At 37.1% G+C, this 288,358-nt stretch overlaps 2 protein-coding genes, 1 long non-coding RNA gene and 2 pseudogenes across 9 annotated transcripts; 3 read left to right on the top strand and 2 right to left on the bottom strand.

The window, feature by feature from the left end:
• Nucleotides 1–34,669: 34,669 nt before the first annotated feature.
• LOC122222637 lies at nucleotides 34,670–36,573 on the top strand (annotated as a pseudogene).
• Nucleotides 36,574–64,975: 28,402 nt separating this feature from the next.
• On the top strand, nucleotides 64,976–66,102 carry LOC122222489 (annotated as a pseudogene).
• A 38,902-nt stretch (nucleotides 66,103–105,004) lies between these two features.
• LOC122222490 lies at nucleotides 105,005–149,394 on the bottom strand. Its single transcript, XR_006203784.1, has 3 exons — nucleotides 149,318–149,394; nucleotides 106,918–107,032; nucleotides 105,005–105,173 (listed from the first exon to the last, which is right to left on the bottom strand). It is a non-coding gene; the product is annotated as an uncharacterized LOC122222490 (long non-coding RNA).
• Nucleotides 149,395–149,541: 147 nt separating this feature from the next.
• Nucleotides 149,542–194,177, top strand: FBXO33 (F-box protein 33). Of its 3 annotated transcripts, XR_006203783.1 has the most exons (6): nucleotides 149,542–150,413; nucleotides 176,746–176,856; nucleotides 177,380–178,065; nucleotides 179,252–179,403; nucleotides 193,693–193,788; nucleotides 193,894–194,177. XR_006203783.1 is itself a non-coding variant. In XM_042943046.1 (5 exons), exons 1-5 carry the CDS (start codon nucleotides 149,806–149,808, stop codon nucleotides 193,708–193,710), a joined length of 1,575 nt encoding a protein of 524 aa, XP_042798980.1. In that variant the 5' UTR covers nucleotides 149,542–149,805; the 3' UTR covers nucleotides 193,711–193,877. The 3 variants fall into 3 exon arrangements, 2 of the variants coding, with proteins under 2 accessions (XP_042798980.1, XP_042798979.1); XM_042943046.1 differs by lacking the exon at nucleotides 193,894–194,177 and having other exon boundaries at nucleotides 193,693–193,877; XM_042943045.1 differs by lacking the exons at nucleotides 193,693–193,788; nucleotides 193,894–194,177 and having other exon boundaries at nucleotides 179,252–180,688.
• Nucleotides 194,178–200,288: 6,111 nt separating this feature from the next.
• On the bottom strand, nucleotides 200,289–284,606 carry LOC122222486 (melanoma inhibitory activity protein 2-like). Of its 5 annotated transcripts, none has more exons than XM_042943039.1 (24): nucleotides 284,486–284,606; nucleotides 274,686–274,817; nucleotides 266,794–266,815; nucleotides 266,612–266,700; nucleotides 260,225–260,296; nucleotides 255,992–256,102; nucleotides 255,279–255,350; nucleotides 248,708–248,812; nucleotides 243,969–244,091; nucleotides 242,335–242,443; nucleotides 241,059–241,105; nucleotides 240,205–240,295; nucleotides 237,695–237,833; nucleotides 233,303–233,404; nucleotides 232,308–232,368; nucleotides 231,456–231,491; nucleotides 227,662–227,729; nucleotides 225,755–225,837; nucleotides 223,990–224,118; nucleotides 220,219–220,377; nucleotides 208,052–208,174; nucleotides 203,034–203,092; nucleotides 201,933–202,167; nucleotides 200,289–200,856 (listed from the first exon to the last, which is right to left on the bottom strand). In XM_042943039.1, exons 1-24 carry the CDS (start codon nucleotides 284,510–284,512, stop codon nucleotides 200,690–200,692), a joined length of 2,361 nt encoding a protein of 786 aa, XP_042798973.1. In that variant the 5' UTR covers nucleotides 284,513–284,606; the 3' UTR covers nucleotides 200,289–200,689. The 5 variants fall into 5 exon arrangements, with proteins under 5 accessions (XP_042798973.1, XP_042798974.1, XP_042798972.1 ...); XM_042943040.1 differs by lacking the exon at nucleotides 284,486–284,606 and adding an exon at nucleotides 283,404–283,426; XM_042943038.1 differs by lacking the exon at nucleotides 284,486–284,606 and adding an exon at nucleotides 282,340–282,488.
• Between the last annotated feature and the right edge of the window lie 3,752 nt (nucleotides 284,607–288,358).

Here is a 288,358-nt window from a genome sequence, read left to right as displayed (position 1 = left end):
TAGAAATGTATAACCTCCCAAACCTGAATCAGGAAAAAAACAGAAAATGCAAATAGACCAATACCAGCAATGAAATTGAATCAGTAATCAAAAAACTCCCAACAAACAAAAATCCAGGGCCAGACAGCTTCACAGGTGAATTCCACCAAAAATTTAAAGAAGAGTTAATAAGAGTTACTTATTTTCCTCAAACTATTCCAAAAAATAGAAAAACAAGAAAAATTTCCTAAAACATTCTCTGAAACCAGAATTACCCTGATAGCAAAACCAGATAGACTCCACTAAAAAAGAGAACTATAGGCCGATGTCTGTGGTCAACATAGATACAAAAATCTTCAACAAAATATTAGCAAATGGAAACAACACATTTAAAAAAATCATACACCATGGTCAAATGTATTTATCCATGGGATGCAAGGATGGTTCAATAGTCACAAGTCACAAGATTCCTCAGAAAGTTCAATAGTCACAAGTCACAAGGTTCCTCAGAAAGTTAAAAACGGAACTACCCTATAATTCAGTAATCATACAGTTGGATATTTACTCAAAGAACACAAAAACACTAGGAATATATGCACCCCTATGTTTCTTGGAACATTATTTACAATAGCCAAATTATGAAAGAACCCAAATGTCCATCAGTTGATGAATGAATAAAGAAGATATATATGTATATACAACAATATACTATTCAGCCATAAAAAAGAATTAAATCCTGCCATTTGCAACACAATGGATGGATCTAGAGGGTATAATGCTAAACAAAATAAGTCAGAGAAAGACAAATATCATATGATTTCACTCATATGTGGACCTTAACCAAACAAATGAGCAAAGGAAAAAAGAGAGAGACTGAGAGAGACAAATTGAGAAACAGACTCTTAACTATAGACAACAAACTGATGGCTACCAGAGATAAGGTGGGGGGAGGGGGGTCAGGGGATGGGTGAAATAGGTGATAGAGATTAAAAAGTACACTTATCATGATGAGCACCGAGTGATGTATAGAATTGTTGAATCACTATATTATACACCTGAAACTAACATAACACTGTATGTTAACTATACTGGAATTTGTTTTAAATTAAAAATTAAAAAGAGGGAGAGAAGAGTTATCAATAATGTAGCTGTGGGAAAACCCCAGACTGTAAGATTGATTGTCAAGCGGGCCTCTTCCTCTGCAACCATTGATGACAGCTACTGAGATAGAAGAAGCATAAGTGGTAGTGACCCAGTAGTCTGGATTCCTCCCTGGAACACCTTTAGGGAAAAGCATTAGACTTCTTAGTTTTAACCTCTCACAGAACCCATTGGATGTTAAGAAGAGTAATATCTACATCAGGTGGACTTGGTTCCCAGGAAACAAAGGAATAGCTTGTAACATTAGTTACAAGGGTCTTCTAATTCCATATTAGATAAGAAGGACTTTTGCTCTTGAACTGATTTGGTATTCTTTGTGGAGGGAGGGCATCTCCATAGGAGCCAAGGTGGTTAGGACATGGAAGAAGAATGCATCTTCTTTATCAGATAATTCTTCCTCTGGGGACCCATTTTGTGAACTTGCACTCAATATGTTGACTCAAATTATAACAGCAAACTTGTGGTCTACATAATAAATTTTTGTTTTTAAGTTGAAAAAAAAGATTCCTAATAGAAATGTACAGTCACCTTGGTGCCACAAAACACATGTTTGATTTTTATAGTGCCTTTACTTTGGCATGGTGACATTAAATGAGATAGCATAGGTGAAAGTACAGTGATACCTACATACACAGTATACAAACAGTAAGTACAAATTTCACCTTTTGCTCTCCATCTACATTTCTTATACTTTAATACTCTGCCCTCATTTTTATTTACAGGTGAAACTATGAAAACTGATGAAATTTTCACAGCCTCATTTAAAACCACAAATATGGTCTATTGCCTCAAATTAATGGGCACTGAAATTCATGATACAATTAAAATGTGCTTATACTGCATAGAAAATAAAACCATGGCAGTAGGAAGAAAAAATGTTTCCTCCTCTTCTCCGGAAAACAGAAATATATAAAATATACATTTAGTGCACATCTAGCCACTCTAATGATTTCAGTAAACAAAGGAAAAGATAAAAACTGTATGACAAGCATATACAAAATGAATGAATGGTTCATTATTCTAAATAAGAGAATGAAATAGAAAATAGGCAGACTTTACCACTTATATCCAATTCCAAAAGTTAAGGATAGTATGTTTATTCCCCAGTGACATCTACCATTAGCACTTAATAAAGATAGAAATATTGCCCTTCATTCAGTACTGAAAGCAGAGCCTAAAATTGGAGTTATTCAGAGAGTAGCATTGCATTCCAAAGTTGTCAAGTGTAAATTAAAACAAGTTTCAAGTCTAGACCATAAATATGAGAGAAGCCATTGATCTACACTGCTGCTTTCTTCAACTCCATAATAAGAATTTTATCAAAGCTCATATCCAACAAATAATGAGGCCAGCAAACCAGGACTTGTAAGGTGAGACTAGACTACATATTGGAACTCTAGTTTCACGTCATTCAGGATGAAGGATGTTTCAGGAAAGCTTGTCCCTAGAATAGAAAAATGCCTAAGAAAACAGACTGTGGCACTAGAGACAGGAGAACATGTACATGGGTTAATGTCAAAAGATTGTACAATCTAGAAATTATGTCTTATTGAGTTCATAACCTCCAACTCATAAAGAGACACTCAGCATTCAGGGTCCAACATTTACTGAGTACCTACTCTGTTCCAGGATCTTTATTAGAAAAGTCTGCTTCTCTTAGCTCATTTAAATTGCTTGTCAAACCAAAAATTCTTTATTATCTCTATGTTACAGAGACGGCAATTGAGAACCAGAGAATTACAGGGACCCAAAGTCACATGGTGAGGAAATATTATAGCTAAAATTTAACTCTGCTTTTATACCTCCATGAGCTATATTATACCCACGGTACGACAAGTGCCATCATTTCAAAATGTCAGAAAATTCAAAGAGCCTTCCCCAGGGGATGGAAGAGAGGAGGGGGGGTGGAGGGAGAAGAGCGGTGCCTGTATAGTGACTGGGAGGGAAACAGGGGCAGAGGTGTCACCTGGGATATTGATTATATTCTCTGCCTAGACCTGTGTGCTGGTTACATGAGTGTGTTTGCTTTGTACAAGTTCATCAAGCTATATACGCGTTGTGCATACACTTTTCTGTATGCACGTTATACTTAAAGAAAAAGTTGGTAAATGGGGAAGGAGGATGATTGACCTTACCAAGAGTCCCAGAGTTGCTCCTTAGCCCAGGTCAACTCCCTGATTATGCCTTTCTTCTTTCTCACAGGTACAGGAGATAAGTTGGCTTCCTTTCCTCCTAAAGTTATAAAAAACAAAACAAAAACAAAAAAACCTTTAGCGACTACATTAGCCAAATACAAACCATTATAAGAGTAAACTTTTTTCTTGAAAGTAAGTTTCAGCATATTCATATGGAGGTGGCACAGAATGAATAAAACATGAAAGTCAGGGGATCTTATCTGTAGTCTTACTACCAACTGACTGGAGCCTCTGGGCCTCAGTTTATTTGTCCATAAAAGAAGGGTTTCAACTAGAAAACCGCTAGAGTCTATTTTCCCACATATCTGCTTCAGGATATGTTTACAAGAATATTCATAGTAACACTGCTCATACAAGAAAAAAAGAAGGGTAGAAAAGTCTGCTGACAGGAGAATGGACAAATAAACTATGGTATAATTCATACAATGCAATATTCCATGGGAATAAAGTATATGAATTATGGTAATACATACACACTGGATGACTCTTAAAAGCATATTAAATAAGGACAGCAGATTAGTGAAAAATTATATATACTGTAACACCATTGATATAAAGTTAAAAAGAAGCAAATGAAAAAATATATTGTTTAGGGATTCATACATATCTGGTAGAACTGTAAAGAATACCAACTGAATGATAAATACAAAATTTAGGACACGGGTGATTTCTGGAGGAGGCAGGGTGATAAGGGAGGATATGGAATAGAACAGAATTTTCAATAGTATTACTGATTTTTACTTCCTAACTTTGTGAATTCATGAGTGTTTGCATGGTTGTTATACTTTATAACTCACATGCCATACATAATCTTTTTTTTCTTTTTTTTATTTAAGAGAGAGAAAGAACATGAGCAGGGAGAGGGGCAGAAAGAGAGAGAGAGAGAGAGAGAGAGAGAGAGAGAATCTTAAGCAGGCTCCACACTCAGCTGGAGGGCTGAGCTTGGAGCTTGAATGCAGGGCTCAATCCCATGACCCTGGGATCATGACCTGAGCCAAAATCAAAAGTCATGATCAACCAACTGAGCCACATAGGCACCCTCAGACATAATCTTTTATGTATCAAATAATTCATGCATTTATAGAGTATGCATATTTTTCTCAGAAAATGTTGGAAATAAAGTCTAAGTACTAAATCTTAAAGTCACCAAAAAATTATTATTCTGATCTTTAACTACCCTAATACTAGGGTTTGTTCCCTATGGAGAGGAAGCAGGATCATGATTTTGTAGAGGAAGTTGCCCCCAAGAAGAGCAGGTGGGGTATTTTAGTCCTTTTGCTTGTTATCCTCACAGATCTCTACCATGTAATAGGAAGTTATAATGGAAGAATGCCAGGGTTACCACTAACCTGTGTGATAACTGCAGGATGGCACACTCTCCATCCTCCACCCCAAGAACAGAGCTGGGTGTGTGCATTTGGGCCCCTTTCATGGAAGAAAAAGCACATCTTCCTCCTGACACAGCCCAAACTGAGGCACCTGGCTTGGTGAGCAAAGGGCAGGTCAGAATTCATTCCTCAGTCTACACTTAGCCACAAACCTTGGTGCGATACACAGCTGAAGCCAAAAGTGAATCATGTAAACATAACAGAAAACTCTTTATTCAGACAAAGAAATGAAACAACTCTTCTCTGGAAGAAATCATTTATTGACTTATGCCATTAATATTTATTGAGTATCTGTCTTACACCAAGTGCTATTTAAGATGTTGGACATTTAGAAGTTAACACTACTAACTCCTATTCTCAGGGAGCTTACATCCCAGCAAAAGAGACCAACTATAAATCTATAAACAAGAAAAAATTGGATAATTTCTTTTTATTTTTTTATACTGTTTATTTATTTTTGAAAGATCATGAGCAGGGGATGGACAGAGAGAGAGGCAGACACCGAATCTGAAGCAGGCTCCAGGCTCTGAGTGATCAGTACAGAGCCTGACTCAGGGCTCAAACTCACAGACCACAGGATCATGACCTCAGCCAAAGTCAGAAGCTCAACTGACTGAGCCACCCAGGTGCCCCTAAATTAGATAATTTCTGTTAGTATGTAGAAAATACTTATTTTATGCTCAACCTTCACATTTGACTTCAAATGAAACCACAAATTTTTCCTTATGTTTCTTCTGCCATTTGGTTTAAAAAACACTGAGTCTCATATTTTACTATAATTAAAGTAGCCTAGTTTCTATGAACAAAAGAATCCAAAGAGGCCAGATGGATGGTGTGACGGTCTTCCTGGTTTGTCAGTCTGACTAAGCTATGGTCTCCAGTTATTCAACCAAACATTAACCTAGGTGTTTCTGTAAAAGTATTTTATAGATGTGATTAAAGTCCATGAGCAGTTGGCTTTAACTAAGGGAGATTATTGTAGATATTCTGAGTGGGCCTGACTGAATCAGTTTAAAGGCCTTCAAAGTTGAGCTGAGGCTTCTCTTAAGAAGAATAAATTTTACTTACGGACAGCAGCTTCAGCCTCTGCCCTTCCTGACAGCCTGCCCTATTAATTGCAAGCTTGGCTATGCCCGCTCACACACTGCACAAACCAATTCCTTGTGATAAATGTCTGTGATGTATAACTCCTACTATTCTCCTTCTCGATACAGATTGATTTATGATGCATTATTTTGGACTCCCATCATAAAAGATCCTGGATCTAAACACATCCTTGGTTATATGTTCCCTCAATAAATAAAACATGGTTTGGGAGGTGGGGAGATGGAAGGTGATTTACATTTATTCAGAGCCTACTCAGAACCCAGTATTTCCACATGCAATGTCTCTACTCATTTTGACCAAATCCCATGCAAGGTTATTATTAGTATCCCTGCTGTACTTATAAAGGGACTGAAACCAACAGAAATCATGTCATTTGCATAAGGTCACCCAATTCACAGGCAATCAAAGCAGGATTCCAAACTGGATCCATATAAAGCCAGAGGCAAAACTTCCCATGTTGCTTTCCCTAGGAAGATAAACATCTTATAATCTTGTCAGCTTATACCATAAAGTTTCAAACTGAAACACTATTATGGCACTGGGAAGTAAAGGGTAAATCAGCAAATAATCCAATTTAGTTAAAGGATTGGGAAAAATCTGGAGGATAATCAAATTTTTCCTCAGGCATCGACAGAAACATATAAAACTCAATTTTTAGAACAGACTATTGAATTTCTCAGAGGGATGTTGAAAAAGATGCCTAAGTGACCCAGAGGGTTCATTTAAGTATCTCCATTATAGGATTTGGGCTTCAATTTAAAGGGAAAAAAAGTGATTCACATTAAACCAAACAAATCAGGATCTGAAATGTAGCCGTATGCCAATCTGCCACTTAATGGCTTCTCCAGAAATACTTCACAGTTACCTTTCTATCCTCAGAGTCTCTTCCTTTAAGAAATTCACCTTGATTACTCTGTGCCTTTAAAGTGCTGAAATTGAACAGTCAAAATCCCAGTTCTATTTAAGAGTGCATCCCTTGGAGCCCAGGGCAACCTGTTACTTAAATATAACGTATGAATTTCACTGTATTTCAATGATTTGGGTGATATTTCCTTGACATTCACAATATGTCTGTAAATTAGAAGTGCTATAGTTTTAACACGAAATGAATAAGATGATCAAAAAAATCCTCCAGTTACTGCCTACCCCTGGAGGAGGGGGAAGATAATCGGATTGCTATTCTCTGCATACATCAAGCTATACACAGAAACATGGTGAAAACACTAATAAATTGCCTTTTCTCATTATATTTTGCTTTACTTTTATGTTTTGTAATTCATGTAATTACTCATTGTCTTCTATTGAAGTATATAATAGAAAACCTTGATTAATCCATTGAAACCCTCAATTTACCATAATTTAGTAACCAGAAATTGTTTTCTAAATGTTGAGGCTATAGAGAAGCAAATGACAACATAACAACCTATATCAGGACGTTTTTGTGGATTTTTTTCTTTTTCTTCTTTTATTTATTTATTTGAAGCACACGATCTCTTACAATAGAACATACAAACCAAATCTAAGAACATTCATACATAAAAGGTCAGGCCTCACCAAATGTTTACAAGATAGCTCTTTCCAAATTCTGGGGACTGAGGATTATGCTCTCCAAAGGAAGTCTCCATCCTCTCTTGCTATGAACCCAAATACTATATGTGAAAACCCCAACCCTCATGTGATAGTGTTAGGAGATTTGGTCTTTGGGAGGTAATAAGGTTTAGAAGAGGTCATAAGGGTAGAGCGCCAAGAAGGGATTAGTGTCCTAATAAAAAGAAGAAGCTAGAGCCCTCTAATGGTCTCCACCATGTGAGGGCACAGAAAGAAACAGGGAGGAGAGGAGCCAAGATGGCGGAATAGCATGGAAGCTTTTTGTGTGTCTCGCATTCATGAAATACAGCCAGACCAACACTAAACCATCCTACACACCTAGAAAACTGATTGGAGGATTAACACAATAATCTGCACAACCTGAACCACAGAATTCAGCAGGTATGCAGCGCGGAGTGCTGAACTTGGGAAGCGAGAAGGCACAAAAGGTAGGGAACCGCTTTTGCGGGCGGAGAGAGGACGGAGACTGGGGAGCACGGGACAATATGGGAAAAGCACACTCTCCCCCAAAAGCAGCCGGAGAGAAAGTGGAAAATTGGAAACAGCCACAGGGACTAAACTAAAAAGGGAGAAAGGAGAAAGGAGAGGGTTTAAATTCCATTAAGACTGTAAACAAGGGGAGCGCAAAGGCTGCAACTCCGCAGCTCCATAACTTGTGGTGCTCTGGTGGGAAGGGTGAATCCCCAGGAACAAAGTGGGGTCCATGAGGTTCTCAGGCCACACAGGGAAAAGCAGTTCCACTGCTGGAAGGACATTTGGTAGAGACTGTTGAAGCCACCTGTCCCAGCAGACCCCGGAAGGTGGATACATTAGCTGGTGCTGGAACAAAGTCGTTAAGGGTGAAGCCTGGTGCCAGATATGTGTTGTGATTTTCCATAATCCCTTAAATGCTGCTGCTACACTGTCTCACAAACTTTTTCTGGGACAGGCTGGCACCTGGTCACAGTCTTGGTGCACCGGCAACAACAGGGTCCAGCAGGCGTACCTGGGTGCAGCCAATATTCGGCAATTGCTCATTCAGCCATTGCTCAGTGAGACCCTCCTGCAGAGGGGCGGAACAGGTCAAAGCCGCAGTCCTTTGGAAATAAGGGGCCAGGGAAAACAGCCACATCTGAGACAAAACTTGGGAGAGAGTTACTGCCTGGGGCCTGGTCACAGAGAGTGAAAAAGAAGGGAGTGGATGAGAGTTGAAGACAGAGGATGGGTGCACAATTGCTGATCCAGGAGAGCAGAATGGGTAGCTGGCTGCTGACATTTTCACCGCTCCTGCGCGTGCGCATATGCACCTACAAGCTCTGCAACAATCAACCCCAGTAGGCTAGCAGCACCATCTAGTGGAGAGCAGAGCTGATACACTGAGCCCTGCCCAACTGGGCCAACTTCACTCTTCAAGAACACAAGTCTCACTGCCAGCTTAATTTATGGACTATAAAGAACTACACAGACTGACTTCTACCGGAAAATGAAGAAATTTTAATCCTACTTCAATCTGTTAGTAGGTTCATCTATTCAATTTTCTTTTTTTTTTCTTTTTTCATTTTCTCTTTTACAAATCTTTTCTTTTTCTTGAATACAAAAAGAGAAAAAAATCATTTTTATTTTCATTAAAAATCTTTAATTTTTATTACTATATTTTTTACTTTTGTGTAAATTTCTTCAAATGCTACTTTACTTCCATCATTTTATTTTGGTCTACTTCAGTGTATTCACCTTTTCAAATTTTCAAACAATTTCCTTTTTTCTTTTTTTCTTTTTATTTTTCTTTCTTTTTCTTTCTTTTTCTTTTTCATTTATTTATTTTCTTCAATGCAGAAAGAGAAAAACTTCATTTTCCTTCCAATTTCTATTAAAAATATTCTTATTTAATTTTCATTACTATATTTTTTGGTTTTATGTAAATTTTTCAAATTCTATTTTACTTCCGTAATTTCATTTTAGTCTACTACAGTGTATTCCATTTTTCAAATTTTCAAATGATTTCTTTTTTCTTTTCTTTTTTTCTTCTTTATCTTTTTTCTCTTTTTCGTTTCTTTTCTTTTTTCATAAATACAGAAAATGAAAAAATTCATATTTATTTTTAATTTTTATTAAATTTTTTTCTTTAATTTTTTTCCACTATATTCTTTACTTTTGTGCATATTTTTTCAAATTCTATTTTGCCCCTATCATCTCATTTTAGTCTACTTCAGTGAATTCATTTTTTCAAATTCTCAAACGATTTCCTTTTTTTCATCCCCCCCTTTTTTTTTCCTCTAATCTGTCAAACCACTTTCAACACCCAGACCAAAACACACCTAGCATCTAGCATCGTCTATTCGGTTTGTGTGTGTGTGTTTTTAATTTTTAATTTTAATATTTTTTTATTTTAATTTTTTTTAATTTCAATTTCTACCTCATTAATTCCTTTTCTCCCTTGAAAATGACAAAATGAAGGAATTCACCCCAAAAGAAAGAGCAGGAAGAAACAACAGCCAGGGACTTAACCAACACAGACACAAGCAAGATGTCTGAACCAGAATTTAGAATTACAATAATAGAATACCAGCTGGAGTTGAAAATAGATTAGAATCCCTTTCTGCAGAGATAAAAGAAGTAAAAAATAGCCAGAATGAAATTAAAAATACTATAACTGAGCCGCAATCATGAATGGATGCAGCGGCGGCAAGGATGGATGAGACAGAACAGAGAATCAGTGATGTAGAGGACAAACTTATAAAGAATAACACACCAGAAAAAAAAGAGGGAGATTAAGGCAAAAGATCCTGATTTAAGAATTAGAGAAATCAGTGACTCATGAAAAAGGAACAACATCAGAATCATAGGGTTCCCAGAAGAGGAAGAGAGAGAAATAGGGGTAGAAGGGTTATGTGAGCAAATCATAGCAAAAAACTTTCCTAACATGGGGAAAGACACAATCAAAATCCAGGAAGCACAGAGGACCCCCATTAGATTCAACAAAAAACAACCATCAACAAGACATATCATAGTCAAATTCACAAAACACTCAGGCAAGGAGACAATCATGAAAGCAGCAAGGGAAAAAAAAGTCCCTAACCTACAAGGGAAGACAGATCAGGTTTGCAGCAGACCTATCCACAGTAACTTGGCAGGCCAGAAAGGAGTGGCAGGATATATTCAGTGCGCTGCATCAAAAAATATGCAGCCAAGAATTCTTTATCCAGCAAGGCTGTCATTCAAAATAGAAGGAGAGAGATTACTGGAGAAGATGGCAGCATAGGAGGACGCTGGGCTCACCTTGTCCTGCTGATCACTTAGATTCCACCGAATCTGCCTAAATAACCCAGAAAACTGCCAGAAGACTAGCAGAATGGATTCTCTGGAACAAAGTGTAGGCAAGAGGCCCACAGAAGAGGGTAGGAAGGACAGACAGGTGGTGCATGCTACACGGACTGGCGGGGGGGAGCCAGGGTGGTGGAGGAGCAGCCCGCCCGCAAGGCGAAATCCCTGAGTCTGGCTTGCAAAGGCAGAGGGGCCACACTGTGTGAGTTCTGACACCCAGCAGGACTTAACATCTGGAATGTTATAAGTCAACAGCTCTGCTCGGAGAGCAGGAGGGTGAGAGGACAGCAGGAGGGAGAGGTGTTGAGCCCTGGAAGACAGAGCTCAGCTGGGAACAAAGGCACTGGCCAGTGCCATTTCCCTCTCCCATCCCCCAGACATAATCCCAAAGGGAACCAGTTCACCAAACTTGCTTGCACCGCGCAAACACCCAACACTGTGCTTCTGTGGATCCATCCCTCCGACAGGCCTGCCTCATTCCTGGTGCTTCAGGGCCGCTCCCGCAGGGGACCACCAATAGCAAAGTGAGCTGAGCCAGCCCCTCCTATCCCTGTGCACATTGCAGATCCACCCCAGCTAATACACCAGATCCCATCAAAGCAGAACCACAACTCTGGCAGTGTGCAAGTAGCCCAGACAGGGACCACACCACTCCACAGTGAGTCCTGCCCCTGGGAGAGGGGAAGATAAGGTACACACCAGTCTGACTGTGGCCCCAGTGGTGGGCTGAGGACAGACATCAGGTCTGACTGCGGCCCACCCACCAACACAAGTTACTCCAAACAGCACAGGGGAAGTGCCCTGCAGTTCCACACCACACCAGGGACTATCCAAAATGACGAAACAGAAGAATTCTCCTCAAAAGAAACTCCAGGAAGTAGAGGCAGCTAACGAATTAATCAAAAGCGACTTAAGCAATAAAACTGAACATGAATTTAGAATAACAGTCATAAAATTAATCGCTGGGCTTGAAAAAGTATAGAGGACAGCAGAAAATCTATTGCTACAGAGATCAAGGGACTAAGAAATAGTCATGAGGAGCTAAAACATGCTATAAATAAGATGCAAACTAAAATGGTGGTGACCACAGCTTGGATTGAAGAGGCAGAGGACAGAATAGATGAATTAGAAGATAAAATTATGGGAAAAGAGCAAGCTGAGAAAGAGATAAAAAAAATCCAGGAGTATGAGAGGAGAATTAGAGAACTAAGTGATGCAATCAAATGCAACAATATCTGTATAATAGGAAGTCCAGAAGGGGAAGAGAGAAAGGGGCTGAGGGTGTACTTGAACAAATCATAGCTGAGAACTTCCCTGATCTGGGGAAGGAAAAAGTCATTGAAATCCAAGAGGCACAGAGAACTCCCTTCAGATGTAACTTGAATCGATCTTCTGCACAACATGTCATAGTGAAACTGGAAAAATACAAGGATAAAGAGAGAATTCTGAAAGCCCCTAGGGATAAACAGGCTCTAACATATAAAAGTTGACCGATAAGACTAGTGACAGATCTATCTACTGAAACTTGGCAGGCCAGAAAGGAATGGCAGGAAATCTTCAATGTGATGAACAGAAAAAAATATAGAGCCGAGAATCCTTTATCCAGCAAGTCTGTCATTCAGAATAGAAGTACAGATAAAGGTCTTCCCAAACAAACAAAAACTGAAGGAATTCATCACCATTAAACCAGCCCTACAAGAGATCCTAAGGGGGATTCTGTGAGTGAAATGTTGCAAGGACCACAAAGTACCAGAGATGTCACTACAAGCATGGAACATACAGACATCACAATGACTCTAAACCCATATTTTTCAATAGTAACACTGAATGCAAATGGACTAAATGCTCCAACCAAAAGACATAGGGTATCAGAATGGATAAAAAGCAAGACCCATCTATTTGCTGTCTACAAGAGACTCATTTTAGACCTGAGGACACCTTCAGACTGACAGTGAGGGGATGGAGAACTATTTATCATGCTACTGGAAGTCAAAAGAAAGCTGGAGTAGCCATACTTACATCAGACAAACTAGACTTTAAATTAAAGGCTGTAATAAGAGACGAAGAAGGGTATTATATAATAATTACAGGGTCTGTCCATCAGGAAGAGCTAAAAATTATAGATGTCTATGTGCTGAATAGGGGAGCCCCCAAATATATACAACAATTACTCACAAACATAAGCAACCTTATTCATAAGAATGTGGTAATCGCAGGGGACTTCAATACTCTACTTACAGTAATGGATAGATCATCAGACACAGGATCAATAAAGATACAAGGGCCCTGAAAGATACATTAGAACAGATGGACTTGACAGATATATTTAGAACTCTGCATCCCAAAGCAACAGAATATACTTTTTTCTCCAGTGCACATGGAACAGTCTCCAAGATAGATCACATACTGGGTCACAAAACAGCCCTTCATAAGTATACAAGAATTGAAATCATACCATGCATACTTTCAGACCACAATGCTATGAAGCTTGAAATCAACCACAGGAAAAAGTCTGGAAAACCTCCAAAAGCATGGAGCTTAAAGAACACCCTACTAAAGAATGAATGGGTCAACCAGGCAATTAGAGAAGAAATTTAAAAATATATGGAAACAAATGAAAATGAAAATATAACAATCCAAATGCTTTGGATGCAGCGAAGGCAGTCCTGAGAGGAAAATACATTGCAATCCAGGCCTATCTCAAGAAACAAGAAAAATCCCAAATACAAAATCTAACAGCACACCTAAAGGAAATAGAAGCAGAACAGCAAAGACACCCCAAACCCAGCAGAAGAAGAGAAATACTAAAGATCAGAGCAGAAATAAACAATATAGAATCTAAAAAAACTGTAGAGCAGATCAATGAAACCAAGAGTTGGTTTCTTGACAAAATAAACAAAGTTGATAAACCTCTAGCCAGGCTTCTCAAAAAGAAAAGGGAGATGACCCAAATAGATAAAATCATGAATGAAAATGGAATTATTACAACCAATCCCTCAGAAATACAAGCAATTATCAGGGAATACTATGAAAAATTATATACCAACATACTGGCCAACCTGGAAGAAATGGACAAATTCCTAAGCACCCACACACTTCCAAAACTCAAACAGGAAGAAATAGAAAACTTGAACAAACCCATAACCAGCAAAAACTTTGAATCAGTTATCAAAAATCTCCCAACAAATAAGAGTCCAGGACCAGATGGCTTCCCTGGGAAATTCGACCAAACAATTAAAGCAGAGATAATACCTATCCTTCTCAAGCTGTTCCAAAAAATAGAAATGGAAGGAAACTTCCAGACTCATTCTATGAGGCCAGCATTACTTTGATTCCCAAACCAAACAGAGACCCAGGAAAAAAAGAGAACTATAGGCCAATATTCCTGATGAACATAGATGCAAAAATTCTCAACAAGATACAGCAAATTGAATTCAACAGCATATAAAAAGAATTATTCACCATGATCAAGTGGGATTCATTCCTGGGATGCAGGGCTGGTTCAACATTCACAAATCAATCAATGTGATATATCACATTAATAAAAGAGAAGATAAGAACCATATGATCCTGTCAATCGATGCAGAAAAAGCATTTGACAAAATTCAGCATCCTTTCTTAATAAAAACCCTCGAGAAAGTCGGGATAGAAGGAACATACTTAAACATCATAAACGCCATTTATGAAAAGCCCACAGCTAATATCATCCTCAATGGGGAAAAACTGAGAGCTTTCCCCCTGAGATCAGGAACACGACAGGGATGTCCACTCTCACCACTGTTGTTTAACATAGTGTTGGAAGTGTTAGCATCAGCAATCAGACAACAAAAGGAAATCAAAGGCATCAAAATTGGCAAAGATGAAGTCAATTTTCACTTTTTGCAGATGACATGGTATTATACATGGAAACCTGATAAACTCCACCCAAAAGTCTCATAGAACTGATACATGTATTCAGCAAAGTCACAGGATACAAAATCAATGTACAGAAATCAGTTGCATTCTTATACACTAATAATGAAGCAACAGAAAGACAAATAAAGAAACTGATCCCATTCACAATTATATCAAGAACCATAAAATACCTAGGAATAAACCTAACCAAAGATATAAAAGATCTGTATGCTGAAAACTATAAAAAGCTTATGAAGGGAATTGAAGAAGATATAAAGAAATGGAAAAATATTTTGTGTTCATGGATTGGAAGAATAAGTATTGTTAAAATGTCAATACTACCCAAAGCAATCTACACATTCAATGCAATCCCAATCAAAGTTGCACCAGCATTCTTCTCAAAACTAAAACAAGCAATCCTACAATTTGTATGGAACCACAAAAGACCCTGAATAGCCAAAGTAATTTTGAAAAAGAAGACCAAAGCAGGAGGCATCACAATCCCAGACTTTCGCCTCTACTACAAAGCTGTAATCATCAAGACAGCATGGTATTGGCACAAAAACAGACACATAGACCAATGGAATAGAATAGAAACCCCAGAATTAGACCCACAAAAGTATGGTCAACTAATCTTTGACAAAGCAGGAAAGAATATCCAATGGAAAAAAGACAGTCTCTTTAACAAATGGTGCTGGGAGAACTGGACAGCAACATGCAGAAGGTTGAAACTAGACCACTTTCTTACACTATTCACAAAAATAAATTCAAAATGGATAAAGGACCTGAATGTGAGACAGGAAACCATCAAAACCCTAGAGAAGAAAGCAGGGAAAAACCTCTCTGACCTCAGCCGCAGCAATTTCTTACTTGACACATCCCCAAAGGCAAGGGAATTAGAAGCAAAAATGAACTATTGGGATCTCATGAAGATAAAAGCTTCTGCACTGCAAAGGAAACAATCAACAAAACTAAAAGGCAACCAACGGAATGGGAAAAGGTATTTGCAAATGATATATCAGACAAAGGACTAGTATCCAAAATCTGTAAAGAGCTCACCAAACTCCACACCTGAAAAACAAATAAGGATGAATAGTGAAGAAATGGGCAGAAGACATGAACAGACACTTCTCTAAAGAAGACATCCAGATGGCCAACAGGCACATGAAAAGATGCTCAACGTCGCTCCTCATCAGGGAAATACATATCACAACCACACTCAGATACGACCTCACACCGGTCAGAGTGGCTAAAACGAACAAATCAGGAGACTATAGATGCTGGCGAGGATGTGGAGAAACGGGCATCCTCTTGCACTGTTGGTGGGAATGCAAACTGGTGCAGCCGCTCTGGAAAACTGTATGGAGGTTCCTCAAAAAATTAAAAATAGATCTACCCTATGACCCAGCAATAGCACTGCTAGGAATTTACCCAAGGGATACAGGAGTGCTGATACATAGGGGCACTTGTACCCCAATGTTTAGAGCAGCACTTTCCACAATAGCCAAATTATGGAAAGAGCCTAAATGTCCATCAACTGATGAATGGATAAAGAAATCGTGGTTTGTATACACAATGGAATACTACGTGGCAATGAGAAAGAATGAAATATGGCCTTTTGTAGCAACGTGGATGGAATTAGAGAGTGTTATGCTAAATGAAATAAGTCATACAGAGAAAGACAGATACCGTATGTTTTCACTCTTATGTGGATCCTGAGAAACTTAACAGAAACCCATGGGGGAGGGAAAAAAAGGTTAGAGAGGGAGGGAGCCAAAGCATAAGAGACTGTTAAAAACTGAGAACAAACTGAGGGTTGCTGGGGGGTGGGAGGAGGCGAGGGGGGGGTGATGGGTATTGAGGAGGGAACCTGTTGGCATGAGCACTGGGTGTTGTATGCAAACCAATTTGACAATAAATTTCATATTTTAAAAAAAATAGAAGGAAAGATAAAAAGTTTCCCAGACAAACAAAAATTAAAGGAGTTTGTGACCACCATACCAGCCCTCCAAGAAATTTATGGCGGACTCTCTGAGGGGAGAAAAAAAGGGGGAAAAAAAGACCAAAAGCAACAAAGACTAGAAAGGACCAGAGAACACGACCAGAAACTCCAACTCTACAAGCATCATAATGGCAAGAAATTTATATCTTTCAGTACTTACTCTATACATCAATGGACTCAATGCTCCAATCAAAAGACATAGAGTAACAGAATGGATAAGAAAACAAGATCCATTTATATGATGTTTATAAGAGACCCACTGTAGACCTAAAGACACCTTCTGATTGAAAATAAGGGGATGCAATACTATCTATCATGCTAATGGTGAACAAAAGAAAGCCAGAGTAGCCATACTTATATCAGACAATCTAGACTTTAAAATAAAGACTGTATCAAGAGATGCAGAAGGGCGTTATATCATAATCAAAGGGTCTATAGACCAAGAAGACCTAACAATTGTAAACATTTATGTGCCAAATGTGAGATCACCAAAATGTACACATCAATTAATCACAAACATAAAGAAACTCATCGACAGTAATACCTTAATAGTAGGAGACTTCAACACCCCACTCACAGCAATGGACAGATCATCTAATCAAAAAATCAACAAGGAAACAATGGCTTTGAATGACACACTGGACCAGATGGACTTAACAGATATATTCAGAAGATTTCATCCTAAAGCAGCAGAATATACATTCTTCTTGAGTGCACATGGAACGTTCTCAAGAATAGACCATGTACTGGGACACAAATCAGCCCTAAGTAAGTACAAAAAGGTCAAGATCATATCATGCATATTTTCAGACCACAACACTATGAAACTCAAAATCAACCACAAGAAAAACTTTGGAAAGGTAACAAATACTTGGAGACTGAAGAACATCCTACTAAAGAATGAATGGGCTAACCAAGCAGTTAAAGAGGAAATTAAAAAGTATACGGAAGTCAATGAAAATGATAACACCACAACCCAAAACCTCTGGGACACAGCAAAGGCAGTCATAAGAGTAAAGTATATAGCAATCCAGGCCTTCCTAAAAAGGAAGAAAGATCTCAGATACACAACCTAACCTTACGCCTCAAGGAACTGGAAAAAGAACAGCAAATAAAACCCAAAACCAGCAGAAGACAGGAAATAATAAAGATTAGAGCAGAAATTAATGCTATTGAAACCAAAAAAAACAGTAGAACACATCAATGAAACCAGAAGCTGGTTCTCTGAAAGAATTAACAAAATTGATAAACCACTAGCCAGTTTGATCAAGAAGAAAAAGGAAAGGACCTACATAAAATCCAGAATGAAACAGGAGAGATCACAACCAACACAACAGAAATAAAAACAATAATAAGAGAATATTATGATCAATTATATGCCAATGAAATGGGTAATCTGGAAGAAATGGACAAGTTCCTAGAAACATATACACTACCAAAACTGAAACAGGAAGAAATATAAAATTTGAACAGACCCATAAGCAGTAAGGAAATCGAATTAGTAATCAAAAATCTGCCAACAAACGAAAGTCCAGGGCCAGATGGCATTCCAGGGAAATCCTACAAAACATTTAAAGAAGAGTTAACACCTATTCACTTGAATCCATTCCAAAAAATAGAAATGGAAAGAAAACTTCCAAACTCTTTCTATGAAGCCAGCATTAACTTGATTCCAAAACCAGACAGAGACCCCACTAAAAAGGAGAACTGTAGGCCAATTTCCCTGATGAACATGGATGCAAAAATCCTCAACAAGATATTAGCCAACCAGATCCAACAATACATTAAAAAAATTATTCACCACGACTAAGCAGGATTTATACCTGGGATGCAGGGCTGGTTCAATATCCGCAAAACAATTAACATGATTCATCACATCAATAAAAGAAAGGACAAGAACCATATGATCCTCTCAATAGATGCAGAGAAAGCATTTGACAAAATACAGCATCCTTTCTTAATAAAAACCTTCAAGAAAGTAGGAATAGAAGGAGCATACCTCAAGATCATAAAAGCCTTATATGAACGACCCAACACTAATATTATCCTCATTGGGGAAAAACTGAGAGCTTTCCCCCTAAGGTCAAGAACAAGACAGGGATGTCCACTCTCACCACTGTTATTCAACATGGTATTGGAAGTCTTAGGCTCTGCAATCACACAACACAAAGAAATAAAAGGCATCCAAATCGGCTCAGAAGAGGTCAAACTTTCACTCTTCGCAGATGACATGATACTCTATATGGAAAACCCAAAAGATTCCACCAAAAAACTGCTAGAATTGATTCATGAATTCAGCAAAGTGGCAGGATATAAAATCAATGCACAGAAATCAGTTGCATTCCTATACACCAACAATGAAACAACAGAAAGAGAAATCAAGGAATTGATCCCATTTACAGTTTCATAAAAGACCATAAAATACCTAGGAATAAATCTAACCAAAGAGGTGAAAAATCTATACACTGAAAACTATAGAAAGCTTATGAAAGAAATTGAAGAAAACACAAAAAAAATGCAAAAAAGATTCCATGCTCATGGATAGGAAGAACAAATATTGTTAAAATACCCAAAGCAATCTATGTATTCAATGCAATCCCTATCAAAGTATTATTCACAGAGCTAGAAAAATAATCCTAAAATTTGTATGGAACAAATAGCCAAAAGCGATCTTGAAAAAGAAAACCAAAGCAGGAGGCATCACAATCCCAGACTTCAAGCTATACTACAAAGTTGTAATCATCAAGACAGTGTGGTACTGGCACAAGAACAGACACTCAGATCAATGGAACAGAATAGAGAACCCAGAAATGGACCCACAAACGTATGGCCAACTAATCTTTGACAAAGCAGTAAAGAATATTCAATGGAATAAAGACAGTCTCTTCAGCAAGTGGTGCTGGGAAAACTGGACAGCGACATGCACAAGAATGAACCTGGACCACTTTCTTGCACCATACACAAAAATAAACTCAAAATGGATGAAAGACCTCAATGTAAGACAGGAAGCTATCAAAATCCTCGAGGAGAAAGTAGGCAAAAACTTCTTTGATCTTGCCCGTAGCAACTTCTTACTCAACACATCTCCGGAGGCAAGGGAAACAAAATCAGAAATGAACTACTGGGACTTCATCAAAATAAAAAGCTTCTGCACAGTGAAGGAAACAATCAACAAAACTAAAAGGCAACCAATGGAATTAGAGAAGATATTTGCAAACGACGTATCAGATAAAGGGTTATTATCCAAAATCTGTAAAGAATTTACCAAACTCAACACCCAAAAAACAAATAATCCAGTGAAGAAACGGGCAAAAGACATGAATAGACACTTCGCCAAGGGAGACATCCAGATGGCTAACCGACACATGAAAAAATGCTCAACATCACTCATCATCAGGGAAATACAAATCAAAACCACACTGAGATACCACCTCACACCTGTCAGGATGGCTAACATTAACAACTCAGGCAACAACAGATGTTGGCGAGGATGCAGAGAAAGAGGATCTCTTTTGCATTGTTGGTGGGAATGCAAGCTGGTGCAGCCCCTCTGGAAAACAGTATGGAGGTTCCTCAAAAAATTAAACATAGAACTACTCTATGACCCAAGAACTGCACTACTAGGCATTTATCCACGGGATATAGGTGTGCTGTTTCGAAGGGACACACGCACCCCCATGTTTATAGCAGCACTGTCAACAATAGCCAAAGTATGGAAAGAGCCCAAATGTCCATCAATGGATGAATGGATAAAGAAAATGTGGTATGTATGTATGTGTATACACACACACACACACACACACACACACACACACACACACACACATACATACAATGGAGTATTACTCGGCAATCAAAAAGAATGAAATCTTGCCATTTGCAACTACGTGGATGGAACTGGAGGGTTTTATGCTAAGTGAAATTAGTCAGTGAAAGACAAATATCATATGACTTCACTCATATGAGGACTTTAAGAGACAAAACAGATGAACATAAGGGAAGGGAAACAAAAAATAATACAAAAACAGGGAGGGGGACAAAACAGAAGAGACTCATAAATATGGAGAACAAACTGAGGGTTGCTAGAGGGGTTGTGGGAGGGGGGATGGGCTAAATGGATAAGGGGGCATTAAGGAATCTACTCCTGAAATCATTGTTTCACTATATGCTAATTTGGATGTAAATTTTAAAAAATAAAAAATTAAATTAAAAATAGAAAAATTTTTAAGGAAAAAAAAAAAGAAAGATGGAAACCAAGAAGAGAATCTTACCAGACCATGCTAACACCCTGATCTTGACTTCCAGCCTCCATGTTGAGAAATAAATTTATATTTTTGGTTTTGTTTTGTTTTTAAATTGAGAGAGAGAGAGCACACAAGTAGGGGAGTAGGGCAAAGGAAGAGAGAGGGAGAATCTTAAGCAGGTTCCACACTCAGCACGGAGCCCAACACAGGGCTCAATCTCATGATCCTGGGATCATGACCTGAGCCAAAATCGAGAGTCAGATGCTCAACCAACTGAGCCACCTAGGCACCTCAAAATTTCTGTTTTTAAAGCCAACCAGTCTGTTAAGTTTCTCAAATTCCACATATGAATGGAGAGCATATGATATGTGTCTTTCTCTGACTGACTTATTTCTCTTAGCATAATACCCTCCAGTTCCATCCATGTTGTTGAACCTGGTAAGATTTCATTCTTTCTCATCGTCAAGTAGTAACCCATTATATATATAAAATACATCTTCTGTATCCATTCATCTGTTGATGGACATTTGGGATCTTATGCGGAATTTGAGAAACTTAGCAGAAGACCATGGGGGAAAGGAAGGGGAAAAAAATAGTTTCAAACAGAGAGGGAGGCAAACCATAAGAGACTCTTAAACAGAGAACAAACTGAGGGTTGATGGTGGGGAAGGCATGGGGAGAGGGTAAAATGGGTGATGGGCATTGGGGAGGGCACTTGTTGGGATGAGCACTGGGTGTTGTATGTAAACAATGAATCACAGGACTCTACTCCTGAAGCCAAGAGCACACTGTATACACTATATGTTAGCTATCCTGACAATAAATTGCATTTAAAAAAAAAAAGCCAACCAGTCTGTGGTATTCTTTTACAGCCGACCAAATTGACTAAGACATCTCAAATGCACAGGGGTTACAGGTGCACTCTGGAGCCTACCCATGAATAAGAACAGTCAAGGGTAGTAACAATCACAACTAACACATGCATGGCCTTGATCTAAGAACTAAAGGGATACGAAGAGCAACCCTATGAGGCAGGTATTAATGCTATCTTCATTTTACAGGGGATGAAATTAAGATAAAATACATTTAGGTCATACAGCTAGCAAGTAGCAGAGCCCAGATTCACCCAGGCAGTTAGCTTTTCAGCAGTGCAAATTTATTTTTTCTCATTAAATTATAAATTACCTACAAATTTGATATCATTTTGGCAACTTCAGTATTCAACCCATATCAAATACCTGAGGATTAAAAATAGATTGAGAGGGGCACCTGGATGGTTCAGTCAGTAAAGTGTCTGACTCCTGATTTTGGCTCAGGTCATGATTTCATGGTTTGTGAGTTCAAGCCCTTAATCAGGCTTTGCACTGACAGTACAGAGCCTGCCTGGGATTCTTTCTCTCTCCCTCTCTCTGCCCCTCTCTTGCTCAGGCTCTATCTCTCTTTCTCTTTCTCTTTCTCTTTCTCTTTCTCTTTCTCTTTCTCTTTCTCTCTCTCTCTCCCTCTCTCTCAAAATAAATAAAACTTTTTAAAAATGTCTACTGAAGGAAGAAATTATATCAATAGTAAATTATCTTTAAAAAAAGATTGAGAATAAAAAAACATATAAACTTGACAGGATGCTGAAGGAAAGATGTCTGAGAACATATGAAACAGACTAAACACAAGATCTATAATAGGAAATAGACTGCAACCACCAACTACAGTCACTCTCCTATGCACAGACCTCAAGAAAAATATCAAGAAAACAACCACCTCCCCACCTTCAATAGGAGTAGAATACACAACTAAACTCAACTTTTATAACAATAGGAAAACCACTTAATTAATATAATATGGCAACACATTTCTAAAACTCTGTTGGCAGCAAAAATTCAAATAAAGGAGGTATGCTATTTAGCCATCTAATAGCTAAAGAATTTAGTTACCGAGGGCACCTGGATAGCTCAGTCAGTTAAGTGTCCGACTCTGGCTCAGGTCATTATTTTGTGGTTCATGATTTCGAGCCCATCATTGGGCTCTGTGCTGGCAGCTCCGAGCCTGGAGTCTGCTTCCAATCTGTGTCTCCCTCTCTCCCTGCCCCTTCCTGATCATGCTCTGTCCCTCTCTCTCATAAATAAACCCAGAACACTTGATTCCATAAGCACTAGAGTGAATCAAGGTTTTAACCAAATTTACTTAGCTCTTGGATGTTAGGTATGACAGTTGCAGTGTTTGCCTTGAGAGCTGACAGATAGGGGCATCTATAGATTCCATATGCCTTTGTGAGTCAATGCCACAATGTTATCTTGTCATTTTTACTTTGGGATTTTTATCTACTACTTCAGGTTAAGAAGGAAAGGCCTCAAATGTGTGTTTTTAAAATACATCCAGGACAACACTTCTATTTTGGAACTCTTCACTGGTTAAATAAAAAAACCTCCAATAGCTGCTAGATAGGAGAGGAATACCAATCATTTCAGAAGCTGAGAAATATCTGATGAGCTACTACTTCAGTTCCTGAAAAATAAGCCCATTCAAAGCTAGCTAAGGCTGTGATACCCCAAATGAAATGCTAAATCTAGGCTGCATTTCTTGTCGTCGGCAAGAATGTATAAAGTGCCTCAGAGGATGCAATTTTCCTTGAATGTTATTACGAACTGCCTTCATTTTTGAAGGAAAGATCTCCTCTTGCTTATACAGTATCTATAGTCTCATTTTGGTGCAATGCCTTCTCAAGTTCTCTAGAATGAATATAAAGTTGTACCTCTACAAGCTCTTTTACACAATGTACATGCCAGAGAAATCAGATATAATGTTGAAATTCATCAGTAAAATCTATGAAATAAGGGCTGTGCAACCATATCAGCATATGTTATAAGATATATTCCTTTTTTTTTTCATGTCTCTCTGAACTTATTTGACAGAATTTCAGAAGGGAAAACGTGTTTGCCAGAGGGCAGGTTATTTTTGCTTCTTGGAGTCACCAAAGATGCTAAAAGATTTTCAACTTTCTTTGCCATTATTTAAACTTCATCATCTTAGACATCTAGTCATACTCTGCATGCCACAGCAGTAGGGATTCTTTCCTAAATTGTCCCTTGTCTCAAGTGTTTCTCAGGGCACTTCTAGGCAGGTATAGACATTTCAAAGTCACAGCTAGTTTTTTGCTTTTTATTTTTTGGTTTTTTTTAATGTTTATTTATTTTTGAGAGAGCAAGATAAAAAGACAAAGCATGAGCGGGGAAGGGGCTGAGACAGAGGGAGACACAGAATCCGAAGCAGGCTCCAGGCCCTGAGCTGTCAGCAAACAGCCTGATGCAGGGCTAGAACACACAAACTGAGATCATGACCTGAGCTGAAGTTGGACACTTAACTGACTGAGCCACCCAGGCACTCTATCAAAGTCACAGCTAGTTTTAAAACACCCTTACATCAACACCCAAATAAAAGCAAAAAAGCTGTTTTTTTAACCTAGTCCATCAGCCACCACACTAGGTTCTTGAACTCTCCTCAATATCAATTTTCTTCTATTATTTTTAGAAGTATAATCCCAAGACCTTCAATACCCTCAAGCTATATAAATATATCTTTTTTCTTGACTTCAGGAGGTTAAAATCATAAGCCTTTGAAGGTATTACTTCCTCCCCTCCTATTCAATCCTCGACCCACTATTACCTTATTCTTTTACCATTTCAATAAAGCTATTCTTGTTCTTCACTTGGTCTGTGATGGCCTAACCTAGTGTCATTTTCAGGTTTTGTCACTCAACAGCATTGGATACTGTTAGCCAATACCTCCTTCTTTGAATTATCCACTCCTTTTTTCCTCGTGCCACTTTCTCCTAAATTTTCTTTTATTTCTCCCATAATTCCTTCTCAGCTCTGTCCACTAACTCCTCTCCTTAATTGGTAGTAGTCCCTAGGTGGACATTTGTTCCTCTCCTCTGATTTGACACACTTGTCCTGAGAAATCTTATTCACATTCAAGTCTCCGAAAACTTCTATACATTGAGAACTCTATTATATCCAAACTAGATCTCTCTCTTGAACCTCATGCTTACTTTACCAACTGCTTCATGATCATCTCCACCCAGATGTTCCAAAGAGTCTCAAATTCTAAATGTCCAAAACTTAATCCACCCTTCCCCTTCCCAAAAGTGGCTCTTCTCTTTTGATTAATAAAATAATGATCCACAAAGTCAGAAAGTTGAGATGAACCCCATGTTGTTCCTTTACCTTAGTCCAAACTCTCCATAATTTCTCATCAAAAGATGTTAACTTTCTAACTGGTCATCCAGAATCTGGCATCACCCACTGCCTCCACCCTCCACTCTCCATATTTTTGAAGTCAAACCCTTCAAAGGCCTCCATTGTCTGCAGGTGGAAGTCCAAACTCCAGAATAGAGCATACGAGTCTTTTTGGCATTTGTGTTCTTGTCTACCTTTAAAAGTTATACCTGCATAAGCATAATACCCTTTAGGTCCATTCATGTTGTCACAAATGGCAAGATTTCATCCTTTTTATGGCTACATAATATTCCTCAGTGTAGTGTGTGTGTGTGTGTGTGTGTGTGTGTGTGTGTACACCACATCTTCTTTATCTTCTTTATCCATTCATCTATAGATTGACACTTGGGTTATTTCCATAATTTCACTATTGTAAATAATTCTGCAATAAACACGGGAGTACATATATATTTTCAAATTAGTGTTTTTCTATTCTTTGGGTAAATATCCAGTAGTGGAATTATTGGATCATATGGTACTTCTGTTTTTAATTTTTTGAGGAACCCGCATACTGTTTTCCACAGTGGCTCTATCAATTTACATTCATACCAACAGTGCATGAGGGTTTTTTCATTCTTTTTTCAAATAAGTCAAACAGAGAAAGACAAATAACATATGATTTCACTTGTGTGTGGTATCTAAAAAGCAAAACAAATGAATAAACAAACAAAAAGCAGAATGAGACCTATAAGTATAGAGAATATAGTGATGGTTGCCAAAGGGAACAGGGTCAGGGAATAGGAAAAATGGGTAAAAGAGAGTGATATATACTCCAGTTATAGAATGAATAAGTCACAAGAATAAAAAGCACAGTATAGAAAATATAGTCAGTGGTATTTTAATCATGTTGTATGGCATCAGATGGTAGCCCACGCTTGTGGTGAGCATAACATGATGTATAGAGTTGTTGAAACACTATGTTGTATACTAATGTAACATTATGTGTCAATTATACTCAAATAAAGTTAAAATTAGAATAAATTAAGTTATTAAATTAAATTAAATTAAATTAAATTAAATTAAATTAAATTAAATTAAAAGTTATATCTGCAACACATCTGGGTCTCCTGGTTGCTTCAGAACTTTATGCATTTTCTTATATGCTACCTCTCTAGCCTGTAAGAGAAGACTGGAACACTAATTCATTCTTCAAGAATCCACCCTCTTTGAGAAGCCTTTTCTAGTCTCTCCAGGAAAAGTTAAGTGCCTCCTCTCTTGTGCCTTCTCAGCATCTTGTTTATTCCTCTACTGTAGCATTAATCAATGTTGTAACTGTTCTTATAGTGGAGGGCAGGAATAATGGCTTCTTCTGTTCATCTCTATATTCCCAATGCTCAGAACTATGCCTCTCACATAGTAAGAGTTTAATAAATACTTTGAGAATAGAATGATGCAAGGGTCATATAATTCTCTACCTTTCAAAAAATATGCCTATGTATTTATGCATGGTTTTAGATCAGAAATCCCCATTTTAATCCTAAATGGAAATAAAACCTAGTGCTCCTGACTTTACTGATTTTCCTCCCCCTCACTTATGGTTGTTTCAGGCATATTTTGGAGGAATGAGAAATTCTAGAAAGTCCAGTGTCCTCTTCATTCAGCTAATCACATATCATATGCTCAAGGACACTATCGAAGTTGAATCTTATAGATACCAGGGAAAAACCAAAGTTGAGAGCATTTTCCTTCCCTGCTTGTTGAACAGATAATATCACAATGTTAGTATATTAGATTCTGCTATTGCCGGAGATATCTGCTTCTGTCAGAATTTCCCTGACAGAAGGCCAACCTCATGGAAATTTCCCTGACTGTGGCATTTGCTCTTCAATGCTATGTAGCCTACACAGGGTTGACCTCCAGGAAAATCACTGACTCCTCAAATATTTCAAGTAAGTTTCTTATACCCTCTCTATATAATCAATCAACAAGCTCTTTGGGTCTCCCAAAGACATAATACCCTAAAATATCTAGTCTATCATCTAGCACATAGCCTGACTTGGAGCTCAAACTAGTGAAATGTGAGATCATGACCTGCGCCAAAATCAAGAGTCAGATGCTTAACTGACTGAACTACCCAGGCACCCTAAATATTGTAACATTTACATGAGTTAAGTTGATAGACATGTCTCCAAAACGTCATAAACTTAGAATTTTATTGATGACCCAAATGTTTAGCTTTTATTTATGATTATTAACAAAATGTGATATTTGTTAGCATAAATACACTTTAGGTATGGTTTTATATAAATGTTTCATATTTAATGTGTTTTTGCTTGGTTTCTATATACACTCTATATTCTATGAGAACTTGTCATACATTTGGAGCATAGTACTTAAGAAATAATTTATATTTGACCATGAGGTTGCACCTATTCAGTGAAAATGCAAAAATAAAATAAGACCAAAAGCCAGAATATTAAAAACCCAGAAAAGGATCTGTAGTGCCAAAACCAGAATTCATTCTAATTGAACAGAGAGAAACTTAATGCCCATTACAGACAGGAAGCAGGGAGCTGGCTAATGAATGTGGTTGTGCTTACAACAGACTTCACACTCTCTAATGAACAATTATCTCTTATAGTTCATGCTAGACAAGAACTCCCTTTGCCTTCCAGTGTAACTCCTCCACAGAAGAGTACATTTGTTTTTCTGCCCTTAACCTTTTAAGCCAAATGGATATTAAAGTATTTTAATGCTCGCTCTAAAATCAAGTATGTTATGTTGCAACAAAACATCTGGGCCTTAGTTGCTGTCCTCAAAGACTGTTCCAATTCTTTTCTCATTTCTTTATGTCTATTACTTGCTAATGAATGAGTGAATGAATTTCCTTCTTTAAAATGGCATTCTGAGATTATACATAGTGACCCAGTTGAACAGGTATGATAACAACTACAAACGTCAAAACTTTATTGAGAAAAAAGGGGAGAGATGGTATAGGAAGTATGGTTTTAGCTATTTTAAAAATGAGAAAATAATATTTAAAGGAAATATGTGAAATTTAAAGTTATTAAATATGAAGAGAAATTAAATATTTTGCATGTTTTTTTCTGTATATTTGAAATAACCCATGATGAGATTGACCAAAAAATTATCTACCTTCAGCTAGACAAGACAAATAGCAATAGTAATAAGATTTAGAATTCCTCACTCTCTAAATAGCCACTGTTCTTGCTTTGCCAATCTCTCTCCCTAATTAAACTTTTTATTTCCTAGTCCTGCTCCCAGACTACCCAGTATTACTGCACAATGCCATGCAACTAGTGGTTGCCTTACAAATTCACTCCAACCAATCTAAGATACTGTTACTTAACAATTTGTTTATCCCTCTACTTTAATCTACTATTACCGTATTACCCACTTGGACTATCACAAGACCTTTCTATTTTGCTCAGACCTCAACACACACTTATTCTAATTGAACAGAATCTCCACGGTGTTTTTCACAGTGGTTGCATCAGTTTCCATTCCCACCAACAGTGCACAAGGGTTCCTTTTTCTCCACATCTTCACCAACACCTATTGTTTCTTATGTTGTTGATTTAAGCTATTCTGACAGGTGAGAGGCTATATCTCGTTGGAGTTTTGATTTGCATTTCCTGATGGTAAATGACGATGAGCATTTTTTCATGTGTCTATTGGCCATCTGGATATCTGCTTTGGAGAAATGTCTGTTCATGTCTTCTGATCATTTTTTAAATTGGATTATTTGTTTTGGGGTGTATTGAGTATTTCACATTCTTTATATAATTTGGATACTAATCCTTTATCAGATATGGCATTTGAAAATATCTTCACCCATTCCATACAATGTCTTTTAGTTTTGTTGATTGTTTCTTTCCCTGTGCAGAAGCTCTTTATTTTGATGTAGTCCCAAAAGCTCCAACAGGGTTTTTGTTTTGTTTTGTTTTGTTTTGTTTGCTTTTATTTCCCTTGCCTCAAGAGACATAGCTAGAAAAAAGTTGCTATGGCTGATGTCAGAGAGGTTACTGACTCTGTTCTCTTCTAGAATTTTTATGGTTTCAGGTCTCACATGTAGGTCTTCAATCCATTTTGAATTTATTTTTGTGTATGATATAAGAAAGTGGTCCAGTTTCACTCTTTCCTATGTTGATGTCCATTTTTTCCAACACCATTTTTGAAGATACTGTTCTTTTCCCACTAGATATTCTTTCCTACTTTGTCAAAGATTAGTTGACCATATATTTGCAGGTCCATTACTGGGTTTTCTATTATGCTCCATTTATCTATGTGTCTGTTTTTGTTCCAGTACCATACTGTCTTGATGACTACACCTTTGTAATATAACTTAAAATCTGGAATTGTGATGCCTCCAGCTTTGCTTTGCTTTCTCAAGATTGCTTTGGCTATCAGGGTCTTTTGTGGTTCCATATAAAGTTTAGGATAGTTTGTTCTAGCTCTGTGAAAAATGCTGGTGGAATTTTGATAGAGTTTGCATCAAATGTCTAGATTGCTTTGGGTAGTATAGACATTTTAACAATATTTGTTCTTCCAGTACATGAGCCTGGAATGTTTTTCCATTTCTTTGCATCATCTTCAATTTCTTTCATAAGTGTTCTATAGTTTTCAGAGTACAGATCTTTTACCTCTTTGGTTAGGTTTATCCCTAGGTATCTTATGGCTTCTGGTGCAATTGTAAATGGGATTGATTCCTTGATTTCGCTGTCTGTTGCTTCATTATTGGTGTATATAAATGCAACAGATTTCTGTACATTGATTTTATATCCTGCAATTTTTCTAAATTAAAGGATAAGAACTAGCAATATTTTGGTTTAGTCTTTCAGGTTTTCTACATAGAATATCATGTCCTCTGAAAATAGTGAAAGTTTGACTTTTTCCTTACAGACTTATTTGCCTTTTATTTATTTCTGTTGTCTGATTGCTGAAGCTATGACTTCCAGTACTATGTTAAATAACAATTTTGAGAGTGGACATCCCTATCTTGTTCCTTACCATAGAGGAAAAGCTCTGTCTTTCTCCACTGAGGATGATACTAGCTGTGGGTCTTTCATATACAGCCTTTATAATGTTGAGGTATATTCCCTCTATCCCTACTTTCTTCAGAGTTTTTATCACGAATACTTCCTGTATTGAAACCACCAAAACCCTAGAGGAGAAAACAGGCAACAACCTCTTTGACTTCAGCCACAGCAACTTCTTACTTGACACGTCTCCAAAGGCAAGAGAAATAAAAGCAAAAATGAACCATTGGGACCTCATCAAAATAAAAAGCAAAGGAAATAATCAACAAAACCAAAAGGCAACCGACAGAATGGGAGAAGATATTTGCAAATAACATATCAGATAAAGGGTTAGTATCCAAAATCTATAAAGAATTTACCAAACTCCACTTCTGAAAAACAAATAATCCAGTGAAGAAATGGGCAGAAGCCATAAATAAACACTTTTCCAAAGAAGACATCCAGATGGCCAGACACATGATAATATGCTCAACATCACTCATCATCAGGCAAATACAAATCAAAACCACACTGAGGTACCACCTCACACAGGTCAGAGTGTCTAAAATGAACAACTCAGGAAACAACAGATGTTGGCAAGGATGTGGAAAAATGGGAACACTCTTCCACCGTTGGTGGGAATGCAAACTGGTCCAGCCACTCTGGAAAATAGTGTGGAGGTTCCTCAAAAAATTAAAAATAGAATTACCCTATGACCCAGCAATAGCACTACTAGGATTTTATCCAAAGGATACAGGAGTGCTGATTCACAGGGGCACATGTACCCCAATGTTTACAGCAGTGCTTTCAAAAATAGCCAAATTATGGAAAGAGACCAAATGTCCACCAACTGATGAATGGATACAGAAGATGTGGTTTATATATACAATGGAATACTACTTGGCAATGAGAAAGAATGAAATCCTACCATTTGCAACAACGTGGATAGAACTGGAGGGTATTATGGTAAGTGAAATAAGTCAGACAGAGAAAGACAGATATCATATGTTTTCAGTCATATGTGGAACTTGAGAAACTTAATAGAAGACCATGAGGGAAGGGAAGGGGAAAAAATAGTTTCAAACAGAGAGGGAGGCAAACCATAAGAGACTCTTAAATACAGAGAAAAAACTGAGGGTTGATGGGGTGGGTAGAGTGGGGGAGAGGAGGAAATGGGTGATGGGCATTGAGGAGGGCACTTGTTGGGATGAGCACTGGGTATCGTATGTAAGCAATAAATCACAGGAATCTACCCCCGAAGCCAAGAGCACACTGTAATACACTGTATATTAGCTCACTTGACAATAAATCATATTTTAAAAAAAAAGGAATATGTCTTGTATTTTCTGAAATGCTTTTTCTGCACCTATTGAGAAGATCATATGGTTCTTATCCTTTCTTTTATTAATGTGGTATGTCACATTGATTGATTTGCAAATCAATATTGCAAATATTTCAATATTGAACCCTCCTGCAGTGATGATTCAAACCCCACTTGACAGTGGTGAATAATTCTTTCAATGTACTATTTAATTCAATTTGCTAGTATCTTGTTGAGAATTTTTACATCCATGTTAATCAGGGATATTGGCCTGTAATTCTTTTTAGTGCAGTCGTTAGTGTTAGAATCAAGGTAATGCTGGCCTCATGGAATGAATGAGTCTGGAAGTTTACTTTCCTTCCATTTCTATTTTTTTGCAACAATTTGAGAAAAATAGGTATTAACTCTTTTTTAAATGTATAATAGAATTCCCCTGTGAAGCCATCTGGCCCTGAACTTTCGTTTGTTGAAAGATTTTTGATTACTGATTCCATTTCTTTGCTGATTATGGGTCTGTTCAAATTTTCTATTTCTTCCTGTTTCAGTTTTGGTAGTTTGTATGCTTCTAAGCATTTATACATTTCTTCCAGATTGCCTCATTTGTTGGTATATGGTTTTTCAAAATATTCTCATATAATTATTTATATTTTTGTGGTATTGGTTGTGATCTCTCCTCTTTTATTCATGATTTTATTTATTGGGGTCCTTGTTTCTTTTTGAAAAGCCTAGCTAATCAATTTTATTAATTCTCTCAAAGAACCAGCTCTTAGTCTCTACTGTTTTTTTTTAATTCATACTTTTTTTAAGTTTATTTATTTACTTAGAGAGAGGCAGAGACAGCACAAGTGAGGGAAGGGTAGAGAGAAAATCCCAAGCAGTCTCTGCCCTGTCAGCACAGAGCCCAATGCAGGCTTGAACCCACAAAGCCATGAGATGATGACCTGAGCTGAAACCAAGAGTTAGGCACTTAACTAACTGAGCCACCCAGGTGTCCCTTTTCTTGTTTGTTTCCATATCATTTATTTCTGCTCTACTCTTATTATTTCCCCTCTTCTGCTGGCTTTAGGTTTTATTTGCTCTTCTTTTTCTAGCTCATTTAGGTGTAAGGTTAGGTTGTGTTTTTGAGAATTTTCTTGCTTCTTGAGGTAGGCCTGTGTTGCAATACACTTCCCTCTTAGGACCACCTTTGCTGCACCCAAGAGGTTTTAGACTGTCATGTTTTCATTTTCATTTGCTTCCATATATTTTTTTTATTTCTTCTTTAACTTCCTGCTTAACCCATTCATTCTTTAGTAGGATGTTCTTTAACCTCCATGTATTTAGGGTCTTTCAATTTTTTTCTTGTGGGTGACTTCAAATTTCACAGTGCTGTGGTCTGAAAATAAGCATGGTATGACCTCAATCTTTTCACACTTGAGGCCTGATTTGTGAACCAGTATGTGATCTATTCTGGAAAAAGTCCTATGTGCACTCGAAAAGAATGTGTATTCTGCTGCTTTAGGATGAGATGTTCTGAATATATCTATTAAGTCCATCTGGTCCAGTGTGTCATTCAAAGCCATTGTTTCCTTGTTGATTTTTGGCTTAGATGACCTGTCCATTGTTGTAAGTGGAATATTAACGTCCCCTACTATTAGTATTCTGTTATCAATGAGTTTCTTTATGTTTGTTAGTAACAATATGTAGGTGTCTTTTGGTCTAAAATGAGGGTCTTATAGCAGCATATGAATGGGTCTTGCTTTTTTATCCATTCTGTCACTCTATGTCTTTTGATTGTAACATTAATCCATTTACATTCAAAGTAATTAGTGACAGATATGTATTTATTACCAAATTATTACTTAGTTTGTGGCTAAGTAATCTTTCTGAAGATTTTCTCTGAGCCTTTGTCTTTCTCTCATGTTTTGCTGATTTTATTTACTGATATATTGTATTTCTTTTTATTCCTTGCATGTTTATTAGTGGTCTTTGATATATGGTTACCATTAGGTTTGTACATAACCTCTTCTGCATACAGTAGTATATATTAAGTTAATAGTCATTTAAGTTTGAACTCTCTACTCCCCACATTTTAGGTATATGTTATTATATTTTATATTCTTTTTTGTGATTTCCTTAACTGTTTTTTTACAAAAATATTCATCTTCACTGCTTTTGCGTTTCCTACCTTTATATTGTCACTTTTGATCTCTCCTTTCCACTCAAAGAGTCCCCTTTAATATTTCTGGCAGGGCTGGTTTACTAGTCACGAAGTTCTTTAGTTTTTGTCTGGTAAATGCTTTATCTCTCCTTCTCTTCTGAATGATAGCCTTGCTGGATAAAGTATTCTTGGCTGCAGATTTTTCCCATTCAGCACTTTGAATATATCATGTCATTCCATTCTCGCTTGCAAAGTTTCTGTTGAAAATTTCCTGCCACCTTTATGGATTTTCCCTTGTACGTTACTGACTTCTTTCATCTTACAGCTTTAATATTTTTTCTTTATCTATTAATTACAATATGTCTTGGTGTAGGTCTGCTTTTGTTGATTTTGATGGGAGTTCTCTGTGCCTCCTGGATCTGGATATCTGTGTCCTTCCTCAGATTAGGGAAGTTTTCAGCTATTATTTCTTCAAATAAATTTTCTGCCCCCCTTTCTCTCTCTTCTTCTGGGATTCTTATAATACAAATGTTACTATGTTTGATGGAGTCATTGAGTTCCCTAAGTCTATTCTCGTTTTGTGTAATTCTTTTTTCTCTCTTTTGGCCAGCTTGATTAGTAAACATTATTCTTTCTTCTATGTTACTAATTCATTCCTATGCTTCTTGCATCCTGCTATTCGTTCTGTCAAGTGTGTTTCTCATTTCATTCATTGAGTCCTTTATCTCTGCTATGTTACTCCTTATCTCTGTGTAAGTCTCACTTATGTCTTCTACTCTTTTCTCAAGTCAAGTGAGTATCCTTATGATAATTGCTTTAAGTTCTCTCTCAGGCATGTTACTTATATCTGTTTCTCTTAGATCTCTGGCTGTGGTGTTATCCTGTCCTTTCATTTGTGATAAATTTCTCTGTCTCCTCATTTTGTCTGCCTCTTTGTCTGTTTCTCTGTGTTAAGAAAGTTAGCTATAACACTGTCTTTGGGCTGAGCCATTGTGGACATTTTGAGGGAAGCTGACCTACATGCCCCCACACCATCTCCTGGAAGCCTGAGCCAGCTGTATAGCTTTCTCCCTTTGTCTCATAACCATGTCCACCAATATAAATGCTAATTCGCCAGCTGCCTGCCTTAACAGGTTCAAGAACAAGGGGAAAGACAGTACAGAAATGAGGTGGCACTGAATAGAAGTTAATGAGGAGCTGAGGAAAGCTAAGGATGACCAGATGCTGAAAAGGAAAAATGTAAGCTCATTTCCTGATGGTGCTACTTCTCTACTGCAAGAGAACTACAACAACCAAGGCACTGTAAGTTGGTCTGTTGATGACATTGTCCAAGGCATAAATAGCAATTCATTTGGAAAGCTAGCTCCAGGCTACTAAAGCTGGTAGGAAACTGCTTTCCAGGGAAACACAGCCTCCCATAGACAACATAATCTGGGCTGGTTTTGATTCCAAAATGTGTATACTTCTTGGGTGGAACTGATTGTAGTCCTATTCAGTTTTAATTTGCTTGGGCCCTCACTAACATTGTTTCCAGAACATCAGAACAGACCAAAATTGTGGTAGATGGAGGTGATACCCCAGCATTCATTTCTCTGTTGGCATCTTCCCATGTCCACATCAGTGAACAAGCTGTAGGGGTGCTAGGAAGCAATGCAGATGATGGTTCAGTTCCTCAAGACTTGTTTATCAAATATGGTACAGTTGACCTGCTGTTGGCTCTCCTTGCAGTTTCTGATATGTAATCTTTAGAATGTGGTTATTTACATAACCTTCCTTGGACACTTTCAAACCTTTGTCACAAGAATCCTGAATGTCTGTTAGATGCTACTGAGCAGATTCTTCCTACCTTAGTTCATCTCCTGAATCATGATGATCCAGAAGTATTATTACATACTTTCTGGGCCATCTCCTATCTTACTGATGGTCCAAATGAATGGACTAAAATGGTCATGAAAATAGGAGTTGTGCTCCAACTTTTAAAGCTTCTAGGAGCTAGTGAATTGCTCATTGTGACTCCCGTGCTAAAAGCCACAGTAAATATTGTCATTGGGGCAGATGAACAGACTCAGGTTGTAACAGATGTAGGAGTACATGTTGTCCTTCCAAACCTGCTAATGAACCTCAAAACTAATATTCAGAAGTAAGCTATGTGGACACTGTCAAACATCATAGCTGGTCACCAAGACCAGATACAGCAAGTTGTGAATCATGGATTAGTACCATCCCTCACTGATTTTCTCTCTGAGACAGACTTTAAGACACAAAAGGATGCTGTATGGGTTGTGACCAACTATACAAGTGGAAGAACAGTTGAACAGACTGTATACATCATTCATGGTGGCATAATAGAACAATTGATGAATCTCTTAACTGCAAAAGATACAAAAATTACTCTGGTTATTATGGATGCATTTCAAACATCTTTTGGCCTGCTGAGAAGCTAAGTAAAACTGAGAAACTGAGTATAATGATTAAAGAATGTGGAGATTTGGACAAAATTGAAACTCTACAAAACCATTAAAATGAGTCTGTATTCAAAGCTTCATTAAACTTGATTGAGAGGTATTTCTTTGTAGAGGAAGAGGAAGATCAAAACGCTGTTCCAGAAACTAACTCTGAAGGCTCTACAATCCAAGTTCAGGATGACACTCATGGTTCGTGTGATCAAGCCCCAAGTTGGGCTCTGAGAAGAGGGCACCGAGTCTGCTTGGGATTCTTTCCCACTTTCTCGCTGCCCCTCCCCCACTCACACTCTTTCTCAAAATAAAGTTTTTTTTAAAAATTTTAAGTTGTTTGTTGTGTACTATGTTTGGTATATCTTACTGTTTCTCTACTAAGAACTCTTTTAAATGTGTTTTATTATTGTAGCACTTTTTACAATGAAACTGTACTTGAACAGTTCCAAATTGTACATACTCTATGAAGCTTCTCCTCCAAATGGATTTCTTACTTCTTTGTGGAATCCATATCTTGCAGTGTCCTGTAACTAAAGATTAAATTCCACCCTTTTCTAAGAAAGAAAGAAAGAAAGAAAGAAAGATAGGTAGAGAGAGAGAAAGAAAAAGGCAACTATGTCTTCTGCTCTTGAAAGCAGTGACTTTATGAAGAAGAGGTCCTGAAGTGCCTTGCAGGGCGATGTTCCCTGTTCACCAGAACCTGGCACTTCAGGAGAGTATCCTATGTGTGTTGCTTATGCCCTGATACTGTTTCTGAGTCACTTTTCCTTTCAGCGCAATTGTCTGCACTGACTCCCTGCCTTTTGTGAGTTCTCCCTGCTCTTTGTGGTGTTAGTGGGACCCAGCAGGCCAGCTCTGAGCAGGCATGCCTGCCAGAGAATTTAAGAACAGGGTGGTGGTGTTAGAAAATTTTTCATTGAGCCACTAGTTCCTATTCTGGATTCCCTGAAGTGCTAGGGCAGCTGGGGCCTACATGTCAGGTGGCCAGGGGCATGAGGCTAGGCGTGGTGCTTGTTGGTAGCTGAGCATAGCTGGGCCCAGGGCATAACAGTGGCAGGGGGCAACCTGGCTGGGTGCTGTGTGGTGGTTAGGTGTGGCACAGCGTGCATGATGGCAACAGCTATGCACCCAGCAGCTGGGTGGGCCACAAGCAAAATTTGGGCAAAATTTGCCCCAGCCCTGTACCTGAGCTAAAAGTATCTGTGCCACCCTGCCACCCAGAGGTTTTAAAGCCAAATATTATAAGAAATAGTTTTTCTCATGTGAACTCCATGGTGCAAGGGCCCAATTCTCTGCCCTCTCCATGTGCAGTTTCCCCTCCTCCTACAGGCATCCTCCCTCTGCCTTTCTGACTTTCCTAAACTTTCAGATGCAGCTTCTTCTCTATATTTAGTTGTGGAGTTTGTTCTGTCAGCCTTCCAATCATTCTCTGGCTTATTGACTTGGATGTGGATGATATCTAGTTGTAAACATGGGATGGCCAAGTTCAGGGTCCTCCTATTCCATTATCTTCCCAAGCTCTATTATAGTATGATATTTTGATATCTTGTTCATAGAATTAATAAGATTAAGGCTATGGAATAGTTCAGTACCTCCTATGACCTTACAATTTGTCAAGCATCTGGGCATGGCACACAGACCCTATGGTGACTGCACCCTCCAAACACTGTCCACTGCCTAGTGTTTACACTTTTGTGTAATCCCCTCCTCTTCAGTGTAGAAGAGACCTACGACTTGCTTTAACAAATAGAACACAGCGAAAGTGTGTTCTTCCCCATTTTATATTACATCATATAATATAAGTGTGTCACTCCCATTTTATATTACATCATATAATATTGCCTCTTAGCAGACTGAAGTGAGAGATTCTCCTTGCTGTCTTGATAAAGCAAGCAGGCATACCAAGGAAGCCATGTGTCAAGGAACTATGGAAGGCCTCCAGACAACAGCCAGTAAGAAGCCTGGGCCCTCAGTAATACATCCTTAAGGAAATGAATACCACCAACTTGAATGAGTATGGAAGCAAATTCTTTCCCATTTGAATCTCCATGTAAGAATGCAGCCTCATTCTGAAGTCTGAGCTATTAACCATCACCACAATGAAGAGAATACAGATCAGGACAGAGAGTGCTGCATGGCAAAAGTGAGCAAGGGCCACAAGGACAGAGATGGATGGGATAATGCAGAGACAGACACAGGGCAACATCAACCAGCCCTTTCAGAGGCAAGAAGAAAGCAGGTACCAACATTTTGCAGAACAAAATGAATTAAACATTTTGCACAGTTTCAATGGGAAAAAATTCATTCTAAAAAATATCTCTAAGCAAAAAAGTTATATCATCAGGCAGAAGAGAGTAGGCAAAAATACCATGTAACACACAGAAGAGGATCAGAGTAGGGTCAGCTAAACTTGGCCAACAGAAGAAAATTCAAACCAGACCAGAATAAAAACTGTTTCTTTTACAAAGAGTTTTCACCGAAAAACTGGAAATTTCTATCAAAAGCCATTGTCCCACTTTGTACTTTGTGGCATTGAACTACATGAACTGTTATCCTTACAGACTGGGGAATCAGGCATTGTCCACAAATTCTTTTGTTGCTTATGAAAGTTCTGAATTAGAGATCTCATCATATTGTTATAGATAGGCAATTGGATTGATAAAAGCTTCAAGATCTTTTCAGTCAACATTCTGGTGATGAGAGTGGGTGAAACCTTTTACTCAAGTCTATTTTAACAAGGTGTATTTCTGCTCAAGTGGGTACACTTTATAAGACATTATATGATCCAAGAAGGTGAGCCAGAGTCAGCTATTAGTAATTCACTGGTAAACATAGTAAGTCTGGTATCAGAGGATCCAGGGTTCTAGCCTAGAGCAAAACTGAAGATCAATAACCAGAGAAAATGGGTGACTATGGGGAGTAAGTAGGTGAGAAGCAGACTCAAGTATGAACTAGGAATGGAGTCAATCTGCTTGCCTTTGCCCCAGAGCTACCTGATCAGAGAACATCCAGCCAAGTTAGACATCCACACACAGCACCCTTGTCTCCTGTCCTTCCCTCAACAAATCAGAATTTCCAGGGATACCTTCCTTAGCTACCTCACCAATGCTGCTGCATATTTGTCCCTAAAAATGTAGTACATGATATCCTTGGCATGCCTACCCCGAAAACAAAGTAAGAGCTTCAAGCCTTCTCAGTGCATCCAGTTTACAACCACATTTTTCTTTGACAAAAGACAAACATTGCTGAGGCATTTAAGTACTTTCAATGACATTGGATCCATCATCAAAAGGATGCTTTCCAGACTGTCAAGCACTTATTGATTTCGGAGCCTATGCAGTATATGATAAAAGACTCCTCTTTCCACAGACAGTTTGCCTCATTGTGTTGGAACAGTTCTCAGCTGTTTAATGCTAGATGAGTAGTTGCATGTAACTGGTCAGGATTTCTGATTTGCCCTCTGGATGTGAAATGTTTGGTCAGGAGAAAATACATCTCAGAAATGTGGTTCATAAGTTGTATAATGCCTCTAGGGTATCCTAACTACAATCATGCCAGCTAAACTATATCATATTCCAACAGAATCTATATGAGCCTCATGTTTGTCCTCTCCCTACTACTGTCCAGCATCAATTCCTGCTCATTTTGGCCCCCAATTTGGTTTTGCTCCCAGGACTTGATCTGTTCTCATCCTACTATTTCATTTTTCATTCCTAACTCAGCTGTTCCCCTTATAATTGTGCATGATTCAATTCCTGCCCTGCCCATACTGCTTTACTAAAACTGCTCAGGTCAAAGGTCACTGATTACACCTTTATGCCAAATATAATAAAAATTTTTCTGTAGTTCTTAGTTTACTTGTTTGCAGACTGACACTAATGACACTTCCTCCTTCTTTAAACTCTATTTCCATTACATTGTTCCTCTCTTTTTTCCCCTTTTACTTCTTCTGCTTATCTTTCTCGTCTATGTATTCCTCTGATTATCAATTAAATGTCTTCCCAAGAGCTCCAACCTCAGTTCTCACCCCATGACCCTTGGGGTTTGGCACCCATATCTATGACATCGGCTTACAGGATAACTCTAGTCCATATCTCTTACTTCAAAACATTCAGCTGAGTTGCCTAATAGACATTTCTTCCTGGATAACCAAAGAGAATCTCAACTTCCATATGCCAAAGTCTGAAATATCTAACTCTTTCCAAAAATCAGATCTCACTTCTATATCTTCACTGAATGATCCCATGAAGGACTCAAATATCCAAACCAAATACTTGAGAGTTTATCCCTTTCTTTCACTTACTTCATCAATCAGGCTCTAAGACCCAAGTGGTCTATCTTCTTAATTATTCCTAAATCTATCCTTTCCCTTAATTTCTCAGCTACCTTAATTTAAGCTTTCATCTTCTTCCCCAGATTTTAGCAGTGGCCTCTCGTAGACATCCTTGCCTCCAATCTTACCTTCTTCAAATCCATTTTCCATTCCTGTACCAAAATAATCTTCCTAAAGTACAAATTTTAACAAGTTAATCCCTTGAATGAAATCCAAGCTTTCAGGAGGTGGTTGAAATTCCTTTGAACCCAAGACTCATAACTATTGACTTCTGCCTATTTTTCTCACTCCATCTCCTATAATTCCCCAAACACCCTCCTCTTTCAAGCTGTACAGACTATTTGTAAATCTTTGAATGTGTCTTTAAGCCTCTACCAAGAATGGGCTCTCCCATCCCACAGCACTTTTTTTCCAGCTATTTCCTACTTATCTTCAAAACACTGCTCGAATGTCACCATTTCTGGAAAATCATTTCTAATTTACCCTTCCACTTCCAGATCTGATTTAGTTCCCTTTTCTGTGCTCCTGTATCAGAGCACTTAAGATTCTACCCTACTAGACTATGAGGTCCCTAAAAACAGGAACGTATTCATCAATCCACTCCTAGCATTCAACATAACGTCTGGAATGGAACAGGCATTTAATAAATATATTTTCAAAAAGAAAGGGGGATAAAAGGGGAGAAAGGGTTGATGGAGGGGATAAGTAAGTTTGAAAACCTATCTTAGAAACTGAATTTCAGTTTGATTAATGGAAGACTAATATAGCTAGAGAGTTAATGGCCAAACAACTGTGCCCCATCTGACTTAAGAAAATTCTGGAGCTGCTAGACATCAATTAATAAAATGAAATCTAACCTCTATAAGACCAATCTGCTCCCTTCAAGCACTATTTGATAAAAATGGCCTCAGGATAGCACAAATCCTGTTCTAGTCACATCACCTTATAAAAGATTTGTTAATGATAAGAAAATAAGCAACCAAAGGGGTCTAAGGAGGAGTCTTGGACTTCGTAGAAGCACTATATTGGAACTTCCAGGGGTATTTTATCCAAATTAATTCTAAAGTTTAACCTTTCTCATTCTGTACTAATACCACAGATGGACACTCTAAATTTATCGGGGTAACTATTATCAGGTATCTTTGCAGGAATATTTGTATGAATATATATGTTTCTGTTTCTGCATGTCTGTTTATTACTATAGAATGTCTATTAATTATAGAGTCACTGAGGATCTATGATTCATAGATATTGAAAATTAAATAACGTTCCCTTTTGTAGTTTGTCCTATGCCTTCCTCACCAAGGCTTTGCACATATAGAAATAATACCAGACTTTTCAATTGCCCTGAATTCTTTGCCAGTAACTCAACACAACAAAAAAAGCACTTGTCTTTCTCCTCTTGTAGACTTCGCCAACTGATTCCTCTGGTTCTATTATGTTCTTAACCTTCTTATAATTCCCCCAGCCTCCTAATTCTAAAATTATCTTTAAAGTCTCCCTTTGCAGCACGTACATTCAACCAATTGCCCAGTTCTATCATATGTAATTCTAAAATTCATCTTAAATTTGTCTCATTCTTATTTCCATTGATGTCATCATCATTCAAATTTTTTTTTCTAATATATGCAATTTTTTCTCATCCATACTATTCTTATCTGTACTATTCACTAATAGTATATTCTATGCCAGTTTCTAATCTATACTACTGCAGTGGTAGTATACTAACTTTTCCACTTTCCTTCAAAGCTACATATTACTGTTAAAATAATCTTCTCAAATTTGTGCTTACAAAGTGCAGTTCTAGGGCACCCAGGTGGCTCAGTTGGTTAAGCATCCGATTTCGGCTCAGGTCATGATCTCATAAAACTATTAAAAAGGAATTTAAATAACATATAACAGAAAGCTCCCCAAGCCCTCTCCCCAGTACTCTCTCCTATCTCACTTTTTCAATATGTTTAACATGACTTATACTCCAGTCAGATTAAACTGAGTATTGTTCATTTGACATTTATGTCTCCATAACTATTCTCAAATTATTTCCTCTGCCTGGAGTCCCTTCCCTTGAAACGTGTCAAGATATTCTCATCTTTCTAAGTTCCAGGTCAAATTTCCCCTCTTTCATGAACATTTCCCTGATCCTTGCAAATTAAAAATCATCTCTCCTTTACATATGGCCAACAGACACATGAAAAGATGCTCAACATCACTCATCATCAGGAAAATGCAAATCAAAACTACAGTGAGGGGGTGCCTGGGCGGCTCAGTCATTTAAGCATCTGACTCTTGATTTTGGCTCAGGTCATGATCTCACAGTTGGTCAGTTCGAGCCCTGCATAGGGCTCTGCATTGACAATGCAGAACCTACTTGGGATTCTCTCTCCCTCCCTCTCTCTCTGCCTTCCCTCTGCTCTCGCTCTGACAGTTCTCTGTGTTGACAGCTCAGAGGCTGAATGGAACCTGAGTCTTCCTCTCTCTCTCCCCCCTGGATTCTGTGTCTCCCTCTCTCTCTGCCCCTCCCTCACTCACACTCTGTCTCTCTCTCTGAAAAATAAACGTTAAAAATTTTTTTTAAAAATACAATGACGTATCACCTCACACCTGTCAGAATGATTGATATCAAAACCACAAGAAGCAATAAATGTTCCCAAGAATGTGGAGAAAAAGGAACCCTCATGCACTACTGGCTACAATGCAAACTGTGCAGCCACTGAGGAAAACTGTGATTAACACAGAATTACCTTATGATCCAGTAATTTCACCACTGGGTATTTTCCCAAAGAAAACAAAAACACTAATTCAAAAAGATATATGCACCCCTATGTTTACTGCAGCATTATTTACAAATTATGGTATCAGCCCCAGTGTCCATTGATATATGACTGGATAAACTGGTGGTTGGGGCACCTGGGTGGCTCAGTCAGTTAGGCTTTTGACTCTTGATTTTGGCTCGAGTTCACGAGTTTGAGCCCCTCACTGGGCTCTCTACTTTCAGTGCAGAGCCCTCTTTGGATCCTCTGTCACCCTCTTTCTCTGCCCCTCTCCCACTTGCATTCTCTCTCTCAAAAAATAAATTTTTTAAAAAAGATGTGGCACATAAATAGCAAAATACACACACAAAAACACATACACAATGGAATATTACCCAACCATAAAAAAGAATGAAATCTTGTCATTTGCAACACCATGATGGATCTAGAGGGTATAATGCTAAGTGAAATAAGTCAGTCAGAGAAAGACAAATACCATATGATTTCACTCATATGTGGAATTTAAGAAACAAAATAAATGAACAAAGAGAAAAAAACAAAAAACAGACTCTTAACTATAGAGAACAAACAGATGGGTTATCAGTGGGGAGGTTGGGGGGAATGGGTCAAATAGGTGAAGGGGATTAGGAGTATACTCATCATAATGAGCACTGAATAATGTATAGAATTGTTAAATCACTATATTGTATACCTGAAATTAATATAACACTGTATGTTAACTAAACTGGGATTTTAAAAAATCACCTCTCTTCTAAACTTTTACAACTCTACTTGAATATTTTCTTCAGGCATTAGAACATTCTACCCTATATTATAAATATCATGACCATCTCTCATCACTGTCACTTGGCTATGAACTCCCAAAGGGTGGGACTTTGGTTTATTTATTTGTATCCCCTCTGAATATTTTTTCCTACTCTTTAATAAGAAGAAATCACTATTTATATACTGTTGTTTTCCCTGTTTGAAAAGAAGAAAGTGTTGATTGAAGAGAAAATTATAATATTGTATATGAGATTTAACATTTTAACTACCAACCACTAGCATTATTTTGGGAAAGAATAGTTTTGAACCCTAGATCTACATCAAGTAGGAAACAATGTCAGATTGTTAAACAATTTTATTCAGTAAGTTTTTTAAAACATCTACTATGTGGAAGAGGCATTATGTCAGTTGCATAGAAAACACAGCCTTATTCATTAATAAGAATATAGACTAATGAGATAAAACAAAACTTGACATAACTATAATACCAGTGTAAGTGCAATATGAGGAAAGCACTGCTATGGAGACTTAAATATGTACAAAACTCAGGAGGGAATCTCTACAGCAGAGTCAGAAGCATACAGACTTGGAAGTCATTCAGGCTGGTTTGGATCCTGGCTGATTTCTTGTAAGTGGGGCAGCTGTGGGCAAAACATCAAACTGCTCTAAGTCTCAGATTTCTCATCTGTAAAATGGGAATAATACCTACATTTGGCTAACATTCCTAAAACAGAGTAAGTGCTCAAAAATGACATCTTCCCTCCTCCATTTCCTACTTACTGGACTAAAAAGCTCACAATCTTCTAACCCCACAGTTCTGGATTTACTTTAGTTCAAAGTATCAAATTTGAAATGATATGAATCCTCTCACCACATTTCAAAGTGGCATCTCTAGGAGAAGGTAAAATGAAATCAGTAGTAATTAAAGCCAGAGTTCTGGGGCTATAACATAGCCAGGGCTGAATTACTGAAAAGATTGCAAATCTCTTTTCACAGATGATGATTTCAGTTTGGGGTACTAAAATCAAATGCCATTAATCTAGCATATCAGAGTGAGTTCTATTCAGTTTCTCATGATGATTAATAATTGAGGCCATATCTCACAGTTACAAATATGCTTCAACCCTGAAATGTTCCCAATAAATTTACCATCTTTCTCAAATGGATGTTTTACTGTCAGAACATAGTTTCTTATTCCTGTAATATTGGCATTGAGCAATACAGGCTTAAACACGTCCAGTAAAAGCACCAAAATAGCGTTTTATAAGGCTTAAGCATACCATCAAGAGGAAAGTCCATTTTTAATAAGAAGTTTAAGTCATCCTGTTTCCAGTTCCCAGCTCCTCTGGGAAGTGATACAAAGTTCTCCAAGTGGAGGAAAACCAGGAGTTCCCCAGAGTGTTAATATTACAAACCCAAGTTGAAATCAAACTCAATTACAAACTTAACTACATTTTCAAGTCTGTTTTTTTTTTTTTTTTTTATCAATCCCCTGGCCTTAAGATCTACAGCAGCCCTAAACCAGGCTGGATTCTGAGTGAGGGTCAGAGAGCCATTGGGAATCCACTGTTCCTCTTGGCGGGGAGGGAGTAGACAGGAAACCTGGATTCTAGATCTTAATTTGCTCTCAACTGCCTGATAACCCACTGTCAAAGGTACCAATTCAATTTGATTTAACATTCATTTATCAAACTCTTGTATATGCCAAGACTGTTAAATATTAAGTATAAAAAAAACAAGATCAGGTATGACTTTCAATTGTTTTAAAACTGAATGCTTGCAAAACAAAAGTAGACAAGTTATGTTACAGACCTTTCTTTTTAAAGTAAGAAGAAATTAAATAAGACTTCATAGCAAGGTGAAGAGTAGCTTGAGAGGTCATCAAGGAAAAAACTCTGAGAACAATGGCATGTGCTCTCTGCCCATGGTGTCCAGACTGATGAGCTAGGTCACCCACTTGAGCTCATCACCATCCTTTATTATCTGGGCAGTGCTCTCTTGTGCCCTGCTCCGAACATAATATAACAACGTGGCCCCTGCCCTCAAGGCTAACAATTTAGGCTTGAGAGACAGCTTGTTCTGACACATTCCTAAATAAGCTTCAAATGTATAAGAGAGAAGCAAGATCAAATCTAAGGAAACAGCGTCAGAGACACAATACATCCAGGATGACTAACTGACCTAACTTATGACCTATAGAAACCATTTTTCTTCCAAAGATAACTGATGTACTTGTAGCCACCACTGTGCCAAAACAAGATGCTTGATAAATCAATTTATTCCAAACTGACATATGATCCAAATATTATTTTAAATTAATGAAAAATATTTCTAGTCCTTAGAGAATTTACATATTTTTATATGAGACCTGCAACATCATCTTAAAAATACTTTCATACTACAGTGGGAACTTTTTAATTTTATAATTTCATAATACTCAATGAGGTGATCGGAATTACCCCAAAGTGTTGCAGAAAAACAGGAGACGGCCGTATCTTAAGGACTTTACTTAAAGGCAGATAATAGTAGAGATTACACTCAGGACTTATTACATATGTAAATTGAATTACGTGAATAAGAAATTTAAACCAGAGAGAGAATTCTAGGTCTGACTTCTAGTTTCCTTGTCTTCAGTGTAGAACTTTATACTGTTTGACAGTGTCAATTCATTTTCCAACCTGAAGCTAGATTGTAAGAAAAGCATGAATCCAAAATATGGAATCATACTGGGATTACTGTATCACTACAAGTTGCCCAAAGGTGCTTCCTGATCCACAAGCCCCATTCACAATTATGCACGGGGCGGGGGACGGAATCCACTGGCTCTGAAAGCCTCCCATAGACATCATCTTTACCATCCCACTCTCTTCCAGCAGTTTTAAATTATTTTTAATGTTTTTATTTATTTTGGGGAGAGAGAGAGGAAAAAAAAATGCAAGGAGGGGAGGGGCAGAGAGAGAGAGGGAGATACAGAAGCTGAAGAAAGCTCCAGGCTCTGAGCTGTCAGCACAGAGCCCAATGCGGGCTTAAACTCATGAACCGTGAGGTCATGACCTGAACCCAAGTCGGTCAGTCACTTGAATGAGCCACCCAGGTGCCCCTCTTCCAGCAATTTTAAATAACAAAGTCAAACCTAGAAGATTGGCAGTGTAAGTGCTAAGAGTATAGACTCTGCACTCAGAAGACTTGGGGGGTGGCCCCAACTCTGCCACTTCCTAGCTGTGAGGCCTGGGACAAGTGGGACTAGCTAAGGGACTCTCTGTACTTTAGTGTTATCATCCTCAATATTAGGAATAATGATAGAACACACCTAGATTGTCATAAACATATACATTGTTATATGTAAATCACTTACGTCAGTGTTTAGGACATTGTAACTGCTCAATAAATGTGCTGGAGATATGAATATTGTGGGAGTAGAGAGCGATTTGGGGGAATATTAACATACATCAGTGGTCCCCTGTCTCACAGACACATATTACTTGATAATTACTCCAGTTCAAGACTGCTACAAAAATATTGAGTATGGATTCTCGTTCAAGAAGTTATTCATACTTGTAAAAATGTATTATAGACAACAAAGTACACATATACGGATACATGATAACTCCATTTCTGAATTCTATCTATGAGGATAACAGAGTATATTAGTTAAAACTATGAAGCAGTTGGGAGGCAGAGAAAGCAACCAAAAATAAATCATCTATAATTCTATGAAGTATTGGGGCCTGAGAACAGAGAAGGTGGGATGCCACAGGACTTATGAGGAACCTACCCACTCTCATTGTAAGGTCTGACAGCCAAGATCCATATTCCCAACTTATGATTACTGATTTCCACGCCATCAATCCACCTTTTTAAACAAATAAAAACTGTAAGCAAGTCACGCCAAGAGGTACCAAGTATACAGTCCTCCTTCGACCTTGGTTTTCATGAGGGGAACCCCCATAATCCACTCACGTCATGCCCCAATCAGGGTGACTCTAAAATCCCATCATATCTTCCATTATTTGAATATCTAGGTCTAAAGACGAAAAGTGAATATAACAGTAAAACTGGTAGTTCAACTCCACTAGCCTGTTGGCGAAAGAGGAGGGACAGCCAGGGAGTTACCACTAAGGGAGAGCTAATAAGGCTTTGAAATTCAAATCTAATAAAATTTTTTATTTTTTTATTTTTTATTTTTTACTTTTTATGTTACATATAATTTATTGTCAAATTGGTTTCCATACAACACCCAGTGCTCATCCCAACAGGTGCGCTCCTCAATGCCCATCACCCACTTTCGCCTCTCCCCCACCCCCCATCAACTCTCAGTTTGTTCTCAGTATTTAAGAGTCTCTTATGGTTTGCCTCCCTCCCTCTCTGTGACTTTTTTTTCCCCTTCCCCTCCCCCATGGTCTTCTGTTAAGTTTCTCAGGATCCACATGAGTGAAAACATATGGTATCCGTCTTTCTCTGCCTGACTTATTTCACGTAGCATAATACCCTCCAGTTCCATCCACGTTGTCTAATACAATTTTTTAAAACAACTGTTAAAGATGTCGGGTAAAGAATTACTGTGCCAATTAGTAAATACATTATTTCAGCATTGCTTCTGAGTGTGGAGACCACAAATCCTACCCTTTTATATTTAGAGAACCAATATAAAGCCTGTACTCAACAGGCCATTGAGAAACATTTGCTATTAGTGATCCTGATGATATATATGTATGAATAATATATGTACACCTTACACGTATATTGGTGCTGAGTATTTCAAATGCATCCACTCTAATCTTCACAACAACCTTGAGAAATGTAAGCCCCATTATTCTCTCTTTATAAGGAAACTATATTTATGACACGCTAAATTTCTTGACCAAAGTGACACAGATTAAAAGTAGCAAGGCCAAGTTTCAAACCAATCTGAAAATGCAATGTGTTCAAAACATACTATCCTGGAACAGGCCACAGAAATAATGTATCTCTAATCACCTAAGTTCCTACCAGTGAATAAAGTGCCCTATTTCTAAATTCTTCTTCAGAATGCTTTCTGAGCTAAATAATACATGAACCAGGCACCAAAAACCATATTCTACTTTATCCATGATGAAAATTATTTATTTCAGAAGTTCTGAATATAGGCCTTATAATTAACCTGACCACGGCACCAGTATGAAGTGCTGACACATTATGACTAAGAACAGTGTTCCTACTCTTCCAGGCTTTTGTGTTAACACTATCTTTAATCATATCTTCAATAAATAATCAAGATAAATTCCAAAATATAAACTGTTCTTTATCATTTATTCTAACAGTCCTTATCTAATCATATACACATTCACAGGCTTCTGAAATTTTTAGATTGTCATTAAATTCCTGAATTGTTGATCAGTTATAGCAGATTCTATATGTGAATCGCAGTTTCATTACTGTTCTAGGATTATAAGTCTTAATTTCCCAATACATGCTCAATATATACTTTCATTTTAGTTCCAGAAAATAGTAATGTGATGCATTTTAATGAAAACATGGAACATATATACAAACTATAAATGCTACCAAAATTACCTCCTAATAAGATTTTTGAAATAAAAAGCACTATTCTCTAAGTATTTTTCTTCAGTGCTTCCTATTGAATCATGAAATTTTATCAACGGAAAGCATATTAGGAATAGTTTATCCAAGTTCCTTATTTTATAAATTTAAAATAATGCACAACATGCCTAAGAATATGATGGTAAAGCTTCAGCTTTCTGAATAACAGATGACAATAAGATTAGATTTTGCGAAAAAAAAAAACACTTTCAGAGATTTTAATTGTACTGTCACTACTTCTTGCTGCATTTCTGCTTGTGTACATGAAGACAACAAATGATATGAATGGTCATTTGAAATAAAACCAGGACAGGTTTATATTCAAGATGGATAATACCTCATTTTTAACCAGAGATAATTATAGAAGTTATTATTCTATCAACTTATAATATTGAATTAATGAATCTAGGCATATAAAATGTAAGTATCTTCTTTATAAGCTATACATGCAAGATTTACAGTCATAACCTTAACAAATATAAAATTCAAAACAGAAGTTTAGCATATGTGAACTTGTTTTACCTATTAGAGCTCTCGAATAAAATGAAAAATGTCATTAACTAGGAACAAAACCAAAAAAAAAAAAAAATGAGGCTAAGGTAAAGTAATGGAAAAACAACAGTGACATCTGCTGTCTGTTTTTATAGTTTCCTTTACACTTCAAATCTTCAATTTTCTTCTATATTTACCAGTCATATCTACAACATAAGAAATGCTTTGATGACTAAGCACATTCTGTCTACTCCAGTGATTTGTTTCCAGGGAATCTGAAGCAAACTATTTTGAATACATGATCTGTGTCACAGACCTTTTAATACACATACGTTTAAATAATCTGATCAGAGATTTCACCCAAATTTAGAATGTATAATAATGGTATCCACTAACTATTGACAGGTTAATAGTCATATTGCTGCTGTCTCTTATGTTCCACCAGTAATATTGTAAAAAAAAGAAAAATAAAACGGTTTTACCTTTAATTTCTATGATATTATATGAAGCACAATGCAGTTACCATGACATAATGGCATTTAGATTCCTCCATGGGAGAAGAACAGAAATGCACAATTTAGACCTGGAAATCCTTAGGTTGCTTCCACCACTACCAGTGGCAGTCTTACGAACAGGATGGGTAGGTAGCAGTGCACACATCCTTCCGGGATATGCAACTTCCCTCCTGGATATGCAACTTCCCAGGGTCCCACCTCATGACTGCTGAAATACCACAATTACAGAGCCACTTGCTTGATTAATGAATTTGTCATGAAGTTCTTACCTGTTCTACCATATTCATTTTCACTCTAGAAGATTAAGACATTGGGCCATTAATGACCAGTAGCTCCCTGGAGAGAGGGAGTTAATCAGAGAGATTTTGTTTGACAGCCAACTTGTGAGCATTTTAGTTGCAGAAGAAAGAAGAATGGTTTTGTCTTTGGGATGCTGGCCCAAGAAGGCAGGCAGGATGTGGAGAAAACTGAGTTATCAGGGTATAAGGAGTTTAAATATTTGGTCAAGCTCAGAAGGAAGGAAAACACAAAAGATAACATTACAGACAGACTTTTCCAATTTTACTCAGTTCTCACAGTGCCCATAAAACAATCTTTACATGGGTATTGAGTAAGCAGTGACAGATCTGTAAAATAATAAGAAGGAAAGAACCAAGAAGATTCTTAAATTCTTAAACCAGTGATTCAAGATCAGAAAATCACAGGCAAAAATAAGTGTCCCAAGTATATCTGTCTTATTTGGATAGAGAAGAGCTTATTTTTCTTACTTGCTATAAGAAGGAAAAGGTACTCCTCAGTCTAAGACATGACAAATTACATCCTTCCACTGATAGCACTCACCACAAAACAGAATCTGTGGAAGCTGATCTCAAAGTTTCGCATAAGTGAAAACAAAGGTTATTGGTTTGATAAAAGAAAATCCATTTTTAAGATGACAGTATAAAAAATTCTCTAATGGCAAGAAGCAATTTTCATTCTAGGGAAAAGTGAAATTCAAGAGCTCATATGGGAAAAAGAGATCGTTTGCTCTGTTTATTCTTGCCTGAACAGACACATTCTAAATTGATCATCAGTGAAGAACAAGATAAACATTCAGGAGCAAATGTGCACTTTTAATCTGACATTTGAAGAAAATTTATAAAGAAAGTTTATATAAAATAAATCTTCTCAGACACTCAATAAAAGCAGTACAGTTCAGGAATCTAAGGTCATGATGAATGTCCTAAGCCAATGAAGTAAATTTTTTTCAATGAAATCATTATTTGATCTAAAAATAGCATCATCAAACAGATGATCAAAATTGTCACTGGAGAGTACAACGGATATACAAACATGAGTGAGTCATGGATTCCATACCAAAGAGTCTTCAATACACAAATAGGACATAAATATGTGCGAGAAAAAAAAATCCTTGCCTCAGATTTTCTAGTCCTGACTCACTGGTTTAAGAGTTAAGAAATCTTCTTGGTTCTTTGCTTTTCATTGTTTCATTTTTTGACACTATTTACTCATTATCCACATAAAAATTGTTTTCTGGGCCATTTGGGTACCGGGTAGGCACCAAAGTCAGTTTTCTATAGGGAAATTAGGAAGGCTATATTCAGTAATAAAATGGGATATATCTTTGAAAATGAGAAGGCATTCAAAATGGGGACAATAGGAAGACTGGCATTTTATGAAGAAAAAGAGGTGAGAGGAAGAGCTATACAACAATTTGACATGTTAGGGGTATCTATTTCAGTAGGGCTGAGAATGGGACATGAGGAAGAAAGGGACGAGAGGTGGGGCTGAGGGAGAGGCAGGAGCAAGATCCTGGAATGGTCAATACGACATGGTTCAATTAAGCTCAACATCAAACTTTATACTTATTTTATTTTGTTTTGCTTTTCAGATATGAGACTGGAGAAACCTTCTCAACCATGTCTACACAAGTAAAGGGCTGTAGATTTCCCCACAGATTTGGGAAAAAGAGGAAAATAAAAGTAATTAAAATAATGAATCTTGATGAATCATTCCAAAAAAATTTAATAAATTAAAACATGAAAATCAGGATATATCCTCATAAATGATAAGGGTTTTACCATTTTAAATGCTTTATTTGCATACTTAGTGCCTCAGAAGTGTACATCAGGAAGCTAGAGCCTTAAGAACAATTAGTAGAATAGGCCATTCAGAAATAGCAGTTGTCTTCATTAAACATTCTTTCTGGAAATACAGCTGGAAACTTCCCTCATTCAGAACTTATTCATTGGTGAAATAGCCTTAGTCCTTTCCCAAGAACAGGGGTGCCAAGACTTGATGGGTCTGGACAAACATCTGGTTAGGGCTATAAAAACCCTGGACTGCAGAAAGCTTTTTGGTTCCAGGAGGAAATCTTACTGGGTTTTTTCTCACAACTGCATCTGTGACAGGCAAGTGCCTCCTAAATTTAAGGGATCTGGGGGATCTTTGAGAGGAAAGTCCATGCCTGGAGTCTTGACAAAGAGGAACAAAGAAGGTAAGATATTGTTCCAAGTCAGTGATGCCTATGATTGAACGATCTCTTAGGCACCATGTGCCTTGCAAGCTGTATAATACCATGTGGACTATCAAAGCTTGGAAGAATAAAGGAAGAGCATGGTAAATGCTAAAAAGATAGCAGTGAGGAAACCTGGGCCCATACCTAGGTCTTCTGGTAACTGTTAGTATCTTTCACTTTTCACTTAAGTAAATAGGTATACATATATTATACATAAAATAATTAAAAAGAGAGAACAAAAGGAAAATATATTAGGAAAAAACTTGGGGTGCCTGGGTGGCTCAGTCAGTTAAGTGTCTGACTCTTGATTTCAGCTCAGGACATGATCTCATGGTTCATGAGTTTGAGCACCGCATCAGGCTCTGCGCTGGCAGCATGGAGCCTGCCTGGGATTCTCTCTCCCCCTCTCTCTCTGCCTCTCCCCTGCTCACACTGTGTCTGTCTCTCTCAAAATAAGTAAATAAACTAAAAAAAAAAACACAAAAAAACAAAAAAACAAAAAACCTTAACTGTACATCAAGTCTATATTGCACTCTTTCCTAGACATACAAATATCTCCATTAAGACATAAAAACTTCTCCTATACAATAACACACAAGACTTTATCCAGGAAGCCTCTCAACTTCCTTCATTTGCTATTCCTATTTCATTCTTCCATAAACAAAGTCATTTCTAACAAGCTCCCAAGTGATGCCAATGCGGCTGGTCCATGGACCATACTTGGGGTATCAAGGCTTTCAAGCATAATGAGCATAATTCACCTGCCTAAGGAAAATTTTCCTAATTCCTATACAGAAGAGATCCATCCAGGAGACTCATTAGCTTCGAGCCCATAACTCCCCTACGGAGCACTCATGTTGTTTCTCTGGCATTCTTTGTTAAATATGCATCTTCCATCTTAACTTCCTCATCAAATTCTATGCAATTCTGAGCAGTGCAGGTAAATCTAAATTCATAATAAGAGGCAGTGTTTACTTAATGGCATAAATGAGGAATCCACATCAGACAGCTATAGGTCCAAATCCCACTCCTGCCTACCTAGCTGAGTGACCTTAGGAAAGTATTTTAACTATTCTAACTTCAACTTCCTCATCTGTAGAATATGGATGGCAACAGCAAATATTTCAAAAGTTTATTCTATAGACTACAAAAATAATCCATGTAGCATTACCTGGTGAGCACTCAACAAATGTTATGTATTAGTATTATCACAATGACACAGCATCTACAGTGCTTCTGATATATACTCCAATCTCTATGGATTGAGACATGAAATTCACAAATGGATTTAATCTAACAGAACACATTGCTTTCAAAATCACCAACCATACACATCCAAGTATACTAATAACTTTTTTTAAAAATTTTAATGATTATTTATTTTTGAGAGACAGAACATGAGTAGGGAGGGGCAGAAAGAGAGGGAGACACAGAGTCCGAAGTAAGCTCCAGACTCCAAGCTGTTGGTACAGAACTCAACATGGGGCTTGAACCCATGAACTGTGAGACCATGACTAAGCGAAAGTCAGATGCTCAACTGACTGAGCCATCCAGGTACCCTAGTCAGTTTTCCTATAAATAGTGAATAAACATTTTTTAAGAATTATAATAATAACTTAAAAAAAGTGAGTGAAGATCAACACCTCCAATCTCTACATGTATATTTTAACATAGGGGTTATTTATCATTCTTTAGGGCCACCTGTCACCTTAAACTTTCTACTACTCAGGGTTTTAACTTGCAAATCATAGCACTGAATCAAGCTAGTTTTAGCAGAAAAGGATGTAAGAAGAATTATTAGCCAGCTCATAGAATCCCTGAGACAGACAAAGAATAAGACCTGGGGGCTCACAGGCAGAGTTAGTGAGCCAAGGACAACACAGTGAGAGAAAAGGCATAGCTCCACTGTGGGTCTGTTCTAAGAAATTTCATTAACAACCCCAATCACAAGTTAGCACCCTTGGTTCTGAATGCCAGAAGTCCCCCAGAGCCATTCTAAAACAAAACACCTTCACAACCATGCTTGCAGAAGGTCCAATTTCCACTCACACAGCCATATGAGTTGGATTTATATCCAAGTCTTGTATATGTACTCTACAATGGCAACAGAGACTAGGAACCCATCACTTTCTAGAAAGACTATCTAGAAGAGGATTAGAATGGGTGTTGAAAGAGCCAATTTATTATAGTATTTAGCAAAATTACTCCCTATATTTTAGGGGTCTTGCAACTTATGAGTACTGGTAGGTGGTAGAGCCTGCCACAAACTATAGGGGGGAAAAAATGCTAGATAGTCACCTTCTTAGTGTCCTTCACAATTGAAACATGAGCCCATGACCTAAGTTCTACCAGTCAGATGCATCCACTGTAAATTCTGAATTGTGAACCAGCAATGCAAAGACGAGGAGAATGTGAGCAATTCAGTCTGGCAATGACAAGAGATGGAGCATGATAATATCCCTAGGGTAGCAATGGCAGCAGTTCTAGTGACCCTAATTCTAGGTCCATTATTATTGCTATCAGCTTTGCACACTACAGTACCCAGTCTCAGCAGCAGTAATAATGGTGTCCTTATGGGGCATGATCTGGAGTATTGTTCCTAGCTCTGCAGCCCTGAAGATTCTGTACAGCTGAATGTCCTAATAATTAATTTGTTTTATGCTTACAATGTATAGAGTTGATTTAAGGGAACACTAAGTGACATAAATTGCTTCCAGTTGCAGTTGTAAGCAATGGTCCCTCAGAAAAAAATGGGAATGGAATATCTGGCCTAGTTAGTAAAAAATGGGGGTGCCTGGATGGCTCAGTCACTTAAGCATCCAACTTTTTATATTGGCTCAGGTCATGATCTCACGGTTCCTTAGATCATGCCCCATATTGGGCTCTGCACTGACAGCATGGAGACTGCTTGGGAATTCTCTGTCTCCCTCTCTGTCCCTCCTCCAGTCACACATATGTTCTCTCTTGCTCCTTCAAAATAAATAAGCATTTTTAAAAAGGAAATAATAACAATGAAAATCCAGTCAGTATGAAGAAATGGGAATGGAAGCCCATGGCACAAATTATCAAATCATCCCCTCAAATAAGTCTTCATTGAAGACAGGGTTAATGAGGACCATATAGCCCAGCCACAGGAGTATATGACAGGCATGAGGCATTCAAGAACTGTGGGGCATGGACATTGTTTCTAACAGTGCTACAGTGCTTAAAGGGGAAGAATGACAAGCTGAAATCGCAAATTCATGGCTAGAGGCATGAAGTGAAATCCCAAGTTTCTCTGACGGCTAAAAGAATGTCTTATCGCTTTCAGCCGCAGGGCTGAGAAAACTGAAAATCAAACTCGAACTTTGATCCTGTAGCTTTCTAAAATTATAATGTCAGCCCACTGAGATCACTTATGTGTAAGTAAAAGCATTGATCAGGATAGAACAAAACTGAGATTTGGAATGGAGGAAAATGGATGAATTTGGATGTCATAAGTACCCCAAACCCACCAAATCCCATAACAGGCCCTTGCTGACCAAAGCAGCATCGTTCTCTTTGTCAGGTGAGACACAGAAGGAATAAATTATCTATGGTAATAGAGGTGGCTGTCACAAAAATCAAGTTCTTTAGGTAGCAGGGATAGCAGAGCTGATGGCAGCTTCCAGACTCCATTGCTAGGGATGTCAACAGTGCAGGCTGTAGTTCTTAGCAGCAATGACAGCAATGTCTCCACTGAGCTGGTTCCACGGCATGATTTGGAATGTTGTTCCTATCTGAATAGTCCCAAGGCTGGTTCTCTAGCTCAGTGTCCGTTGAATAAATAATTTTCTTCACAAATCAACCAAATTCGGTTTCTTGCTTATAGCTAAGAACTATTATGCTTAGAAATTTCACTAATGGCTTTTTATTTTACCCTTGATCCCCTCCCCCCAAAAATATGACTAGGCTATAAAACATTTCAACTCTGTTTGAGTGCTTTAGAACAATAAGTCCATAACTGGTCTAAATTTTCCTTACAATAAGAACTCATGCTTAGAGTGACAGGCTCCCTGCCTGGAAAATTTAATAAGAGATTCATGGCTGTTTGCTACTTACAGAGAAAATTTATTCTCTTACACCTTTATCCATCCTTGTCTCTTTTATATGCAATATTATTATTCACAGTTTTCCAGTGAATTATCAAAGAAAAGGCAAACACAAATGGCTCCCTCTGTAGCAGCAGTCAACTAATTTATCAAATCATAACCTACAAATTCCAACATGAGCAATTGCCTGGTCAATCTAACACCATGACAAACTAAATGTCTGATAAACAGTCACAATCCCTTAGAAATTTTATGGCAAAGACTTTCAAACCCCCCAGTAAAGGGCATTATTGGTGTGATGGTGAAAACCACAGAACAAATATAGCTCATACACTATTGATAAGGCTAATATATACATATTAAATACACTATAATGATATATCTATAATTGAATAAAAATTGAATGTGTATAATTGAATAAAAAGACAAGTTGTTTTGCTGCATTAGACCCATAATAAGTTACTATTATGATGGCTACCCAATTGGGCTGTTTATGTACCTTTCCAAATTTATTCTGCCTCACCATCTCCTAGGCCTTGGATATGTCGTTCAAGGAGAATCTAGCCACATCACCAGCCCTGTCTCCTCATCTCCTAACACTACAGTCTGTCTCCAGGCAAGCTTCCATATGGCCTTCATACGAGATACCACAGCAGTAGCTACAATGGCTCCTTTCACTGCTTCTAGGTTTAGATGAAGCTAAGCTGGCTCTTTTCATCATTCAAGTATCCAAGCATTCTCTCTCTCCTATGTCTCTCCCCACCTCCTTTCATTTTATTTTCATTGTAACACATACCAGTACTTGATATTCTTATTCATGAGCTCCATGACACCAGGAATTTTATCTGTCTTGCTCAACACTGTATCTCAGCACCTAGAACAGTGCTCACAACACAATAGGAGCTCTACAAATGTTTGGTGAATAAATGAAGATGGAAATTTTCCCACTGAGTTTAGTCACAAAGAGGTGATGAGTGACCTCAGCAATCTTAACAGAATTCTGATGCAGAAGTCTAATTGCAGAGGATGGGAGGTGAGAAAATGGACAGAGTGTAGTTGTGTCCAGAAGCATAATTGTGGACAGAGAACTGCTGGAAGAGTGAGGTGGATATAGAGAGGTTCTTTAGAGATGAGCAGATGAGGATATTTAAGTATCGATGAAAGGGGAAGAATTCAAGATTCAGACACTTCTCTACTGTTGTTCTTATCCATTCATTCACTCATTCTCCTGGGTTTAAGAAACCAAGTGAAACTAATAAAATGACCAGCATGCACTCTTCAGGAAAAGTGCACGCTGTGGGAAATAGTTTCAATAACCAACATATTTATGTGACAGCACCATTTTTTGAATGCAGTGAAGTGAATAAACAAGCTGAACTTTTTGTCATTAGCCTTCAATAGGATAGCAGTTTTCCAGGCAAATTCAATCCTTGCTGACTCTCAAAGAGCAATTTTATGTTGAAAGGGCTCTATGTTCAAGAGAGAGACTTTTAATATTAAGCCTAAGAACTGAGGAGACTACAATAGCTAACATGACGAATAAAAAATAAAAATAATAAATGTTTCCTCTATAAAATACTTACTTTAGGTAGCGAGGGTAAAAGCAGCTACATGTAAAAGGTTTTCAATGCTGATTATTTTCAAATTATTCTTCAACTCCACACAATATGACATTTTTAAATTTTTTTTAATGTTTATTTTTGAGAGAGAGAGCAAGTGAACATGAGTGGGGGAGGGACAGAGAGAGAGAGAGAGAGAGAGAGAGAGACAGAATCCAAAGCAGGCTTCAGGCTCTGAGCTGTCAGCATAAAGCCCAACACAGGGCTCAAACTCACAAACCATGAGATCATGACCTAAGCTGAAGTCGGACGCTTAACCAACTGAGCCACCCAGGTGCCCCAATACGGTAATTTTCAAAGTGGCCAATTTTTGCTCTTTTATTCTTCCAAAGAAAACTCTACTGATTCAGATAAAATTTTTTAATTAAGACAAAATTTTCATGGTGCAATACAGTCATCTTAGGCAACCCCTTTAAGTGGTCATCTCAGAGAAGACAGTAGAAATAGGTGATATATCAGTAAAAGCACTCAGTTCCATACTTTGAATTTATTAATCTGTTAATAAAAGTAATACAAATAAGAAATCAAACCAAGAATATGACCAAGTGCTATTCCTGCCTAAAATACACCTAGGTCTTTTAAATATTTTATTTTAAAAAATTAAAAGGCCCACTGGGGGTTATGGGAGGAGGAATGGGCTAAATGAGTAAGGGGCATTAAGGAATCTACTCCTGAAATCATTGTTGCACTATATATTAACTTGGATGTAAATTTAAAAAATAAATTAAATATAAAAACTTTAAAAGTCCATATGAGGTCTAGAGAATAAGAACAAGTACCCTCAGTATATTAGAAATAACAGTGAAGCCCTAAAAGACAGAAAGCAGGTGGAGTTGGAAGTATGAAGAAAAGCATGGTCCCAACACACACACACACACACAAACACACACACGCACACGCACACACACACAACCAGAAGCTGAAACAAGATGAAAAGATGCCAAGTGTACTCCAAACTCTGTAATGGCAAGCACTGATGGCAGATGACAGCCTGGGAAACTACTCGAGTTACTGTTAGAAGAACCACATTTAGTGTAGCTGCATAGGTCAGCAACTCTGGGGCAGGTTGCTCTATCACAGTCACAAATCTTTCCTTTCTCTGCATTCACACCCCTGCAATGTGATATTCAAATTCCTTCCATAAAGAAGTGAACTCTATTTCACTCCTTGAATCTGGGCTGGCCATCTGACTTGCTTTGGCCAATGGAACATTAGCAAATATGATGGAGACCAGGCTTGAAAGTCTTTTTCTCTTATTGTACTTAGAACTGAGAAAACCATATTTCTTCAGCATGGCTTGCTAAAGAAATAAAAAGTGGCTTCATGGAGGAGAACCAAGGAGTTCAACCAACTGCCAGACATGTATGTGAGACCATCTGAGACCAGCCAGCCTCCAACCAACCCACCAACTGACAGCAGAACACCAGAATCACAGAACTATCTGCTGGCCACAGATGCACAAACGAGAACAGCAGAGAAAAAAACAGAGCCAGCCCAGTTGAGCTACCTAGCCCACCCACAAAATTGTCAACTAAGTAACTGTGCAATTATATCAAGTTGCTACATTTTAGAAAGGTTTCTGGTGTTGCTACAACCATAGATAACTGACACAAACTCCCCTTCCACTATTTCACCATGCAACACACAGCAAAATCATCTGTCTCTGGCAAGAATAGTTAATATGAATGCAAATCTTGCCAAGCAAAGTCAAGGTAACTGGTGGCTGGTAACATCAATGAGAAACAGAATATTACAGTCAGAATAATGGCCACTGGCTCACCCTTCCCCACAATAAATGAAGCAAGCTGTGATAAACAGAAGCAGCATTTACTGGGTGTCCACAAGGACTCTTAAATACAAAAAGATGAGCACACAACCAAGAATCCTCAAAATATTAACAACACAATAAAAGAGAAGCACTGAAGAACAGAAGAAATATGAGCACATGAACTCAGTAAGAATAAATATTAGAGGGAACATAAAGTAAATTTAAAAGAAATTTAATTAATAATTTTAATGAAATAAGAAAAGACACACTATCCATGAAACAAGATCAGGCTATGAAACAGAACCAATTACAGATCTTGCAAATGAAAAATAATGATTGTCAAAATAAAAACTCAATAGATGAGCTGAAGACAGTAGCTATACTTGTGGTGAGCATAGCATAATGTATAGAGTTGTTAAATCACTGTGTTGTATACCTGAAACGAATGTTACACTGTGTGTCAACTATACTTCAACAAAAACAAAAGAAACAAACAAACAAAAAATAGACGGGCTGGGAAAAAATGAATCAACACAACTAAAAATTAATGATTCCAAAATATCACAAAAGGAACAAAAAGATGAAATGTATAAAAATTTTTAATTAGATAATACTAGTATATCAATGTTAAAACACTTATTTTAATTCATTGTAATATGATTATAAAAGAGAATATCCTTGCTCTTAGGAAACTCACTCTAAAGTGTTTAGGGGTAATACAGAACCAACTCTAACTTAGTCTCAAATGTTCCCCACCAAAAATCATACACATATAAAGAGAGAGAGAACGGTAAAGTAAATGTGGTGAGAGGTTAACAGTTTCTAAATCTGGTTGGAGGATATGCAGCAGTTCCTTGTACTGTTCTTACAATGTTCCTATAAGTTTGAAATTATTTACAAATAAATGATATAAAAATTGTAAACTACATGGAGGAAAACTCCAGAAGATCCAGCCTTCATGTACCAAAGTTCCATAAGAAATGACCAGAAAGAGGGGCGCCTGGGTGGCGCAGTCGGTTAAGCGTCCGACTTCAGCCAGGTCACGATCTCGCGGTCCGTGAGTTCGAGCCCCGCGTCAGGCTCTGGGCTGATGGCTTGGAGCCTGGATGGAGCCTGTTTCCGATTCTGTGTCTCCCTCTCTCTCTGCCCCTCCCCCATTCATGCTCTGTCTCTCTCTGTCCCAAAAATAAAAAAAAATTAAAAAAAAAAAAAAAAAAAAAGAAATGACCAGAAAGAAAGGAACCAAGAAAAAAAAATCAAGAAAATAATGGAAGACACACTCTTATAGCTGAAAAAAAAATCCTGACCTTAAAACTGAAGGACCAAAGAGGATGAATGAAAAAGGTCTCACACCTGGATACATTTTTATATAAGTTTAAACCACATTTATGTATAATTTAAGGATAAAGTCAAAAAGGTAAAAAGAAAGATGGGGCAGGGGGATTATTCACTGAAAAAAAGAATCGGGCTGGTATCACATGTCATATCAACTCTAGATTCAACAGGATACTAGATAAATATCTTCAAAGTTCTAAGTGAAAATTATTTTGAAACTGAAATTTTCTTCAGGCAAAATATTATTCAAATATGAAGGCAAAGTTAAATTTATTTTCAGATTATCAAGGATAAAGAAATGTTATCTCCTATAAGCCCTCCATAAACATATGTGGTATAGCAAAACAACACATTGTACACTTTAAATATACATATTTTACTGTAACAATGTTATAAGTGGATTGTTGATAAATGGACCAGGGTTATGTATGAAGGGAACATTAGAGGAACCAGTGTGATGGGAATACAAGACATCTTTGTGTTTTCTTTGGAAATCTTCTGTAAACTTAAAACTATTTGAAATAAAAAGTTTAAACTATTAAATAAATAAATATACATAACTTTTATTTATCAATTATACCTCAGTAAAGCTGGGGTTGGGGGACAATATGTGAATGTCAGAAAAACAAAAAGAATCTAAGAAATGGCAAAAAAAAAATAGATCAGCAATGAAATCAATAAAATATTAACTAAATAAATTTTAATGTTAAATAATAAATGGCCTGAAACTATTATCTCAGATGATCTCAGCATGGGAGGGAGATACCAGGAGAAGGAGGTAGATAAAACAAAGAGTATTCCCTGCTTTCTTCAGAAAGGATATATTTGCTGGTTTATTTTATATGCTGATAAAAAAAATGTATGTTTAAGTGTATGCTTTAAAAAGTAAAAATTAAGGGCGCCTGGGTGGCTTGGTCGGTTAAGCATCTGACTTCGGCTCAGGTCATGATCTCACGGCCCGTGAGATCGAGCCCCGCGTTGGGCTCTGTGCTGACAGCTCAGAGCCTGGAGCCTGTTTCAGATTCTGTGTCTCCCTCTCTCTCTGCTCCTCCCCTGTTCATGCTCTGTCTCTCTCTGTCTCAAAAATAAATAAACGTTAAAAAAAAAAAAAAAGTAAAAAAAAAAAAAAAAAAAGTAAAAATTAACCTCTAGAGTCCAGAGGAATAGAATAGAATTTCCTAACCATAAGAGGAGAAAAACAGAACACAAATATCTTGATCAAAACAAGAGCTGAAAATTGGGAAGATTAAAAAAAATAAATAATTTGGACTATATAAAACATACATTACAAGGTAACATGGCAAGAATGATCCCAAACATATCAACAATGACAATACATGGCAAACTAGGTAAATTACTCTATTAAAAGTGGAAAGTCAGGGCACCTGGGTGGCTCAGTTGGTTAACTGTCCACCTCTGGCTCAGGTCATGATCTTGTGGTTTGTGGTTTCAAGTCCTGTACAGGGCTCTGTGCTGATAGCTCAGAGTCTGGAGCTTGCTTTGGATTCATTGTCTCCCTCTCTCTCTCTGCCCCTCCCCTGCTCACACTCTGTCTCTCTCTCAAAAATAAATAAACATCAAAAGTAGAAAGTCATATTGCATTATTAAATCCAGCTATAAGCTGTCTGTCCCAGACACACGCCAAACCAAATGACTCCGAATAAAAATACATAGATGTTAAATGCTTTTAAAAATTAAAGTGTAATTCTAAAAAGAGATTATGGATTCATAAATATCCTAGAACCAGAAAGGATAACTACCCAAAGGGAAAAGAAAGGTGGCCAGATGCTCTGAACACAAACGTCACCTCCCTCCCAGCTTAAGCTGGCTCCACCATTGGCAAGGGGAAGCCAGGAAATTTTTATGGATAAGAATGGATTTTATTTAAAAAAAAAAAAAAAGAAAAACAAGTGCAATCTTGCAGCTGTGTAATTGTGAAAATAGATCTGAATAAAAGATTCCAAAGGCAAAAAAAAAAAAAGTGTACCCAAAAACTAATATATCAATTATACCTCAATTAAAAAATTAATTAAAACATTTAAAAACAAAAGTAAAAAGTAATAGTAATCAGACATATTATAATTAAAGGTCAAAATATCAAGTGAGCAGTGTATTTAGGATGCTTCATATGATGTAGCACATAGTCAAGATACATCATGAAATTAGGTAGAGTCTTAAAATATATAAAATCTGATAGAAATGCAAAAATAAATCTATAATCACAGTAGGAAATTATAACATTCCTCTCTCAATTCATGACAAATAAAGTACACAAAAATAAGTAAGGATATAGAAATTTTGAATAAAAGAACTTTGTTTTGAACAAATTGATATGCAGAAAAGGACTACAGCATGATCTGCTTACCAAGTCATGCTGACCAGAATCTTAACAATGACCTTAGAATTCATATAATTCTTCTCCCAGTGTATTTCTGGCATTGAGGGCTGTTCCAAATCAATCAGTCATATCACTGTTGGACAAATATTATAAAGCTCCACAGTGTGAGGTCTTGATGATGGCACCTCCTGCAAGTTAACAAGCACATTAGGAAAGAGGAAAGGCTTGGGTTTGAAGGAATGCAGTAAAACAGCAGCAGATGGTAAAGCCATCGTTTGACACAGAAAATTGGGAAACCAATCCATTTAAAGTAGGAAGTATAGCACATACCCTGTATTTATTACTGAGCTTAAAATGTATAACTATAAAATGGTATGACCTTTTAGAGTCGTGGGCTCATTGAAAGCTCTGACATTTGTAACACAGCATCTGTTACAAGCCATTCATTCTTCTTTTCCTTACTACTGCACGCACAAATAACTGTATTATCTTGCTCAGCAAATCTGATTTGGCCCAAAGGAGAGTGAGTTAAAGTGATAGCAATCCATTCTGCAAAATAATTTCTAAAGGAAAAAATCTGATTTGACCAGTGAAATCCTTGTAAGAAAGAAAAAAACTAAAAATAGAACTAGACACGTCAAAATTGCTAGTCTTTCTTCCTTGGCCTTCCACAATTGTCCTCTACAAAATTATGAGAGCGTCTGAGTCCTACCCAAACATCTCTTAAGAAAAAAGCAGAGCCTCTTCCACCCGGTCACACTGAGCTAGTACCTGCGCCTGGAACCGGGCCACAACGTTAGGTGCGTCCGCCGCCAGCCGCCGCCTCTGGACCATGGACCCCCACAAAGCGAGCCAGCTTCGGGCCTTCGTGAAAATGTGTAAGCGGGATCCGAGCGTTCTGCACACCGAGGAAATGCGCTTCCTACGGGAGTGGGTGGAGAGCATGGGGGGGGGGGGCGGTAAAATACCACCTGCTACTCATAAAACTAAATCAGAAGACGATATCAAGGAAGAAAAAACAGATAGTAAGAAGAGGGAGGAAAACATAAAGATAGACGAACAATCAAGTGAGGGAAGTGATCTAGAAATTGACAATGAAGGTGTGATTGAACCAGATACTGATGCCCCTCAAGAAATGGGAGATGGAAATGTAGAGATAACCGAGGAAATGATGGATCAGGCAAATGATTAAAAAAAAAAAAAAAGTGGCTGCCATTGATGCCCTAAATGATGGTGAACTACAAAAAGCCATTGACTTGTTCATGGATGCCATCAAGCTGAATCCTCGCTTGGCCATTCTGTATGCCAAGAGAGCCAGTGTCTTCATCAAATTACAGAAGCTAAATGCTGCCATCCGAGGCTGTGACAGAGCTATTGAAATAAATCCTGAATCAGTTCAGCCTTACAAGTGGCGAGGGAAAGCACACTGACTTCTGGGCCATAGGGAAGAAGCAGCACATGATCTTGACTTTGCTTGTAAACTGGATTATGATGAAGATGCTAGTGCAATGTTGAAAGAAGTTCAACCGAGGGCCCAGAAAATTGCTGAACATCGGAGAAAGTATAAGCGAAAACATGAAGAGCGAGAGATCAAGAAAGAATAGAAAGGGTTGAGAAGGCTCGGGAAGAACATGAGAGAGCCCAGAGGGAGGAAGGAGCCAGAGACAATCAGGAGCTCAGTATGGCTCTTTTCCAGGTGGCTTTCCTGGGGGAATGCCTGGTAATTTTCCCGGAGGCATGCCTGGAATGGCGGGGGGAATGCCTGGAATGGCAGGAATGCCTGGGTTCAATGAAATTCTTAGTGACCCAGAGGTTCTCACAGCCATGCAGGATCCAGAAGTTATGGTGGCCTTCCAGGATGTGGCCCAGAACCCAGCAAATATGTCAAAATATCAGAGTAACCCAAAGGTTATGAATCTCATCAGTAAATTGTCAGCCAAATTTGGAGGTCAGGCATAATGCCCTTCTGACAAATAAAGCCCTTGCTGAAGGAAAAGCAACTTCGATCACCTATTGGAAGTCACAATAATACAAACCATTGTACCTCTGACCTCATGGAGAAAGCTGGGGTGCTGTGAAGATAATCCCTACCCCTCTGCCCCACATGCAACTGAGACATTTTACAGTGGTTTGCTCTTAGGGTTTTCATTCAGATGATGTTTTCCTATTAGAAATTATAAACTTTAAACACTTTTTAAACCTTAAAAATATTTAAAAACATATTACAAGGGTGTGTTAATCCCTTAAAGAAAGGAGAGAGAAAGGCAGAGATGATGGTGACTCTAAAAGATTTCACACAAAACGATCAATTTATTCTACCAAATATTGTCCCCAAGATCATAAAAGAAACTTGTGTATCTGCATGCCAACAGTATGACTATGAAAACATTTGAGTGAGATAAGAGTAGAAAATTTTTGGATTGAAAGGAAGACTCTCAAGCATTGACAAGTGAGAACATACACCTACATTACCCCAGGATGCGTTTATGCTGATGGATATAGCACATCTTTGATAATCATTTATAAAGATTTGTTTTTAAATTATGCAACATAAGAGGTTACTGTATTAGTTTCCTGAGACTCCTATAATGAAATACCACAAATTGAGTGGCTTAAACAACAGAAATTTGTGGTCTCAAAGTCTGGTGGCTGGAAGTTCAGTTCAAGATATCAATAGGGTTGTTGCCACCTGAAGCCTGTAAGGAAGAATGTGTTTCATGCCTGTCTCATAGCTTCTGGTGATTTCCTGGCAATCTTTGGTGTCCGTTGGCTTGTACCACATCACTCCAATGTCTGCCTTAATGTTCACATGATGTCACTGTGTGCATGTCTATCTGTATGTCTAAATTTTCCCTTTTCATAAGGATACCAGTCATATTGGATTAAAACCTACCATAACAACATCGTTCTAACTTAATTACCTCTGTAAATACACTATCTCCACATAAGGTCACAGTCAGAGGTACTTGGGGCTAGGACTCCAATGTAGCTTTTTTGGGAATGACACAATTCAACCCATAAAAGTACCTTAAGGCAAGTAATAAATACACCTTTATTAGCATAATCATACAATGACTCTGACAGTGAGAAACAGTAGCAATCAATAACTACTCATTAGTTTACTAATTCCAAAAGACCATTTTCTATAATCTGAACTTTTCCCTGCTTTCAGTGTATCCATAAATGAGGCACTAACATAAACATCCTATTTCTCCCTAGCCTCAAATACAGGTATCCTGCTTCTAATAAGTCTGGAAGAAAGATCCTACTCTTCCTTGGCCTTCTATTTACATATACACATGCATGCATACATACACACACATGCACAAGAATACTTGGTAGCCTATTGTCTGAACACAAATAATCTCTTTTTAAGAAAAAAATTTTAAGTATACAAAAAATATGATGTTTGTGCTGCGTAGGGAAATAGTTGACTGGTCTTCCCCTAAAATAAACTGATACAGCAAAAGTGCAGGTCAGGATAAACTAAACATGAAAATAAATAAATTTCAAAACATGTCATTTCATAGTACAATAGAATAAGAGATCATTATTTATAGATAATAAATCCTATATCCTAAGCAATTATTTTGCTTTATAATGTTACTTCTAAAAATATGGTGAACTGTAAAGCTACTGGCTCTTCTTCTTTCACAGAGACACTGAGTTAACAATACATGTACCAAAGAACTCTAGAGACCAGGAGAAAAGATAAAGCACCCAGGCCATTGTAAAACCAAGAAGAGATTCCAGTGAAAGGAGCAGGAAAACCTGTACCATCTGGCACACCATTCCCTCACCCTATGTAGCATAGAGCATTTAGGAGGAAACTCCATGCCAGAGCTCCTTCCTCAGCATAGAAATAAGAAGTAGACTATACATCCAAAATTCTGTCTTGTATAAAGGCTTCTGTTTTGGTGTCTGTCTTAGCTAACTATGAGTGCTGAAAGGAGAAGGCCAGAGTTCAGAAGCTGCTGAAAATATTCAAGCTACAGTTCCACGGGAATATGCCAGGGAGAGGAAGAGATCAGAAAAAGTTTCAAACATCCTAAAACATCTAACCAGGATGATTGGCAAAGGCCTTCCCCTGCACAAAGCCAGAGTATAAAGACTGAGAGAGGTGGCTGTTTTTTCAAATGCCCAAATCTAGTAAGAAATTACAAGGCCTACAAAGAAACAGAAAATCATAGCCCAATCAAAGGTACAAAATAATATGCCAGAAACCAATCCTAAAGAAATGCAGATCAAGAGTTGCCTGACAGAATTTTAAATATCAAAAAAGATGTTCAATCAACTAAAAAAGAACACATACAACTAAAAAAAAATCAAGAAAATAATGCATGAACAAAATAAGAATATAAACAAAGAAACAAACTATTAAAAAAAGAACCAAACACAAATTCTAGAGCTGAAAAATACAATAAGTGAACTGAAAATTTCATTAGAGGACTTCAACAGCATACTTGATCAGGTGAAAGAATCAGAGACAACAAAGAAACCATTTCAAATCAATTCCAAGAAACAAAAAGAATAAAGAATGAAAACAAAAGTGAAGAGAGCCTTAAAAAAAGGAGGAGGTGGGGGAAGAGAGCCTTACAAACTTATAGAACACTAACAGGCAGATAAATATACATATTATGGAAATCTCTGAAAGAGAAAAAAGAAAGAAAGAGAAATAGTGTATGTGAAAAAATAATGACCCAAATTTTCCCAATTCTGAGGAAAGAAGTGGACATACAAATTTTTAAATCCCAAAAAACTGTAACTAGAATAAATACAAAAAGAAGCACACAAAGACATATTATAATCAAATTGTCTAAAATAAAAGACAAAGAAAGAATCTTGTAAGATGCAAGAAAAAATCAATTCATCATATGCAGGAGAGTTTCCATAAGATTACCATCAGATTCCTCAGTAGAATATAAGCAGGATAGAAGGCAGGAGAATGATATTCAAAGTGCTGGAAGAAAAAAAGCTGTCAATCAAAATATTATATCCTGCAAAACTGTCCTTTAAAAAGGAAGGTGGATTAACTAAATTTATTGTGGTAATCATTTCCCAATATATACAAATATTGGATCATGATGCTGTACACCTGAAACTAATATAATATTATATGTCAAACACATGTCAGTTTTTTTTAAATTTTTTTTTTTTTCAATGTTTTTTATATTTATTTTTGGGACAGAGAGAGACAGAGCATGAACGGGGGAGGGGCAGAGAGAGAGGGAGACACAGAATCGGAAACAGGCTCCAGGCTCCGAGCCATCAGCCCAGAGCCCGACGCGGGGCTCGAACTCACGGACCGCGAGATCGTGACCTGGCTGAAGTCGGAGGCTTAACCGACTGCGCCACCCAGGCGCCCCAAACACATGTCAGTTTTAAAGAAAGAAGATATTAAGATATTCCTAGATAAACAAAAGCTTAGGGAATTCATTACAAACAAACCTGCTTGATGAAGAAATGCTAAAGGGAGCTATTCAAGTTGAAACATAAGGACAGTAGACAGCAACACACAGCCATATGAAAATACAAGATTTTCCAGTAAAGGTAAATATGTGTACTAATACAGAAGCCTGACATATTGTCATTTTTAAGCATAGAATTTAAAGGATGAGAAAATTTTTTTTAATTTTTTTAATGTTTATTTATTTTTGAGAGAGACAGAGACAGAATGCAAGTGGGTTAGGGGCAGAGAAAGAGAGGCACAGAATCCAAAGTAGGCTCCAGGCTCCAAGCTGTCAGCACAAAGCCCAACATGGGGCTTGAACCCACGAGCTGTGAGATCATGACCTGAGGTGAAGTTGGACGCTCAACTGACTGAGCCACCCAGGCACCCCGGATGAAAACATTTTTTTAAACCATAAACTATGTCAATGAGTATATAATATATAAAGATGTAATTTGTGACAATAACATGAAAGGGGGGGTGGACCATTAAAGGTTGTTGGTAAGCAACTGAAGTTAGCAGTTTAAAATAGAAGTCATAACTTTAAGATGTTTTATATCATTGGAATAGTGACCACAAAAAAAAATCTATAAAATATACACAAAAGGAAATGAGAAAGGAATCAAATCACACCACTACCAAAGTCAATAAGACACAGGAAGACAGGAAGGAAGAGAAAAAATAGGTACAAGATATACAGAAAACAATTAACAAAATTAGCAATGGTAAATTTTTCCTTATCAGTAAAATTTTCCTTATCCTGTAAGTGGATTAAATTCCCATCAAATGACATAAATTGGCTGAATCGATTTAAAAAAAAAAAAATTTTTTTTAACGTTTATTTATTTTTTGAGACAGAGAGAGACAGAGCATGAATGGGGGAGGGTCAGAGAGAGGGAGACACAGAATCTGAAACAGGCTCCGGGCTCTGAGCTGTCAGCACAGGGGCCCGATGCGGGGCTCGAACTCACAGACCGCGAGATCGTGACCTGAGCTGAAGTCAGCGCTCAACTGACTGAGCCACCCAGGCGCCCCTGAATGGATTTTTTTAAAGGATCCAATTAGATACTGATTACAGGAGACTCATTTTAGATATAAGGACAACATAAGCTGAAAGTGAAAGGATTAAAAAAATATCCCATGCAAATGGCAATCAAAAGAAAGCAGGAGTGACTATACTAACATCAGCCAAAATAGACATTAAATCAAAAGCTATTACAAAAGATCAAGAACGACACTACACTAAAGTTGACCAAGAAGATAGAACATTCTAAATATTTATGCACCAAACTTCAGAGCTCCTAAATGTGTAAAGTAAAGCTAGATTGAAAGAAGAATACATAGCAATACGATAATGGGAGACTTAATTACCCCACTTTCAATAATGTATAGAACAGTCAGACAGAAAATCAATAAGGAAACATTGGACTTAAACTACATGTTGGACGAGATGGATCTAGGACACATACAGGACATTCCATCCAACAGCAGCAGAATACACATTCTTCTCAAGTGAACACAAATCCTTCCCCAGGACAGACCACAGTAGGCCACAGAACAAGTCTTAACAAATTCAAGAATACTGAAATCATACAAGTATCCTTCTAATCATAATTAAACTAGAAACCAGTATCTCAAGAAAAACTGGAGAATCCACAAATATGGAAATTCTTAAACATTCTTAAACAACAAAGGGTCAAATAAGAAATTACAAGAAAATTAAAAATTCCTTTACACAAATGAAAAAGCAAAACATGAGATGCAGTGAAAGCAGTGTTAAGAGTAAAGTTTATAAATGTAAATGCATGCATTGAAAAATAGCTCAAATCAACAACCTAGTTTAACACCTCAAGAAACTAGAAAAAGAAGGGGCAGTAGATGGCTTAGTCAGCTGAGCATCCAACTCTTGATTTCAGCTCAGGTCATAATCTCACGGTTTATGAAGTTTGTGAGTTCAAGCCCCACTTCAGGCTCTGCACTAATAGAACAAATAAATAACAAAATAAATAAACAAATAAATAATCTTTAAAAAAGAAACTAGAAAAAGAAGAACATACTAAACACAAAATTAGCAGAAGGAAGAATAAAATAAAGTTTAGAGCATAGATAAAAAAATAATAGAAAAACAAAGAAAAAAATCAACAAAAGAGATGGTTTTTAAAAATAATCAACAAAATTGACAGACCATTAGGTAGATTAACTAAGAAAAAGAGAGAAGACTCAAATGATTAAAATCATAAAGGAAAGAGGAACATTACCACAGATGCCACAGAACTAAAAAGGATTGTAAGAGAATACTATGAACAATTGTACTCTAAGAAATTTAACAAACCTAGAACAAATTAATAAATCCCTAGAAACACAATCCACAAAACTGAATCATGAAGAAACAGAAAATGTGAACAGACAAATAATGAGTAAGAAGACTGAATTGGTAATTAAAAACTCCCAACAAAGAAAAGTCAAAGACCAGATGAGTTTACTGGAAGATTCTACCTAACATTTAAGAATTAACACCACTTTTATTCAACACAGTACTGAAAGTCCTAACCAGAGCAATTAGGCAAGAAAAAGAAATAAAAGGCATCCAAATCAGAAAGGAAGAAGTAAAACTGTCACTTGCATTTGCAGAGGACACGATATTATATATAGAAAACCCTAAAGATTACACCAAAAAACTGTTCAAACTAATAAATGAATTCGGTAAAGTTTTTTTAAGTTTTATTTATTTTTTAGAGAGAGACAGAGAGAGTGAGTGGGGGAGGGGCAGAGAGAGAGGGAGAAAAAGAGAATCCAAAGCAGGCTCTGTGCTGTCAGCATGGAGCCTGATGTGGGGCTCGAACTCACACACCATGAGATCATGATCTGAACCAAAACTAAGAGTCGGACTCTTAACCGACTGCGCCACCCAGGTGCCCCAATTTGGTAGTTTTGAATACTACATTAATATACAAAAAATCTGTTGCATTTCTATACACTAGTAACAAATTATCAGAAGGAAAAAATGAGGGAAAAAATCCCATTTATGATTGTATCAAGAAGAATAAAATATCTAGAAATAAATTTAACCAAGGAGATAAAAGACTTCTACACTGAAAACTATATAACATTAAGGAAAAAAATCGAAGACACAAACAAATGAAAAGGTATTCTGTGCTCATGAATTGGAAAATTGATATTATTAAAATGTCCATACTACCGAAAGCAATCTACAGATTAAATGCAATCCTTATCAAAATTCCAATGGCATTTTTCACAGATCTAGAACAATCTTAAAATCTGTAAAAAACCATAAAAGATCCCAAACAGCCAAAGCAACATTGAGAAAGAACAATGCTGAAGGCATTATAGTCACTGATTTCAAATCACATTTCAAAGCCATAGTAATCAAAATATTATGGTATTGGCACAAAAATAGACACATAGATCAACAGAACAGAACAGAGAGTCCAGAAATAAACCCATGTATATATGGTCAATTAATTTATGATAAAAGCCAAGAATACACAATGGAAAAAGAAGTCTCTTTAATAAATGGTATTGGGAAAATTGGACAGCCAAATGCAAAAGAACGAAACTGGACCACTTTCTCAAACCATACACAAAAAGTAACTCAAAATGTATTAAAGACTTCAATGTAAAACCTGAAATCATAAAAGTCATAGAAGAAAATATATGCAGTTGGTAAGCTCCTTGACACTGGTCTTGGCAATGATTTTTTTTATTTGACACCCAAAGCAAAAGCAAAAATAAGCAAGTGAGACTACATCAAACTAAAAAGCTTCTGCACAGCAAAGGAACCCATCAATTAAATCAAAAGTCAAGATACCAAGTGGGAGGAAATATTTGCAAGTCACATATTTGATAAGGAGTTAATATCCAGAGGGTCACCTGGGTGGCTCAGTTGGTTAACCATCTGACTTTGGCTCAGGTCATGATCTCAAGGTTCAAGAATTAGAGCCCTGCATCGGGCTCTGTGCTGACAGCTTGGAGCCTGGATCCTGCTTCAGAGTCTGTGTCTCCATCTCTCTATACCCCTCCCCTGTGTGCTCTCTCGCTCACTCGCTCTGTCTCTCTCTCTCTCCCTCAAAAATAAATAAACATTTAAAAAATTTTTAAGGGAGTTACTATCCAGAATATATCAAAAACTCATACAACTCAATAGCAAAAAAACAAACAAACCCAAATGAAAATTGGGCAGAGGATCTGAATAGACATTTTTCCATTATAGATATACAGATGGCCAACAGGTACATGAAAAGATGCTTAACATCACTAATCATCAAGGAAATGCAAATCAAAACTAAAATGAATATCACCTCACACCTATTAGAATGGCTAGTATCCAAAAGACAAGAGATAACAAGTATTGGTGAAGATGTAGAAAAAAAGGGAATCCTTGTGCACTGCTGGTGGGAATTTGTTGGGAAAGTGGTACAGTCACTATGGAAAACAGTATGAAGTTTCTTCAAAAATTTAAAACAGAAGTATCATATGATCCTGCAATTCCACTTATGGGTATTTGTCTGAAGAGAATGAAAACATTAATTCAAAGGTTGTCTGCACCCTCATTGTTCACTGTAGCATTATTTACAATAGCCAAAACATGGAAGCAGCCTAAGTATCCACAGAGGGTTGAATGAATAAAGAAAACATGATCTAGGGGTACCCAGGTGGCTCAGTTGGTTAAGCATCTGACTTCAGCTAAGGTCATGATCTTGCGGTTCAGGGGTTCAAGCCCCATGTGGGGCTCTCTCCTGACAGCTCAGAGCCTACTGGGCTGGAGCCTGCTTTGGATTCTGCATCTCCCTCTCTCTATTCCCCTTCCCTGCTCGCTCTCTCTCTCTCGCTCTCGCTCTCTTTCTCTCTCAAAAATAAAATTTTTGATGGGTATTGGGGAGGGCACCTTTTGGGATGAGCACTGGGTGTTGTATGGAAACCAATTTGAGAATAAATTTCATATATTGAAAAAAAAAAAGAGAGAGAGACAATTACCCTTCCAACAAAGTTAACAACATTCACATAACTAAAATATACCAAAAAATGTTTTTTAAAAATGCCAAAAAAAAAAAAAAAAGAAAAAAAGAAAAAAAAAGAAAATATGATCTATATACACAGAGTGGAATATTATTAAGTCATAAAAAAGAAGGAAAACTTGCCATTTGTAACAACATGAATTAGAAGTTGAGGCATTATGTTAACTGAAATAAGTCAGAGAGAAAGACAAATACCATATGATGTCACTTATATTCAGAATCTAAAACCAAAAAAGTGAGCTCACAGATACAGAGAACAGACTGGTGGTTGCTAGAGGTAGAGGGAGGGAAAGGAATGTGTGAAGGAAGTCAAATGGTACAAACTTCCAGTTATAAAATAAATAAATACCGCAAATGTACAGCATGGTGACAATAGTTAAAAATACTTTATTGTGTATTTGAGAGTTGCTAAGAAGCTAAATCTTAAAGGTTTTCATCACAATAAAAATCTTTGTAACTGTGTTGTGAGGATGTTAATTAGAATGATTGTGGTGATCATTTTGCAATATATACATACATTGAATCATTATGTGATATGCCTGAAACTAATAGAATTACATCTGGAAATTATAGCTCAATTACAGAAAATTCTATAGTTATTCTTACCTAATTCATGACAGTCCTGAGCTAGCTTCTGGGATGAAGCCTCTACATTAAGAAACTTAAAGGCAAATAAGAAAAGAGAGGGGTAAACAAGTAATTATAAAATGGTAGAGTCAGTTCTAAATTAAAAAAAAACATATGGAAAAGTAACACAATAGAGGGAGTAGTATAGTATTTGTGAAGGCAATACAATAAAAGATGACTCATTCTGCTGAGAGTGTCAGAGAAGGCATCACAGAGTTCTGCCTCAATAAGAGTATGCCAGGGGAACAATGGGGAACATTACAGCAGAAGGAACAGGAAAAACACCCAGAGATTTTGAAGAGTAGGAAACATTCAGGAAACTACAATTCAGTGTTCCTGGGACACGTGTGGATAGGAGTGGTTGGTAAGAAAGAACACTGTGCAGGAGATATATCACAGAGGACCTTATTACCCTAAATTCGGGTTTTAATCCACAGTTGAAACAGAATTGCAAAAGGGTTTTAAGCAAGAGAGTTTTGCATTTTAGGACAATAACTCTGGTGGCAATAGGAAAGGTGAATTGAGATGGAAGAAGTTGAGAGTGAAAACGGTTGTGGTTGTCTCCAAAATAGATGATGCAAGTGTGAAATTGGGCCGTGGGAAAGGAAAGAATGGGATGGTTTACAGAGATATTTATGAGGCAAGAGTTGATGGCTGTGGAAAAAGAGACAGAAAGGAAAATTAAGGATCAGGGTGCCTAGGTGGTTCAGTTGGTTGAGCATCCAACTCTTGACAACAGTTCAGGTAGTGATATCTCAGTTCGTGAGTTTGAACCCAGCCTCAGGCTCAGCACTGAGCGTGAGCCTCATTGAGATTTTCTCTCTCCCTCTCTCTCTCTCTCTCTCTCTCTCTGCCCCAACCCCTGCTCACTCTCTCCCTCTCAAAATAAATAAACATTTTTTAAAAAGATGAACTTCAATTTTCTCTAAAAAAAAGAAGAAAATGGCTCAAAAGGGAAAAAGGCACAAATGTGAAAGAAACCTGCTAAAGAAGGAATAGATTCTCTTGTCCCATCCCCAAAAGAACTTTTTCTTTTCCCTAAAATCATTGAAACAAATTTCTACACTTTATATAAAGACACTTAATTATAAAGATGAAAAACCTAGAACATTAAAATCTAATCAGATATAGCTTTACTAAGTTTTTACTGATTTTTAAATACGCACAGTTAGATAAAACTAAGTCTTCCACATCTAGGCTTATATGTGCCCAGAAGAAGCATACAGGTTTCATTTTTCTTGAGCAATTAGGAAAGTTTTCCATTTTTAAATGGGAATAAAAATCTAATTTGAGAATATTTTCTTTCCTCAAGTTGCAGTCAAGTACATAATTGTTTTTTTAACTGATGATAGAAAAGTCAATCACATTATCTTCATGGTAACCATTTCTCAGGCTTACGACACAACCACATCCCAACTGGATGTTCACAGTCTCTGAAAGGATGCTGCCCTCTTCAGCATCTACCTTCCTTCCAAAGAAACTTATGCCACTTTTATGTAATTGAGGCAAGAGGATTTTCCTATTGAAGTATCAAGATAATTACCAAATCTCAGCTTTAATTGTCCCAGTGAAGAACTGGTCTGAAAAAAACAAGCTCTTAAAAATTCAGAAAGTGATTTCATGTACATTTTGTAACTTCAAGAGGGGGACTTTGCAATCCAAGTATCAGTTTCTGCAACCCCTAAAACAGCTGTGGAAGAACGGTAGGAGGAACAATACAACGAAAACAATAGAGGCATGGTTTCTTGTCAGAGAGCAATCGGGAATAAATGGAATATGTGCAATACTTCATTTAATTGGGTATAGAAAAGAACATAGACAAGACTTATTATGTAGGCACAAGTAAAGAGAAATAATATTTTAATATTAATTAAAATATTAAAAGTTGATTGGACAAGGTGGAGAAACTTTGCAGGCAAGCAGAAACACTGCTAGCTTAGTGAATGAGGACATTGCTTTTCTTAGTCTAGCTTAATGTTTGATGATATCTATGCTCTCCCCCACATCTTTTCAGTTTAGCCTTTTGCAGCCCTGAAAAGGGCCTAGATTCCCTACAGGCTTGCAATTTCTAGACACCATGTGATCCTCAGAATTTTTTTTTCCACTGCCCAGCATCCATAGGTATCCTTGCCAACAATTCCTCCATTTCCTTTGGAAAATACTTTTTCACAGGGTGCAGTCTTGGTGGAACTGTAATCAAGGAGCCCTGCCCTCAACCATTGGTGAAATTCAAAGTCCGTAAAGAGTCTCTCGGAGAGATGAGATACTTCCTCTACCGACCCTCCAATGGCCTCAGAGTGGGGTCTTCCAGATTCCCTATCCTAGTTCTTCAATTTCCCACACATTTACTTTAGTTATAGCACCACATTTCTGAGCCTGGTTCTCCACACTTTCCAGCAGTCCCAGGGACTCTCTGAGATCCTTCCCAACCAAAAAATCTCTTTTGCTTAAGGTGACTATAAATGGTTTCTTCTACTTGCAACTCAAATACAGTGACAGGTTCATAACACTGAAAATACTGTTTATCATTTTTAAACTTTTCTAATCAATCTAAACTAAACCCAGAACACAATTTTGGTTATAGAAGAGACTCTTAATGGTAATAACCTGAAACACATAGAAGGTAGTGTTGCAAGACATTATTACCACACTTCCAAAGATCTCCATAAAATACATCTTCCTCAACAGCAAAGGATTCAAGCAGATTGAAGAGTATCAGGAAACCCAATGATGCTGGGGGTTCCCAATTAGATGAAACTGTTGTTTACCTTCCCAGCATTAAATTATATCTCACTAAATCTCTCGATATCAGATAAACTTAAATTATCCTTTAGCCTCCTAGGCAGAGTTCCTACACTAAACTTAATTTCCCTTAGCCTTTCCCTAGCAGCTTTTACTTGTCTTCCCTGGGCATGTCAAGGGATGGTTTCAATAGGCAGGGCAGAGCATCCCTGAGAAACCCAGAAGAGTTTTATCAATTGGCAACAGCATATACCCTGTTTCAATTAACTCACACTCCTTATATATTAGCAATAATTCACTCTGAGCAGGTGCACTGTGTTTTTATTACACAGTATTTCCATCACTGTGCAGCTGCATGTCCTTAGATGTGCCAGACTGAAATCAGCTTTCTCCTACCAGCAGGCTTCACCATGTCTCACTCTAGGTGAAAGGTAGAAATCAAGAGTAAAAAAAGAGTACAAATGGGATGCCTGGGTGGCTCAAACAGTTAAGCATCCGACTTCAGCCCAGGTCATGATCTCGCAGTTTGTGAATTTGAGCCCCACGTTGGGCTCTGTGCTGACAGCTCAGAGCCTGGAGTCTCTTTGAATTCTGTCTCCCTCTCTCTTCTCCTCCCCTGTTCTCACTCTATCTCTCTGTCTCTCTCTCAAAAATAAATAAACATTAAAAAAAATTTTTTTAAGTACAAATGTTAATATCCTTCTTTCACATTAAAAGGAATCAAATGTCTAACTAAAATTTAAAAGAATAAGAAATAGCAGTGAAAAAATTAAACAAAATAAACCATTTGAAGAACTAAAGTTATTATAACACTTAAAGAATGAGAAGGGAAATGAAGAAGAGATAAAGTAAATAAATTATGTCTTTTCATTTGGAGTTAAAGCTATATTAGTTTTCTACTTCTGCATGACAACGCCTTACAAATTTATCAGTTTAAAACCACACAAAATTATTATCTCACTGTTTTCTGTGGATCAGGAGTCTGGGCACAGGTCAGCTGGCTCCTCTGCCCTGGATCTCACTAAGCTGAACTCAAGGTGTCAGCCAGGGCTACAATCACATCTGAGGCATAGAGCCCTTTTCCAAACTCACTAATTGTTGGCATAATTCATAATCTTGCAGTGTGACTGAAGTTTTTGATTTCTTGCTGCTGTCAGCCAGGGACTGTTCTCCACTCCTAGGTCCTAGCCAGATGGCTCTCTCTTCTCTCAAAATATGACAGCTTTCTTCTTCAAGTCTGGTAGGGGAATTTTTTTATTTTTTTGGAAAGGCCTGGTCCCTTTTTTAAGGGTTCGTCTGAATAGGTCAGGTCCACCCAGGATAATCTTTGCATTAACTAAAAGTCAACAGATTAATAATCTAATCATTAGAGTGACAGCCCATAATATTCACAGGACTCACAAACTCTCAAGAAAAAGGGACTATCCAGGGCATGCCTGCCATGGAGAAAGAATCTTTGGAGCCAATTTAGAATTCTGCCTACCACAACAGTCACGATCTAAAGTGGGTAAATCAAAATACAGAGGAACAAGCATACTAATCAAACTTATATTTAGACGTTTTACAGCTAAAAAAAAAAACAGAGTTAAAGATAGGTTGCTTTTGAGAAATGGATCTGGGCAGGAAGGAAAATTGTTGCTTTTTATCAAATGCTTTTATGTGCTATTTGATTTTTTAAATCCTGTACATACATTATCCCAATTAAAGCAAAGGAAAAGGAAAAGCAAGTTCATTAACAAATTATATGGTTTATTTTTACTTTGTGTGTCATCTAAAGCTGTGAACATCCCTAACTTCTTGATATAACTCTCTCCTGTTTTTCCTCCTATCTTTCATACTAGTTGTTTCTTTTCATTTTATTTATTTTGCATTACACAAAAAATAATGCTATTGTTGAAAATTAGAAACCACAGATAGGAGCAGTGGAAAAATCTCACATCACAGGCTCATTTTCCTATACTCCTCTTAGATGTTCAAGTTAGTCTGCATTGACTTATTGTCTTAATCCTCCATTTACTCTCCCTGGATGACTTCATCCATTTCTGTGGCTTCAACTATCTTCTCTGTGCTGGTGATTCTCAAATATATACTTAAAGCCTTGACTTCCCTCTTGAGTTCCACACACATATTTTTAATTTTCCTAAATGTCTCTAACTACATAATGCACAAACATCTCAAATCCAGTTAAGTCCAAAATTTAATTTATTATTTGCTACTGCCAAGCCTTCTCTTTCTCATAGTTTCTCTACCAGTTGATAGTATAACCATTCACTCATTCTTTCAAACTATAAATTTTGAAGTCATCTGTCACAACTGCCTATTCCTCACCATTCATGGTCACCAAGTCCTCTTGACTATACATCAGACTAGTTCCACATCTGACACTATCTTACTATCACTGACACCACCACTTGGTCAATACTCATTTCTCTTATTTCCATCTACCAATCTCCTACCTTGCAATCTATCTTCCATGCCCCCAGAGGACATCTTCCTAAAACTAAAGTTTATCATACCACTCACTGGTTGGAAACTTTCTTTCTCCCTAATTTCCTCCAAATTAAAGCCCAACCCCAAGGCACCTGGGTGGCTCAGTCAGTTAAGCATCCAACTCTTGATTTTGGCTCAGGTTATAATCTCATGGTTCATGAGATCAAGCCCCACATTGGACTCCACACTGACAGCACAGAGCCTGCTTGGGATTCTCTCTCTGCCCCTTCCCTGCTCTTTCTTTCTCAAAATAAATAAATAAACATTAAAAAAATAAAAATAAAGCCCAATCCAATTCTCATCCTTATCTCTATTATTAGCTCCTCATCCCTCCCCTGATGCTCCTTCTCACCTTGCTCCCATGCAAACACAATCTATCTTCTAGCCATATTGAATTTCTCACCATTTTATAAATATATCATGTTCCTTTATAATTACTCAATTCTACACATGTAATCCCCTCTGCCTAAAATGTTCCAGCCTCCTATCCATCCACTCTTGTTCCTCCCCTGTCCTTCTCCCTCTCACCTTCTTGCACACTGCTTCCTATAGCAAACTTGTCACCATTTTATGAACACACCTGCCCTTTAATAATCTTGTGTCTCTTCACATGCTTTTCTCTTTACATGGGATGCATTTATCCAACTCCTCATTTTTCAAGACTGAACTTGAATTCTTCCTCCTCTACCAGAGATTTCCTCACCTCCTCACAAAAAAACTCATTCCCTTAATTCACAACGTACAATTTGTAATATGATTACTGTATTTCTCATTATTATTTCACTTATTATCTTCCTCATGCAACCAAGATCATCTTCAGGACAGGTAAACTCTATTACTTGTATCTATATCATTATCTATATCATTAGTACCATATACAATTCCTGGCACATACATAATTTTATATAACAAAATTAATTTGCACATATATGGTCAGTTAATTTATGAAAAAGGAGACACTATGGTGCAGATCCATCTGGAAAAGTGAATCTTTTCCTTACCACACACCATATACAAAAACTGATTCCAGATGAAATATAAAGCTAAATGTGACTTAAACATAAAGCTTCCAGGGGTGCCTGAATGGCTCAGTCACTTAAGCATTAGATTCCTGATTTCAGCTCAGGTAATAATCTCACACTTTGTGAGATTGAGCCCAACGCTGGGCTTTGTGCCAACAGTGCAGAACCTGCTCGGGATTCTCTCTCTCCCTTTCTCACCCTGCCCCTCTCTTGCTCATGCTCTCTCTCTCTTAAAATAAATAAATAAACATTTAAATAAATAAATATATATATATATATATATATATATATATATATATATATATATAGCTTCTGGAAGATAAATTTAGAATATATCTCTATGACTCTGGAGCAAGCAGAGATTTATTAAACAGGATACAGTATGTGTTAATCATACAAGAAAAGATTGCTAAATTGAACTACATAAAAATTAGGACCTTCTGGTCATCAGAAAACACGGCTAAGAAAATGAAAAAGCACATCACAGAGTAGAAAAGATATTGGCAAAATATCCATCTAACAGAGAACTTGCACGAACTATAAACCAATTTCTTATAAAAAGAAGGAAAAAAAGACACAAATAGGAATAAATATGAGCAAATGACTCATAGAAGAATATAATAACCTATATAAATATGAAAAGTTTTCAATTTCATTAGTCATCAGAGAAATACAAATCAAATTCACAAATGAGATATCAACATCTACTCACAGATTGGCTAAATTTAAAGACTGCCAATATTTAATGTTGGTGAGATTGTGAAACAACAGGAATGCTCATGCTAAGACACTGATAAATTCAGAAAAAAATGTTGAACAAAAGAAGTCAGACACAAAAGAGTACATACTACATGATTCTATTTACATAAATTTCAAGAAAGAGGCAAAACGCATCTGTGGCAACAGAAATCAGAGATGGGTATAATGGTTGGGCAGGGACAGAAGGCAGACTTCTGGGGATGCTAGTAATATATTCCTACCTGGATGCTGTTTACATGGGTTGGTTCATTTTGTGAAAACTCATCAAGCTGTACATTTATGACTTCTGAAGTTTTCAGTATATATGTTATACTTCAATAAAAAGTTTACTTAAGGGGCACCTGGGAGGCTCAGTCGGTTGAGTGTCCAACTCTTGATTTTGATTCAGGTCAGGTCATGATCCCAAGTTTGTGGGATCAAGCCCCACATTTGAGCTCTGCACTGAATGTGGAGCCTGCTTGAGATTCTCCCTTTCTCCCTGCCCCTCTCCCCTACTTGCTCTCAAAGAAAAACAAAAACAAAAACAAAACACACAAACCTTAACTAGCACTGGTCTTACATTCTGCAGTATTAGTCATTTGCTGTTTGGATTGTGATTTCTACAACCAATAAAAAGCTAAATAGCAAGTGACCATGTTTCTATTTCCTGGACTCAACTTCTGAGCTGAGATCATTACCCCAGCATGTCCAATCATTTGAAAACATTATAAGAGGCTATTATACTTGAATGTCCCTTTAACCTGTTAATTTTTCAAAGGACAAAAGTGTGAACAGGTGATTTCAATGTGTTTACAGCTAATTTTCTAATAAAATTCAAAAACAGCTTCAAAGGGTTAATAAGGCATTTTGTCCATTAGTGAGAGGTTTCACCAGGATGATTTCAAGTGAAAATTTTGACTGTTATTGTCAAAAATCAAGTTATTCTTTATCTTCCTTTAGAAAGCCATGTTAGGTTACTGTGGTAGGCTAAAAATGGCCCCCAAAGATATCAGATCCTAATCCCTGCAACCTGTGAATGTTACCTTATAAGCAAAAAAAGGTCATTGCAGATGTGATGAAGGAGCTTGAGATGGAGAGATCATCCTGGATTATTCAGGTGGCCCCTAAATGCCATTACACATTTCCTTAGAAGAGGGAGATTTGACTATACACAGAAGAGAAGGTAATATAAAGACAGAGCAGAGAGAGATTTGAAGATGCTGGCCTTGAAGACTGAAGTGATGTGGCTGCAAGCCAAAGAATCCTGACAGCCACCAGGAGATGGAAGAGGTTAAGGATGTATTCTCTCCTAGAGGACACTTCCAGAGGGAGGGTCACCCTGCCAACATCTTAATTTCAGCCCAGTGATAAAGATTTTGGACTTCATGCCTCTAGAATTGTTAAGAGAATAAATTTCTGATGTTTCAAGCCACAAAGCTAATGGTAATTTGTTATAGCAGCCCCAAGAAAATAATACAGGTATTAAACATCAACCCCATCTCTACTTAGCAACACTGATAAACATGAAAATTGTGTAATAGCTCTAGAAATAATACCTTTTTTCAAACTTGTCTAGTAAGGGCATTTTCACAATTTCCCAGTTGATTATTATAGATGGTGGCATCCTATATAACACAGAAATATTCACAGCAAGTGTCAAGATATGAAAAATACTAGAATATAATGTTTTGTGGTACATCATGGGAATCAAAAAATATGAATGTTGCAATGTGTCTACTCTCAAATTATCTTTTGTCTGCTAAGGGCTAGGCCTTATTACTACTTAAAACTTCAAATGATGTTAAATACAGAATGTAAGTCTTCTAGCTAAAAAACTCAGAGTATAAAGGGCACTTATTAATTCATTAAGGATTATTTAAAATGCAAGTACATCAGGACATACTGAGATTTCAGAAGGTTCTCAAACAAAACTTAAGTGCCTCACAGTAATTCATTAATCCACTTATCTTCATATGAATGCTTCAGCTAATTATAGCATATTGTATTCTTGATGAATATTTCAATGTATACCTCAATTCCCTCAAAATATTAATGTTTTATTCAATGCATACTTATGAGATACTAATATATACAAAGCAATGTGCCAGTTGCTGATGTTGGGAGATAGAGGAGTGGGCCATAGCTAACAAAAACTTTTCTGTGTTGATTTCTGCTGTATAAAAAGTATAAGCAATAAGACAGACCTACAGGAAGATAAATATGGATAACTACATTTACTACAAGATTGTTTTTCTAAGTGCTATAAGAGAGTTTTAGGTTAAAAGGTTAGAGTCCAGAAAAAAAATAAATTTCTATACAGCTAGGGTGGAAGAGGGAGAAGGAATGAAAATCGTTCACAGAAAAGGTAGCCCTTGAATAATCTATCATGCCAAGATGAACAGTCCCAGTGGTGAGAACAGCATACACAAGTACAGATGTGACAAAGTGCCATGTGTTCCAAGTTACTGTACAGAGATCACTTTGGTTAGGACATAATTTTGCAGGAAAAAAAAGATAAATTGGAAACAAATAGTAAAATCATTAAATGCCAGGCTAAGGTTGCTGGACTTTGTCTACTAGCCATGAAAACCCACAAGAAGTTCTAAAGCAAAGGAGTGATAAGATCAAGAAGAAAAGATGGGGAAAGCGATTCAGGTTCTAGCTCTGCCACTTAGACTAATCTGAGGCAAAGTTACTTGTCTTCCTGGAGCTGTTTTTTTCTATAAATGAAGATAACTTAAATAATGACCTCGTAGGATGGATGCGAAGGTCAGAAATAAATAAGGAATGTAACAATACTGTATAAACTTTAAAACAGGGTAAAAGGCATAAGATACAAAGTTTGAGGGACAGCTGGGTGGCTCAGTTGGTTAAGTGTCCGACTCTAGGTTTTGGCTCAGGTGATGATCTCACAGTTCTTGAGTTCAAGCCCTACATCAGGCACTCCACTGTCGCTTGGGATTCTCTCTCTCTGTCTCTGTCTCTCTGTCTCTGTCTCTCTGTCTCTCTCTCTCTCTCTCTCACTGCCCTTCCCATGCTCGCTCTCTCTCTCAAAAATAAATAAATAAATAAATAAATAAATAAATAAATAAACAAACAAACAAACAAACTTTAAAAGTAAATAAAATAGGGGCGCCTGGGTGGCTCAGTCGGTTGGGCGTCCGACTTCAGCTAAGGTCACAATCTCGCGGTTCGCGAGTTCGAGCCCTGCATCGGGCTCTGGGCTGATGGCTCAGAGCCTGGAGCCTGCTTCCAATTCTGTGTCTCCCTCTCTCTCTGCCCCTCCCCCGTTCATGCTGTGTTTCTCTCTGTCTCAAAAATAAATAAATTTTTTAAAAAATTTTAAAAAAAGTAAATAAAATAGTTATTAAAAAATAAAAATAAATAAAATAAAATAAAACACAAAGTTTGTGCTTGCACTGATAATCCACGCAGGAGTTAATGGGCCTGAAGTATCAGTTGGGAATTCACAACTGATTCACAACTTTTTTGCTTTGAAGATCTGAAGCTGAAGAAATGGAAAACCAGTATAATGGGGTACATGTGGAATTTGTACAAACTTCAATCAACTTTTTTTGTATAGGCACAATACAAATGTTTCTTTAATGGTTCACATTTAAAAAAATCCAGAGTGAAAAATCCTTCCTTTTGTCCTTTGCTTCAACCACCAGTTCCCCTACCTGGAATCAACTTGGAGTCTCTGGTATGAGTCACCAGTACCTTTTGTCTGGATTACTGCAAAAGCATCCTAATGGATACCCTGCTTCCTCCTTTGCCCATATAATCTCCACACAGCAGCCAGAGTGGTGCTTTTAAATATTTATTTTTTTAAATGTTTATTTATTTTTGAGAGAAAGTGCAAGCAGGGGAGGGGCAGAGAGAATGGGAGACAGAATCTGAGGCAGTCTCTGTACTGACAGCAGAGAGCCCGACACAAGGCTTGAACTCACGAGCCATGAGATCATGACCTGTGTGGAAGTTGGTTGCTTAACCACCTGAGCCACTGGGTGCCCCCAGAGTGGTGCTTTTAAGCATGATCACATCATGCCACTTTTCTCTGAAATACCTTAGTAATTTCCTCTCTTATTCAGAGTAAAAGACAAAATCTTTGCTAATGTTGATAGAGCCCTACAGGATTTGCTCCCTCCCCCATTACCTGTTTGATACTGTTTCCTCCTTCCTCCTAGCATTCCAACATTCTGACTTCCCTGTTTTCCCCTGTTCCTTAGCACTTGTTTCTTCTACCTGAAAAGTGCTTACCACCATATCCTTAGGCCTGCTCAGGCTTCTGAGCAGATAGCTCCTTATCAGAAAGGCCTTTCTTGATCATCTTGACCACCCAACATTCCCTAACCCCGTTCCCTGATTATTTTTCTCCATTCAACTTCCATGACTGTTTACAAATATACCCAGGCTTTTTTATTCAAATGTGGTAAGGCCAACAGATGAGAAGATTGCTACTGAAAAAATAGTTTGTTACAGCTTGCAAGGAGAAGAGGCATTCAGTGCTATGAAGGGCCATATAAGGAGGGATGGCAGTAGGGGGCTGCTGTCAGGGTGCAGAAGGAGTGAGGAGGAAGCATAGGCCAGAGCCATTATTGTGGTTTTTGTGGGGAGGAATGGGAAAGACAGAGCAAGCAGCTGAGCAAGTTTAGGATTGGATAGTTTGATTTTGGCAGGCTGAGATATGCAGATGGTCCTTAGATTCCCATATATTAAGGCATAAGCTTTCATCGACAAGTGAAAAGAATACCCTATCATGGCAGTTAACTGAGGTTTTATTTAATATAGTCAGATTAATCTTTAGAGTACTAACTGGCTTTTCTTATGACCTCCAACATACAAAAATGGTTTTATACTTGGAAATATTTCTGTGACATAGTTTCACTATAGTCTTTTAATAATAATTTGAAAATTTATATAATTGAATACTTTAAATTTACAATAATCTTCTTCCCCCAAAGTACTCTTTTCCCTTATCTATACTGCCTACCTAAAAAGAGGATTCATATAATTCATTATTTCAAATTTTTCAAGCATATAATCTAGTTCAATATTCTTAGACCAAAAAACTTTTATAACTGATCCATGAATTCAGCAAAGTCACAGGATATAAAATCAATGCACAGAAATCAGTTGCATTTCTATACACCAATAATGAAGCAACAGAAAGAGAAGTCAAGGAATCAATCCCATTTACAACTGCACCAAAAACCATAAAATACCTAAGAAAAAACCTAACCAAAGAGGTGAAAAATCTATACACTGAAAACTATAGAAAGCTTATGAAAGAAATTGAAGAAGACACAAAAAAATGGGAAAATGTTCCATGCTCATGGATTGGAAGAAAAAATATTGTTAAAATGTCAATACTACCCAAAGCAATCTACATATTCAATGCAATACCTATTAAAAAAACATCAGCATTCTTTACAGAGCTAGAGCAAACAATTCTAAAATTTGTATGGAACCAGAAAAGACCCTGAATGGCCAAAGCAATCCTGAAAAAGAAAACCAAAGCTGGAGGCATCACAATCCCATACTTCAAGCTGTATTACAAAGTTGTACTCATCGAGACACTCACATCAGTGGAACAGAATAGAGAACCCAGAAATGGACCCACAAAAGTATGGCCAACTAATCTTTGACAAAGCAGGAAAGAATATCCAATGGAATAAAGGCAGTCTCTTCAACAAGTGGTGATGGGAAAACTGGACAGCAACATGCAGAAAAATGAACCTGGACCATTTTCTTATACCATACACAAAAATAAACTCAAAATGGATGAAAGACCTAAACGTAAGATAGGAAGCCACCAAAACCCTAAAGAAGAAAGCAGGCAAAAACCTCTGTGATCTCTGCCACAGCAACTTCTTACTCAACACGTCTCCAGAGGCAAGGAAAACAAAAGCAAAATGAACTATTGGGACCTCATCAAATAAAAAGCTTCCGCACCAGGAAGGAAACAATCAGCAAAACTAAAAGGCAACTGACAGAATGGAAGAATATATTTGCAAATGACATACCAGATAAAGGGTTAGTATCCAAAATCTATAAAGAACTTATCAAACTCAACACCCAAAAAACAAATAATCCAGTGAAGAAATGACAAAAGATATGAATAGACACTTCTCCAAAGAAGACATCCAGATGGCAGACACATGAAAAACTGCACATCACTCATCATCAGGGAAATACAAATCAAAACCACAATGAGATACCACTTCACACCTGTCAGAATGGTTAACATTAACAACTCAGGCAACAACAGATGTTGGCGAGGATGTGGAGAAAGAGGATCTCTTTTGCATTTGGCGGGAATGCAAGCTGGTGCAGCCACTCTGGAAAACAGTATGGAGGTTCCTCAAAAAATTAAAAATAGAACTACCCTACGACCCAGCAATTGCACTACTAGGTATCTATCCAAGGGATACAGGTGTGCTGTTTCGAAGGGGCACACACACCCCAATGTTTATAGCAACACTATCAACAATAGCCAAATTATGGAAAGAGCCTAAATGCCCATCAACAGATGAGTGGATAAAGAACACATGGTATATACATACAATGGAACATTACTCAGTAATCAAAAAAAAAAAAAAAATGAAATCTTGCCATTTGCAACCATATAGATGGAACTAGAGGGCATTATGCTAAGCGAAATTAGTCAGTCAGAGAAAGACAAATATCATATGACTTCACTCATATGTGGAATTTAAGATACAAAACAGATGAACATAAGGGAAGGGAAGCAAAAATAATATAAAAACAGGGAAGGGGACAAAACATAAAAGACTCTTAAATACGGAGAACAGAGGGTTACTGGAAGGGTTGTGAGAGAGGGGATGGGCTAAATGGGCAAGGGGCATTAAGGAATCTGCTCCTGAATCATTGTTGCACTATATGCTAACCAACTTGGATGTAAAGTAAAAAACAATAAGTAAATTAAAAAATATATATATTCTTACTATGCTATTTATATTCTATATATTTATATTCTATAATCAAAATATATATGAATTTCCATCATTATATACAATTATTTCAAATTGTCACTTGAGATAAACAGCACCATTATTATTCAAATCCTAAGTCTTGATGTAAATATTGGAAATACTGAAAATGTGAAGAACTTTTAAACCTTGAGATTATATTCATAAAAGAGATTTTACATGTTGCTATCTTCATTACCTTAAACTTAAGTGACTTTTACCAGCATGTTTGAAGAATCTTACTCATTTTGCAAAGATTCCCTAAGTGAGGTAAATATAACTATTAATTTGGAAAGATAAGCAATCGGGGCACCTGGGTGGCTCGGTCGGTTAAGCGTCCGACTTCGGCTCAGGTCATGATCTCACGGTCCGTGGGTTCGAGCCCCGCGTCGGGCTCTGTGCTGACAGCTCAGAGCCTGGAGCCTGTTTCAGATTCTGTGTCTCCCTCTCTCTGTGACCCTCCCCCGTTCATGCTCTGTCTCTCTCTGTCTCAAAAATAAAAAAACGTTAAAAAAAAAAAAGAAAGATAAGCAATCTACAAATTATTACAATCCAAATAAACCAAGATAAATGTCTAAACTTCAGAAAAGATTTGTGATAAGTTTAAGACTTGAAAGCTTATTTATTATTAATTGTTTAGGAATGATTCACAGCTATTTATCATAAGGTAAAATTCAATCTGCAATGAAGAAGCCACAATTATTTAAAACCTCAAGTTAGCAAATCAATTATCTCATAATGATAGCAAGGGATACCAATTTTAGTATCTACTATTTTAAGTCTACTATTTTAATAGAGATACTTGAAAAATAAAACTCTTGAACAGTAGGTATTAACATGCTAAGGCAGCACAAGTTTGTGGCAACTATATAATAGGACCCAGTAAATAATGTCTAAATATCCACAAGTTTATATAGAATATAATTCTATGAACACTAATTTCTTCAAGTAATTGTTTTATATTACTCTAAATCAGCAATATTTGAATTTTTTGGTCCAAGAATCCATGTGCCCTCTTAAAGACTATGAAAGCCCACCAAAGAGCTTTTGTTTATGTCAATCAATTATTACCATGTTAGAAATTAAAACTGAGAAAATATTGGAATATGTATCAATTTACTTATTGAAAAACCATAATAAACTCATCATATGTTAACATCAGAGCAGCTATGCCATCACATCATGTAGCCTCTGGAAAGGGGGAAAGAATAGTCTAAGTATTATGGAAACAGTTTTGACCTTGCAGACTCCCTGAAGAAAAGAACTACTTTGAAACTGCTGCTCTGAATCTTTTGCTTATTGGCAGGAAAAGTTGAATTTGTCTATTAGATCAACAAGAAAATGCAGTTTTCAGAAGAATGAACAGTAACCAAGCCAGTTCTTAAGAGTTTTCACAAAGACCCCAGGTTCAATGACTAAAGCAAGGGCTGCAGCTTCCATCTTGACACATGGTTCAAGTCCACAGACTGAACCAGCAACAACATAGAATTAATACGCTCACAAACAGATGTAATGTTTGTGAAATGAAAATGGCCATCAGCAATTAGTTAACTGTGACAATGCTCTTAGTTATATTTAGCGATTTCTTTATGACTGTCGAATTCAATAGTTAATTACACATCAGTACTGTAATTAACTTATAATAGTGATAAACTATGCTTCTGTTCATCTTGTGTTGTTTAAAATCTCTATGTGCTAAAATTCCTAAGGATAGTTAAATAAGCTCTTGAACTAGATTTGGTAAAATAGCTACACACACACACACACACACACACACACACACATATATGGCAAATGCATATTTATTTGGCATACATAAATATGCATATATATTCACAAACTTCCTAGTCTCCTTAATTTGCCATATTAATTTCCTCCTTTTAACCCAAATCAAAATATGAACATTGTTCTATTACTCAATGAATTCTAACACAAACTAATAGACTTTTTAAATAATTTTTGATGTCTATATAGTGGACATTTGTCCACCATCAGTCTCTTGCCTGATTAACAGTACCCTAAATAATCCTGATTGATGCAATCTGAATAGGCTTCAAACTGGTTGAAAGCCAAGAGAAAAAAAGTGGAATTAGTAACACCAAAAAGTAAATCCATTCTAAAACTAGAATGTAAGCATCTCAAGAGCAGAGATCTTTGTCTATTTTTTAACTGATGAATCTCAGACACTAGTACGGAGCCTAACACATAATAGGCATGCAATAAATGGTTGTAGAATAAATGAATGAATGAATAAAGGTAACTAATTATCTTAGCAACATATACAACCAAAATTTACCAATGTGAGTCATTTTTCCACATTTTCTGATTGAGACAATACAACAGTGTTCAGGTTTAACTGTTTGGAAAGTTAGGTGTCATATGGGTCAAATATAGAAAACGATTTCCTTTAAGTAAGAACCATCTCCCTAAATGTAGACTGATATTAGTCTGAAATACAGAAAGTTACTAAAGTTATTCATCTCTCCTCTGGGAGACTATAGATTGTTTATAATACAGCTGCCAAATAAAGTAGGTTTCTCCTATTTTTCAACAGCTCTAATAATCATGAGTTGGCCTAAAAGATATTTTTTAGGTTAATGATATGCTGTCATTATAGGAATGAGCTGCCTTAAATCAAAGCAAAATAGCATTTACTATTTACAAAAGAGTTTGTTAAAGGCAATATTTAAAGAATAAATTCCCTCAAGCCTTAACAACCTAAGATTTTATTCTCAACCTAGCTTTAATCAGTATATTTTGACTTTCTTATTTCCAGTAATTTTAAAACATCCTTTTCATTCAATGTTCTTCTTCTTTTTCTTCCACTGGAGTATTTTTGTTGTAAGAAACTAGAGTCAATCCTGATTAGTCCAAACCAAAAGATAACCTTAATAATTGGATACTAGGATAGCTCACCGAATTCCAGAATAACTTGAAAACATACACCCAGAAAGGGCAAGAGCAAGGGCAACCGAAGATACCAAACACGGAAGTTCACAGACTGCGTTTAAGAATGTTGCCATTGGGGTGCCTGAGTGGTTCAGTCTGTTGGGCATTGGACTTTGGCTCAGGTCATGATCTCACAGTTCCTGAGTTCCAGCCCCGCGTCTAGCTCTGTGCTGACAGCTCAGAGCCTGGAGGCTGCTTAGGATTCTGTGTCTCCTTTCTCTGCCCCTTGCCCACCTCATACTCTGTGTCTCTCTCACACTAAAAAAAAAAAAAAAAAAAAAAAAAAAGAATGTTGCTATTGATCTGATCCAGTTCCTAAAACCTCTACTCTTTATGTCTCAATTCTAAGTTTTAAATTCTTGAGAGAAAGAATCTGATTGAGCAAGGTTAAATCAGGTTAACCATCCTGGATAATTCAGTTACAGACAGAAAGTCAGTATATAAATGTAGTTACTGGGTACCCATTGCATGTGTTGAAGATCATTTCACCTCTTCTGAGTTGGCCATTAAACAGTAATCACATGAGGTGTCTACTACAAGTATCATCATAGACCTACCTACCTTTGCTCATTTATTTGTTGTAAATTGATGGAACTTTCTAATTTTTGTTGACTTTTTTCATCATTAAGGATCATTCATGATTTTTTTCTGGCATTCAAAAAATTTTATAAATGAGTAAAAGAAAATAGCTTAAAAGATCATATCCATCTGAGACAACCAATATATGTCATGTTTTAGAATTAAACTAAAAGTGAGATTGAACAAAGTTCAAAGAAAATTAATTATCTTTGTTGAAATAAATGTGATTTAAAGTGACATGTTCCAACAAAAAAAAATGGTAATAAAAATTTTTAAACACTATTTGTCATTTCCAAATAAAGGAGAGCCAATATAATTATGGTTTAATAAAATAACACATCCCAGAGGGGTGCCTGGGTGGCTCAGTTAACCATCAGACTTCGACTCAGGTCATGAAATCATGGCTCATGGGTTTGAACCCCACATCAGGCTCTGCACAGAGAGTATAGAGCCTGCTTTGGATTCATTCATTCTCTCTCTCTCTCTCTCTCTCTTTCTCTCAAAATAAATAAATAAACTTAAATAAAAACACTTCCCAGAAATCGGAAGGATGAATTTGACAATTTGAAATAGTTTGGCTTAAATATGTTTTAGGACCATTTTCATTCCCCATACTTAAATCTACATTCATCAAAACAATTTTATGATCAATGAAGTATTCCTACCTACCCAGAAAAGAGGTACTCTATAGAACAAAAAATAATAATAATAAGGGCACCTGGGTGGCTCAGTTGGTTAAGCATCTGACTCTAGATCTCAGCTCAGGTCATGATCTCACAGTTCATGAGTTTGAGCCCCACACTGGACTCTGTGCTGGCACCATATAGCCTGCTTGGGATTCCCTCTCTCTCCCTTTCTCTCTGCCCCACCCCTGACCATTCTCTCTCTCTTTCTCTCTCAAAAAACAAATAAAGAAAATTAAAATAATAATAATAATAATAATAATAAAATTTAGAAAGAAAAAATAAAATCATCACTGGCTCTCTCACCATTACCACATTCATATAAATTTAAATATTGGTATTAATCAGAACAATACTCCCTGTCCAATAAATTAGGTTATTGCAGGACACACCCAGACTAGATCAATCCTTGAAACCATATAATTTAGCTTTTCTGAGTTAAAGATTGTTATTTTGGAAGCTTAGGGACCAAAGAAAAATTTTTATGGATATAGAATACAGAAGATAAGGTGCTCTAGATCACAAAGACGTGTGGTGAGAGAAAACAGGAAAAGAACGTGTGAGCATGAATAATGGAAATAAACTGGGTTGTGCTCTGAAAGGAGTTAAGCAAGTAGAATGGAAAGACTGGGATAGATTTTTTAATTCATTATTTTACTCGTTCCTACATTCTTTCAATCAATTGATAGATAGAGGTGGACTAATGAGTGACGTCCTTGGCTACCAAGAACTGATTTTGATTTCATAGCTAAAACCAGAACCCCCAACACAGGTTCAATCCCAAGAAGGAGTAACAATTCAAAACCTCCTCCCCACAAGTATTTTACATGTAATAACTTATTTTTTTTTTAATTTTTTTTTCAACGTTTTTTATTTATTTTTGGGACAGAGAGAGACAGAGCATGAACGAGGGAGGGGCAGAGAGAGAGGGAGACACAGAATCGGAAACAGGCTCCAGGTTCCTAGCCGTCAGCCCAGAGCCTGACGCGGGGCTCGAACTCACGGACCGCGAGATCGTGACCTGGCTGAAGTCCGACGCTTAACCGACTGCGCCACCCAGGCGCCCCTGTAATAACTTATTTATCTTTAACTTTATGGGTTTGTAAATAATAAAGGGAGAAAGTACATTAATGAGACCAAACTGAAGATTTTTATCTTAAGAGTTCCATACGGATGAAAGATACCAAAGGAGCAATGCTGATCTTAGAGATTTTCCAATTAACCACCTCAAATCGAATTTTTATGATGGGCATTTATATCCTATCTTTCAAAAGTAAATTTAGAACTTAATCTGTTTTATTTGGAGCTCAGAAATGTCAATTATATCACCTAAATTTGTGAGTCTGGGCCAGAGTGAAACATTTTAATTTCAAACCTAATCTTTTACACTAAGTAGGTAGTTCCCACATGGCTGTCCACAGTGAGGCTCTGATGAAATATTCATTAGTCTGCAGTAAAATGGAAAAAAATAAGAGCAATGCAGCAAGTTTTTCATAAAATTAAACTTACTTAATTTTTATTTCTGTCTATAATATTTGTTACAATTAATTTTTTGGAAAAATGTTATCGTACACTAAATAACATTATATAATAAATGCAGGTTACATACAACTAAGATATAACCTTATCTGGGGTTATACCTGGGTGGCTCAGTTGGTTAAACATCTGACTCATGATCTCAGCTCAGGTCTTGATCTTAGAGTCATGAGTTCAAGCCCCATGCTGTTCTCTGCACTGGGCATGAAGACTGTTTAAAGAAAACAAAAAATAAAAACAAACAAACAGAAGACATAACCCTAAATTATCCACAACTTAAAAAATCATTAAGACAATTTTATCAGTCTGAGTACAGTCAAGAGGTAGAAACCACACCAGCTATTTAAACAGAGTGATTTTAAAATAAAGAACTGGCAACTGGAAGAGTAAAAAAAGGACACAGATATCACAGAAATAGCAACTGCAGGAAGCAGCTAGCACCACCTTTATAGGGTTAGGTGAACAAGGAAAGTGGTTGTTAAAATTTAGAAATCTAGTAGAAGAGGGCCGTTGCGGAGACTCCCAACCTCTGGGGAGGGGAGTTGCTTGCCTGGTGCTTACATTGGGGGCTGGAGAGGTGGCTAGTGTTGGAAAGCCTGCAAACCATCTCAGTTAATGCTGTAGAAGGGAAATGCAGCTGCGTGGTGAAAGGGTCACTGGACCAATGCTCACAGGATTAGAAAGAAAAGAAGAAAACTAGAAGCCAACAGGATGGCGCAAGTCCCTTCTCTCTCCTTCCATCTCCCATTCTCCCTCTAATGCCACCTACTGGCAGAGCCTAACAGGGAGCCAGGTGACAGCAGAAATGGAGTTTACAGAGTCCAAGCCCCAGCATCACAAAGCAGAATACAGAAGGGCTTAAGAATTTAGGGACTTAATAACTAGCACAGCAACGTTGATCTTTGTTTATTAAAATTTTACTTATCTATAAAACACAATTTAGTGACTTCATTTGCAGAAACTATGAGAATGTCAGTTCTCATCCTACTTTTAATGTGATTTTTAAGGATAAAGACATTTGGAACCCTTTATCCTCTTCAAAACATTCCTAAATACATGGTCTCATTGGTTTGGTTTTGTTTCATTTTTTAGCCTTTTTTTTTTAAGTTTATTTATTTTTGAGAGAGAGCACACACATGAACAGGCAAGGGGCAGAGAGAGAGAGAGAGAGAGAGAGAGAGAGAGAGAGAGAGAATCCCAAGCAGGCTCCACACTGTCAGCACAGAGCCTGATGTGGGGCTCAATCCCATGACCCTGAGATCATGACCTGAGCTGAAATCAAGAGTCACTTAACCGACTGAGCCACCCAGGCACATCTGCAGTCTCATTTGATTCTCACAAAGCAGATAACCTAAAATATTCCAAGATTTCTGTTATGTCAATAATTCTGCTTCTCAAAAAACAGAGTAACCAATAAAGAAACTGCTTTTCTGAACCTCATTTAACAAAAAAGAGACTGACTAGAGAAGTGAAGTGACCAAGACCCTGGGAGAAAGCAAATATGCAATCTCTCACCTTTTTATCCATGTGGTCAGAGACAAGACTGCTTGGGCACTCTTAAGAGTCAGGTTACTTACTCTCCAAGCTCCATGCAAGCACTTCATAACTCCTTTTTCTTTTTCTTTTAACATCCTTCAACAACACCCTCTCATTTGAAGCCCCCACCATTATATATAGCTACTGTTCTCATTCCATTCAAAGCACTCCCCAATGTTCATGAAGATCTCTAGCATCTGGCTCAGGATGCTCCTTCACATCTGAAGTCCTGTCACATTCCACCTGATTTAGTCACTCACATGGAGGATCCACTAAATAGTAACTGCACAGTTGTCTGACCTGGACTGCTACAACAAACTCAGCCTCTACTTGAAATCTCTCAGGAAATACTCAAAACATTGCCATCATTCAGAATCACTGCATTTCTGGAATTCTGAACTGTGAAACTAAACAACACCTAATTTCTCTAATCATCTCGAGGCTTACCTCTCAGTGAGCCTACCTCTCTAATCACTTTCCCAAACTATTGGCCTCTTTCCTTTAATTATGTCTTTCCAACTTAACCAGGAGTTATCCTTAACGTTGATTGAGTGCTTACTCTACCAGGCACTATTCTAAATGCTGTATGAGTATTACCTCATGTAATTCTCACAACACCATCACAAAAGAGATACTGCTACAATCTCATAGCCAGTTATTTCTACCATTTTATAGCCATGCCTTCAATGTGTATATATGTATAAGTGTGTCTCTATGTGTGTGTACATATGTATATGTGTGTCTCTATGTGTGTATATATGTATATGTGTCTCTATGTGTGTCTATATATGTATATATGTATATAGACACACACATAAACATATACACACACATAGAGACACACATATGCATATATATATACATATATAGACACACACAGAGAGAGACAGAGAGAGACAGAGTGTATGTGTGTGTGTGTGTGTGTGTGTGTGTGTGTGTGTGTGTGCACGCGTGTGCGCACACGCAGAGAAGAGGGGCAAAGGGAGAAAGAGAATCTTAACCAAGCTCCACATTCAGCACAGAGCCCAATGCAGGGCTCAATCCACGATCCTGGGATCAGGACCTGAACCAAAATCAAGAGTTAGACACTCAACTAACTGAGCCACCCAGGTGCCCCAACACAATTTTAAATAAGGATTTTCCCACCTGTCATTTTAGTAAAGATTAAAAAGAGTAATGATCTTGTGATGGAAAGAATAGAGGTAAAATATTACACTATACACCATTGGTTGACAGGCATTATATATTAAAAGAAAGAATAAAAAATAACTTGGGCTAGCTTAAGCAAAAATTGTGGCATTTATTAAAATGGGGGTGTCATATAAAGATAAATGGCTGCAATGGATCCAGGAATCACAAGAGGTTAGAACAAGGAATTGGGGAGCTATCAGAAACACAGGTGATATTAAGTATTTCCATAGTCTCTCCATCAGATCTAGATATATATATATATATATATATATATATATATATATATATATATATATACCTGTATCTGCACTCAAATTCTGTGCAAACCATGAGTAAAAAAGATTAAAAATAGGATGTGCAGTACAATATCACTTTTGCTCAATATTAAACAAAAGTCTTTTTAAGGTATGTATTTATACTAGAAAAAATCCAGAAAAAAAATTAATATTTGGGGTCTCTGATGGTAGAGCAGGTTTTAGGCAATTTTTAGATTTTTCTTTTGGCTTCTCTGTATTTTTTAGTTTTTCACCTGTACTGATATTTACTCTATTTTACCATTCAAAAAAAAAAAAAAAAACCATTCCCAGTGAAGATCCTTCCTTCTCCCATTTTCTTATGGAGCTCATGGGGCAAAGAGGACATGTTTGCATTCCCCTTATTCCCCCCTGCCTAGAAGCAGGTATTGGTCTAATACCAATTCTTGGCAACTGAATTTCATTGAAATTCTATACCAATCACTTCAGATCATCCTATGTCCACTATTATGTACTATCTGGCAAGATAGTGTTTTTTTTTTCTACTATCTTACCATGGTTATTCAATCTTCTACTCCATCTTCACGTACTACACCTTCCATGGTAAACACTCCCAACATGGTTCCTCAGCCAATGCAATTCTGATATCCTTCTCCACCTCTTGAATCACCTGCCTGCACCACTGTATCTTTGACCTTACCATTTCTTTATTTTGCCTTGCTGAATACAAGATCCCCCCTTTCACCTGTTATACTCTTCACTCTTAATTGTTCTTATTCTATACTCTAATTATAACCATGCCCTTCTATCCCTTAATATTCTTTTAGTCAATCACCCTTTTGACACAAGTACTTCATTTATTAAGTGCTCACTGTGTATCAGGCAATACTATGTGTTGAGGACAGAGATATGTATAAGACTGAACTGAAAAAAAAATCAATCTAGTAATCAAAACAAAAACAAATTGCTCAGCACATGCAAAAAAGAGAAAAATATATACAGTAATAAAATGGTCAGGAAGATAAAAATAACTATCCTGGAAGGGAGAGAGTAGTCATAAGCCTCATGAGAAAGTGGAGCTATCTCTGATAGTTTGTTGTTAGGGTACAGAAAAGCAACTAATTTTTGTATTTTGATTTTGTATCATGCAACTTTACCGAATTCATTTATTACTTCTAACAGTTTCAGTGTGAGGTCTTTATATGTCATCTGCAAAAAAAAAAAAAAAAAAAAGATTATTTCATTTGTTCCTTTTCAATTGGGATTATTTTATTTCTTTTTCTTGTCTAATTGTTCGGGCTACAAATTCCAGTACTATTTTGAATAAAAGCAGCAAGAGTGGTTACCCTTGTCTTGCCCCCAATCTTAGAGGAAAGGTTCAGTTTTTTACTATTAAGTATAAGGTTAACTGTAAGCTTGCCATATAAGACCTTTGTTACATTGAGGTACCTCCCCATACCCAGTTTGTCGAGTTTTTATAATGAAAGGATATTGAATTTTATCAAACAATATTTCTGCCTCTATTGAAATGATCAGAATAGGGGCACCTGGGGGCTCAGTCACTTAAGTGTCTGACTTCATCTGAGGCCATGGTCTCACGGTTCATGAGTCTGTGCTCTCATCATGCTCTGTACTGACAGCTTGGAGTCTGGAGCCTGCTTTGGATTCTGTGTCTCCCTCTCTCCCTGCTCCTCCACAGCTCGCATTCACGCTCTCAAAAATAAATATTTTTTAAAAATTAAAAAAAAATGTTTTATCCTTTATTTTTAAAGTGTTGTATATCAATTAATTTGTGGATGGGGAACCATCATTGCTTCCATAGAATAAGTCCCATTGATCACAGTATATAATCCTTTGAATGCATTGTTGAATTTGGTTTGCTAACTTTTGAGGATTTTTTCATCTACATTTATCAGAGATAATAGACTGTAATATTCTTTTATTGTAGTGTCCTCATCTGGCTTTGATATAAGGATAATGCTGACCTATTAAAATGAGTTTGGAACTGTTCCTTCCTCTTCTATTTTTGGAAGAGCTTGAGAAGGATGGGTATTAGTTCTTTAAATGTTTGGTAGAATTCACCAATGAAACCATCCAGTCCTGAACTTTTGTTTGTTGAGAGGTTTTGATTACTGCCTCAATTTCCTTTCTAGTAGTTGGTCTATTCAGATTTTGTTTTATCATGATTCAGTATTGGTAGGCTATATGTTTCTAGAAATTTGTCTATTTCTTTTATCTGTTTCTTTCAATTTGTTGGGGTGTAACTACTTGTAGTGTTCTCTTATGATCCTTTGTATTTCTGTAATATCAGTTGTAATGTCTCTTTTATTTCTGATTTTGAGGGTTTTTTTCCTGATGAGTCTAGCTAAAGGTTTGTCTATTTTATCTTTTCAAAAACCGGCTCTTAGTTACACTGATCTTTTTTATTGTGTTTTCAGTCTCTATTTCATATATTTCCACTCTAATATTTGCTATTTCCATCCTTCTACTATCTTTGGACTTAGTTTGTTCTTTTTCTAGTTCCTTGGTGTAAAGTAAGTTGTTTATTTGAAATCTTTCTTCTTCCTTAATGTAGGCATTTATCACTATAAGTTTCTCTCTTAGAACTACTTTTGTGGCATCCCATAAGTTCTGGTATGTTGTGTTTCCTTTTTTATCCCTTGCATTAATTTTTTTAATATAATTTATTGCCAAATCAGCTTCCATACAACACCCAGTGCTCATATTTGTCTCGATATTTCCTTTGATTTCTTTTACCCATCTTTTCTTCAGAATCATGCTGTAATATCCAAATATTTGTGAATTTTCCAATCTCATTATAATTGATTTTTACTTTCATAATACTGTGGCCAAAAAAGATGCTTGATATGATTTCAATCTTCTTGAATTTACTAAGACTTGTTTTGTAGCCTAACATGACCTATCACAGAGAATGTCCCACGTGTACTTGAGAAGAATGTGTATTCTGTTGCTTTGGATAAAATGTTCTGTATATGTCATTTAAATCCAAGTTTCATTATTGATTCTCTGTCTGGACAATCTATCTATTGTTGAAACTGGGATACTGAAGTTCCCCTCTATTTTATTGCTATTTCTCCCTTCAGAACTGTTAGTGTTTGCTTTACATATTTAGGTACTCAGTGCATAGTATTTACAGATGTTATATCCTCTTAATGAACTGACTCCTTTATTATTATAATCAACTTTTCTCTGCCAGTTTGACAGCATGGTCTCATGTAGGAGATGAAGCTTGTCAATCAGCTCCTAATCGGCTCTCAAACCTTTATGACTGTCCAAGTCACCATCTTTGTTGTGACTCCCAGTAGGTAAGGGTATGCAAGACCCCCAACTCTTATCACAAAGGGGAGGATTACAGTCAGCACTTGTGATGCGGTTTAGAGTGGAGTTCTGGAGTCAATGGCCAAAAAACAATTCTTGAAACATTTTCGGTGCAAAAAAGGTGTTTTTATTTTAGCATGGAAACAGGACCCATTGGTAGAAAGAACTGCATTATAAGTGTGAGGAGTGACTGAATATGTAAGATTTCGTATCCTATGGAGGGGGTGATATTAGGGCTCCAGAAAATTGAGTCTGTAAGTTTCGGGAGGTCTAATTATTGAGATTGTTTTTTTTTTTCTTGTAAATCATTAAGACAATTGCAAACTGATGGAGACTCGGGTCCTGCATGACTGTGATCTCTGTAACAATTTGTTTTTCCCTTTCATTTGTTCTTGGGCAGCCAGGAGTGTCTAAGGAATGTCACACATATCCCACCTTGAAGGGGGTAGGGGGCTTGGCGGTGTTAGCTTGTACTCTGCCATCAGCTTTCCTCTTGCTCCCTCATCACTTGGATGCAGGCTAATTACAACCTGTACCCTCATGCAGCAACTATAAAAGTATGTAGTTCAGTCCCTTTCAGGGAGAACCTGGGTAATGGGTATTTTTGCCTACTCCCTTTGTGTCAAGCCTAGGTATATAGTCAGAGAGGGGTATTTCTGCACCCATTTAAAAATTACTTAAGGGAAGAAAAAAAATAGTTACAAAAGTCAAACCATAAAAGACTCTTAAATACAGAGAAAAAACTGAGGGTTGAATAGGAAAGTTGGGGGTGGGGAGATGGGTGACAGGCATTGAGGAGGATACTTGCTGGGATGAGCACTGGGTGTTGTTCTATGTAAGTGATGAATCATGGGAATCTACTCCTGAAGCCAAGAGCATACTGTATATTCTGTATGGTAGCTAATTTGACAATAAAATATATTTTAGATAAATAAATAGGGGCACCTGGGTGGCTTAGTCAATTGGGCATCCAACTTCGGCTCAGGTGATGATCTCATGGTCTGTGAGTTCGAGCCCCGTCGTCAGACTCTGTGCTGACAGCTCAGAGCCCAGAGCCTGCTTCAGATTCTATGCCTCCCTCTCTCTGCCCCTCCCCTGCTCACACCTCTCTCTCTCAAAAGTAAATAAACATTTAAAAAATTAAAAAACAAACAATAAATAATTTCCTGTTTGCTATAGCCCTATGGGACTCATGCATGCAAGCCCTGTTGGCTATTAGAGCTAGGTGGTTTGGGGGCCCATCCTTCAAACTATAGCCACAAAAGCTGGGGGCCCATACATGTGTACAAGCTCCTTCCAGGGAAATCTTGGCAATTAAGTTTTACTGTTGTATTTAGCTGAATGGAAAAGGCCATGAAAATTTCCAAGCTTCCCCCGTCTTTAGAGGATATCACAGCCAACCACTAGATACATGCTAAATTAAAAGTCAGACCCTCAGACAATAGCATGTAAAGTATGCAGTCAGACCCCTTTTAGGGAAAGACTACAACATGGGCATTTTGTCTGATCCCTCAGTGCTGAGCCTTGGGGGTATAGCTGTGGCAAGTGTTTACTTGCTCCCACCTATTAGGAACTTCTTACTTTGCTACAATCCTGTGAGACTCTGCATTGGCTATCAGACCTAGATGACCTGGGGGCCTCTCCCTCAGGCAAAAGCTGCAAAAGGAGGTGTCAGCTGTGTGTAGAAGCTGCTTTCAGGGAAATACTGGTGATTTGGTTTTATTGTTGAAGCAAGCCAGAGAGATAAGGCAGGGGAAGAGCCCATTGTCTCTTTTGGACTCAGGGAAGGATTGCAGAGAGCCCCTAATGCATGTTAAAATTAAAAGCTGGAGCCTCAGACAGCAACTTGTAAAGTATGCAGTTGGATCCCTTTCAGTGAAAGACTGGAAGATGGTCGCTTTTTTGCCTCCTCCCTCTACTCCGATCCTGGGGAGACAGTTGTGTCAAGTGCTTACACACCTGTTGCAAACTGCTTCTTTGTATGCAACAGTCTGGTGGGTCTTGTAGATGGAAGCCCTGTTGGTTTTCCAATCTAGATGTCTTTATTCTGCTGATTTCTGCACGTTAGATATAAAAGCCACCTCTCCCAGTTTGGCAGAGTAGTCTCATGTAGATGAATTTCATCAATCAGTTCCACCCAAGCTCCTGGTCATCACTCAAAACTTTTATGATCGTTCAGGCCACCGCCTTTGTTCTTAATGGCCCCCAGTAGGCAAGGGTGTGCGAGATCCATCTGTGTCACAGAAAGAAGGATTGCAGTACCTCAGTTGGAAGTCATAAGCTGGTGTGCTAGATGTGCAGTCCAAATTCTTTGTTCCCCAGAGAGAAGCTGAGTTAGGAGTTTCCTTTTAATTTTATGACACTGTACAAGGAAAGGGTTTATAGCATGTCTCGGCGTTTCCTACCCATTTGGTATTATCTCTTCTGCCCAATGTGTGGAGTTGCTCAGCTAGTTTTTGGATTTCTTTCAGAGGGTACTTCTCTCAGTATAGCTGTACATCTGGTGCATCCACAGAAGAAGGGATGTTCAGGAGCCTCCTATATTGCCATCGTGGTCAGATCTCCAAATGCTAGATATTTCTACTAGACGTTGAGAAAATGGCTCACTCGGTACATGCCCTAACCTCTTCTACAATGCCAGGGCTAAAAAGCTTAAAAATGATTTCCCAATCTCTTTCACCCAGGTTTCCAGATTTTATTGGACTCTGGCATCCATTTGTGTTGGTGACTTGGAACAGCAGTGGCATAGTCTGGGATAGCAGCTGGAAGAGCAACTTCCTAAATTGGCAGGCTATTTTTTGTTCATAGCAGAAGCTCTGGAACTGATAGTTGTGGTGATGGCGTCTTTCTGATATTACAGCATCCTAACTGTGGCAAAGAAACAATCCCTTGACAGCCAGTATCAGTCTGGGAACCATTCCTGGAAACTCAACCTACAATCTGTAAGCTGTTTAATACTCTGTTATGAACCTCTTTCTGCTTAAACTAGTTAGAGTGAATTTTTATTCCCCTCAACTAAACAATGACCAAAATACTACTATTTCTTCTGGAGAAAATTTCCATCTTGGAAGAAGATAATTTGTAACCAAGATGGCAATTCAGAGACAGATTTCACTCCACATATTTGACTTTAAGTCAGTAAAGTGGGAAACACACTCATAAACAAAGAATGGCAAGCAATGGTTTGTAATGGGCTTCAGTGGGCATTTGGGGTATTGAAATTTGGTGTAGCATTTAAAAGTATATCTGAATTCCTTGACTATAACTTAGTTTAATAAAATAACATGCTACTGTTTTCTGCTATATATTCCTTCCTCTAAGGAATGCATCAGGCATTTTCCATATAAACACATTCAAGGAGCAGTAACTACTCATCTACATGTACTGCAGGCCCTGGAAAGGTCAAGCACTAGGTCTGAACTCTAATAGGAAGCAGAAGAGTACTCAGAATCCAGGTCTCTTTATGGCTGGGCCGTCAACACTGTTCTGCTGAATTTAGCTACCCTTCTTTCCTCACCTCTGTGTCCTTGAAAGGCTCTTAGTATCACATCCTCTACCTTTAACCCTATTTCAAGTAGTGACTGATGAACAGCTGAGGAAGATGTGTGACACTTTCTGTGGCTTTGACTTCTATGATCCCATGATTATTTTCTAGGTGAACAAACAATAGCTATAAAATAGATCCAGTAAGTTTTTGTAGCAGATAGTCTACAGACAACAGATATTTATTGAATGCCAAAGGTATAAAGCATTCCAAGTAGTTGAGATACATTAAAAAATAAATAAACCAAGTTCTTGCTCTTAATTCACAGGCACTGACCATTTCACTTCTGACTGTTCCTGCTTACTTCTATCACAGAGATCACACTGAAACAAAAAAAGGCACAGATGCAGACCTTAATCTGAGATGTGTTTCTACACCTACAAAATAAAACTCAGTGAAAATCCCTTTGACTACAATAAGTAATTCCCTCCCAACAGTTTATGCAGACCTAAAAAAAGTCTAGAATTTAACCATTTTATACTCCCTCTGTGTGGAAAAACAACCAAATAATTCCTCTATGGAAATTTTCTGTATCTTGATAGGGCTTTGGGTAACCCTGGCTTTTGTATCAGTCAAAACTGATCTAATTGTACACTTGAGATTTGGATATCGCTGTGACATAAATTTTACCCAACATACATAAACTGAAAATAAATATTAAACTCCAGTTAATTATATGCATGCTGAAATATCTAGGAGTAAAGTATACTTATGTCTGCAACTTACTTTGCAATATATCAAAAATAAGATGGATGGATAGAAGGCAAATATAATACTATGTTAAGAATCAGACTCTAGGTAATAGGTTCTTTCAACAATTCTTTCAAATTTTCTTTATATTCAAAATTTTCATGAAAGTTTGGTTGGTGGGGAGGGAATGGTCCCCTACAGACCAATCAATTTGCACAGTGGTACCAATTCTGGGATCACAATGAGTTACACAGATAACTCTATGGAAAAAATAAAACATCAGCAGCAAATAATACAAATATGATAGATGATGAAGGAGTGAGATTTATTTTCTATGCATATGGAGGACAGGGAGGAAAGAACATTAAAAAGCTTTTTTTATTTTTTTTTAACGTTTATTTATTATTGAGAGACAGAGAGACACAGAGCGTGAGCAGGGGAGGGGTAGAGAGAGGGGGAGACATAGAATCTGAAGTAGGCTCCAGGCTCTGAGCTGCCAGCACAGAGCCCAACGCAGGGCTTGAACTCACAAACTGTAAGATCATGACCTGAGCCGAAGTCGGTTGCTTAACTGAGCCACCCAGGCGCCCCAAAAAGCTCATTTAATATCACCCTGCTACAGAAAAACCTGCAACCACTAGCTGAAAACCATGAGGGAAGTTTTTTAAAAAATATCTGCAAGGTGTGTTTTTTTTTTTAAGTATTTTTATTACACTTGAAAACGGAGGGTTTGGTTTCTGTTTCAGGGTAATAAACTGCCACTACTGCCTTCAAAGGAAGGGGATCACACTGAGTGAAGAGCCCTCTACTGTAGAGCACCTTGATAGGTTTGGAGGTAGGGGTAAGACAGGAAGAGAGAAGGAGGCAGAGGGAGAGGGAAGGGAAAGAGGGCAGGGAAATATGAAGGAAAGCTTAACAGAAAGAGGGAAAAGAATCTGAAGTCCAGGGCCAAGAAGGGAGAAAGAGGAACCAACTAGATAAAAGCTGAAACAAAAGAATTCAATAAAACCCCATGGTGGTGGGTGGCCAAAGGACATTTTGAGACCTGAGAGGCTGCCTGATTCATTTGAGGTTTGCATTGCTGTTATAGAAACTCAGCTTGCTATCCTTTCTCCAAATCTTCACTAAAGGCTCTTAAAGTCATGAATGTTTAATGTGAACGGGCTTTTAGGCAGAGAGCTCAGTTTTGTTTCTGGGTCAATGGAGTGCAGAAATCCTGAGGAGGGCTTTAGACTCCCACAGGCCTTGGAATGAGAGGTGTCCAAGTCAATTTTATGGAAATCTCTAGGGCTCAGGATGAATGGGAAGTGGAGAGGGCAGACATTGGCTTATTTAAGTTAAAACTTGCCTGCAGAGGAAAAAAAATTTCAAACTCACTTTTTTTCTCATCCATTTTTAACCCAGAAAACCCTCATTGTCAGGTTTGGAAACTGAAGAGTCATCTTCAACTTTTGGTGAGCAGTCTCTTTTCATGGGGTAACACTGCCACCTACTGGTAATTGTAAAAAATACCTTTTACAATAGTTTTAAACTTGCAAACCTTAGAGAATTGGGTAACTTTAGAGTCTTTCATTTACTGGCAAATTCTTCCTTTGTGCTCAAACACAAACTTGTAGGAGATTCCTAGTCCTCAAAGACTTTATATTATCTAATGGCAAACTTAACAAAAGCGCCTTCTTACCTTTCAGGATTCGGCCATCATTTCATCAGTATAATCTTTCTTGACGGTAGATTCCCATCCTTCTGAGACAGAAATTGACTACTCCCTCCCTTGGGCCCTACTCCACCCTGTACACATTTCTTTCTTAGCACATACTACTGTACTTACTTTATTACAATTGTCTGTCTCCCATAACCAGACCATAAACTCCTTAAAATTTAAATACTGTATCTCTTCCACATTTATATCCCCAGTATCTGGAACAGAATCTGCACATTACAGCTAATATATGATAAATGAAAAAATTAGTGACAATTAAAAAGCACAAGAAAGGCAAGCACCACTCTATAAAATTTTTATTAATTCAAAACAATTTTAAATACACATTTTAACTCTAAAAGTGCACATTATGTACTTCTTTGTGTAACTTTTACCTTGTCCAAAAAAACACATTTTTACAAAATCCATATATATGAAATCAGTAAAGAACAAATAGGAAGTTATGTTACCACATAATTTTCCCATCAGCATATAAATGCATTAACTCTTGATTATCATAGGATAATCTAAAATAGGATATTAGTGGACTCTGTCATCAGCTCTTAAGAAAATCAAGTAAAAAGAAACACTCAGAGTAAATACATTTTATTTGATAATGAGTCAGCATTGCTAGGGTACAAAGGAATCTGAAGCTTGTATTACTTGAATTATCCATATTAGTTACATAACCCAGGATCAGAGAGTTGAGTTTGGGATCTATTGAGATCCTCGTATAAATTCTAGGGAACCCGAGAGCACCCAGATATCTCCTTGGAAATTAATTTCCCTATGGGGAAAGATAATTGGCTCTCAACTAAGTCTATCTGAGTATGAACAAAAACTAAAGAACTCCCGCCTTCAAAATTCTCTGGGAAGGCATTTCCAGGGAATATGGCCACTCACCTTCAGTCAAGATAGGGTCGAAGAATGTGCAAAAGAAGGGTCAGCCTTATGACCTGGCCCTGTTTCACAATGTTTCACAGGGCTCTGCGCACATGCACTGTTAGCAGATAACCTGGACACCTTACCTAAGCAAAATCTGATGTAAATTACTTTATGTTCTTCCCATTTGCATCAGATGTTCCATTTACCATTCATTCTTCTTTCTTTCTTGTCTTCCTTTCTAAGGTTGATCTCATCCTTTCCCAGTTAAGTTCTGAGACCTTAATTCATAAACCACCTTTCTTTAGTCTTTCTCCTTTTCCTGCACCAGTTCCTCCCTATATATTAAAAAACTCTTCATGAGTCCTGTTTCTGAAGATCCCAGTGACGTATCTTCATCTCTTCTTACTTTCACTGTTAACCTTCACAAAAGATTTTACTTACTGCTACAATTCTCTTCTCCCTTTTATGGCACAATTCCTTGAAATCTGAGTTCTCCCAGATTCATGTGTTTGCAGTTTCCCCAAAATGACCAATAACTCCCCAGTTGTCAAACTCAGTTACTCCTACTCTATTTCTGAAGCCTTTGACAAAAGTGATTATTGCTCTTTACCAACACACGGTTCTCCCACTCTTCTGCACTCCATCCTCTTCATACTTCTCCTGATCAGTTATCAGTTTCCTTCCCTGGAACCTCATCTGCCATCTACCTCTAAAATAGAAGGTAGAAGATGTACTAAACAGATTAGTCCTCATCTCGGTCTCATGTGACATACACTTCCTTAGGGATTTCATCCATTATTTATGTCCTCATTGACTTGGCAAAGACCTATTAATGGTCAACCATGTGACCAGTACTTCGTTCCTTGGAGCTTGTGATTTAGCAATGAACAAGAACTGACAAGATCCCCATTATCATTTATTGATATTCTAGTGTGCATGTGTGTTGGAAGGGAAGGGTGGATAGTGACAGATACTAAATAAATTAAAAGGGCAAATGGACAAGAAAGTATCAAAATAAATTTCTGAGCTTTGTCAGAAAAAGCCTCTGAGTTCAGCTTTCCCAAGGTTGGCATAGGTCAGCCCCAAAGCATCTAGCTACGGAACTTGCCAGTTGAGGTTTCTGAGTCTGGGTGACGATCATGTCTCAGAGTAAGCTACCTAAGCTGAGTTGTCTCTAACTTCTGGCCAGCTCTCTAACACCAACAGCCATGTCAGCCAAGAAACATCATTAGGCTCTGACCAAACTGCAGGAGAAGAGTCCAAATGCTGACAGGGAGAGCAGCAGGAACAACAAAGGACATCACCACGGCAACCAGAGGAGCCTTGAGACAGTACATGAATCTAAAAATTCTGACTTCTTCAAGCAATGAGATCATAGAAGCCACCTCTCCACCACAAACCCAGATGCTATCTTAAAGTGAAAAGCTAACAGAGACCCTGAGCAGTTATATTAAAACATTAAGCACTGTTGAAAGGAATTTTTTTAATTCTTACATGAGCCTAAGTTTTAAACCTGATTAAAACAATTTCCTTGTAATTTTTGCTGCTGTTATTTGTTTGCTCCCTCATACACTCATTCCCCCAGGGAACAGGTTGAGGACCACAAATGGTATATCAGAGCTGTTGATAGCAAATAAACTCTTCACTGTAGTTATGAGTTATGAAATGGGTAGACTTATGACATGGCTACATTTATGTCTCTAATTCTGACTTCTTGCTTGAGTTCCAGATCAGGACTGCTTTTTTTTCTTTTTGTTTTTTAGGACTTTTTAAAAAATATTTGTTTGTTTGTTTATTTATTTTTGAGAGAGAGAGAGGGAAGGGCAGAGACAGGGAGACAGAGAATCCCAAACAGGCCTGTGCTGTCACCACAGAGCCTGAACTCATGAACGGTGAGATCATGACCTGAGCCAAAATTAAGAGTTGTACACTCAAACAACTGAGTCACCCAGGCACCCCCAGACCAGGATTTCTAAGTCTGGTGGCCAGAAACAAAATGTATCTCTCCCACCTACAGACCAACTTTTTCCTGAATCCTTTGAATCATTAAAATGAATTTCTGATCCTCCTAATCAATCACATTGAAAACTTTGGAGTCTCCAAACTGTCAGAAACCTAACCTGAAACACTGCTCAGATATGTTTATTTATATTCTCACTGCCATTCTACTAACTCAGGACCTCTTTAACTCCCATCTAAAACATTATAAAGTCTCGGGGCACTTGGGTGGCTCAGTCGGGTAAATGCTGACTTGGGCTAAGATCATGATCTCACGGTTCTTGAGTTCAAGCCCGCAATAGGCTCTGTGCTGACAGCTCAGAGCCTGGAGCCTGCTTCAGATTCTGTGTGTGTGAGTGTGTGTGTGTGTGTGTGTGTGTGTGTGTGTGTGTGTGGGTGCGTGCGCGTGTCTGTCTCAAAAATATAATAAACATTTTAAAAGTTTTTTAAATAAAATATTACAAAGTCTCTTAACTGGTTTTCCTGGGGACAGGGCATGAGGATGGGCTTGTGGGAGTAGACACAAAGGGTACAGATGTTTGTATCACATATTAATACCCACAGAGAACACCTACCACAAAAGAGGCACGAAACAACCAAGTATACAGAATACTAACCAACTGATATCTTGTAGCTTCTGCCACTGTCCCCTTAGTGCTGGCGTAATGGACAAAGTAGCCATGGTGGCAGGGATGAACATTACACAAGGACCCAACAATATGGGCTCCTTCTCACCCAGGCAGATCCAATTACTACTGCAGATTATCTAACCTGCCAATAACAGAGACCAAAGCTGTGCCCCCCCAGTATGGCACATTCCCTCAAAGAGATCAACCAGGCACTTAGTGTCAATTGATTACATTGGACCCTTTGCACTCTGGAAGGCACAGTGATTCACCCTGATAAGAATCAACACATATTGGTAGTATGTGCCTTTCCTGACCAGTAGGATTTGCCCTTCCTGACCATAAGGCCTTAGCACCACTTCCTGAGAGCTAACAACATTTCAGGTCCATTCTAACTACATCCAATATAATATTACTTCAGACCAAGGGATCCTCTTTATAGTAAAGGATATAAGCAAAGATCATGGGATCTACTGGTCCTATCACATACTGCAACATTCAGAAGCTGCCAGGCTAAGAGCAAAGCCATTCTAAAGGCATGGCTGAAGCACCCCTTTGGAGGTGATATCATGAGGATAGTATCCACCCTCCTCCAAGATGCAGTTACACTCTAAATCAATAACCATTATGTGGGGCCACACCTGTTATAAAATACATGCAGCCAGGAAACAAAGTGGGGGAGGCAGAAATGGCCTCACTTCCTATCATTCCCAGTGACCCATTTAGCAATTTAGATTTCCCTTCCCAGCAATGCTAGGTTCTAAGAACCTAGAGGTCCTGTTCTTATCAAGGGACACAGTCCATTAAACTTTAAGTTACAACCTCCACCTGGTCACTTCAAACACCTTGGGCCAAGAGACCATAGGGCAAGGAAAGGAGTCACCAATCTGGCAGGAGTGACAGATTTTGGTCATCAGGAAGAGGTAGGACTTCTATTACAAAAGTGCAAGGAAATATATTTTTATCACCAAGATGACAAACATGTTTGTCATATGAAAAGTATATATGAAAGGTATCTCTTCACACTCTTTTGCCCAGTTTTCACAACAAATGGACAGATACAACAGCCACAGTCTGGAGACTATAGTGAGCATGATGACTAGGCCTCAGAACCTCTCAGGTATAAGGGACTCAATGACCTCAGGTTATCTGCCTAGACCAGCAGAGGTATTGGCCAAAAGTAAGGGGAGATTTAGAATTGGTAGCAGAAGGATATAATGAATTATTAGTTGTGGTCCCAAGACTAGCTGTACCAAGAAAGCCTGGAGTTAAAGAGTTAAGTCCTACTTACCTACCACTACTATTTCCAGAAAGAGACCAACCATAATCCTAGAGAAGCTATTCCCAGATGAGGCAAACTTATCATATGAAGCAAACAGATGATAGTAGAAATTATCAGCATGCACTGTCCTGGATTTTCATAAGGAGCAGGGCACTCTCCCCCAATGTATACAGTGAGAATACTGTATGCAGCAGCTCACAAATGGCATCTCCCCAGAAACTGTCCTCAATTGAAGGGAGCTTTCTCACGTCAAATAGAAGCTCACATCAAATAAATGGACCATGAGAGGTATAAGGGCCAACCCCGTTGCCTCAATTCAGGACAACTCTAAAGAGCCATCTCAGGTCCAGAGCTCCCCATTTAGAAGATGAACTGCATCACAGTTCAACAACTCTCTCTTGCAATCCTGCTTTATTTACTCCCTTATGGGTGTTTTTCTCAAAAGTACCCCCAAATAGATCTTCTGCATGCACTCTCTGCCCTTTTGACATGTTCCCGTTCATCTTTGAGCAATTCCTTGCTTTCTGGCATGTTAAAACAAAGCAGGTTCACATTACATGTTCCCTGCCCTGGAATTAGCCATTTCTAAAGTAGTATTCCTGAATTAGAAGAGAAATACTATAAAAGAAATTGTTGAACCTAGGTAAAAGCCTTTCAAATTTTTATTTTGAAAATCTTCAAGTTGACAGCTGGAGAAATCAGAATACTTCTTTAGAACTTACAGTAAGCATTTTCCAAGTCTGTCATTACCCAATGAGATTGAACCATGTGTGTATACTGTCAACTTTACCGTTTACCACTATTTGCTCTCTTTTTTATCTTCTCATATCCTACAGTTCCTATTCACTTTTGCTAGTATATTTCCTTAAGACTTCTCTACTCTCTGAATCCTCACACATCTGCAACTATCTTTCTCCCTGAGAAGTAACTGACAGTTTAGCCTACTATAGGATTCATGGGATATAATTCCCTCACTAGTCCATTCACATTATCCTACCAGCATCTAGTCTCCAAAGTTGCACACAGGAAACTCAATCTCAGTCTGATTTTTTTTTTTCCTTTGCAAGTAACTTCTTTTTTCTGCATAGAATCCAGTAAGATTTTATCATTATCCTTAGAGTTTGAAAATTTTATAGGGATAAACATAATACCAGTTTTTCTTATCAACCTTAATTAAAATTTGGGTTGGTGTGAGGGATTAGGGTATCCTTCAAGATGCAAACTTAGATCTTTCTTCTGACATGAGGTCTTACTATTTTCTCTTTCTCCCTTTCCCCACTTGCACTTTCTCTCTCCAAATAAGTAAATAAATAAATTTTAAAACTTTTTAAGACTTTTTATGAAAAACATTAGGGCCCACACATTTCAAATTGCTCACTCCCGAAGCAATTGCTTTCAACTCTTTCTGCTCTTTAGTCTTTATCCCCAGTCTCTAAATAAATTCTTATAATCTTACATTCTTAGTGACTTTTAATTATAAGCTAATACCTACTAATAACATTTATTACAAAAGATGAGAATGTAGTTCTCTTTCACATACAACCACATGTACGCACATGCGAAGATGATAGTAGAAATTATCAGCATGCACTGTCCTGGATTTTCATAAGGACCAGGGCACTCTCCCCCAATGTATACAGTGAGAAATATATTTTTATCTCACACTCACACACACACACACACACACACACACACACACACACACAGGCTCCTTGGTTTTCTGAAATCTTATCATAATGATAGATCAAAATCCATTATTTTTCCCTACCCAATCTTTCTCCTCCATGCTGCCCCCACCCACTAACCAGATCTTCTCAAGGGCTGTAATATCAATACTACAGGATGGATGCAATAGGACACATATTCATTGTTTAGATAAATATCCATTGTTTATATTGACTATGTAAATACTACTGATATAGTATTTATCAATAGTTTACTACATAAAATTTATTACAATTATTTTCCCTAGTTAAAAATTATTTTTTCGTTTTTTGCTTTCCTGTATATTTTATACATATATATATATATATGTGTGTGTGTGTGTGTATATATATATATATATATATATATATATATATATATATATTCATCCCATATTCTCCAGAACTTGTGTAAATATTTTCTCAATACACTCAAACCTATTAGGTATTTCATTAATTTCATCTTCTTGAAGAAGTCTTTTTGAGCCTTCTGACCTATTTCAACCTAAACTGATTTATTTCCAGGCCTGATGCACAGCTGTCATTTAGAATCTCTCTCCACCAATATTAGGTAAATTTTTATGCCTCTCTTTTGTGTTAAGATTCTATTTGCTCAATTTTGTTTTCTTCTCCCTTGGTTTACGTCATTATTTTGATAATGCACAAGTTCCAGTAATTTCCATAGAAATACTATGTGAAAAATGAGTCTTTAAGTGAATGCCTCTGTCCCAATGTATCTTTTTGCATGTATTTGTTTTTAGTTTTTAGGTATTTCTTCCTCTTGATTTTTCCAACCCAGTAATTCAGGGAGATCCCCAGGGTAAGTCTCCTTAAATTCATCTACTGAAGTTTTATTTCAAAGATTTTCGTGTGTGTGTGTGTGTGTGTATGTGTGTGTGTGTGTGTGTGTATTGGTTAATTTTATGTGTAAACTTGACTGGCTATAGGGTACCCACAGGAAACATTATTTCTGAGTGCAGCCGTTTCCAGAGATTAGCATTTGAACTGGCAGACTCAGTGGACTGTCTTTCTCAATGTGGGTGGGTATTATCTAATCTATGGAGAGTCTACATAGAATAAAAGGTGGAGGAAGGAGGAATTTCCCCCTTTTTTCCTGCTTCATCATTTGAGCTGAGACATCTCATCTTGCCTTCTCCTCACCTTAGATTGGGATTTACACCACTATCTCCTCTGGTTCTCAGGCTTTCAAATTTAGAATGGATTACTCCACTGGCTTTCTTGAGTCTCCAGCTTCAGGCAGCAGATTGTGGGAATTCTCAACCTCCACAGGTTCTGTTTCTCTGGAGAATCTGGACTGCTACAGATTTTGGAACTGAGAGTGGGGTGCTACTACAACAAATGCCTAATAATGTGCAAGTGGCTTTGGTACTGGATAATGGATAGAGGCTGAAAAAGTTTAGAGATGCATACTCGAAATAGGAGCATTAAAGGGTAATTCTGGTGAGGGCGCAGAAAGAAAAGAGAAGAGCTGAAGAGAAAACCTCAGTCTTCTTAGAAAATAAATAATTCTGAGGCACCTGGGTGGCTCAGTGGTTGAGGGTCTGATTTCAGCTCAGTTCATGATGTCATGGTTCACAAGTTCAAGCCCCGCATCAGGCTCTGTGCTGACAGCACGGAGCTTGCTTAGGATTCTCTCCCTCTCTCTCTGTCCCTTCCCCCACTCACACTCTCTCAAAAATTAATAAAGATTTAAAAATATACATTTAAATAATTCTGAGCAGAATGCTAGTAGAAATATGAACCATAAAGCCCACTATGATTAGGTTTCAGACAGAAATGAGGAACATGTTATTGGAAACTAAAGAAAAGATGATCCTTACTATAAAGTAGCAAAGAACTTGGCTGAATTGTGTTAATGTTTTAGTGTTTTGTGGAAGGCAGAACTTGAAAGCAATGAAACTGGGTATTTCCCTGAGGATATCTTAAGCAAAGTGTTGATGGAGTGGCCTGGTTCTTCCTCACCACTTATGGTTAAATTCGAGGAGAGAGAAATAATAATAAGACAGAATTGTCAAGCAAAAAAAAAAAAAAAAGGAAGTAGAACTTAAAGGTTTGGAAAATGAGAAACTGTTTTTGGAAGAGGACACTAAAGGTATAGCAAAGTGACCATTTGATAAGGAGATTAATACAAGTAGGAACCACAGACCTAAAACATCCATCTCAACAGAAGCCAGGTGCTGTTCTTCCAGATAAGGAAAGAATAACACCACCACCACCCACTGCCAAGGTAAATCAAAGATCATCAGAGCTGCCACTTCCATGACAAGCACAGAGTGAAAGAGCCCAGGAGACAGAATGGTTTCAAAAGGTGAGGCTGCGTCTTTCTTAGAAGAGTCTAAACTAAGACAATATGGAGTCTTACTTCTCCCAGTGAGAGAATTTACATTTTAATATGTTCACAGTTTTATAGAAATTTCCACAGAGCAAACTATAACAAACATTTAAAAGTAAATATGTTACAGTCCAGTCATCGATAATTCAATAATACTAAAAATAATTGTTAAATGATTTGAAACATCTTAATGACTTAAAAATTCTTGAACAAAGAGAAAAATCACAAAACTCCCTAGAAATTAATGAAAAGGTAAATACATAAAAATTTATGGAACACAGCAAAAGCCATATTTTATGCATATTTTATGCAAAAGCATAAAAAGTTATGTCCCTAAACTCTTTCATTATGAAGACAAATGACTATAATAGCAGGAATGCTATATTTATCTTAAGGATTAAAAAAAAAAAAAAAGGCACAGGGGCACCTGGGTGGCTCAGTCAGTTGGGTGTCCAACTTTGGCTCAGGTCATGATTTCATAATTCGTGGGTTCAAGCCCCGCATCGGGCTCTGTGCTGACAGCTCAGAGCCTGCAGCCTGCCTCAGACTCTCTCTCCGGCTCTCTCTGCCCCTCCCCCTCTTGTGCTCTGTCTCCAAAATAAATAAACATTAAAATTTTTTTTTTAAAAAAGCACAAAATTAGCTGAAAGAAAATATAAAGAATGAATAAAAGTAACAGGTATACCTGGTGATACAGAAAAAAAGGAAAATTGATAATTTCAAAATATGTTTTTTTTAACTGCTTAAGAATATAAAGCAAAACAAATGTTAGCAAGATTAGAAGAAATGTATGATTTCCAAGAAAACACAAACCAAATTAAACCAAATAGAAACCCCAAACTAATTACCAAAAAAGAGACTGGAAAGGTGACTATTATTTTAAATAACACACCCAAAATACCTTTAAATGTGAATTCTAACAGTTAAGGAATAATTACAATGTTATTTAAATTTTTCCATATTGAAAAGGAAACCCTCATGTAATGCTGGTGGGAATGCAAACAGGTGCATGGAGAACACTACGGAGATTCCTCAAAAAGCTAAAAATATAACTACCTTATAATCCAGCAATTGCACTATTAGGTATTTACCCAAAGGATATAAAAATACAGATGCAAAGGGGAACATGGACCCCAATGTTTATAGCAACATTATCAACAATAGCCAAATAGCCAAACTATGGAAAGAGTCCAAATGCCCATCGACTGATGAGTGGATAAAGAAGACGTGGTATATGTATATACACACATACACATACAATGGAATATTAGTCGTCAAAAAGAATGAAACCTTGCCATTTGCAACAACGTGGACAGAGCTAGAATGTATCATGCTAAGCGAAATAAGTCAATCAGAAAAAGACAAATATCATATAATATCACTTATATTTGGAAGTTCAGAAACAAAACAGATGTACATACAGGAAGGGGGGGAGAGAAGAAAGAAATGAAACACAAGAGACTCTTAACGACAGAGAACAAACTGAAGGTCGATGGAGGGAGGTGGGTGGGAGATGGGCTAGATGGGTGATGGGTATTAAGGAGGGCATTTATTGTGATGAACATGGGGTGTTGTATGTAAATGATGAATCACTGAATTCTACCACTGAAATCTATTAACTAAAATTAAAACATTTTTTGAAAAAAAATAAATTATTCCATACCAAATAAAAGATGAAATGTTTCCCAATTCATTTCATAAAGCCAGTAAAACTTTATTACCAAAACTTAATTTAAAAAAAAAACCCAAAACTATTACCTTTCTAATTATTTAAGTTTCTATGACTATATAAAAAATAATAACCCTAATACTTACTGACCAAGAAACTACTTACTTTGCTCATGAATCTGCAATTTAAACAGGACACAAAGGATATAGCTTGTCTCTACACCACTTAGCATCAACTGGGGTGGCTCAAAGGCTAGGGAATGAATTTAAATAAAGCCTCATTTACTAACACGTTTGGTGGCTGATGTTGTCAGATGAAACCTTGGCTGGTGCCAGAGTATCTCCACATAGCCTCTCTATGTGGCCTAGGCTTCCTTACTCTATGGTGGCTAGGTTCCAAAGGTAAGATCCTGACAGTCAGACAGAAACACTATCACCTTTTATGACCTAGGCTTCCTTGAAAGTCATAAGGTATTACCTCTTCCACATTCTATTAATCAGTTCAAAGTCCAGCCCAGGTTCAAAAGCAAGGGAAATAAACTCAGTGGCATGGTTCTAGAAAAGCATGTGGGACCACAAATATTGTCGAAACCAATCTTCAAAAATACCGTACGCCACAGTCCACCTTCTGGCCACAGCAGTTCACATCCTTCCAACATGCAAAAAATATACTCATTCCTTTCCTCAATATCCACATTATCAGGCTCAGGCTGGAAGTCCAGCCTGAACAGTTCCTTAATAGCCCCTGAGTACAGTTCCTCTTGATGTGAAGAGCTATACACAAAAAAAGAGAAGTTATCTGTCTCCACAAACATGAATACACAATGGTGGAGCAGGCCTAAGTCCATTAAAAGTTTGAAACTCAGTTGGGCATATGCTGCTAGTTCCTCAACTAGGGGTCAGTTGTACTGATGGGAATGGTTTACTGTGGCTCATCTCTCCCCACTCTGGGCTGTAGGTTTCATGGTAAATAGCCATGTTCTTGGCATGCTTCTTGTCTGTAGAAGTTTGAGATCCAAAGGCCTCTTTTCATTTTGTACTATCTCTGTGCCTTCCAGTATAAATTAATATAAGACTTTTAAAGACTTGTGGATCAAGAGAATGAGAAAGCAAGCCACAGACTCAGAGAAGATATTTGCAAAAGACATATCTAATAAAGGACTGTTACCTAAAATATATGAAGAATTCTTAAAACTCAACAGTCAGAAAATGAATGACCAGATTAAAAAATGAGCAAGAGATATCAATAAACATCTAACAAAGAAGATACACAGATGGCAAATAACCATATAAAAAGACACTGAACATCATGTTATTAAGAAAGTACATATTAAAATAAAATACTACTACACACCTACTAGAATGGCTAAAATCCAGAAAACTGACAATACTGAATGCTGGTGAGGATATGGAATAACAGGAAATCTGATTCATTGTGGGTGAAAATGGAAAATGGTACAGACCCTTTAAAAGACAATTTGACAGTTTCTTACAAAATTAAACATATTCTTTTATAATACAATACAGCTATCACACTCCTTGGTATTAACCCAAAAGAGTTAAAAACTTAGGTCCACACAAAAACCTGCACACGATTTACAGCAGCTTTATTCGTAACTGCCAAACCTTAGAAACAACTAAGATGTCCTTCAGTAGGTGAATGGATAAACCAAGCAGACAACAGAATATTATTCAATATTAAAAAGAAATGAGCTACCAAACCATGTAAAGACAGGGAAGAAATTTAAATGCATATTAATAAGTGAAAGAAGCAAATCTAACAAGGCTACGTACTGTATGACTCCAACTATATGACACTCTGGAAGAGGCAGAACTATGTAAAGAGTTGATTAGTTTGTCAGTTGGGAAAGCAAGCTGGTGCAGCCAGTCTGGAAAACAGTATGGAGGTTCCTCAAAAACTAAAAATAGAACTACCCTACGACCCAGCAATTGCACTACTAGGTATTTATCCAAGGGATACAGGTGTGCACCCCAATGTTTATAGCAGCACTATCGACAATAGCCAAAGTATGGAAACAGCCCAAATGTCCATCGATGGATGAATGGATAAAGAAGATGTGGTGTATACACACACACACACACACACACACACACACACACACACACACACAAATGGAGTATTACTCGGCAATCAAAAAGAATGAAATCTTGCCATTTGCAACTACGTAGATGGAACTGGAGGGTATTATGCTAAGTGAAATTAGTCAGAGAAAGACAAATATCATATGACTTCACTCATATGAGGACTTTAAGAGACAAAACAGATGAACATAAAGGAAGGGAAATAAAAATAATATAAAAACAGGGAGAGGGACAAAACATAAGAGGCTCATAAATATGGAGAACAGAGGGTTACTGGAGGGGTTGTGGGAGGGGGGACGGGCTAAATGGGTAAGGGGCACTAAGGAATCTACTCCTGAAATCATTGCTTCACTATATGCTAATTTGGATGTAAATTAAAAAAAAAAGATTAGTTTGTCAGGGGTTGGTGGGGAGGGCTGGATGAACAGGCAGAGCATAGAGGATTTTTAGGGCAGGAAGAATATTCTGTATGATACTCTAATGATGGATATGTGTCATTATACATTTGTCCAAACCCATAGAAAATACACCAAGAATGAACCCTAATGTAAACTATGGACTAAGAGGAATAATGATGTGTCAATGCAGGCTCACTGATTTTTAACAAATGTACCACGCCAGTGCACAAGAGGGGCAGAGAGTATTTGGGAACTCTGCTTTCTGCTCGATTTTGTCCTGAACCTAAAACTTCTCTAAAAGCCTTTTTTTTTTTTTTTTTTTTTTTTAACTGTGTGGGCTTCCTGTGAAGCATTGTATAATCCATTCTGTTACACAAAAGCCACACCCATAAATTTCAAAATAAATCCTTGAGCTTCCTATAAGGTCCTGAGGGACAGTGCTCTTAAAATTCTTAGAGAACCTTTTGTTTAATAAAGATCTGAGGTATTGCAGGTCCTCAGATCCTTAAAGAGACTATTGTCTTTGTGAGGCATGACATTAAAATCTCCAGAGGACTCAAAGAGTTTTATAATCATTCCCTTGGCTTCATTGTTAAACTTAATTTTCTGACAATACCCTAGAATCTCTTTCCATTAGACTTTTTTTTCCAAGTTTTTTTTTAAGCTTTTTTTCCATTAGGCTTTTCTTAAGAATTATCTGCCATCTGGAGAAACTAGAAAAGAGAGTTTTATTTTTGAACTCAGTAAATTCTAGTTCCTTTATATTTAACAATTCTTTCCTTAGCTTATCTCTCTTAGCCCGATCAGACTACTTTACAAGCCAGAGTGGCTTATGGACAACAAAAACTTATTTCTCATAGTTCTAGAAGCTAGAAGCCTAAGATCAGGGTGCCAGCATGGTTGGGTTCTGCTGAAGACTCCCTTCTACGTTGCAAACTGACAACTTGTCACTGTTTTCTTTCATGGTGGAAGAGGCCAGTCAGCTCTGTGGGGTCTCTTTTATAAAAACATATTATAAAATCCCATTTATGAGGGTTCCACACTCATGACCTAAGCACCACCCAAAGGTCCCAACTGTTAATATCATCGCACTGGGCACCAGGATTTAATCTAAGAATTTTGGAGGACACCCATATTCATACCATAGCACTCTCTCCTATCATATTTGACTACTAGCAGCAAGAAACGGCCGGAAAATATCCCTGGAAATACCTTTATCATGCAATTCATTATCATCATGCAAAACATTTCCTATTTTCCACATTACTATAAGTGACATTATTGCTAAGTTTTCTGCTATCACATATCAATAATCTTTTCATTATATATCACCTAATGATAGATAGATAGATAGATAGATTTTTTTTTTTTTTTTTTTTTTTTTTTTTTACTTTCCTTTAAATCTTCACTGACTTCCAGAGCACCTGGGTGGCTCAGTCAGTTGGGCATCCGACTCGATTTCGGCTCAGGTGATGATCTCATGGTTTGTGAGTTCAAGCCCTATGTCAGGAATCTGCGCTGATGGTATGGAGCTTGCTTGGGATTCTCTGCCTTTCTCTCTCTCTCTCTGTCCCTCCCCTACTTGCTCTCTCTCTCTCTCTCTCTCAAAATAAACAAATATTTTTAAAAATAAATAAATAAATAAATAAACCTTCACTGACTTCCTCCTTAAGGGCTATCCCAGGCTTCCACCAACAGTCTCTTCAAAGTCCTCCCATCATCTGCCCACTGTCTAGTCTTGTCTAGTTTAGCTTCAGCTACTGCTACATTTTTCGGTTTCTGTTATATGGCTCTCCATTTCCAAATACCAAAATCTATTTCAGTTTCTATGGCTGCATAACAAATTATCCCAAAATTTAGTGGCTTAAAAGACTATTTTGTTCAAGAATCTGCAATTTGGGCAGGGCTTTCTTCTGCCCCACTCAAAGGAGACATAAACAACAACAAAGAATTATATATACTATAACAGATTTAGAGTATATACGAGGGGCACAAATGAGGTAGCAGCTAATTAGCTCTGGAAAATCATAGAAAAAGTAACACCTGAGCCCAAGTTGGGTGCTGACATGAAGAGGAGCAGGAATATCAAACAGGGAATCATATTTGAAAAACTGCAAGCATATTGGTATGAATATGTTCACTGAGGAAGGAGAACAGAAAGGTAAGAACTAGTAAGAGTTGAGGCTAGAAAGGAAGGCTGAGAACAGACACTGTTTCTATAGGAGTTACTAATAAGAGGCCTGGGATCAAATCAGCTGTTAACACTACCAGAAGCTACAGGGGAGCAGCTGCTACAGGGGAGCAGCTGCTACTGGGAACTATTGGAGACTGAAGAACTGCAACCACTAAAGAAAGGCCTCTAAGATGAGAGTCAGTTATAAGAAAGAATGCTAAGAAGTGCTGTCATGGAGAGAGGTTGTCAAAAGGTACTTCAGTGATACCTGACAGAAAAGCTACCAGGAAGAAAAGCAAGAAATGTCCTCAACTAGAACAGCCAGAATGTCAGACTGGGGTTCCTTGAGCATTCTGTACCTCTAACTCAAACACTCAACCTTTTTCTTGGAGAGAGAGAAGGCCATTCCCACTATCTACTTACTAGGCAGAGGTAATAGTGACTATGAGAATTTCAATACAATTTCTCTCTGGAAAATCAAAAGAAACTCAGTGAGGCCTGCCGTTACTTATGCAGGCTGAATTATTCTCTCAGGTTCATGATGGAAAGCATAAACCTGGAAAAGAAGGTGGTATTTCTCTCTCTCTCCTTCCATCCCTCCCTCCTTCTCTGTGTATGTGTGTATATGTGCACGTGGACATGCCTTTCTCTCTTTAACCTATTAGATTTCTATATAACCACACATTAATAGCTTACATCAAAGCCACCAGAAGCCAATAGCATTAACCCTATACTAAATCCCGATTGTCTAGTACACGTTTTCTCCTTAAAAGTGAAGATTTTATTTGGCAGTGGCACTTTTTAGAAGTTGAACAACATTTAAGAAAAGATTATTACTCTATAAAATAAACACTATCTTAGTGAAACTTCCTTTCCTGAGAGAAAATCTAACTGTGCTTTGTGCCTAAAGGAGTCATGATAGCAACAGAAGATGCTGTCAGTTCCAATAACTCAAGTGGACAAGAATTATAGCAGAAACTTCAAATAGAATCACTGGTGCAACAACTGTAACCATTCAGATAAGGATTTCAAATAGATATGTATGAAGAATGGAAGCAGAAAAAATGGTCTCCCGTTAAACTGACAAACCATGTGCACTACTCCCAGTAGTTTAAACTTCACTTATACTTAAAAACATGTTTATATAAAACTTAAATAGAAACTAATCAGATGAAAAAGGGGTTTTGGGGGGGGTTGTTTGTTTAAGACTTGGATTCAGGGAGCTCTACCAGAAATTGGTAGATCGCTATTTTACAATTTCAACTTGGATATGACTCGGTTAGTTATCTGTGTTTTTCTGATTTCTGCCCCTGTAACCAACAGCCAATATATTGCTATAGCTTCTGTTAAGAAAGAAAAAAAAATCAAAAAGAGAAAGAAGCTCATTGACCAGAGACTGGCCATGGCCCCTATGTGGGCAGTGCCTTTGTGGCAGCATCTTATAGGCTTCTGACCTGGCTGCAGCTAGAGTGAGAGAACACTGGATCCAACAATCTCCAATTAGCTGTAAATGAGTTGGCAGAATTATATGGAACTGCACAGAACCACCATATCCAAGGAACTGCCTAGAACTGCTTTGTTGGCAGGGGCGGTGACCATAACAAGTTCTACACAGGCAGAGCTATATCCCACTTTGGAATCTCGACATTAATATATTCTGTTCTCAGCTCTCAGACCTCAGCCCCATATCAGAGGGAACAGGAAAAGTCCCACTTGCCAACTTGCTACATTAGTTTATTCTGAAATTTACATTATTGTTTAATTATTGTTAATAATTATTGTTAATTATTTAAATTATTGTTTATTTATTTAGTAGTTATATTTAAAAGCCTTTTTAAAATGAAAATCTTTGGATAAAATCTTGACTATAGGGCAGAAAAAAATCCTTACATTCTTTCATGTATGCAGCACTTTCTTTACCCCAAAATCATCCCTAGAGAAATCCTAATAAACCTAAAAGGACTCACATTCCACTCCAAAATAAATAAATAAATAAATAAATAAACATAAAGTTCCCCACTCTATCCTAAAGAAAATAAAACAAGATGTTTTTCCTCAGTTTAACTAAAAACCTTTGAAGGTCTTCTAGCTACAACATTACCATTTGGACTAGCTAGGTAGAATCTTGTGTAATCTATTCTCAGTAGTGAACAAATATATTTTGGAGGATAGACAAGCAGGAAAATAAAAGTAATTGTGTTTGGGGATGTCTCGATGGCTCAGTCAGTTGAGTGTCCAACTTCGACTCGGGTCATGATATCACAGTTAATGCGTTTGAGCTCTGGGTAGGGCTCTGTGCTGACAGCTCAGAGCCTGGAGCCTGCTTTGGATTCTGTGTCTCCCTCTCTCTCTGCCCCTCCCCCACTCATGCTCTATCTCAAAAATAAATACACAATAAAAGAATTTTTTAAAAAGTAATTGTGTTTGGACAGTGATCTGGATAGGAGGAGGTTGGAAAAAAAAAGGAGAACATTGCAAACTACAGCATGAGACACATACTACAAAGTACACTCTATCATACAGCTTAAAGATTCTCAAAAACAAATCTATTTTCTGCAAAATCTCCCTAAGACACCTCACAAAACTGCACATTCATTTTGGAGGCAAGTGGTCTAACAATACAGAAACAAGAAAAGGGAAAACTGCACAAGTAGAACAAAACATAGGGGAAAAGCTCCTTGCTATTGCTGGTCTTGGAAAGGACTTTATAGACATCAAAAGCACAAGCAACAAAAGTAAAAATAAATAAGGTGGACAATATCAAACTAAAAACTTCACAGCAAAAAAAAAAAAATTAACAAAATAAAAAGGTAACGTAAAGAATGCAAGAAAATGTCTGCAAACCACATTTTGGTAATGGGTTAATATCCAAAATATATAAGGAACTCACACAACTCAATAGAGAAAAAAAAAAGCCAATTAAAAGAGTGGGCAGAGGACCTGAACAGAAATTTTTCCAAGGAAGACATAACAAATGGCCAAGAAGTATATGAAAAGATGCTCAATATCACTAATCATCAGGGAAATGCAAATCAAAACCACAATAAGATATTACCACACCTGTTAGAATGGCTAGTAACCAAATGACAACCATTGTGGCAAGGATGTGCACACTGTTCGTGATAATGTAAATTGGTATGGCCACCCTGGAAAACTGTATGGAGGTTCCTCAAAAAATTAAAAATAGAAATATCATATAATCCAGCAACTCCACTTCTGGGTATTTATCTGAAGAAAACAAAAACACTAATTTGAAAAGATATATACACCCCTATGTTTACTGTGGTATTGTTTACAATAGTCAAGATAATGGAAGCAACCTAAGTGTCCATCAAAAGATGAATCAATACGGGTGCCTGGGTGGCTCAGTCAGTTAAACATCTGACTTCAGTCCAAGTCATAATCTCACAATTCCTGAGTTTGAGCCCTGCATCAGGTTCTCCACTATCAGTGCAGAGCCTGCTTTGGATCCTGTCTCCCTCTTTCTTTGCCTCTCCCCTGCTCTGTCTCTTTCTTCCTTTCTCTCTCTCTCTCTCTCTCTCTCTCTCTCTCTCAAAAATAAATAAACATCGGGGTGCCTGGGTGACTCAGTCGGTTAAGCGTCCAACTTTGGCTCAGGTCATGATCTCTCAATTTGTGAGTTCGAGACCCACATCGGGCTCTGTGCTGACAGCTCAGAGCCTGGAGCCTGCTTCAGATTCTGTGTCTCTCTGTCTCTCAATAATAAATAAAGGTTAAAAAAAAATTTTTAATAAAAAATAAATAAGCATTGAGCAATCCCAATCAAATAACACCAGCATTCTTCACAGAGCTAGAACAAACAATCCTAAAATTTGAATGGAACCAGAAGAAACCCCAAATAGCCAAAGCAATCCTGAAAAAGAAAACCAAAGCTAGAGACATTACAATCCCAGACTTCAAGCTGTATTACAAAGCTATAATCATCAAGACAGTATGGTATTGGCACAAAACCAAGCACTCAGATCAATGGAACAGAACAGAGAACCCAGAAATGGACCCACAAATGTATGGGCAACTAATCTTTGACAAAGCAGGAAAGTATATCCAGTGGAATAAAGACAGTCTCTTCAGCAAGTGGTGCTGGGAAAACTGGACAGCGACATGCAGAAGAATGAACCTGGACCACTTTCTTATACCGTACACAAAAATAAACTCAAAGTGGATGAAAGATCTAAACGTAAGACAGGAAGCATCAAAATCCTTAAGGAGAAAGCACGCAAAAACTCTCTTTGACCTTGGCCGCAGCAACTTCTATTCAACACGTCTCCAGAGGCAAAGGAAACAAAGGCAAAAATGAACTATTGGGGCCTCATCAAAATAAAACACTTCTGCACAGTGAAGGAAACAATCAGTAAAACTAAAAGGCAACCGATGGAATGGGAGAAGATATTTGCAAACGACATATCAAATAAAGGGTTAGTATACAAAATCTATAAAGAACTTATCAAACTCAACACCCCCCCCCCAAAAAAAAACCAAGTAATCCAGTGAAGACATGGGCAGAAGACATGAACAGGCACTTCTCTAAAGAAGACATCCATATGGTAACAGACACATGAAAAAATGCTCAACATCACTCATCATCAGGAAATACAAATCAAAACCACAATGAGATACCACTTCACACCTGTCAGAATGGCTAACATCAACAACTCAGGCAACAACAGATGTTGGCAAGAATGCAGAGAAAGAGGATTTCTTTTGCATTGTTGGTGGAAATGCAAACTGGTGCAGCCACTCTGGAAAACAGTATGGAGGTTCTTCAAAGAATTAAAAATAGAACTACCCTACGACCCAGCAATTGCACTACTAGGTATTTATCCAAGGGATCCAGGTGTGCTGTTTCAAAGGGGCACATGCACCCCAATGTTGATAGCAGCACAAATGACAACAAAGTATGGAAAGAACCCAAATGTCCACTGGTGGATGAATGGATAAAGAAGATGCGGGGGGTGTGTGTGTGTGTGTGTGTGTGTGTGTGTGTGTGTGTATTACTCGGCAATCAGAAAGAATGAAATCTTGCCATATGCAACTACGTGGATGAACTAGAGAGTATTATGCTAAACGAATTAGAGAAAGACAAGTACCATAGGACTTCACTCATATGAGGACTTTAAGATACAAAACAGATTAATATAAGGGAAGGGAAGCAAAAATAATATAAAAACTGGGAGGGAGACAAAGCATAAGACACTTTTAAATATGGAGAACAAACAGAAAGTTGCTGGAGGGGTTGTGGGAGGGGGAATGGACTAAATGGGTAAGGGGCATTAAGGAATCTACTCCTGAGATCATTGTTACATCATATGCTTAGATGTAAATTAAAAAAATAATTAAAAATAAATAACAAACATTGAAACAAATTTTTAAAAAGATGGATAAAATGTATATACACACATACATACACACACACATACATACAAATATTACTCAACATAAGAAAAGAATGAAATCTTTTTTTTAATGTTTATTTTTGAGAGAGAGAGACAGAGAGAGACAGAGTGTGAGCAGGGGAAGGGCAGAATGAGAGGGAGACACAGAATCTGAAGCAGATTCCAGACTCCGAGTTGTCAGCTCAGAGCCCGACGCAGGGATCGAACCCACGAACTGTGAGATCATGACCTGAGACGAAGTTGGACACATAACCGACGGAGCCACCCAGGCACCCCTGGGAAAGAATGAAATCTTGCCATTTGTGACAACATGGATGGACTTAGAGGGTCCTACACTAAGTGAACTAAGTCAGACACAGAAAGGCAAATAACATACAATTTCATTCATATGTGTAATCTTAAAAAACAGGGGAAAAAAGGAACAAACAGAAACAGATTCATAAATACAGAGAACTGGTGGCTGCCAGAGTGGAGGGGTGTGAGGGGTGGGCAAATAGGTGAAGGGCATTAAGAGGTACAAACTTCCAGTTATAAAATAAGTAAGTCACAGAGATGAAAAGTACAGCATAGGGGGGCGCCTGGGTGGCGCAGTCGGTTAAGCGTCCGACTTCAGCCAGGTCACGATCTCGCGGTCCGTGAGTTCGAGCCCCGCGTCGGGCTCTGGGCTGATGGCTCAGAGCCTGGAGCCTGTTTCCGATTCTGTGTCTCCCTCTCTCTGCCCCTCCCCCGTTCATGCTCTGTCTGTCTCTCTCTGTCCCAAAAATAAATAAAAAACGTTGAAAAAAAAAATTAAAAAAAAAAAAAAAGTACAGCATAGGGAATATAGTCAATAATATTAAAATAATGTATGGTGACATATGGGGACTACACTTATCATGAGCACTGAGTAATGTATATAAATGTCAAATCACAGTGTATGTGAAACTAATATTGTATGTCAACTACACCTCAATAAAAATTTTTTAAAGAAAATAAAAGTGCATCACAATTTAAAAAAAAACAAGAGACAAGGTAAGGATGTAGAGCAAAGGAAATCTTTGTGCACTATTGGTGGGAATGTAAACTGGTATACCCACCATGGAAAACAGTGTGTAGGTTCCTCAAAAACTAAAAATAGAACTACCATATGATCTAGCATTCCCACTTCTGGGTATACACCCAAAGGAAATAAAATCAGGAACTTGAAGAAATATCTGCATCCCCATGTTCACTGCAGCATTATTCCTAATAGCCAAGATATGGAAACAACCTAAGTATCCATGGACAAATGAATAAAGAAAATATGGTATGTATATGTGTATACACATACATACACACACGCGCGCACAATAGAATATTAGCCATTAGAAGGAAATCCTGCCATTTGCAACAACATGGATGGACCTTGAGGGCATTATGCGAAATGATGTAAGTCAGACAAAGACAAATACTATATAATCCCACTTATATATGGAATATGAAAAAAGCCAAGTTAAAAAAAAAAAAAGAAAAAAGCCAAGTTAATAGAAACAGAATAGAATGGTGGTTCGAGGGGTTTGGGGGGGGGGGGGGGATGGTAAGATGTTGGTCAAAAGTACAAACCTCAGTTATAAGATGAATAAGTTCTAAGGATCTGATGTATAGTAAGGTGACTATAGTTAAAAATACTGTTTATATATTTGAAAATCACTAGATCTTAAATGTTCTCACTACACATACACAAAAACAGTAATTATGTGAGGTGATAAAGGTGTTAACTACCCCTATTGTGGTGGTCATTTCACAAAATGTATCTGTAACAAATCATCACATTGTATACCTTAACCCTACACAATGTTATATGTTACCTGTATCTCAATAAAGTGGGTAAAAAAAAATGACTAACATAGAAAAAAATGATTAACACATAACACACAAATAATGAGCAATTAGGGGCACCTGGGTGGTTCAGTTGGTTAAGTGTCTGACTCTTGATTTCAGCTCAAGTCATGATCTCATGGTTCATGAGTTCAAGCCCTGCACTGGGCTCTGCACTGACAGCATAGAGCCTGTTTGATATTCTCTCTTCTCTTTCTGCTCCTCCCCTCCTTGTGTTCTGCCCCCCTCTCTCCTTCTCCTTCTCTCTCTCTCAAAATAGATAAATAAACTTAAAAAATAAAAAATGATTTTAAAAGAGCAATGAAAAATGTCTACTAATTTTACAAATTTATCCACTTGTGTTAATGTTTGCCTTCACTGACTAAACATTAATTTGGGGGAATATCATCTTGACTATAGGTACTTAAATATATAAATTCAAAACCATGCCATATTACAAAGTATCTGGCTATCCTTCACATTCATACATTTCTCAGGTCTCAATAATAGCATTTCTTTGTAGGCTACAGTAAGAACTATGATCTTCACCTTAAGGGTCACAGAAAGTTATTGATACTTCTTAATTTTTTTTAATGTTTATTCATTTTTGAAAGATAGAGACAGAGCACAAGTAGGAGTGGGGCGGAGAGACAGGGGGACACAGAATCTGAAGCAGGCTCCAGGCTGTCAGCACAGAGCCCGGCACGGGGCTCGAACTCACAAACCGCGAGATCATGCCCTGAGCCAAAGTCGGACACTTAGCCAATTGAGCCACTTTTTAAGCACAAGAGGATACAACCAGATGTGCATTATAAAAGGAAGACCTCAATTGCAGTGTGGAGAATGAATTTCTGATGTGTGTGTGTGTGTGGGGGGGGGGGGGGGGGGCTAGAAAGGGTAGATGAATGATCCTATTGTAAAAATTGGATAAAATAATATTGCAATGGTACATATTGAGTAGAATCTTGGATAATAATCTATGCCTAGATTATGGACTAGTGTGGTAGTAGCAGAAAAAATTAAGAGAATGAATTGCAGAGTATTTAGAATGTAAAACTGACAAGACTTGACTTTGCATAGCATTCAGGAAATGAGAGGGTGAGGGAGCTCTCAAAGACAGACGGCTGACCCTTAACACGGTGTGAACTGCACAAGTCCACTTACATATGGATTTTGTACAGTAATGTAAATGTATGTTTCTTTTTTAATGTTTCTTTATTTTTGAAAGAGAGCTCGTACATGCAAGCAGGCGAAGAAGGACAAAGGGAGGGAGAGAATCCCAAGCAGGCTCCATGCTGGGGGCAGGGAGGGCCAATGTGGCGCTCAATCTCACAACCATAAAATCATGACCTGAACCCAAATCAAGAGTCAGATGCTTAACCAATTGAGCCACCCAGGCACCCCACTCTCCCTTATTATTTTCTTAATAACATTCTCTTTTCTCTACCTCACTATATTATAATAATACAGTATATAATACATATGACATACAAAATATGTGTTAATCAAACATTTATGTTACTGGTAAGGTTTTCAGTGAAGAGTAGGCTATTAGTAAAGTTTGGGGAGAGTCAAGTTATATGCAGATTTCCAAGTATGCAGGAGTCAGCACCCCTAACCCTCACATTCTTCAAGGGTCAAGTGTACACAGTTTATATAGATACATACACACACACACACACACACACACACACAACCATAAAACTTTGTTTTCAAAGGTAAAAAATATTTAAATATACAGTGTAATATATTAATTCCCTACAGTGGATGGCTGAACATAATTCTCTACCTCTCTTTGAATTAATACCCTTTGCAATATGACTTCATAGCTCTTCCCAACAAAAGATATAGTCTATTCCTTTATTTCTTGAATCTGAGCTGGCTTCTTCACTTGTTTTGCCAAGAGTCCAACAGAATCACATTATAAATTCTAAGCCAATTCCAAGTCTCTACTTCAGAAGTCCTTGCAATTCTGCTACTTGCTTAGATCCCCGAAACTCTCATGTAAATAATTCTAGGTTAGCCTGCTGCAGGATGAGAAAGACACAATTGCCTCCAATGCCTCATCCAGGAGCTCACCACCCTCATAAACACAGCTATCGAGTTAAACTACAGCTGAACACAAATGTGAGGGAGCCGAGCTCAGACCATAACCACCCAGCTGATCCCAGCCTAACCTGCTGACCCACAAGATGGTGAGCTAAATAAATGATTGCTGTTTTAAGCCACTAAGCTTTGTTAAACCTTAGGAAATTTCCTATGCAACAAAGGACAACCAATAAATCTACCTAAGCTTTTGAGAGATTTATAATAGCTAGATAGCTAGATTTAGTGATTAAGTGAGTGATGACAACCAGAATGAAACCAAATGGCAATGAAGGAACATCACTAGCAGCCAAGCCTCTGCCTATACATCCTAAACTAAAGATTTCCAGTAGATTAACCCACCCACATAGAACTCTCAGTCAGGCTCCCACTCAGGAAAGAAATCTATCAGAAGTATATCTACTTATTCAATAGTAAAGAAAACTCATGTCAGCTTCCAATAAACATCAATGTAGCCTTTATTCTTAAATAAAAATAAGCTTGAAGAATTGCCAAACATATGAGGAAAACTGAGAGCAGGAAAGGAAATAAACTGTTTTCAGAGATTATTCCCAAAGATTATTAGTCCCAAAGAATATTCAGGGAGAAACAATGTAAAAAAAAATAAATTCTAACCAGTACCTTTACAGAATTTTAAGATAATGTATCTATAAAACATGAACAGGATGCCATAGAAACAAACAGCACTAAAGGAACAGAGTTCTTTGAAAACAAATGACTCCTGAAAACATTTTTAAACAGAAGAACTGAAAAATAAAGGACATTTCCTGAACATATAGAAAAATACAAGGAAACAAAAGATACAAGAAATAGAGAACAAACCTAAGAGATTCAACATGAGAGTAACTTCCAGTGAGAGAAAATCAAGAAAATACAGAGCAAATAAATAATAAAAGAAAATCTCAGAAAACTACAAGCCTTCACATTGGAAAGGCTATACGAAATAGCAATCAGATTAATAAAAATAAAATCAATATTTAAACATATTCTTTGGATTTCTGAGATGAATTATATAAGGAAAATATCTTAAAAGCTTCCAGAAAGGCAAGAAATAAGCAGGCATCAGGCTTCTCAGTAACAGCACAAAATTCTAGAAGGCAATGTGCCACGTCTTCAAAATTCTGAAGGAAAAATGTTTTGAACTTAAAGTTCTATACCCACAGGTACATCAAGTATAAGAATCAAACAAAAACATTTTCAGGCACTTAAGAACCCTAAAATTTGTTACTAAGCAATGTTCTGAAGACACTGAAAATGTTATTCAGTAAAACAAAGTGAGAAACAAAACATTGGATCTAAGACACAGAAGATCTAACCCAGGAACACAGAATGACAACTATGTAGCCAATCCCGAGAGTAACAGACCCCAAGTGGAACAGAAAGACAAAAGTCTCTAAAAGAACTGTCACCAAGAAGAAAATGGATTTTATTTTTTTATTCTTCTTAAGTTTATTTACTTAGAGCGTGTGTGCATGAGCAGGGGTGGGGGGAGGGTGGGGTTGGGGGGTTGAAGCAGAGAGGGAATCCCAAGCAGGCTCCACGCTATCAGCATAGGGCCGAACGCAGGGCTCAGTCTCAAGAACCGTGAGATCATGATCTGAACCAAGAGTTGGACACGTAACCGACTGAGCCAACCATGTACCCCAGAAAGTGGATTTTATAACCCAGTATGTCAGAGAAGCCAGATAATTTTCAGAATGAAGATAGCTTATTCTTTTGTCAATCAGAAGAAAAAACAGTAAGTCTTAACTCTAGAGGAAAAAATAATACATAAGAAAGCCAAGGTTCAATTATAAAGAAAATTAAAATATTACATAATTTTGAGGAATTTATGCAGAAGAAAAATAATCCATTTGACGGTGATCCCAGAAGCATTCTCCTTAGGGTGACGACTTTGGACATAAACAAAGAAATGTAATCACAACATACTATTTGGTTCTGTTTTATATAATCATAATAAGTTGAATAGTTAAATGCTGTTCATTAAATGCTGTTCATTGGTTTTAACTTTTAGAATAAACTGAAAACATAAAAGTTAACTATGATTACAGAAAAATTAGAACATTAACAGCAATTATTCACATAGTACTTATTTGGTACCAGGCCCTGTTTTAAATGCTTCACATATATTAAATCACTTAAGCATCATAATAATCTTGTGAAATAAGTACCATTATTATCCCCATTTTACAGTTGAGGAAAGTGAGGCACAGAAAGATTAATTAACTTGCCAGTTCATACAGCTAGGATGTCAGAGCTTGGGTAAAAACCAGGCAGCCTAGCTCTAATGTACATTCTAATCTACATTCTTAACAACATCATACTTCTTTCTTTTAATAGAGTATAGACATTATCAACTGATAACTTTAGAGAAAATAGATATTTGGCAGAAGTTAAAAGGCAGAAAGGAGGTAAAAGAGATAAAGTAAAGGATATGAGTGATAATATCCTCACTTTATAGAATGAGAACTAAGAGATACCACTAAAAGTTAATGGGACAGGAAATGGAGTTTAGGTATATTGGAATTGCAAAGATAGAGGAAATAACATCAATAATATATAACTGTATAAAATCTGAAGTAGCACAAGAGTAGCATAAATGAACTAAATCCTCATCTTTTATAGCAAGTCATCAACAGCTATTGCCTTAGTTGATGAATCAAGAAATAATGATATAAGTACATTATTTTAAGTTATAGAGGCAACCATTAGGGGACAAAAATAATTAGAATTTTTTGCAGCATTTTAGATAGGCTAGTACAGTACAGCAGTTAAAAGTAAAGTATAAGCTCTGGATCAAAACTTCCTGGAATCAAAACCCCACCTCTCCACTTAGTGTTAATAGCATTACTGAAGGTTACTCAATCTTCTCCGAGATTTCATTATCTGAAAATGGCTAATTCATTTGGATATTATGAAGATTAAAAGAGTTAACAGATGTAGAGCATTAGAACTGTGACTAACCCATGTAAGTCAGCCTGAAATAAAGGTTAGGTATCAGCTATGAATTAAAGGAAAGAACATAAACACATGAAGGCACACACACACACACACACACACACACACACACACACACACTTACATGCAGTTCCTGACTTAGCCAGTATCAAAAATCTCATCAGCAATAAGACTGCTACTACGAGAAGGAATAGATGTAGACTATCTCAGCACTGCTTCTGCTGGCCTGTAGAGTCATGCACTCTAGGGCAAGGTAGGGTCTAGCAATATTTGACAAGCTCAACTGTGATGGTTCCACTTCTCTTTTATGTTGAGGGCTTACACCACCATTTGGGGAAGAACAAGCCTTAACAAGCTATACTCTTTAATGGGAAGAAATTATAAACAATCTGGGTTCCAGGATCCTGGTTCTTGAGCCAAACCTAGTGCCAAGAAGGCTACAACTTCACCTAAGAGGTGAAAACAGAATCAATATCCAGGTGTCCCTGAACAGCCTTACTTTCTCTATGTTTCTAATGGTTAGAAAGACTGCTTCCCCACAGATTGCCTCTGAGGAGTAGAACTGGGGTTCTGATTTCTGTAGAAGACGTTAAAAATCATGGTCCCTGCCATATATCTCATTAGCTCACTAGGAAAAAAGGACGCATATAAAAATATGACGAACTTTACAATACAGACAAGATAAAGTGAGTGGAATAAAGATCAGAACTTTGCAAAATGAAATTGAGTAGAGAGAAGTCAAAGCATTTCAAATAAAAGGAATACAAAGAGCAAAAACAGTAAAGCAGCAACGCGAAAGGAAAGCTTAAGCAATGTAAGTACTTCAGTTTGACTGGAAACAAATAGATTTATATGAAACTATCCTGTAGAAGGCCACAGAGATGCTGCAGCCTTCGGGGGTATGTACCAAGCAGAGCCTTTGGGGGTATGTACCAAGCAGAGATATGAAGGAGTAAGATATTTTAAAAAGCTTAATCTCTTTCTTTCTACACTTACTCTCCAGATGACTCAATTGGTCTCATAATTTTAAATATCATCTCTATGCTGATGACTCTCAGACCTCCTTCCTGAACTTCAGTCTAGTATACCCACATGAACCTGGACAGTCTTGCTCAGCATGGATGTCAAGCAGACATCACAAACTTAGCACATGTGAAGCTTAACTCCTTAAAATCCCCTGCCAAACCTGCCCCTCTCAGAGCTACCTACATCTCAATTAATGGCAATTCCATCCTTTAGCTGCTCAGGCCAAAGACCTTCAAATAATCCTTGACTCTTCTTTTTCTTTCATACCTTACATCCAAATCCATCAGAAAATTCTGTTAGCTCTACTTCAAATATTCTCAAACCAGAATACCTCTCACTACTCCCACTGCTATCACTGAGGTCTGAACCACCATGATCTCTGACTGGGATGGTGGTAAAGCTCCTAACTTTGATTTCCCTACTTCCCCTCTCTCCTTAATATGGGTAACAATGATTTTGCTAACACATAAGTCAGATCATTTCACTTGTATGTTCAAAGGCTAGCCATTCATTCAGAGTACTATCACACTAATTGTGACCTACAAATCGTATCTTTCCAATCAATACCTCTCCCCTAATATACACCCTTAATTACTACTACTAATCTTCCAGCTCACTATGATCCTCACCGCCCCCACCCCCTCATATTCAAACATGCCAGGCACACATGCATCTGAGGTCCTCTGCACCTGCTGTTCCCTTTGCCTGGAATACTCTTTCCCACAGATATTCCTTTCCCACTCAATTCTTTGTTCAAATGCTACCTTTACAAAAGGGTCTTCCTGCCCACTTTATCCAAAATGTCAACTTTCACGTTGACACCCCCTTCATATGCCATCATTTTTTTTCATCTGCAGTCATCATTTAACACACTATTTATTTTGCTAATTTGTCATTCTTCTATCCTTACTAGACCAGGAGTCATACATTTGTTTGTTTTGTTGATTATTACATCCTTAAGCTCTTAAAGAGTCCTTGGCACATAATAAGCACTCAATAAATATTTGTTAAGGGGCACCTGGGTGGTTCAGTCAGTTAAGTGTCTGACTTTGGCTCAAGTCATGATCTCACAGTTCATGGGTTTAAGCACTCCACCAGGGTTTGAGCCCTGCATCAGGCTCCATGCTGACAGTGTGGAGCCTGCTTGGGATTCTCTCTCTTCCTCTCTCTCTGTCCCTCCCTGACTCTGTCTCTCTCAAAGTAAATAAATAAACTTGAAAAAATAAATACATATTTGTTAAATAAATGAAAGAACATGGCAATGCTGTATAAAATACATTAGAAGGAGAAGAAGTTATAGTTAGAATACCATATTCTCAAAAACATTTGTTGACTACCAACTATGATGCAAGGCTTCTGGCACATACAAAGATGAAAAAGACAATGATGAGAAGGAGACACAATTAACTATAATCCAAAATAGCTGTTCAGAACTTTCATGTGAAAAGTTACAGAGAAAATGGTATAAAAACTGGACAGAAAATTCTATTGCTAGGGGACTAGTGTACTAATAGGCAGCAGGTGATCAGGTGCTATATTGGAGAGAGTGCCTTAAGAATGGAAAGGGTCAGATAAGATAAAGATCACTATAATGGACAGAAATAGTTGACAGGATTTGGTGACTAGCTGAAAAGGGAAAGACTTGACCACTAAGAGTTAAGCGAAAGAAAAGAAAGAAAGAAAGAAAGAAAGAAAGAAAGAAAGAAAGAAAAAAGAAAGAAAGAGAAAGAAAGAAAGAAAGAAAGAAAGAAAGAAAGAAAGAAAGACGGAGAGGAGAGGAGAGGAGAGGAGAGGAGAGGAGAGGAGAGGATGAGGTTTTAAGCAGATGTAAAATAAGTCCAACATTAGACACATTTTGTTTGAGGTAACAGCAGACCACATAAGAGAAAATTTTAGGACATAGCTCTAGATTCAGAACTATAACTCAGGGTTAAGAAATACAGACTTAAAAGTTATTTTCCGACAGAGAGATGACTGAACTGAAAAAGGTAAGATTTCTAAGCAAAAGACTAAAGGCAAAAGCCAAGGGAAATAGGCAAACTTATAGACAGGAGGGGAAAGAGGTACAAATGAACATGACAGAGAAAAAGTTAGAGAGGAAGAAATAAAACCAGGACACCTATATATATATATGTGTGTGTGTGTGTATGAACCATAGCTATAGCAATTTATCCAGGTTAAAAAAAAATAAGTTACCATCCATTTTCATATTTAATAATTTTGCAAACATGTTCATTTAGGTACTCAAAATTTCAGATGAAACCAAAGCAATATTTCAGTTCAATCTTGTCTTAGAATTGTCAGACTGGTGTTAACGAGACATTTTCCTGGTAACTTCTGAAACAAAAAAAAAAAAACAAAAACAAAACAGGTAGTGTACTTTTGCACACTTAGTGGGGTATGCATAAGATAAAGGATATGATACAAGACTGCTACCTAGGAAACTACTTAACATGGTGACAAATTGCTCAGCCTTCTTTATAATGTAATTCAACCCTGCTCAGCATCTGCCCCAGTTCCATATATATAAGGAGTATTCAATATACATTCATTTATAATGATAGCAAACAGGACAAGTAAGAAAACATAGAAATAGGTAAATTTAAAATAATTAGTTCAGGGTAGAGAAGGGAAATGGGAAGTTACTGTTTAATGGGTATAGAGTTTCAGTTTGGAAAAATGAAAAAGTTCTGGAGATGAATGGTGGTGACAGCTGTACAATGTGAATATACTTAATGCCACTGAACTGTACACTTAAAATGGTAAATTTTATGTTATGTATATTTTTCTACAATTAACAAAAGTAACTACTTCAGCTCATATTCTGTGCTATAAGCTAAATGTTAATTCTTTAGGTATAATTGTTACACCAATATTTTTTAATCCCATGTCTCTGAATTCTGAATTCATATGACTATACTTCAGTAATGAGGAGAAAAAGCTTTGTTCCAAGGTGAAACTGACAAAGAAAAATAGAGATCAAGATGAAAACAGGTGGGATTTTTTTTTTAACACTTTTTTTTTTTTTTTTTTTTTTTTTTTTTTTTAATTTTTAAGTAACACCTATGCCCAATGTGGGGCTTGAACTCCAATCCCAAGATAAAGAGTCACATGCTCCACCAGATGAGCCAGCCAGGCACCCCCAAAACAGGTATTTATAATTTAAAATAATTTTTATTAATTATTCTTCCTTAATTTTACTTACTTAGCTTAATATTAAACCTAGAATAAATCTAGCAACAACATATTAATAAGCCAACCATCTAATTTTTCTTGAAGATTTTTTTTTTTTTTTTTTTGAGAGAGAGAGCACATGAGCAAGGGAGAGGAGCAGAGGGAGAATACCAAGCAAGCTCCATATTCAGCGTGGAGCCTGATGTGGGGTTCGATCCCATGACCCTGGAATCAAGACCTGAGCTGAAATCAAAAGTCAGATGCTCAAAAAAAAAAAAAAAAAGTTAGATGCTCAACCGACTAGGTCACCCAGTGCTCCCAACCATCTAATTTTTTAAAGGCTGAATTAAAAAGAAACGTTTCAAAGAGGCAAAATTTTAAATGTACTCACTATTAGTCTCATGGAAAATTAGCAACAGATATATGGGAATCAACAATCTTTAGCATACAACAGCTAAAGCAGTAACCAAATACATAGAAAATGCTCATGTTATCTGGTATCTGGTCAGCTTTCTGTGCACTTGATTTTCACCTCTGCCAGGTCTCTTCTCTCTGACACCTCCTCTGTCATACAAAACGTATTAGCATATTTCCTACATTTGTAGTCCAAAACCTTGTTATCCCTGCTGGAAATGATGCAGTGCTTCACAACAACCCAAATCCTATTCATCCTTTAAGAAGAATAAATGAAGAAGAACAGAGATTGATTGAAGACCTGAATAAAGAAAAACTGTACAAATACTCCACCTCCACCTTCCTCTTCCACTTCCATTCACAAAGCATACAAGGAGCGCAATATTTACTCCCAGCTAAAAACAGCAGGAATACTGGGGCACCTGGGTGGCTCAGTTGGTTAAGTGTCTGACTTCAGCTCACGTCATGATCTCGTGGTTTGTGAGTTCGAGCCCCGCGACGGGCTCTGTGCTAACAGCTCAGAGCATGGAGCCTGCTTCGGATTCTGTCTCCTCCTCTCTCTGACCCTCCCATGCTCATGCTCTGTCTCTGTCGCTCAATAATAAATAAACATTAAAAAAATAAAAATAAAAAGCAGCAGGAATATAACTGTCCTTTGCAGCAAACATGGCCAACTGTTGACCAAAATGTATACACCTTCTTCTATAGTGTAAGGTTGTCCCTAAGAAGTAACTGTTTAGCCAAAAACAGCATTTCTCGGACCTTCTTACATCTAAGCAGTACCCCGTGACTAAATTTAGCCAATGGGAAGTAAGTAGAAGTAACATCATTTCTTTGCCAAAGCAATTACGAAGTGTCTTCTCCATTCTCCTTTCCCTCCACTAGAAGAGGTCAATCACAAGGCATTTTAAGGATGGCAGAACCACAAGACAGAGGAATTTTGAGCAGGCAGAAGGAAAGCTGTTTCTTCCTGAGAGGAAGATCTGCACTGAACCATTAAGTGAAAAAATAAATTGCTATTTTGTTAAAACATGGAAATTTTCATGTTTATCTGCTTCAGCAACGAATATCCTTATTAACTAGAGCCCTTCTCCTAAAAAGAAAAAAGAAGGGGAGGAAGGAAAAAACATCACCATAAAAATTAACTTTACAATTCGGTTTTAGTGACTCAGAGACAAGCATTCCTCTTTGTGGCATCGGGAAGACCAGCAGCCTGATGGCTTTCTGTCCACTCGCTATAAGGGAAACCTGCAAACTGGCATGTTCCATCATACATACATATTAATATGGCAAACTAGGCAGGCGGAATGGGAGCAACATGAATAATTACAGCCAAGAGGCCAGATGTGGTAGACTGAATTTTCTTGTTGTACCCTATCCTGTCCACTTATTAGCAACCAACTCATGCTTTCAACATTCTGCCTTGAAATTTCCTTGCCCAATACTCACTTTTTTTAGTAACATTTGCTGTCTTCTGTGTTACTACAGACAACAGTTTTATCAAATATTTTTCTACCACATTATAGTTTACCAGTTTTTCCGGCCTCCTATAATAGTTTTCTTGGTGACCACCACCCAGTCTCAAAGCCAATGACACATTTAAAATTTTTGTTACAGCAGCACCCTACTTCTAGGTACTCATTTTTATATTAATCAGATTTTGTACGCAAAATAAGCAAGCACAAAATCTCAGTAGCATACATAAAATAAACATGATTTCTCACTTAGAAATAAGTTCTTCAGGTGAATTGAGGCAGCTCTGGTTTCACGCTGCAGGTGAAGTTGACATCTTCATGTTTCTCCATCTGGGTTCAATGGTGCCCAACAGATGACTGGGACATGTTTTATTATACAAAGGTTAGAAACTCCCTAAGTGGCAAACAGAAACATTTAATGCCTTGTAAGGTCTACACTCAAAACTGGTGCACTGTCACTTCCTGCATTCTCTTGGCCAAAACAAGTTGCAAGACCAAGCCTCCCATTAATTGGAAGAGGAATTATAGTCTTCCCATGGTGGTGGATGAAGGAGAAGTGAGGAACTGCTGAACAGCTATCTAATCTACCATAATACACCCTCCTGTACAGGAAAAAAACTGTGATTGTTGTGTAGCAAAAGCACATTAATATAAGAATGAAGAGAACACCTAAAACTCATAATTAACTATCAAATATTAGTAGAAAGATTGAGAGAGATGTGGGAGTAAAAGTCTTCATCTTTTATAAAAGGGAGTAGACAGATGATGTTTAATCAATCAAGGAGTGTAGGCAAAGCATGTAATTTAAAGTTACCTAAAGAACCAAACACCCAAATAGTTAAAAATGTTTGTCTCTGGGGATAGGTCTAACAATGGCAGGCAAAGAATGAGAATTGCTGCTTTTCATCAAAAGTACTTTTTTGTTATTGTTACCATGTTCACATATTACTCCAATTAAGAAAAAAAAAAGTAGTTAATCCTCTACTAGAAAGTTCCTGCTTAAAGGGTAGATTTTAGAAATGTTAAAATCTTCCTGTATATAAAGTGAATACTATGGAAGAAAGTGTATCCTTCATGTGAATGAAAAATTTGTTATATTTTGTTTGTGGCATAGAAGTATGAGTTCCCCCCACCCCATTACACCCCTGTTAATATCCAATGTAAGTGAAGAAGTAGTTCACATTCCTAGCGAATCCAGTTAAAAGCTGACAATTTTTTATATTTAGAAATTCATTTGATAATATTGTGGCTTTTAAAAATTCTTAATTTGAAAAAAGTTACTTATAAAATTTAACACTTATGTGATATAACATAAGGAATTGGCACAAATACAATCCACTGAAGAAGGTATACATAACAACAAAAGGAAAGTAGAAAACAAACACTAATATATTGTATCATTCAGAGAATAATTAACTCAAACTAGGAACAGAAAACATAGGTCATTCAGGTCAAGAATTCCAACCATGGCAGGGGTGCCTGGGTGGCTCAGTTGGTTCAGAGTCCGACTCTTGATTTTGGCTCAGGTCATAATGTCACGGTTCATGGAATCGAGCCCTGCATGGGGCTCCACACTGACAGCACCAAGCCTGCTTGGGATTCTCTCTCTCTCTCCCTCTCTCTCTCTCTCTCTCTTTCTCTCTCTCTCTTTCTGCCCTTCCCCTGCTCATGCTAATAAATAAATACTAAAAAAAAAAAAAAAAAGAATTCCAAACCATGGCAGACGTCACAATTAAACATGGCATTCTTCCCAGCAGAAAAAGAGAACAATCTCAAAATCCAAAATCCTCAACATAGTACTCCTTCGCCTCTAAAACTGATTACACTTCGCATATCAAGTGAAACCCCTTTGCCCTGGAGCAAAGTAACATTCCAATTAATGTTGTTGTATGAAAATATTCGCTTCATTTCTCCTTTTCAGCACCTAATAGGCTTAAGAGATTTTCCCAAAGGATTAAATATTAAATTCTACAATGAGAATATTAAGTAATTGTCCATGAAGGATATATGTCTTCATGACAGTCTTACAGCTATTCAACTAGTATAACCTGAAAAAGTCTAGTGAGTATGCCAGGAGTAAAGAAAGCCAAAGAAACTATTTGAAGACTAGTCAATAACTATCTAAAAGATCAGTTGTCAGCATAGGCTATTTTTGTTCAATACAGAGTTCAAGGAATCTCTGGATAAAGTCACTGAGCCATGGGACCCATGTACTAGAGAGAATTCAGAGTGGTTGCTGGCCTACACCTTGTTCTGAAGAAAGCTTCCTCTCTTCATCCTAATCCCCACATCCATATGTAAAAGCACCAGCACATTACTCCATCCTCCTAAATTCAGCTATGTGGACTATGGCAGTGGAAACCTCACTAAAATGGAGTCAGAAGGTTCAGCAGAGAAGCTCTCATGTCCTACCACTCATCAACTCCAAATCCAACAGAAAGAGATGCACCTTGCAGGTGGATACTACTCCACTGCTCCAGTAGGAAGATTAATCCATCCCAGCTTCTCAGTTGGCAGTAACCCAGTCACAGCTCAGCCAATGAAAAGTCACTATACTTTGAACTCCCAGTTTACTCCAAAGGACTTTTTGTTTATAACAGCCTTCCCAATGTCACCCTTTTCTTCTACAGAAGAGTGTTCCTCTCCTTTTTCAGGTGGACTTGCCTATAGTTTTGTCATAATTTGCATGTCCTAGATTGCAATTCTCTGCTATTCCTGAATAAACCCATTGTTTGCTATTCCTGAATAAACTGGCAGTCTTATTTTTAAGGTTAACAGCAGGAACACTTTGCCTTAATCAATAGGAATGCCGCCAACTGTTCAGTATCCTATCTCCCAAAGATAACCCAGTCAGATTCTCTCAAGAATTTCAAATGAAGACAAAGAACAAATTTGCAAATGAAGGTATTGAGCTGGAATACCTTGTAGATTAGTAAAGACTAGCAGTTTGGGGCCCTAAGCAAAATGAAAAGGCAAAGGAAGCCTACCGAGAAAAATGAAAGAGAGACTACTGAACTCAGAGATAAAGACAGTAAACTCAGTTCCTGTTTTTAGTTCCCCATTCTAATCTCTGGGAGGCTCAGGTATGCTCTGATGTCTGTTTATGGATGTCCTGTAAACTCCCTATAGTGTCTACAGGAAGGAAGGAAGGAAGGAAGGAAGGAAGGAAGGAAGGAAGGAAGGAAGGAAGGGAGGGAGGGATGGATTAGGAAGGAAGGGATTAGGAAGGAAGGGATTAGGAAGGAAGGGAGGAAAGAAGGAAGAGAGTTAGGGAGGGAGGGAGGAAACAGAAAAGTCCCCTCATTACTTAAGCTAGTTAAGCAACCAAAGGACCCAATTTAAATGATTACTTAGAGACAATGCCCCTTGAGTAATAGTCCTATGAGGGATACTAGCTATAATGTGAGCTGTCAAACTCCAACTAAGGTAATTAAAATCAGCCACTTACTGGTTGTAACTAGAAGTCCAGGAACCCTATTGGTTGAATAAACTGCATCAAAAACAGCAATACTTGATTTTCAATATATTTTTAGCAACACAAGATACTCTAATTAAACACCCATCCACTGGAATAAAGGCAAGAAATCGATAATGCTATAAACACTTTAAACCTTTTTTTCTTTCCTATTTCTTTAAACTCTGAAAGGAATGAATGAAAAAAAAATAGCTCTGGGAGTGGACTTAAAGCACAGGTTTTAGCTAGCATGCCTGCTATTAGAACACAACGTGGCCACAGCCCACATGTATGAGAGCTCTTAGGTAAAGAAATGGTAACCTGGTATCCTACAGGTAATCCGGTTGTTTAGCCCACAGAATATTTGTAATTTGAATGAGCTGGCAATCAGGACATTTCACCCTTAAAAAAAAATAGTATGTTAGTGTCTTCTGAAAATCTAAAAACCTTCCACCTTCCCAATGGGGGAAGCATCCTCTGGTAAGTTACAGTCCTCCCCACTTACTACCACATTGCTCATGACCCAATTCTTCTCTCACTGCTTCTGTCTCTTTTAGAATATGTGCTATTAATTTCTGCTTTATTGATATAGATCTTCCAATTCACAAACTTGCACAACAAATTTCTGAAAATTTGGGAAAAAATTAGGGAAAAAAAAAATGTGATCCTTTGTCTTACAGTCAGTTCATCAGGGCAGACCTTCCCTGCCCTAAGACAAATTCTCTTCAATCCATCTTTTTCCTGTAATATGACCTCACCAGGAACTATTCCAATCCATCAGACAGGGTGGAGAGAAAGGAATCGGGTTCCCAATTCTATTTTCCCAGGAGGTTCCTGTGCCTCTAAGTAAATTTATGGATGCATGTTAAGAGATAATTGGAAGGAAATTATGTTATCTCCATTTGCCAACAGTGTCTGAAACCCAGACCTTGTTTAGAAAAAAAACATTTTTTCAAAAGATGCTTGTCTTTAGGCAATTTGCATGTTTATTGGTACCCTTAGTCACCTTTTCATGATGTAGCTAAAATAAAATCTGTCATGGTATTTTTTTCTGTTATAATATTGCAAGTGATTCAAAATAAAAGTTATATTTTTATAACTACTGTTTGACAACTTGCCAAATAATAATGGAGAAAGAGCTACAGTACAAATATATTTAATATCCTAATAACCTAATTGGAAAAAGCACTACGCTTGGCATGTTAGAAAAGAATACAATAAGAATACTGAATGTTTAATTTCTCTCCAAAAAAAACACATTAATACAAATTAAGATAACTTCATGAAACTTGAATCAATCATAATAAACATAAGAAAAATGGTACAAATACTTGACCATCAACAGACCAGACCAACCAACCCACCAGAGCACATTATCTATTTTGATATTATAGTCTTATCCACTATCCGTTGCCTGGGTTTCAGATCCAAATAAGTATGGGTAGTTGCTATAGTGACAATGTGCCACTTTTGGAATGAGAAGCTTAGTACTACTGAGTACTTATGAGCTTTATAATGTCATTACTTCTTTCCACACTTTGAATCCTAGCTCAGACAAGATAACTTCATGCAATGCAATTTCATTCTGCCGATATAAAGTCAGTTTTGTTATTCTATCAAAAATAGTTTATACTTTATCAAGTATAGTATACATAAATGTCAAGAGAATCTATTAACATGCTAAGAATATACATACTCAATAAAGATTGAATTGATAATATTAAAGATGTCAGATTAATAAAATAAATTATATGCCATCATTGGAATATAGTTTTATTATTATAACTAGGCAAGACCATATCTTATTAATTTGTGTCTTAGCTTATTTTCATTAATAATAGTATAACTACCATTCTTCATTTAATATGAAAGTAAAAAAAATTTTTTTTAAAAACACTAAGAAACTCAATTTTATTTTATAACAGATTGATTTATTTTTATTTCCTTTAGGAACTATTCCCACTGATTAAAACTAAGAATTAATGGTATCTAAGGAAAATGTAGTTTGTTGCTAGCAAAATGCTAAGAATAAGGAAAAATAATCTCAAATCAATCAGAGAATATCTCCAGATCATCAAAAATCAGAGCCTGGAAACCCTCATACATTGCTTCTAGTATGGAAAAATGATAACAGCCACTTCGGAAAACACTTTGGCAGTTTCTCAAAAAGTCAGACATAGAACTATACCATACAACCTATCACTTTCATAGGTATCTACCCAAGAGAAATGAAAATATGTATCCACAAAAGTCTTGCATATGAATATTCACAGAAACATTCATAATCACCAAAATCTGGGAAACGAAATGTCCATCAATTGGTGAAAGGGTAGATTAAAAAAAAAAATTTCATAAAGTGGAATACTATTCAGCAATACAAAGGAATAGATTAATGACACGTTACATCATGAATGAACCTCAAAAACATTACACTAAGTGAAAGAAGCAAGACACAAGAGATCAGGTATTATATAATTCTATTAACATGAAATGGTCAGAAAAGGCAAATTTATAGACACAAAAAGGACATTAGTAGCTATCTGAGGATAAGACTGGAAATTAGCTGTAAGTGGGCATGAGGAATCTTATTAAAGAGATGAAAATGTTCTAAAACTAATTTACAGTGATGGCTGCACCATTTGGTAAAATTACTAAAAATCACTGACTTGTATACTTTAAATGCGTGAATTTTGTAACGTAAAACTCATCTAAATAAGTTTTGTCTTCTTATTTAAGTCAGAAAATATCAGAGCTGCAGGGAACCTTGCCAAAACTCTCTATTTGTACAGACAGAGAAAATGAGGCCCAAAGAGGTTAAGCAAACTGTTTAAAGGTCACCTAGCTAGATCATGGCAAAAGCAAAAAAAGATCAAAACCTAGCCTCATGCTCCAACTCAGTCCAGTGTTACATCTACTAAAAAATGGTCAAGGAATTTTTTTAATTATAATAATAATTACACAGAATTCTTTGAGACATGTTCTAGAAGCATCAAAATTTGAGAATCAAAAATTGATTAAAATATACCAAAAATCAACAAGTGTATGACATTCAGAAAAGTTAAAGCTACAAAAACTCATTTGTCACTCTTTGAGGCCCTAAAACTTACTTTCAAAATTGGTAATAAAAGAACTAAACATTTTTTTTAACTTTCCAACAGAGGGTGTATTTCGGGGTAAGTAAATGTTGCCAGTTTATAAAAGTAAGCTTCTACTTTACAGAAGAATGCAAATTAATAAATTCAGATGGAATGAAAGAATTAGAAACTATCATTTTGCAACCCCTAATAAAATTATTGGGCAAGAATTATCAATTATTGTTAAGTCCATTAAGTGATAGGGGAGTTAGACATTTTTAGGAAGCAAAATAACACCTCATAGATTACTTTGTTTTAAGGAGAAAAACAAAACAAAATACATAAATTTAGCAGGGAGATCATGATGTCACCAACATAATCAAGCCTTTAGCATTAATGTCTAGGTTTATTAGAAATTCAAGCACTAAAGAGGTAAGCTTAACACCAAGAAAAAGTAGTCAATTATAGAAGGGGAGATATTTTACAGGATAGTAAGTCTCCTCTCTTTAGCTAATCAGAAAGAAAAAAAATGTGTTGGGGGGATGACTATTCTAGATTAGAAGAGACTTGAAATACATAAAAAAAAAAAAAAGTGTGGTCTTTAACTGGATTATGGTTTGGATAAAACAGCTGTAAAGGTCAATTGGGAGATAAATGGATAAATCTGAAAACTCAGAATATTAGATATTAGAATATTACATAACATTAAGATGTTATAATTAAAACTGATATTTCTGCTATAGAGTTAATATGTTTTTATGGAGATGCATACTGAAGGGTATTTCTGCTATAGAGTTAATATGTTTTTATGGAGATGCATACTGAAGGACTTAGAAGTGGAATATCTATCTAGAGGTCTATGTTCACTTCAAAATATTTCAATGTTTACGAAATAAAAAATTAAAATCCAAGTCTCAACTTCCTAACTCACTGCTGTTTCCATAAGTGTTCATTAATGTATTCATAAGGTATAATAATTACATAGAAAGATCACTTCCATACAGAGGTTGAGAAGTGACCTACGATGAATGATAGCTTTTTTTCTCAGCTGAAAAGAACTCAGAGGTCACAACACAATATCGTTAGCAACATGGTACGTGCAAGGCACCAAAAACCATCGAAGCTGCATGAACGGAGAGCTGTGCCCTCAAAAAGTTAAAAATAATCTAGTAGAACAGCTTCTTGGTGTTTACCACAGAAGAGCACGGCTGTTCCAAGATCGTAGCTAAGGCTCTGAAGCGGCAGGCTCACTAAAGCAATCCTCAATTATTACATAAAATCACTTATTCCTTTCTGACTTCACCGCCCCTTACAACCAGTTAACTACTTCCCAAGTTGTGATCAAGTAAAATGGGACACTTATTCAAAAACTCTTCTCTCAAATTAGGGGCGCCAAACTAAAGAAAACCTTCATCATAACCACAAGCTTCTTTTCAAGTGGGGCCTTTAAATCTCACAACGGGGAACTCAGAGACTCCCTCAAACCCTGAAGAGGCTAATAAATCATCTAACCAGACCTCACTGCCTTTTCTTCCCCCTCTCCCTCAAAATCCAAAGGGTGGCGCTGTCCTCACTCCTTCCCCACAGACCAGGTGTGCGCGGAGGTCATCTGCACGATCCGACCAGTAGGGAAGGTCCACCTTCGGCCTTGGTCTGGGCTCTCGGCCGCGCCGCGCCGCCCCGCCCCGAGTTACTCCTCTCCCGACACAGCCCGTCCAAGTTAGCCCGAGAGTCCACCCGCCTCCCTCTGCTTAGTGGCTCTCTCTCAGAAATCTCAGAAACTCTTTTAACAATACTCTGGGCAGGTGGATCGGCTGAGAAACACCTCGCACGCTGGCACTCTGTCTGAGTCCTTAGCCCAAGAACTAAGAAACTTAGAATGAGAAGCATCACGACCCCTCGTACTGACCCTAGTTCCTCCACTTCCACAGCCTGAACGCCCAAATTAACTAACTTACACTCTTGACGGGGCTCAGTCGCCGCCAGGAGCTGGGACGAGCCGCCTTAGCGCAGGAACCAACCGCGCTTCCCGCCCCGCCCCGCCGGCCTTAGTGCGTCAAGAGTCACGTGCCGCGTCTCCCTTCCCTACCGGCAACTGGGCGCTCCCCTCTTCCGGAAGTCGCGCTCAGCCTCTCCGGGCTCCTCCCACCACCGGTGACGTCAAACTCAGCTTCTACCACTGCACTGCCTCCGCGTTCAGGCGCGGGGAGGGTTGCCGTTTCCTTAGGAAAAGTCCTGCCGCTTCCGAGGCGCTAAACATTACAGGCGAGCGTTTTGAAGTTACTGAGTATATAGACTTTGGACACGCGTAAGTAGAGTTTAAGGAGCCAGAAGCTGGCTATCTAGAAGCCACACCCGCAGAGGCCTTCCCCCCTCTCCGCAATTTCTGTTGCATTTGGTTCCGCCGAGACCCACGACGGTTCCGCCCCCTTCTTCCTTGTCATTGATGTTGTTGTTCTTGTCAGTGCCGCAGCCCCGACCGCCGGGAGCTCGAACCCGAGCCGGGGCCGCCCGGGTGGCGCGGTGGCGGCGGCAGCGGCTGCGGCTGCAGCAGCTGCGACGGCTGCGGGGGCTGCTCCGGGGACTGCGGGGACGGCCGGGGGCTGGCAGCCGGCGGCGGGGCCGGATGGCTCTGTGCGGGCAGGCGGCAGGCGCCGCGTCGCTGCCCAGCGAGCTGATCGTGCACATCTTCTCCTTCCTGCCCGCGCCTGACCGGCTGCGGGCCTCGGCTTCCTGCTCGCACTGGCGCGAGTGCCTCTTCTACCCTGCTCTGTGGCCCCAGCTCCGCATCTGCCTCCGCGTCTCCCCCGCGGAGCAGCCTCGGCTCGAATTCCTCATGCGCAAGTGCGGCTGGTTCGTGCGAGAGCTGCGTGTTGAGTTCGCCGCCGAGAATTACCTGAGCGGTGGCGGCGGCCCAGGCGACGGAGGCGGCGCGGATCCCGGGACTGGCGGGGAAGAAGTCGAGGCCCTGCAACTCTCAACCCGTTGGCTGGAAGTGCTTCGCACCTACTTAGAGCTGGTGCTGTGCGTGCTGGTCAGCATCCGGAACAACAGGTAGGCTCATCATGGACCTCCATCCATCCTCCTTTTTCCCCTCCCCCTCTCCCGGGGCCCCGTGTCGCTTCCTCCCTCTCGCCCCGAAAAAGATTCAGTGAGGATACGCCTGGCAGCTTTGGCGTTGCTTTCTTTCTTCAGTGACTCGGGTGTCAGTTCCAACCCGGCGATTTCTTTGAGGCGGGAGGTCATAACGGGACTCATCATAACACTTTATAAACATTGATGGACTTGGTGTTTGTCAGACATCACTTCTGGCGCCTTCCAGGCACTGTCTCATTCATCCTCTCGGTGGCCCTGGGATGAAGCTGACAGGCGCCGTCATTCTTCATTTTACAGATGAGAGAACTGAAGCTTGGAGGGTGAGGCCTGTGAATGAGTCTTGAGAAAAACAAAACATAACCCAGTGTTTCTGACCCTGAACCTGTCCATTCAAGATAGTTCGTAGTGGGGGAAGAAGTAGGTATACAGCTGGTGTCTCATAGTTACAAGACTGCGTAAAAGAAATCTTTGACAGCCATTTTCTTACCAGGAATAGTTTTCATTAACTGGGCCAGGCACAAAGAGTAGGAGTGTTTGTTAGAGGGGTGGGGGAAGAGCCTGATCATCAGGGTTGGAAGTCCCTCCCCTTGCACTTCCAGACTCAATTTATCCCCAGTGATTCACCTAAAAGTAGCACAGTACAGCTTAGTGTTTGTGTGTGCTAGGGGAACTGGCCAGTGTGCAAAGAGTAAGCACATAACTGGCCTGGTTTTGCATCAGGACTTGACTGTCATTCTGGGACTAACTTCCTGTTTTCTGACTTATTATCTTTATCAGCATTTTCCTTTATTTGCCTGTTGTCCTTTCCAAAATCCTATTAGTTTTTTGTATCTGGATATTCTAACCAACCTTACAATTAAACTATGAGTTGGAAAAAAGTTCAAAAGTTCCAAAAGGAGCAACTTTCATAGTAATGATCGTTTAGCAGTTTACAAGTACATTATCTTATTTGATCCTTTCAGTGACCCTGTGAGTTAGGCAAGGCAGCTATTAATCGTATTTTATAGAAAGGAAACTGACGCTTAACAGGGTCAAGTGATAAACGCATTGTCATACAGCATTTTCTACAAGAGCAGTGTCCTTCCTTTTGCAATAAATGAATTGTGTTGAACATCATGAATTATGTTGAACAGGGTTGAGAGAAGATGCTGATTTAATGCTAGGTAGATAGATATAGATATACTGTGTCTGAATCAAGAGTGGGAGGTAAGCAGAAAGCTGCAAGTTGTACCTGGAGCGTGGCTCCATCTTTCCAGTGGCCTGTGTATTTCCCCAGCTTTTCACATCAAGCCATAACATTTTCGTATGTTGATTGGATGTAGCAAGAGAGGCTGTTTGAAGCTGTGAATTAGAGACTCTCAGTTGAATGTATGGCTAGAGGACCAAACGACCCAGAGTTTAAAAGATTCAGAGTCAGTGAGCGCTTAAAATACTGATGAGACCAAGAGTGGAAGTGAATTCAGTGAGCACTAATTAGATTTTTCTGTTCTGAGATCAGATGGCACTTCTGAGCAACCATCCAAAAAAAAAAAAAAATTGTGTGCCTTTGGTCCAAGTATGATCAAGCCTTACATAGTACCTAGTTCCTTTTAAGTGTTTTAATAACTGGTTGGTTGGATGCATGGATAACGTTATATAGGCAAAATAGTGATATATCACCTCTTCCTTTTGTTAATTCTTCTCTCCCTACTTCCCTTACCACTGCTGGATTTTTGGGTTTTTTTTTTTTTTCAGCCTTATTGAGATATAATTGACAAATACAAGTGTACCTACCACCTTTATTAGTATCCTAATCTACCTGTCTATATTGCCACCTCCTGCCTGCCCCTTTGGTTCATCTATCACTTCTGTACAAATATAGCACACTGTCATCCCTGATTTTAAGGTATTCTTGTCATTTACTATACGGATGGTGCTGTGTGTTGTGCTGCTTGGTAGCACATTCATTGTATGTGTCTGGAATCAAAGTATAGTGTTATTACATATATTATCTGTACTAATGATATTTCAAAGGGTTTTTTAAAATAAACTATCTTTATGTGCTTGGAAATAAGTTAATTTAACCTTTATTTTTGAAAATGTCTGGAGATATTTTAGTAATATTAAAAGTACTAATATGAATGTTAAAAGCATAAATGGAACTAGTTTTCTTTAAATTGTAACAAATTTGAAAATGTTTTAGATCAAGTTGCTTGTTTGGTAACTCTGGTAAAGCCTATACTTATTTCCTTCTGTAAGCACTTAACCTATAGACTCAGGGTCAGTAAAGAAGAAAACCATTTCATTTAGAGTTTTTTGGTCTTTCCAAAAACATTAAATTTAACAACTAATGAAAAAAAGGAACATTTAATATTGTTATTTACACTTCCAACTTAAATTTACAGTGGTTTTGCTTTACAATATCTGCCATTTTGTAAGTACCAAAGGGGGTTTGAAACCTACCAGTTCACAAGTATTATGCTTCCAATCTTTGTGGTAAATTCCTTTATATAATTTACACAACTCAGTTATTTTGTTGTGTTCCAGTTATTTTCATGCACCCCAGGAAAAGAACTAAAACTATAACCTTGGATTGTGGGAACTTTTCAAGGGTACTCTTCCAAGAGGATAATTGGCATTGGTTTTTGCTTGATTCCTGGCTTTTATATGCACATGTACTCTCAGAGTGACCATAGCCTCTTTATAGGTATCTTAGGTGTTAGGAACAACTGACGAAGATCAAGGATGTCCAGAAATGTCTCTCAAAGGGTAAAACACAGTCCTCCAGGTTTCAGAGCTCCCTTCCCTTCAGGAGGCTACAATATCTGCCTTTATTATAAGAAACGGAAAGTAAGAACAGAAATACAGCAGGTATTTCTCATTCATCTGTATTATGAGTTAAATAGGCAGAATTTCTTCTGCAGTTCTGTAAGAAATTGTTCTTAAAAGTTCAAAACAACTCAGATACCACTTTTCGGATTTAATCTAGTTATTGAGTAGTGCTCGTTTGACTACTTGGGAAAAATGAGAGTTCATGGACAATAAAATTAATGATAATAGCTAATAGACTAAGATACTAAAAATACTTATTTTTAAACAGCAGGCATAGGTACATTGCCATGATCTAGTTTATGCTTTTCTAGACTGTATAAGTATTTTACAATTTACTTTGTATGAAATTCTAAATTGGGGGAAGTACTTTTTTTAAAGATGAGTACTACAGTAGGCCAGAGAGATTTTATACGAGGGTAATTTTCCTCTTAAAAATCTGGGCTACAGCTCCCAACTACATGTATGTAGATTGACCATTTCATGGTTATGTCTGCTTATATAACCTCTCACTAGTAAAAGATCTATTAATAATAGATCTGGTTGTATTGATTTGGCATGTGCAGTGAAGAAGAGTCTTAACACTTTGTATTGTTTTCTCAACATCAGTCTACCAAAATCCAAAAACAGGCCATTTAAAAATACATCTTAGGGGCGCCTGGGTGGCTCGGTTGGTTAAGCGTCCGACTTTGGCTCAGGTCATGATCTCATGGTCCATGAGTTCGAGCCCTGCGTCGGGCTCTGTGCTGACTGCTCAGAGCCTGGAGCCTGTTTCAGATTCTGTGTCTCCCTCTCTCTGACCCTCCCCTGTTCACGCTCTGTCTCTCTCTGTCTCAAAAATAAACGTTAAAAAAATTTTAAAAAAAAATACATCTTAAATTAGGTTAAAAATTCTTTGGACATTTCATACTGTTATCTAAGACAGTAGGAAATACCTTATCTGTTATCTAAGTATTCATCTGTTATCTAAGTATTTCATACTGTTATCTAAGACAGTAGGAAATACATATATTGGGACTCTGACCAGTGTACCGTGTCCAAGAGACGGTTGCCCATAGAGAAGAGAGGTGAGATGATGCATACCCAACAGACTCCTTACCTTAAAACTGACAAATTAAAGTGGTTCCATAGGGATAGCCTCAAGGTCATTGAGAAATGAGGAGACTATCCTGTTAAAGAAACTAACCTCCTCAGAGGGCTGCTGAGAATTAGGGTTCTCTGTAGTCCATAGATACATTCTTACAATGACTGAGAACTGATAGATGGAGGATAGGAAATAAAACTCAGCAAAGGATTGTCAAAGTAAAATATTATTTTTTCTGTGTTAAATGAAGCTGTAGAGCAGCTTTTGAATGAAGTGATTAAATTATTTTCATTTTAATATGTTAGTTCTGAGGCAGCCTTGGAAGAGTTCACCCCACTTGATCAATATACATAGGGCCTAAATGATAGCTATTAAAAAAAAAAATCTGTTTTTTCCTCCAAATATTGAGAGCATACTAGGTGCCAAACAGTGAAGACAAACTCACATTCTCATGGACTCAACATTCTAGAAGAGAAAGAAATAATAAATGAAAGAAAGATTATTTCAGGTGTGAAATAAAATAAAATCTAAATGTAAAAGAAGACTATGTAATAGTGACTAGATGGCAAGGGAAAACCTGTCTGAAAAGCAACACTTGAGATGCAATATGAGTGACAAAAGTCACCCATCTGAAGATTTGAGCAAATACCAAATTAAACAGGAAAAAAAAAAAATTAAACACCAAAGCCTTAGGCCAGACAAATTTTTGATGTGATGGAACAGTAGGAAATTATGGCAGGACCATGAGAATGAAAGTGGGAAGGTTGTCAAGATGCTGTCTGAGTTGTAGAGGGAGAAAGAGATGGAGTTGGTTATGTGGGCTTGTGGAATGAAGTTTGAGCTACATTCTAAGAATAGAAGAAGTCACCAAGAAATATTTAAGGGCAAGAGTAATGTGATCTAATTTGGCTTTTAAGACAATCACTCTGGTTGCTGTGTAATGAATGAACTATACGAGAGAACAAGAGATGATGCGAGGAGACTTGGGAAACTTTTGCAGTAAACTAGGCAGACATGATGGTAGCTTAGAGTATGGTTGGAGACCATGGAGATGAAGAAAAGTGGATAGATGTAGAATGTATTTTGGAAGTACAGTCAAGAGGACATTATTCCCTGTAAGAATCACTGATTTCTTGTCCTTAGTATTGTTAAAATGAACTTTTAATAAATAGCATGTTCAATAGCAATTTTAAATGTCAGTCTTAAGCTTTTGTTGTCTGTAATCTCTGGGATGTAAGGATGTTGGTGATTCTTAGAAGGTAATTGAGTAAGTGAATTGTAAAGCGAGTGCTAGAAGATTACTTTTAGTTAATGGATCCTAATAAAGCTAATAAAGAATACTATTATAGGCCAATGACTTACTTCAGGTCCCTAAAATTGTGCTGTATAGTTTGAAAGCCACTAGTCACATATAGCTTTTTTATAGCTTTTTAATTTTTAATTTCTTAAAATTAAAGATTAGTTAGGCACACTAGCCACATTTCAAGTGCTCAGGGGCGCCTGGGTGGCTCAGTTGGTTAAGCATCCGACTTTGGCTCAGGTCGTAGTCTCACGGTCCGTGAGTTCGAGCCCCACGTCGGGCTCTGTGCTGACAGCTCAGAGCCTGGAGCCTGCTTCCAATTCTGTGTCTCCCTCTTTCTCTCTGACCCTCCCCCGTTCATGCTCTGTCTCTCTCTGTCTCAAAGATAAATAAACATTAAAAAAAAAAATTAAAAAAAAAAAAAAGTGCTCAGTAGCCCAGTGTAGCTACTGGCTACCATTATTGGACAACATGGAAGAGTATTGCCATGATGATAGAGAGTTGTATTGGACCACTGTTTGCTAAAGTGTTTGTTTTTGTTTGTTTCTTTTGGCTATGATCATTCATTAGCATTTGTGAGAGAAGGAAATATGTTACCGAAAGTGTTATGTGGATACAAACATACTTGGTATTAAACAAGGACTAAGAAAAGAATTGACCTGAAAGAATTTCGTGCAGTGATGTAGATTATTTTAACTTTTATCCGGTTAGAAAAGTAAAATGTTACATTTTATGAGCCCCTTTACAGCACTGGGAAAGGTTTTAACCTTTTTAGGAACATTTCTTTGAAGTACCAAGTTTTTATGTATTCCCTTTTGCCATAGTTCATTAGACTTGGCTGTATTAACTTTAATTTAGGGTGGCTATGTTTTGCATTTTTCCACTGATACTATTTATTTACATCAAAGAAATAATTTGGAGCTTCTGAAATGGAAGGAAATATAGTAGTTATAACACCAATGAAGTTCCCCAATTCTGAACCACAAAAGAGAAAACAATAAGGTCATTATGACCAAGATATCAGAAATTTTGGGCTCCCAGTTATATTAAACAGTCCAACAGAAATCCCAGAAAAAGATAAAAGGTTTTCTGGCCTCTGTAGTTAGACCTTGAGGAATATTTCTTAGGCTCATAGGTGGCTAATATTATTTTCAAAGTATTCCCTGAACTAACAATGAATCCACAGGCATACCTTGTTTTATTGTGCTTTGCTTCTTATTGCACTTCACAGATGTGTTGTTTTTGTTTTTGTGTTTACAGATTGACATTTTTTGGCAACCCCACATTGAACAAGTCTGTTGGCACCATTTTTCCAACAGCACTTGCTCACCTTGTGTCTCTGTGTCACATTTTGGTAATTCTTAACAATATTTCAAACTTTTTCATGATAATTAGATTTGTTATGGTGATCTGTGGTTGGTGATCTTTGATGTTACAATTGTAATTATTTTAGGGTGCCACAAACCATTTCCATATAAGACAACAAACTTAATCAGTAAATGTTGTGTGTTTTGACTGCTCCAATTACCAGCCATTCCCTAGCCTTTTTCCTTCTCCTCGGGCCTCCCTGAATCCCTGAGATACCACAGTATTGAAATTAGGCCAATTAATAACTCTGAAATGGCCCTGAGTGACAGGAAGAATCACATGCCTCTTCCTTTATTTTTTTTTTAAGTTTATTTATTTAGAGAAAGAGAGAATGAAGAGGGAGGATCAGAGAGGCAGGGGGACAGAGGATCCCAAAGTGGGCTCTGTGCTGACAGCAGAGAGCCCCACGCAGGGCTCGAACTCATGAACCATGAGATCATGACCTGAACTAAAGTCAGACACTCAATGACTGAGCCACCCAAGTGCCCTTCTCTCGCTTTAAATCAGAAACTAAAAATGATTAAGCTTAGTGAGGAAGGCATGTCAAAGGCCAAGACAGACCAAAGGCTAGACGTCTTGTGCCAAATAGTTAGCCAAGTTGTGAATACCAAAGAAAAGTTAGTGAAGGAAATTAAGAGTGCTATCCCAGGGAACACACAAATGATAAGTGGAACAGCCTTATTGCTGATAAGGAGAAAGTTTTAGTGGTCTGGATAGAAGATAAAAACAGCCACATTCCCTTAAGCCAAAGCCTAATCCAGAACAAGGTTCTAACTCTCTTCAGTTCTGTGAAGGCTGAGAGAGGTGAAGAAGGTACAAAAGAAAACTTTGAAACTAGCAGAAGTTGGTTCATGACATTTAAGGAAAAAAGCCTTCCCCATAACATCAAGGTGCAAGGTATAGTAGCAATTGCTGATGTAGAAGCTGTAGCAAGTTATCCAGAAGATCTAGCTAAGATAATTAATGAAGATGGCTACCCTAAGCAACAGATTTTCAACATAGACAAAACAGCCTTCTGTTGGGAGAAGATGCCATCTAAGACTTTGAGAGCTATGGAGGGAGAAGTCATTGCCTCGCTTCAAAGCTTCAAAAGACAGCTTGGCTCTTTTATCAGGGGCTAATGAAACTGATGACGTCTAAGTTGAAAACGGTGCTCACTGACTATTCTAAAAATCCTAGAGCCTTTGAAAATTATAGTAAATCTATTCTACCTGTGCTCTGTAAATGGAACAACAAAGCCTGAATGAACAGCATATCTGTTTACAACATGGTTTACTGAATATTTTGAGCCCACTGGTTAGACCTACTACTCAGAGAAAAAAAAAAAATCCTTTCAAAATATTACAACTCATTGGGGCGCTTGGGTGGTTCAGTCAGTTAAGCAGCCAACTTCAGCTCAGGTCATGATCTCACAGTTCCTGAGTTCAAGTCCCACATCTGGCTCTGTCTGTACTGACAGTTTGGGATTCTCTCTCTCCTCCACTTGTGCTCTCTCTCTCATAATAAATAAATAAACTTAAAAGAAATAGTTCATTGACAATGCACCTGTTCACCCAAGAACTCTGATGGAATCGTACAATGAAATTAATGTTGTTTTCATGACTGGTAGTTCAACATCCATTCTGTAGCCCAAGGAGTAATTTTGACTTTCAAGCCATACTATTTTTAAAAATATATATTATAAGGCTATAACTGCCATAAATCATGATTCCTCTGATAATCTGGACAGGGTAAGTTGAAAACCTGGAAAAGAATCACCACTCTAGGTGTCATTAAGAACATTCATAATTCATGAGAAGAGGTCAGACTACCATCATTAAAGGAGTTTGGAAGAACTTGATTCCAATCCTCATGGGTGACCTTAAGGGGTTCAAGATTTTGGTGGAGGAAGTAACTGCAGATGTGGTGGAAATAGCAAGAGAACTAGAATTAGAAGTGGAACATAAAGATGTGACTGAATTAGTGCAAACTCATGATAAAACGTTAATGAATGAAGAGTTGCTTCTTATGGATGGGCAAAGAGAGTGGTTTCTTGAAATAGAATCTACTGCTGATGAAAATGCTGTCACGATTATTGAAATGACAACAGAGGATTTGGAATATTACATAAACTTCGTTGATAAAGCAGGATGGTTTGAGAGGATTGACTCCATTGTGGGTAAAATGCTATCAAACAGCATTGCATACTACAGAGAAATAATTTGTGCAATGAAGAGTCAATTGATGTAGCAAACTTTATTGTCTTAAGAAATTGCCACATCTACCCTATCCTTTAGCAACCACCACCCTGATCAGTCAGCAGCCATCAGCATGGAGGTAAGACTCTCCACCAGTAAAAACATTTGGTGAAAGCTCAGATGATGGTTAGCATTTTTTAACAATAAAGGTTTTTTTCTAATTTTTTTAAATGTTTATTTCTGAGAGAGAGACAGAGCATGAGCACAGAGGGGCAGAGAGAGACACACACAGAATGGGAAGCAGGCTCCAGGCTCCGAACTGTCAGCACAGAGCCAGCCACAGGGCTCCAACTCACAAAACATGAGAGTGTGACCTGAGCCACCCAGGTGCCTCAGCATAAACTATTTTATAATTAAGGCATGTACACTTACACATAATACTCTTGTGCACTTGATAGACTACAGTATAGCATAAAAATAACTTGTATATGCACTGACTGGGAAACCAAAAAATTCATTTGACTTAGCTTTTTATTATGGTATTTGCTTTATTGTGATGATCTGGAACCAGACCCATAATATCTTAAAGATATGCCTGTATATGTGTAGGTTTTTATAAAAGGCTGTCAAAAATTCTCATGGTTGTTTAATTCATAGGGAAATTCTTATGCTAAAAAGAAAACTAGCCCTTTTCATGAAATTTTAATATGCATATATATGTTTTGTAAAACATACAATTTAAATACGTATATTAAAATTGTATGTCCATTTAACTATGGTTGAAAAGGTAATGCAGATAAATGCAGGGGCACCTGGGTGGCTCATTTGGTTAAGTGTCTGACTCTTGACTTCTGCTCAGGTAATGATCTTACAGTCATAGGATCAAGCCGCATGTCAGGGCTCTGCACTATCCAGAGTCTGCTGGGGATTCTCTCTCTCCCTGTCTCTTTGCCACTCCTTCCAGCTCTCGCTCTTCAAAATAAATAAATAAACTTTTTAAAAGTGCATATAACTGGTTTGAGAAAAGAAGTTTCACTTTTCTGGCAAATATGATATTTTAGAGGGATTCCTAATGCATCTTGTACCTAATGTACACCTGTACCCTAAATTTGTAATATGTTAGGTATAGCTAAATAGACCCTAATTTTTGTCATGAACTAAGGTAAATATATTATTCAACAAGTATTTATTGAATGCCAGGCCCTGTTGTAGCAACCGGGGATACAACAGTAGTCAAAGAGTCCTGCCATCATAGAGCATATTCTAGTGGGGAAAAAAAAAAAAAAGACAAAAAAACAAGTAAGTAAAATATATAGTATCATAGTTCATAATACATGCAGTGAGGCAAAATGAAGCAGTAAAGGGAAATGGGAATGGTGGAAGTAGAAAGGAGTGTTGCTGTGTAAAATAAGGGAATTTAAGAAACATCTCAACCACTGAAATAGTATTTGAAAGAAGTAAGGGAGGGAGCAGCCTTCTGTGTCTCTCTGGAAAGTCATTCTTGGAGTAAGTAGCAGTTAAATGGAGGAACTCAACTGTGGGACTTTGACCAAGGGAGTGCTTAAGTACGATAGCAGAAAATGCCTTGGAATATAGAACACCGCCCGCCACATATGGGGAATGGTGATGTGGAAATCAGTAGCCCTTTATTAGGCTCTTATAAAGACTTTGACTTTTACTCTAAGAGGAGGAGCCATGAAAAAGTTTTGAACTGAGGAGTGACATATATAATATTTCAAAAGGAACATTCTAACAGCACAAACTGATGGTGTCTAGAGGGAAGGGGGATAGAGGAATGGGTAAAATGGATGAAGGAGAGTAGGAAATACAGGTTTCCAGTTATGGAATGAATAAGTGATGGGAATAAAAGGCATAGCATTGGGAATATAGTCAGTGATGCTGTAATAGCATTGTATGGTGACATGGTAACTATACTTTTGGTGAGCATAACATAACATATAGAGAAGTTGAATCTGTTTTGTACACCTGAAACTAATGTAATATTGTGGGTCAACCATACTCAAAAGATTAAAAAAAAAAAAAAAAAAAAAAAAAAAAGGAACATTCTAGATGCTGTGTTGGAAATCGTTTGTAGCAGGACAAGGATAGAAGCAACAGGCTGAGTCAGGAGGCCTTTGCAATGATCCAGGCAAGTGATGATGGTGCTGTGGACCAGTGTGGGAGCAGTGAAAGTGATGAGTAGTCTGATTGTATATTTTTATCTGGAGGCCTTCTAGAAGGAGAATGTAAGTATAAGAAATTAGACATAATTGTCCAGCTAATATTATAATGTCCTTTTAATTGCTACTCCCTAAATATGTCTAAACATATTTTTCCTTTGGCCATTTTTATTCATTTTGTTTTCCTTTTGCATTAATGGTTTGTACTTTCTTTAAAAAAGAAAATACCCAGTGTGTGAACAGTTTACTTTCTGAAAATATGGCCTATCTTTGGTATTCAACTCCTTGTACCTCGAAGTACTTTCAAACAGTGCCCTGTTCATATAGTTCTTATGTAAATTTGAGTCAGTCTGTTGAATTGCCCCAGAAACTTCCTGGTCTCCCTTACTGCAGTCACTTGGAATTTTCCTTTCCCTCTTTTCTCCTCCCTCATTTCCTGCTTCATGTAAACCCATTACTTCTTTGAATTTGCTTACATCTGGCCCTCATATGAGCTATGGGCTCAAGATGGTAGGACTAAGCAGAAAGGAAAAAGCAGGTAGTGCTCTACACAAGGATTCTTCCTTCCCTTTGCCCCAAATCACTGGTCTCATCACCTGTAACCATAGGCCCAGATAAATCTGTTTTCCTACCCAGACATTCCTCATGTGTACTCTTCTTCTTTTACATCTCTTAATCTGGGAAAAGGGAAGAAACAAAGCAGAATTGAACTACCTTTTATTCAGATGTTGCTAGTAACTTCAAAAAAGAATCTCATTCTTAGAAACCTCAAAAGGACTATTTTGGTTAAAGGCAAAGGAGAAAGGTAATCACCTGAAGCAAGAGACTTTGCTCCTCCATAGCTTACACCCACCTTCTCAAGCCTAACACCCTCCTGATACCAAACTCCTATTAGAGTCACTACTACAGTCATGGGGCTCGGTAAGACCCAGTTGTATTGCCAGCACTGCAAAGAGCTGAATACATGTGTTCCCCTCAAATGCTAAACTAGTTTTCCCAGAGAAACAGCAATATTAAGCAACCATAAGGATATGTACCATTATTATTCCTATTTACAGATGGTGAAACTGAGGCACAGAGTAAAGTGAACTTGCCAGTTACACAGAGAAATGACTGCCTGATTTTCTAACTCTTTTAATGAAATTTTCAAACACACGCAAAAAATAGACACAAAGAACCTATCATTCAGATTCAGTCATTAAGGATTTTGCCACATTTGCTTTCTTTTATCTTAAGTGTTTTAAAGCAAATCCAACATATTGATGTCATTTTACACTACACACTCAGTATGAAGCTCTGGAAGTAGTGGGCTTTTTTTATATATAAACACAATGCCAGTTATACACATTAATAAAGTTATTAATAATTCCTTATTCTCACCTGATTTTTTTTTAAACCTTTATTTCTATGCCAAGAGTCTAAACTTATGGACATATGTACCTTAACTGCTATAATTTTTCACATCATTGGCACACAATATATATTCTAATAATTGAACAAACAGTAGGAGAACAGTGTATAGGCTGAGTTTCTAAGGTATAAGTACTTAATGATCTGACAGCTCTGGTTTTTTGAAATAGGATTAAAGAAGAATGCAGTTAAGTTGAAGAAATAAATTATCTTTTGGCAATAGTACAGTCTTTTGCATGTTCCAGAAGATTGATTATCAAACATTATATGTGATTTTGTACTTTCACAACACATCTTTAGGACTTGGAGAGGGACTAGTGATAGTAAATTGTATCCTATTAATATTACCATAGAAACAGAGCTAAATTAACTTGAAGGATTCAGATGAAAGAAAAAGTTTGTAACCAACTGTAATACTTTTCCAATATGTTTTTATTACATGCCTTTTGAGCAAATGCATGTTATGGACATTGGGCAGGAAAGAACCCTGTTTGTTTCTTTAGTTCACTCACTGACTCAGCAATAAATAAATGAATACATAAATAAAATAGGTCATAGATTTCATCTTTAAGTAAAAGGATTATGTGGCGCAAATGATTGTTACTGCTATTGTCTCTTAGCTTCAAAATGAGTCATCTGTTTATTGCCATGGTTCAGTATGTTCTATTCTAACTTTGTTGCCTAGATGTTCTTTTCAGTCCCTTATTTACCATCTGAAACAATAATGAGCCGCCTGAAGGCTATTTTCTTGGCTTCACCATATGATCTATAATATGATTTCAACATGATATACTTGAAGGCTGCTGTTGAGTTGTCCGTGGGGTTTTTTGTTTTGTTTTGCTAGGTTTAAAAGTAAATTGTTGTTTTCTGTATCACTTAATTAAAATTTTCTTTATTTGGAGTGGAACAATAAGTACCTAAAAACATTTTTCCACAAATGGCCATCATATACTACTCTAAAATATGCCACTTATAATTTTTATAATAACTTTCAAAAAGACAATTATATTCTAGGACATGGTTTAATTATAAGGAACAACATGAAATAGGAGTCGGAACCCGGGTCCTCTACTTAGCTCTGCCCTAACTAGTATTACAGTGTTAGACAAGTCACCTCAGTTTTCTGATCTGTAAAGAGATGATTGAATTTGATGATTCCAAAAATCATTCTAGCTTCAAATGTGTGTTTATGATTACATAAACACATACATGATTTCCATATGGAAAGTTTATGCATTATTATTAATTTTACTATAATAAGATTATTACCATTGCATTGCTGCAAATAGAATTTTTTATATATGTTTGTTTATTTTTGAAATAGATGGGATGGGGATGGAAGATAGGGGCAGAGAGAGGGAAACAGAGGATCCAAAGCAGTCTCTGCACTTATAGCAGCGAGCCCAATAAGGGGCTCGAACTTACAAACCGTGAGATCATGACCTGAGCTGAAATCAAGAGTCGGACGCTTAACTGACCGAACAGGCATGCCACCAGAATTTTTTTTTAATCTTTGTTTATTTTGAGAGAGAGGCAGAGCATGAGCAGGGGAGGGGCAGAGAGAGAGGGAGACACAGGATCCAAAGCAGGTTCCAGGCTCCAAGCTATCAACACAGAGTCCAACATGGGGCTCCAAACCACGAACTGGGAGATCATGACCTGACCCGAAGTTGGACACTTAATGGAGTGAGCCACCCAGGCCATCCCCTCAACAGAATTTTTTTAAATTGCCTTTGACTGGCATGTTTTGAACATTGCTGGGATGTTGAAAAATATTGTATAGATGGAGCTAAAACAGAAATATCCCAAAGAGTCTCCTTACATTAACTTGTCAAATTTTACTAATGTGCAGGTTGTTAGTTTAATGATTTTAAAATGAATTAACTTATGGGACGCCTGGGTGGCTCAGTCGGTTAGCGTCCGATTTCAGCTTAGGTCATGATCTGACAGCTCATGAGTTCAAGCCCTACTTCAGACTCTGATGACAGCTCAGAGCTTGGAGCCTGCTTTGGATTCTGTGTCTCCCTCTTTTGGCTCTCTGGCCCTCCCCTGCTCACACTCGCTGGCTATGTCTCTTTCTCTCTCTAAAAAATAAATAAACATTAAAAAAATTTTAATGATTTAACTTCTTATAATGATAAAAAGCTACATAAACCTAGTTTAAATTTATTTTCTCTGTCCCAGTTGAAGATGGCAATGTAGGAAGACTTTGAACTCACTTCCTCCAAATTACACCTATTAATAGATCAGTTCCTCCTGAAGAAGATCTAACTAAGGACTGAACAGGTACTGAAAAACCAAAGGTAAAGAGAATGGCAAGAGAGAGCAAGAGAGACAGAGACATGCCATGGCATTAAAGAGTTACTGGCATATACAGCCACAGCTCCACCCAACCAGCAAAATCACCAATGCACACACAGTCTGCTCAGGGTACACTGTACACAAGACCACTCCTTCAGCTTTAGGAGAAATAGTTGTTTCGCCTAATGCATACAAACACAGACAGTCAAGCAAACTCGGGAGACAGAGGAATATGCTCTAAAAGAAAGAACAGGGGGGGAAAAAACACCTCAGAAAAGGAACTAAATGAAACAGAGATCAACAATCTGCCTGATAAAGAACTTAAAGTAATGATCATAAAGATACTCAATGGGTTGGAAAAAAAAAAAAATGGAAGAACTCAGTGAGACCTTCAATAAAAAGATAGAAAATAGTAAAATGCTAAAAAGAGATCATTGTAATTTTAAACAGGGTTAATACAATAACTGAAGTAAAAAACACAGTAGAAGGGGTGCCTGCCTGGGTGGCTCAGTCAGTTAAGCCTCCAGCTCTTGATTTTGCCTCAGGTCGTGATCTCACCATCTCATTTTAATTATTATGCACTGTGGTGTGGACCTTTTGGGTTCATCTTGTTTGGAACTCTCTGTGTTTCTTGGAGATGGAAGTCTATTTACCTCCCTACCTTAGGGGAGTTTTCAGTTTTATTTCTTCAGATAAGTTTCTACACCTTTCTCTCTGTTTCTTTTGGGACTACTATAGTACAAATGTTTGTTTACTTGATTTTATCTAAGAGATCTCTTACTCTATCCTCATTTTAAAAAATTCTCTTTTTGCGATTCAGCTTGTGTGCTATTACCCTATCTTCCAGATTGCTGATATGTTCTTCTGCATCCTCAAAAATTACTGTTGATTCCCTCTAGTGTGGGTTTCTTTGTTTTGTTTTTTTTAGAGAAAGAACAAGTACCCACACATGAATGTGGTAGGGGCAGTGTGAGAGAGACTATCTTAAACAGGCTCCATGCCTAGCATCGAGCCCGACACAGGGCTCAATCTCACAACCATGAGATCATGACCTGAGCCAAAATCAAGACTCTGCCACTTAACTGACTGAGCTACCTAGGCACTCCTGGGTTTTTTTGTTTGTTTTTTTAAGAATGTGTTTGAACTTAAATGACCATCAAATTAATGTAGACTGCTGTTTACTTAGGATGACATATATGAACCTCATGATAACCACAAAGCCAAAACCTATGGTAGATACACCAAAAATAAAGTGAAATATGGCACAAAAACAGACACTCAGATTAATGGAACAGAATAGAGAACCCAGAAATGGACCCACAAACATATGGCCAACTAATCTTTGACAAAGCAGGAAAGAATATCCAATGGAATAAAGACAGTCTCTTCAGCAAGTGGTGCTGGGAAAACTGGACAGCGACATGTGGGAAGAATGAACCTGGGCCACTTTCTCACACCATACACAAAAATAAACTCAAAATGGATGAAAAACCTAAATGTAAGACAGGAAGCCATCAAAATACTAAAGGAGAAAGCAGACAAAAACTTCTTTGATCTTGCGCGCAGCAACTTCTTACTCAACATGTCTCCAGAGGCAAGGGAAACAAAAGCAAAAATGAACTATTGGGACCTCATCAAAATAAAAAGCTTCTGCACAGCGAAGGAAACAATCAGCAAAACTAAAAGGCAACTGACAGAATGGGAGAAGATATTTGCAAATGACATATCAGATAAAGGGTTAGTATCCAAAATCTACAAAGAACCTATCAAACTCAATACCCAAAAAACAAATAATCTAGTGAAGACATGGGCAAAAGACATGAATAAACACTTCTCCTAAGAAGACATCCAGATGGCCAACCAACACATGAAAAAATGCTCAACATCAGTCATCCTCAGGGAAATACAAATCAAACCCACAATGAGATACCATGGTACACCCGTCAGAATGGCTAACATTAACAACTCAGGCAACAACAGATGTTGGCAAGAATGCAGAGAAAGAGGATCTCTTTTGCATTGTTGGTGGGAATGCAAGCTGGTGCAGCCACTCTGGAAAACAGTATGGAGGTTCCTCAAAAAACTAAAAAAATAGAACCACCCTATCACCCAGCAATTGCACTACTAGGCATTTATCCAAGAGATACAGGTGTGCTATTTCGAAGGGGCACATGCACCCCCATGTTTATAGCAGCACTATCAACAATAGCCAAAGAATGGAAAGAGCCCAAATGTCCATCGGCGGATGAATGGATAAAGAAGATGTGGTATATATATACAATGGAGTATTACTCAGCAATCAAAAAGAATGAAATCTTGCATTTGCAACTACGTGGATGGAACTGGAGGGTATTATGCTGAGTGAAATTAGTCAGAGAAAGACAAAAATCATATGACTTCACTCATATGAGAACTTTAAGAGACAAAACAGATGAACATAAGGGAAGGGAAACAAAAATAATATAAAAACGGAGCAGGGGGACAAAACAGAAGAGACTCATAAATATGGGAGAACAAACTGAGGGTTACTGGAGGGATTTTGGGAGGGGGGATGGGCTAAATGGGTAAGGGGCACTAAGGAATCTACTCCTGAAATCATTGCTTCACTGTATGCTAACTAAGTGTGATATAAATTTTTAAAAATAAAAAATAAAGCTAAAAAAAAATAAGGCAAAAAAAATAAAAATAAAGTGAAATAAAGCCAAATACAACACTAGAGATACTTATCCATCACAGAGAGAACAAGAGAAGCAGAAAAGAACAATGAACTACAAAAACAACCAGAAAACAAATTTAATAAATGGTAGTAAGTATATACTTATCAGTCATTACTTTAAATGTAAGTGGCCTAAATGCTCCAATCAAAAGACACAGAGTGGTAGAATGGATAAAAACAGTAAGACCCATCTATATTGCTTCCTACAATAGACTCATCTCAGACCTAAAGATGCTTACAGACTGAAAGTGAAGGGACAGGAAACATTCACCATGAAAGTGAAAAAAAAATCTGGGGTAGCATTACTTACACAAATAGACTTTTTTTTCTTTTTTTTGAGAGAGAGCACAAGCAGGGGAGGGGCAGAGAGTGAGGACAGAGGATTTGAAGTGGGCTCTGCGCTGACGGGCTGACAGCGGCAAGCCCGATATGGGGCTCAAGCTCATGAACTGCAAGATCATGACTTGGACCGGTTGGATGTTCAACTGACTGAGCCACCCAGGTACCCCCAAAATAGACTTTTAAACAAAGATTGTAATAAAAGAGAAGGGCATTAATAATAATAAAGAGATCAATCCATCAAGAAAATAGAGGACTTTAACATTCCACTTACATCAATGGATGGATCATCCAGACAGAAAATCAATATGACATATTGGACCATCTGGACATAACAGATATATACAGACCATTCCATATAAAAACAACAGAATACACATTCTTTTCAAGTATAAATAGAATACTCTCCAGAGTAGATGACATATTAGGCCATTAAACAAGCCTCAATAAATTTAAGATGAAAATCATACCATGTATCTTTTCCAACACAACAATATGAACCTAGAAATGAATCACAGGGGAAAAAAAAAAACAGGAAAAAACCACAAAAATGTCAAGACTAAAGGACATAACCTCTAAACAACCAAGGGATCAATGAAGCGGTCAAAGAATAAATAAAAAAATACATGGCAACAAATGAAAATGAACACACAACAGTCCAAAATCTCTGGGACACATCATAAGCAGTTTGGAGAGGGAAGTATATAGCAATATAGGCCTAAGAAATAAGAAAAAAAAATCAATCTAATTTTACACATAAAGGAACTAGAAAGAGAACAAACAAAACCCAAGGTGAGTAGGAGAAAGGAAATACTAAAGATCAGGACAGAAGTAAATGACATAGAGACTTAGAAGAAGAAGGAGGAGGAGGGGGAGGGGAAAGAAAAAGAGGAAGAAGAAGAAAGAAAAGAAAAAGGAAAAAAAGCAAAATCAAGAGCTGGTTCTTTGCAAAGATAAACAAGATTGACAAATGCTTAGATTGATTAAGAAAAAAAGAGAAAAGACCCAAATAAAGCCAGAAATGAGAAAGAAGTAACTGATCCCACAGAAATATAAAGGATTGCATAGCAATCACACAAGAAAAAGAAATGAGAGGCATCCATATTGGTAAAGAAGTTGTTAAACTGTCACTATTTACAGATGACATGATGCTATACATAGAAAAATCCTAAAGATTCCACAAAAAAAACTACTAGAAAAAATGAATTCAGTAAAGTGGCAGGATACAAAATTAATAACTAGAAATTGGTAGTGTTTCTAGACAACGAAAGTGAAGTCACAGAAATTAAAAAAAAAAAAAAACACTACTTATAGTTGTACCAAAAAGAATAAAGTACCTACGAATAAACTTAACCAAAGAGATGAAAGACCTATACTCTATGAACTATAAAACACTGATGAAAGAAACTGTAGACACTAAGAAATGGAAAGATATTCCAAGTTCATGGATGAGAATATTGTCAAAATGTCCATATTACCCAAAGCAATCTACAGAGTTACTGAAATCCTTCTCAAAACACCAACAGTATTTTTCACAGAACTTAAACAAATAACACTGAAATTTGTATGGAACAACAAAAGACCCTGAATAGCCAAAGCAATCCTAAGAAAGAACAAAACTGGAAGTATCACAATTCTGGACTTCAAGTTATGATACAAAGTTGTAGTAATCAAAATAGTATAGTACTGGCACAAAAATAGACACAGAGCAATGGAACAGAATATAAACCCCAGAAATAAACCCACACTTATATGCTTAATTAATCTTCAACAAAGCAGGAAAGAATATCCAAAGGGGAAAAGAGAGTCTGACTCTTAATTTTGGCCCCAGTCATAATTTCACAGTTGTGAGATCAAGCCTTGCATAGGGCTCCTTGCTGGGCATGGAGCCTGCTTGGGATTCTATTTCTCCCTCTCTTTCTGCCCCTGCCCTGTTCATGCACTCGCTCGCTCGTGCGCTGTCTCTGTCTCTCTCTCTCTCTCTCTCTCTCTCTCTCTCTCTCAAACACTAAAAAAAAGAATTTCCGAAGTAAAGCGTTTTTATTTTCTCTAAAAACTGGGAAACTCTGGGGTTTTTTGTGATGGTGGTAGTTTTGACAGCTGTGATTTGATTGAGAAGTGGCATTTCTGGGGCGTCTGGGTGGCTGAGTCTGTTAAGTGTCTGACTTCAGCTCACGTCATGATCTCGCAGCTTCATGAGTTTGACACCTGCATTGGGCTCTCTGCTGTCAGTGCAGAGCTCCTTTTAGACCCTCTGTCCCCCTCCCTTTCCACTCCCCGACTCATTCTCATTCTCCTCTCTCTTTCTCTCTATCAAAAGTAAACATTTTTAAAAAGTGGCATTTCTGATAGAAAAGGCTTTTTCTTGGAATATGAAAGCTTGCCAGCAAAAGTGACAAACACTCAGCACTCTAGGCCCAAAATAAATTAGGTGTTGGTCTTATTATACTTATTTTGATTCTCTAACCTACTTTTGTGTGAATCATTTATAGTAATCTCTGTCATTGGTTGACATCTGCTTGTTCTTTCTGACCTTACATACACATAGAAGTAGCTCCTAAAATCTGCCAGTTTTGATAAGGGATATACATTGGTAAATGTGGTTAATAATATCTTCTGTCGACAGATCTAGAATTTTTGTTGTTTTAGTGGTGTGTGTGTGTGTGTGTGTGTGTGTGTGTAAATATCCCTACAGGACTCTAGGCCTACATCAGTGATACCTAATCTTTTTTGGTTAATCTATGAAAAGCTGATGAAAGCTAGTGATCCTTCTTCCAGAAAGTGCACATGAACTCAGCATTTTACCATCAGTTTCTAGGATGGACCCCACGAACTGTAAAGCCCAATTTTTGTATCATCTGGATGTATTTTAGATTATAGTGATTTTTAATTTTATAAAACTATAAACTAGTTTTCCTTATTAGTCTTTTTTTGCTATTTCATAACAATATTATTTCTTAACACACACTGAAATTTTAAAAATTGGTAAGTAGATAATGTTCATCAGAAAATAGACATCATCAAGATTTATATTAGTAGCTAAGCTACTTTTCACTCATTCCTTTTCCATCCTAACCCCAAGTATAATATAAATCAGTGGATAAAACAATTCAGTTTAAATTTATATAAATGAATAATGCTTTAAAATCTATCAGTGAGAGACTCCTATTCATCATTCCAAGACCAATTAATTTGAGTAGTCTTATAGTTGAAAATGTTATTCTCATTAAAAGTAGTAATGCAAAAAGTCTTAGAAACTCTGCAAATAAATTGAGCCAATACTGCAGGCATACATTGTAGCTGTTAAATTTCAAGAATAACCCAAAAGAGATGGGTGGTCATTTGAGCCAGAATGACAAAAGAGTTTTAAATTTATGGGAGAAAATGGTTACTACTCATTTACTCTCTTTGTTTTTATTTCTAACTGAACCCTTTCACTCAGTGCTCAGTTCAATGACTAGGAACTTATAGAATCAGAGAACTTTACAGGTGAAGATGACTTAGACCAGAGGTTTAGTGATATGAGAACTTAACTTAGAGCAAGATTTCAAATAATATGATTAAAGTATCATCATGTTTAGAGGAAGAAATTAGATGTTGCTAAAGTGATAGGTTTTTGTCTTTTTAAATAACTTAAAAATTATTTTATTTCACAAAACTGTAGTCAGTGGATTTTTTGCATTTTGGACACTTGATTTCTCATTCAGTGCTCTTTCAAACACCACCTTTATTTCTCCTGAGCAACCCTTTACAAATATGGATAACATTATTCTTGCTGGTTATAATGTAATATTTAATATATATAATATTTAATATAAATGTAATATTTAACATTTTTTAGCATCATTACCTAATACTGTGAGCTTAGCAATGAGCATTACTTGGTAAATAGATTCCAGCCAGGGAAAGAAAGCTATTGGGTTGGGAGGGATAAATAAGTTTGATGTGGGAATTAAAAAGACAAAATATTTTATACAAATTTGTAGTACTAGGAGTTGTGAAGTCATTTTTGGGTAATAGATTATTTGATTACATAGCAAGAAATAATTTTAGTCACAACTGAAAAGGAAAGTAGAAATAGAAAAAACGTTTTATGATATAGATTCATTAAAACCAAATAACATCTGTGAAGTGACATAAAGAAATTGGGGGGAAAGTGTACTTTTATGTGCTAATAACTCTGATGGAATATAGTCACCATAATGCCAAGAATTGTCAAAAATGTCAAAACTTTTTGCTGATAGTCTTGGCTATTAGCCATGATTGTCAAAGACAGTTTTTCTGCTTTTTGGGGGGGGGTTGGTTGTTTTTTTGTTTGTTTGTTACATATATACAGACTTGTATATTCCATCTGGGAGATAGGTGTTCTTTATTTACCACATATAGAACAGCAAAAGTAAAACCACAATTCATTAAATGAACTCCCAGTTCCACTTGTGGCACCTTGATATGTAGGAGTCTCTGATAATTATACTTAAGAAATGTTTGGACTAAATAGATTGAAGTAGTAGAAAAAAGGAGATTAGAGAAGGACAGAAGAGAAGATAGAATGTGGATGATCTCTTTCTCCACTATAGCAGGGACAGACGAAGGCAGGAAGAAAGTAATAACCAGACCTTGATGCCAGTGATACAGATTGAAATGTTTGGGAAAAGTAAAAAAATAAACACCAGCCTAGTCATCTTAAGTTCTGGGAGCCTAATTGTTAGTTAATAAGTGGAGAAAACTTGCCATGTAGACATATATAATTCATGGTTAATTTCATTTCACCTGCCTATATATCTTTCCATTCCTGTTTCTCTCAAGAGAATGAGAAAATGAGGATTTCTCCTTCCTGGGGGAGGACTTGCTTTTGAATCAGTCATGGCTGGGGTGCTTGGTTGCCCCCAAGCATCCGACTCTTGGTTTTGGCTCAGGTCATGATTTCAGGGTTCATGAGATGGAGCCCCACATCGGGCTCTGCACTGACAGCACAGAGCCTGCTTGGGATTCTCTCTCTGCCCCTCCCCACGCTCTCTCTCACTTGCTCTCTCTCAAAATAAACAAACTTGAATCAGTCGTACTGGCAGGTTGCTTTTTTCCACGTTTGAGATACAAATAGCAGTGGAGATTAAATATGATGTCTTCAAGATAAATGAGTTACAGTCAATGGAAAGTTAGAGATGACATCACAGGTGAAGAAAGGTGAGCTTATTTGCTCCATTCATTCAAACTGGTTTTCCTCTTGATCATTTGTACGTTTTTTCAAGTTGATGGATTTGACTTGTATTTGAGTTAATAGGAGAGGTGGAGGAAGACCACATGTTTTTTTATAGGTACTTTATAATATCTGCAATATGCATTGGCAGTATAGTTAAGGTGTGTTTGGAGTTGTAGAATTTTTTTTAATTATATATAACATTTTCTGAAGTCACCTCCTACTTTTTTATAGTTAAAAACTACTCATTGGTCTTAGAGTTTATATTGTTACATATAGTCAGAAAGCTGAAAAGTGATGTGGGTGTTCTAAATATTTTAACCATAAAACCAGCAGTATTAGCTATATACCCTTAATTATATTTCTGCTGATGACAGTATGTTTTTAAATGAAGCTAACCAGAAAACTACAATATGCACATTATATTCTTTTTGTTTGTTTATTTATTTTGAGAGAGAGAGAGAGAAAGAGCATGCAAGCAGGGGAGTGGGAGGGGGGGAGAGAGAGAGAGAGAGAGAGAGAAATAAAGAGAGAGAGAGAGAGAGAGAGAGAGAGAGAGAGAGAGAGAGAATCTCAAGCAGGCTCCCAACTGTAGGCACAGAGCCCAGCATGGCCCAAACCATGAGATCATGACCTGAGCTGAAATCAAGACTTGGACCCTGAACTGACTGAGCCACCCAGGTGCCCCTGCACATTGTATTCTTTAGAGCAGCACTGTACAATAAAAATATAATACAGACCACACATGATTTAAATTTTTCAAGTAGCCACATTAAATAGTAAAAAAAAAAAAGATGAAATTAACTTTAGTATATTTGACCTAATATATCCAAATATTATCTTTTGAATATGTGACCAATATAAAAAATTAATGAGATTTTATAGTTTTTGTATTAAGTCTTCTAAATGTATTTTTATACTTAGAGCACATCTCAGCTCTGACTAGCCATGTTTCAAGTATTTAGTAACTATATTCCCCATATTACATGGTGCAGATTTAGAATATGACAAGAAGAATATCACTAGTATGAAATTAATAATTCAGGTTGGTTTCCATCTGTCACGGGTCCCTTAAAATATCTTTTTATTTGTGAAAAGATTTTTTATCTTTTCATAAATGATAAATTTAAATACATTTGTGGAGGCATCTTGATAGTAAACTCAGTGAAATATTTTCTACTTACCTGGTATTATCACCTTACTATTCTATGGAACTATATGAAGAAATGTTTCTAAGCCCTTTGAGGTGCTAACCTTTTCCTTACTCTCTCCCTTTAAAGGAGATTTAGTTCTCTATTTCATAAAAGAACTCCTGATAGGAAAAAAAGTCAAAGTAATGGAGAACATAATTATTGTTAATAGCTGTCAATACTCATAAACTAATCTTTAATCTCCCTTTACATAGAAGATCTATCCAGAAGAAAACTTTTTTTTTTAAGTCAATTGAAAACATTACCCTTAAAGTAATTCTCTGATGTGATTATCTTTACAAAATCTATCCCAGGCCCACCTCCCCTTATGTATCTATTTCCCATTGTTTTCATTTATATTACAGTTTTGATTACTATTTCTATTTAGGTAACTCTTGACCTTACCTTCCCAAAATATTCATTTGTTTAACAGATATTCATTGAACGCCTATCTTGTGCCAAAAATTATTCCTAGGTACTTATGAGAAACAAGAGTTTACCCCTTTAATGAGAGAAGTAACAAATCACAGTAAAGTATATTACCGTTTAATAAAGACATTTTATAAAGTCCCAAGAAATGGCTAAAACTACAGAGGCTGAGAGGATTGCCTCAGAAAAGGCTTTGATAGAGTAATTGGCATTCAGATATCTATTCAGAAGGCTGAATAGAAGTTTACCAGGCAGACCAGGAGAGGGAATAGTATTACATTTAAAGAATAGTAAGTAGCCCAGTATAGCGTTTTTTGAACCACATTTTGAAGGATCTTACTGTACCAAGCTAGCCATTTGCCTGTTTCTGATAGCCATTTAGGGTTTTTAATCTTAGGAATTTTTAATCAAGGCAATACAGAATTCAGGTTTGTGTGCACCTGTGATCAGGAATATTCCTGCTTGCCCAGGAACCTGTTGGGAGACAAGCCTCATTGTGCCTCAGGGCAGACATGCCAACATTGGTCTAACTGTATCCTGAAGCAGCCCTATGAATGAACTCCATCCTTATTTAGCCATGGTCTGAGGGCAGTCCCACACACCTAAAAACCCAGCAGATGGCACACTTGTCAGTGCCCCCAGACACAGGCCTGCAGAATCTGGTCCCAGCCATGGACCCTGAAACAACCCTGACACTCAGTTCTAGCCCCTCTCAGCTGCAATCCTGGGCACCCCTGCCCTCCCTGAGTCCCAGAACAGGAGCCTTTCTCAGGGATCTGGTGGAAATCACTCCTGCCCCCACACCTAGTAAGTGGCAGCTGTTTGCAGACCTAATAGACCTTTGTCCCAGCACCAGCCCTACTGACAAAGGACTCAGAGGCAGTCCTGTCCACCAGGACACCAGACAGGATCCACACCTGCCCAGGTGTCTGGTAATGGGGTCCACAAACCATAGACCCCAGTGCAGGTCCAGCAGCAGCCATGTGACCTGGCTTCACCAACTCGAATGTGGTCCTGGATGCAATCTCATAGTCTGGAGACCCAACAGGAGGAGGTCAAACTTGTCTATAAAAACTGGAAGAAGTATTTGCTCCCCCAGATACACAAGACACCGATTCAAGACCACATAGATCATTAAAAATCAGGCAAACATGGAACCACCAAAGGAAACTAATAAAGCTCAAGTAACCATCCCCAAGGAAATAGAGATCTATGAATTGCCTGACAATTCAAAATAATCATCTTTAGGGCGCCTGGGTGGCTCAGTCAGCTAGGCGTCCGACTTCAGCCCATGATCTCACAGTTCATGGGTTCGAGCCCCGCCTCAGGCTCTGTGCTGACAGCTCAGAGCCTGAAGCTTGCTTTGTATTCTGTGTCTCCCTCGCTCTCCGCCCTTCCCCCACTCATGCTCACTCTCTTGCTCTCTCTCAAATAAACATTAAATTAAAAAAATAATAATAATCATCTTCAAGAAGCTCAGTTACATGTAAGAAAACACACAACTGAATAAAATCAGGAAAACAATGCATAAACATTTTTCCATGGTCATTAAAATATTGATTTCTGGAACTAAGCTTTATACCTCAGTCTTCGTTTTGTAAAGCTTATGCCGTTCTTGTATTATGTTGCTTTTAATTGTGTGTAAAAAACAATCTGTAAGTAGTTCATTGGATTCTAAGTGAGTTATAAGGTAGAAACTTTTCTAGGTATCCCTTCTATTTTCTATTTTTAATATTTATATTTTTACATATTATTTAGTTAGACAGTCATTTTAAATTACTTTTCTTGTAGGAACCTCCAGAAGTTTAGCCTTTTTGGAGACATAAGTGTTCTACAACAGCAAGGAAGTTTGTCAAATACATACCTCAGCAAGGTGGACCCTGATGGCAAAAAAATTAAACAGTAAGTTGTATAGTTAGTGGAAGGGGGTTTACATTAATAATAATTTTAGTTTTTTCTGAGAATTTATAAGATACAATGAGAAGAGTAATATTTTTTCTAAGAACATATGTCCTATAAATTGGAAATATTTTAACTATAAAATATGCCATTCCACAGCATAAATCTTTAAGACAAATCATAGAATTTGGGTAATTATTACGATTTAAAACTGCTATTTGTTTGCCTTCTCTGTAACATAAATTGTATATCATCAATCTTTTATACCATACTGTTGCAAAATGCTGCTTTCCTTGGGTGAAGAACGTATTTTTATGTGTTTAATAGAGTTTATTCATTATATTTTAATGTGAATTTTAGTGGTAGAAATAATATGGTAATACTATTTATGTGTTGGATAGACATTTACTGAGAGAAAATGGATCTCAGCGTTGCATGCCGTTTCATTGCCCACTTTCAAAAGTCAGTGTTTAGAGGTTAGAGCTAAATGTTAACAGGATCATTGTGGCATGTGTTTTCCTTACAGAATTCAACAGCTGTTTGAAGAAATACTGAGTAATAGTAGGCAACTGAAATGGCTGTCCTGTGGGTTTATGCTGGAAATAGTAACCCCAACCTCACTGTCATCTCTCTCAAACTCTATTGCCAACACCATGGAGCACCTGAGTTTGCTGGACAACAATATTCCTGGTAACAGCACCCTGATCACCACAGTCGAACTGGAGCGATTTGTGAATCTACGCTCACTTGCCCTGGATTTCTGTGACTTTACAGCCGAGATGGCAAGAGTCTTAACCGATAGCAACCATGTGCCTTTGCAGCGACTGTCTCTCCTGGTCCACAACGTTTCCGTGATGCACAAGTCTCTGGACAACATGCCAAATGATGAGCATTGGAAAGCCTTGTCACGAAAGAGCACCAGCCTCCGGGTCTATATAATGGCCTTTGATATCAAGAGTGAAGATATGTTAAAGATTCTGAAACCCAGTATACCACTAGAGAGGATTCATTTTGACAGCTACATCACTTGTGTTTCAGGAGCTATTGTTGATCTTATATCCAGGCAGTATGATAAGTTCCTCACTCATTTTATATTAATGAATGATGTGATTGACACGTCTGGTTTTCCAGATCTTAGTGACAACCGAAATGAAGATCCATTGGTTTTATTAGCATGGAGGTGCACAAAGCTCTCTCTTCTGGCAATTCACGGTAGGTGATTTATCTAAGAAAACAAACAGATCTACTCGCAGTAGATATGTTTCTTCCCGTAATCACAAGATCTCTTAACACCATAATACAGAAGGAGAAAGTATGATTTCTTTATTGCTTGCTGCCTCATCTTCTAGATTCTAGATTTTAACATACTAATTTGTATGATATTTTTTAAACAATGGTTCCATTAAATGGGTATATGCTTTTTTTCTTACCGACGCCTTTCATTTTAATGTTAACTATTCTCATTTAGAGAGAGTTGCTATTCTGACAAGTAGAAGAACATTTTACTTCCTTTTCTGGAACATGTAACACATTTACAGAATACAAAACATAAAGACTATATGAATGTCTTAAACTCACTTTATTAGTTGTGTTTTATTATATTTTTAAATTAATTTTGAGCCTGCATTAGTGTAGGAATGTGTGTGTCTTTCTGTTCAAGTTTTGCTTCATAATTTGGCCAGTCATCAGAGGTAGCAGCAAAGAATAGATCAGTATTAAAGATAATAAAATAGGGATTTTTTACAAAGAAATACCAGGTTATTGAAAGATTAATTTCAGCCAGTCTAACCTTTTTTTTTCTTTCAAGAAATTAGAAATTAGATACAGCCAAAGCCCCTGTCATCCACTCCCCTTTATTCTTTCCCAGAGATAATCAATATCCTCAAGTTAGTACAAGTTTCTGTGACTGTTTTATACTTTACATATTTTCTACTCACAATTAACAATTTTAGCTTTGAAGTGTCACTTCATAACTTTGGACAGTGAAGCATCATAGGAGAGGATTTTTTTTAGTAACTAAAAACAACAGTTTCGTATGTATTGTTAATGGATACATATGTATGAAATAAAAATTTATGATACAGCACTATCCAAAGCTAGTTATACTTTAAATGTCCTCAATCTTACTAAGTGCACTGATAACCAGAATAGGATTACAGCACCTACCAATGCACCACCCAGGATGATTGTTTTGGAAACAATATCAAACTTAGTCTTTTTTTTTTTTTTTTTTCCCTGAGCTAAACAATCATACTTCCTTTTCCAATCTCAATATATTTTTAAAGGAAAAGGGCCAAAGTAATAAGCGACATACAAGTTTGTGGAAAGGACTAACTTATCAAATAGACAAAATAAAATGCAAGGAAATGACAGTTCTTATCTTTTGTTTATTTTTAAGGTTACACAGTGTGGGCACACAACCTCATTGCCATTGCTCGTCTTCGTGGCTCTGATCTAAAAGTACTTGAAGTCACTGAAGAAAGCATTGATTTTGACCAAGGTGAACTGGCCGACCAGGATGTGGATCCAGTGCATAACCTTATTGAGCAGGTATCCCTGGGCCTGGGTCAACCTTGGCACGCGGTCATGGACATCGAATCACTCAGTGTCTTCACTGAACCAAATCGTCATTTTTACAGAGAGATGCAAAGCTTCAGCGAAGACATTTAGCTTTTTTAAAAAATGTACAATTCCTGTGGTTACATATGCAAGTAGGGTCCTATTATGTTTTTTTTCAGTAGTGTGAATTAATCCCTTTGTGCTGTGTTTAATCAGTATTAGCTTTATAGAATTATATATGTATATTCTACTTCTTGATCAAAGAACATAGTCGGGTATTGGTTTAGAAGTTCAAAGTGACAGTGTATAGGGCTTTCACGGTTAATGGACTTGTTATCCAACCTTAAGGATATACAACCGAAGGTTGTCTGAGGTTGCTGGCTAACTTTATTTTTCACTGAGTTACTCTGCCTTTTGATGTTTTTATTCTTTGTGTGTCAGAGTTCAGAGCTCAGGAGCCAAAATATTTTTATACATATATAGATATATATCCATAGCCTGGTGGATTTGTATGCAATGCACCGCATTCATGCATTGTGACAGCATTTCATTAATTCTTATTTGAAATGGAAGAAGGGAGGATAGTATGATCCCAAATGAGTTATCTTTAACAGAAAAGCCAAGACTTTAACTTTCATTACATATACAATAGATGATATCACCAATTACCATTCAGAATTTTGTATAGTACTAGGTTAGAACACTGTTTAATCCTTTTTTTTAAAAAAATGCATTTACCTAAATGTGAATACTCAAATTGTTAGACTTTTTAAAAACTATATCTGACATAATTTATTCATCAATTACATTATACATTCAAGTTAGCTTTTTAGCCCAGATTTCAAATAGTGGAGGAAGAAACTATTCCAGGGTAAAACCTCCTAAAGCAAAACCTTTAAAAAACAGAGCTGTAAACACACATGCTTGCAAACAAACATTAGTCGTGAAATCCCTAGCAACGAGTCACTGGATTTTTCTCTGTCAGCGCGCGTGTCAGCTGCCAAAGAATAGACTTAACTGAAGAAGTGCCCACATGCTGGCAGGGGCCGGCCCACTCTGGCCAGCCAGATACTGCTAGATTGTAATATTTAAGGTCGAATTTCGACCTGTGGTACACAGCTGTGCTGTGGCTCAGTCAGCAACCTCAGAACTCTGAAAAAAACAAAACAAAAAAAAGAAAAAAAAACCATGCACCTGTTTCACTGTGAATAGTGAATGTAAAGGAAAGAAAGGAAAAACTGAAAACTTGTTCTATCACAGGTATGAGCTGCTATGATACATGAAGAACATTCCATGAAGTATGTTTTAAAACCTTGTTATATCTGAGAGGCTTTAAAAGCCGATTTAACTGTTTCAGGGCAACCGCGGTACAGACGTGGTCTCTGTGAGACTTCCACCTGACCCCAGTTTTAAGTGGTACGAATGTTGTGCATTTAATGTTAAAGGACAGTCTGCAATAATAAAGTAAGTAGCCAACGTGGGTGCCCAGCAGTGCTGAGACCTGGCTGCTCTATTGTAAGCTTTGGAAACACAATTTATGCAACAGATGTCCAGATATGATTCTATTTATGGAAAAAGTTTATATGTATTTTACAAATGGTTTTACCATCTTATATTAAAATGACCTTTTGACAGGTGTGCACTGTTTTGTCTCCAGTGAGCACATACCATGAGGATTTTATATGTACATCAGTAGTGTGAATCCACTGGCACAGTGTGTGTAAATGCCAGATGTGGTGAGATTTTATCTTATAAATGTGATCGGATAAAATAAATCCTGACAGAAACTGTAAGGAAACCAGCTGAATGTTTGACCTGATGACTGATGTTGTATGGTTTATGTTAAATGTATATTCTTTTAATCAACGAATAAAGCATTAAAAAGTGATCATTGTAATATACTTTATTGTATGCAAAGCATGAAAACTTTTAATGTTAAATAAACTGCAATAATCCTTATATTATGTATAATCATGTTAGCTCCTGTTGCTCCTATTGTAGTCGGGTACAGCAAAGCTTAAATTTGGGTATAGTTCATAAAAAGCCTTAAATAGTTTGAAGTGTCTTAATTTTTGTTTTGTTTTGTTTTGTTTTACTAACTGGCAAAATACAAGCTTAAGAGCAAACAATAGGCTGGTTAGCACAAAACCCAAGTGTATTATGCATTTAGAATACATTACTGATACGGTAAAACTTAATTTATAGACTGTATATAGGAACTTTTTACAGTTCCTATACTGGATGCAAAAATACTTTAGTATGCCAGTATTAAGTAGTTCATAAGTCCCTATATTGCTTTAGTTTGGCTTTGTAATCTCTATTCTTGCTTGCTGAGACAAACAGCTGTCATTTATGAGAAAGCAAATGGCTCTCTTCCTTCATCTATCTTTCCTTACTCATTCCAGACACTGACTCTTTTCTAGGCACTCCCTCATCTTGGAATAATCTGGTGTTCACAAGCAGCTGTCATTATACCTACTGCTTCCTTGTTTCCTAACCGTATCTCTTTTGAGTGAATCAACATGTTTATGTATTTAAAATACAAAAATAGTAACCAAAATGTACAAAAAAAATGTGTTAATATCTATGAATAGCATACACGTGAAGGCTGGTATAGTAGAGCACTAACCTAGGCGGCAGCATGTTTTATACTCTAAGCTCTAATGCTACATGAGCAGACTCTCCCTTGAGCTTCAGTTCTGTCATCTGTAAAATTAGGGATTGGAGTTAGTTATCTAAAACTCTGATTCTTCACTAAAAGTTTTAACTGTTGTTAGCCTAGCAGCTCAGAGACATACACGATCATCTTTGAGCAAATGTATTAAATAAAATATTTTCAAAACCTAGTTTAATGAACTATATGAAATTTACATAGCTAAAATTACCTTCCCATTTACCCCACCACCCTAGGAATAAAGAAGATAGGGAGTCGGTGGGATGGGTGTTGGTAAGGACAGTGTGCTCATAGCTGAACATACAAATTCAGAAACTAACTTGCTTGGGGCTTATGGCATGAATCAGGTGGGATCTTTATGAAGCCAGTAACATAAAGTGGTGCTAATGGAGTAACACACAAGCAAATGTGAATAACATCCAGCCATCAAACCACAATGTTTATATCAATGCTTCCCAATCTTTTTCATGTCCTGACATATACAGAATACATTGTACAGCACACTGGTATAAACTAGAAAAAACTGGAGGGGGGGGGGGTTATTGTTTGATTATATAATTGATGAGAAAAAAAAATGCAGAGGATTGGGGGTAAAATACTAAATTTGTATAGAACTTTCAAATAAAATGTCAAATGTTTTAACTGGTAACCTCTTAAAACTTTTAATAGTGCCATCAATGAGAAACACCCCACAAATAGGTGATAATTTTTAAACTTTTTTTTCACAACCATTCAAAACCTTATGCAGCTAAAATTATACTTAAATCTAACAACCCTAAACATAATAATGGTAAATGTAATGTTGAGATTTCTTGTAATGTGAATTAATTTCAAATTCAAGTGATTTTTTTTCACTGAGGTAGTTCAAAATAATGACGAAGCTCTAATTTGTAGTCTCCCATACGTAACCCTGCAGCTAGTTTAGTGACCACTGAGAGCACACACCAGCCACAGACAGAAAATAGCTGATTTATATGCAAGCAGTTAGAAACCTGCAGGGAGCCCTCCTCCCACGCCTGAGCTTCCAAGCCCCTCACAGCCAACCGGCTACATCTGGGGTTTCACACCTGGGCTTCCTACCTGCTCCATGGACACTTGGGACATACTTCTCTCACAGCTTCATAGACACTCCTTGCCCTTGATGGACAAATGGAGCCTCTGCATCACACAGGCGAGTAGTGAGTACCCGAGTCCACTCTCTATCCAGGGCACACTGTCAGACCCGGCTCCACTCTAGCTGTACGCCAAGAAGAAAATGAAAGCATCAGGAGGCAACCAGCCAGGGCTCCTAGCCACCCCAGAACTCAGCCTGGAAGGGCATCACTCTGGTACAGTCTACTAGCTAGCCTGGGCTGCTGGTTGTGAAAAGAAAATGGGAGGTATACTGTGAACAAATTTTCAGTTGAATCATCCTTCCTGTCTGAAAGATAACAAAATTACACAAATGAGGGCAATAAAATGCCAAGTGTTGACAAGGAAGAGGGAAACACATTTGGAACCTGAATATCCACTTTAAAGAGCAAATTTGAGGGGTGCCTGGGTGGCTCAGTGGGTTAAGCATCTGACTTTGGCTCAGGTCATGAGCTCACAGTCTGTGAGTTCGAGCCCCACATCAGGCTCTGTGCTGACAGCTCAGAGCCTGGAGCCTGCTTCGGATTCTGTCTCTCTCTCTCTCTCTCCACCCCTCCCCTGCTCATGCTGTCTCTCTCTGTCTCAAAAATAAATATTTAAAAAATATTAATTAATTAAGAGCAAATTCACAGTATCTTGTAAAGTTGAAGTTGCCTTTGCCCTATGACCCAGGAATATCACTTCTAGATACATTCTCTAACACCACCAACCATGGGCTCAGACACAGTGCTTCTGTGGACTTACAGCCCCGGCTTGACCTTCCTTTAGCCCTCCTGACCCAGAAACTAGAACTGCTGCATGGCCCACATGCTTTGAAAGTCTCCTGCCTGCACCAGCACCTGGACTCCCACTGCCTGCCCGGAGTGTGTGCACACTGGCCCTGTTGATCCCAAGGGTCACTCGTGGGGCTGCCATCACCTGGCCCACCCACTGGCCCTGAAGGCCTCCCATCTCTGTCACCCTGACTCCGACTACATACTGGTTGCCGTTTGCCGGCTCCCCACGTGCAGCATGGACAGAGAACTTCTCTGCTGTCCCAGGGGCTGAACCACACTCTCACCAAGAAGGGCTGAACACCCCCCTACTCCAAGGTCGTCCTACCATAAGGGCCCACCCTCAGACCTAGGGGGCCATACAGAGTTTCTTTACACTCTTTTATCATATAATATCGTATAATTCTTTGTATTAAGCTTTCCCTATTTACTGTGTGGTTTGTCTCCCTGATTTCACCCAGACTGCTACATAACCGTTCCAATTATCCTGCAGCTTTTTACACAAATATAATATACTTTTGTTAATGAGTCTTTCATGGATTATTTTCTGCAACAAAAATATAGGGGCGTCTGGGTAGCGCAGTCAGTTAAGCATCCAACTCTTGGTTTCAGCTCAGGTCATGATCGCACAGTTCATGGGATCGAGCCCCACATCAGGCTCTGTGCTGACATGATGGAGCTTGCTTGGGATTCTGTCTCTGGCTCTCTCTGCCCCTCCCCTGCTCGCTCTCAATCTCTCTCAAAAATTAATAAACATTTAATACATATACATATATATATACAATTTAACATGTATAATTTTAGAAAGCTCTGTTAACTTTTTTCTCCTACATTTAGCTTTTATACATAATAAATGCATAAGTAATCAAAAATATAAGTTTAAATTGGTATAACTTATCAGAACTGTGTCTTTTCTAAGTAAGTTCTAGGTCCAACATGGGGCTTGACCTCACAACCACAAGATCAAGAGATGCATGCTCTACCAACTGAGCCAGCCAAGCCCCCCAGAACTGTATTTCTTAATGAATGAGGCTGGAGTTTTTTGGTGGGTTTTTTGGGGTTTTTTGTTTTTTTCCAGTTCATACTCCATGGATGGATGTTACTTGCTCCTGAAATGAGTCAGGTCCAACATCAATTCCATTACCTATTTTTCATTTTTATAAACACAAGTACTGAAACATCTTTTTCCCATAATTAAGGAGATGGGAAGACAAAGAGTTTTGTTACAGCAGTGGCACTCATTCTTCAAAGTCCTAAAATTTTAAGACCAAAAAAACACAGTGAAATATCATCAAAAATTATTTTAGGGGTACTTGGCTGGCTCAGTCAGTAAAGCATGTGACTCTTGATGTTAGTGTCATGAGTTCAAGCCCCGCGTTGGGCACAAAGCTTACCTTAAAAAAAATTGGGGGTGCCTGGGTGGCTTAGTCAGTTAAGTATCCAACTTAGGCTCAGGTCACGATCCCACAGTCTGTGAGTTTGAGCCCTGCATCAGGCTCTGTGCTGACAGCTCAGAGCCTGGAGCCTGCTTCAGATTCTGTGTCTCCTCTGCCCCTCTCTGGTTCTTGTTCTGTCTCTCTCAAAAATAAACATTTTTAAAAAAATTTTTAACTGAAAAAGAATGTTTTTAATTAAAATTCTTTTAGATAAGTCAATCAGTTGAAAGAAATCATTAGAGTTATTTACTTTCTCAGTACTGACACCAATATTTCAAATAGTCTCTCTAGAGTTTCAAAGGTTTGTACACCTTAGTATGACACATCATAGTGACATTAGAACCACATTAAAATGTGTTTCTTTTGTAAAATGGGAGAAGAATAACTGCAAAAGGGAGGGTAGGAAAAAGAACCTGCATCTTCTTCATAAATTCATCCTTGGGAAGAACATCTCTGGAAGAGAATACACACTGAAGATAAAATGCTGGCAACTTTCCCAAAAGCATACTACTTGGAAATTCTTTGCATACTCAGAGGGATGTACCCATTTGAAAACTACAGCTCTAGAGAACTACTGCTTATACGACAAAGAAACAAATACTAAGATGCTTATTTCCACATATTTACAATGAAAAATCAGCAGCAACCTAATGTCCATTAATAAGAGAATGAATTTGTTGTGCATATCCAGAGTGGAATACTATACATCAGTGAAAAAGAACTAGCTAGATCTACATTTATTAGTATGGATGATCTCAAAATAATATTGAGTGAAAAAAACCAACAGCTGAAGGATACATGTAATGATGATATTGATGTACATTTTTTAAAGGCAAGAAAAATAAATCATATTATACATAAACACATTTAACTGGAAAAAAAAAACATTCACATCCTCTTTACAAGAGTGCTCACCTCTGGGGCATGAGAGCAAGAATTGGTATGGGCATGAGGGCAACTGCATCTGTGACATTTTTTCTTGAAAAAAAATATATAGTAAATGCTAAGTTTGCTCTATCTAGGTAGTAAGTAAAAGGGAATTCACTATATTATTTTCTTTCTTGTCTGTATTTTTAAAATATTTATAATTGAAAATGTCAGTATGACCCAAATTACCAATAAATGCATGTTTACTATGGATTTGGCTCATGATCTGGCCAAGTCTAAAATGTGACCAAGGCAAGACAGAATATAGCCTCTCTCTCACTCATGGATGAATGCATCACAGTAAGATGAAAGAGGCTCAAATCTCTACTGAGAGTTTAAAGTCTAGGTTAGGTTGTAAGCAGAATGTTTTAATATGTCACTGCAATCAATATTTCAATTTAAAGCACTATTCTCTTTAGAGTAATTCTTATTTAATACAGGCATTAAATAAAACAACTTCAGCTATTTGAAGTATAGCCAAGGATCCAGAAGTACGTATAAAACCCTTGTGGGAAAGGCGCCTGGGTGGCTCAGTCAGTTGAGCAACCAATACTTGATTTTGGCTAAGGTCATGATCTCTGGGTCATGGGATAGAGTCCCACATCAGGCTCTGAGCTGACAGCACAGAGCCTGCTTGGGATTCTCTCTCTCTCTGCCCCTCCCCCACCATATGCTCAGCCTCTCTCTCAAAACAACAACAAAAAACAAACAAAAAAACCTTGTGACCTTGTGGGAACAAGCTACTCCCTGCACTAAAGCTTAAAGGCATCCCATCAGAAAAGCCACTTCCACTTCCTTTTAGCTCGTTTATTCTTACTTCCAGAATAACTCTACTAAGACTATTCATCTCATTTCTCAGACCGTAGCAGATTAGATGTGGAGGAAAGGAGCGACTCTGAAAAGGAACAGAAGTTTATACACCTGAAAAGAGAACATAACTAATCTAAAGTCATTTTGGAGGAACTTGAAACAGACTCAAATACCCCTGTAATAAGCTTGAAATACATGGCAGTGATAAATATGTCATAACCCTGAACCAATAGGAAAATGTATTATCTTCAGAACATCTGTATAGTAAGTTAGTGGAACATTTAGTACATTTCAGGAAGGTTTTCACACAACATAGTTAAAAGTGTGTGTTTAAAAGAATGGACTTTAATCAAAAATATTCATTTAAGTGAAACTTTCTGAGAAAACATTGATTAAATTAGCTAGGAAACAAGATGACATGTGCTGAATAACTGTTGTGTGCCAACCACTGTAATAACCACCTCACTAGAAAGCACTCTACTTAATCCTCACAGCGACCCTGTAGTACATATCACACCTATTTCACATATGAGTAAATGGAGGCACAAAAAGGTTAAGAATCTTGTCCAAGGTCATAAAACTAGTCGATGGTAGAGCAATATTTGAACCCAAATAGAACCCCCTATATTATACAACTTCTATTCTAACACTCTTAAATAATATAACCATACTGTTATTTGGCAGACAACACAGTTTTTCAACTTAGTTTTTCAAAAACATAGATATTACATTTTTTGAAGCTCCATATTCTCCATGCCCAGTATTGTTGCTGTATTTCCTGAACTGTGTTAACCCCTTTGGTGTATTTCAGCATGTGTGTGCGTATTCACCAATTCTAGTGACTCACAAAGCAACAGAATAATTCATGCAGGAGGTACATGAATTTATGTCTAGCACATATGAAGTGTGGTGTGTATGTGTGAAAAGATCTGAAAATGCAAAGAATAGAATGTGAAAATGTAAACTATAGAATCTATGTGTATAATTTTCTTTTACTCTTATTTTCAATAAGAAACATTATACAATTAATATATGGTTAGCCTACCTACTAGCAAGAGACAAGTAGGATAAAATCTATCACTACCTTGTAACTGTAATTATTTCTGGAAGCTAAGAACTCTAGTTACTTGGGAATGAATATATATATTATTCAATATATTAAATATTTTATCCAATATATATATTGAATATATAAACACAGTTAATATAATGTTTATAAGGGACCAAAATTATATATTCTTTATATATTGTGTATATTTATATAAAAAATAGAGAGAGAGAATATACAAACATAGCTAAGATAATGTTTGTAAAGGACCAAAATATGGTCTGTTAACTGACTTGAACATGTTTTCTACTAAATTAGTAAAATCAACAGACTATTTTGACATCTTACAATCCAAAGGGTCATCAAATTAACAGATCTAAATTTTTCAGACTAATGTTTTTAGATTAATGTTGTTACACTGTCCATACAACCCAAAGTGATCTATAGATTCAATGCAATTCCTATTCAAATTCCAATGGCATTTTCCATAGAAATAGAAAAAAATAAATCCTAAAATTCCTATGAAACCACAAAAGACTCCAAATGGCCAAAGGAATCTTGAGAAAGAACAAACCTGGAGGCATCACACTTCCTGACTTCAAACTATATTACCAAGCTGTAATAAACAATCAGTAAAGTTTTGGCATACAAACAAACACATATTCCAAAGTAACAAAATAGAGAACCCGGAAATAAACACATCCATATATGGTCAATTAAGTTTCCACAAAGGCACCAAGAAAATACAATGGGGAAAAGGCAGTCTCGTCAATAAATATTACCTGGAAAACCGGATACTCACATGCAAACAAGTAAAACTGGACCTCTATCTAATACCATATATAAAAATCAACTCAAAATGGATTAACAACTTGCACATAAACCTGAAATCATAAAACTCCGAGAAGAAAACATAGTTGGGGGTAAGCTCCTTGACACTGGTCATGCAGTATTTTAGATCTGACACCAAAGCAAAAGCAATAAAAGTAAAAATAAACAAGTGGAACTACATCAAACTAAATAGCTTATGTATAGCAAGGAACCCATCAACAAAATGAAAAGGCAACTTACGGAATTAAAGAAAATAGTTGTAAACCATGTATCTAAAAAGGGGTTAATATCCAAAATATACAAGGAACTCATACAGCTCAACAGCAAAAAAAACAAATAACCCAATTAAGAAATGGGCAGAGAGGGGCGACTAGGTGGCTCAGTCGGTTAAGCATCTGACTTCAGCTCAGGTCACAATCTTGCGGTTCATGAGTTCAAGCCCCGTGTCAGGCTCTGGGCTGATGGCTCATCAGAGCCTGGAGCCCGCTTCCGATTCTGTTTCTCCCTCTCTCTCTGCCCCTCCCCCGTTCATGCTCTCTCTCTGTCTCAAAAATAAATAAACGTTACAAAAAAAAAAAAAAAAAAGAAAGAAATGGGCAGAGAATCGGAACAGACATTTTTTCCAAAGAAGACATACCAATGACCAACAAGTATATAAAAACATATACCACATCACTAATCATCATGGAAATGCAAATCAAAACTGCAATGATACCACCTGTTATCTATTATCAAAAAAGACAAGAGATAACAAATGCTGGTGAAGATATAGATAATAGGGAACCTTGTACACGTTGGTGGGAATGTAAACTGGTATGGCTACTATGGAAAAATAACATGGAAGTTCCTCAAAAAATTAAAAGCAAAACTACTATATGATCTAGCAATCCCACTTAAGGGTATATACCTAAAGGAAATGAAATCAGTAGCTTCAAGAGATACTTGCATTCCAATGTTCATTGCAGAGCATTATTTACAATAGCCAAGACACTATAATGTGGAAACTAAGTGTTCATTGATAGATGAATAAATTGTGGCATATATACAATGGAATATTTTTCAGCTCTAAAAAAGGAAATCTTTCCATTTGCAACAACTTGGATGAACCTGGAGGGCATTATGCTAATTGAGATAAGTGGGAAAACAGAAACAGAGAGTAGAATGATCACTGTCAGGGGTTGGGGGTTGGGAAAATAGGAAGAGGCTGTTTAAAGGGTATAAACTTTTAGTTATAAGATGACTTAAGGCACAACATGGTGAACAGAGTTCATAATACTGTATTTTATAAGTGAAATTTACTACAAAAGGCCCCGAATAGCCAAAGTAATTTTGAAGAAGAAGACCAAAGCAGGAGGCATCACAATCCCAGACTTTCGCCTCTACTACAAAGCTGTCATCATCAAGACAGCATGGTATTGGCACAAAAACAGACACATAGACCAATGGAATAGAATAGAAACCCCAGAACTAGACCCACAAACGTATGGCCAACTCATCTTTGACAAAGCAGGAAAGAACATCCAATGGAAAAAAGACAGTCTCTTTAACAAATGGTGCTGGGAGAACTGGACAGCAACATGCAGAAGGATGAAACTAGACCACTTTCTCACTCCATTCACAAAAATAAACTCAAAATGGATAAAGGACCTGAATGTGAGACAGGAAACCATCAAAACCCTAGAGGAGAAAGCAGGAAAAGACCTCTCTGACCTCAGCCGTAGCAATCTCTTACTCGACACATCCCCAAAGGCAAGGGAATTAAAAGCAAAAGTGAATTACTGGGACCTTATGAAGATAAAAAGCTTCTGCACAGCAAAGGAAACAACCAACAAAACTAAAGGCAACCAACGGAATGGGAAAAGATATTTGCAAATGACATATCGGACAAAGGGCTAGTATCCAAAATCTATAAAGAGCTCATCAAACTCCACACCCGAAAAACAAATAACCCAGTGAAGAAATGGGCAGAAAACATGAATAGACACTTCTCTAAAGAAGACATCCGGATGGCCAACAGGCACATGAAAAGATGTTCAACGTCGCTCCTCATCAGGGAAATACAAATCAAAACCACACTCAGATATCACCTCACGCCAGTCAGAGTGGCCAAAATGAACAAATCAGGAGACTATAGATGCTGGAAAGGATGTGGAGAAACGGGAACCCTCTTGCACTGTTGGTGGGAATGCAAATTGGTGCAGCCACTCTGGAAAACAGTGTGGAGGTTCCTCAGAAAATTAAAAATAGACCTACCCTATGACCCAGCAATAGCACTGCTAGGAATTTACCCAAGGGATACAGGAGTACTGATGCATAGGGGCACTTGTACCCCAATGTTTATAGCAGCACTCTCAACAATAGCCAAATTATGGAAAGAGCCTAAATGTCCATCAACTGATGAATGGATAAATTGTGGTTTATATACACAACGGAGTACTACAGGGCAATGAGAAAGAACGAAATATGGCCCTTTGTAGCAATGTGGATGGAACTAGAGAGTGTGATGCTAAGTGAAATAAGCCATACAGAGAAAGACAGATACCATATGTTTTCACTCTTATGTGGATCCTGAGAAACTTGACAGAAACCCATGGGGGAGGGGAAGGAAAAAAAAAAAAAAGAGGTTAGAGTGGGAGAGAGCCAAAGCATGAGAGACTCTTAAAAACTGAGAACAAACTGAGGGTTGATGGGGGGTGGGAGGGAAGGGAGGGAGGGTGATGGGTACTGGGGAGTACACCTTTTGGGATGAGCACTGGGTGTATTATGGAAACCATTTTGACAATAAATTTCATATATTGAAAAAAATAAAATAAAATAAAATATTTAGATAACAAAAAAAAAGAAATTTACTAAAAGAGTAGAACTTAAGAGTTCTCACACAAGGGCGCCTGGGTGGCTCAGTCAGTTAAGCATCTGACAGGTCATGATCTCATGGTTCAGGAGTTTAAGCCCCCCATCAGGCTCTGCACTGACAGCATGGAGCCTGCTTAGGATTCTCTCTCTCCCTCTCTCTCTCTCTCTCTGCCTCTCTCTCTGCCCCTCTCTCTCTCTTCCTCAAAATAAATAAACATTAAAAAAAGTTTTAAATCCTCAATTTGTTCTAGAAACCACATCATACTATTGTGCTAGATACATACTATGCTCCGTTAACTTAAAATTCATGCATCCTTGACATAGGTACTACCAAAACAATTCCTGAGCTCTGAAAATACTTCACACCTATCCTGCACCAATATTTTTTTTACATTTTCCACACAAAGGTGAGTAGTATACATCAAGTTGGAAACCTTAAAAAAAAAAAAACAGCTTTCTAGAAAAGAGGTGCAAGATTGTTCCTGTGTGTAATAGACCCTATTGTTTCTGCCTGCCCAGCAATCCATACAGAACCCTTCTTCTAACAGAAAATTTATTCCATGTAATGCAGACTGGGATTATCCTGTCCAACAAAAGGAGAGAGCTCCTGATCCCATCCTCCAACCACAAAACGCTGGTTTGGAAATGAAACTTTACTCCAAGGCAGAAAAGTAAGAGCCATCTCCAGGAACTCTGCTGGAAATTTCAAAATAAAGGCTATCTCTCTTCCTGGGATTTTAAACACTAACTATTGCATCCATATAAATCTAAAGATGCTGCAACTACATGGGCAGATAATATCTCTGGGAATAAAACTAACAGAGAAAAGTGGAGCTAAGAGATTAGAAGAGAAAGACCACATTTTGATGACATAATTTAAGCCACTGGATATAACTGTGAAATTCTCAGTTACACAAACCAGCATTTATTCCATTGATTTTTCTCAAACTCGTTTCAGTTGCATTTGTCTTACAAGCAAGAAACATAATACAATGTAGTAAGCTTAACTGTTCTTTACAGACAGTTATCAGAGAGCTCCCGTATTCCACCAAAAAACACACCATCTCTTTTGTAGCACTTATATCAAATTGTCCAAGTAGCTGCTACTTGGGAAAAAAAAAAAAAATAGAAAGCTTAGTTTGCAAAGGTTATAAGGCTAGATGCTTTTTTAAATAGATTCATAGTAAACCCTGAACCACACCTGAAGCAGAATAAAAATCATCAAGTATACTCACAAAATAATTTGTATCATCTTAATCATGTCTACAAACTGTCTGGCTTTAAAAAGAAAAAACTTTTTTTTTTTTCAACTAACCTGGTTCCAAAGAATGTGATCTCCTTTCCTCTTAACAATCCTCTGTCCCCAGTCCCAAATTCTGGCCCCAGAATATATTTTAGGAATATATCCCTAAAAAATTATCCTAAATCTAGTGGGGTAAAGATATTATGCAGAAAGATATTAAACTTTCATTATTTAATTCTTTAAAAATTCTAAAAAAAAAAAAAAAACAGATTAAGCGTTCAACAAGAAAAGAATAGTCAAGTAAACTATATTCACAAAAAGGAAAGTAAAACAACCATTAAAAATTATTTTACAAAGACTAATAAAAATTATTTATATTAGATTACAGTTAAGAATATAAAGTTATAGACACACATAATTACAATAATACAAAAGATATGTGAAGGGTAAAAAGACTGAAGGAAGTACAACATAAATGCAAAAAGTGGTTTTGCTTTGGTGGGTGGTGACCTTGGACTTTCTTGTGCTTTTGACCATTTTAACTTTTCTTATAGGACCATGTATTCTACTGAATTTTCTACTGAAATTTTCCACTGAAAAAAATCAGAACGTCAAAGTGGAAGAAAAAGTTATCCAAACAGGACCAAAAGGTATTCTTTCCTGAAATGTCCAAGCTTACTGCCTATCAGTCCAAAATAACGAATACTCAGTCCACTATCTTGAACTCTGACCTACTCCTTTAACTATCCTTGCAGATGGTGACAACAGCAACAATAGAAAACTTAAGCTTCAAGGTAACAGACTAAGCACGTCCATTTACACCACCTGCCCTTCAAGGCCCCACTGAAATAAACACAAAGAAGAGCCAAGAGAAATAGACCCCCATAAAGATGAAAAGAATAAAAGAGGTCACCAACAAATGATGTTTCAAAATTTTCTGGGGGACAAAAGAACAGATGGGATTAGGTTGGGGGATAAAATAGGTCAAGAAAGCTACAGCCTAGAATCTGTTATCAGGGGCTGAGAGTCAGTATGCCTGATAGAGTCTGAAGATGGGCTCAGAGCCAGTTAGTATACTGTGTACACAACTGGGGTATGAGTGTGAAAATAGGGAGATTACCTGAAGATCTGAACAAAGATCACCTAAAAGTTGGTACTACCATTTCCCTGCACAACCCCAAGCACAAGGCAGTGAGCCAGGACTGGTCTCCAGCTAAAATACTAGAGAGATACTCCCTAAAGAAATTAAGCCATTTGGAACAAGCAAAACTTCTAGAGTGAATGGAGGTATCCTAGATGAAGGAAGCCCTTCTAATTCTGTTATCTGGAGGACCTACACCCAATTAGCCAGCTCCCTATCAGTCATCCTAAGGAAAAGCCTGTCAGTCACAGATTCTGTCTCCACCCCCACCCTCCATCTCCCACCACCTGTCCCAACACACACAAAGATCTCCCAGGAAGAAACCAAACAAGAAAACTATCCTTTGTTGCACAGTAAGAGTTATGTATAAGCTAGCATCAGCCAACCAGTTCGTCTTCAAACTCAAGGCTAACCAAGTATATAAGGAGAAAAAGCCCAAGATAAATAAGAATTATTAACCCTAGAGAAAAGAAATAAATCAGAAAAACACTTTTAAGAAACCTCTAATTTACAACAGAGAAACTCAAAAGATTAGATCTTCACAAAAAGGACAGGATCTATGAAAAAAGTAGAAAATAGAATTTAAAATGTTCTCAAAGAGTAATGATTGCTGAAAACAAAAACTTTTATGTGAAAGATTGGAAAATATACTTGAGAAAATTTTCCGGGAAAAAAAAAGAGAGAGGGGGGTAGGGAAAGAGATGAAAAATTTGAGAGAAAAAGTAAAAAAGGAACTTACCAAAAAAAAAAAAAAAAAAATCATCCCAGGGCGCCTGGGTGGCTCAGTCAGTTAAGCAGCCGACTTCGGCTCAGGTTGTGATCTCAAGGTCCGTGAGTTCGAGCCCCGCGTCGGGCTCTATGCTGATGGCTCAGAGCCTGGAGCCTGCTTCCAATTCTGTGTCTCCCTCTCTCTCTGACCCTCCCCCGTTCATGCTCTGTCTCGGTCTCAAAAATAAATAAACGTTAAAAAAAAAAAAAAAAAAATCCCAGAGTTTTGGGACACACATCTTCATAGTTTAAGTGCCTAACACAATGTGGCAGCCAGGAGTACACCAGTCATATCCCGCCTTCAAGAGAGAAACTGCTGCAAGTACCGTCAGCTGCCGGCCTCTAGCTGCTGCACCTTCAGCATTCACACCAAGATCGGGTTCTCTCTAGGGGTGCTCCCACCCAGGAACAGAACATGCAAGGGTCCTAGAGCAGAGCCATTCCTTCCCAGTGAGGGACTCCTCTAACCAGGCAATCTTTGTCCTGGGGATTGCCATGGGCCCAGCTCGGGCTCTCCTGGAGCTGCACTAGAATCAGAGGCTCTTCCTACACACCCCTCCTTCCTTCCCTCCTCTCCTCTTCACAGATGTCAATCTGAATCACAATCTGAAAGGTTCTCTCCACCTAATTCTGCACTATCTCCCCTTAATCCTTCACAGGTGTTCTCCTTCAATAAATCTCTTCAATGTCTAATTCCATCTTGGAATCTGCTCAGAGGACCTGGACTAGCCAGAAATGAGTGAAAAAAGTCTCACATGTAGATGCAATCTGTGGTTTTTAGAACACCAAAGATAGGGGTGCCTGGGTGGCTCAGTCGGTTGAGTGTCCGACTTCGGCTCAGGTCATGATCTCGCAGTCTGTGAGCTCGAGCCCCACGCCGGGTTCTGTGCTGACAGCTCAGAGCCTGGAGCCTGCTTCGGATTCTGTGTCTCCCTCTCTCTCTCTCTGTCCCTCGCCCACTCATGCTGGGTCTCTCTCTGTCAAAAATAAACAACAACAAAAAAAACACCAAAGATAAAGAAAAAAACCTAAAAAGTTTTATAAGAAAAAATCAGGTTACCAACAAAGACAACAGAATCAAAAAAATTTTTAAGTTTATTTTTATTTATTTTGAGAGATAGAGGAGCAAGCAGGGAAGGGACACAGAGAGAGAGAGAGAGAGAGAGAGAAACAGAATCGCAAGCAAACTCTGTGCCGTCAGTACAGAGCCTGACACAGGCCTCAAACTCACAAACTGTGAGATCATAACCTGAGCTGAAAGCAAGAGTCGGACGCTTAACTGACTGAACCACCCAGGCATCCTCAGAATCAAATTTCCTTCAGACCTCTCGGCAGCAACAATGGATGTTAAAAAAAAGAACACTATACTGATATTAACTGGTACTAAAATGATGTTAAAAGAACAATGTATTCAAAATTCTGACTTAGAATTCTATACCGGTATAAACAACAAAAAAGGGAGTGGAGGGTTGAGATTTTAGGCATGAGGAAGATTCAGATTTCATATTCCCTATGTCCTTTTTAAGGAAATAACTTGAGAGTGAACTCTAGCAAAACACTTAAATTTAAAAAACAAAAACAAAAAACCCCAGCAAGATAGAGGCTCTATGAAACAGAGGAGTAATTCCAAGAAATCAGCAAAAAGGCAGGCTCTGTTCATAGGCCTAGAAATCAGCCTGGTTTGCAACAGGAGGACAAAGGACTCCAAGACTAAAATGTTTAAAAAGAAAACAGGGGCACCTGGGTGGCTTAGTTGGTTAGGGTAAGTGTCTGACTTCGGCTCAGGTCATGATCTCATGGTCCATGGGTTTGAGCCCTGAGTCAGGTTCTGTGCTGACAGCTCAGACCCTGGATCCTGCTTCAGATTCTGTGTCTCCCTCTCTCTCTCTGTCCTTCCTCTGCTCGTGTTCTGTCTGTCTGTCTCTCTCTCTCAAAAGTAAACATTTAAAAAAAATTTTTTAATAAAAAGTACAAATAGTAAAACACACAACAGAAAAGACATGAAGAATTTTTTAATTAACACATGATAATGGCAAATAATATGAGGGAGAGAAAAAAAGAAGGGAGAGAGAGGACTTGGCTCAAGTATAAAGTTAACCAAAATATGTCATTATTTTAGGCTATTATTGATAAACACAGGAAAAGAGAGTGGGGTAAGAAAAAAATCACTCATTGACCTTGATATTTAAGAATATTCTCTTAAGGGTGACCCAGAAATGATACTGGGATTCACAGAGAAGGAAATGTAAACTTAATACATAATTTGGCCTGATAGTGAACAATATTTAAATAATGATAATGATGTAAATGCTGTTTATTTTGAATTTTAGTTCAACTATGGACCAAGTATAGAAGATGGTTATGCTTGTAGGCATATTATTATTAGCAACCCTGAAAATATAATGTATAGCTAAAAGAAAATAGGATTTTGACCAGAGTTGGGGAAGTGGGGAGAGGAATAAAGGAAAAAACTATTAACAAAGGTTTAATTTAAAATTACAAAGGTAACAACAGACAACTTTAACTTGGATAAATATCAAAAATGAAGAGGAAAGGAGAATGGGAATAGCAAGAGTGTGTGGGAAGTCCTAATTTTTCATCTCAAGGAATCAATACATGAACTGATAAATGTAATAAATCAAGTTGATAAATCAAGGATCAGAGGCATAAGCATACCTTCTAAAATTCTAAAACCACCAGAATTAAATAGGAAAAAAGAATTAAAAGAGAGCCTAACTAGGAAATATAATTGGGAAAAAGAAATAAATGGTAGGGGCGCCTGGGTGGCGCAGTCAGTTAAGCGTCCGACTTCAGCCAGGTCACGATCTCGCGGTCCGTGAGTTCGAGCCCCGCGTCAGGCTCTGGGCTGATGGCTCGGAGCCTGGAGCCTGTTTCCGATTCTGTGTCTCCCTCTCTCTCTGCCCTCCCCCGTTCATGCTCTGTCTCTCTCTGTCCCAAAAATAAATAAAAAACGTTGAAAAAAAAAAAAAAAAAAAAAAAAAAAAGAAATAAATGGGAGAAAACTTGCTATTCATCCTAAAATACTATTATTTGATTTATCCCCATTTGGTTACAGTTCTTTAATTAAAAAATATTTTAAAGCTAAATATGTTCATTTACTCTGGAACCCCAAAGTATTCTAAACTACTCAGCCCATATCAAGTCTTTCTGTCTTCTACCGTGCTCTCAACTGTTCTCCTTGCCTCCTCTATGATTTTGCTTCTTCACTTTATTGCTGTTCTCTCTCATGTTTGATTTGCCCTCTCTTCTCTCTTCTCTTCTGTCTTAAGTCAAAATAGTTCTCCATCCTGGTGCAAACAAAAAAGTTCCACTTGAATGGAATGTTCTCCATCACTATTGTTTCTCTTTTTCCTTTGACTTTACAAATTTCCAAGTAGTCTAGAGACACCTGGGTGGCTCAGTCAGCTAAGCGTCTGACTTCGGCTCTCTGTATGATCTCACAGTTCGTGAGTTCAAGCCCTGTGTCTTAGCGCAGAGCCTGCTTCAGATTCTGTGTCTCCCTCTCTCTCTCTGCCACTCCCCTACTTGTGCTTTCTCTTTCAAAAATAATAAATAAGCATTAAAAAAAAGTAATCTATTTCCCCTAAAACCTGGCTTTTAAACACTAAGTGTAATGATAGTCTTATAGTCCTCAATCTTCATAATACTTTATCCAAACAATTCATTTCATGAAGCCTTTCTGTTTAGCCCTTTTTCCTAAGGCGAAGGTGAGAATGGAGAGGAAGTAGAAATACCTCACAAGAAGTGTTCCAGAGAACACCTGGGGAAATGCTGGCACGAAGGGTTCCAATACAAGTACAGATTGCTTTGTTCAAGAACATTTAATCTTTAGAAAACAGATGAACATAAGGGGAAAAAAGCAAAAATAATATAAAAACAGTATGGGACAAAACATAAGAGACTCTTACATATAGAGAACAGAGGGTTGCTGGAGGGATTGTGGGTGGGGGGATGGGTAAATGGGCAAGGGGCATTAAGGAAGATACTTGTCAGGATGAGCACTGGGTGTTATACGCAGGGGATGAATCACTGGATTCTACTCCTGAAATCATTATTGCACTATATGCAAACTAACTTGGATGTAAATTAAAAAAAAAAAAAAAGAATATTTAATCTTCTGTGTTTTGGCACTGAAGAAAACTTCCAAGTAAACAACTAAACTAAAATCAACCAGCTTCTAGGGGCGCCTGGGTGGCACAGTCGGTTAAGCGTCCGACTTCAGCCAGGTCACGATCTCGCGGTCCGTGAGTTCGAGCCCCGCGTCAGGCTCTGGGCTGATGGCTCGGAGCCTGGAGCCTGTTTCCGCTTCTGTGTCTCCCTCTCTCTCTGCCCCTCCCCCGTTCATGCTCTGTCTCTCTCTGTCCCAAAAATAAAAAATAAAAAAAAAACGTTGAAAAAAAAAAATTAAAAAAAAATAAAATAAAATCAACCAGCTTCTCAACGTAAGTGTTGTAATATTTATTAGCTATACTTATCTTTCCTTTCATAATCATATTAATGCGCACGAAGACTAATAATAGAATACAAACCTGAGTTAAGGAAACATTGAAAAGATATTAAACTGAGTCCCAATACAATATTCCTATAGTGAATTTCAACATTCCCCACTAAAAACAGTAAATATCTTACAAATTAAAAGAAAAGCAAGCCAGAAAGAAAACTGTACAGGATGCTACTGAGTGAACTGTGAACACCCAGTGAACTGAGTGAAGATCCAAATTCTAAAAACTTACCATTAAACAATATCCCACTTTTCTTTGAAATATAATCAACGTTGAGGCACCTGGGTGGCTCAGTTGGTTAAGCATCAGACGACAGTTCAGGCCATGATTTCACACTTCCCGGGTTCGAGCCCCACGTGGGGCTCTGCGCTGACAGCTCAGCCCCTGGAGCCTTTGGATTGGAGCTTTGGATTGTGTCTCCCTCTCTCTCTGTCCCTCCCCGGCTTGTGCGCGCTCTCTCGCTCTCAAAAATAAATAAAACTTTAAAATACATATATAATCAATGTTGACTTTTAAGTGTATTAACCTGTTGCTTTGGTCATTCATGTTCACTTCGAAGAAAGAGTGCACATTCTTGGTAAGATAATCAAATGGGCAAAACCCATATAAAGCACTAGTTTTGAGCCCCAAAGCTATTGGGAAAAGTGAAAAAACTAACTTAGGGAGTCATATTTAGGGAAAACTAGCTGATTTTATTATTATCAATACCAAACAAGTCTTTAAGTCAATTAAAATTTATTTAATTAAGCATAAAGTTACTTTCACATTTGTCTACAACCATAGTAAATACAGTTCTTGGCAAAAAGACACAGTCTTTGGAGTTTAAAACATCCCCAACTGCAAGATTACATATATAAAACTCCCATTATTGTTTATGTGATAGTGAATTCATTAATCAAATTAAAATAATTATACTATCTAGAATAAAATAAAAAGGAAATAATTTACTCATAAGATTCATATTTAAATCATCTTTATTTACAAAATACTATCCTGAGAATTAAAATTCCATTAAGCTTCAATTTGAGCAAAAGTATAATTACTTAAGTAACAGCAGTTACTTAAACTGAAAATGAGAGAGAAGTCAAAATTACTTTTGAAGAGAGATCAAAAATATTGTCAAGTTTCTTGTTGTGGTTCTGGATGTTCAGTAGTAGGCTCATTTGAAGGTGGAATCAACCCTGATGGGAACTCACTTCTACTTTCTGGATGTGGGGGTGGGGGGAAAAATCCAGCTCTTGGGGGAAGATAATGAGGAAAACCTCTCGGTGCATAGACATTTCTCACTGTTCAAAGAGATTGGTAAAAGACATTTTTTAACTTTAAGCACCTGTACCGCAGCCCTAATAAGTGATTAGCTTATAACTTACAGTACCTATATTTATATTCAAAAAGTGACACTAGAATAATTATTTGAGCTAACAAATGAATTTTTACAACACTGAGAAAAAAACATACTCTCTCTCTTCAACTGCGTAGGATTGAAGGGAATATCATTAATTTTAGACAGTTTTAATTTTATGAAAACCTAACATCTTAACATTTTTGAAAAGAACAGAAATGATTTCAAAATATATAAACATTACTTTTAAAAGTTTTTATGTAATGTAATTTTCACCAGACTTAAAATTCAGATCAGTAATTTCCAATTCTAATTGGATATTATCCTAAAACATTTAGTTATATCAAAGACTGTCTTGGAATTCCCCAAAATTCACTTTAATTCACCTTAACCTTTAAAATAGAGGAGAAATAAGGTGAGAAATAACCATATCAGGCACATAACAACCTTCTGCCTAGTGTTTGGTAACCATGTATTTATTCTACAGAAACCTATAGTTCTAAACGGCAATGTATAGATATAAAAGCAAAAAAATGATTCCTTTTTTCTTATATGTGACGCTATGAAAAAATTTCAATGAATTCAACAATTAGTCCAAACACGATAAACATATTTTAGGTTTTAAATAAGTAGGACTACATAGGAACTACTTATGAAAAAGACTTTTAAAAACACTTTAGCCAGTAATTTTAATGTTGAAATATATGTTGTAATTATTTTTACTAATTGATGCAGTAACCAGTTTCTATCAAATAAGATATAAATAATTTTGGTCTTAACGTAAGACTGCTACAAAAGACCAATGATTTTCCCAATTACTGAAACACAGAGTAATTCCCATATCATTAGGATGAATCAAGATGAAGCCTCATTACAGTCTACTAATAGTTGGCTACCTTCCCAATTTGAAGAATAACAGTATACTTGTGGTGAGAAAACTTAGTATATGAATAGGAAGTAGAATTATATCTTTGATTTACTCTATAAAACACATATTAAGTTCAAAGAAAAAAAACATACCTGCAAATGGAGGATGTGGTGGGCCAGGGAAATCCCTTGGTGGGAAAAAATCTCGGGGAGCTCCATACATGCTCCCTGGAGGAGGTGGAGGAAAAGGAGGACCTCTTCTCATGAAGGGGCCCCTTGTATCCATTGGAAACAATGGACCCCTGATTGGAGCAAGAGGTGGAGGAACAAAGCCAAGGCCAGTTGCTTCACTTTCGGCAGGGAGAGATGAATCAGGCACATTTAAATTCTATAACAAATTGACATACAGCAGTCACTAAAACAACAGCAAAATTTGCAGTAATGTTCCTGAAAACCTTAGGTTTAAAAGAAAGCACCTAGGCACCTCACCAGAAAGCAGTCTATAACAGTCTTAACAGTCCCCTGAGAAAGATTCAGTTTTCTACATCAGACTGATTTTTGCTATCACAAATATTAACTCAAAAGAAAACAGTTTTAACCAAAACAAAGTAATATTCTGGCTAAAGATAAAACAGAGAGGGTACCTGGAAGGCTCAGTCGGTTAAGCATCCAACTCTTGTTTGGGCTCAGGTCTTGATCTCACAATGTGAGATCAAGCCCCACAATGGGCTTGTGCTGACAATGTGGAGCCTGTTTGGTATTCTCTCTCTCCTGTCTCTCTGCCCTTCCCCCCATTCACACGCTCACTCTCTCAAAATAAATAAATAAATAAAACTTGAAAAAAAAGAAAAATAGTTGAAGAGTATCAAAATATACATTCTTTATCAAGCATATACTGAAAAAAAGAAAAGGTGTTTATATTTTCAACATAAAGTGACCAAAAGCAAAAATTGTAAACATAGTAACAAAAATATACTTTAAAACATTGAAATAAAAATCCAAGGGGGAAAAATCCAAATTCTCGTTTAACTTTAGTAAACTAAGATTCTAGTCTGTAAATTGTACATTTTCACCACAGAGTACAATCCAGAAAAGAAACAGCTATAATGCTATGCAGGAAGTATATATAGTTGTCAAAATGGGAGAAGTAGTTTTGTATCAACAACTATATTGCCAGCTAAATTTCTATTCTAGTAAACCAAGAGACTGGAAAGCTCCTGAATACATGGATAAAATTCCACTTTCAATACTTACACCAAGATCGTCTTTGCTATCATTTCTACTGGATTCCATTTCTGAAGACATTGGCCCATCTAAACATAAAAATTAAACCAATTAAAATACATAACTGTAGGGGGACCTGGGTGGCTCAGTCAGTTAGGCATCTTATTTCAGCTCAGGTCATGATCTCATGGTCTGTGAGTTCAAGCCCCGTGTCAGGCTCTGTGCTGACAGCTCACAGCCTGCTTCAGATTCTGTGTCTCCCTCTCTCTCTCTGCCCCTCCCCGCCTCATGTTCTGTCTCTCTCTGTCTCTGAAAAATGAATAAACCTTTAAAAAAAATTTTTTTAATACATAACTGATCACTCCATTCCTAGAATACCTCCAGATCACAAAGAATTGATATTTCCCCACTCCCCCTGTCAGTACCTAAACCAGCCTGATACCAGCATCCTGCATTAGGGCTACAAGAACAGCTTCAGGACACTGGAAATTTTGGCACATTCAAAGTGCTGCAAAGGCACATGGCAGAGATTTTTGTGGCTTGTTCCTAGGCAACCCTGCTGTAAGAGCATCATAAGGAGATTTCTGGAAGGTAGCATCCCTCTCCCTTCTTCCTCCTTTCCTTCCTTTCCTTTCTCCCTCCCTCTCTTCTTCCCTCCTTCCTTTCACTATTTCATTCTACCTTCCTAATTCCTCCATCAGGTAACACAGACTAGCATTTGAACTTAGCCATTATTTGAAATAAATGTTCCTGGACTTTGTTATCATCAAGAACTGCTCAGTCTATGAGAAGGTAAATTCAAACAACCCTCTTCTCTGACCACAACTACCTATCCTTGCCTAGCCTACTCATTTAGCTATTCTCACTACACCTGTTCTTGTCACTGAAGCTTCCAGTCCTTTGGTCTAACTCTTCAGTTTCCTCCTCTCCTCATTTTCTTCCCTAATTAACTGGACTTCAAAGTCCATCACTGCATCCAGTCATCAATGTCCTTACCCCACTGGCCATATTTTACATGTGCCTGACAATGTTCCAGCCCTAGATTAATCCAAGTCTCCGATTCCATTCTGCCTATACCTGAGCTATTTAGCACTTCTGAGGGTAAAATAAACCATAGATTTGTGTATAGATAGGCTCCACTCCAAGCTGATGGATTTCTAGCCACACTTTCAGCTGCTTAGTGATTAACTTTCTTTCTGTGTCTTCCACATCATGTTTCTCCTCAGCATTTTAAACCTCCATTCTCTTCAAACCTACTACACTAAGTCCCTTAGAAACTCCCTTAACTTTTTGTAATCAAACAAATAAAGGTATCAGCAACTATATTCCTATCATCTTTCCTCCTATTATCATGGAAAAGGATCCTTATAGATGATTTTTGACCCTGATTCTGTGCTCAGAATCCCACCCTTACAGCTTCCTCAGAGATCTTCCTCTCTGTTACCTCCCTCCTCCCTTTCAGCTAAACCCATTCTATTAGCAAGTCTCTCCCAACTACATGAGACAGAAAAATGAGACAGAAAAAGAAAATTCCCCTACAGCTATCCTTCTCTAATCAATAACTGTTCTATATATTGTTTGGAATGCCTCTCATTTTGTGCTGCTCACACTGCCATCTATTTACAACATCCACTACTCCACTGAAATTACTTTTGTGGAAAATTAAAAGACACTTTAGTCCTCATTTTATATTATTTCTCATCCTTGTTGACTACTCTCTCCCTCTTTAAATCTTCTCAGCCTTCAATTTTTGTAATGGTACCCTTCTTTCTCTCTATCTGTCCTTGTTAATCACTCTTCAATCTCTTTGGTGGGCTCCACTACCTTAAGATCCTTAACATCCTTAAATGGTGGTCTTCTCAGAGTTCTACCTCAGCCCTATTCTTTCATTCTCTTTTGAAAAATCCCATCCACTCCTACAGCTGTAATTTGATATATACTACTAATGATTTCCAGACATGTAATTCAGATCTAGATATTTCCCCTAGGACCGGAAAGCTTGAACTGCCTATTTGAATATTCATACAGGTGTATCACAGGTGTTGCTAATTTTTTAAGTTCAAAATGCAACTTATAATCTTTCTTGTCAAACTTGCTGCTGCTCCTTTTTCAATGAATGGCCCAGATGCCACAGCCAGGAACCTGGGCATCAGCCAAGACTCCTCGTCTCCCCCACAATCCCACATGCTTTCAATCCTAAATCCTCCTAATTCTATTTTCTCTAGGTCTGTTCACATCTATCTCTCCCCTCTGCTAAAACACCACCCTCACCCATGTAGATTCCTGTCACAGTCTCCTAAAAAGCTACCCTGCCTCCAATCTTGACTGCTCCCTCCAATCCATTCACATAATACAACGACAGTAATTTCTCTAAAATACAGATCTGATGATATTGTCATTTTTAAATCCTTTAATATGGTCCATTACCCTATGAATATGGTCCAAATTTTGACCAGCTTTGCAAGGCCATAAGAACTCTATGCACTGCTTAACCTTCTTACTACTTGTTTCAGTATTCCCTGACTCACACTCCATGTGGCAGCCATAATTTATTAGGATGTCTTAACTCTTCATAGCATCTTTAAAGATGCTATTCTCTTCTCCTAGAACATGATTGCCATTATTTTGATCCAACTAATTCTGGACCTTTAATTCTCAGCTTAAATGTACTCCAGGAAAATTCTAACTATCCCACACTCGAAACACCAATACCTCATCTTGGTAAGTGCCCCATATGGTCCCATAGCATTTTGTATTCATTACTTTGTTACTCTGTAGTGTAACTCCATATAGGTCTTTACTAGACCTCAAGTTATAAGGAATGCTGAGCTCTATTCACCACTGAAATACAGCAACTACCATAACACCTGTCAAATGGTAAGCTTTCTATAGACATTTAGTGCATCAAAAGTTAGATCCACTACCATCTCATTTCAATAATGGATAGGGATCAAGACCATGGCTCTGGACACAGACAAGCTTGAGTTCAAGTCTTGCCTCTGATACTTCCTACCTGAGCACCATTTTGAGACTTGATTTGTTCATCTATAAAATGAGACAATAGCGTCTACTTCATAGGTTCATTGTGAAGATTAAATAATTCACTTTCATTCAACAAATGTTTATGAGCACTAGTGCTAGTCAGATTTTAATATGTTTCAATCAGAACTCTCATCATTCTTCTCCATGTGACATATACTGACAAACCAATAATAATATTTATTATTATATATTTATAGAACTTTTACAAAAGTTTATACAGAACTTTTCTATTTACAAAGTACTTCAACACATATTAATTCACTTAACCTCATAAGACTTTGTCAAGTGATTAATATCTCAGTTTTATAACCATTATTCATCAATGACTTGAGCTCTTTTCTTTGTTTTTACTTATGCTGTTCATCATTACTGACACAGATCCCCACCTCTCAACCAACTTTTCAAATTCCCTCAAAAGCAGCTCAAATGCTACCTCCTTCATGGAGTTTTCCTTGATCCTTCAACTACATGAGAGTTCTCTCAGTGAACACAGCATATTTTCTAATGGAACATACTATTCTGATCAGCATTAAAGATAAAGATTTCTTTCTCCGCATTTAATTACTAGCTTCTTACAAGCAGAAACTACATCTTATTATAATTACATTATCTGCCACATCATGTAGGGCACCTTCTAAATAGTAGTCACTTAAAAATTATCTGATTAATGGGATATTATTCAATAACAACAAAAAAAGGACATGTAAAAAATCTTAAATAGCATTAGTTTAAAAATAAATATTTAATCACATAATACTTTCACTCCATTAAGCTTGAATTAATGGGGGAAAACAATCTCAAAATCCAAAGAGTTAGAAAGAATTTATTTCATTATAACTAATAAGAGAAACTCCAGGCCATACATCTGCTTCTTTGCTTATTATTCAAAAGATTGATTTTCTACAATAAATAAAATTCCGTTTGCTGAGGAAACCTTCTACCAATAAATTTATTTTAACTTTCTATTTACTTTTCATTTTTTTAATGTTAAACAGTTCTGACTGATACACTGGATATATATATTTCCCGACTTCAGTGGTTTGCTGTGAGGTGGTTTAAGAAAAGAGTGCCTGGGGAGACTGAGTGGCTCACGTGGTTGAGTGACCAACTTTGGCTCAGGTCATGATCTCACAGTTCATGGGTTCGAGCCCTGAGTCAGGCTCTATGCTGACAGCTCAGAGCCTGGAGCCTGCTTTGGATTCTGTATCTCTTTCTCTCTCTGCCCCTCCCATGCTTGTGTTCTCTCAAAAATAAATAAATTTTTTTTTTTTAATTTTTTTTAAAAAGAGTGCCTGACAAACAGTAGGTTACTCAGTAAATGTTAGTTAAATCTATCTAAGTAAGAAATGACTAAATAAGGTAACTGGTTAAACCAGCAACAGAGCATGCATCCAAATTATTTTTCTGGTGGATTTTCACATATCCATTTACACTAGCTTACCCTCCCTGATTACAAAACAGGATACATGTAAGTGGACTGGAAAAATTTTTATAATTAATCATGGAATAGAGTAAAATTTGCCATCAGAGGTACATATAGTAGACCCATTACAATAGTGCCCAAACCAAACATTAACATATATGCAGATGCCATGGGTACAAACAATATATCAAGAAACATAAAACTAGAAAGTTTTCAGGAAAGATTTTGGCATTTAGAGCTATTGGAGGTAGGGGCACCTGGGTGGCTAAGTCCATTGAGTGTCCGACTTCAGCTCAGGTCATGATCTCATGGTTCATGAGTTTGAGCCCCCATGTCGGCCTCTCTGCTGAAAGCTCAGAGCCTGGAGCCTGCTTCAGATTCTCTGTCTTCCTCTCTCTCTGACCCTTCCCCACTCGTTCTCTCTCTCTCTCTCTCTCTCTCAAAAATAAATAAACATTAAAAAATTTTTTTTTTTAAAAAGAGCTATTAGAGGTAGCAGTTACTAGTCCTTTTTTCAGCTCCCAATTCTTTAGTGTGCCATCATTATTAAAAAACACATACACATACACAAAGCATTTCTTACCCAATTTATCCAAAGATGGCATATTAAAACTTCTGAGTTCTGCTGGTCCAGACAGTCTACCAGAATTAGAATAAAATCTGTCTTGCCTTTGTGGAGGAAGAGATGGATCAGGATATGGTTGGCCTAGAAAATAAGTTTTTAAAATATTTTCATCAATATAAAAATAAATCAAGTTTACTTACGTTTAATATATTGAATATAGACATTTCTCTTGCTTCCTAAAAATTGACCTATATTCTTGGTAGACAATAGTAAGTAATTTTAGGAAAATTATTTACTAAAGGCAATAACTTTACCTTTGTAGTAAACACAATTATAATATGCTACTCTAGATTTTGAAAGTTTCACTTCAGTGAAGGAAGTAAATACATCAAAATATCAAAAACATCACTGAGAAGATCGCTACTGACAAAGAAAAAAGAGAGTATGTTGTAAGCATATCAAGAAATTTAGCAGAATAGACGATGATAAAAGAAATAGTCACCAAAGCAAGAAGTATTATTCAGAGGTCATCAAGGATGAAATTTTTAGTAACTTCAGTATTTTGGAATTTAGCATCCCTCCAAAATGAAAGGGGAAGATCTCTCACTCAAGAGATGAATGGAAGGTTCACAATGCTCACATTAAGGACACCTAGACAGACACAAATCTGGGCACAGACTCTGACTCAGGTGCTTCTACAGCTAACCACCTTTGCCCCCAGGTGTCACTTATGATAACAAAATGATCATTCCTGGGTCCATTCTTGAAAAAATATAAGTAGTCCATCTCATCTTGGCTAGGCAATGGCAGATTTCTATACATTAGGTATGATATGCCCAACTCCAAAAATAAGAGGAAAGTCAAAGGGGGTAAATTATGTGACTCTCTCTTATCCAGATGGATAAGGAAAAACAGCTGCAAATTGCCTTCCATGACTATTCTAAGCAGCAATTCATCATGCGAACTCCATACAATGTTGGATAGGTCACCCCTCATCTGACTCAGCCACAAGGGAGCTTACTGACACACCTCTCCCACACAAAGCCATGAAAACCACTTGGCATCAACCAGAGTTAATAGAATTATATTTAATGAGCTCCCAAGGGTCAAAGGATGTGCATTAGGAGAGAAAGATCTGGACAGTCTCAGGCTCATTTCCTCCCCCTTTCAGAATCTTAGCAAAAAGCTGTCTCTATCAGTCTGAATTAGCCCAGTGAAAAGAAAGGCCAATATAACCAATGAGATCTAAAAGGAGTTTTCCCTGGGGCGCCTGGGTGGCTCAGTCGGTTAAGCGTCCGACTTCAGCTCAGGTCACGATCTCGCGGTCCGTGAGTTCGAGCCCCGCGTCAGGCTCTGGGCTGATGGCTCAGAGCCTGGAGCCTGTTTCAGATTCTGTGTCTCCCTCTCTCTGCCCCTCCCCCATTCATGCTCTGTCTCTCTCTGTCTCAAAAATAAACGTTAAAAAAAATTTTTAAAAATAAAAATAAAAGGAGTTTTCCCTTTCTACCACAAACATGGGATTAAATGGCAGAATTTGGCCAAGGGGATAAAAATGGGTAAACCTGAAAACTTCCCAGCTCTTTCTTAATCAAGTCTCAAGATACCATACCATATCATTATTTTGCTTCTAAATTACATCTCCACAATATCAGCAACCTCAGAAATAAAAAATTTTGCTACAAGCTTACTATTTTATAAATCATATACCCATGTTGCCCTCCACTGGCCAATATAATTAACTCCTTAAATCTACCAAGACCTATTGTGTACGTGGCAGTAGTGATACACAGCTGGTTTTGATACAGTCCATGCTTTCATAGTCTAATGGTGACAGAAATAAATACAGTGTGGTCAATGCGTTAATAAAGAGGTATACAAATTATATGAGTGGTAGCCTAATGAATTTTGATTGGAGGAATCAGAAATGGTGTTGTTACCAAGGAGGTGAAGCTTGCCCTGAGAGAAAAGGACAGATGAACAAGTAAGCAGCGTATTATGCTCAAACACAAATACACACACACACACACACACACACATAAACACGCCCACAAACACATACACACATGCAATATGATAAAGCTATAACCAATGAGACTAAAATAGAGAAAATAAAGACATAGTTCCTTGCTTGCTTGCTTACCTTTGTTTTTTTACCACCCTTATAAAACAAGACATGATTAAGAAGAAAGAATGGGAGAAGGAAAAGGATCAGGGGAAAAAATGAATAAAGGCTGCCAATAAGTGTACACAGCATTCTGAAGCAGTTTCATAAACTAAGAATTTGAATAAAATCCAAGATATCTATGTTAAATAAAAATGCTGTTTATCTCTTTTCATTCCATAACAAATCTTGGACTGTGATAGTTCCCTCAGTACCTATTTTAATCTGGGGTTCTATCACATAAGAGAAACATCAAGTTGGTTAACAAGAGAAGCATAAAGATGGATAAAGGATTGGGATTTTTTTTAGGTTTAATACTGCCTAATAACCAAGTACAATAAACATCTTCACTCACAACATGAAAAAAATAGTTTATCCTAATAATTAAGGAATTTAAATGGAATGAAAAGCGAAATTTCCAGAAAGCAGATGATAGCAGCATTGATACAGATAGGTTACGAGTCTGGAATAGAGACCAATGGTATAGAAAGAATGTCTAAGAAATAGATCTATGCAAATATGGACATTTAAGATAAAAGTAATATCTCAAATTGATGAACCAATATATAATATTAAAATAACTGTCTATTCAATGGAATAATTCCTCGCACTAAACACTAAAACAGAAATCAAATCCAAATTGAAAACTTAAAAATTAAAACAAAATTTTAAGATTTTTGAAAGAAAGAAAACAGAGAATATCATTTTGATCTAGGGACAGGCCTTAAACAAAACAAAAATTCCATAAAAATAAACATGGATTAACTTACCTATAAGAAAATTTGAAACTTATGTATAACAAGAGCATGCGTAATAACAAACCAATAGAGTATTGCAAAAGACAAAAGATTAGTATCCAAAATGTACTAAGAATTCCTATGAATGGGGTCCTGGGTGGCTCAGTAGTTAAGCGTCTGACTTTAGCTCAGGTCATGATCTCACAGTTGGTGAGTTCAAGCCCTGCATCAGGCTCTCTGCTGTCAGTACGGAGTCTGTTTGGGATCCTCTTTCTCCCTGCTCCTCCCCTGCTTGCATACATGCTCTCTCTCTCTCAAAAATAATAAAAATAAATAAATAAATAAATAAATAAATAAATAAATAAATAAATAAAAAGAATTGCTAGCAAGCAGGAAATAAAATGAGTCAGGCAATTTGCAGCAAATAAATACAGGTAATACAAATGACCAATAAACATGAAAAGATGTTCAAGCTCACTAATCAAAGAACTACAAATAAAAAGGAGATAATAATTTTAACTCCTATTGCTGGAAATATTCAAAAAGTTTTATATCAAGTATTGGAGAAATAAGTACTCTCAAATCCTTTATGTACAGCCACTCTTGAGGGCAATATGGCAACATCTATTAACACTAAAAACAGGGCACCTTGGTGGCTCAGTCAGTTGAGAATCCACTCTTGATTTCAGCTCAGGTCATGATCCCATGGTTTCTGGGATTAAGCCTTGCGACAGTCTATGCACTGAGCATGGAGCCTGCTTGGGATTCTCTCCCTCTCTCTCTGCCCCTACCCTGCTTGTGCACGCACATTCTTTCTCTCTAAAATAAATAAACATTTTAAAAAATGATTCTCTCTCCCTCCCTCTCTCCTGCTCATGCTCGCTCTCTCTCTCTCTCACTCTCTCTAAAATAACAAAGAAAAGGAAGGAAAGGAAAGGAAAGGAAAAGAAAGGAAAGGAAAGGAAAGGAAAGGAAAGGAAAGGAAAGGAAAGGAAAATATGCTTATCCTATTACTCAGTAATTTCATTTCTTCAGCTCATCTCTAAATAACATATATGCAAGGGGTGTTAACTGCAGCATTGTTACTAACAGCGAAACACTGGAAACACCCTAAATGCTCATCAAAGAACACTGGATAAATACATTGTGGTATATTTATAAACAGAAATACTACATAGTAATTAAGGTAATAAACTTTATATTAAAATAGAAAGAAATCAAGAACATAATGTTGATAAAAAACTTGATAAAATAGAAAAGGACTTTTTTTTTTAATTATATATGGTCTGTAAGTTTACACACACTAAATGCATGAGTAGTCACCTCTGGGAAAGAAGGATAGTAATGGCTCCAGGAAAGGAAGTAGAATAAACTCATTAATATAGTGTGCTATTTTTTTCTTTATATGTTTTATTTACATGTTCTCTCTCTCTCTCTCTCTCTCTCTCTCTCTCTCTCTCACACACACACACACACACACCTGAAGCAAATATTAACATGCAATTTTAGAAGGTAATAGGCAAGATTTTACATTATCTTTGCTTTTGTTCCTTTTTCCATAAAACAGGAGTAACACTCCTGAGTGTTAGAACAATCAATAAAAAGCACTTAATAACTGGTGCAAAATAAGCATCCAAAGTAACTACATGAGAAATTAAACTTTTTATATTTATAAACCATATTAAAGCATAATAGTGACTGGTCTCATTCAAATTTGTGACCATAAATTTCAAATAGATACTCAACACTGCCCTGTAATCATACTACACCCCAGTGAAGTTTGAGTTCCTTCACTCTACTAAATGGCTATTGTGTATCTTTTTCTCTCTCTTCAAATCTCTGACAACTCCCTCCTCTCATCCCAAGTTAATGATCTTGCCACACCAAGAACTGATGGAACTAGACAGCTTCACTCACCCTTACCCAGTCTCTACATCTGTACCTACTTGTGCCTTCCTTCTTTTTCAAATGAATAAAGTGACTTAGCTCTTATCTAATTTCTCACTTACACTCTGGATCCCATCTTTTCTGTTTACCACTCAAGTGTTTCACTTTTATAATTATACTCTCTCCCATACATCATCAATTTCACTTTCTACCTTGCATTATTCCCATCAGTAAATAAATGTTGCAATATTTTCCATCTTAAAAAAAAGAAAAACTCTCCCTCCCAGCTACCATTTCATCTCTCGCTTTTATTGAAAGCAAAATTTTTTGGTGCGCCTGGGTGGCTCAGTCAGTTGAGCATCCAACTTCAGCTCGGGTCATGATCTCGCAGTTGTCGAGTTCGAGCCCTGCGTCGGGCTCTGAGCTGACAGCTCAGAGCCTGGAGCCTGCTTCGAGTTCTGTGTTTCCCTCTCTCTCTGCCTCTCCCCTGCTCATGCTCTGTCCTCTGTCTCAAAAATAAAGATAAACATTAAAAAAATTTAAAAAAAAAAAAAAGAAAGCAAAATTTTTCAAAACATCGTCTACATTTCTCCCCACATCCTACTCGCTCCTCAATCTACTCTCTTCATAAAGATTGGAAAATTAAAGATTTTTAGAGTTAAACATGTATAGCAGTAACCTGTCTACCAAACACAACCAATACGAATCATTAGAATTTATATAGGATCATTACAAGAAGTGATAGTGATACAGGAGATATACACTCCAAAACAAGAGGTAGCCCAAAAATGTAGAAACAACTTTTAAGCAAATACCATTCCCTAAGAGGATAAAAGCATCATTGAAGCTGTTAGGACACCTTATTAAGTATATGAAGACTCCAAAATCTCAACAAGAAGATCAAAATGGGCCTAACTTAAGACCAACTCTTATTTCATCAAGTGAATCTTGTATAAAAGAATGTTCGCCATGAAGAACAATTATCTGCATAAAAGTTTACAAATTAGAGCCAGTAAAGTAAAAATCTATGCCTGCACTTCTAATGCTATCTAAAGTTGGCTTTATGCTGCTTTTGTTTCTCAAGGTAAAATTTAAAACTATCATCCTCAATTTGGCTGTATGTATCTTATTCAGCTCTTCAAGAGATAAAGCATGTTTTTAAACATCCAAGGCTGAAGACCAGACTTAATTCATAATACTATCAAGGTAGAGCTGCTAAATCTCTTTGCTACCCCTCACATATCTTATCCAAACTAGTAAAAGATAAGCAATGACAAAAATAAGAGAAGCTACATACATACTTCTTGCTCTTTTAACAGAAACTCTAAAAATATTAAAGCTTTAAAAAAGGAGGGGAAGTGACATAATCCTCCTTTAATTTACATCTGTCTATTCTAGCAAAGAATTAAGATTCTTCATTCTTCTCTATTACTTCTTCCTGATGGAAAAGGAGGCTGTGTGGCCAGTTATAGGAGTATAAGGATATTGAAATTAGTGCACTAAAATCAAAAGGAGCACTGAGAGATCAAGAAAACCAAGGAATAAAAACATGAAAAAAAACTAAAACTTTGTTTCATTAAAGTATCTGTGGTTTTCTTACTTTTTTCTCAGCTAAAATACTACCAAAAATATTTATATGAACTTAGACATAAGTAATACCTTTCTTGTTGGATTCTTACTAGATTCATTTATGTATGACAAATCATTACTCTGATTAATACCTGCAGTAGAAATTAACTGTAACTTCTTTGTGGTATAATTCGCAAGAATTATTTAAAAGGCTAAAAGCCAAGGTTTCTGCAGATTTGTTCCTTCATGGTCAAAAAGGTATCATTTAAAGTCTAGCAGCATTAGTTTTCTTATTTGAATTATTTGCTACTAATACTGTTGAAACATGTCACTAATCATAATTTATATAAGATACAAGAATATTTTAAGATTCATGACTCTTAAAACATAATGGTAAATGCTAAATGTTAGTTAAAAGACAGTATTTTAAGATTTTCTAAAAACTCACTTAAATTATTACTCTTTGTTTTGTAAAAAAAAAAAAAAAAAAAAAAAAAAAAAAGAACAAGTGCAAAGAAAGCAAGGCAATTACTTAGGAACCATTTAGAAAAACTAACCAAAAAAATACATTACTTCTTTCTTCTAAAGAGTAATTTTAGGGGCACCTGGGTGGCTCAGTCGGTTAAGCGTCCGACTTCAGCTCAGGTCATGATCTCACAGTTTGTGAGTTTGAGCCCCAGGTCGGGCTCTGTGCTGACAGCTCAGAGCCTGAAGCCTGCTTCGAGTTCTATGTCTCCCTATCTCTCTCTCTCTGCCCCTCCTGCCCCTGCTCACACTCTGCTTTCTCTCTCTCTCAAAAATAAACATTTTAAAAAAATTTTAAAGAGTAATTTTAAAATCTAAGATATTATAGTATACAAATACATTTTTTACATATAGTTATACAAGTGAAAACACATTGTAAAAGTATAATCCCTCTGATATACTGCATTCATGATCTCGATTCTTCACCATCCTTATACCTTTGTCTTCAAGAGGCAGAATATATTTCCTGCCCACTGATTCTAAATTATGTCATGTGACTTGCTTTGGTCAATCAAATGTTAGCTGTTCTGACTCAGAGAGATTTAAAAAAGCATGTTTTTGCTTTTCTACTCCTGTACTTCAGCAACAAGAATGAGAGACTCAAAGAATGAAGCTCCATTTCTTATGGAGCAAAGCACTGAGTCAAGTAAGTCACGTTGGTTAAATTTCTGTTGCATAAATTCTTATTTATTAAGAACTTACAGGGGTACCTGAGTGGCTCAGTCAGTTAAGCATCCAATCCAACTCTTGATTTCGGCTTAGGTTATGATCTCATGGTTCGTGAGACCAAGCCCCATGTCAAGCCCTGTGTCAAGCCCGCCTCCAGCCCCACCACCAGTCCTGCATCAGGTCCTGGAACAGGCCCCACAAGTAGAGTGTGGAGCCTGCTTGGGATTCTCTCTCTCCCTCTCTCTCTGCCCCTCTCCTGCTCCTGCACTCTCTTGCTCTTTCTCTGTCCCTCTCTCAAAATAAATAAACTTTAAAAAAACAAAAAAACAAAAAATGAACTTGTAATGGGTGAGTTCTTTAGAACATATTCTTGTTAAAACTCTAATCAAATTATTATATGATATGTGAATGTTAACTTATTTATATTATCCATCAATAACATTTTTTTCCTGCAAAATTGAAAAGATTTCTAAGTTCCTAAGATGAAGAAAAATGAACTGAAAACAGCCTTGATCTGAATGCTAGTTATACAAATGTGCTCAAATTATGAAAAGACCACCAAGTTATATGCTAAAGAATACTTGCACTTCCTGTATATGTACTGTATCCAATAAAAAGGATTTCATTTTTACTTTTGATTTTAATTTTTTTTTTCAACGTTTATTTATTTATTTTTGGGACAGAGAGAGACAGAGCATGAACAGGGGAGGGACAGAGAGAGAGGGAGACACAGAATCGGAAACAGGCTCCAGGCTCTGAGCCATCAGCCCAGAGCCTGACGCGGGGCTCGAACTCACAGACCGCGAGATCGTGACCTGGCTGAAGTCGGACGCTTAACCGACTGCGCCACCCAGGCGCCCCTACTTTTGATTTTAAAATAAGGATTCCCAGAAAGCTGCAAAAATAATACAGAGGGAAAAAATAATAATAATACAGAGAAGTCCTACACACCCTTTAGCCCATTTCCCCCAATCTTCCGTAACTAGTGTGCAATATAATAACCAGGAAACTAACACTAATACAATGCAAGTATATAGTTCATGCCAACTTATCACATGTGTACATGTGTGTCATCACCACCACACTCAAGATACTGAACTATTCCATCACCAGAAAGGTCTCCCTCATGCTACCCTTTATAGTCTCATCCACACACCTTCCCTTACTATCTCTAACCCATGGCAAACCCCTAATCTGTTTTCCATTTCTATCATTTTGTCAGTTCGAAAATGTGATATATATGTAATTATACAGTAGCTGACCTTCAGAGATTGTCTTCATTCAACATAGTGCCCTTGAAATTTATCCAAATTGTTCATGCATCAAGTTATTTCTAGTTTGATTCCACTGTAAACACAGAATACTGTATATAATTTCAATTATTTTCAATTTGTTTGTTTCATGGCCCAGGATATGATTTATCTTAGGAAATGTTCCTTTGGGGCTTGGAAAGCATGTATATTCTGCTGCTATTGGGTGGTGTATTCTATAAATGTAGATTAGATCCTATTGGTTAACAGTATTATCCAGTTCTTGTATATCCTTGCCAAATTGTCTAGTTGTTCTACCAACTGTAAAGAGAGATACTGAAGCCTTCAACTATAATGGTACATTTACGTTTCTCCTTTCAGTTCTATCACTTTTTACTTCACATATTTTGTAGCTCTCTTGCTTGCTATACAGAAATTTGCATTTGCTATGTCTTCTTGATGCTTTTTATCATTATGTGATGTTTTTCTGTCTCTGGTAATTTTCTTTGCTTTTAAGTTTACTTTATCTGATGATAATAATAACCATTCCTGCTGTCTTCTGATTAATATTTGCATAGTATTACCTTTTCCCATCCTTTTACTTTCAACCTATCTACTTATACTACTATATTTGAATGAGTTTTGTACTCAGCAAATAGTTGAGTCATGGTTTGTTTTTTAATTCATTCTACCAATTTGTCTTTTAACTGCTGATGTTAGACAATTTACAATCAATGTAATTAGTAATACGTTAGGGCTTAAGTCGGTTTTTTTGTTTCTATTTGCTCCCTATATCCCCTCTTCAAAGTATTTAACAGTACAAAAACAAATGATTCCTTAGAATTATAGAATCTTATATATTTCTGCTTACTTGTCTTAAATCAAAAAAAATTTTTTTAATTCTTGCCAAGTTCTAACATGTTAAGGAAATATATGAAATTTACAAAGCATGCTTCATAGGACTACATTATAGAAAATATCAGATAACTACAGAATCTATATTCCTCAGAAATTCAGTTATTCCAGTTGCCATTTTTTAAGATGAGTGTTTTTTAAACTAAAAAGATGACCCTCATGTCAGAATGATCATTTGTCTTCAAAGCAGCTACTATAAAATTATGCTCATGACATTTAAAAAATGCTTACAATGAATAAAAAGATAAGAAATCTCAGCAGACAGTAAAAGTATTAAAAAAATGAAAATTCTAAAACTGAAAAATATAATATCTAAAATAAAACTTTTCCACAGGGCATTTGGATGGCTCAGTTGGTTAAGCCTCCAACATCGGCTCAGGTCATGATCTCACAGTTCATGAATTCGAGCCCTGCGTCAAGCTCTGTGCTGACAGCTCAGAGCCTGGAGCCGGCTTCGGATTCTGTGTCTCCCTCTCTCTCTGCCCCTCCCCCGCTCACACTCTCTCGCGCGCGCGCTCTCTCTCAGAAATAAACATTAAAAAAATGTTTTACATAAAATAAAATAAAGTAAAACTTTTCCTGGATAGGTTTAATATATATTAATAGCAAAATAAAAATAAATAAATTTTTTTAATTAAAAAATATTAACAGAATGGAGAAGACAGAAAGAAGAGTCAGTAAACTTAAAGACAGATCAATAGAAATTATTCAACTTTCAAAAGAAGAGAAAAAAAAACTGGAAACAAAATTAAAAGAGACTTAGGGATCTATGAGATAATACCAAAAGTCTAAAATTACAGGCTTCAGGCAATTTTTAAAGGACATGTAAAAAATTTTCTGATTTTATGAATGAACAATAACAAAGTCAATACTGAGTTCTAGTCTCAGCTATCTACCTAGGTACTTTAACCTAAGACTGCCAACTAATCTCTTGGAGGACTGCATGCTCTTTCCATATAATAAGGGCAATGGTTTTATATGGATTAGTGGTTTTTTAGATTTAGCTATTCCTCAGAACCTCCAAGGGAGTATTTTAGAAATATAGGCCTTACCTCTGAAGTTCATGTTCCAAAGGTCTGATCTGAAGGGGGACCCAGATATATCTGCATTTTCCCTGAAGTTTCTTAGGCTACTTCTGGAAGGTAAGCCAACTTTGAAAACCACTACACCAGATTTTACTTGGAGAGTTAGCGCATGTGACAGGGATTCTTGGTATTAATAGCTTGTAAATTCTCAAAGGAAAGTTCTCTATACAGATGTAGCGATATGATAATCCACCAAAATCTTGCAATCAAGTTCTTAGAGAAAGGGGCTGTAGTTTATTATCTTTATTTTTATCATAGCAAAACTTTTTAGTGAATGTTAAAGTCAAGAAATAATCTTTGAAAGATGTTCTATGCCACTCCCCTAAAAGATTCTTTTTTTTTTGAGAGACAGAGCGTGCAAGCAGGGGAAAGAGGTAGAGGGAGAGAGAGAAAGAGAAAGAGAGAGAGAGAGAGAGAGAGAGAGAGAGAGAGAGAGAGTCTTAAGCAGGTTCCACACTCAGAGCAGAGCCTGACATGGGGCTTGATCCTACAACCCTGGGATCATGACCCGAGCCTAAATCAAGAATCAGACACCCAATCAACTGAGCCACTCAGGCTCCGTGGGAGCCACCATTTCTTAGAACATATACACACTACTACTACAGCAAGAGCTGATTCTTGGAATTAAAGTTATTTTACCATGATATTCTTACTCTCTCCAACTCCTCAGGAAGGAATCTGAAGTAGTATGTTTTTTTTAATTTATACAAAGCAGGCATAGCTCACTTCACATAAGAGGTGTCCCTGAAACACCGCATAAAAGTTTAGCAAACTAAAAAATTTTAAATACATTCGTTGGGAGAGTAAGAGCTATTAAAAGAATAGCAGTTATTGCCTTCCTTCAGGATATTCTGCTGTGACTCTTCCAGTAAATATATTTATTTTAGCAGTTAATCTAAGGTATACTGTTTAATGAAGAAAGACAATTACAAGAAGGTGAATAGTGTAATTGCACAGAAGTGATGAGGGAATTTTTCTATTTATGTTTATGAACATATACCAAAAAAAAAAAAAAAAAAATCCCTAAAATATATAAAACTAAATACCTGGAAAAGCATGCTAAGATGATGAGGGAGATTTTTTTCACTTTCCTAATTACACATTTCTTCATTGTTTGGACTTTCTAAAATAAACATGTATTACTTCTATGAGCAATAAAAATAATAAAGATATTCCATGAGAGGGTTGGGAGGGAAACAAAGCAGCTTTCTGTAACATGAACAACTACCCCTAATTATTATGGTTAGAAATTTGTGTTGTTATTGTTTTCCAATATGTATCAGTTTTTCTTAAAACAGGACATACATGTACTCCTCTTTTCTTCCATTCTTCTGTGTTTCATATACTGCTTACCTTTGAAATATAAATAATTACACTCTCTCCATACCTGATGGAGGGATCATCATCCTACGATCCTGCTCCCATGGAGGTGAAAGGGACCCAGTGTCAGAAGGTGCTCTATGGGCATCAGTTAACCTATCACAGCTTGATTCTCCTCTTTCATTGGTATTCTGATGGTCCAGAGGATTCCCTGGGCCTCTTGAGCCTAATTAAAGAAAAAATTACAATTCTGTTTTATCTAAAAAAGTATTATAAGACCTATCATCAAATGAAATCCAGGCAGCTTTTAAAAAGTGAAAACAATCAGATTCCAACGAAGTTTCCCTAAGACATATTAGACTGTAATTCCATCCTACCAAAGCCTAGGACAATGAAGAAAAAATAATCTTGCCATGTGTATAAACAAATAATTGCCTACAAAAGTCATTTATAAATGTTACCACCATCATCATTTACATAGAAAATCAGTGGCTAAATTATAAATTATAAATACTAACTCTGAAAAATAAAAGTATGAAGTGAATTACAAAGTAAAGACCTCTATATCAGATGGAATAAAATAATTATGAGGTTTTTGTTGCTTACACTAATATGCCAATAGTCAAAAAGAGCATGATTCTTTTAACACAGTCATCTTAGAGGTTATATACCTATTTCAATAATTCCACAACTATTCAAAGTATTTTTAGAACAACTCTTTTAGAAATGTACTTGGATTAACTTAAGAGACACTCAAGAAATCGCATCTCAATGCTGAAACAGGATTCTACTTCTGTCCGAAAATGATTTTAACCAGTCTGATTACAAACTTTATACCCACCAGATAAATTTGGCTTTAAAGGGCTTTTAGCAATTTCTGAATATCAAATTCACCTTCAAAAAGAGCTCACAACTCTGAAGGCAAGTCTAAAACAAAAGTTTCAAAAACAACAGCACTGTTGGAATAAATACTTTGAACAAGGTAACACTCATTTGGGTAAGGAAATCTGGCATGCTTATATTTATAAAGAAAGACCATCATTATAAAGTTCCCTTCTTATGACCACAAAAAACACAGTACCTCAATTAATATCACATATTCAATTAAAATGGAAAAAACAAATACAAAAATTTTTTTAACATTAAATAACAAAATATGTTAGTACTTCATTTATCTGTCACTGAGGGGGGAATGCGGTCTTCTCAAAACTATATTGCCCAGAAAACAAAAGCTTTTTTCTTTTTAACCTTCTAAGGAATAGATTTTTTTTAAAAAATTTAATAGAAATCTTTCTAAAATGTCTCCACAGTTCAGTACACCTTTAAGAGACTAAAACTAATTCAACTTTTCTTGGTAACTTGTACAAATCAATATAAGAATCTTTTTTAAAAAATACATAATAATCTTTAAAAAAAATTTTATCTGCTCTCTTTTGTACAGTCAGGAGGTAAACTGACTTTTATATTCTGAAAGTAAGTCAGCTATCTCTTTTCCTCATAGTTGTATATTCCCCAAATCTTTCTTTCCAGCTTGTTCATCCTTCTAATAAGGTCATTAGAAGAAAAAGGCTAGGAAAGCAGAAAATTAAACTGGAAAAAAAATGTGCATCAATTAGGCTGAGTTCATCTAGTGTGAAGCACAGATCTTTAAAGAAGACATTCAAAGACCTTCTCTTGATTGCTTCCTTTCAGAAGACCAAAATACAGGCCAACCAACCGACTACCAGGGAAAAAATTACAAACTTAAAAATGCTAAAGGTTAAAATTTTCATTCAGACTAAAAGTTACATGAAATTTACTCTAAAAAATTATTTTCCTTATGTTCCATCTGATTCAAACATATATCTCATTCAAACTTTCAAATTTAAAAAGATAATAAAAGGAAGGAAAAGGGCACTATTCACCCTTCTTCAGTGAGTCATAGTAACTTTTACTCCAAAGCAACTCTTTTAAGACCTACTAATAACTTACCTAAAACTTCTGTAGCTCTTCTAACAAACAGTAAAACACCCTTGCAAATAATCTAAACACATCATTTCTCAACAGTAATAAAAAGGAGAGGAAAGTAATTTAAATAGGAGAGGAGAAATCAAAGGTAATTCTTACTTATTACAAATATCCAATTGACTACAAGCAATCCTTGACTTATGTCATTCAACTTCTAGTGATTCACATTTGCAATTTAGCCAATTATACCTTTATTTCTAGGGAACTGTTTTTCAGATTGCTGGCTGCAAACCATCATGGTGCATGAAATTAGTCTTAATGAGCAACTTTTTTAAATGAAATGGAACAGAAATGAACACAAAATACCAGAAAGCGTCAAAAATTGTAAGGGTAGTACTACTTCATGTAAATGGCTTCTATTACATTTATGTTGGCATGTAATGTGACATGATATAAAATATATTTCTTAATATAGGTCAAAAAAACAGGGGGAAAATGGATTTGAGGGCACACATGTGAATTTCAAAATTAGTCTCCTTCCTCAAATGCTCAAAGGAAAGGTCTCCCAGGGCTCCAAGTGTCAGTCTGCAACTCACTCTTTCCCTAGGAGTTTTCAGTTCAAAGCCAACACAAGCAAAAGTTCTCTCTGAAATATCCCCAGGCTGTGGGTCCAATCAGCAGTGGGACTGGGAAGTGGGAGGGACCAATGGGAAGTATACCAAACTGAGGATACAAAGACGTAAATAGGAAATGGGTAAAGGGAGAATATCCCATAACCCATAGAAATTTTATTTTCTCATTCTTTGAAGGGAATCCCAAAGAAAGAGCTCCAAAAATATTTAAAATAATGGCAGTTTCAACAGAACAGGACAGCATCCCTGAGAGACTATTTTTGGTAAGTAGTATCCATTTGAGTATATGAGCTGTGAGAAGTTGGATTTAGTTTGGTGTTTTTATTTAGTCTCATTACTTTCTGTTCCTACCTCAGACTCAACATGCTAGATTCACTGATAAAAAGGGGGGAATAGAGACACAACACTGATGAAGAATGTTATTAGCTCTTATACAACACAGATTTGGGGCTAAAAACCTAAGACTTTTGACTTGGGAATGAACAGCACTGTTTACCTTTTAATTTTGCCACAATTCAAGGGAAAATTTTAAAGCAACTTGACAAAGTGAGGTGAGAAATCAAAACAGGAAAACTCCAGGCACACAGGTAACGCCAGGATGAGCGCTGATGAAGTAAATGGAGAAAGACCAAGAGCTAATGCATAGGCTTGAAGTAGCTGCTAAAATTTGCAAAACCCCATACAGGGTAACAAAGCAATCTTGGGTCAGTTTCTCAAAGTATTAAACAAATCATTTCCATCTCCCTTAAGGCTCCCATCAAAACTCTTCTTGAGAAGTACTCAAGATAGTACTTCTGTATTACTCCACTCTAAAAAGAAGGTTCTTTCTTTTACTTTCTGATTTTCTAAAATAAAAAGATCATGATAATGAAGTAAAAAAAGATTTTAGAAATTCTACATTTTAATAATGTTTTGTTAAAATACAATTTTATGCTAGGTTATATTGTTATCATATTTCATGTATTCTTTATAAAGTGTTGCATTATGTAGTATAATATATAGTTTTTAAGAAGTCAAATGATCTAAAAAGATTAAGGGCTTGACCAAAACATAACCTACTATACCTGTTTCTAAGAGAAAAATATATTAAAATTACATGTCATAGAGCTCCTTTTCCAAACAAAAATAACCCACAATAAGTGCAAGGAATGCCTGTATTTTCCAAAGATTTATTTTAAAGATCATTTTAAAGATAAGTTGAGATGAAAATATAAAGTAAGGAAGAAATCTAGAGTAATAAAGATGTTTAAACAATATACCTCTTCCTCCTCCCCCTGGAAGCAAAGGTGAGAGTCTGAGTGGACCCTCCAACAAAGTTGGAGGGGAGAGAAAAGCTCTTGTTTCAGATGAAGGTCGACCCAATGGTGAGGGACCATATGGGGAATGCTCTGGAATAATTAAAACAGCATATTTAAATTCATAGTTTCAGTTAGCTACACTATAGATTAGAATCCCATTTCAACAATTTCCATCAAGTCACCCTATTGTCAATTTAAGTTTAATCCACATCCTAAACACTTAGCATGCTCTGGGTTTTATTAATACGGGATAGAATTAAATATGGAACCCTGTGGTTTAAAGTCTGTCTACCAAGTGGACACTGTAGTCAAGAAAAATATTATTCTCTTGGTAATAATACACTTAAGTAACCATACAATATTAAGCAAAGGATACTGGTGATATTTTAGAACTATGAGAGGATTTGGGGGCCATGAAGTTTGTTTGGTTTTGCTTTTAATGGCAGTATGCTTCCAGACATTTCAGCTGATAAGAGTTGTAATATGGAAGGGCTCAGTTGAAATTAGGGCCAGATAGGCTAGGCCATGTTGAGCCATGAATTATTTGGGTGAAGCTCAGATTTTTCAAAATAGAAATGCAAAATCCTCTGAAGCATCAGAAACAACTTTTGATTCATTACCACTGAAAATTCAGTTTACATATACTTATTTATCAAATAAATCACTTTCTAAACCATATAACCAGGAGCCCTATCATTTTACAAACTTCACCACTCCCAAGTAATGATTATGCTTCCAAAGATCTAAAATCAACATCAGAAAGCGAACTTAAATACCACCAAAATAATACTTTTTAAATATGTTAAATTTTATTATGTAGCTTATACAACGGTCAAATGCAATTACAACAAACGATCAAAGCATTATTTAATCTTTACGAGACTTCTGCATTACGTTCAGTCAAGAATTCCTTCTGTATAATTGCCCCCCACTCCAACCTTTGTTACTATTTGGAATTAATAACCTGTTATTTTGTAATGTAAAAACAGATTTTCATTTTAATGAAATTAGACTCTCAAAAGTGATTTTTATAACTTTGAAATGGTTATTAAAATGGGATTCCACCTATATAAAGTTAGGTTTATTTTCCCTGCCTTAGATGCTTAATTCCAATTCAACCAAAAATTATTTTGAAAAATTTAAACTACTTGGAACAGTATGAGATCATTAAAGATGCTAACTCATTAATGAATAGACAAAAATATTAAATACATCTTCCAAAGACCTGGTCCTCTCTTGGAGGTAATTAAAGCAATCAAATCTCAGATTATTAATGTTTTCCCACCTTCTTAATTGATACTTTTAAATAATTAAAAACATCTGTTTTAAATCTTGTTTTTATAATTCAAGCAAATCCCAATGAGTAGTGGATATATAAACAGTCACAATGTTATTCCCTTTAAGCACTCCTTACTCATTCTCCCAAGAAATATTGAGTACCTTACTACATGCCTTTCACTTTGCTTTTCAAAGAGCTCAATGTGCTAAATATACATCATCTTACAAAAGCCCACTAAGAAATAAAGGCAGCAATTATTTACATTATTTCCAGGGTAACAAAACTCAGAAACTTGGGAGATTATGATAGAACTCAGATTAGAATCCTGGCTCCAAAATCTAAAATATTTATAAATAATAGTATTAATTTACACTAATATAAAAGATATGTGCAATATATACATATATATGTATTTTAAATGAGGGTTAAAAAAAAAAAAAAGACTACCTCTGCCAAATGCTGTATTTGGAACATCAAGTGCATAAGGATCTTTTTCTAAAAGTTCAAATTTAAACTCTGTTTCAGTTAATCTGCAAATAAAGAACAAACATCTCTAAGTTACTCATCTAAGAAAAGCACCCACATTTCAAGAAAAATGCCTCTTCCAAGTACAAGGATCTCTTCACTATCTCAATATTTACACAGAAGAAACAAATCTTTTAAAATTATTCTGACCAGTAATAAATGGAATTGTTGAATCACTAAATCATACACCTGAAATATAACACTGTGTATTAACTACACTGTAATTAAAATTAAGAAACAAAACAAAATAAATAAATAAATAAATATTCTGACCAAAACACCTTTCCATAACAGGTAACAGGGTTCTTTCTGCCTAGTGATAGTGACATTTTATTGAGGTTTGAAATCACTTTGTTTTGTTCTGTGTTCAAAACTAGACAACTAGACTTCAGTGAATACTATTACACAGAATCCAAATTTTAGAAATAGCAGGGCTTTCCAAGGTCAACCAGTTCTAATGTATCAGTTTACAAGTAAGGAAACTGAGCTAAAAGTTTACATGATTTATTCAAAATTAAAGTAACAGGATTAAAACACAGGGTTCCTACCTCTGCATCTCACCTGCTTTCCATTGTAATGTTACCCAAATGATTCTAATCACAACACAAAATAGGAATCCAGTGAACTCATCCTACTATTTTATTCCTAAACCTTTTATCTTAAAATTGTGACATTTTAAAAGAATCTTATTTCTAGTTCTTGATCATAAGATCTGACACAGAACATTTAATCATGCAGTTTTAATTTCAAAGTAGAAAAGACAAGCAAAAAGAATAATGGAATCATGGAATAATGTTAATGGTACATTCTGGCAAGAAATTAGAACACCTGTGAAGAGATGTTTGCTCCTAGAAAAGCATTTATCCTTCCCTTCCATCATACATTGTAAGCTTTTATTCTTTCATTTTATTATTGCATGGCAATGTCGCCCAATATAATAAAACAAGAGAATGAAAGAAAAAATAAAAATGGATTCTACCCATATCTACTAAAAGATGCCAGTACTCTGAGAATTACCACATCAGAGATCTATCTTTTCTCTTTCCATCCCTTGTAATTGCCTTCTTCCTACTCTAGTTTAAAAAAAAAAAAAAAAAAAAAAAAAAAAAAAGGGGGCGCCTGGGTGGCGCAGTCGGTTAAGCGTCCGACTTCAGCCAGGTCACGATCTCGCGGTCCGTGAGTTCGAGCCCCGCGTCAGGCTCTGGGCTGATGGCTGGGAGCCTGGAGCCTGTTTCCGATTCTGTGTCTCCCTCTCTCTGCCCCTCCCCCGTTCATGCTCTGTCTCTCTCTGTCCCAAAAATAAAGTAAAAAAAAAAAAACGTTGGAAAAAAAAAAAAAAAATTAAAAAAAAAAAAAAACTGGGGTGGCGGGGCAGTGCCTGGGTGGCTCAGTTGGTTAAGCCGCCAACTCCTGATTTCAGCTGAGGTCACGATCTCATAGTTGGTGAGATCAAGCACGGTGTTGGGCTCTGCACTGCTGCTTGGGATTCTTTCTCTCTCTCTCTCTCTCTCTCTCTCTCTCTCTCTGCCTGCCCCTGCTCACATGCGCTCTCTCTCTCTCAAATAAATACACATGAAAAAAAATTTTTTTAAGTTATGCTTTTTACAGAAGAACATGTAAACAATTTACTTCTCTTAAAGTAACCTAAGACAAATGTTTCAAACAAAAAATCTAGTACCTTATAATAAAACTAATAAATATTTCACCACTAGGTATGTTGGATTCACTGCAAGTTTGTTTGTCCCTACAAAAATATTATATAATAAATAAAATACAACTAAAAATAAAGTAATAACTAAAGCTTAAAGTGTTCCCACTAAGATACTTACTTCTGTCTACTGTGAGCATTTTCTTTCCTTAAATCATTAAGATTTCTTTCAGCAGTCCGAGCTGCCAACTTAAAGAAAACAATACGTTTTCATTTTTTTAAATACGTTTTTAAAATAACACTTATACAAATGTAAAACGGAAGATAAGCATTCACACATATCACAACACATTAGAATGCATTTCAGTAAACTCAATGTAAAAAATTTTTAACTTACAGAATTTTTTTTAAAGGAAATGAGTTTCCTATAACCAAAAGACATGAGTCTAAGGCTGGAGTTTGATCATGTACTTGCCAATAAATGCGGTTATCTAGACGTGAAGGCAAGAATTAGCACTATTTGGTGCTGTCAATATCCAAATAACATGACAGAAGCAATGTAAGAGGACCCAAGCTTAGGGTGATGGGAATGGAGACTCAGAATCATTATGCACAGGTACTCTGGCTATAAAAGCAGATAACCAACTCTGGAGAGAGATCACTATAATTCTGTGAAACCATAAAGATCTAAAACAGTTTCACAACATGCCTGTACAGGCCATTTTTTTAAATCGCTGAATATACCCAAAGCATGCAGTCTGTTTGTTAAGATCATATTCCCATTCCCATAAGCTTTTACATTGGTTTAGTAATACTTTTATTTAATAAAAGATTTGGGGTGCCTGGGTGGCTCAGTTGGTTAAGCATCTGACTCTTGATTTCGGCTCTGGTCATGATCTCACAGTGTGTGAGATGCAACCCTGCATTGGGCTCTGTGCTGACATCGCAACACCTACTCAGGATTCTCTCTCCCTCTCTCTCTGCCCCTCTCCCGCCCATGCACAAGCACTCTCAAAAACAAGTAAATAAACTTAAAAAAAAAAAATTAGAAAATCAGAGTATGTATGCTATGGGAAAAAAACTTACACTTATAATAAACATTAAGAACATACAATATTCCTAAATAGTTTGTGGGCAAAGATTAAACTTGTATGGAATACTATATGTTTCCCAGTCATTCTGTACACTCTCTAGTTAAACAGCAGCAGTGTATGCAGCATCAGACCTGGACAAACTAACGCAATGCACTGGGGCAAACTTATCTATTATACAAAGGCAAATTAACTCAACCTAGAACCATAACTTTTTACAGGTTAAAAGAACGGTACTATCAAATGTATTCATTTAAAATTGTGAACTACACATTAGAATTGACTTTAACTGGCCAAAGAATAAAGTATGTTAAATACACACACACAAACAAAACAAAACAAAACAAAACCCTAGCTTAACCATATTTTAGCATTCATTATCAAAAAGATTCCAATGTAAATCATTTTCTAGTATATAATGATATAATCAATTTTGTACTAACAAAAACAATACTACACAATAACAATCTTAGTTAATAAAATATCAATTCATTCATTTAACAATGTGTTTTAACAACACAGAATCAAAACTACTTCTAAATGTTTTCTACACAGTATAGTATTACATATTTACTCTTAATTATAGGAGACAAAACAATACAAAGTTACTAAGTCAAAAAAAGTAAATCCTAGTATGATTATAGTGCTATCAATATTAAAGATAAATCTACAAAAAATATATAAGAATAAACAGATGCTAAATGATTACAGGCTTTTAAAAAGTTTACACTTCAAAGGTTAGGTAAAACTATAATTTCAATGAATGACCACATTGTATTCAGATATTACTTAAAATATGCAAAAAAGCATTCTATTAAGTGCAGGTGTTAAGCCCCTATCTTAAGAAGCTTAAATCTGTGGTAAGGACAACTATTGTACTTGTCACAGAACACATAAAAACAAAGTATTATATGAGTTCAAAGGAAGAAAACATTAACTCTAATAGGATGGAGCAAAGAAATGCTCAAAGGAAAAAGTAACATCCAAAATTATAAAATTATTTATAACAGTAAAAAAGTGGAAACAAACTAAACATTTATCAAATGGGAGAGGTTTACATAAATTATAAAATATTCATAGAAAAATATCTATAATATATTAAGAAAGAACATAAAAACACTAATATATAGTATAATTTCATTTTTTAAAACATATACATGATTTATGTCTAAATATACTTAAAGTATAGAATAAATTAAAGTGATACTGCTGATTACTTCTTGGTACATCCTTTGTAAATAGTCTGAACTTTTTTTATTTAGTGAGTATACATTACTTTTATAAAATCTAAAAAAATCTTCGTTTTAAGACATTAAGGGTATTTTTTGCATATTTTAACATAAAGTCTAGGTCATTTACTAAACAAGAAATTCAATGTATAATAACAGAGAAGCCACAGATTTAGAATCTAAAAAGTCAGAATTTTAATCTCTATTCTTCATTCTTTGATCATGTGACTTTGGGCTATTTCCCCATCTGTAAAACTCAACTTATAATATCTATTTTATAGAGTTGTTGGGTGAATTCAAAGAGTAATATACACAAAATGCCTTTAAGTACAGTGCCTAGAGCATTAAGAGATTAGCAAACATCAATTCCTCTCATCATGAAAAAATAATCTTTTTCTTTTTAATTTTATTTTTTATTTTTTTTAAATTTACATCCAAATTAGCATATAGAGCAACAATGATTTCAGGAGTAGATTCCTTAGTGCCCCTTATCCATTTAGCCCATCCCCCCTCCCACAACCCCTCCAGTAACCCTCAGTTTGTTCTCCATATTTATGAGTCTCTTCTGTCATTAAAAAATAATCTTTATCTTAGTATTCTGACTGTGGTGGGGAATGATGAAAAAAACTAAATTCATCTCCAAGCCCAGTCTAATTCATTAACAAATCTTCACTTGAACCCTCAACACAAAATCTGAGAAACGGGAAAAGCTTTGACATTCAACATGTCTAATTTCTCAACCTATACAGGAATCTCCACTCCAAGAAACATCCACCACTAAGAAATATCTCCCAAGCTTCAGTGTAACAAGAGTCTAGTAAGAGTTAACATACACTGAGTGCTTACTACGTGTCAGGCACCTAACAGGCTTACATGAGTTATTTATTCATCACTATAACTCTATAAAATAGGTACTACTGATATGTCTACCTTATAGGTAAAGAAACAGGTAAAGAAACAATTGTTGTTGTTACAGGTGTTGGAACCAGGATAACAACCAAAACTGGGTAACTCCAGACCCCATGTGTTCACACATTGCACAAACTGTCTCTGCTTGAAGACTCCTAAAGACAAGTCCTCTGAAGGCCAGCTATTACAACAGTTCTACAAATTAGATGGATCATTCTCACAATTAGTCAAAAGCCACATCCTTATCATTTCCTCATAGAGTTCTTCTGGAGCACTGACATGCCACTTCTCATGATGATCTTTTTCTTGATGTGTATCAAGTAATTCAACACTGAGAATCAGATAACTGAATTGTAAAGCTTTTACAACTAGAAGAGGCTTTCGATATCACTTAGTTCAATCTGTTGTTTTACAGACAAGTAAACAGGCCCAGTAATTTTAAGTAAGTTGTCCACAAGTAAATTAGTGGCAATCCAATGCTCTCAAAACAACCCATAAACACTACATCACCTCCCCCAAAAGAGTATAAGCTCCTTGCAAAATAAAAGCAGAGAAGGAAAAATCAGATTTTGTGAATAACTGTTATAACCAAGTATTTAGTTCATAAAAAACATAATTTCACTACCAGCAAAATTAAAAGAAATTTATTTAACACTACCTTAATTTTTGGTGTGAAAGTGTATCTTTTAAACGGCTCATTTAAATTAGAAAAAAGAACAATCTGACAAAGAGAATTTAATACTTACCCAATTATCATGTGCTTTTTTCTCATGGGAGATAATCTGAAAAAGAAATTCATTAAAATACTACTGATTTTCTTAGGTAAAAAAATCTCACACTACCACTATGATTTAGTACACAATTCATAAACTCGAAAATAACTCAAGCATCTCTGAAAGTCAGTAACATTTTTAAAGCAATTTTCATATACACATGACTATCACATTTTTAAAACAAAAACTGAATGTAAAGACAATTTTTGTCTAGTATATTTTTGTTTTATGCAAAAATCAACTACAATGAGTTGCTGACTAAGAGATAATTAGTCCAAGTAAATACGAGACTCCAGTGCTGATATATGTTTATTTATTTACTTAATCCATATTCCCAAAGAAGCAGGAGACATGCCAATTTTAAACAATTTTAAAACGTGGCAATTTTAAACTCTTGGGCACCTTTGTGGCTGGGTCAGTGGAGCATCCGACTTTGGCTCAGGTCATGATCTCACAGTTTGCAAGTTTCAGCCCCACATTGGGCTCGCTTCTATTGGCCTGTGAGCGCAGAGCCCACCTCAGATCCTCTGTCCCCCTCTCTTTACCCCTCCCCTGCTTGTACTCTCCCCCAAAATAATTTTTTTTAAATAATAAATAAATAAGTAAATAAACAAACAAACAAGTATTTTATTTCAGAACACTTGGCTCCCTATAAATGTTCCACAGCCACACGCAAAACCTCAAGAGACATGGTACAACTATCAAGTAACTATACTCTTGCATCAAAACAGAAATACCAATTCGAACAAATCAGAATTGTTTAATACACACACACACACACACACACACACACACATACACACACACACACACACACACATATACCTGCCCTTGATAAGAATGAATGGTTCTCTCCAATTCTTCTTCAAGATCTTTGGCTCGCTTTCTACAAGGAATAATCATTCTACTATTAACATGTACTAAGAAATGACAGAACACACTATGTCTACTGAAAATATTAATTAAAACACCTAGAGTGTTTTGTTTAATGTAAAAATAACTCCAGAACTCCACACTAATCACCTTTAACACGTTCTAAAGTAGTATATTTTTTCCTAATATAATTTTAATATTAATTATGCTTTAAGAGTACTACTACTTGGGTTTACCTAAAACCAAAGGTTATGCCAAGATTTATATGGTATATTGGTTTGTTTTTATTACTAAGAAGCATGCACTTGGAAGAATTATTCAGATGTCTGTAATCTTAACAGAACTCTAGGAAATTAAAAGTCTCTGTGAAATAAAATGTTACCTACTACCTTTATACAACTAATAAGATAATTCCTTCTTTTGGACAAAATCCAAGTTTACTCTTCCTAAATTAAAATTAAATATCACAACTATTTGGGATACTGCTAAAACTTGCCCCTTATTTTCTCTAGGTTTTCTATGATTTCCACGGAACTAATGACAAATGAACAAGGGAAAAACTAGACTTATCAATACTTCAGAAGTGGCTCACTCTTCTCTTTGAAGCATACTTCTCAAATTCATTAATATTGTATATATTCTTCCCCATTAGAACCAAAGAGGAAAGACCTTGAAATTAATGGATATTCATAAATTTCTTGATATTAACATAAAATAGGATTTCCCTATTTTAATGCGAGAGATTTAAAATCATGTACACTGAAAGGGAAATATTTCTCCTTTTTATATTTTCTGTATAATTGCAGAATAAAGCAAGATATACAAATGAAAAATAATGACAAATATCTTGGGTTTATTTGGGGGAGCTACCTTATTATTTTTTCTAGTATTAGGTTTTTGGATACCCTCCCCGCCTGAAAAAGAAAAGAGTAAAAAATATTCAATACCTATAGGTCTCCAGCTCTTCAGCTGCATGACTGATCTTTTCATCTGCTTTGGAAAGTTTCTCCTCTTTCTCTAATCGGTAATTTTCCTCTACTGTTAATTTCCTTGAAACAAAAAGTGTTTTGTTTTGTTTTTTACTGTATGTCATAAGATAATCAATTATATATTTTTAATAATATCACAACTGGTGCTTCTCATAAAACAATTTGCATAAGACCACTAAAAACATCACATGCAAGAAAAAAAAGTAGCTGCATAAATATTCCTGGTGTGGAAATTAATATTACAAACTCAAATTATAAACCACCTTGTCTAATATAGTACTACTAACACAAAAGATTCAAGAGTTTTCTATAAGACTTTTATCATGAAAATAAGATCAAAAGTAAATATTAGTAAAAACTATCATGACTATATATTATTTATCAAGCCTTCTTGTATAAAGCAGTGTGACATTTATTAGACAAGAAGTCACCAAGTAATAAACTGAATTTCAATAATTTTTAAATTGGTTGTTAAGTTGTTAACACGGTGATTAAGCTTCTTTTTTTTTTTTTTTTTTTTTTTTTTTTTAAATATATGAAATTTACTGTCAAATTGGTTTCCATACAACACCCAGTGCTCATCCCAAAAGGTGCCCTCCTCAATACCCATCACCCGTACTAGTAGTCCTATCTACTACTTTTAGTTCTTTTAATAAAAACAGCTAACTTACTGAGCCATTAGCATGTGCCAGAAATTGTTCTTAGACTTTTACATGTATTATTACCCTATGTAATTATCACAACAGCTCTATAAGAAGGGAAAGGAAACACAGAAAAACTAAATAAGTGAACCTAGGCATAGAGCTAGCAAGTAGTAACTCCATTATACTCTATTACCCCTGTGTTTCACATGGTATCATCAGTAACACTGGTCCCTCAAGAAATACTGAACACCACAGGAAAACACATATGGAGTCCTAAATGTGAATGTCTCCCCTTCTTCACGAACTTTGGGGAAGAACATGACAAACTATTGAAGAAATCCTATAGGGTAGCAGTAAATGTTTTATATTCCATAAACTACATTACCAATTGCTAAGAAATTACTCCCTAGGTCAATCGTTTCATAGGGTTAGAAGAAAATAAGTCATCTCCTCAGAAAAAGCATCAAAGTATGATGGGCTTGGACATGGAAGGAAGTGTGTTTTTACAAACCCTAGATTTAAAAAATGGCCAGAATTGTCTGCTGTAGAGAGGTAAAGTCTATGAACCTCCCCTTGAATTTGGATAGATTCATTAAAGATGAAAATGGCATTATAAAAGAAGCCTGATGATACGATCAAAAAATAATCACATCTTACTTCACATATCTAAAGCAACATATCAAACTTGTATGCTATACTATTTCACTTCTCTCCAATATTTGAGTGATGAAATGTTTTAATTTAAATGTAAGAATGGAATACACAGTATTTTGGGAAATTGAAGATATTTCACATTAATGAATTGATGAAATCACAATGTGAACAACACATACAGGGACAGGATTCTATTCAGTGTCCCATCCTTGCTCTTGAATATCTACAGAGAACACCTTTTTTTTTGAAATTTTAAATATTCCTCATCAGAATTCTATCATCAACCATGTATTTTTATTTTGTTCAAAATGTATACTCAGAAGTATTCCTTTCACCTCAAAATAATCCCATTTGTATCCAAATTTTACTTATAATATCTTTCATCCTACCCTAAAAAGGGTGCATGCCTAAGTTTACTGAAAGAAGCCATGAGTCATCCACTCTATAGCTCTTCCATTTAGTCAAGTTTATTTTTCTTTCATATCCTGGGCAGTCCCAACTGGCCCAGAAGTTCATGATGAACAGCAAGTTTTTGATTTTTAATGGATTCCAAAGAATAATTAAGTATACAGGCTGGCAATGACAGAGCTTAACAAATCCCCCATCATCCTGATGGCAATGGAATGTTGGTATTTTCTACCAGTTTCCAAATATATAAAACAGAATCTCATTCCCACTACTTATGTTCTATAAAGTCATCCCAAATCCTAAATTAGCAAATGCTGAACCATTGCTCTTAAAGGAAACAGAGTTAGGTTTCTGGGTGCTCTGTTCACAGCATTTTCATCAACCCACCAACATGTAACCCTGTGTTCTGTTTTTCAGTTTAAAGATACCTTATTTAACATATATTGTTGGTTCATTACTAATGAACTCACAGCCAACAGCATTATAACTCAGGCTGGACATAGTTTCTCTGACACAGGTGCTGTCTCTATAAGACACACCACAGTCTTCTTGCACTTAGGAACACTAAACAGCATTTTAGCATGATACCTGGGGATCATTTTAAAACAGCTAAATCAAAAAAAATAATAATAAATAAAATAATAAAATAAAATAGATAAATCACCAACAAAAAGCACAAAAATGTGGCATTACATATAGTGCAGAAAAGGACACTTGTTTACAAAATGAGAGCTGAAATAAGAAGGAAGACTGGGAACATACACACTGGGAGATTCAAATTTCTTGCTATTCTGTGCATGTCTGAGAATGACCACTAAAGCTCCTGAGTACTGGTTTTAGGATAAAAATAAGTTTTCATTGGTTCAGGTCATGATCTCATGGCTCATGAGTTTGAGCCCCGCGTCAGGCTATTTGTTGTCTGCTTATAGCCTAGAGCCTGCTTCAGATTCTGTGTCTCTCTCGCTCTCTCTCTCTGCCCCTCCTCTGCTCACACTCTCGCTCTCTCAATAATAAATTTTTTAAAAAATTAAAAATAAGTTTTCATGGGGCACCTGGGTAGCTTAGTTAAGTGTCCTACTCATGATTTCCACTCATGGTCAAGAGATCGAGTGGTGACTCAGGCTTTGCGCTGGTCATGGAGCCTGCCTAAGAGTCTTTCCCTCTCCCTCTGCCTAACCGCCATATGGATACGCACACAAGCACGCTTTCGCTCTCTCAAAAAAAAAAAAAAAATACAGGGGTGCCTGGGTGGCTCAGTCGGTTAAGTGGCCGACTTCGGCTCAGGTCATGATGCCGCGGTCCGTGAGTTCGAGCCCCGCGTCGGGCTCTGTGCTGACAGCTCAGAGCCTGGAGCCCGTTTCAGATTCTGTGTCTCCCTCTCTCTGACCCTCCCCCCGTTCATGCTCTGTCTCTGTCTCAAAAATAAATAAACGTTAAAAAAAAAAATTTTTTTTAAATACAAAGTTTACACAAGTAGGCGAATTTGCAAATACAGAATCTATACATGATGAAGATCAACTGTAATAACTTTCATTAAAGGGGCTTGAAATTATATTAATTAAATCAAGGAACATTTTATTTCCTTTTATGATGAAAAATATGTCCTATAGTAGTATTTGAAAATCTGGAGTCTCCAGATAGATATCTTAACAGTCGTTTGTGCATCTATGCATTTAGAGATCAGTACACACATGCACAGAAATCTCTCAATCCAATATATAAAGGTACTAATCATATCTATTCATATACTCAACAAACATTTATTGAATAACTACCATGTCCCAAGACATAATATTAGGCACTGGAAATACCGAAGAAAAGAGAATAAAGTAATTCTCTTACGGAGTTGACATTTAATGTTGGGGGGGGGAGGCCAATAAATCATCAGAGGACTTTAAGGGCTATGAAGAAAAATAAAACAAGATAAGGGATAAGGGAATTCCAGGTATTATCTTAGTTAGGGTAGCCAGGGAAGGAGTCTCTGAAGCAACATATGAACCTAGATCCAAATGAAATGAAGGATGCAACCTTACACAGGGGAATGCCAGTCCAAGAAAAGGAGCAAGTACAAAAGGCCCTGAGGTATAGATGCGCTTGGCATACTAATGATCATCAAGACCAGTGTGGCTGGAGGGTAATGAAGGAAAACTAAAATGAATAAGCTAAAATTAAAGAGATAACCAGCACAAAAAAAAAAAAAAAAAAAAAGAGGTAGACAAAGGTCAGATCTTACAGAGTCTTGTAGGCCATCTAAAAGCTTTGGATTAAATTCTTACTGTGATATGAAGGCACCTGGGAGTTTGCAAACAACACTGTGACAACACCCATACTTTATGCTTCAGAAGGGTCATGCCACTGAAAACAACTATGCAGGAGGTCGAGTGGAAAGAGACTATTTATGAGGCTACGACAATAAACCAGGCACTAACTGATGATGGTTTAGATCAGGGTCTAGTAGGGAAGGTAGTAAAAAATGGTCAGATTCAGAATAAAAAGTATTTCAAGATCAAGTAACCTTCTTAAAAATGAACTGATGAAATATTACCCAATCATAAATTGAGCGCTCTGAGTATCACATAAGCTGAATATGCATTAAACTATTTTACTTGCCATACATTGGAGATATGAACAAAATCTTTATTACCTGTGAAGTGTCATTTCATTTTCTTGATACAGTTCAGTCATTACTTTAAGTTTCTGCTGAAGCTTTTGATTCTCGTTTTCAAATTGTGTATTTTCTGACTGCAAACATGCTTGTTCAGTCTGGAGACTTTTAATACGTTCTATAGAAAATTTTTAAAAATCATAATTAAAGGAGTAAATATTTCTAGATGCACATTCACATTTTATAAAGATAAAAATTACCAAAAAATAATAAATTATTCATAAATTCTTTCCAACAACAGAAAGTTTATAAGGGATTTTGTTCACCTAAATGCTTTTAATATTTTAAAGAACTATATAAACTGTTATGATTTTTTTTTTTTACTCCAAGATTTCCCAAAACCTTCAATATTCTATTTTTAGCATTTAATTTTCAGTTAGGAAACCAAAAAATAGTAAAATTTCTCAAGAAAGTTTTGGAGATGAGAGTTCTGAAGGGAAATATTTTAATTCAACATTTCCTATGAAACTACTTAAACATGATGAACACCTATTTTTATCTCATAAAAAGTGTACTAGTTAATAACTTCTAGCCAGCCCTCCTTTTAAGCAAAATTTGGATATATGTAACAGGTCAGGCCAGTAATTTGGATCTTCTGATAAGAAATCCTACAAAATCATGCTAGCTTAATCCAGATCAAGATTGGAGAGGGATACCTGGATGGCTCAGTTAAATGTCAGACTTTGGCTCAGATCATGATTTGGTGGTTCATGGGTTTGAGCCCGACATTGGGCTCGGTGCTTGGGATTCTCTCTCTCTCCCTGCCCCTCCCCAACCTCAAAATAAATAAATAAACTTAAAAAAAAAGATTGGGGAGAAAAATACCAGTTTTAGCTTGTTAACTGCTAACCCACCTAAAAGAACTATCTAGGAAAACAAAAAATAACAATTCTAAATAATGAATGCTATATAATTAGTACATCAATTGTTTTTATTTTTTATTTTTGTTAAATTTTTTTTTAATGTTTATTTATTTTGAAGGAGAGAGAGAGAGAGAGTGCAAGCAGGGGAGGGACAGAGAGAAAGAGGGAGACACAGAATCCAAAGAAGGCTCCAGGCTCCGAACTGTCAGCACACAGCCCAATGTGGGGCTTGAACTACGAACCACGAGATCATGACCCGAGTGAAAGTTGGATGCTTAACCGACTGAGCCACCCAGGTACCCCCATCAATTGTTTTTAAAACCTCATTTCTCTTCCAACATCATAACCCCACCTTCTGAATTCCTCTAAAATTGAAATGCCATCTCCCAAAACATGTGTATGAATCATCACCACAAATCTTTTTTTTTTTTTTTTTTTTTTTTTTTTTTTAAGTAGGCTCCATGCCTAAGGTGGGGCTTGAACTCAACCTGAGGTTAAGAGTTGCATGCTTTACTGACTGAGCCAGTCAGGTACCCCCACCACAAATCTTAATACAAGACAAAACTTACTCTGTTTCAAAATCACAAAATCATACTAACATACATTAAAATTTTAGTAATGGCATACTACTTATTCTAATGGTATATAATTATTCATCTATTAATTAAACGTATATATCAAAAGGATAGCTTAAAATAAATATGCTACCATTAAATGATTTTAATGTCACACCTGGTCTTTCCACAGAAATTTTCAAATCTACATCAGAAGAAATCTGTCGACCTAGGCTTTAAGCCATTGCCAAGAACTGTCACGTAACAGACATTACTGTTGAATATCATCTGGTAAAACTGGATCATAGGGATGATCTTATAAAAGTTAATAGTTTTATTTTTTTTTTCAAAAATTTTTTTTTCAACGTTTTTTATTTATTTTTGGGACAGAGAGAGACAGAGCATGAACAGGGGAGGGGCAGAGAGAGGGAGACACAGAATCAGAAACAGGCTCCAGGCTCCGAGCCATCAGCCCAGAGCCTGACGCGGGGCTCGAACTCACGGACCGCGAGATCGTGACCTGGCTGAAGTCGGACGCTTAACCGACTGCGCCACCCAGGCGCCCCATTAGTTTTAATTTACTACTTTTTAATATCTAAAACCATGTTACACATACAACACTGAAATTCAAAGGTAAGTAGAGTTTTACATGTTTTTTAAAATAATTTCATTAGTTAAGATTGGAGAGGGGTGCCTAGATGGCCCAGTCAGTTGAGCGTCTGACTTTTGGTTTTGGCTCAGGTCATGATCAGGTTTGTGGGGTCGAGCCACAAGTTGGGCTCTACACTGACACTGTGGAGCTTACTTCGGATTCTCTCCCTCTCTCAAAATAAATAAATTAACTTTAAAAAATAAATAATTTCATTATTTTTATTTCATATGGATATGGAAGAAACTGATAGGACTTTACCAACAACAAAAAACTTAGCACTAATTTTTCACAAATTAGAAATAAAAGTAAAAGTCAAAAAAGCAATCAAATTAGACCTTTGCATAACTGATTCAATTAATAGTACCTTTCTGCAAAAGTACCTTTATTTAGAAAGACTTTAAAAGTATACAGATATCCTACCTGTAAGCTCTTCCTTTGTCTTATCTGCTTCAGATAATTGAATGTAAATTTGGTTTCTTTCTCCTTCTAAGGTTTTTAAAGATGCATTTAACTTTAGAGAATGGGAAAAGGAAAAAAACAACATTAATCAGTTATTCCAAAAAAGGAAAAACAAAAAATCTCAATATATCATTCCAACCTTTTAAAGTTCTATTACTTTGATAAAATGATCACCTAGAATGCAATAACCAACAATGCAGCTTCCATCTCGAAAAGTTAACAAAGTGATTGGTAGTCGTAAATGTCAAAAGAGAGGTAGAGAAGATCAGTGTCCCATCCTTAAAAAGTGGCTATTTTCATTCTATTTACCTTCAACCCATAAGTTTTAATTAAAGTAACCTTCAAACTACAGTACCACAACTTCACATAGATCAGTAAAGATCAAGATACCACTACTATGATGGAAAAGAAAAGGGATAAACCAGAAGAAAATGGACCAAGCATTTACTTCTCAAATTCGGATATGGGACAACAGGAATAGGAAAATACTAAGACCAGAGAAGGAAGAATGTTCAGGCAGAAATATGAAAAAATATATGCTAAACATTTTTTATTTATTCCTTATCTTAAAAAATTTGTGCAGACCTTAAAATTTTTTATTATGATAAATTCTAAAAATAACAATATGAATTTCTAAAGTTATTATAAAAAGAAAAAAGCAACTGATAAAGAAAATTCTGCTCACTTTGGAAAATTTGGAATCACTTCTATGGTAACTATAAAACAGACTTTTTAAAATAGTTACTAAGGACATATGGCTTTAATCCAAATTCTATTTCTTTTCTCTATCTTTATATTTATATAGTAATGCAAACCTTAGCAGCATGTATCAGTTTCTTCAAAGCTCCTTTTGGTTGATTATCTATAGTAAAAAATAAAAACAACATTCAATAGGGAAAATAGTGCCATGTCACAACAGACATCCAAATGATTTTACTAGTTCATGCAACTAGAGCCTTGTAATCTCTATTCTTGCTACAATAAAGAATTTGAAATAAGGCAGAATGGCCTTGGACCTGCTCCCAAGAAGATAAACAAAAAAGCACTGCAAGTACCATAATATTGTCAAACAGATTCTTCACGACTCTCTCTAGAAACAAATTTGTAACAAGAATCTGGTATTCACCCAATACAGTCCACCGTCTCAACTATTCTTAGGACCCTTCAGCATATAAAATATAAGTGGAATTATACTCCAAATTAAAATAACAATAAACGAGCATGCATTTTCTATTACAAAAAGAATTGCTTCTTGCAAGACAAAGCAGAAGTAAAAAAGTACAAACAGAACCAACCGTATGGGACTGTAATTTTCTTCCAAGCATTAATGCTATCATCAAAGAAAAATTTTTAAAAAATCATACCTTCTGTTCCTTAATACATGTGTTAATATGTAAGGGGTAGAGAGAGAAAAAAGAGAAAGGTCACAAAAGTCAGAAGAGCTACCACGGGGAGAAACTAGTGAAAGATGCACAAAACACTTCTGTACTCTTTTTGCAACTTCCAATGAATCTATAATCATGTCAACATAAAATTCTCTTTTCAAGTCAAAGGAATTGGTTTGAAAATACAGGGAGCAGCTACAGTGAACCTAACTCCTGCCTGAGTTTCCAGACCACAACCAGCAACGGTGATAACAATTTGGGGTGGCCAAGATTAAAGTACTGAGCCATCTAATTAATACAAAGTATCCTCAGGCATTCACCTGTATAACACTCATTTTTCAAACTACCCACCATCCACCCAATTAGCAGCCATGGCAGGAAAAATAGGCCCTGAAATGATTATGATCAATGTGAAAATTGCTATAATGAGGATTTGTACAACATATAAAAAGAACAGGAAGGAAAGAGGCTGTAAGTCTGTCTGAGGAGATGGAGAAAGATTACTGAAAAAGCTGTATCCCAATTGAAGCTTAACAATAAGGAACGGTGTGAGAGGGACAGAGTATTAGAGACAAATGGAGAAGATGTGCCAAACTAGAACTGTATAAAGAACATGGTACACATAGGAAACTAAAAGCAAATACAAGAGCTACTTATCATTTTTAGCAAAAGAGGATGAATCACGACTTCATACCCAACTGCATACCATTTTCTGATTCACTCTTCATTTCCAATTCCAAGTTATCATCATTTGTTAGGTCTTCTCCAAGCACAGCAGCCCAATCTTTCATCTTTATCAAACGTTCAGTCAGAGACTTGACATTTAGTAAAGAGAGAAAAACAGAAAGAGAAGGTAATAATGCCTTTTGCTAACTGATTTACAACTTCTGAATGTGTAGTTATACTTTAAAAATCAATCTACATAGATAACAGTACATGACCTCTTATTCACCAGCTGATATTGAGACATATACTCTGAAAACTATAATATTTATTGACTATTAAACTCTGCGAGTTAAAAACCAAACTTGGTTATTCCTAAATCAAATATGATACTGGATAATGGTCCATTTTTGCTAAATATACTGCCTGACTATAAAGTAACAAAATATTTACTATATTACATTCTTTCCATACCACAAATAAGAGTAGCCATTAAGCAAACAGTAAATTTTGTGTGAGGTCAAACACCTGCAAGTGAGGTACATGATATATAAAAAGAACACAGGCGAGCCTGGGTTCTATCATAAAATAGAACCTGAACTGGTACATTACAGGTTTTCCAACAGTACTTTTTTGATTTTCTTGAATAAAGAAAGGTTTTTCATTGTAAATAATGAAATGACTATGCCATTTATTTCTGTGGAAGGACCCACCTAAAAACCCACTCTGCTCTGTAATTTCTACCCTTTGATCTGTCCCTCTTGAGAGTTCCAGGCAAAAATAACATGGCCTAAAGCTTTGAGTAGAGCTTGAGATTAGCATTCTGCTTAGGAAGAATCTCAAGTTCTTTAGTAGAGTAAGTTTAGGGAAAAAATAAAAGAACATGCCAAATCATGAAAACAACTAAAGCTGGAATCTTCAAAAAATTCATAGCAACAACGTAAAGAGGATAAATGAATAGGTTTCAAGATGGCAATGTTCACTTCACTGCATAGATTACAGAATGTTAGTTTTATATCTTATTACTTGATACTCACACCTGAGTATGTTTGCAGCTTGAGATTTTAAGATTTAAAGCTTAAGATTTAAAGCTTTTAAGATTTAAAAGAGAAGGCAGGAAAAAGGGCTAGAAAGGGCAAATAAGGAGTAAGGAAAAGTGAACAAATCCTAAAAGTAAAAATAAGTTACCATATTCTTATTAGAGTCAAGTTTCAATTAGACTTATTTTTTGAAAAGTATTTATCTCCGTGAGAGTACATACAACAACTAATCTAGGTATTACAGATATTCAGCCAATACATATAACTTCATCTGTCCAATTTCTAAAATTCTTTCCAACCTCTTTTTATCAAAAGAAACAGATGGCAGTCTAAAAGACAAAGGTAAAATCCATTATTCTTTTTTCTCTTCACTCAATACCTAGGCTAAAATACAAAGGAAAGGACAAAAAGGACATAAAGAATGTTGATATATAGACTACAAATCTAAAAGTCTTCAAGGAGCATTTGGGAGCAAGATGATAATATCAGTACAAATTAAAATGAATGCCCAAGAAGTACACACCCTCTAATTTGACCAAATAAATTATAAAAATAAAAGTTTCAAAAAACAAAAATTTTCAAATTTCAGAATAACATTCTAGCTGCCTCAGTCACTAAAACCAGAAGGCCCATTTACCTTGATCTGATTTTCTTTATCATACAGAACTTGCTCTGCATATGCTTTGGACTCTTCAAATGTTATTTTCTGTTTATTAAGTTGACCCACTTGTTCTTTCCATTCTTCAGCTTCTTGTAAAAGCTAAAATTCAAACCCAACCAAGAAAAAAAAAAAAGCAACTTGTTATTTTTCATACTTAGGTGTGAATGAATTTATTTATATATACATACACAATTTTTTTTTATTTTTTTTAACATTTATATATTTTTGAAAGACACAGAGAGAAGGAGCACTAGTGGGGAGGAGCAGAGAGAGAGAGAGAGGGAGATATAGAATCTGAAGCAGGCTCCAGGCTCTGAGTTGTCAGCACAAAGCCCAATGTGGAGCTCAAACCCACAAACTGTGAGATCATGACCTGAGCTGAAGTCGGACGCTTAACCAACTGAGCCACTCAGGTGCCCGTAGATATAACTTTAATAGATGTTATACGACACAATATGTTGCTGAGAAGGGAAGGAGAGGGTTAGACAGGAGGAAAGAAGGGAAGGAAGGGTGGGGTCCTGTTTTCAAAGAACTTTCAAGAGGGGTAATGTAAAATAAGAGACACTTAAATATTGTTCAACTGATTTACATAATAAATTTTTATTAAATAAGAGGTTTTTTGAGACATACATATGTTAGATTTGGTCATTTCTTACCATCCCTTAAATAATATATAACATGCCATAACTTATTTGTACTAAAATTTGTTTTTTAAATCATGTGCTGTTTTGTAGTTAGGATAACTAAACTTCCAGAGATACCATTAATATAGAATACATCAAATTCTGCATAAACAATCTTTTACTTAGTATATACTTTTATAGAAAAAATTTTCTGAACATGATACAAAAGGTAAGGATCGTTATAAAACACAGATTTGACTACATAACACTTAAAAACCTCACAAATCAAAAAATAACAAAATCTAAAAGCAAGTAACTAGAAAGGAACTCTTAAAAATATATGCGGCAAAGGATTAATAATCTTAAGATGCAAAGAGCTGTTAGAAGTCAAAAGAAAAATAAGAAAAAAAATGAATGAGCAAGCAATTCACAAAAGAAATGGCCCATAGAAATATAAAAGTCCAAATCTATTAAAACTTTAAAACTCTATTCTCTCAAACAATAATTACCGGATTTCTCTGCAAAACTAAGGCATCTTTCCTAGCACAAGAAAACTAAACTTTTTCTATGCGTGTATAACACAATAAGAGAACACCAACAGATTAAAAAAAAATGAGGATTTTCTTGAAGAAAAAACTTTGAATCTGGTTATTAGTGGACTCTAGTGAATGACTAAAGAAATTGCATACCCAGCATGCAGTCTTAAGAAGTTAGAGGAGTATATTAGAACATGGCATCAGTGAATGTAGGATAGTTTAAGAACTTGAGTGATTAAAAAGGAGTTAAATGAAAGTAGATGTAAAGAATAAGACAATCTAGGTGAAAATTTTTCAAGATAGAAAAGGTCAGTTTTGATTATAACAGCAAATTTAACACAGCATTTATGACCACTTTCTCCTGAAATCTACTAAGATGAGAAAAAATTTACTAAAAGATTTGGGGGGGGGGGGAAGAAGCATAAACCCATAAGAAAAAAAGAAAACAGGTGATGAAGGAAAAGGTAATTCTAGAAGTGGAAAGCAGAAAGAGATAGAAGTATAGTAAGAAATACAGCAGAGCAGACAAATCTGAAATCTACATAGAAGATGGGAAAGTCCAAATGTAAGTTGACTTAATACAACCCAAAATGCTTAGAATTTGGAGGCACCAATACTAGGGCTATAAGTAGGATTGAAAAGAGGAAGACTGAAAGTTTGTATAAAAAATGAAAAAAAAAACAAAAAAAACAGAAAGTCCCTGCACATACATACACATACATTTTGACCCTCCATCCATCCTTCCCACTCACCCATATCTCTCACATGCATGTCCGCACACACACGCATACACATATACGTCTGGCAAAAGCCTAGAAGGTTATTTTCTGGAGAGGTGGAAAATGAAACTCTGGGACACTTGGCCCAGGTGAAAGTGTGAGTAAAATATTGAAAACATAAAAGGATAAAGTAAAAGCTGACTTACTGGATAGTGACACACCAACAACCCCCACCTGTCTTAGCTGCTTGCCACACTGTTGGCAAACAGGCTTATCCCTCTCAAACAGAAACTGTGGAGGAATTATCCCTGTGGAAAATGATCTTCAAAAACCAACAACTGGGGATCTTCCAAGGAAACACCCTAGCCAGATTACCCTACAGAACAGCCTCCCAATAACACACACTGAGCTTCCAATTAGATATGAAGAGCTTCACTATCAAATGAGCAGACTGCCATGAATCACCTAATAACTGACTTTAAAAAGAAACTTAGTGGGGTGCTTGGGTGGCTTAGTCGGTTAAGCATCTGACTTTGGCTCAGGTCATGATCTCACGGTCTGTAGATTCGAGCCCCGCATCGGGATCTGTGCTGACAGCTCAGGACCTGGAGCCTGCTTCGGATTCTGTCGTCCCTTGCTCACACTGTCTCTCTCACTCTCAAAAATAAGCAAACATTAAAAAAAAAAAAAAGAAACTCATAGATAAAAGACATAGACCAAAACAGAAAATAAAGGAACTCAAAGTAAACAAAACAACTCAGGGAACTGAAAAACACTTCAAAAAAGAAAATAATAATAACAATATCCTCAGCAAGATAAGACACGGCACCCATAAATGAAAAAAAGGCATAAGCAAAATAGGGGCACCTGGGTGGCTCAGTCGTTAAATGTCTGACTTCGGCTCAGGTCATGATCTGGAGGCTTAGGAGTTCGAACCCCGCATCAGGCACAGTTCTGACAGCTCAGAGCCTGGAGCCTGCTTCAGATTCTGTGTCTCCCTCTCTTTCTGCCCTTCCCCCCACTTGTGCTCTGTCTCTCTCAAAAATAAATAAAAACATTAAAAACAAGAAAAGGCAAAAACAAAATAAAAAAGACCACTTACAATTGAAAAATATAGGAGAATAAGTCAACAAAACTTGCAAAGAAAGAAAACAAAGAGGACATCTTTTGGGGGAGGGGGCAGGGGAGAGTGCGTGCATGCACACATACAAGCAGGGGAGGAGCAGAGAGTGAAAGAGAGAGAGAGAGAGAGAGAGAGAGAGAGACAGAGTCTCAGGCAGACTCCACACTCACTCAGCCTGAGCCTGACATGGGGCTCAATCCCAAGACCTTGGGGTCATGACCTGAGCCAAAATCAAGAGTCAGACACTCAACCGAGGCACCCACACAGCCCAAGAGGAAATATTTAAATAACTACTATATAATCATACAAAAAATCCCAGAAAAAGCATGAAATAATTTCCCAGAACTGAATCCAAACCAAGAGTTTCCATATTAAGAGTATGAAAAAAGACTCACACATCATCATGACATTTCAGAGAACTAGAAACAAGGAAAGATATAAAAGCTTCCTGGAATGGAACAGGTGGCTGGCTCAGTCAGTCCGTCCATCCGACTCTTGATTTTGATGTAGGCCATGATCTCACGGTTTTGAGATTGAGCCCTATGTCAGGCTCCGAGCTGATTCTCTTTTCCTCTCTCTGCCTCTCTCAAAATAAATAAATATTTAAAATCTTTCAGGGAGGAAAAGAGCGGATCACAAAAAGATTCAGCAATCCAAATCTCATCTGACTTCTCAAAACCAATACTGGAAAGTGAAGACAATGGACCAATATCAAAATTTCAAGAAAAAAAACTTTCCAATCCAGAAGATATCCAACCAAAATGTCAATAACCTTGAGAGAAGACATTCTTAGGCATGCAAAGTTTTTAAAAGTTACCTTCTATACCTATGTCTCAGGAAGCTAATCAAGAAAATTAACCACAAAAGAGCAAGTCTTGGATACAGGAAATAGAAGATCCAACACAGGAGAAAGACAAGGGAATAGATGGGAGTGAAGTGAAATCTCAGGACAACAGAATCATTAACAGACCTAGAGAAAAAGTTCCTATTGGACCAGGAGGATGGAAGGCCTCAGGAAGGATTGCTTCAAGAAAAAAATAAAATTAGTACATTAACAAAGCATTTGAATGCACAAAGTTATTCAGCATCTCCAGAAGACAGATCTCCATGGTATATAGGAAACAAAACAATTACTAACCCTAGAGCAAATAAAATTTTGGGTAAAACAGAACATGTAGTAAGAGCACATCACGTGGCTTAGCTATAACATTTAGAAAACTGTAAATAATGCAATCAAATGAAAAACTGTCCCATGGAAAAATTTTAACTGTATTGGGAGAATAGTGAGACAGTAAATATATGTGGGTGTGTGGGAGTATCTCTACATATGAAGAAGGAAGAAGCTAAATCCTCATTTGCTCTAACCACCAGAACTGCTTCTATCTTTAGGCCCTGGACCCATAGCTTCAATCATTCTCATGGATATTCCCTGCCTTCCTTCAGTCTGGCTTTAAGGAGTTGGTCCTAAATCCTATTTGCTGTGATTATTAAAATTTGCCCTGGCTCGTTTTCACTACTGGAGGAAAAAGGTAACAGGAGTATACACTTTTGCACCCTATATAAAAGACATGTCAAAGGATATTCAGGAGACTGTCCTCCTTTCCTGCTTTCCGGGGAAAGCCTAATCTTGCCCCCAGGATGGGTCAGTCATGAGTATGCCCAGAACATTTATAACTATGTAATCACAGTTAAAGAGTCCCTACAGAGTACAAACCTGTTTCTGGCTTTCCTGAAGTTGGGAATTTTCACTCAAAGCATCTTTTAGAGCTATCTTAAGTCGTTCTTCATTCATTTGAAATATTTTGAAGGTCGTTTTAGCCTAAGTAAAACACAACATATCAAGCTTATAGGAATTAATTTAATATTATAACTCTTTTTTATACATACTCCCTAAAACATGGAATTAAAGTAAAAAAAAAACATGACAATATTAATAGGAAAGACAGTAGAGGCTACCAGAAAAAAGGCTACCAGGGTCCAGTCAAGGCTCTGCCACTAACTTGCCATGTGACCTTGGACAAATGATTTAGCCTCTTTTAACCTTTTATGTGCTTTCTAGCAAATTTTGTTAACTTTTTATTATCTGCCTCTTTTTTTTAAAATATGAAATTTATTGTCAAATTGGTTTCCATACAACACCCAGTGCTCATTCCAAAAGGTGCCCTCCTCAATACCCATCACCCACCCTCCACTCCCTCCCACCATCCATCAACCCTCAGTTTGTTCTCAGTTTTTAAGAGTCTCTTATGTTTTGGCTCCCTCTCTCTATAACCTCTTTTCTTTTCTTCCCCTCCCCCATGCACTTCTGTTAAGTTTCTCAGGATCCACATAAGAGTGAAAGCATATGGTATCTGTCTTTGTCTATATGGCTTATTTCACTTAGCATAACACTCTCCCAATTCCATTCACGTTGCTACAAAAGGCCATATCTCATTCTTTCTCCTTGCCATGTAGTATTCCATTGTATACATAAACTACAATTTCTTTAACCATTCATCAGCTGATGAACATTTAGGCTCTTTCCATAATTTGGCTATTGTTGAAAATGCTGCTATAAACATTGGGGTACAAGTGCCCCTATGCATCAGCACTCCTGTATCCCTTGGATAAATTCCTAGCAGTGCTATTGCTGGGTCATAGGGTATATCTATTTTTAATTTTTTGAGGAAACTCCACACTGTTGTCCAGAGTGGCTGCACCACTTTGCATTCCCACCAACAGTGCAAGAGGGTTCCCATTTCTCCACATCCTCGCCAGCATCTATAGTCTCCTGATTTGTTCATTTTAGCCATTCTGACTGGCATGATGTCATATCTGAGTGTGGTTTTGATTTTTATTTCCCTGATGAGGAGCGATGTTGAACATCTTTTCATGTGCCTGTTGACCACCTGGATGTCTTCTTTAGAGAAATGTCTATTCATGTTTTCTGCTCATTTCTTCACTACATTATTTGTTTTTCGGGTGTGGAGTTTGGTGAGCTCTTTATAGATTTTGGATACTAGTCCTTTGTCCGATATGTCATTTGCAAATATCTTTTCCCATTCCGTTGGTTGCCTTTTAGTTTTGTTGATTGCTTCCTTTGCAGTGCAGAAGCTTTTTATCTTCATGAGGTCCCAATAGTTCATTTTTGCTTTTAACTCCCTTGCCTTTGGGGATGTGTCGAGTAAGAAATTGCTGCGGCTGAGGTCAGAGAGGTTTTTTCCTGCTTTCTCCTCTAGGGTTTTGATGGTGTCCTGTCTCACATTCAGGTCCTTTATCCATTTTGAGTTTGTTTTTGTGAATGGTGTGAGAAAGTGGTCTAGTTTCAACCTTCTGCATGTTGCTGTCCAGTTCTCCCAGCACCATTTGTTAAAGAGACTGTCTTTTTTCCATTGGATATTCTTTCCTGCTTTGTCAAAGATTAGTTGGCTATACTTTTGTGGGTCTAATTCTGGGGTTTCTATTCGATTCCACTGGTCTATGTGTCTGTCTTTGTGCCAATACCATGCTGCTTGATGATTACAGCTTTGTAATAGAGGATAAAGTCTGGGGTTGTGATGCCTCCTGCTTTGTTCTTCTTCAAAATTACTTTCACTGTTTGAGGCCTTTTGTGGTTCCATATGAATTTTAGGATTGCTTGTTCTAGCTTTGAGAAGAATGCTGGTGCAATTTTGATTGGGATTGCATTGAATGTGTAGATAGCTTTGGGTAGTATTGACATGTTAACAATATTTATTCTTCCAATCCATGAGCAGGGAATGTTTTTCCATTTCTTTATATCTTCTTCAACTTCCTTCACAAGCTTTCTATAGTTTTCAGCATACAGATCTTTTACATCTTTGGATAGGTTTATTCGTAGGTATTTTATGCTTCTTGGTGCACTTGTGAATTGGATCAGTTTCTTTATTTGTCTTTCTGTTGCTCCATTATTAGTGTCTAAGAATGCAACTGATTCCTGTACATTGATTTTGTATCCTGCAACTTTACTGAATTCACGTATCACTCCTAGCAGACTTTTGGTGGAGTCTATCAGATTTTCCATGTATAATACCATGTCATCTGCAAAAAGTGAAAATTGACTTCATCTTTGCCAATTTTGATGCCTTTGATTTCCTTTTGTTGTCTGATTGCTGATGCTAACACTTCCAACACTATGTTTAACAATAGCGGTGAGAGTGGACATCCCTGTCGTGTTCATGATCTCAGGGAGAAAGCTCTCAGTTTTTCCCCATTGAGGATGATATTAGCTGTGGGCTTTTCATAAATGGATTTTATGATGTTTAAGTATGTTCCTTCTATCCCGACTTCCTCGAGGGTTTTTACTAAGAAGGGATGCTGAATTTTGTCAAATGCTTTTTCTGCATCGATTGACAGGATCATATGGTTCTTATCTTTTCTTTTATTAATGTGATGTATCACATTGATTGATTTGCGAATGTTGAACCACCCTGCGGCCCAGGAATGAATCCCAGTTGATCATGGTGAATAATTCTTTTTATATGCTGTTGAATTCGATTTGCAAGTATCTTATTGAGAATTTTTGCATCCATATTCATCAGGGATATTGGCCTGTAGTTCTCTTTTTTTTGCTGGGTCTCTGTCTCGTTTAGGAATCAAAGTAATGCTGGCTTCATAGAATGAGTCTGGAAGTTTTCCTTCCCTTTTATTTTTTTGGAACAGTTTGAGAAGGATAGGTATTGTCTCTGCTTTAAATGTCTCACAGAATTCCCCAGAGAAGCCATCTGGTCCTGGACTCTTATTTGTTGGGAGATTTTGGATAACTGATTCAATTTCCTCACTGGTTATGGGTCTGTTCAAGTTTTCTATTTCTTCCTGTTTGAGTTCTGGAAGTGTGTGGGTGCTTAGGAATGTGTCCATTTCTTCCAGGTTGTCCAGTTTGTTGGCGTATAATTTTTCGTAGTATTCCCTGATAATGGCTTGTGTTTCTGAGGGACTGGTTGTAATAATTCCATTTTCATTCATGATTTTATCTATTTGGGTCATCTCCCTTTTGTTTTTGAGAAGCCTGGCTAGAGGTTTATCAATTTTGTTCATTTTTCAAAAAACCAACTCTTGGTTTCATTGATCTGCTCTACAGTTTTTGTAGATCCTATATTGTTTATTTCTGCTCTGATCTTTATTATTTCTCTTCTTCTGCTGGGTTTAGGCTGCCTTTGCCGTTCTGCTTCTATTTCGTTTAGGTGTGCCGTTAGATTTTGTATTTGGGATTTTTCTTGTTTCTTGAGATAGGCCTGGATTGCAATGTAGTTTCCTCTCAAGACTGCCTTCACTGCGTCCCAAAGCGTTTGGATTGTTGTATTTTCATTTTCATTTGTTTCCATATATTTTTAAATTTCTTCTCTAATTGCCTGGTTGACCCATTCATTCTTTAGTAGGGTCTTCTTTAACCTCCATGCTTTTGGAGGTTTTCCAGACTTTTTCCTGTGGTTGATTTCAAGCTTCATAGCATTGTGGTCTAAAACTGTGCATGGTATGATCTCAATTCTTGTATACTTATGAAGGGCTGTTTTGTGACCCAGTATGTGATCTATCTTGGAGAATGCTCCATGTGCACTCGAGAAAAAAGTATATTCTGTTGCTTTGGGATGAAGAGTTCTAAATATATCTGTCAAGTCCATCTGATCCAATGTATCATTCAGGGCCCTTGTTTCTTTATTGATCCTGTGTCTAGATGATCTATCCATTGTTGTAAGTGGAGTATTAAAGTCCACATTCTTATCAATAAGGTTGCTTATGTTTGTGATTAATTTATATATTTGGGGGCTCCCATATTCGGCACACAGACATTTATAATTGTTAGCTCTTCCTGGTGGATAGACCCTGTAATTATTATATAATGCCCTTCTTCATCTCGTTACAGCCTTTAATTTAAAGTCTAGTTTGTCTGATATGAGTATGGCTACTCCAGCTTTCTTTTGACTTCCAGTAGCATGATAGATAGTTCTCCATTCCCTCACTTTCAATCTGAAGGTGTCCTCGGGTCTAAAATGAGTCTCTTGTAGACAACAATAGATGGATCTTGTTTTTTTATCCATTCTGATACCCTATGTCTTCTGGTTGGAGCATTTAGTCCATTTGCATTCAGTGTTATTATTGAAAGATACGGGTTTAGAATCCTTGTGATGTCTGTAGGTTTCACGCTTGTAGTGATGTCTCTGGTATTTTGTGGTCCTTGCAACATTTCACTCACAGAATCCCCCTTAGAATCTCTTGTAGGGCTGGTTTAGTGGTGATAAATTCCTTCAGTTTGTGTTTGTTTGGGAAGACCTTTATCTCTCCTTCTATTCTAAATGACAGACTTGCTGGATAAAGGAGTCTCAGCCGCAATTTTTTTTCTGTTCATCACATAGAAGATTTCCTGCCATTCCTTTCTGGCCTGCGAAGTTTCAGTACATAGGTCTGTCATTAATCTTATTGGTCTCCCTTTATATGTTAGAGCATGTTTATCCCTCGCTGCTTTCAGAAATTTCTCTTTATCCTTGTATTTTGCCAGTTTCACTATGATATGTTGTGCAGAAGATCGGTTCAAGTTACGTCTGAAGGGAGTTCTCTGTGCCTCTTGGATTTCAATGCCTTTTTTCTTTCCCAGATCAGGGAAGTTCTCAGCTATGATTTGTTCAAGTACACCTTCAGCCCCTTTCTCTCTCTTCCTCCTCTGGAATCCCTATTATACGGATATTGTTGCGTTTCATCACATCACTTAGTTCTCTAATTCTCCCCTCATACTCCTGGATTTTTTATCTTTTTCTCAGCTTCCTCTTTTTCCATAATTTTATCATCTAATTCACCTATTCTCTCCTCTTCAATCCGAGCTGTGGTCGCCTCCATTTTATTTTGCACCTCATTTATAGCAATTTTTAGCTCCTCCTGTTTCTTAGTCCCTTGATCTCTGTAGCAACAGATTCTCTGCTGTCCTCTATACTTTTTTCAAGCCCAGAGATTAATTTTATGACTATTATTTTAAATTCATGTTCCGTTATATTGCTTAAATCATTTTTGATCAATTCGTTAGCTGTCGCTACTTCCTGGAGTTTCTTTTGAGGAGAATTGTTCCGTTTCATCATCTTGGGTAGTCCTTGAGGTAGCTCCAAACTGCAGGGCACTTCCCCTGTGCTGTCCAGAGAAACTTGTGTTGGTGGGTAGGGCCACAGTCAGACCCAATGTCTGCCCCCAGTCCACCGCTGGGGCCACAGTTAGACTGGTGTGTACCTTATCTACCCCTCTCCCAGGAGGAGGACCCACTGTGGAGTGGTGTGGCCCCTGTCTGGGCTGCTTGCATACTGCCAGGCTTGTGGTGCTGCTTTGATGGGATCTGGCGTATTAGCCAGGGTGGATCCACAAGGTGCACAGGGCGGGAGGGGCAGGCTTAGCTGGCTTTGCAGTTGTTGTCCCCTGTGGGAGGGGCCCTGCAGCACCAGGAGGGAGGCAGACCCAATGGAGGGATGGATCCACAGAAGCACAGGTTTGGGAGTTTGCGCTGTGCAAGCAAGTTCGGTGATGGGAACTGTTTCCCTTTGGAATTTCGGCTGGGGGATGGGAGAGGGAGATGGCGCTTCCCAGAGCTTTTGTTCCCCAGCCGAGCTGAACTCTGTCTTCCAGGGCTCAACAACTCTCTCTCCCGGCGTTGTCTTGCCCTCCCCGCTCTCTGAGAGCAGAGCTGTTGACTATTAACATTCCAGATGTTAAGTCCCACTGGCTGTCAGAACTCACTCTGTCCAGCCCCTCTGCTTTTGCAAGCCAGACTCGGGAGCTCTGCCTTGCCGGACGGACTCCCCCTCCACTGCCCCGACTCCCTCCTGCCAGTCCATGTAGCACGCACCGCCTCTCTGACCTTCCTACCCTCTCCCTGGGCATCTAGTCTACGCTTGGCTCCAGAGAGTCCGTCCTGCTAGTCTTCTGTCGGTTTTCTGGGTTATTTAGGCAGATGTGGGTGGAATCTAAGTGGTCAGCATGACGTGGTGAGCCCAGCGTCCTCCTACGCTGCCATCTTCCTTGTCTATCTATTATCTGCCTCTCTTAACAGAATTTAAACTTATTGAGAGCTTTTCTATTTTATCCACTAATGGTAAGTGCCAAGCACTTTCAACGGTGGTATACAGCAAGAGCTCAATAAATACTTGTCAAATAAAATAAAATGAAGTTTCCTAAAGTACCTTCAATAAAAGAACTATATCTACGACACCTATATCTCAAATTCTAGTATTATATCTCTTTCTTGAATCATAAAATAATAAAATTAAAATGATTTTCAAAAGCAACAGACCTTCTAGACTAATTCAACTTACTTCAGCCACTTGTGATTTGAGAGATTTTGATTCATCCTCTAGAGACTGTATCCTTTTTGAAATATCCACCATCTGGAAAGACAGTATCAATCTATAAACAAGTATTCACTAAATTTTTTTGGTTTCCAAGAGGCCATATATCTTAGATATATTGTTATCCTAACACTTTCACTCAAAAAATGCGGACTTAAAATTAAGAAAACTTGTCAGCCATATGCTTAAAGGGATTTTATATGAAAGTTAGACAACAACAGTAATTCATTTCATGTTTACTCTTCATAACATTTAAGTTCTATAGGCTCAAGATAAATCCCCTAACATCACATCTTACTAAATAATCTCACACACATCTAGATCTTCCTTACTACAGATTTTAAAATAACAAATAAAGGAAAGTTAAAATGTTTTCAAAATGACTTATGAATAAAAAAATCCACTAAGTATGTGATAATTCAACTTTATTTATGTAAGCTACTTCCATAGTACACATAGAAAATTTCTGTAAGAATACGCAAGAAACTTAACATGGTAATGGTAACCTGTAACAAATAAAAAAGCTACTGGATCTGGAAATTTTTACTCTCCCCTTAACAGCCTTCTGTATTTTTTTGGATTTTTTGGAGTACATATAATACTTTAACTGATACCTATTAAGTTTTTTAAACTCAATAAATTTCCTTTTCCTGCAGTCTCTTCAAACACAAATACCTTACCAATTCATCTTGTTCAGAATGCTTAGATTTCTCTTCTTTTAATTGGTTTTCCAGAAAAAGTATTTCATCCTCAAGTTCAGATTTAGAGCTGTTCAGCTTTTCATAGACTGCCTAAAAGAGAAAGCCAACTTTATAGATAGACATAGGATTTTTTGGTTATGATAAATCAGATGAGTATAATCAAATACATATACTTCAAATTAAATAAATTTCATTTGCATATTAGTTCATTTTTATAATATTTAAATAACAGCAATACTAGCAGAGGTCAGCAAACTTTTTCTATAAAAAACCAGTGAGTAAATATTTTAGGCCTGTAGGTCATGTAGTCTCGGTACCAGCAACCCAACTCTGAGCATGTAGTGAGAAAGCAAAGACATTATGTAAATAAATGAGCATAACTGTGTTCCAATAACATTTATTTACAGGGGCACCTGGGTGACTCAGTCGGTTAAGTGTCCGACTCTTGATTTCAGGTCAGGTCATGATTTCATGGTCGTGAGATGGAGCCCCATGTCAGACTCCACACTGGGCATGGAGCCTGCTTAAGATTCTCTCTCCCTCCCCCTCTGCCACTCGTGCACTTGCATGTACTCTCTCTCTCTAAAAAAAAAAAAAAAAAAAATTTTAATTTTATTTACAAAAAAGTAGAGAAACCAAACAATCTGATTAAAAATGGCAGAGGACCTACATAGACATTTTTCCAAAGAGGACACGTAGGTGGCCAACAAAGAAATGAAAAGATCCCCAACATCACTGATCATAAGGGAAATGCAAATCAAAACTACAATGAGGTATCATCTCACACCTGTAAAAATGGCTAAAATCAAAAAGACAAAAAATAACAAGTGTTGGCAAGGATATGGAGAAAAAGGAACCCTTGTGCACTGTTGCTGGGAATGTAAACTGGTACAGCCACTGTGGAAAACGGTATGGAGATGTCTCAAAAAGTTAAAAGCAGAAATACTATATGATCCAATAATTCTACTGCTGAGTATTTATTCAAAGAAAACTAAAACACTAATTCAAAAAGATATACACACCCATATGTTTACTGCTGCCTTATTTACAAGAGCCAAAATATGGAAGCAACATTAAGTGTCCATCAATGGATGAATGAATAAAGAAGATGTGGTATATATACAAAATGGAATATCATATAACCATAAAAAAGGATGAGACCTTGCCATTTGTGACAATGTAAATGGACCTAGAGATATTATGCTAAGTGTAATAAGTCACACTGAAAAAGACTAATACCAAATGATTTCATTCATATGTGGAATCTAAAAAACAAAACAAATAAACAAAAAGCAGAATCAGATCTATAAAATCAGAGAACAAACTGATGGTTGCCACAGGAAAGGCAGTGGGGAGATAAGCAAAATGGGTGAAAGGGAGTAGGAGATACAGATTTACAGTTATGGAATGAATAAATCATGGCAATAAGAGGTATAGCACAGAAAATATAGTCGAGACTGTAATAGCGTTGTAAGGTGACAGATGGTAGTTTCACCTGTGATGAGCATAGCATTAAAGTATAGCGATACTGAATCACCATGTTGTAACATTTGTGTCAACTACACTCAAATAAAAAAATTAAAAAACAAAAACAAAACAGAACAGGTGCAGAACCCAGAATATACTTTGCCAACCTCTGCTCTAAAGCATTATAAAGGAAAAAATGAGAAGTCTGATTTAATATAATTAAAGATATAATAAAAAATAAATAAAAAAATTAATCAAGATTGCTTCATAGTAATGTTCTGAATTGAATTATGACATATTTTCTGGGACCTTTTAATTTTAAATGATTAATCACTGAATTATTCCAATTTGATTTTAAACACTGTAACAAACATACCTCTGATATTTGTGATCCTTCAACAAACTTGTTTAAAAAAAAAACCAAAAGATTCAAAGAATTTAATGGAAGCCAAGAAAAAAGAAAGAACAAGTACATACTATATTATAGTAGTTAAAACACTTATTTCTATATATTTTCCCAAATTTGGTTACTTGATTATATGAATTCCCGGATTTGAGTCAAAATTAGTCTATTGTTTCGATTTTATCTACCAATTCAACCATGAAATTTTTGTAATTCTACCACATATAGTTTATGCTCAATTACATTTACCAATTTTAAAAATAAACACTACATGGTTCTTCAAATTACTAAAATCAGACAAAAACTTCCAAAATGTTCATTTTAATTTTACTGCTAGATCATGTAAATTCAATGCCTTAAAAATAAATTGGTGCGTTTTATTTTGCCCACAATACTACCAAACTTGAAAAAATGCTTTTGCTGTCCAGTTTTTGCTCTTCTGTTAGCCAGCTAAATTCCTTATGCAGTTCCTTTTTTTTTTTAATCAAACTAGTAAGTTACTACTGGAACAGTAGTTAAAACAGGTCAATAAATAAAATAATTTCAACATGTTCTTGAGGATATCAATCGGTAACAAATGAAGAAGGAAAAGATTAAGAAATATATTTCATTTAGAATTCTATTCATAACTTCCTTTGGACTCTACTAGTTAATTCTGAAACATGACCTGTAGACTTTTTTAGTTTTTATTTTAATTCCAGTGAGTTAACATCCACTGTTATACTTATAGACTTTCTAATGATTATGGACATCAGTGATTCATAACAGCCAAGCTGCACTAACTAAATATGTACACCAAAGGTACTAAGTCCATTGTTTTCTACTTTATTATTAGTATGTTTTTTACAACACTTCCAACTCTAACCAGTAATAAGACACTCCTATTATTTACCTTAATTTGTTGCAGCTTAGCTAAATGACAAATTTTTAGTATTTCCCTTCTTACTACTGGCCAAATCATACCTGGCTCAGGAGAGCTGACTATACATATCTCTTCCAAACTCCACATTGAGTAACATCATGTTGGTACCTTGAAACTGGGAATATTTACACAATCGAACCCAGCAGATGCTACAAATAAGGACTCTGGCTTTTCAGAGAGGCAGCTGTTAAACATTTACCAGAACATCACTGCTTAAAGCTTTGGTCTAGGGGGCCCTGAGTGGCTTAGTCAGTTTAGCATCCAGCTCAACTCTTGACTTGGGCTAGGTCAGGATCTCACGATTTGTGGGTTCAAGACTCACGTCTCTGCGCTGACAATGCAGAGCCTGCTTGGGATTCTCTCTCTCCCTTCTCTCTGCCCCTCCCCTGCTCGCACATCCTCTCTCTCTCAAAAATAAACATTAAAAAAAAAAAAAAAAAACTTTGGCCTAATTCTAGTCAGCTCTTGATACACTGGGAATGAAGTAAAGGCAAGTACTACCATAATTTACATAATATATTGCCAGCTACTCCTAAATTTATGAAAATGAATCCTATTTTTCCTTTCTAGAGAAAACTGGGTCAAAAAAAGGGATGGTTACCTTAATACATTTCTCAAGAATGAAGACTAAAGAGCTTGTATATGGCCTTAGATTCTAGTAAACTGGTAAACTGAATATGCATCACTCAAAACAAGTTAGCAAGAGAGCTCAAATTTTTAAATATTTTATTAAAAATTTATAAAGTTAGGGGCGCCTGGGTGGCTTGGTCGGTTAAGCGTCTGACTTCGGCTCAGGTCATGATCTCACGGTCCGTGAGTTCGAGCCCCGCGTCGGGCTCTGTGCTGACAGCTCAGAGCCTGGAGCCTGTTTCAGATTCTGTGTCTCCCTCTCTCTCTGACCCTCCCCAGTTCATGCTCTATCTCTCTCTGTCTCAAAAATAAATAAACGTTAAAAAAAAAAAAAAAAAAATTTTAATTTATAAAGTTAAATATTTATAAAATATTTAATTAATAGTTTAAAATATTTTATACTAATGTTCTATTTCTTATAGTTAATGTTTTATTTAAGTTTTAACATCTAGAAATGCTCTTACACATTTAACATAGTTTTGAGAAGATACACTGTTCTTGAAATTTGTTATTCAGTAAGAATCTTTCTCCCAGCTTTTTTTTTAAATGTTTATTTATTTATTTTAAAGAGAGAGAGAGAGCATGCATATGCAAGCAGAGGAAAGGGAGACAGAAGGAGAGAATCCCAACCAAGCTCCATACTGACATAGCAGAGCTCGATGCAGGGCTCAGACTCACGAACCATCAAGTCATGTCCTGAGCCAAAATCTAGAGTCGGCCGCTTAACTGACTGAGGCACCCAGGTGCCCCACCCCCATCTTTTATAATTATATATATTATTTGTTTTTACCTCCAAACTTTGCGCTTCTGTTGACTCCTTCTCAAAGCTGGCATCCTTCAAAGATGATTCTAAGCCTTCATACTGAAAGAAAGCAACACTGTAAGGAAAAGCTCTATAAATTTTATTCCATATTTATCTGAATAGGCATCTAAGAAGCAGACAAAATCCACTTCCACGTGTATGTTAAATTTACTTCAATTTACTTAGCTTTAAGTTCTTCAAATATGACCACTATAATAGAGACTGGGCAGCTAACACACTGGCTTGAACAACAAATGACAGAACCTCACCCTTAAAACTAAGAGAACTGTCCCAAGTCCCTATTCACTGAAGAGAAACTAACTCAAACTGGCCATCAAAATTTTCACTTGTAATTCAAATCATACAACAAATAAAGTAGGCAATATTAAATCTTTAAAGGTGCAAAATAAGGAAAATGAAACATACAATGAGATAAGATTTGGCAAAATGCACTTATTTCAATGCTTTAAAATAAAAGGTGATTAAATAGAAGATTAGGCTATTTGGACCAACCTTCCACACTAAGAACAAAAGATGGTCAAAAACAAAACACAACAAAACAAAAACAACAGGACATGTCTGAAGGCCTTGGAGAGCAAACCAAATAGTGAGAATTTATGATAGAACAGGGTATCCTCAGAGAACCAAGTCCACCATTTGACAATTCTTTCTCCCTGCCCAAAAGCAGAGGATGATAGGACAAGAAACCCAGCAGAGATTTTAGTAGAAGTGGGGACCTGAGAGGGAAAAACTTGGGAGTTCAAGACCTAATGAATAGGATGAGCCACAAAGCTCAGGTTTCATGATGGGGTTCTGTGGTAGGCTGAAGAAACACCTCTCCAAATTCTGTCCTAACCCCCAAAATTTCAAGATGTGATTAAGTTAAGGATCTTCAGATGGGGCAAATATACAGGATTATCTTGGTGGACCCAACACAATCCCAAGAGTCTTTAGAAGAGGGAGGTAAGAGGATCAAAGTTAGGAGAAGAGACAATGGGAAGATGGAAACAGAGACTGGAGCAATATAGCTAAGAGCCAAGGAATATGGACAGCCTCTAGAAGGTGAAAGAGGCAAGGAAAAGATTCTCTCCTGGTACCTCCAAAAGGAAAGAGATATGCTGACACCTTCATTTTAGTTCTATATAAGACTGGTTTTAGATGTATGACCTCCAACGCTATAAGAAAATAAGCCTGTTACTTTATGTTACTAAGTTTGTGATAATTTGGTACAGCAGCAATGCAAAACTAATACCACTGGCTATCTTATAAGAAAGTCTAAATCAGAAACAGACCAATCCCTTGAAATGACGCCAAATTTCCAAACATTTTAATCTGTAATTAAAGTAATCTATGATTTGTGATGTTTCAGCCTATCTGCCTATGAGAAGCAACAGCAAATCCTCACTACAGAAACATCACCCACAACTTCAAATTTTTCTCTACAAATAACCTGGCATTGACCAACACAAGATTTGACTAAGAACCAAGAGAAAAAATGAGCAAGAGAAACAGACTCTTGAGGGATGCAAATAATAGAGTTTTCAGTCAGACATTAAAAAAAGTAAGTTTGGGGCACCTGGGTGGCTCAGTGGGTTAAGGCTCTGAATTTGGCTCAGGTCATGATTTCACATTTGTGGGTTTGAGCCCTGCATCTAACAGCTCAGAGCCCGAAGCCTGCTTTGGATTCTGTGTCTCCCTCTCTCTCTCTGCCCCTCCCCTGCTTGTGTTCTGTCTCTCTCTCTCAAAAAACAAAATAAAAATATGTTTTAAAAAATTTTTTTTAATTTTAAAAAAATGTAAAATCTTAAAAAAGAAAAAAATTCCAGCTAATCCATTTGCAGAAATTGCAAGCTGATCCCAAAATTCACAGAAAATGTAAAGGACTCGGTGAGAATAGTCAAAATGATCTTGAAAAAAAAAATGAACAAAGTTAGAAGACTTACACTTCCCAACTTCAAACCTTTCGACAAAACTACACTAATCAAGACAGTGTGGACTTGGTATAAAGATAGACATAACAGATCAATGAAATTGACTTAAGAGTCGAAACTTCACAACTTTAGTCAATTGATTTTCAACAAGTTACCAAGATAATTCAGTGCAGAAAGAACAGTCCTTTCAACAAATAATGCTAGGAAAAACTGGATATCCACATGCCAAAGAATGAAGCTGGACCCCTACCTAATATAATTTGCAAAAATTAATTCCAAACAAATAAAAAACCTAAACATAAGAACTATTCCCATAAAACTTTTAGAAGGAAATATAGATGCAAATCTTTGTGAGTAGTTTTAGGCAATGGTTTCTTAGATATGACACCAAAAAAAGTATAACCAGCAAAAAAAAAAGTAGATAAACTGAGCATCATCAAAATTAAATACATTTGGGGCCACTGGGTGGTTCAGTCAGTTAAGCATCCAACTCTTGGTTTTGGCTCAGGTCCTGCTCTCCTGGGTTCAGGGCTCAAGTCCCACATTAGGGTCCATGCTGACAATGCAGTTTGCTTGGGATCCTCTCTCTCCCTCTCCCTCTCCCTCTACCCCTGCCCCGCTTGTGCTCATGCATGAGCACATTCTCTCTCTCAAAACAATAAATAAAACTTTAAAATAAAAACAAAAAATTGAAAACATTTATGTTTCAGGAGCACCTGGGTGGCTCAGTCGGTTAAGCTTCCGACTTCAGCTCAAGTCATGATCTCACAGTTCGTGAGTTCGAGCCCCATGTCAGGCTCTAGTGACACCTTAGAGCCTGGAGCCTGCTTCAGATTTTGTGTGTCCCTCTCTCTCTGTCCCTCCCCACTCACACTCTGTCTCTCTCTCTCTCTCTCTCAAAAATAAATTAGATAAAATTAATTAATTTATTTTTTTTAATTTTTTTTGTTTTTAACGTTTATTTATTTTTGGGACAGAGAGAGACAGAGCATGAACGGGGGAGAGGCAGAGAGAGAGGGAGACACAGAATCAGAAGCAGGCTCCAGGCTCTGAGCCATCAGCCCAGAGCCCGACACGGGGCTCGAACTCACAGACTGCGAGACCGTGACCTGAGCTGAAGTCAGACACTCAACCGACTGAGCCACCCAGGCGCCCCTAAAATTAATTTATTAAAATAAATTAAATAAATATAAAATAAATTAAAAATAAATTAAATAAAATTAATTTATTAAAATAAACATTTAAAAAAATTTTAATAAAAAAAATTTATGCTTCAAAGATACCACCAAGAGAGTGAAGAGACAACCCACAGAAATGAGAGAAAATACTTGCAAATCACATAATCTAATGAGAAGCTCACATCTGTAATATACAAAGTTACAACTTGATAATAAGATGAAAGACCAATTTAAAAATAGGCAAAGGAACTGCAGAGACATTTCTCAAGAAAAGATAAACAGTCAATGAGCACATGAAAAGATAAGTGCTCCTCATAATTAGCCATCAGAGAAATGCAAATTAAAATCACAGTGAGATACAGCTTCATACTCACTAGGATGGCTAAAATCAAAAAGACAGATAGTAACAAGTGTTTGGAAAGATGTGGAGAAACTAGAACACTCACAAACTTGTGGTAGGAATGTAAACTGGTATAGCCACTATAGAAAACAATTTGGCAGTTCCTAAGAAGTTAAACACATATCCATCAATTGCACTCATAGGAATATACACCAAAGAATTGAAAACATATATTCACATAAAACTTGTACACAAATGTCCATAGCACCATCACTTGTAGCAGCCAAAAACAGAATAACCCAACTGACAAACACATACATAAATTGTGGCAAAGAAGAGTATTTGGCAAAAAAAAAGTACTGATTCATACTACAACATGGATGAACCTTGAAAACATAATGTAAGTGAAAAAAGCCAGTCACAAAGGACTATATATTATATGATTCTATTTATGTGAAACGTCCAGAATAGGTGAATCTAATGTTTATTTTTATTTTTTTTGAGAGAGACAGACAGACAGACAGAGAGAGAGAGAGAGAGAGAGAGAATGAGTGGAGGAGAGGCAGAGAGAGGGAGACACAGAATCCAAAGCAGGCTCCAGGCTCTGAGCTGTCAGCAAAGAGCCCAATGTGGGACTCGAAGTCACAAACTGTGAGATCATGACCTGCACTGAAGAAGGATATTTAAACAGACTGCGCCACCCAAGTGCCCCAGAACCGGCAAATCTATACACAACATGGATGAAACTTGAAAACATTTTACTAAGTGAAAAAAAAACCAGACACAAAGAACCACATGTTGTATGATTCCATTTATGTGAAATGGAACACAGAGCAAACAAAGTTATAGAAAAAAAAAAAGGTAGATAAGTTGTCTAGGGCTTGGGAGTAGGGGAAACTGGGTGAAGGGTGATAACTAAGGGCTACAGGGCCTCTTTGGGGGTAATAAAAATGTACAAAAATTATGGCAATGGATGAACAGCTGTAAGTATACTAAAAGCCAGTCATTTGTATACTTTAAATGCATAGTGGGTAAATTATATTACAACAAAGCTGTTAAGAAAAAGCTATACTATCGGGGTGCCTGAGTGGCTCAGTTGGTTGAGTGTCCGACTCTTGATTTCAGTTCAGGTCATGATCCCAGGGTGTAAGACCAAGCCCTGCATCGGGCTCCATGCTTAGTTCTCAGCATAGAGGCTGCTTAGGATTTTCTCTGTCTCCCTCTGTTCTTCTCACCCACTTGCAACACGTGTTCTCTCTGTCTAAAATTTTTTAAAATTTTTTTTTAATTTTTAAAAACAAAGAAAAAGCTATACTATTTAGATGACTTTCAAAAATCACCAGATACCAGGGAATAAATCTAATAAAACATGATGAGGACCTCAACACAAAAATTTAAACAATAACAGAGAGGTTTTAAAAGATGTTAATAAAGGGAAATACTATATAGTCCACGGATAAGAACTCAACATTGTAAAAATGTCAGTCCTCTCCAAATTGATCTATATATTCAACGTAATCCCAACTGAATTCCTAGCAGCCTATGTGTGTAAACTGATGAACTGATTTAAAATCTATATAGAACAGCAAAGTACCAAGATCACCAAGACAATCTTTAAGAACAAACATGGAGGTTTACACTGTCAGCTATCAAGAATCGTTACAAAAAGATAGATTAAAAAGCATGATATTGGCATAAGAATTTAAAAAACTGACCAACAGAACAGAAGATATTATAGAAATACTCAAATATATACAGCACTTGATTTAAGATGACACCACAGAACAAAGGAAAAGATGGTCTTTTCCATAAACGGTACTGGTTAATTCAACATCCACCTGAAAAACACTGAATCTTGACTTCCAAATCACACCATTACAAATTCAATTACAGGTGAATTAAAGACTAATTAAATTTGGGTTAAACTGTTTTCCCCAAAATTTATATGTTGAAGCCTCAGTACCTCATAATGTGACCTTATTTGGAGATAGGCCCTTTAAAGAGGTGATTAAGTTAAAATAAAGGCTTAAGGATGGGCCCTAATCTAATCACATGATGTCCTATAAAAAGAAGAAATTTGGACACAAAGAGAGATACCAGAAACAATCACCTGGACAGAGGAAAGACCAGGGGAGGTCCAGGCAAGCAGGCAGCCACATGCAAACTAAGGGGAGGAGCCTCGTAAGAAATCAAACCTGTCAACCCTTTGATCTTAGACTTCTAGCCTCCAGAACTGTGAAAAAATTAATTTCTGTTGGGTAAGCCACCTGGTCTGTGATATTTTGTTATGGTGTCTCTACCAAATTTATACAAAGACTAAATGAGAAAAGTAAAACAAAGCTTCTGAAAGTAGCACAGAAGAATATCTTCATAACCTTAAGTAGACAAAAATTCTTAAATAAGAAACAAAAAGCAGGCATCATAAAGACAAGATTAACAAATGAGACTAGGTTAAAATTAAGAACTTCCGCTTACCATTGAAATAAAAAGGCAAACCACAGAGTGAAGGAAAATATTTGCAATACATATACCTAACAAAGGACTTGTGTTCAAATATAGAAAATATTCTACGTATCAAAAAAGAAAAAGAGATAACCATACCTTTTCAAATAAGAAAAATAAAAACAAAACAAAAAAACCTTAAACAGGCAACTTCACAAAAAAGATATCCAAACAACCAATAAACCTATGAAAAAGGTACTTAACCTCATTAGTCAGGGAAATGAAAATGAAACCACAATAAAACATCACTATGCTCTTACCACAGTGTTTACAATTAGTAAGACTGGTAATATGAAGAGCAACTGAACTCTCACACTTTGCAAACAAGCATTAATAATCTTAAACTTACACAGAAGTTTCTGCACTGCAAACTGTAAAGTCTTCCAGCTCTAACACGTATGTAACATTTTAAAAAATGTCTTACCTCTTTCTGAACAACGCTAAATTTTTCAAGTAGTTTACATTTTTCATCAAGCAGTGTAGAAAGTTCTATAGCCAGCTTGTTCTCTCTTCCTGAAAAAAAAAAATTGTATTATATGTAAATTGTTTTAAGTTTCAAAATTATGAACAATAATGATGAGATCTATAATAGAAAAAAGAGCTTACCCACATAAAGCCGGCTTCTAACCTGAAAAAAAAAATTCAACAAAATTCTATTAAAACAAATACATATTTAAGTAAATCTGACTTATTAAACTTCTATTACCAACTTAAAAATAACTGGTTTCTGGGGCGTCTAAGTGGTTCAGTTGGTTAAGTGACTGACTTAGGTTCAGGTCATGATCTTGTGGTTCGTGAGTTCGAGCCCCACATCAGGCTCTGTGCTGACAGCTGGAGCCTGGAGCCAGCTTCAGATTCTGTGTCTCCCTCTCTCTCTGTCCCTCCCCCTCTTGCAGTCTCTTTTGCACGCGCGTCCTCGCACTCTCTCTCTCAAAAATAAACATTTTTTTAAAAGTTAACATAAGTAACTGGTTTCTTACTGCCTTAGTATGAATATACATTAACTGAGAGTGTTCTTTTTCCAATGGAAAAAATGCTACATATTAAAGTCTCTCTATTGAAGATTCACATTGTATATAAGCATACTGAAGGTTCTGAAATAACCTTAAAGATAGCAGTTTCATTTCATTTAGTCCATTGTTCTTCAAATATATTTTACCCTAAAACAGGTTCCTTCCTATTTCAGGAAGCCCTTATTAACATCATGTTTTCCAAAATAACAGTTTGAGAAATGTTTACCACAGGACCATGAATCTGAATAGACTTCAAAAAATGAAGGAAAAACTCCATTTGTAAAGGGATCAGGCTTAGGGAACTTAAATGGGGACTTAAATCATCTACAAAGATGTATAGGTATAAAATTAAGAAACAAAAGTTTTGGGGCGCCTGGGTGGCGCAGTCGGTTAAGCGTCCGACTTCAGCCAGGTCACAATCTCGCGGTCCGTGAGTTCGAGCCCCGCGTCAGGCTCTGGGCTGATGACTCGGAGCCTGGAGCCTGTTTCCGATTCTGTGTCTCCCTCTCTCTCTGCCCCTCCCCCGTTCATGCTCTGTCTCTCTCTGTCCCAAAAATAAATAAAAAACGTTGAAAAAAAAAAATTAAAAAAAAAAAAAAAAAAGAAACAAAAGTTTTAAGGTCAAGGTACAGTGGAATCAGTATTGATGAGGACTAAATCAGTGCACTAAATCACATTAAGGCACGATCTCAAAAGGTAACAGGAAGCTGAAAAAAATTAAAAAACAAAAGTTAAGACACATGGAAGACAGAAGTAGAAGGGACAAAATCCAAAAAATAGTCTCAAAAAAAGAAAACAAGATGTAAAATGCAGAAGATAACTCCTAAAATTAAAAAAAGATAAAACAGGGGCACCTGGGTGGCTCAGTCAGTTCAGCATCCATCTCTTGATTTCAGCTCAGGTCATCACCCGAGGGTGATGGGGACTGTGCTCCATATCAGGCTCCAGGCTGAAGAGTGGAGCCTGCATAAGATTCTCTCCCTCTCTCAGCATGTCTGTGTGGCTCAGTCGGTTGAGCAACCCACTCATGATTTCAGCTCAGGTCATGAACCCAGGGTTGTGGGACAGAGCCATGCATCAGGCTCCATGCTGACTGAATGTGAAGATTCTCTCTCCCTCTGCCCCTCTCTCCTCCTTGCACTCTCTCTAAAATAATTTTATTACAAAAAAAAAAAAATTCTCTCTGTCTCTCTCCTCTCCCCCACTTGTGCTTTCTCTCCCTCTAAAACAATAAGTAAATTAATAAAAATAAATAAACAAGCATATTAAAATAAAACAAGCATATTAATAAATCTCATATTGGGGCGCCTGGGTGGCGCAGTCGGTTAAGCGTCCGACTTCAGCCAGGTCACGATCTCGCGGCCCGTGAGTTCGAGCCCCGCGTCGGGCTCTGGGCTGATGGCTCGGAGCCTGGAGCCTGTTTCCGATTCTGTGTCTCCCTCTCTCTCTGCCCCTCCCCCGTTCATGCTCTGTCTCTCTCTGTCCCAAAAAATAAAATAAAAAACGTTGAAAAAAAAAAAAAAATTTAAAAAAAAAAAAATAAATAAATAAATCTCATATTAAAAGATTCCAGAGAATTCTAAAAATATTTAAAAATATTCAAACTTAGACACATTATATTGAAATAATAATGTCAACTTAAAAGATTCTAAAAGCTTTCACAGAGAACAGATCATTTATAAATAAGAATCACACTGCCATTAGACCTTTTAATAAGTAACATGAAACGTAAAAAGACAAGGAAGTAAGGCTTTTGAAGTATTAAAAGGACAGAACTTTGAACCTAGAATGTTTATATCAAACAAATTACCATTCCAAGTGAGGACTTAATTCAAATATCATCAAGCACTCAAAATAAAGTCACAGAAGGTTTGCCACGCAAAGACCTACACTAAAAACAATTTTGAAAGAAGCATTCAAATATGGGAAGTAAATCCAGGAGACCCTCAAGAGATACATCAAGTAAGAGCCAAGTATCTTGGCAATAATTTTTGTGGTTTGTAAGGGATAGGGACAGAGTAGAGGAGAAAGTTAAAAACAAAGAAAAGAAGAAATATATCTGAGTAGTAAAGTGAAAGAAACCAATGGATGTGAGAGTATGTTAAGGTTCTTGTCTTCACTGTAAAAAGATTTACTTACCAATGTAAAAGAATTTAAACATAAAAAGTGGAATAAACAAACAAAGCTGAAAGAATTTAGTCCAAATATATCAATAATCATAACATATGTAGACAGACTAAACAGTGAAAAAACAAGAGATTGCCAGAATAGACATAAAAGAAATTTACAGAGGTACCTGGTTGGCTCAAACAGTTAAGCATCAGACTCTTTATTTTGGCTCAGATCATCAGGCTCATGATTTTTTTTTTTAATTGTTAATTTATTCTTTTAATTTACATCCAAGTTAGTTAGGATCTAGTGCAACAATGATTTCAGTAGTAGATTCCTTAATGCCCCTTACCCATTTAGCCCATCCCCCCTTCCACAACCCCTCCAGTAACCCTCTGTTTGTTCTCCATATTTAAGAGTCTCTTATGTTTTTGTCTCTTTCCCTGTTTTTATATTATTTTTGCTTCCTCTCCCTTATGTTCAGCTGTTTTGTATCTTAAAGTCCTCATATGAGTGAAGTCATATGATATTTGTCTTTCTCTGACTAATTTCGCTTAGCATAATACCCTCTGGTTCCATCCACATAGTTGCAAATGGCAAGATTTCATTCCTTTTGATTGCCATTGTACACATCTTCTTTATCCATTCATCCATTGATGGACATTTGAGTTCTTTCCATACTTTGGCTATTGTTGATAGTGCTGCTTATAAACATTGGGGTGCATGTGTCCCTTCGAAACAGCATATCTGTATCCCTTGCATAAATACCTACTAGTACAATTGCTGGGTCATAGGGTAATTCTATTTTTAATTTTTTGAGGAACCTCTATACTGTTTTCCAGAGTAGCTGTATCCGTTTGCATTCCCACCAGCAGTGCAAAAGAGATCCTCTTTCTCCGCATCCTCGCCAACATCTGTTGTTGCTTGGGTTGTTAATGTTAGCCATTCTAGCAGGTGTGAGGTGGTATCTCATTGTGGTTTTGATTTGTATTTCCCTGATGATGACCGATGTTGAGCAGTTTTTCATGTGTCAGTTGGCCATCTGGATGTCTTCTTTGGAGAAGTGTCTATTCATGTCTTCTGCCCATGTCTTCACTGGATTATTTGTTTTTTGGGTGTTGAGTTTGATAAGTTCTTTATAGATTTTGGAGACTAACCCTTTATCTGATATGTTATTTGCAAATATCTTCTCCCATTCTCTCAGTTGTCTTTTAGTTTTGCTGAATATTTCCTTCACTGTGCAGAAGCTTTTAATTTTGATGAGGTCCTAATAGTTCAATTTTGCTTTTGTTTCCCTTGCCTCCGGAGACATGTTGAGTACGAAGTTGCTGCAGCCAAGGTCAAAGAGGTTCTTGCCTGCTTTCACCTCAAGGATTTTAATGGCTTCCTGTCTTACATTTAGGTCTTTCATCCATTTTGAATTTATTTTTGTGTATGGTGTAAGAAAGTGGTCCAGGTTCATTTTTCTGCATGCCCTGTCCAGTTTTCCCAGCACCACTTGCTGAAGAGGCTGTCTTCATCCCATTGGATATTCTTTCCTGCTTTGTCAAAGATTAGTTGGCCATACATTTGTGGGTCCATTTCTGGGTTCTTTATTCTGTTCCATTGATTTGAGTGTCTGTTTTTGTGCCAGTAGCGAACTGTCTTGATGATTACAGCTTTGTAATACAGCTTGAAGTCCGGGCTTGTGATGCCTCCTGCTTTGGTTTTCTGTTTCAAGATTGCTTTGGCTACTTGGGGTCTTTTCTGGTTCCATACAAATTTTAGGATTGTTTGTTCTACCTCTGTGAAGAATGCTGGTGTTATTTTGATAGGGATTGCACTGAATACATAGATTGCTTTGGGTAGTATTGACATTTTAATAATATGTGTTCTTCCTATCCAGGAACATGGAATATTTTTCCATTTTTTTTGTGTCTTCTTCAATTTCCTTCATAAGCTTTCTATAGTTTTCAGTGTGTAGATTTTTCACCTCTTTGGTTAGATTTATTCCTAAATAGTTTATAGTTTTTGGTGCAATTGCAAATGGGATCGATTCCTTGATTTCTCTCTCTATTGCTTCATTGTTGGTGTATAGGAATGCAACTGATTTCTGTGCATTGGTTTTATATCCTGTCACTTTGCTGAAAGGCTCATGACTTTATGACTCATGAGTTCCAGTCTGGCATCAGGTTCTGCACTGAAATGTGGAGCCTGCTTAGAATTCTCTCTCTGCCCCTTCCCCGCATGCTCGCCCATGCACGCTCTCTCTCTCTCTCTCCCCAGTCCCTCCCCCCTCTCTCCCTCTCTCTCTCTCAAAATAAATAAACTTAAAAAAAAAAAGAAAAGAAATTTACACAGGATGCACATTAAATAGAAGACCATAGAAAGGCTAAAATGTACAAGGACAGAAAAAGACCTATCAAATATCACCAAAAAAGTTGCTATGGCTATAAAAATGAGAGATAAAAGAAACCTTAAGACAAAAGAATCACTAACATTAAAGAGAGTTACCAGATACTGACAAAAGGTTCAATCCACCAATAAGAGATATAGCAATTCTAAACATGTATCCATCTTATAAAATATGCTCAAAATATGTTAAGCAACAATTGCAGAACTACAAAAAAATTATAAATCTATCAAGAGAGTGAAATTCAGTCAAATTATCTTCATTCTTGATAGATAAAAGAAAGGAAACAAGAAAAGAACAAGAATATAATACATGAACAACACAAATTAGTCTTCCCCTAATTGATGAGATACAGAATGATATACATGTATCTGCTCTCAACAGTAATCAGTGGAAAAGAATAAAAAAAAAAAAAATCTACACAGTCCATGCATTTGAACTCTTAATATGTGGCATGGCAGATGAGCAGGAAAATGGTTGTATCTTGGAGTTAAAATTAGACCGAATCTTTACCCCATTCCAGGCAAAAAATTACATTCAAGATGGATCAAGGACATGTTAAATGCAAAATTTTCAAAGAATTTCTGTTCTCTGATGAGCAAACAAAAACATGGTAAGGAAGATGAAACGATGTCTCATACTGCGACACTGGCAACAAGAATAGCTTAAAAGGTACAAACTCACAACTAGTAGCAAATAAGCCCAGAGATCTAATGCACAGTATAGTAACTATAAACAACACTGTATTATAATCATCAAATCTGCTAAAAGACTGGAACTTAATTATTCCAACCACTAGAAAAAAATTAACACATAATGTAACAGAGGTGCTAATTATCACTAAAATGGAAATTATAATATATAAATGTATCAACATTTATAACATTAATTAACATGTGTACACCTTAGATTGAGAAAATGTTACATGTCAAGTATACTTAGACAAAAACAAAGAAATTATGAAAAATATTTTAAAAAGGAAAAAAAAAAAGGTGTGCTCAGTTGGTTAGGCATCCAACTCTTGATTTTGGATCAGGTCATGACAGCACAGAGCCTGCTTGGAATTCTCTCTTCCTCTGTCTCTGTACCCCCAAAATAAATCAATAAACATTTAAAACAGAAAAAGGAAAAAGGAAATGGAAAATGGACAAAAGACTTGAGGAGGCAATGTACAAGCTAAACAAATGGCCTTTTAACACATGAAAAGATGCGCAACCACAGTGGTAATCCAAGAAATACAAATTACAACCACAATAAGAAAATAAATGCATACCTTCAAACATGGCTAAAATTTAAAAGTCAGTCAATATCAAGTGTTAGTAAGTACGTGAAAACAACTAGAACACTCATTAATTTCTGGTAAAAGTGTCAACTAGTATGAAGACAACTTTGAAAAATAAATTTGGTGCATCTACTAAAACTGAGTACATCTACATATGCTATGATGCAGCTATCTCTCTCCTAGTTATATAAACAAGAGAAATGTATACATATGTTTCCCAAACAGCCCATAAAAATGTACATAGCAACACTTTCTATAGTAGCCCCAAACTGGAAACAACCCAAATATTCATCAACAACAGAATGTTAAATAAAATGTGGCATATTCATAATCAATCAAACTAAAGACACCATCAAGAATATCTAAACTACTCATAGAAAAATGGCAAAAGACCTAAATAATTATTTCCAAAAAGAACAAATACAAATGGCCAATGAATTTATTAAGAGATTTCAATCTACTTGGTGATCAAGAAATTAAAATCAAGAGTATGATAAGACTCCATTTTATACCCACTCAAAATGGCAATAATAAAGAATGTCAACAATAACAAATGTTGGAGAAGAAAGAGAACAAGTGGATCTCTAGGAGCTCCTATATATTGCTTGTGTGAGTGTAAACTGGTATAGACAATTTGGAAAAGAATTTGTCATTATCTTTTCAAAGTAAAACCTCCACATACCCTATAACCCAGTAATCTCACATTAAGTTTACTCCCAAGAAAAACTTACAAATATACTACAGGAGACATGTATAAGAATATACACAGCAGCACTTATTTGTAACAGAAAAAAACGTGGAAATAACCCAGATGTCCAAAACCATAAAATCTACATATAAACTGTAGCATATGCTTACAATGTAATATTCTAAAGCACTCAATATGGAAGAAACCATAGCCCCATCCAAATATATGGATAAATCTTAGCAACGGAGGATGGACTAAAAAAATTCCAAGATATGTCTTATGGCATTATACCAAATAAAATTATATATTATACTTGAGAAATGTATGTAGATATGACCACCAAAAAAAAAAGAAAAAAAAATTAAGGCATGGGAATAATAAACACAGGATCCAGAACAAGGTTACCTCTAGCACAAGGAGAAAAGGGGATGAAATGAGGGAAGATCACCTAATGTAAGTGATAGTCCATGTTTTGGTTTCAAGTTGAGTGGTAAATTCACAGATTCTTAGTATATTGTTAACAATAAACACAGATTTAAATAAATAAATAAGAAATACAGGTGTAGGGTATTAATGTAGAATACTTCTACAAATAAAGTCTTTAACATTTTTACACTTAGAAAAATTCTTCTAAATCCATATTCAATTTCTAGTAGCCACATATTAACATGAGGAATACACATAACAACAGGCTAATACATTTGCTTAAAATAAAAGATTTCTTTTTTTTAACTTTTTTTTAAATGTTTATTTCTTTTTGAAGGAGAGACAGAACATGAGTGGAGGAGGGGCAGAGAGAGAGAGAGAGACACAGAATCCAAAGCAGGCTCCAGGCTCTGAGCTGTTGGCACAGAGCCCAACACAGGGCTTGAACTCACAAACCGCGAAATCATGACCTGTGCCAAGTTGGACAATTAACCAATGGACCCACCCAAGCGCCCCAAAAGATATATTTCTTATGTTAATTGTTCAACCTGAAGACAGATGAATATTCTCTTAGTATTGGTTACTTACCGATCGAAAACTTCTCCACAAAAACAAGAGAACAGCAAAAACTCCAACAACACCTGCACATATTACCATTTCCCATGGGAAACCATAGGGATTAGGACCTGGTCTCATATCTTCAGGCAACACTGCCACAACCTTCAAGACAAAGAAAATTAACTTCTAAAAATGCACGTTTGATAAAAAGTGTTGATTACAAACTGCTTGCTATACGTGGAATGTTTGTGGCCCCATAAAATTCCTATGCTGCAACCAAATCCCCAGTAGGATGGTTATTTGGAAGTGGGGCTTTAGGGGTGGTGATTAGATCATGAGAGTGGAACACTCATGAATGGGATTAGTGCCCTTATAAAAGAGACCACAGAGAGTTCCCTTGACCTTTCCACCATGTGAGGGTATAAGAAGAATGAATCAGGAAGCATATCCTCACCAGACCCAGGATCTGCTCCGCCTTGATCTTGGCCTTCTCAGCCTCCAGAACTGAGAACAATGTTACTTGTTTAACAGCCACCCAGTTTGTGGTATTTTATTATAGGAGCCCACATAAACTAAGACACAAACATAAGTACAGGTTTATGTGTAAACACTCTTAACACCCATTTCATGAAATAAGCTGCCAGACTACCAAACAGAAGGTGTCACGTGTATTTTTCTGGCAATTTTCAATCATGAAGTGATGAAAAATAGCAGTATGGTGAAATGCAATGATTTCAAAACTGGAGTTCTACAGAGATGCCTCAGATTTCCGAGAATAAGAGGAGAGATGGCCAAAGAAAGAATCTGAGCTCAGGTGTTCTTATCCTGCTATCAACCAGTTTAGGTTTTATGTATAGAATATACTGGGTTCCATTTAAGATTTCCCCATGGGGGGGGGGGGGGGGTGGGAATAAATCTGCAGTTTAGAGAAAAAAAAAGTTTGAAAACCAATGATGAAGCTTTGGGTTTAGAATCTGAATGCCTCTATCTACCCTATTTCTGTGGCTCCATTCTCTTATCTATCATGGGATTAATGCTGTTTGAACATGCATGACAGGTACTCAGGAAAGGTTAACCATTTCCATCAATCCTCTTTCAAAGACCATGATCTTGTAACCATGGCCTTTCTATACTACTTCTCTCCCTCGCAGGTCTTCAGCACAAAACAGCTTAAGGCTTTTACAATTCCTTCTATATTTAATCTTTCTCTGGGTCAACTCATTATTCATCCTCACCCAATGGGGTTATTCTTTTCTTTGTTACCAGGCCCCAAACATTACTCAAACACAGAAAGGAGAATAGTAGGGAGAAAAAGAAAAATGTCCTTTTAAGTAAAAACCTGGAGAAAAAGAAAAATGTCCTTTTAACAAAAAACCTGCAGTCTAATCAGGTCTGTTTCTTTCCAGCGTTCAACCCAAAACCCATATGAAAAATCTTTACTTTCTAAGATCTTTCTACCTAGAACAACACCCTTTAATGTCTATTCTCATTTCCCAGATCTGTTTTATAACTCTGATCCATATTAAGTACCCCTTCCAAACTACTGTCTATTGTTCATTAATCTGTATTAAATAAACCTGATTATACCTCTTCTAAAAAAAACAAAAACAAAAAAAACAAAAAACAAACCTTTAATTTCTGCCTCTCCCTACATTACCCCCGTTACTAGTTCACCAGAAATGTGTTAGTATTTTTTAAAAATTTCCATCAAAGAAAAGCCCAGGACCAGATGGATTCACTAGTGAATTCTACCAAAAGTTTACAAAAGAATTAATTCCAATCATTCTCAGACTCTTCCAAGAAACAAAAGAGGAGAGAACTTTTCCTAATTGATTCCATGAGGCCAGTATTACCCTAGTATGACAGCCAAACAAATATATCACAGGAAAAGAAAAACACACATCAATATACGATGTAAATGCCAAAGTTCTCAACCAAATAATAGCAAACCAAATCTAGCAGCATATAGAATGAATTATATACCATGACCAAGTGCCATTTATACCAGAGTACAAGGTTGGTTCAACAAATAAAAATAAATCAATATTATATACCATATTAGTAGGAAAAAAAATCACACAATCATCTCAATAGACACAGAAAAGACATTTAACAAAATCCAACATCCTTTATGATCAAAACATTCAACAAATTAGGACTGAAGGGAATTTTCTCAACCTAATAAGGGACATCTATGAAAAACCAACAGCTAACATCTTACTTAATATGAAAAATTGAAAGCTTTTACCTCAAAGCTGGAACAAGGGGGACACCTAGCTGGCTCAGTCAGAAGAGCATGTGACTCTTGATCTCAAAGTCATATAAGTCTGAGCCCCACGTTTGGTATAGAGATTATATGAATAAATAAATATTAAAATAAAATCAAGACCAAGATAAGGATATTCACTCTCTCCATATTCACCTCAATATTGTACTGGAGGTTCTGGCCAAGGCAATTAAGCAAGAAAAAAAAAATCAAAGACACCTATATTGTAAAGGAAAAACTAAAACTACCCCCATTTGAAGATCACATAATCTTACATACAGAAAATCCTAAATAATCTTAAAATTCTAAAATAAGAAGCTTAATAAGAAACTATTAGTGCTAATAAACAAGGTCAGCAACATTGTAGGATACAAAAATCAATACAGAAAAATCCATCCTATTTTCTATACAATAGCAATAAACAATCTGAAAATGAAATTTAAAAAATTGCTACTTACAATAGCATCAAAAAGAGTAAGAGACTTAGGAATAAAGCAAACTTTATACTTTGAAAACTACCAAACACTGTTGAAAGAAATTTAAGTTCTAAACAAATAGAAAGACATTCTGTTTCAAATTAGAAGACTTAATACTGTCCTGATGGCAATACTCCCCAAACTGATCTACAAAATCAATGCAATCCCTATCAATAGTCCAATTGCCTCTTTTGCAAAAAATGGACAGACTGATCCTAAAATTTATAGAGAAATGCAAGGTATATAGCAGTTCCTTCTCTATAGCTATATAACCATACACAGACAAACAAGAAAAAAAAAAAAAGAAAAGAAAACAATGTCGGAGTACTCATACTCCCCTATTGCAAAACTTGCCATAAAGCTATCATAATCAAGACAGTTTAGCAACGGCCTAAGGATAGACATATGAACAATGGAACAGAAATGAGTATCCAGAAATAAATTTATGGTCAACTGATTTTCAACAGCAGTATCAAAATAAATCAGTGAAGAAAGAACAGGCTTTTCAACAAATGTTACTAGTACAAGTGGATCTCATACCATAATTCGAAATGGGTCACAGACCCTAACGTTAGAGCTAAAACTCTTAAAAGGAATCATAGTTGTAAATCTTTGTGACCTTTTTTTTTTTTTTGGAAGTTTATTTATTTATTTTGAGAGAAGGGGGGGGAGGGGGAGGGAGACAGAGAGAAAGAGGGAAAGAGATAGAATCCCAAGCAGGCTCTATGCTGTTAGTGCAAAGCCTGATGCAGGGCTCAAACCCACCAACCGTAAGATGAAATCATGAGCTGAAATCAAGGGTCAGAGAGGCCTAACCAACTGAGCCATCCAGGATCCCTGTAACCTCATTTTAAGCAATGGTTTCTTAGATATGACACCAAAAGCACAAACGACCAAAGAAAAAATAAATTAGTTTTCATCAAAATGTAAAACCTTTGTGCTTCAAAACTTTTTTACTGTATTTATTTATTTTGAGAGAGAGTGCACAAGCAGTGGAGGGGCAGAGAGAGAAGGAGAGAAAGATAGTCCCAAGTGGCGCTCAAATTCAAAAACTGTGAGATCATGACCTGAGCCGAAATCAAGAGCCGGACAGTTAACCAACTGAGCCCCCAGGGACCCCAAATCTTCACGCTTCAAAGGTCACCATCAGGGGTGCCTGGGTGGCGCAGTCGGTTAAGCGTCCGACTTCAGCCAGGTCACGATCTCGCGGTCTGTGAGTTCGAGCCCCGCGTCAGGCTCTGGGCTGATGGCTCGGAGTCTGGAGCCTGTTTCAGATTCTGTGTCTCCCTCTCTCTCTGCCCCTCCCCCGTTCATGCTCTGTCTCTCTCTGTCCCAAAAATAAATAAAAAACGTTGAAAAAAAAAATTTTTAAAAAAAAAAAAAAAAGGTCACCATCAAAACAGTGAAAAGATGGGGTGCCTGGGTGGCTCAGTTGGTTGGACGTCCAACTTCGGCTCAGGTCACGATCTTGTGGTTCGTGAGTTCGAGCCCTGTCAGGCTCTGTGCTACCAGCTCAGAACCTGGAGCCTGCTTCAGATTCTGTCTCTCCCTCTCTCTCTCTCTCTCTCTCTCTCTCTGCCCTTCCCCCGCTCACTCTGTCTCTCTCCCTCTCCTTCAAAAATAAATAAACATTAAAATAATAATAATAATAAAATAAAATAAATTAAATAAATAAAAATTAAAAATAATAATTTTTTTAAAGTGAAAAGACAATCCACAGACTGGGAGAAAATATCTGCAAATCATGTATGTGATAAGGATCCTGTATCCTGAATATATTAAAAAAACTCTCATGACTCCAACAACAAAAAGGCAAATAACGCAACTTTTTTTAAATCGGTAAAAGAAAGGAATAGATATTTCTCCAAGGACGATACACAAATGGTGAATAAGCATATGTACAAATGCTCAACATCATTAAAATTAGAGGAATGGAGGGGCGCCTGGGTGGCTCAGTCGGTTAAGCAGCCGACTTCGGCTCAGGTCATGATCTCACGGTCCGTGAGTTCGAGCCCCGCGTCGGGCTCTGTGCTGACAGCTCAGAGCCTGGAGCCTGTTTCAGATTCTGTGTCTCCCTCTCTCTGACCCTCCCCTGTTCATGCTCTGTCTCTCCCTGTCTCAAAAATAAATTTAAAAAAACGTTAAAAAAAAAAATTAGAGGAATGGAAATCCAAACCACAATGAGATACCACTTTACACTCACTAAGGTGGCTAAAAACAAACAAAAAAAAAATTATTGGAGAGCATGTAGAAAAATTAAAACATTGCTGGTGAAGATGTAAAGTAGTGCAGTGTCTATGGAAAACAAAAACTTAAACATATGGTAAATATGACCCAGTAATTCCACTCCTAAGTATATACCCACGAGAACTGAAGACATTCACAAAAAAACTTATACACAAATGCCCACAGCAGTATTACTCATAATAGCCAAAAAAGTGAAAACAACCCAAATGTCCATTAACTATATGGATATTCAAAATGTGGCATATCCATACAATGGAATATTTTTCAGCCATAAAAAGGAATGAAGTACTATTACTAGCTACAATATGGATGAATCTTGAAAGTATGCTAAGTAAAAGAAGTCATAAAGGCCACACATTACAGGATTCCATTTACATGAAATGTCCAGAACTGACCAATTCATAGAGACAAAAAGTAGATTAGTAGTTGTTAAGGGATGGAAAGAGGGGAAAATTGAGAATGACTGCTAATAAGTACAGGGTTTCTTTTGGGGGGTGATGTTAATATTCTGGAATTGTGGTGATGGCTGCACAACATAGTGAATATACAAAAAAAAAAAATCACTGGACACTATAGGGGCACCTGGGTGGCTCAGTAGGTGGAGCGTCCGCCTTCAGCTCAGGTCATGATCTCGCAGTTCATGAGTTCGAGTCCCACGTCGGGCTCTGTGCTTACAGCTCAGAGCCTGGAGCCTGCTTCGGATTCTGTGTCTCCTCTCTCTGCCCACCACCCCCCCCCCCCCCACACACACACACACTGTCTGTCTTTCTCTCTCTCTCAAAAATAAATAAACATTAAAAAAAAAATTTTAAGATAAAAAAATCACTGGACACTATAAAAGACTGAATCTTATGTGAACTATAGCTGAACAAAAAAATATTTTTTTAACTAAAAAAAAAAAAAATTAAAAAGCAGAACGATGTTGTGCCATCCTAGCCCTCAGGCCCATGTGGTGAGCATAGCAGTTTTTAGCAAAGAAATCATCCAGGTAAAAATACATTCACAGTAGAAAAAATTCTGCAAGAATTCTGCAATTCCTCATGTGTCTCTCCATTCACAGTCCTATAAAAACTAAGTTTTGATTATTGTTTTTAGTGAAGAAAAGGAAATATGTACAATCAGAAATCATCACTCATGTCACAATATACTTCTCTTCCAATAAACCCTCTTTCTGTCAATGAAGAAGCTGCCATAGCCAGAAACCTGGGAGTCATTCTAGATGCCTTCTCTCTCTCATTCTTCACATCCAACGGACAAAATCCTACCCATTTTGGCTCTTAGCTACTAAATATTTTCCCCATTCAATATCCTCTTCTTTATCACTACTTGACAACTCTGTCATCTCTTCCCTACACCCTGTTTCTAGTTTTGTTTTCCTTACATTTCATCTATACACTACTATTAGGAAGCTCTATTTAAACCGAAAGTCTAACCACTGAAATTCTTCAAATGCTCTCCAGCACCTACATCAACTGGAACCTACTTATGTCTCCAGCAACCATTATTGCACATCATTCCGAGCCCAGTTTGTACTCTAGTAAAACTGAGTTCCCTGCACAGACGATGTTGTTTCATGCCTCCTCTGCTTAGGCTACTCGGTTAGCCTGGAAAGGCTTTCCTAAACACTCAAGAAAATACAATCTCTCCCACCCTTCAATTTCCTTAGCACTTTCTGTGTATGCTTTGATAAGCACTTCATCGGTTTCTACTTTGTATTGTTTTTTGTCTTCTCTCCTTTAACAGACAGCATGATACCAGAGGCCCAAACTCAGTCCATTTAGATTCTCCACAGAACTGTCACACACACACACACACACACACACACACACACACACACACAAAATCACTATACACGCTATAATTGAATGACTGAATACCATAACAGTATTTTTAATACAGATAACAAGAAACCAATAATCGCAACTGCCCCAATATTTTAAGACTTTTTTAATGCAAATAGTCTAAAACATAGGGATAGAAGTGCCCCAAAACATGTCACCAAAGACACCGATAAACACTTGAGAAAAATCTATGCAACCTGATTATAAACTGATCTTAAAAATATATAGAAATTTTGAACACTGGGAGTTCAAGATCTCCAGATTTTACATTAGCACGACGTTTTATACTAAACACACACACACACACACACACACACACACACACACAGAAAGAAACGAAGAACAATGTCGAGGTAAAGTATCTCAAAAGAGCATTCTTTAGTAAAAGAAAACGCAGAATTACAATCCCAACTCCCCATCCAGGCTTAGGTGTCCTTTCAAGACAACTAGAAGTTTCAGCACTAAAAGGAATTCATTTCAGAGGATCAGTCCTCAAGTTTCTCACAGTGGGAGAACCACGTGTCACTGACCCGTGTTCAAAATAAATAACATGACGGAAAGGGAAATCGTCGTTTTAGGAACCCGAAAACACTTAACACACCTTTGCAAAATCCCGCTAGGCAAATGCTCTTTTCACCTTCCTGATCTCCTGGTCCCCTTCATCACCTAAAAAACCACCTAAGCCGCTTATGAACCAGCCTCGGACACAGGCCCGAGCCCAACGGCAGGTGAGGACTGGCTTCAGGACCTCTAGCCACGGCCGCTCAGACCTCAAAGCCAAAGTCGGCGGCTTCCTTCCCCAGGAGGCTCCTGCGACCCCTGGGCCAAGTAACACTGATCGCGCCTGGACTCACCCTGCGTAGCTTTTCCAGGACCAGACCCAAGTACGACTGAGGTGCAGACCCGGGCCCCTCCATGGCGCCAAGGCTGCCTCAGCTGTAGCGGCCGCAGCCCGGGCCTGGCGGAGCCACAACAAGCAGCAGAGAACACACAGCTTCCAGTCCGGAACCCAAACCTGCACCGGGCAACGGGAGCAGACCACTGCTGAGCCGGCTGCGGGGGGTTGCTGGAGAGAAAGAGGCCGACAGGCCTCAAGTGTGCAACGCTCTCCAACCGGGAAGCCTCGCCTCTAGTTACACTCTATGTTCTGAACATCCGGAGGTCCATACCCATCCCTCAGGAGCCTGCAACTAGCCCTCTCCTCACCGTCCACCCCTCGATTTGGTTTCGGCCAGGCAGAGGCGGGTAGGCGGGGAGGCGGGGACGCCAGGATGCGGTAAGTTTCCCCTCCATCTTCGCGCGAGGTCCGTAGACGTGTCCTTGCCTTTCGTTCTTAAAGGGGCCGGTGCTCTACCTGGCCAAGCCGACCACCCTTGGAAGTGGAGGGTCTCGAGGCAGAGACAGTGGAATTTGGCCTCAGGCTCTGCGCTGTAGTGTGGGCCACTAGCCCAGAAGAGTGGGGTTACGGCTCAGGACTCTCCCCCCCGCCCCCAAAATCTGGCCGCAGTAGCGGCGAGGCTTCTCTTGGAGATCCCTAGGCGTGAAGCCTCACGGGGTGAGCGCGGCGCGGCCCCTCGACCCAAGGGCAGACGCCAGGCCAAACACCAGCTCCCAGCACTTTCCTCTCGCAGAACGTCAAGAGTCACCCCCACTGAAGCCCTGACGGCATCGTACCCCGGGGGACGCTGCTGGCCCAAGGAAACCGGCAGCCACCTTCTTTCCAGTCAGAAAATGGCCTGCAGGGCCCGTGCCTGTGCGTACTGCCAACCGCGTCCGGACTTTGGACTTTGGACAGGAAGGCGTCTCGGGTCAGCTGTGGTTCAGACAGAGTTTAACCTCTCCCACGCTAGAGAACTTCGATCGGGTGTCCACTGCCCAGAGGAGGTTCGAGCGGTTTACGCATGTCTACCTAAGTTACCTGAGCACTTGCTAGACAGAACTGTCTTAAACTCTATGAGCTCCTCGTTGCCCAAATGCCAAAGCAGACTCCTGTGGACCTTGGCTGGACGACTGCTGTTCTCCTCTGAGAAGGGGAGCAAAAAGTAGCAGCTAAAAGTAGCACCTTGCCTTCTAAATTTAGGACCCTATTTTTAGGTATGTTGAATAAAGTACGGAGGGCTGGATTTGTTCGTGGGAGGCTTTTAGCTGACATAGGTGTAAAGGATAACCCCTGGGTGTTCCTTGCCAGCAATGATAATCCTCAACAAGCTCGGCTTTCTACAAGTCCTCAGGGAAGCGACAAAAAGGAGCAGATGCTTCTTCCTAAACAGGTCACCCGAGAAAACTCAATAGTTGAACAAAATCTTGAATCCTTAGGAAATTTCCCTAATGTAAGCTGGCAGCAACAATTGTGCCAGAAAGCATTAAAAAAAAAAAAAAAAAAAAATGGCCAAGTTCACAGCAAATGATTTGAGGGCCCAAATGGGGCCTAGTTTTTTGGAACTCAAAGTGCTCTCTTTTGCCACATCAGCCTAAGGAGTTTCAGGAACAATCGGTATCAGAAACAGAAATTGCTTAATAATTCTCCATTTTTAAGATATTACACAACCTTCATATATGCTGGTCAGTGTGTATTGAAATTAAATTACGTTAATAGCTTATTAAAGTCAAAACAGAAGCATAACCAAAATTTTATACTTAATATTTCAGAGAATCTTAGAACAATGCATTTAGAGCATTGTATTACTTGATAAAAATTCCTTAATGTCTGAACATTTTCAGGAAATTCTAAAATCATTTTCAGCTTTCAGGACTTATTTATAACCTAAAACATTTTTTTAACTCTTTTGCCCACCCCTAAAGCAGTCTGTGCCCTTTTCCAATTTTTCAATAATTACCATTCCAAATATTAGGAACATAGATTAGGGACAAAAGAATAAACGAAGTTTTTGAAAACTCTAAAAGATTTCCCTGTAGCAAAAACACAGTAAAACTTAAACTCGGTGCCAAATTCAAACCTAATTTCTCTTTTGTACACTTAATAGTCATATAGAAACTTACCTCTTCCTCTAGATCTTTCAATTCCATTTTTTAAAAAGTTCATGTTAAAATATCTTAACATATAAATAAAGTTCTACTAAGTTCCCCATATCCTTGAGAAAGATTTCAGATTCTAATACATCCTGCACTCTTCTGTTTAACACTGACTGATCCTGTTTTGACACTTGTGTGGTAAAGGGGTACTGTAGGTGGAGTTGTGACTACCAACCTATAATCCAATTTCATGGACATCACTCCTTATTAAATTTTTTTTTCCTTAAATATCATTTGCATTAGTATCCTCTTAAAAATCTACAATTGAAAAGAGATATCCTGAATTTGATAACTGATAAAAGTTAAATTGAATGTTTTATTTATGGTCTATTCATATAGAATACATAGTTTTAACTATATAAAAGACATTCAAAGCTTGTTCTCAAGAAGGCATGGGATTTTGCTGTCTTATCTAGGCCTGCTTTAAAGGAAATGGAGAACAAATGCTCCTATGTTAGTCACAGTAACATTGGAAACATGCTAACCAGTAAACCTTGTCCTCAACCTAGAAATTGATTTCCCTTATGCGGGCCCTATTGCAAAGCTGTAAGTACTAGTTACACCCTTTTAATTAAACCTAATTAAACAATGTCGCAGGCTATAGGATCTAGTCCCTTGGAAGAAAACCAAACATGCTGAGCCACGCTTTCATTCTGTGTACTAGCGATTTAAGAGTTGCTCTCAGAGCATATTGAATCGGGAGTTACCTGTTGAACAAGAGCTAGGTAATTTCCATTGTTTACTCCACATATAAATGAAACATTCTAGTTAGGAATAGATAAATGTTAGAATTCAAAGAGTCTCCTCAATTATGAAATAACCTAGATAAAAAGTATTAATTCCTATTACAAACAATTCAAAGAAAGTTATGTTGTGTACAAAATCTAACTGAAATTATTAACAAATAGAAACAATTACCTGAAACATCTAGATAAAAGAAAAGGAAACCCTTTCACCTAAATTTAACTGGAAAATTGCTCAGATTTTCCATTTACTTGCAGCTTTTCAAAACTATGTTATGGGAGTTTAGTAGATGCACGAAGATTGTTAGAATTCTAGACCTGGCAGGAAGTCTTCAGGACATTTGGTCCAAATATTATGAACTTAAAGCCCTATAAAGGCCGAACAGGTGAAATAAATGCAGGGAAATGAAGAATTCCTGTGTATTCAATGCAAGCACTATTCCCCTTGAGTTTTTTTGGCCATGTGAAAATGAAAGACTATATATTACAGTCTTCTACTTTTTCAAGAGAACCCAAAAATTCAGATTTTTGTATTAACTCACCTTTTAAATGTTGGTAACTGGTTCATAATTTTTTAAACAATGCACAAGTCAGCTTTAACCAGCAGTCTGTCATCTGGTCTCAGCTTCTGATGCTAGAGTTTTAAACTTGAGACTGCCCTACAGAATAAGTGACTTTCCAAGGTCACAAGATAATTTTTTTTTAAAAAATTTTTTTAATGTTTCTTTATTTTTGAGGAAGAGAGAGAGAGAGAGACAGAGTGTGAGTGGGGGAGGGGCAGAGAGAGAGAGAGACACACAGAATCCAAAGCAAGCTCCAGGCTCTGAGCTATCAGCACAGAGCCCGATGTAGGGCTCGAACTACCAGACCTCAAGATGGTGACCTGAGCCAAAGTCGGACGCTTAACTGACTGAGCCACCCAGGCACCCCAAGGTCACAAGATAATTAACACAAAACTAAATTCAATATTTCATGTCTAAAAAATGTCATCCAAAATAGTTAAAGTAAAATGTGTTTAACTATATCTACTGAGTCCACAAAAATAAACATACTTAGCATAGCCTTTACTAAATAAGCACTTAGGAGCAGTGAATATAGCATACTGATTAATAAATTATTGTTATTTTTTAATTTAGTAATTTCACTAGTATAATTTGAGAGGGAAGGGTTGACATGGAAGGGATGTGTCAAGAGGACATACAAATAAGCAGAACTAATTCCATGGGGAGTTGAAAGTTTTATTATATCTTTTTATTTTTTTTAATGTTTATTATTTATTTTTGAGAGAGACAGACAGAGTGTGAGCGGGCAATGGGCATAGAGAAAGGGAGACAAAGCAGGCTCCAGGCTCTGAGCTGTCAGCACAGACCCGACACAGGGCTCAAACTCACAAACAAACCACGAGATCATGATCTGAGCAGAAGTCAGATGCTTAACTGACTGACCCACCCAGGCGCCCCTATTATGACTTTTTATAATCATTACTATTAGTTTTTCTTTTCTCTTATGATGGAGCAGATTTCTAAGTAAAGTTTTTAATCAACATCTTTAAAACCAAATCATACAGAGTAAATTAATCACTATTCTGGGCTTATTTACCAGGTAAGGTCAACTCTCTGGAACTTAGCAAAGAAATAAAGTGAAGAGGAAGCCTCTGAAAACAAAATGGTATATGTTATTAAGCCCAGTTTTCACTAAGATTCTTATCACAGTCACCACCATCTACCTGGTCACCCAAGCTAGAAACCTGGTAAGTTATCCTCACTTTTCCATTTTCCTCCCATGCTACATTCAATCAATCATTAAATCCAATGAATTCTGTCTACAAAAGATCTATCTAGTTTGTCCTTTCAATCATTTTAACAACCACCATCAGATATTAGATCAAAAGTTTAAAAACGTGGCTAGTGGGCCAAACTCGATCCAAAGAACGTTTTGTCTGACCAATATGGTACTTCTTTTTGTTTGTTTTAAAGTGTATTTATCTATTTTTGAGAGAAAGAACAGAGGGGAGGGGCAGAGAGAGAGGGAGAGAATCCCAAGTGGGCTCTGTGCTGACTCAGGGCTCAATCTCACACAGTGAGATAATGACCTGACCTGAAATCAAGAGTGAAATGCTTAACCACCTGAGCCACCCAGGTGGCCCCTAGTATTTCTTTTCAATGTGAATATTTGCTAGCATTAAAAATCAAGAGATTTCACACAAAATATCCACATCTCCACTTTTCTTGAAATATCAGAAAATCTGGCAAAACCAGGTTAAAGGTAAATAGCAGCTACATCCTTTGGAGAAAACATACACACTCTAGTTGGTTACAGTTCTCATCTTTACCTATGCTTCACTCGTTTCATTTGAGTTTATATACCCTGTTTTAGACCTTCACCATTTATTTCCTAAACTAATACAATAAGTCTTCCTTTTAACAGTTTATTTTATTATTTTTTTTAAGTTTATTTATTTATTTTGAGAGAGAAAGCAAGCACAAGCAGGGGAGGGGCAGAGAAAGAGGGAGAGAGAGAGAATCCCAAGCAGGCTCTGCACTCTTAGTGTAGATGTGGGGCTGAGTGCCTGATATGGGGCTCAAACTCACGACCCTGTGATCATGAACTGAGCCGAAATCAAGAGCCAGGCACCCAACCAACTGAGCCATCCAGGCACCCCTAAGATTTTATTCTTAAGTAATCTCTACACCCAATGTGGGGCTTGAACTCACAACCCCAAGATCAAGAGTCACATGCTCTACTGACTGAGCCAGCCAGGCACTACCCCACCTTCTTTTTTTTACAGATTTTACAATGCAATAAATTCTTGACCAGGCCTGCCTTTGGTCTTTACCTGTTTAATCCTTATTTGATATTTGATAATATTGACAGATAGACTTTATAAATGCAACTTTTTCATTTTACTCACTGCTTAAAACTTCAATAGTGCCCCATTATCTACAAGATAGAGTTCAAATTCCTATTATAATATTTGAAGCTATTCTTGATTTAATCCCTATATAATCTTCATTATCATCTTATTTTTAATTAGACTAAATTGGTTATAATTCTCCAAAAATGCATGATCTATTCCACTTACTTACTTTTAAAAATG

This window comes from Panthera leo, chromosome B3, assembly GCF_018350215.1.
Source record: "Panthera leo isolate Ple1 chromosome B3, P.leo_Ple1_pat1.1, whole genome shotgun sequence".
NCBI classification, from domain to species: Eukaryota; Metazoa; Chordata; class Mammalia; order Carnivora; family Felidae; genus Panthera; species Panthera leo.
This window is presented reverse-complemented; position numbering and strand designations above follow the sequence as displayed.

Coding starts and splice junctions, on each gene's coding strand:
- FBXO33 (XM_042943045.1), top strand. CDS start 149,806: ATGTTGTTGTTCTTGTCAGTGCCGCAGCCCCGACCGCCGGGAGCTCGA. Junction 150,414..176,745: donor GTCAGCATCCGGAACAACAG/GTAGGCTCATCA, acceptor CTTTTCTTGTAG/GAACCTCCAGAAGTTTAGCC. Junction 176,857..177,379: donor GATGGCAAAAAAATTAAACA/GTAAGTTGTATA, acceptor TTTTCCTTACAG/AATTCAACAGCTGTTTGAAG.
- LOC122222486 (XM_042943038.1), bottom strand. CDS start 282,402: ATGGAGGGGCCCGGGTCTGCACCTCAGTCGTACTTGGGTCTGGTCCTG. Junction 260,297..266,611: donor TTAGCGTTGTTCAGAAAGAG/GTAAGACATTTT, acceptor GCTTTCTTTCAG/TATGAAGGCTTAGAATCATC. Junction 208,175..220,218: donor GATGATGATCCCTCCATCAG/GTATGGAGAGAG, acceptor CTTATTTTCTAG/GCCAACCATATCCTGATCCA.